Genomic DNA, 288,358 nt, shown 5'->3' on the forward strand with positions numbered 1-288,358 from the left:
CAGAAGCTTCTGTGGTCAGGACCCTTCTGGACCTCGCCTTGTGTATCTATACATATGGCTTTTCATTCGTATCTTTTAATATCCTTTCTAATAATCTGGTAACCTAGTTAGTAAACAGTTTGCCCGAGTTCTGTGAGCCATTGTACCAGATCAATCAAGCCCATGGAGAGGGTCCTGGGAACCTCTGATTTACACCAGGTCATCAGAAGCACAGGTAATAATCTGGACCATTAATTAGCATCTGCAGTGAGAGTCAGTCTTGTAGGACTGAGCCCTTAACCTGTGGGGTCAGATGCTATCTCCAGGGAGATAGTGTCAGAACTGAGTTAAATTGTAGGGCATTTGCTGGTGTCACACAATTGCTTGGTGTAAGAAAACTACCTGCCCCTCCCCCGCCCCATTTCCCCAAACACATTTGCTGGCCAGAAGTGTCAGAAGTAAAGCTGCATATTGAGAGCCCAGGAGATATGGGTACGTTTTTGCATGAGTGCAGAAACAGAAAATAAAAACAGCACGTGCAGACCCCGACAAGTATATAAAATGAATGTCCGTGTGCTGATGAAGATTTGAAGAGTTTGGCAGAGTGTAAATAAAATATGGGGATTTTCCGTGTTCTTTTTTTCCCTGTAGAGAAGATGGTGTTTATGTTAAACAGTTTTCTAAGTGAATGAAAATGGCTCATGAAATTACCCAACAAACCACCCCTGTTTCAGATGTACCATATGGATCCTTAGGCTCTGGGAGATTTAAAAAGAACAAAAAAACTGCTCTTTCCACATAGAAGGTACTCAAATGCATGGAGCTAACCTTCCTTTTCTTGTTAGCAGAGGGTGTTGCTGCAAACCAGCCTTTGAGCACCTGGGTTTTTATCCCCTGGCTGGAACTGTGCAGTCTCTCACTTCTGCCCTCAAAGCCTTAATCTGCTATTTATGGCTTTTGAGATGGTTGCTGGGGAAACAAGACAAATGTCACAGAGGATTAGAATGCAATTTCGAGGGGAGACAAAGCACAGAGATTCATGAATCCAGAGACATCCAAGTCCACACTGACTCAGCCAGCACACAAAAAAGAGGAGGCAAACATACCCAGGCCCGTTGATTCTGAAATCAACGCCTTGCCTCTCAGCCAAGGGGATGAAGACAGCAACAAAGGCTGAAAGACTCAGAAGCCACGATTCTTAACTATCTACAGTGCACACTGAGTGACTGTCCATATGACTGTCGCCCATATAAATAGTACTCTTTGGGGACTTCCCTGGTGGCCCAGTGGTAAAGAATCTGCCTTGCAATGCAGGAGGCATGGGTTCAGTCCTTGGTCTGGGAACTAAGATCCCACGTTTGTTGCTGTTCAGTTGCTAAGTTGTGTCTGACTCTTTGTGACCCTATGAACTACAGCATGCCAGGCTTCCTTGTCCTCATTATTTCCCAAACTTTGCTCAAACTCATGTCCATTGAGTCAGTGATGCCATCCAACCATCCCATCCTCTGTTGTCCCCTTCTCCTGCCCTCAAATTTTCAAGCATCAAGGTCTTTTCGAATGTGTTTGCTCTTTGCATCAGATGGAACTTCAGCTTCTGCATCAGTCCTTCCAATGAATATTCAGGTTTGATTTCCTTTAGGATTGACTGGTTTGATCTCCTTCCTGTCCAAGGAACTCTCAAGAGTCTTCTCCAGCACCACATTTCGAACCCAATTCTTTGGCGCTCAGCCTTTATGGACCAGCTCTCATGTCCATACATGACTACTGGAAGAACCACAGCTTTGACTAGATGGACCTTTGTCGGCAAAATAACGTTTCCGCTTTTTAATACACTGTCTAGGTTTGTCATAGCTTTTCTTCCAATGAGCAAGCATCTTTTAATTTCATGGCTGCAGTCACCATCAGCAGTGATTTTGGAGCCCAAGAAAACAAAACCTGCCCATTTATTTTTCCCCATTTGCCATGTCATGATGGGACAAGATGCCATGATCTTAGTTTTTTAATATTGAGCTTTAAGCCAGCTTTTTCACTCTCCTCATTCACCTTCATCAAGAGATTTTTTTTACTTCCTCTTCACTTTTTGCCACTAGGGTGGTATCATCTGCATAACTGAGGTCACAGAGCAACTATGCCCTGGGCCACACCTACTGACCCTGTGCTCTAGAGCCCGGGAGTTGCAACCACTGAGGCCTCATCCTGCAACTTCTGGAGCCTGAGCCCCAACTAAAGAGTCCACGTGCCACAGTGAATATCCCATGAAATATCCCACAACAAAAATCCCACGTGCCCCTACTAAGACACGACACAGCCAAATAAATAAATACATTTTTTTAAAAGTGTATTCTGTGGTACCCAGAGATGTGATCCAGAGGAGGCAGGACCCATTCCCCCAAGCTGTGGTCCTGCATTTGGATTAATTCCCATTTGAGTTCTGGGAGCATCTGGGTGATGGAAGGTGAAGAAAGGAGAGAGTGACCAAGACTGAGCCAGGCTTCTGGAACCCCCAGCAAGCCACCTGGTCTCTCGAGGCTTCTGTTTTCACGTCTGTAAAATGGCAGATTGGACATCTAGAATTGAGCTGTCTTTTGGACTCTGTGGGAGAGGGAGAGGGTGGGATGATTTGGGAGAATGGCATTGAAACATGTATAATATCATATATGAAACGAGTCGCCAGTCCAGGTTCGATGCACGATACTGGATGCTTGGGGCTGGTGCACTGGGATGACCCAGAGGGATGGTATGGGGAGGGAGGAGGGAGGAGGGTTCAGGATGGGGAACACATGTATACCTGTGGCGGATTCATTTTGATATATGGCAAAACCAATACAATATTGTAAAGTTAAAAAATAAAATAAAATTAAAAAAATATATATCCTTAAAATGGCAGATTGGGCTGTTTTGTATCTGAGGCTTCTTCCAGTGAGTTTGACTCTCATGACTGTCCCTTTAACCAGCCAGCCCATGTCACACCTGAGAACTTCCTCATTTTTATGATAATTTTTAGGAACCCTATGATTCAATCTCACTGGTTGCCAGGGAAGAATTTTCTGTTCCCAGAGTGAAAACGAGAGGCTGTAAATGAAGCCCTTTGGCCGCCAGCGCAAGCTGCCTTTCCTCACCTTGGTAAGGAAACTGTCTTGTTATCTAGGATTCTAGGAGCACTTCCTGGCAGCAGCGAGCCTGTCGGCATCTCTCTCTGCTGCTGGATTCGCTCTCCCCTGGTACCTCCTGGTCCCCTCTAATATCACAGTCACTCTAGGAAATCCAGAGCAGGAGTAGAAGGAATATACACACACAAAGAAGCGACTCCGCGTCCTTCTGGGGGGCCTCAGGCAGATCTCCTAACTTTTCTGGGGTTTAGTTTACTCTTCTATGGTTCATTCATCCATGCAAATATTTACTGAGTGCCTGCTATGTGCCAGCAATGAATAAAAGAGACAACAAGCCCTGTCTTGATGAAGCTGACATTCTGATATGAGGGGAGAACACTAAAAATAAATAAGCCAGGGATAGGGCATGTTGGAAGGTGGTAAGTGATTTGGGGAAAAATAAAAGGAAGGTGGACTGGTGATGTCTGCTGCCTACCCAAAGAGTTGCCATGAGGACTGAATGAGCTGATGTTCATAAAATTACTTCCTCAAACAGTAATGGGCTATGCAAATATAAAGGGTAATTATATCATAATGTTTTGTTCAATGAAAGCATATTCAAAAGATCCGAAAGTCATGGAGAATGTGGTGACCCAGGAATGGAGAACCCAAGTCAGCTTGAATCATGGCTGGAACCGGGAAGGGAGCTTGGACATCCTTTAGCCCAGGGATTTGGCAGTCCCTCAGAGTCACCCACGTGCTTTGAAAAGAGATCAAAGTCGCTCTGCAGAGTCCATGGAACCTAAGTCTCTGAGGGCACGGCCAGACATGCACATGGTTTCTTACAACCATCCAGGTGATGCTAATGTGTGACCAGGGTGGAGAGCAGCATCTGACCACAGAGAGGGGATGACTTACCTAAAACCTGAAATGTTTCCTCTCCCAGGCCCAGGGTCACTGCATGTCACTTGGCACCTCGTTCCCCTCCCTGCCGGGAGCCCCCACAGGGCTGTCGTGGCATCTCAGCCCCTCCTCCCACCTTCCTGAAGGCCGGAGTGGCTCTCTTGAGTGTGTGCTCACTCAGTCGTGTCCAACTCTTTGTAACCCTATGGATGGTAGCCTACCAGGCTCCTCTATCCATGGATTCTTCAGACAAGAAAACTAGAGAGGGTTGCTATTTCCTACTCTAGGGGATCCTCTCAACCCAGGAATTGAACCTGTATCTCTTGTGTCTCCTGCGTTGGCAGGCGGATTCCTTGCCACTGTGCCACCCAGGAAGCCCAGTGGCTCTCTTACCTGAAGGCTAAGAAATTGCGTGAGTTTTCAGCAATGGCCAGGCTGCTGATCACTCCAAATTAAATTTCGGTTATGGGCTGAATTGTGTTCCACTCCCCCCATTCCTACCCTTTCCACTCCCTGAAAATTCCTATGTTGGAAGTCCTAACTTCTAATATAATTTCTTCAGAATCTGATTGTATTTGGAGGTATGGCATTTAAACAGGTAATTAAAATATTAATAAAATGAAGTCGTATGAAAGTGAAAATGTTAGTTGCTCAGCCATGTCCGACTCTTTGCGCCCTGATGGACCACAGCACGCCAGGCTTCCCTGTCCATCACCAACTCTTGGAGCTTACTCAAACTCATGTCCAAGAGTCGATGATGGCATCCAACCAACTCATCCTCTGTCATCCCCTTCTCCTTCCACCTTCAGTCTTTCCCAGCATCAGGGTCTTTTCAAATGAGTCAGTTCTTTGCATCAAGTGGCCAAAGTTTTGGAGTTTCAGCTTCAGCATCAGTCCTTCAAATGAATATTTAGGACTGATTTCCTTGCAGTCCAAGGGACTCTCAAGAGTCTTCTCCAACACCACAGTTCAAAAACATCAATTCTTTGGCGCTCAGCTTTCCTTATGGTCCAACTCTCACATCCACACATGACCACTGGAAAAACCATAGCCTTGACTAGACGGACCTTTGTTGGCAAAGTAATGTCTCTGCTTTTTAATATGCTGTCTGTGTTGGTCATAGCCTTTCTTTCAAGGAGCAAGTGTCTTTTAATTTCATGGCTGCAGTCACCATCTGCAGTGATTTTGGAGCCCAAGAAAATAAAGTCTCTGTTTCCATTGTTTCCCCATCTATTTGCTATGAAGTGATGGGACAGGATGCCAATATCTTAGTTTTCTGAATTTTGAGCTTTAAGACAACTTTTTCACTCTCCTCTTTCACTTTCATCAAGAGGCTCTTTAGTTCTTCTTCACTTTCTGCCATAAGAGTGGTGTCATTTGTATATCTGAGGTAATTGATATTTCTCCCAGCAAATCTTGATTCCAGCTTGTGCTTCATCCAGCCCAGCATTGTGCATGATGTACTCTGTATATAAGTTAAATAAACAGGGTGATAATATACAGGCTTGATGTACTCCTTTCCCGATTTGGAACCAGTCTGTTGGTCCATGTTCAGTTCTAACTGTTGTTTCTTGACCTGCATACAGATTTCTCAGGAGGCAGGTCAGGTGGTCTGGTATTCCCATCTCTTTCAGAATTTTCCACAGTTTATCGTGATCCACAGAGTCAAAGGCTTTGGCATTGTCAATAAAGCAGAAATAGATGTTTTTCTGGAACTCTCTTGCTTTTTTGATGATCTAATGGATGTTGGCAGTGTGATATTTGGTTCCTCTGCTTTTTCTAAAACCAGCTTGAATATCAGGAAGTTCATGTTTCACGTATTGCTGAAGCCTGGCTTGGAGAATTTTGAGCATCACTTTACTAGCGTGTGAGATGAGTGCAACTGTGCGGTAGTTTGAGCATTCTTTAGCATTGCCTTTGGGATTGGAATGAAAACTGACCTTTTCCAGTCCTGCAGCCACTGCTGAGTATTCCAAATTTGCTGGCATATTGAGTGCAGCACTTTCACAGCATCATCTTTTAGGATTTGAAATAGCTCAACTGGAATTTTATCACCTCTACTATCTTTGCTCATAATGATGCTTCATAAAGCCCACTTGACTTCACATTCCAGGATGTCGGGCTCTAGATAAGTGATCATATCATCGTGGTTATCTGGGTCATGAAGATCTATTTGTATAGGTCTTCTGTGTATTCTTTCCACCTCTTCTTAATATCTTCTGCTTCTGTTAGGTCCACACCGTTTCTCTCTTTTATTGTGCTCATCTTTGCATGAAATGTTCCCTTGGGATCTCTAATTTTCTTGAAGCGATCTCTAGTCTTTCCCATTTTATTGCTTTCCTCTATTTCTTTGTGTTGATCACTGAGGAAGCCTTTCTTATCTCTCCTTGCTATTCTCTGGAGCTCTGCTTTCAAATGGGTATATCTTTCCTTTTCTCCTTTGCCTTTAGCTTCTCTTCTTTTCTCAGCTATTCTCTTGGCAAAACTCCGTTAGCCTTTGACCTGCTTCATTTTGTACTCCAAGGCCAAATTTGCCTGTTACTCCAGGTATCTCTTCCTCTATGATGAAAAGGACACCTTTTTTGGGTGTTGGTTCTAGCAGGTCTTATAGATCTTCATAGAACTGTTCAACTTCAGCTTCTTCAGTGTTACTGGTTGGGGCATAGACTTGGACTACTGTGATATTGAATGGTTTGCCTTGGAAACGAACAGAGATCATTCTGTCGTTTTTGAGATTGCATCCAAGTACTGCATTTGGGAGTCTTTTGTTGAATATGATGGCTACTCCATTTCTTCTAAGGGATTCTTGCTCACAGTAGTAGATATAATGATCGTCTGAGTTAAATTCACCCATTCCTGTCCATTTTGGTTTGCTGATTCCTAAAATGTCGATGTTCACTCTTGCCATCTCCTGTTTGACCACTTCCAATTTGCCTTGGTTCATGGACCTAACATTCCCGGTTCCTATGCCATATTGCTCTTTAAAGCATCAGACTTGACTTCCATCACCAGTCACATCCACAACTGGGTGTTGTTTTTGCTTTGGCTCTGTCTCTTCATTCTTTCTGGAGGCATTTCTCCACTTATCTCCAGTAGCCTATCGGGCATCTGCCGACTTTGGGAGTTCATCATTCAGTGTCCTATTTTTTTGCCTTTTCACACTGTTCATGGGGTTCTCAAGGCAAAAATACTGAAGTGGTTTGCCATTCCCTTCTCCAGTGGACCACGTTTTGTCAGAACTTTCCACCATGACCAGTCCATCTTGGGTGGCCCTACATGGCATGGCTCATAGTTTCATTGAACAAGATAAGGCTGTGGTCCATGTGATCAGTTTGATTAGTTTCCTGTGATTGTGGTTTTAAAAGCATAAAAGCATATACTTAGATAATTAAAAGCATATACTTAATTACATATACATTTAAAAGCATATGCTTAATTATCCATGTTCCGATTAGAGCTTGAAAGTTTATTTCCACTGCTGTTTTGTTGCAATTATGAATGGTATCTTATTACTTACAGTTTGGCTATTAATAGTGGAAGAAAATGCTACCGATTTTGAAAAGAAATTATTCTATTCAGCAACATCACTGCACCTTCTTAGAGATTCTGATAGTTTCACTTGGTTTTTACATTTATCAAACCATGAAGTTTCCCTCTGATGTCCCAGTCTAAGAATACTCTTACTTAGAGAAATTATTAAACAAATTTTAATTTGTAAGCCTATCCTTTAACTGATTAAAGTCAGGATTTTAGTAGAAAATTTCTTTCAGTGTTCTTCATCCACCAGTGGTAGAAAATTTCTTTCAGTGTTCTTCATGCACCAGTGCAATGAAACACTCCTAAGCAAAAGGGCTCCATAGTTGACCAGAGTTTTGGAGACTCAGAATGTACAAATTTGTAAGTTCCTAGAAGCATAACAATATAGAAGCTGTTTAACTTTTCCAAACATTTCAGACAACAAGCTTTTCCCAAATAACAAATTTTGATACACTCTATTTAAATACCTAACCTACAAATTACTTATATTTATATTCTTTATGTTTCAGAACACCAGGGGAAGTTTGGCAAGATTTTAGATCTTTCCTGTAAGCTTTAGATTTAAATCTTTTTTTTCGTCTAGATTAGAATTATATTTTGATGTGTTCAGTGAAGGCAGAGTGGGTTACTGCTCACTCCTCATATCTGTTCTAACATGTTTCTTGGTGATAATACAATTCCAATACAAACATTGTTGAATTTAACTTTTAAAGCAGTCTATTTCCCCCCCCCCCATTTTCTTTCTTTTATTTAAGTCAGTCTACTATTATGAGGTAAACTACTTAAAGCTTAATTCTAGTATTCTCTATTCTGCATTACAACAGTGTTTTATTTTTAGGTTATTTGCAGTGTTTTTCCAACTGGCTGTTTCAGGAAAGAATTTTTAGCTCCAGTGAAATCTTATTTTAAGGTCATTACATACAACAGACTGCCAGGCCCTGGTCACCTGGAGGCCCAGCTCCACCTGGAGGCCACCCCCCAGAACACAGCTTGAAAACATCTGGGACAATGGCAATGTCCCCAGCAACTCTGAGTTAGTGGTATTAAAACAGAAAAACACTAATTTTAAGAACCTTTGAATCCTAGTATGTTTCCTCCTGAAAAACAAAAGATATCAGTTCAACAGAGTAGAAGAGTGTGGTAGAGAGGACCTGGGGACAGAGGCAAGAAACTCAGATCTCCCAAGTGGGCGACCATCCAGATGTGTGAACTTGGCGATGTCTCTTGGGCCGTTTGCTTGCAAAGGTGTGAGTAGGAGGCGTGGGCCGGGGGAGTAGAAGCCACTGAAATACGTGTGTTCTGAACTGTCCTGTGAGTTCTCACAGGTGCTGGAGCGGGGCCTGGGTCTCCACTCTCCCACTCTGCCTCCTTTCAAAAGAAGCCGCTTTGTTTACCTTTTTTTTTTTTTTTGTAACCGGTTTACACTGGGATTTATATAAGATTTTATTTGAATAAAGAGCAGATGGCTTAAAAACTGGTATGGGGACTTCCCTCATCGTCCAGTTTTTAAGAGTCCACCTTCCAATGCAGGGGACACAGGTTCGATCCTTGGTCAGGGGACTAAGATCCCACATCCTGCAGGACAGCTAAGCTCTGGCGCCACCACTACCGAGCCCATGTGCTCATCAGCCCGAGCACCACAACTGGAGAGAAGCCTGGAAACTAAGACCCAATGAGGCCAAATAAATAAACAGATAAATAATATTTTTAAAAAAGTGGTATGTATATATAAAAAAAATCACTGTACTAAATAATCTCTACAGTCATTCCTTCTAGCTTTAACATTTTGGAGTTTTTTTTTTTTTTAACTAAGAAAATAGGTTTTTACCAAAAATAAATAATTTTTTAAAAAGATGTATTTATTTATTAGCTGTGGTGGGTCTTCGCTGCTGTGTGTGGGCTTCTCTAGTTGAGGCGAGCAGGGGCTACCGTCCGTTGCAGTATGTGGGCTTCTCATTGCAGTGGCCTCTCTCCATGCTGTGGAGCATGGGCTCTAGGGTGCTTGGGCTTTGGTAGCTGCAACACATGGGCTCAGCAGAGGCAGTGCACAGGCTTAGCTGCTCCATGGCATGTAGGGTCTGCCTGGACCAGCAATGGAGTTGGTGTCCCCTGCACTGCAAGGAAGATTCTTAATCAGTGGACTACCTGGGAAGCCCAAAGGCAAATCATTTCTAGCTGAGGAGCAAACCAGGGTAAAAACTTTTCTTGGCGAAGAACATAAACCAGAGTGGTTATTTCCAGAGTCAGTGGCGAGTCACCACCACCTTTAACTCCGGCACAAACACAGCACTAACCTGCAGTGGGATCAGGTTAAAGAATCAAACATAATATTTCACTTTTCTGCCTTTTCTGTGTTATTACCTAAACGTAAGTGATACTTATTGAAAATACTACAAAGAAAACTCAATTCACAGGATTTAAAAAAAAACAACTAACTTTATTAGCTTTAAAAACAAAACTGTTACCATTAATCACAAAGATTTCCCCCAAAATTGCATTCTGCTTTTGTCACCTTGACAAGGAATGTTTAAATGTCCTCAAAATACAGAAGATCTGAAGTTGACAAATAACACAGTACTACACACTATGAATCGCCACTGTAAGCACACTAAAATGTGGAATACACACCTGTGAATTATCGGCCAGTTTTTGGAAGTACAGTAATATCCACTACAGATGATAGTAGCAGAAAGGTAATGTCCCCCAAAATGTAACAGAAGGTCGGACATTTGCAGATAAAATAATAAATCTGACTCCTGGGTTCAGTTAACACAGAAGTGAAATGGTGGAGAAACATTTCTTGAACTTGGAGGCTACGCACAGTATGCTGCTGCTAAGTCGCTTCAGTCGTGTCCGACTCTGTGCGATCCCATAGACAGCAGCCCACCAGGCTCCCCCGTCCCTGGGATTCTCCAGGCAAGAACACTGGAGTGGGTTGCCATTTCCTTCTCCAATGCATGAAAGTGAATAGTGAAAGTCAAGTCGCTCAGTCGTGTCCGACTCTTCGCGACCCCATGGACTGCAGCCCACCAGGCTCCTCCGCCCATGGGATTTTCCAGGCAAGAGTACTGGAGTGGGGTGCCATTGCCTTCTCCGATGCACAGTATAGGAGGATTGAAATCACGGGGCCCCGACTTGGGCTGAGAAGCGGTGGGAGGAGTATGGCACACCAGCAGGACTAGCCACCTTTCTCTCTCCTCAGTCCCCAGTCCGAGTTAGGAAGACAGGGGACTGCATAGAAAACAACACAGAAAACCACAGATTAGGTGCACAGATGTGTCCTCCCGTATGACAGGAATGGACAGTCGGTCAAGGCCACAGGAGTTCCACGAGCCTGCAGAGCACAGTTTTGTTTCCAAAGGAAATGTAGGTTTACAGGAGAGACCACACGACTGGTTTAGCAAAAGGCCTTCAAACTTTTGTTTAAATGGACAGGGATACTCTGACTTAGCCCAAGATTAGCTCTTTTTAACCCTCGCTGGAAAGTTCTAATTCAACCGTTTTTGAATTTTTTTGATCAGTGAATCTAGGAATTGGAAATTTCAGTTGCTTAGTTGCTTGTATATTCATTAATAATGACACTCTACAAATTATTACAATTTCCCCCTGATTCATGGTTAAAAAACAATGGCATTCCAATGAAGGTGCTCTGACTGACCCCACACCAATGGAAGTTTAAAAAACATGTATTTATCAAATTGTTGGACAAGGTTCATAAATCTTATTCTTTAAATTTGTTGAACCTTTTAAAAGACACAGTTCTACAACACGGACTTACTTCTTAAGCTAGAAGGCAACTACGTCTCCAAGTCTTTAGTTTCTTTATATTAGAGTACTTACTGTAAGAAATTCCTTTCCTACAGGAAGATCAAAATGCAGGTGAGCCAAGAAGGGAAGACTGACTGATCTCACCAGCAGGAGAGGTATCAAGTACATAACTCTGGAGAAAAGAGAGACATCCACCAGACAGTGAGCCTGACGCACCAAAGAATTTTGTTGTTTCCAATGCTTAATTATGTTTTAGATTTTCCCCTCTAAAAAAAAGCCATGGACTGTAAACAAGTCTGTATAAAAACACGAAGCACAGGTCAGCCTTCAGTCATTGACAGAACTGCATCTCACAAACACTGAGTGAGCATTCCCTTCCACCACAAGCCCTTTCCAAATCATATTAGGTCTCATTCTGCTTCATTACAGTCATGTCTCAAGTATGCCTATTTATATTCTAATCCGATTATTATGAAAATCTAGGAAGGCCTACACAAAATGTCACCACAATTCCTGGCTACCAAAATAACATTAAGTAGATTCCAAATCCAATGGTACAAGGACAACGAAAATACAAAACATGGAACATGAAATTCACTCATTGAAATTACGAAGTCACTGACTTCGTCAGATAAGATTTTTCTTATTCATTGTATCTCACTGGGGAAAAGGAATTTTTTCCCCTTTTGTTTCTTATGACTGGTTATTGCGGCCTCTGAGTGTCTTTAAGAAGTCAGTGCAAGAAAAAGTAGAGAAAAGCCACAGCCTGGACGTTGGGACTGCCAATTCGAGAACCCGGGCTGCCTTCTGTGGGCTTCGCAGCAAGTCACATCGCCTGCTTTCTCATCTAAGCAACACGAGGATTCGACGATATGATTTCCAAAGCTGCCCTCAGCTCTGTAACTGAGATTCTGAGAAATCAAATATTTCCACTTTATATCACAACATTTTAAAAAGATGGGATTAATGTGAATGGGAAAAACAATCATATTCTAGAAGAATGAAAGTGCTAGACTGACGCTGTCTCCTGGCATCTCTTTGATTTGAATATCCCATAGACCAAAATGTTGATTTAAACGTTTATGCTACAAACAATGAAGTCCAGTTGTATAGCACAGGGCGCTATAGTCAATACCCTGTGATGAGCCGTAATGGAAAAGAATATAAACAAGGATATGTATCTGTACGTGTAACTGAATCACTTTGCTCTACAGCAGAAACTAACACAACACTGTAAAATCAACTACATTTCAATTAAAAAAAATACCCTTTACGTTGAACTTAAAAGTTCCCAGTAGCTTTTCTTTGGCTCTTAATTACCGATAGGCTTTAGTGTACAACATTTTGGAGAAGCAGAATGTGAAAGGACTAGTTTGCTTTCACCTGATTTTCAGCTCTCCAAGGCAAGGGAACTGTTTTTACCATTTCTGCCTCTTAGCACCTAAACCAGTAGATGCTCAGAGGCATACACTTCTAAATATAACAGATTCACTTCTGGTTTCATCAGGTGGGTAAATTGAAAGAACCTAGACCACAAGAGCCCACGCACTGCAAGTTCTGTCAACTATTTTTATTGTATTATAATTTTCTTATCTTCTACAAATGTTTTTCCTAACAAAAAGCATCATCTTCTTCCCTCACAACTGCCTAACCTGATTCGAGATTATGGTGTCTAAAGAAACCATGGCTATTATACTTAAGTTAAATCTAAGTGATGACTCAGTTTCAAAGAAGAAACTGAGTTCATGTACATGAACTTATTAAAAGGTACTTAAATAAAAGATTAATGAGACTCATCTCTCACAAGATGGATACATGAATTGGATACAGAATAGTCAAAAAAGATCATAATACCTGGGGAGATTCTGGTTGATTTCACAATATTAAAATGTTAATGGGTAGGAATTGCCTGGAGGTCCAGTGGTTAGGACTTGGTGCATTCGTTGCCAAGGGCTTGGGTTCAATCCCTGGTCAAGGAAATAAGATTCTCTCGAGCTGTGGGGTACAGTCAAAAATTTTAAAAAGTCAATGGGTTTAGTAGTTTTTCTTTTAGAGCTCATGTTGTGGAAACACTATACTAGAAAGAACAAAAATATTAATGTTTTCCATTCAGAAAAGTTGCAGTGGAAGCTTGGAGTCTTAACCACTGGACCACCAGGGAAGTCCTCAGAAAAGTTTTACATATATTAAATTAAAAACATATTATTTAATACATACTTAATTTTGGTTTAAGTTTTTCTTTAATTTATTCAACATTGAAAAAAATAAAGAGAAAAAGAAATATTCAGGTAATTTGCATTGTTGGTGGGGCTTCCCTGGTGGCTCACACGGTAAAGAATCTGCCTGCAATGCAAGAGATCTGGGTTCGATCCCTGGGTTAGGAAGAGGCCCTGGAGAAGGAAATGGCAATCCACTCTAGTATTCTTGCCTGGAGAATTCCATGGTCAGAGGAGCCTGGTGTGCTACAGTCCATGGGGTCACAAAGAGTTAGATACAACTGAGCAACTAACACTTAAATTTGCATTGTTGGACTATAAAAGACAGTTTAAGTTAGGGATAGACTGGTTCCAAATAGGAAAAGGAGTTCGTCAAGGCTGTATATTGTCACCCTGTTTATTTAACTTATATGCAGAGTACATCATGAGAAACGCTGGACTGGAAGAAACACAAGCTGGAATCAAGATTGCCGGGAGAAATATCAATAACCTCAGCTATGCAGATGACACTTTCTGACACCCTTATGGCAGAAAGTGAAGACGAACTCAAAAGCCTCTTGATGAAAGTGAAAGTGGAGAGTGAAAAAGTTGGCTTAAAGCTCAACATTCAGAAAACAAAGATCATGGCATCCGGTCCCATCACTTCATGGGAAATAGATGGGGAAACAATGGAAACAGTGTCAGACTTTATTTTTTGGGGCTCCAAAATCACTACAGATGGTGACTGCAGCCATGAAATTAAAAGACGCTTACTCCTTGGAAGGAAAGTTATGACCAACCTAGATAGCATATTCAAGAGCAGAGACATTACTTTGCCAAGAAAGGTCCGTCTAGTCAAGGCTATGGTTTTTCCTGTGGTCATGTATGGATGTGAGAGTTGGACTGTGAAGAAGGCTGAGGGCCGAAGAATTGATGCTTTTGAACTGTGGTGTTGGAGAAGACTCTTGAGAGTCGGAGAAGACTCTTGAGAGTCCCTTGGACTGCAAGGAGATCCAACCAAGGATCAGCCCTGGGATTTCTTTGGAAGGAATGATGCTAAAGGTGTAACTCCAGTCCTTTGGCCACCTCATGTGAAGAGTTGACTCACTGGAAAAGACTCTGATGCTGGGAAGGATTGGGGGCAAGAGGAGAAGGGGATGACAGAGGATGAGATGGCTGGATGGCATCACTGACTCGATGGACGTGAGTCTGAGTGAACTCCGGGAGTTGGTGATGGACAGGGAGGCCTGGCGTGCTGCGATTCATGGGGTCGCAAAGAGTTGGACACGACTGAGCGACTGATCTGATTCTTTAATTGGAAGGTACAGCATGAAAGCCAAGCCAAATAATAAAACATCATGACTTTTGATCACTTAGAAAATTACAGTGAATAAATATTATCTAAAAGAAAATTCAAAAATTTCCAAACATTGAAAATACATACATTTCCTGACTTACAGAGTTTGTTCTGCAATGATAAATTAGTGCACCCAGATAAGATTAAAAACTGGCTGAATTTAGAACTGCAAAGTAAATTTATTACATGGCTGCCAGTTAAACTGCCAAATAATAAATTTAATAAGTTTAATAAACAGCTTACAGAATCACAAATTTCAACTGAATTTACATCGAGGCTTACCGTAAGTGGTGGATATATACAAACAGAAGAGTTGATCATCTCAGCATATTTGAAGGTAAGGAAAATATAAGAAACTTTTTTTTTTTGCAATAAAGTTTAAGTCCTTAGAAATAAATTCTACCACAATAAGAACATCTAGACCACAGAAACACGTTACCAAAAATGTATCGATAGCATGATCTGAATTTCTGCATTTTTCTTTCGTTGTCGTGGCAGCCACACTGGTTTATTAGTCCAAACTCACAAGTCCTTGCACAGACACAGCAAGGAGCCCCAGACACTTGCCTTACAAAGAAAACCTGGGGGAGCAGAAAGCCAGTACGGCCACCTGACCTGAAGCAAAGCATTCTTAGTTACAACACTTTTCTACAAAAAGGACTTCGAAATTCACACAGACCACAAAAGAGTAACTAAGAAGATGTTTGTTCAATGATACACCCTCAAATACAAGTAGGAAACGACTCTGTTTTAAGGGAAAATGCCAACTGGAGGCCACGGTAAACAAATTTCACCCAAAAGAAACTCTGACCAATGAATTATCCCTATCTGCTCCATCTTTCCCTAATTCACAGAAAAACAATGTGTGCGACTTCTATGTCAAAGAAAACAGAAGAATGTTTAAATGGACAATTAAAAACAGTCTTCAGAAAATCTTATCAGTACTTTTTCTGATTTAAAGTCTATGAATGATGACACACAAACATGAATAATGGCCACTCAAGTGGTGGTTGAAGACGGCCCGAGCTACAGGCCAGGACGTGTCACAAATGGGACAGCGTGGTAGCTGCCTGAGATCACAGTCATCAGGGTCACAGGTGATGCGTCTCGCTTCCAAAGCAGCAGCTCTTTGCCCGGGGGGCGTTATCCGGAACTGGGGTCTATTATGTATCACTTTGTGATGAGAACAGTGTGCTTGTAGATTTGGGCACCTTGATTCTGACAGTTGAAGGGAACCGGGCATTTCTTCCCCAAAGCTAAAGAAAAAAAACCACTTGAGAAAAAAAATGATTTTCTGTGAATTATTCTCTACGTCAGGTCTCTTTCTGGGCAAAAAATTCCATGTATATTGAATAGCAATTAATCTTTGACCAAAAGATTTGTTTGGAGCCAACAGACCATTACAAACATACTCATCTAGATTATTAAAACTGTAATACTTTTTATTATTATTATTATTTTAAGACTATTTTTAAGTTCTCAAAAATGGAACTGCCCTGGGTGACTACCGTTTTCACTTTGGGGTACCCCATGCTATCCAGAATCAGGGAAATCGATGTTTCTGGAGGAAGCCATTCTCCTAATTTGCTGTTTAAAAATGGTCAAGAGTTGCCACGTGGTGGGGGCTAATCCTTTAAAATAACATGCTGTTCAGAACATCAGTTAAAAATTGTGCTTTTAACTGATCTGTTAAAACTGCTACTCCATGTTCTACTGTCCCCAGTGTGGGTGCTCCGTGCCCCCTGGCCTCCCCTTGGCTGAGCAGTGGTCACAGTCATGGGTGGGCATGTCCCCGCCATCCCTGGCCAGGTGGGCAGCGGCTCCACGCCACACCACCAAAGCCTCAAAGCGCACAGTCGAAGGCCCGGGGCTCGCTCAGCGCTGCGGTCGGAGGTTCTGGGCGCCGTGTCTGGGTGATTTTCTGTTTGGGGTTTTTTGTTTCTTCTTCCTCTTCAGTTTCACTTTCACAGACGTGAACCACCACGCTTGGTGTGGACTCGGTTCCTGCGTGAAGTTCATATTTCTCTCCTGCAGAGGTAAATAGCAAAGAAAGGGTTCTGAACCTTGAAACTTCTTGTTCTACTCATGTTTTCATTGCTGATTACTGGCTTTTCAATCTGTAAATCCTATGTCATAGTACTTTATCTTGTTTAGACATTAGAGAATTGATGCTTTTTAAGGTTCTTAAAAAATTCTGGCATTTCGAGAAATTAGTAGTGAGGAGTACTGAGGTCTTGGGAGTTAAAACGCAAGTGCGAATTCCTGTTCTATGATCAACGCACGTGTTCCTGCTTAACTTCGTAATGGTTTCTGGGTTCCCCTTGGGAGACACCTGTAAGGTTTCAGGCAGCATCGGCAATCTCTTATAGGACCTCAGGGATCCAAGATATAGCTCTCATGTCTAAAAACAACTTCCCCTCAAATGCCTTTTGTATCCCCTAATGTTAATGAAGACACAACATTATTTTAGGTGGATGACTACTATGAACCAACAATGGCACTGATTTATTATAGTATTTTGGAGGGATGAGAGAGAGAAATTAAACAGAAGGAAAAGAAGAGTGGAAAAGAAATACAAGAGAAGAATCTGAAGGGATGATATGGTATCACCACCAATACCTTGGTAGACTATTCAGTGTAGAAGTTGTCTGTCTGCTATTTCGATGGCAACTAATATTCTCTAATGATCTGTCATGTACTAGAATTTGGAACAGTAAAAACTGCAGTTAGATTTACTATTACGTATATATCACTTAGTTCTTGTGTGTGTGTGTTTGTGTGTGTGTGTGTGTGGGCGCGTGCATGCACTCAGTCTTGCTGAATCGTGTCCAGCTCTGTGACTTTGTGGACTGTAGCCCACTAAGCCCCTCTATCCATGGGATTTCCCAGGCAAGAATACTGTAGTGGGTTGCCATTTCCTTCTCCAGACGATCTTCCCGATTCGGGGATTGAACCTGCATCTCTGTGTCTCCTGCATCGACAGGCAGATTCTTTTTTTTTTTTTGACAGGCAGATTCTTTACCACTGTGCCACCTGGGAAAGCCCTTAGTCCTTATAACCATGTTGAAGGGTAGCTCCTATGATCGCTATTTTATTTTATTTTTATTTTTTTTTCTAGAGCTCAAAAGCTCCCTCCCCTGAATTAATTGGGCCATTCAGCCGCCAGTGCAAACCAACCGACTTTTTCGTACCTGATCGTTATTTTAGATGAGAAAACAGAGGCTCAGAAAATGGAAGCTAAATAACCTGCTCAAGATCACAAAGTTAGCAGAGGCTAGAATCTGAACCCAGGTTTGTGTGACTAACTTCCACGCTGATCATGTTGCTACTAGTTGGCTAGAACATGGATAGCTAGCTGAATGAGGGCTTTAAAGCAAAAGTTTGGAGAAAAAAACAGGAGACAGAGAAGTTGGTTACCTGGTCCCAGTTTGGAAACAGCACAGAGTAGGTCATAATTTATAACAGGCGTTGCGTCCCCGCCCTGCTTCCACCCAACCGGAGGCGACGCGGGAGGGGAGATGAGGAACTGCTTGGCAGGCTGGGGCGGCTGTAAATACGACTTGTCTCGCGTTTCGCCGGACATCTGTACCTGCAGCGGGGGAGATGCTCACAGTTTATGGCCAGGCTATGTGTTTCACTTTCATCTTCCCATTAACTATAACACCTCTTTGGAGAAAATGTAAAATTTCTCTTTGACAGGCTACATATCTTCCAGGGGCTGGGTCAGAGTCTGTCTGGTTCACCACTGAACACTTAGTGCATGACACAGACCATTAGGTGCCCAATAAATATTCGTCAAACAGAAAGAAAAAGCAATGAGTAGACGAATGGACAATGAATCGTACTGAGCACTGAATTCCAGTTTTAGAAGAGATTAGGTTATACCGTCACCATCGACTCCACCAAGACGTGTCCAAACATAGGTTTCATTTGTAATGTCAGACAGCAAACTCCACCTTAATTTTTTTTTTTTTAATTTTGAAAGCTAGACCAAGGGAAAAAAATGCTTTGTGAAAAATAAAACAGTACACCTAACAGCTGATCTAATGCTTTTATTTCACTAATTCTTCCAAGAAGTACTTGGTTTGTCAGAGTCCTATCAATGGAGGATTCAAATAATAAGGATGGCCAATTCTCATTAACTTGCAGGATCCTCTGCAATTCCAAAGTCTAGGACAGCCTTTCTGCATGTGCTGTCTGCTCCCTGCTCACCCCTTGGGCTGGGAGCGTTTCAACAGGGCACCTCTTAGGAATCACAGCCCATGGAAATGAGTCCAGAGACTGCTTTTCTCACATCTTCCAAGGATGTCCCATCCCAAGTGCCATTCTAGACGACAGGAGAAAAGTGACCTTACGGTGTTAGGGCTTAATCCTCTCAACCCCAGTTGAGAAAAGCTGCCAGAAAAATATGAAACCCTCTGTTAGGCTAAGAAAAACAAAGTCAGGAGGGCAAATATGCTTAATAAATGTATATGTTTATGTATCTGTACAACAAAGGAAAAATATGTTTACATGATTTGATGATTGGGATTGTTCATTTCAAAGATCTCTGATACGATGATAGAGAAGACGGAGAACTGACAGTATCATTGGATGGAGGAAAACAAGTTCAGCCCACTCTGCCCTCTGCACAATGAAGTAAGTACCTGTGCGAAATACAGCTTCAGCTTCCTTCCGTTGAAGTCTGTCTCGTGGAGTTCTATTCGAGCCCTTGCTGCTGCCTCAGGCTTGCTGAAATTTATTCGGACTCTTCTAAAGCTTTTGAACAACTGAAATGTAACTTGGTCATCATAGATGGTGAAAAGCGCTTCAAATCTCTCCTACAAAGTGAGGGGCAGCACAGCAGAGAGAATAAGGGTTGGGGGGAGAAGGAAAACCTTTACCAAGAGGAAATCTAAATCATTAAACATAAGTAGTGGAGTAGAATTCATTATAATTTGTTTTTTTCCCCAAAGAAGCATTCTTTTCTTGTAGGTGCACAAGAACAGGTGTCCTGTTAGTCATATGCTAAATTCTGCAGTTTGCACTTATTTTAAAAATAAGTTTATTGAAGGTTATATTATGTAGAGTTCATATTATAAAATCAAATGTAAAGTATTATAAAATGAATGTAAGGTATAAAATGATAAGAACATGCCCAATGATAGAACAAGAACATCACTATCATTTTGAAGTCCTCAGCATGCCAGAGTTTTTACCACCATCCTATTCCTTTTTAGCTTCAAAGTAATTATTTTCTGGAATTTCAAGCTTATCTTTGTTTTTCTTTATAGTTTTACAACATTTATAAGCTCCCCTAAAGACTGAATCGTGTTGCATGTATTCTTCTATAACTTGCCTTTTTTCCTAAGATTCTTCCTTGTTGCTGTAACTGTGAGCCACCCTCTTCAGGACTGTATAATATTCCATTGTACAGCTATACCACAATCCCGCTAATGCTGCTGGAATCTGGACTGCCTTCAGTTTTTGCTACTACAATGCTGTTAGGAACATTCTTGGTGCCCATATGCATGGTTTCTCTGGTGTCCACACTGTAAGTGGCATTACTGGGCCTTTGTTCTTCAGTCTCTAAGTTATACACCACTCTCTGAGACCTCATGGACTGCAGCACACCAGGCTTTCCCGTCCGTCACTATCTCCCAGAGTTAGCTCAAACTCATGTCCATTGAGTCAGTGACGCCATCCAACCATCTCATCCTCTGTTGCCCACTTCTCCTCCTGCCCTCAGTCTTTCCCAGCATCAGGGTCTTTTCCAGTGAGTCAGCTCTTCATATCAGGTGGCCAAAGTACTGGAGCTTGAGCTTCAGCTTCAGCATCAGTCCTTCCAGTGAATATTCAGGACTGATTTCCTTTAGGATTGACTGGTTTGATCTCCTTGCTGTCCAAGGGATTCGCAGGAGTCTTCTCCAGCACCACAATCGAAAGCATCAATTCTTTCGTTCTCAGCCTTCTTTATGGTCCCACTCTCACATTTGTACATGACTCCTGGAAAAACCACAGCTTTGACTATATGGACCTTTGTCGGCAAAGTCGCAACTTTGCTCTTTGATACACTGTCTAGGTTTGTCAGAGCTTTCTTTCCAAGGAGCAAGCGTCTTTTAAGCAAGCGTCCTGGGCCTCAACACTGACGTATCTTTTACTTTAGTAGACGATGCCAGGTAGTTTTCCAAAGTGTTTGTACCAATTTACTGTCTAAGAGTGAAAGTGTGTTCTGGTTGCTTCATATCTATGCCAACATTTGATATAGACCTTTAAATTTTTACCAATGCAAAGTAAGGGATATGAAATCGGCTCTAATTTTGGTTATAATTCACATTTCTTTGAAAAATAAAGATGTTGAACCTCTTTTCATGTTTATGGGTCTTCTGGGGTTCCTCTTAACATGATATAGCTTCCCAGGTGGTGCTAGTGGTAAAGAACCTGCCTGCCAATGCAGGAGACAAAAGAGAAGCAGTTAGGTTCTTGGGTTGGGAAGATCCCCTGGAGGAGGGCACAGCAACCCACTCCAGTATTCTTGCCTGCAGGATCCATATGGGTGCTCGAATCTTTTGTCCGTTCTTCTATTGGGCTGTCTCTTTTAATTGAGGAATGGGAGTTCTATTGGGGTACTCATTCTTTGTTAATTATAGGTGCCATAAGTACTTTTTCCCAATTTTTTTTTGAGATATACAAGTTTTAAATTTGAACCTTACTAAATGTATCAGTTTTCTTCCTTTTGTGTTGTGTCTTGAGAAATCCTTGTATACTCTGAGATCACAATGATGTTCTCCCAGATGGTCTTAAAATTTTATGATTTCACCTTTCATATTTAACTCTGTACTCTCCATAAAACTAAAGTGTATGAGATGCCCATCCCACTCCCACCAGTAACCACCGTCTATTTTCTGTCACTCTAGATCAGATCATATTTTTTTAGTATTTCATATAAATGTACTTTTGGCCGGGGAGTGGGGGTCCTGGGTTTTTTCCCTGAGCATAATCATTTTGAGAGTCATATTACTGGGTTCTCTTTTATGATCCTTCTTATTATCAAGTAGAATTCCACTGTAAGGATATTTATGCCTGTACCTGCTGACAGGCAACTGGGTCGTTACTAGTTTTCAGTTCAGTTCATTTCAGTCGCTCAGTCGTGTCCGACTCTCTGCCACCCCATGAATCGCAGCACCGACTCCTGTCCATCACCGACTCCTGTCCATCACCGACTCCTGGAGTTCACTCGTGTGAATGTGAATTCACACGTCCACGTGTTGACTTTAAAAAACTACTTTGTGCTTTTTGTGTCAAATTTAGAAATCTCTGCCATACCCAAGGTCACTAGGATTTTCTCCTATGTTTTCTAGCTTAGTTTTTACATTTAGGTCTAGGATCCACTTCAAGTTAATTTTTGTATGTGAGACAAGAGTCAGAGTTCACTTTTTTCTTTCCCCATATGGCTATCCCTTGGTTCCAGCTCCCAAGGAATTCCCATTCCCATGAAATGATTATCCTTCACTCAGTACATTGAAAACTATTCAACATAGTTGAAAGAAATTAAAGACCCAAATAAGTAGAGACACACACCACTTTCTCTTCAGGGAATCACCTGTTTGACATTATTGATTCTATGTATATTTACTCTCTATTTCATTAATTTCTAGTCTTTGTTCTTTGAGTTTTTCCTTTTTCTATTGCCTTAAGTTGGATGCTGAGTCTGTAATTTTTCAATTTTCTCCTTTTTAATAGAAACATTTAAGGAATATATATTTCTAAATATTATTTTTTAGCTATTCCCACAAGTTTGAATATATATTACTTTCATTATTATTTGATTCTAAGTATTTAGTTTAATTTCCATTATGATTTCTTCCTTGTCTCATGAATTGTTTAGATATTTCTTAAAATTCCAAATAGGTGGGAGATTTTGCTTGTTATCTTTTTAACATCTCATTTATTTTCACTATGATCAGAGGTTTTTATCCATAGAGATATCAATCCTTCAATATTTCTGAGACTTGCTTTTGTTACAATATTTCATCCATTTTCATAAATCTGCTATGCGTGCTTGAAACATCTTTCTGTAGCTGTTGGGTGCCTGCCGTACCATAAATATGTTCAGTATGTTAAGCTTGTGTTCTTTAGAAGTTCTATATACTGATTTCTTTTAGAGGGGGTGTCTGTCTGAACTAATGATTACCAATAGGTTTGTTCAGATCTCCCACTCAGGTGGATTTATTTTGCCTTGTAATTTGCTCACTTTGGCTTCATACATTTTTACAGATATGTTAACGAATCTGTCTGCCAATGCAGGAGACTAAGATTTGATCCCTGAGTCAGGAAGATCCCTTGGAGAAGGACATGGCAAACTGCTCCAGTATTCTTGCCTGGAAAATCCCATGGACAGAGGAGCCTGGCGGCCTAGAGTCCATGGGGTCATCAAATGCAATTTAGCGACTAAACAAGAAAAACAAAAAGCAAGTTTAGAATTGTTTTGTCTTCCTCGTGAACTAAATATTTTATTATTAGTAGCCCCTGTCTTTCTCTAGGAAGGTCTTTTGTCTTAAAGTCTGTTTTGTCTGATATTAATAAAGCTGGTGTAGCTTTCTGTTGGTCATCCAGTCGACTGCTGAACAACAAAGGGTTAGGGTCACCAACATGCCCAGTTCAAAGTCTGCATATACCTTTGCAGGGGCCCTTCGTATCCATGACTCCACACCTGTGAATTAAACCAACCGTGCAGACTGCATAGCACTGTAGTTTACTGGGAAAAAATCTGCATATAAGAGGGCCTGTGCAGTTCAAATCTGTGATGTTCAAGAGTCAACTGTATATTGCACAGAACTCAACTCCTATCCTTTATTTCTGAACTTTATGTATTCTTTTGTTTTAAATATACATCCTAAAAATGTGTGTAGATAATTAGCTACTTGATAATCACATCCTTCTTCCTATTTCCTTTCAAAACAATTATTAAAATCATTCCAGAAAGACACCATAACTGAATTAACATGCAGACGACAGCAATGAGTTATACGTATCTTTCTCTTCTAAATCCCAATATGTGTGAACTGATGAAGAATTATTCAAAAATGAAGCCATGTAGGAGTTGATGAGACTTTTTCTAAGTTTTGCTGGTTTTTTTCCCTCTCTTTCACATGCATTTCCCCCTTAATGTGGCATAAACACAGCTTATGAACTGTGTGACTTTAAGGTCCGAGGTGAGCAGAAAATATGAACAATTAATGTAGAGGCAAAACTTTTGTTGTTTCCTATTAGAGGAAAAAGGTCAGCGCCCTTAGCTGGTAGCTCTGCCCCTCACTGTGTCCAAGACATCAGCACGTGGATTCCTGAGCTGTCCCTAACATCCCGGGAACAGCACAAAAGGGCTTTAGAAGAATGGAGACAGGAGGTGAGGGCTTCATATATGGACACGGACTGAAAGCACTCAGGACAAACAAAATCCATTCAGAAACCAAATTCTTTTTTTTCCCCTCCTTAAATTGTTTTAGAAATAATTCCCTGGAGCTGCACTGGGCCCTCACTGAGGCGCGTGGGCTCTTCACTGCTGGGTTCGAGCTTTCTCTGGTTGCAGAGGGCGGGTTACTCTCTAGCTGTGGCGCGTGGGCTTCTCTTGTCGTGGAGCAGGGGCTCTAGGGTCCCCAGGCTCAGCAGTTGTGGCATATGGGTTCCAGAGCGCACATGGTCAGTCCTTGTGCTGAGCAGGCTTGATTACCCCGCAGCCTGTGGGATCTTATTTTTTGGCAGGCAGATGCTTAACCACTGGACCACCAGGGAAGTTGTAGAAATAATTCCCTTTTATGGGTTTCTGAATTCCCTAATGATATAAAAGTAACACCATCCTATTAAACAGGTGACAGTTGCACATTTATTCCCTAGAAGATCGCGGGGATCCCATAAAATCCAGAGCATCACTGACCACTCTACTTCTTCAGAGGTCACGTAGTATTCATCTCTGGCAGTACAACAGTTATAAGGAAAACAATTTGGCTTAAAAACCCAGGCTTTTCCTGTTAGGTAAGTTTTCCATAAAATAGAGATCTGAGCTACCTTCATATGCAGAAATCACCCATGCAGTGAGCAGTAAAAATGACTACAAATAGCTTGCACCTAAAATATGTTAAGGATAACACATAACAACACAGTTTCTTGGGAACTCAGGGTTACTCTGCAGCTGGGTCTTGGGTGCACTAAAATCACGGAAAGGGAAAATGGGAAGGTCAGATAGGAAAATAGGCTTCAGGGAGTGACAGATAAGGACGGCTGCTAGATGCGCATTTCTCAATCTTTCCAGAATTACGGCTGCTCTACTCTTTGGTCCCCTGCCCAAGGCAGAGAAGGTGATGTTTATCTTTCACCGAGGAACAAACTATGAAAATGATTGTGCTGCACCCGTCTGCTTTGAACCAAAAAATCATGAGGCATCCATCATTTCTGTACATCAAGTTGGAAAGTGAAAGTTGCTCAGTTGTGTCCGACTCTTTGCAACTATACAGTCCATGGAATTCTCCAGGCCAGAATACTGGAGTGGGTAGCCTTTCCCTTCTCCAGGGGATCTTTCCAACTCAGGGATCAAACTCAGGTCTCCTGCATTGCAGGCGGATTGTTTACCAGCTGAGCCACAAGGGAAGCCCCAAGAATACTGGAGTGGGTAGCCCATCCCTTTCTCCAGTGGATCTTTCCGACCCAGGAATTGAATCCTCATTGCAGGAGGATTCTTCACCAACTGAGCTATCAGGGAAGCACAGAAGTGACGTTTCAATCCATTCAGCAGTGAAATTATCTTTGGAGTCCTAAGGCAAGAGAATTTCACATTCTCTTTCTGTAAATCTGAGATAGAAAATTCCACCCATCCAGAGTCCAGTGGCTCCAGGTTCACCGATGCCAGAGGCAAGGTTATTGGTTTTGCCTTTTTTCCCCATGGCTAAGGTGGAAAGAATTCCGTGATGACGCTTTACAGAAGATGTGTACACAATGCAGAAGTCATTTTCCAGCAGCTGAGGGGGTAACTGCTCACCCTAAACACCGAGAAAATGCAGACCGCCACTTCAGGAGGGCAGTGAGACCCACAACCACAGCCACCACCTGGTCACATTAACAGTTAAGCTCAGACACACACACACATGTGCGCACACACACACTCACTCACACACTCACTCACACATCTGCAAGTTACAAAGGTACTGACTGCACTCAATTAACGATACTCAAGCCCTGCAGCCCATCAATAAACAGACACACTTCATTTGGTTTTTCTGGGGAATATCTGTTAGAGACAGTCAGTCTCCAAAACCGTGACTATGAGAGCGTCTAATGAGGTCCCAGCTGTTGACAGCCCCCCAGCAGCACCATGGCTTTTGTCTTGTTTCTTTTTTTCAGCCTAAAGTTTGTTTAGTTGTTTACTAAAAAGAGCAGGGAAGACAGAGTAGCAGATTTTAAGGCCTCCTGGAGGAAAGAATAGGTGGAACAGAAGTAGGGAGACAGGACAAATGGAGAAGCAGAGAATTCTGTCTCCTGTTAACAGTCCTCTGGCCACCCCACTGAGCTACTGTTTTCACGGGCACTTTGAAGAAGCAGTCCGATTACAGGGCAGTTATCCAATCTAAGACTCAAAATGGCCTGCAAAAACACTTCAGGTTTGCAAACGCATCCAGGTACTTGGGCTCAAACATTTTTTTTCCCCTAAAAACATTTATGTGCTTATTTATGCTATACTGGGTTCTTAGTTGGGACATATGGGGTCTAGTTTCCTGACCCACACCCCCTACATTGGAGCACAGTGTCTTAGCCACTGGATCACCAGGGAAGTTCCCAACAAGTTTGATCTAAAACATCAGAGGTTGAGGAAAACCACAAACATGAGTTCTTTCCCTAAAAACCATGAGAATCCCCCCAGGAACAAGGAAAACAGTTTCAGTTGCTCTGTTCCCAGTGCTCAGGCTGCAGCTGTCAAGGGCGGTGTTGTCCACCAGTGCGACTGCACAAGGAGACCTGCAAAGGCCCTCTCTAAGGTGGCCACCCGGATCCTCACTTCCTCCTTCTTGCTCTCCCTGCCCACGAAGCAAGAGACATCAGGAAGTTCAGGTTCAGCCTGCAGTCTCCAAGAGTGTGAGCATCCTGAAAGGCTCATCCTGAAAGGGGAGGACTAGGAACTGTTTCAGGCTGAAAGAGACGAAATAAAAGACACCTGACAACCTAATACATTGAGTGATAGTTCAGTTCAGTTCAGTCACTCAGTCGTGTCCGACTCTTTGCGACACCATGAATGCAGCACGCCAGGCCTCCCTGTCCATCACCAACTCCCGGAGTTCACTCAAACTCACATCCATCGAGTCGGTGATGCCATCCAGCCATCTCATCCTCTGTCGACCCCTTCTCCTCCTGCCCCCAATCCCTCCCAGCATCAGGGTCTTTTCCAATGAGTCAACTCTTCGCATCAGGTGGCCAAAGTACTGGAGTTTCAGCTTCAGCATCAGTCCCTCCAAAGAACACCCAGGACTGGTCTCCTTTAGGATGGACTGGTTGGATCTCCTTGCAGTCCAAGGTGTGTGTGTCCAACACCACAATTCAAAAACATCAATTCTTCGGCACTCAGCTTTCTTCACAGTCCAACTCTCACATCCATACATGACCACAGGAAAAACCATAGCCTTGACTAGACGGACCTTTGTTGGCAAAGTAATGTCTCTGCTTTTGAATATGCTGTCTAGGTTGGTCATAACTTTCCTTCCAAGGAGTAAGCGTCTTTTAATTTCATGGCTGCAGTCACCATCTGCAGTGATTTTGGAGCCCCTCCAAATAAAGTCTGACACTGTTTCCACTGTTTCCCCATCTATTTTCCATGAAGTGGTGGGACTGGATGCCATGATCTTCGTTTTCTGAATGTTGAGCTTTAAGCCAACTTTTTCACTCTCCTCTTTCACTTTTATCAAGAGGCTTTTTAGTTCCTCTTCACCTTCTGCCATAAGGGTGGTGTCATCTGCATATCTGAGGTTATTGATATTTCTCCCGGCAATCTTGATTCCAGCTTGTGTTTCTTCCAGCCCAGCGTTTCTCATGATGTACTCTGCATATAAGTTAAATAAGCAGGGTGACAATATACAGCCTTGATGTACTCCTTTTTCTATTTGGAACCAGTCTGTTGTTCCATGTCCAGTTCTAACTGTTGTTTCCTGACCTGCATATAGGTTTCTCAAGAGGCAGGTCAGGTGGTCTGGTATTCCCATCTCTTTCAGAATTTTCCACAGTTTCTTGTGATCCACACAGTCAAAGGCTTTGGCATAGTCAATAAAGCAGAAATAGATGTTTTTCTGGAACTTTCTTGCTTTTTCCATGATCCAGCGGATGTTGGCAATTTGATCTCTGGTTCCTCTGCCTTTTCTAAAACCAGCTTGAACATCTGGAAGTTCACACTGAGTGATAAGGGACTGGATTTTTGTTGTTATAAAGGACATTACAGGAACCATGGCCAAACTTGAATGGGGTCCGAGGATTAGAATGATGTAATGTGTCAACGTCAATTTCCTGAATTTTGTTTTTGTTTTGTTTTCTTAGAACGCCCTTGTTTGTAGCAGATACATATTAAAATATTGGTGGTAATGGCCACCGTGGCTGGCCACTCACTATTAAAATGGTTTAGAGAAAAAGTCCTTTGTACACCCAAACTAGGAAAAGCAGTTCTATTATTCAGTGACCCCAAGTGTCACTCCTCCAGACAGGCTTTCCCTGAGCACTCTAGTTAAACACTGTCACCCATCAAGCCGTTCTCTAGCCCTCCTCTGTCTTTGTTTTTTTTTAAGTAATTTTGTTTATTTTTGGCAGTGCTGGGCCTTCACTGCTAGGCAGGCTTTTCTCTGGTTGCAGCCAGTGGGGGCTACTCTATAGCTGTGACGCACGGACTCCTCGTTTTGACGCTTCTCTCCTTGTGGGCCACAGGCTCTACAGTGCACGCGGCCTCAGCGGTTGCGGCTCCTGGGCTCGACAGCACAACAGGCTCAGGAATTGTGGTGCACGGGCTTAGCTGCTCTGCGGCTTGTGGAATCTTCCCGGGTCAGGGATTGAACCCACGTCCCCTGCATTGGCAGGTAGATTCCTTACCACTGAGCCACCAGGGAGGCCCTGCTCCACTGTTTTTTCTTCTTCATGTGTGTGTTCAGTCACTCAGTCGTGCCTGATACTTTGCCACCCTGTGGACTGTAGCCTGCCAGGCTCCTCTGTCCATGGGATTTCCCAAGCCAAGAATACTGGAGTGGGTTGCCATTTCCTCTTGCAGGGAATCTTTCCAACTCAGGGAATCAAATCCACATCTTCTGCATTGGCAAGCAGATTCTTTAACGCCGAGCCACTGAGGAAGCCTATTTTCTTCACTGTACTTGTATTATCTGAACTTCTGATTCACTTGTTTGCATGTTAAATATTTTCCTCTTCTAATGTCTGTTGGAACTGGAGCTTCACTGCGTCCACCACTGTGTCCCTAGAACCTTTAACCTTGACTGGTACAACACCCAATAAACACTCACTGAATACACAAATCGAGGTCAGTTGTAGAGTCTGTAAACCGATGGTCTCCAAGAACATGACAGCTGATCTGACTGTTCAGTGATCTTTTAATATGCCTGACAGTTAGGATAACTAAATTCCTAAATAAGTGATCTAAGACACTTTTCAACTCTTGTTTTGAGACAAAGTGTTCACAAGGGAAGCTACAAATATAATAGAAGATAAATGAAGATAGCTTCATTTCAAAATCTTACATCTGAAAATTCCTAAATGTTCTATCTAAGATGGGGCATCTAGGAACATTATAGCAAGTTTGCACTGCTATAATATTCTTACTGCATTTTATAAATCTGTGATAGTCTGGGGGAAAACCTGGTTCTTCACAAAGCAATACATTTGAGAAGCTTTTATCTACAGTTTATGCAAAAGCATGTTAAAAGGAATAAAAATGTTAACTACCAGACTGGCAAAAATGCTTTTTTCTGAAAAAATAAAGTCCCGGTGACGCTACAGAGCAACGGGACTCTCTTGCATGGCTGGTAGGAGCGCAAACAGCTGTAGCCTCACGGACTACTCGACAGTCTCTGCTAAGACTGTGAAAAAGCACAACCTGATAAGCCAGCAACATCATGCCTGTTTACATACCCTGAGAAGACTCCCCTACTTCCATCAGGATGTACACAGGACACATACAGAACATTCACAACATCACTGTTGCAATAACAACATCTCAAAAATAACCTAAATGTCCAACATAAGAATGAGTAAATAAATAATGCTGTATTTTTAGACTAGGGCAGTATATATAGCAAGGGAAATGGAATATATATTTCAATATGGATTAATCTTATAGATACAACATTGAGAAAAACTGATCTAATTATCCCTTTTATATAAAATTAAAAAATGTAAAATCTTATGTATTTCACTGGAGTTATAGTTTTCAGCATATGGATGCTGCATATCCTCTGTTGGATCTAAGTATTTCATGGTGCTATTGTAATGTTTTTAAATTTCAACTTCCAAATGTTGACTGCTGGTAAACAGACACGTGGCTGATTTTATATATTGACCCTGTATCCTACAAGCTTCTTAAACTCACTTATTGTTGTTGTTCAGCCACCCCGTCATGTCCGACTCTTTGTGACCCCATGGACTGCAGGACGCCTGTATAAAAGGTCAAACTCACTTATTAGTAGAGTTTTTATGTAGATCTCTTTCTAAAGAGACAATCGTGTCAACTGAAAATAGAGCAAAATTTAAAAACTGTATATACACATATACAGAGTATTAAGCTTGAACTAGAAGAAATGCCAATACAGGCATCTGCCAGTTTTCAGAAGTTTGCTTTATGCCACTTGGCTTTACGAAAGACCTGCACCAGTACCTATTTTCCGTAACAGAAAGAAGTCCAAGGAGGATTCTTCCTTTTATGAAAAAAGGTGAAAATCACATTCAACATCTGTTTTGCAGCAGCTGTCATGGAGGCAGCATGCCCCCCGAGTGGTGAGAGCGGCTCCACCAAGCTCCTTCCTGGGAAACGACCCTCAGCTTCTCAGCATCAAGCGCACTCGCCTGGAACTGGGTCCGTGAGCATCTGTGCTTTACCTTAATTTATTTTGTGCATCTGTTAGCAAGATTGCCCCAAGGAACTGCTTTTCTGCTTTATACCATTTTAGCTTATAAAAGATTTCATAGGAAAACTACTTTCAGAGAGAGGGGGAAAGTAGACCATTTTGGCCTACAAACACACCACTTTCATATTCATTGGAAGGACTGATGCTGAAGCTGAAACTCCAATACTTTGGTCACCTGATGCTAAGAGCTGACTCCCTGGAAAAGGCCCTGATGCTGGGAAAGATGGAAGGTGGGAGAAGGGGACGAAAGAGGATGAGATGGTTGGATGGCATCACCGACGTGATAGACATGAGTTTGAGCAAGCTCCGGGAGTTGGTGATGGACAGGGAGGCCTGGCGTGCTGCAGTCCATTGGATCGCAAAGAGTTGGACACAACTGAGCGACTGAACTGAAATGAAATATAATAAAAGGTTAAAATTGCATGGGAAATGATAAACTCAGAGTTCAGGATAATGGTTATCTCTGGGAGAAGAGACAAGAGGCTCAACTGTATTAGTAAAATTTTATTTGCTATATTGGGTGGGCCTGTGGTTTTTCTTTACATTAGTCTTTACCTTTTCACACAACCTAGAAAATGCCCCCTTTTTGAGAGGTTGAGATAGTGCCTCCGCACAGGAAGAATCACCAAACTTGGAAGTCATTAGCCTGTGTCTTCCCTGGGCTCCTAGAGAAAGTGGAATCCAAGGCAAGGGCACACACAGGAAGCTTGTTTTGGGAAGTAACCCCATGGAATAAGGTTGGAAGACGGAAGACAGGTTGTCCTCCCGTCCAGGTTGTGTTACCAAGCTGGTCACCTATGTGAGCAACAGGGGCTTGATCCTGCGAGAAGCCCTAGAAGGAGCCAAGGAATTGGGGGCTGGAGAGTCAGAGAAGGAGGGACTTACTCACTGGCTTCAGCCCCACACTGGTCAAGGACTGCCCTGTCTACACGGCCAAGCAACTGCACAGGCAGCAGAGAAACACTGAGACAAAGGCAAGATGTCCCCGTGCCATGCAGGACGGCTGCTGCCAGCTTACATCCACACACAGCTGAGTGCTCTGGCAACAAGTGGGGTGCAAGCGTGGGCCAACAGGACGTAACGTCGGGCATGAGAGGCGCCCATATACATATCAGTTCAGGTCAGTCGCTCAGTCGTGTCCGACTCTTTGTGACCCCATGGACTGCAACACGCCAGGCCTCCCTGTCCATCACCAACTCCTGGAGCTTACTCACACTCATGTCCATCGAGTCGGTGATGCCATCCAACCATCTCATCCTCTGTCATCCCCTTCTCCTCCTGCCCTCAATCTTTCCCAGCATCAGGGTCTTTTCCAATGAGTCAGCTCTTCCCATCAGGCAGCCAGAGTATTGGAGCTTCAGCTTCAGCATCAGTCCTTCCAATGAATATTCAGGACTGATTTCCTTTAGGATGGACAGGTCGGATCTCCTCTCAGTCCAAGTGACTCTCAAGAGTCTTCTCCAACACCTTACATACATATATACATACACAGTACACGCATATGTACATATTCTATACATATGTACAAAAGCATGCTACAAAGAATAATCAACTCAAGAAAAATGGGGGGTGGCAGTTTTTGATTGTGATAAACATAAAATTTTAACCATTTTTAAGTGTACAATTCAGAGGCATTAAGTATCTTCGCACTGTTGTACATAAGCACTATCCACTAGAACGTTTCATCATCCCAAATTGAAACCCTGTACTCATACACTGTAACTACTGACTCCCTACTTCTCATAGTCCCTGGCCGTTACCATTTACTTTCTGTCTCATGTAAGTGGAATCACACATTATTTATCCTCTTGTGCCTGGCTTATTTCACTGAGCATATCTTTCAAGATTTACCCACAGGATCAGAATTTCATTAGTTTTTAAAGACTGGACAATATTCCATTGTCTGTATACACTGCATTTTGTTTATTAATTTATTCACTGATGGGCATTTGAGTTGTTTCCATATTTTGCCTATTATGAATAATGCTGCTGTGTACACTGCTGTACACATATATAGTCAAGTCTCTGCTTTCTTTTGTGTATAAACCCAGAAGCAAAATCATGGGATCTACGATAATTCTATGCTTAATTCTTTAAAGAACTGCCATACCATTTTCCACAGCAGTCACAGGATGTTATGTTCCCACCAACAGTGCACAAAGGCTCCAGTTTATCTATATGCTCGTCAATGCTTGTTTTCTGTTTTTATGATAAGCCATTTTACTGGGTGTCAAGTATCTCATTGTGAAGTTGATTTGCATTTCCCTATTTGTGATGCTGAGCATCTTTCCTGTGGTTATTGGCCATTCATACATCTTCTTTGGAGAAATGTCTATTCAAATCCTTTGCCCAATAATTGGGTGTATATACCCAATTTGGTTTTTGTTCTTTATATATTCTGGGTATTAATCCCTTACCAGAGATATGATTTGAAAACATTTTCTCCCACTCTGTCGGCTGCCTTTTCACTCTATGAATAGTGTCAGTTGATGCACACATTTTTAGTTTTCATGAAGTCCTAATGTGTCTGTTTTTTCTATTGCTGTCTGTGCTTTTGGTGTCCTGCTGGAGAAATTAATGCCAAATCCAATGTCAGGAAGCTTTCTCTCTATGTTTTCTTCTAAGTTTATAACTTTAGCTCTTACATTTAGGTCTTGAATCCATTTTTAATTAACTTTTGTATACCGTGTAAGGTAAGGGGCCATCTTCATCCTGTTGCATGTGAATTTCCAGTTTTCCCAGCATTATTTGTTGAAAAGACTGTCCTTTTTCCATTGAATGGTCTTGGCATTCTTGTTGAAAATCATTTGACCATATATGCAAGGATTCATTTCTGGACTCTCTGTTCTATTTAACTGGTCAATATGTCTACCTTTGGGGGAGGCTTTCTTTTTTTTTAATTAATTAATTTTTTAATTAATAATTGCTTTACAGAATTTTGTGGTTTTCTGTCAAACATCAACACGAATCAGCCATAGGTGTACACATGTCCCCTCCCTCTCGAACCTCCCTCCCATCACCCTCCCCATCCCACCCCTCTAGGTTGACACAGAGCCCCTGTTTGTTCATCTTTATGCCAATACCACACTGTTCTTTTTTTAACTGAGATACAATTGACATTAAGTACCACACTGCTTTGATTACTATAGCTTTGTATTAAGTTTTGAAATCAGAAAGTGTTTGAGTCCTCCAACTTTGTTCTTTTTCAAAATTGTTTCGGTTATTTGGGAGTCTCCTGAGAGTCTATAAATTTCAGGAAGAGTTTTCCTACTTCTGCAGGAAATATCTTTGGGATCTTGACAGTGACTGTGCCAAATCTGTAGATTGCTTTAGGTAGTACTGACACCTTAACAATGTTAAGTATTTCAACCCATGGATGTGAATATCTTTTCATTTATTTGTATTGTCTTTAATTTCTTTCAGCAATATTTTGTAGTTTTCAGTGAATAAATGAAAAACGGGTTCTAAAAGCAAGCTCAATTACTCTGTTACTCTGAAACAACTTGAATAGGATTTCTTTCAGCTCTAAACTTCTATGATTCTCTAGTATTTAATCTAGCCTTGAAGTTAACTAAATTTTTACTAATTCTTGGCCAGAATGGTACTACAGATTCAATTAAGTATTTACTCAAACTGTGTTACCTTCCAAGCACTGTTAAAAATACAGTTCACTAAATAGAAACATTCTTCCTTTGAATCTCCCCTTTCAATTTCCAGATTTAAAACAAATCAGTTTTCTCAAAAGACTTACTTCTTCTGGATTGAACGTTGTAATTAGAACATTCAGCAACTGATTAGGAGAATCAGAGGATTTCAGTTAACTTCTAAATATCATTTATTTTTCTTAAGTAATATGTTCTATTCATCTTTAAATTGAGGATATAGAAACCAGATGCTCGACAGGAAGATTTGTATCATGTATATGATTACACGGACCAGAGAAATTTGGGCCAGTGTATCTAAAATCGTAATTTCAGGCTAAATCTCCTACGTACTACTGAACCTCACTCAGCTCGGTACGTCTGTCTTTCCATCACAACTCTGTATCACTAATCCTCAACAAATATCTTGCAGAATCCATTCATTCAACCTAAGAGGTGTTGCTCTGTACTAGGCAACTGTATTAGATGCTAGGTATCACTGATCAAAAAGCAGGACCAGGAGAGCAAGTAGAGATGTCCTAATATATCCCAACCTTTGTCATTAGAAAAACAAATCCAAAATCGTATGGTAAGTAGGTCAGGAGAAACAGTTTTATGTACAAAGGGTAGTGCTTTGTGAACAGACTAATGTAAAAGCGACATGCATTTCTTTATAAAGTCAGGTTCCAGCTGGAGTGCTGCTTTGCATCAACATTTACCAAGATCCCTCAGACACACAGACGTAAAGCAGAAAGAAGAAGCACTCCAATTTCCCCCACCATAAAAACCTAAATTAAATCTTGAAAATCTCTCATGTTCATATCAGAAGGCTGCTTAATTTTTCCTTATTTTAAGAAAGGGAAAACTGGGGTTAAAAACGACAAGTCAATAACACTGGAATGAATTCCAATCTGTTATAGAAAAATTAGGTACTAAACCTGTTGTGCTCTGGACTGAGCCGCTGATTAGCTGAGCACGTGGAAAAAAGCTAACGACCAGGCTGCTGCAGAAACAGAAATTATGAGATAAACTTTTCCTGTGGCTTCTTTTTCTTACAGTTTACTATATTCTTTACTTTTCCTCTGCCACTTCACACCATTTTCAAGAAGCACTGGTGAAAATGTAGAGCCAAAATCCAGCAGTCTAAAATGAAGATTCAGTTTTAGCTGACAATGGTCCCTGTGTCACTCGGTCGACCACTCAGAAGAGGGTAAAAGCTCATTCCAACAATTACAAAGTTAAAAAGAAACAAACACCTTTTCAAATCAGGAAAAAACGAAAATTCTTTTGAAAATAAGGCATTTAATTGGAATCAGAATTATTCTCCCCGTAATCCAAGAGAGGTATTTTTTATTTTGCTTTGTCTTTTGCACACGTGTGGACAACCTGCACAAACAGGTTAGCCCAGGAGAAATTAAAGCAAAAGAAGACACTGACAGAAGAAAACTACAAAGGGAACATTTAATTTTCCCTACACTCAGTACTTTCAAGCGTCTCTAACGGCATGAGCATTCCATTTTACATCAAATTACTTATCCTCTCCACTGCAGGGCTCTCAAGGCAGAACTGTTTAAGTCCCTACTCTAGCCCCTGAAGCCACTGGTACAGTGCCTTACACACTCGAGGCACTCAAGTATGTACTGAGTCAAACTATTCCTCATATCAAGTTCTGCTCCACGAGAGTCACCAGAAAGAAAAATACTTGGAAGACACTAGATAACAAATTAAAAGGAAGCGTGGTGGGATTTTGAAACAAAGTCTTAGAACATGCAAAATTCATACCAATGGTAGAAATATTTTATTTTTGTGTAACTTAAGATCTACAGGCTTTTGTGAGGCCACCGTGGAATGAAACGCACACACACATTCTCTTTTTTTATAGGTAAATAATGAATGAACCACAGAGTAGACATCTTCAAAACAATAAATAAATAAACTCAATCGTTTTGCCCTGGGCAGGCTGCAGGAAGTAAGAAAAGAAATACCGAGAACTCTGTTAAAATGAAATTACTGTGCTCATACTCAGTCATTAGGTCGTGTCTGATTCTTTTCCAATCCCGTGGACTGTAGCCCATCAGGCTTCTCTGTCCATGAGATTGTCCAGGCCAGAAAACTGGTTGCCATTTCCTCCTCCAGGGGATCTTCCCTACCCAGGGACTGAACCCATGTCTCCTGCATCTCCAGCAGTGGCAGGAGGATCCTTTACCACTGAGCCACCTGGGAAGCCCCAAATGAAATCATAAACAGTCCTAATTATGTTATTAGCCTCAGAAAAAGGCTTAAAGTAAGTTTTTCTTTTGTGAATTTACTACCAAGTAATAAGAAGTGAGGCTAAAAGTCACGTAGCTTTTCTTTAACCACAAGCTACAAAAATGAATGACTGAGTGTATCAATGGATGAACTTGTTAAGACTTCATTCAGCATTCACTATAAACCAGTGCTTCTCAAAATGTTCGTGGGGTAGGACTGGATTTTAAGCATTTCCTATCTGTTGCAGGCTGATATTCTCATAAAACATAATAAAAATGCCAGAAGGCTGAATCTTTGAGACCTGATGGACTGTAGCCCGCCAGGCTCCTCTGTCCATCGGATTCTCCGGGCAAGAGTACTGGAGTGGATTGCCATGCCCTCCTCCAGGGGACCTTCCCGACCCAGGGATCGAACTTGTGTCTCCCTCATTGCAGGCAGATTCTTTACCGTCTGAGCCACCAGTGAGCCCCAAAATGCCAAAGCAATGTCTAAAGTTTGGTGCACGCTTCTCTACCTGCCATGGACCAATAAAAAACTTTGCAAATAGGCCGCCATCAACTGTTTCCCCGAATCCACACACATTCAACACACTACCAAAGGCAGAGAAAGCTAGGGTGTATGCCTACCTTCTGCTCCGGCACCTCAAACACTGCTTCATGGACTCTGCAAGCAAAAAGTGAGGTAGGCAGGTCACTTAAATCCATCATCTCTTCCAAGTCATCTTCATTTTCACCAAAAACCATCTCTTCTTCCTCTTCGTGGTCAGTGCTGCAAAGATCTGACTGGCTATCATTCCACGACTTCATAGTGTCCCTCAGCATTTTCCTCTAAAAGCAGGTCTTCTCTGTTTTTAAAGTTCAAAGATGTCTACCAGGCATCAACTGTTTAAAAAAAGAGAAAACAACAGAGATAAGATATTGAAGGTTCAGTAAGGTTCCAATTAATCCTCAAGACAGCAATTCATCAAAGGAGGCAATTTTATTCAGGAAAGATCAATCAACGTTGAAATCAACTCATCACAGTCCTCAGCAATGAATTCTATATATACTAATTTGATTTGCTTAGCATATTTTACATAAGATATTTCACAAGCAATGACTTATTATGAAAAAAAAAAAGGCTGGACATTTTATAGTGAAATGAGGTGGCGGGGGTGGGTGGGAATAATATAAAAGGAGATACTATCAACATATACATCAGTTTACAAGCAGGGGGAAGGAAAATGTGAACCAGAACCTCCTTCGCAGATTTGTTTGGGATTTAGGTCCACAACACTTGGCAGAGCAGAAGAAAACCCTCACAGATTCACTCACCATCTGCACCCTGAATATGGCCTGCAAAGAGCTGACTTCACCTTTTTTAACCAATCTGTTCTTTTGAATATACTCTCGAAGAACTAAGTTACACAGAACCGAAAGCTCTATATAAAGTCAGTCTTCGTTAATATCAGCAATATTAACTACAGGCAAAATCTGACATAGAAGACAATTTTAAAAATGTCCTTTCTCTGAATGCTTAAAAATAAATCACTTTACCAGCATGGAGTGGATAGTGTCCCCCTGTTAATAATGAACAGCGACTGCCTTATAAGACTGTTTTTATCCATTTTTATCTCTTCTAATGAACTGCACGAGACACCCACCAGGCAGGTGCCTTGACATTACACACTTCAAGATGCTGGAATTTAAGTCATTACCTATCAGGCACAAGAAAATTAAATAAGCATGATTACTACTACCTCTGCCAAGTCGCTTCAGTCGTGTCCGACTCTGTGTGACCCCATAGACCGCAGCCTACCAGGCTCCCCCGTCCCTGGGATTCTCCAGGCAAGAACACTGGAGTGGATTGCCATTTCCTTCTCTAATGCATGAAAGTGAAAAGTGAAAGTGAAGTTGCTCAGTTGTGTCCAACTCTTAGCGACCCCATGGACTGTAGCCTACTAGGCTCCTCTATCCATGGGATTTTCTAGGCAAGAGTACTGGAGTGGGGTGCCATTGCCTTCTCCGATTACTACCACAATATTACCTAATTTGTGATTTTTCTCTTTTCCTTTTTTTTAAAATATACAGCATGTTTCAAATTTATTTGATTACTCTCTTGCCCACAAACCCCATCTAAGGTCATGATGTCTCTTTAAATGAACTGAAAGTCACATAAAGTGGAGTCTCAAGCCAGCATTTACCTGAAAGAGAAAAAAAAAAAAGAACCAAAAGGAGCATAACCAAGTGGCTTCCCATCTCAGGTTGATATAGTTTCCCTTTTTTGTGAAAAAGACCTAATTCCACGTATCTAATATTTTTCTTTTTCACTGTTTTTTTTTTTCACTTCCTTTGAATTACTAACTTCTTCCCTGTGGTGTTGGTCTCCCTCTGTCTTGGGGGAGAAAGTTCCTTCATTAAATTCACATGGTAAATCTACACTTCCCAGGATCCAGATTTTTCACATTCTAATCTGGGTCTGACACATTTTCCAATTAAGATATACACACTTGAATAAAAACAAAGGCAGGACCTTGAGGGGAGCAGAGAAGTTTCTTAATGAGGTCATCTGTTTTAAACAGCAGTTGATATGAATCAAAGATAAAAAAGCTCAGGGACCAAAGATCAATTATAAACCAATGTGGGGTAGGCAGTGATGAGTAAAAGCCCAGACCATGAAAATGCTTTGAATCTCATCTTGGATGGAAAAGCTACTTCCAGATTATAGCTGCCCCAGCCGAAGGAAATGAATCAGAATCACCTTGTCATCAGACATTGCTGGACCCCAAACAAACAGAAGGGCTCTGCAGAGCCTTCCATATTTGCCTTAGTGGTTCTCAGACTTTAATTAGCACCCTATCCCTCTGCTGCTACTGCTAAGTCACTTCAGTCGTGTCCGACTCTGTGCGACCCCATAGACGGCAGCCCATCAGGCTCCCCCATCCCTGGGATTCTCCAGGCAAGAACACTGGAGTGGGCTGCCATTTCCTTCTCCAATGCATGAAAGTGAAAAGTGAAAGTGAAGTCGTTCAGTCATGTCCGACCCTCAGCGACCCCATGGACTGCAGCCTTCCAGGCTCCTCCATCCATGGGACTTTCCGGGCAAGAGTACTGGAGTGGGGTGCCATTGCCTTCTCCATGATTTTTCTCTTTTATTTCAAAGAACATGAAGTTGCAAATAGATTGCTTACAAAGAGTACAATATAGAATGTTAATTATGGGGAAAAAATAGTGATTTCCCCCCGTTATTCCACTGTATCAATCAGGAAAGGCTAATTCTAAAAAGTAAATCTTCACTTGTTTTTATAAACATTTTCCAAATGTATACTGAGTGCTAGGTACATGCCGGGGACCAGCCCCAGCTGATCCAGGGTACTCGAAGGAGAGACGGCGTCGGCGAGGGTCAGGATACGATAGTTTCAATTAGATATTAATTAGAGATATAAAGAGTAATAGAATAAGGATAGCTCAGTAGGAAAATTCAGTGGAGAAAAGAGGCTGAGTAGCTTGGTTTACGCGGGGGACCAATAAAACTTCAAGACAAGAAGCTTGCACCACTTACGTAGGCCGCAGGCGTCCTTCCGTTCTCCCGAAGGAGAGGAGACACTGAGGCCTCCCCGGTCGGATCTTAGAAGCCCAGGCAAAATTAGTAAGCTTGGTGGGTTCCGCGTTCCAGATGGAGACTCAGCCAGAGGGAGAGAGAGACATGGGGAGACCAGTATTTTGAGAAACTGATCCCAATTCTTTATTTTCCATGGTCTACTTTTATACACTGAGATGTTATGCAAAAGTCACGTGGGGACAGCAGTCCTGACTTTTATCAAAGTCAGGTGCTTCATACAAAGGTATACAGAGGTCTTAGGGGTGTTACATCATCTTCTGGCCAGGGGGGCCTGCTGACAATTTACGACCCTCTCCTTGTGACAGCGGTCAGTCAATCAGGACACTTATTTCTCCAGGGCTGATTATTCTCAAAACAGACGCCACCCAAATAAAGTTACATTCCTACAGGGTGAGGGTGTAGTGGGTTTTAGCTAAGGAAAGAATTTACTTAGCCTAAGGTCTAACGTGATTAATATCAAAGGTTAATACTTATTTCTTCTATATATTCATTAATGTGTGTAAGGGCAGGGGATGTGGAGACTTAGCAACAAACGTTGGCTCAACAAATGAAAAACCCTTCACCAATACAATTTCTAATCAGCCTATTATATTTATACTAATAGTTTTCTAACTTTTCTAAGGAACCTGTTTTTAGAAGGTTTAAAGCATCTCGTGCCTCTCAAGGTTGGGAGGCTGTGAGCAATCACATGTGGCCGGATGAGCCTGTCAGGCAGGCTCTGGTTATGGGGTAGACGCTCGAGGATTTCCAGGGGGACTCCTGAGGCTCGATCCCGCCTTTGCGTATGTCGAGCCTCCTTCCTCATGACCTTTGCCATGGGCGGAGTACCTCACTCTGGCCCCCAACATCTCTCCCTTTTTTATTTCTTAAAGCAGCCAGATGCAGCTCAGTCGCGAGCCTCCGAATGCTCTGCCGAAGAATCCTGACAATACAAGGAAGAGTGATTATGAGAAGTAGAATTAGAGACTAGGGATATTAGACAGAATATTTTTTCCAGAAATAAAGTTAGAGAAGGTGTGAAAAAAGTCATTAGCTGCTCCAGTGGCGGTAAAATCCAGTCGAGAGTGTTCCAAGGTCTGTATTTGATTATGAAGTTTCCCTAAGTCCAGGCCAATATCAGAACTGTTACAAACACCTGAGATATGATTTTTAATCTTTTCCCATTCATAATCTGTCTCGTTTACCTTCAAAGATGTCATGCATATCCACCTGTAATCAGCGTGGCACGTCAAAACCATCTTCACCTTTAAAGCCTGTAACTCAATCCCAATATGCATAATTGCTTCTTCTAAGGTGTCTACTCTCATCTCTAATTTCCTATCTATAGCTTCCTGTGTTGCTAGAGTTAAAGAAACAATTTTAGACATGGTATCAACATATTGGGCAGTATGCACTTGTTGAGTCAATGATATTGCTGCCGCAGTAACAGAAGTAATTGTTGCTATCAAAGCTGATATTCCTAGGATAAGCAAGACCACAAACCGTCGCGATCGCATTAAATCCTGCAGTTGTTGTAACACAGTAAGACCATAGCTATCATATAGGCACCATAAGATAGGATGGGCATTGTAACACCACAAAGGAGCAAACATTACATTGAGGGTTTAAACAAGATGAAAGCATACATTGTTCACAAGTCACTACGTTAGGTCCACCTGAATAATTCATGCCTACATTAAGTTTGTTGGAGTCATTAGTAAAAAGGAAAACATAAGGCGAGGGTGGACAAGCTAAAACAGAATAAGTAGAATTATTTTCTGGTTGGAGTTCACGCTGCAGCTGCCCTGTCAGTCTCGCCAGGATCTCGATGTTTATCTTGTCTCCCCTGCTGGCCGGCGCCGCGCTGGTCTGGACGGCACTTTGCGTGTGCGCTCTCCTCTCTGGCCCTCACTTGCTGCACAAACTTCTTTGCTCTAGGTTGCGGGGTGCAGTGAGGAGGGTGCGGGGCGAGGCTGGAGGCGCAGAGGCGAGGGCTGCCTGGTGGGCGGGGCGAGCGAGTGCGCGCCGCGAACCTGGCCTGTCTGGAACCCAAATTGGTGAATCTGCGTCCTGTGGAAAAATACAAGCACATCCTCGACCGCTAATTAATAATGGGTCAGGACCCTTTCATTGTCCTGAGAGGAGGTCCTTCCATTTAACTAATGGTTTTACATTTAATTGCTCCAGGCATCAATGACGAAGCATTGCAGTAGTTCCAGCCAGATCAGCATTTAGAATATTTATTACGAAAAGAGCATGTTGCAAGATTTGATGGGGAGAACTATACTTAAACTCCCCTTCTTTTAATTTTTGAATTTGGATCTTTAATGTTTGATGTGCTCTTTCCACAATGGCTTGTCCCCGGGGATTGTAAGGGTTGCCTGTATTGTGTTTAATTTGAAACTGTAAACAAAATTCCTGAAAAGACTTAGAAGTGTAAGCAGGAGCATTGTCAGTTTTCAGAGCTTTTAGCAGGCTCAAATATGAAAAACAAGTAAAGAAATGTTGTAATACATCTTTAATTGCCTCTCCAGTACGAGCAGTTGTAATAATAAAATGAGAAAAGGTATCTATAGTTACATGAACAAAGAAAAGTTTTCCAAATGAAGAGATATGAGTTACATCCATTTACCAGAGTATGTTAGGTTTGAGACCGCGAGGGTTAACTCCCATAGGTAGACTATATTATAAACAGTGGGGCAATAGAAGCAAGAACGCACAATCTCCCTAGCAGTTTCTCTGGGAATTTGGAATTGATATCTTAAGGCAGTAGCATATTGATGATGAAGTGAGTGAGAGGCTCTGGCCTCCTCAATCACAGTAGCCACTGTATTTCTGGTTAGCCAAATCATTAAAGGCATTTAAAGGGCCGGGCAATCCGGAATGAGCCCGAATGTGTCCAATGAAAAATATTTTATTTCTTTTCCAAATTTGTTGCTGTAATTTAGTTAACAAATGAAATATGGTAGTTTTATTTTTAGACAAAAACCACAGTTTCAATGTGTGGAAACAACCTGACAATATACTGAGAATCAGAATAAAGGTTAAATTCTTCATCTGCAAACATAGCAAAAGCCTCTATGACTGCTGTTATTTCAGCTCTTTGAGCTGAAGTTTCCCGTGTTTCTAAAACCTTTTGGTGATTTTTAGTGACTATGGAGGCTTTACCGTTTGCTGACCCATCAGTAAAAACTATCTGAGCATTTGGAATAGGAGATTGTTTACATCTGACAGGGAAAATAACTGGATGTCTGGATATAAAATTCAGCAAAACATGCGAAGGTAAATGATGCAGAATTTGACCACAATAATTTCCTATGGCAATCTGCCAGTCCTCATCAAACATTAGAAGAGCATCAAGTTGTTCTTTATTATATGGAATTACAATTTCTGCTGGTTCTTTACCAAACATTTCAACGCTCCGCTTTCTCCCTTTTAATATCAACGTAGCTATCAGTCCTGGATAAGAAGCCACTACTTTTTTAGCTTGGGCGGGGAGATGGACCCATTCTAGGGGGCCGTTTTGCCACAAAACTCCCGTAGGTGCAGTTGGAGTAGCTAAGCAGAGTAATTGCCAGTTTGTCTGTAAATTAACTCTTTTTACATAGCTATCAGATAAAGCTGCTTCTACTTTGTCTAAAGCTTCTTGAGCTTCAGCAGTTAATTGTCTTTTTGAAGTTGGGTCAGGATCCCCACGTAAAATATTAAAGAGAGGCTTTAATTCAGCAGTGGTTAACTTCAAATAAGGCCGGATCCAATTAATATCGCCTAAAAGTTTTTGATAATCATTTAAAGTAACAAGGTGATCTTTTCTCAATTTTAAGGGGGCATGAGTTACAGTTTCTGAACTGATAACTCGTCCTAAGTAGGTTATGGGCGGATTGACTTGAATTTTCTCTGGGGCAATTTTTAAGCCTCTGTCTGTTAATGCCTGGGTCAAATCTTGGAGGACAGTTTGTAAATGAGCCCTATCAGGGTGGGCAATTAAGATGTCATCCATATAATGGATCATATAGACTTGTTCATATTTACTTCTAACATCTTCTAAAGCAGCACTAACAAACTTTTGACATAGGGTGGGGCTATTTTTCATTCCTTGAGGCAAAACCTTCCATTGAAACCGTAGATAAGGCTGTTTAAGATTTTCTGACGGAAGACTAAAGGCAAATCGCTTTTTATCCTCAGTATTTAAGGGAATGGTGAAAAAACAATCTTGTAAATCAATTACAATTACATTGTATCCCTCTGGAATGGCTACTGGGGAAGGGAGCCCAGGTTGTAGGGCCCCCATGTCCTCCATGGTGGCATTAATAGCTCTTAAATCTTGTAAAAGTCTCCATTTACCAGACTTTTTCTTAATAACAAAAATAGGAGTATTCCAGGGGCTATTGGAGGGCTCGACATGTCCCAAATCTAGTTGTTCAAAAATTAATGTTTTAGCTGCCAGAAGTTTTTCTTTAGTCAGAGGCCATTGTTCTACCCATACTGGGTCCTGAGATTTCCATGTAATGGGGTCGGCAGCAAAAACAATGGCCTCCATCAAAAATTTGGATACCCTAATCCAGCACGGAACTTTAGAGGAGCAGGGCAGATTGGCTCAGTTATTCCTGTCTGCTGTCTACCTAACCCTTTTGAGGGATCATAGCCCATTTGCAACATTTGAGAAGTTACTTTATCATCAGGGCTAAAAAGTAACATGCCCATTTGAGACAGCACATCCCTCCCCCACAGCGAGAAGGGCAGCGAAGGAATCACATACGGTTGAAATGTCCCACGGGTATCCTCAAATTGCCAGTTTAAAATTTTTGCACTTTGGGCTACTGCAGGAGCTCTCCCGATGCCCACTAAGTTATTTGCGGTAGTATGTGTGGGCCAGGAATTGGGCCAGTCTTTCCCAGAAATACAGGAAACATCTGCTCCTGTGTCTAATAGCCCTTCAATAGACTTGCCACTGACAAGAATAGATTTCATAGGACGCTTTTTAGTAATTTCTGTTACCCAAAAAGCCATATCACTAGACCCAAATCCTTTGTCCTGTCTTTCATTTTGGGTGGCTGTTTGCCCAATTGCAGTATGATAAGGCAAAAGTAAAAGTTGGGCTATTCTCTGTCCCTGATGTATTTGGAAAGTTTTAGTCGGGGGTGAAATCATTATTTGAATTTCTCCTGTATAATCTGAATCAATCACTCCAGGAATAACTGTAAGACCTTGCATAGCTAGGGAGCCTCTGCCTAGTATAATTCCTACCAGGCCAGTTGGTAATGGCCCTTTAATTCCTGTAGGAATTTTTATACTCGGGCTATCTGGAGTTAATATTGTTGAGGTGGTGGAACTGAGGTCCAGTCCTGCGCTGCCTGGGGTTGCTCTGATGAGCTCCGCGACGGAACGAAGGGAATGAATGGGTTTAGTGAGGCTGCCCCAATCGTTATCGGGGCCTGGGGCTGGCCCCTCAACCCGTTTCCCGAGTGCTGGTCGGGGCCTAAAAAGGTTCCATTTTTATGAGATCTTGACCTACAGTCCCTCGCCCAATGATATCCTCTCTGGCAGCGAGGGCAAAGAGACCTAGGATTCATGGGCAGGGGGGCAGGGTTCTGTGGAGCAAACATAGCCGGTAGGACCGGATTAGGCAGATAAGAACCAGGTGTTTTTTGAGGGCAGTCACGAAAAGTGTGTCCTTCCTGGCCACAGGAAAAACAAGTTCTAGGGAATGCATTCCTGCCTTGGTTATTGGGATCACCTTGTGATGGCTTATTCTTGTTAGTAAAAAAAGATTGGACTGCCTGCTGATAAGAATTCCCTTTTATTGCTGCAGCTATAGCAACACCCTGTAGCATTGATGGTCCTACATCTGCACACTGTTTCATATAATCAATTAAAGATCCAGTTCTTCTAATAGGGCGCAGTATAGCCTGGCAGGTGGAATTAGCATTTTCAAAGGCCAAGTGTTTTGTTAATAATTTAGCTCCCTCAGAATCAGAAATTATTCTCTGGACAGCTTCTGAGAGTCGTGAGACAAAGTCTTCAAATGGTTCTTCTGACTTTTGTTTAATATCAGATAGAGCGGCACCTGATGCCGTACCATCAGGCAACGAACGCCAGGCAGTAAAGGCACAATCAGCCACCTGTTGTATAGCAGTTCTATCTAATTTCATCTGTTCGTCATACGAGGGGTAGTCGGTCTGACCAAGTAATATAGGTTCAGTGATATGTTTAAGGTCTGTATTTTGGTTAGAAAAAGCATATATACGAGCGAGATCATCATATTCAGATTTCCAAAGTATAAAATGTCCTCCGGACAGGCAGGCCCTAGCAATTGTTTTCCATTCTCGAGGTGTTAACCATTGGCCTGCTAAATTTTCTACTAGCTGCATCGTATACGGGGCTTTAGGCCCATATGAAATACACGCATTTTTAAGTTCTTTTACTAATTGAAAAGAAACAGGCTCCCAGTCGATAGCCTTTTGTTCCCCTTCATCATTGTCAAAAATCAAAGGGAAGCAAGCCTGAAGCTGGGGATCGAATTTCTCGCTAGGGGCAGAATAGGCCCGTCTCCGTGGGATCGATATTGGAAATTTCCCACTTCGATAAGGAGGTGGCGGCAATCTTGTGGGGTTAATAGGACCTGTACGGCTTGGTATGGGAGGTGGCAGCAGTGGCATAGGTTCCATATCCTCTGCTCTGTACTCTGGAGCTCTTTGAATTGTTTGGTATCCAGAGGTTGTATATGGGTTAAATGGAAAAGTCTCTTGGGAATTTCTAGGGGCATACGGCCTGATAGGAGACGTTTCCCTTAAGCTCCTTGGAGCTGATGGCCTGACAGGGGAAGTTTCTCTTAGGCTTTTTGGGGCATCTTTGTTTAAAAGATGCCAATTTTCATCAGAGTGATATTTAGCTGTTATCTCGTCTAAATTCTCTTTTTCTTTCGGGGGAAGCTGATCCTGTTTCTCATCCCTATCTTTAAGTTGTTCCTGAGTAGTCATAGCTTCTAACATCTTTCTTAATTGCCGATAGTCAGGCAGGTCTTCGTTTTTCTCATTTTCCTCAGGTTTAACTACAGTTTCATCCTCATTTTCCTCTTTAAAAGTCACTCTTTTAGATTCAGAGGCAGGTTTAGCTACAGCATTTTCTTCACTATCCCCTTTAAGATGTACTTTTTCTGAATCTGGGGCAGGATCTAAGACATCTCTAATGATATTCCACAAGGAAAAGGCATCGTTAGGCACCTTTTCTGAGCCATGTTCAGCATGGTAAGTTTTTAGCTGTTTTCCTACTTTTTCCCAGACCTCTAAGTTGACAGAGCCTTCGTCTGGAAACCAGGGACAGTGCTCTTGTACAAATGAAAAAAATGATTGAATGGCAGATTTTTTAACTTTGATTCCTCTTTTACCTAATAACTGTAAAATTACTCCTATAAAGAGTTGTCTTTCATTTGATTCAGTATTACCCATGTCAGAAAATTAAGTATAGTAAAAGATTTTGCTTTAAGCTATCAAAAGATCAGGCTTTTCTTTGGCCTTTTAACTTCAGAAACCATTTTTTCTCTCTAACTCTAACTCTTTAACACTTTCAACACTTCCCACTCCTACTCGCCCTGTCTATCCTACAGGGGGGTCCGCGGCACCCTGAGTGGGGTCCTATCCGTCCCTAAAATTCAACACTGGGGAAAGGGTTGGGGACCTACCTTCGAATGGTCCCTGTATCGGGCGCCACCTGCCGGGGTCCTGCCCCGGCTGATCCAGGGTATTCGAAGCGGGGACGGCGTCGGCGAGGGTCAGGATACGATAGTTTCAATTAGATATTAATTAGAGATATAAAGAGTAATAGAATAAGGATAGCTCAGTAGGAAAATTCAGTGGAGAAAAGAGGCTGAGTAGCTTGGTTTACGCGGGGGACCAATAAAACTTCAAGACAAGAAGCTTGCACCACTTACGTAGGCCGCAGGCGTCCTTCCGTTCTCCCGAAGGAGAGGAGACACTGAGGCCTCCCCGGTCGGATCTTAGAAGCCCAGGCAAAATTAGTAAGCTTGGTGGGTTCCGCGTTCCAGATGGAGACTCAGCCAGAGGGAGAGAGAGACATGGGGAGACCAGTATTTTGAGAAACTGATCCCAATTCTTTATTTTCCATGGTCTACTTTTATACACTGAGATGTTATGCAAAAGTCACGTGGGGACAGCAGTCCTGACTTTTATCAAAGTCAGGTGCTTCATACAAAGGTATACAGAGGTCTTAGGGGTGTTACATCATCTTCTGGCCAGGGGGGCCTGCTGACAATTTACGACCCTCTCCTTGTGACAGCGGTCAGTCAATCAGGACACTTATTTCTCCAGGGCTGATTATTCTCAAAACAGACGCCACCCAAATAAAGTTACATTCCTACAGGGTGAGGGTGTAGTGGGTTTTAGCTAAGGAAAGAATTTACTTAGCCTAAGGTCTAACGTGATTAATATCAAAGGTTAATACTTATTTCTTCTATATATTCATTAATGTGTGTAAGGGCAGGGGATGTGGAGACTTAGCAACAAACGTTGGCTCAACAAATGAAAAACCCTTCACCAATACAATTTCTAATCAGCCTATTATATTTATACTAATAGTTTTCTAACTTTTCTAAGGAACCTGTTTTTAGAAGGTTTAAAGCATCTCGTGCCTCTCAAGGTTGGGAGGCTGTGAGCAATCACATGTGGCCGGATGAGCCTGTCAGGCAGGCTCTGGTTATGGGGTAGACGCTCGAGGATTTCCAGGGGGACTCCTGAGGCTCGATCCCGCCTTTGCGTATGTCGAGCCTCCTTCCTCATGACCTTTGCCATGGGCGGAGTACCTCACTCTGGCCCCCAACAGGTACAGGGAGCTATGAGATGAATAAAGCATGATTCCCATCCTCAAGGAGCTCCACCCAGCAAGAGTTTCTCCTCAACGACACCAACCACCTCAAAAGGATCTTGGCACCTACACATTTTTTTTTTTTTAAATTTGGCTGCACTGGGTCTTGGCTGCAGCATGAGAACTCTTTTTTTTTTTTGTTGTTAATTGGAGGATAATTCCTTTACAACATTGTGTTGGTTTCTGCCATACAACAACATGAATCAGCCGTAGCTACACATAGGTCCCCTCCCTCTTGAACCTCCGTCCCACCCCCATCCGATCCCACCCCTCTAGGTTGTCACAGAGCACCTAGTTGAGCTCCCTGAGTGACACAGCAACTTCCCACAAGCTAGCTATTTTGCATATGTATATGTTTCTGCTAATCTCTCATTGCCCCCTCTCTCTCCTTCCTCCCGGCCCCCGCCCCCGCCCCGTGTCCACAAATCTGTTCTCTGTGTCTGCGTCTCTTTTCCTGCCCTGCAAATGGGTTCGTCAGTACCATTTTTCTCAATTCCATGTATATGTGTTGTTATATGGTATTTTTCTCTTTCTGACTTACTCCTCTAGGTTCATCCATTCCACTAGAACTGATTCAAATTCGTTCCTTTTCACAGCATGTGAACTCTTGGTTGCGGCATGCGATATCTAGTTCCCTGACCAGGGATCAAACTTGGGTCCCTGACATTGGGAGTACAGGCTCTTAACCATTGGCTCCTATACTTTTTTTTTTTTCTTTAAACATAAATTTATTCTCTCACTGTTTTAGAGCTCAGAATTTTTTCCCCCTCTTTGGCTGCCCTGCACAGCATGTAGGATCTTAGTTCCCTGACCAGGAATCGAACCTGTGCCTCGTGCATTAGAAGCACACAGTCTTAACCACTGGACCACCAGGGAAGTCCTGCCTCCTATAGTTTTAATGTATTGGTCTCCACCCAGTCTTTCTTCTTCCTTAGCAAACATACTTCTACCCGAGTCCCTGCCCCCACCCCGCCCCAGTTTTGAAAAAAGAAAAATCTTCCATTTGGAGTCTGCCTGCCCCTCAATCCACCTCCCTCTGTCTCTGCTTCCCCTTTTTTAGAGGCGTCCTGGAAAGAGGAATCTCCTTGACTCCCATCACTCCTGAATTTTGGGCAGCTGGACTCCTGCCACCACCTTCCGGCTGAATTGGCCCCGAATGGACAACAGCAGCCTCTTGGGGTTGGCACCTGCCTCTGGGCAGCCTCTGGTCCCACCCATCCACAGTGGGATGTCTCTGTGCCCCCGCCTCCCAGCTCTCCTTCCTCCTCATCTGTCCTCAAAGTGGCTCCTCTCTCTCCACTCACCCTTTACAACTCTCTCTCCTTGAGGTTTCAACCCCATCATCTTCGTCATCTTACTCTTCCTGAGTGCTTTCATCCACGCCCCAGCATTTAACTACACCACCACCAGTGTTTCTCAACTCTGCTTCCTGCTTCCCTGTGGTTCACCCGCATGACATGTGTCTATCAAGACCGTCTCTCGCTTCCGACAATTATTCTTAAGCCAGGAGAGATGTCACCGAAGTGAAGGGGGAAGCAGGATCTTGGGCACTAGAGGGGATGGTGGTTTGAAAAACAACGTGACCCTGAGAGATTCTAATCTGCCCCCAAGTCCTTCCTGCCTTTGCACACGGAAAATCACAGGTCTGTGTGAGTTACATACCTGGACTCCGCCTCTCTCTCCTGAGATCTAGACTTGCAGACTAGCCTTTTTATCTTTCCACTGAATATGCCTAACTGGGTAGCCCACAGGCAACTACAACTGTTTAAAACTTCTTCCAGTAGATTATTGTGCTGGACATCTCCAGTCTGGAAAGGGGCCTGATAGGGGGCACATGGTACCTCATTGTGACTTTCATTGTAACCTTTTCTTCAAGACCAAGTTGTGTAGGGTAGTCTGTAGCTTTCACAGCACTAAGTTCATTTCGCTGTTACAGTACTTACGATTGTTTGTTTACAAATCACTCTTAGCTACCAGAGCATAAGTGCCTTTGAATCCCTAGTCCCTGGCCCAGTTTCTAGCTCACAGTATATGCTTAATAAGGATTGCTGAATGAAAGCAGACAGCGTTGTGATACGGCAGCACAGACAAAGGAAAATTTAATTCTGCGTGAGGATGAAAGACAGCTTCTCAGAAGAGAATTTCAGCAAGAAAAGAATGGGGTGCATTCCAGGCGAAGCCAACAGTCCATGGACAAAGGTGGGGAGACAAAAAGGTCAGCAGGCACCAAGACAGGAGGTCTGCCATGGCCGGAACGGACCACGTTTGGTGGGGATGGCGGGAGACAAAGTCAGAAAGGTGGGTTGGGGCCGGGCTGCCTTGAAAGCAGGGTTGCAGAGTTCTGACATAGAAATTAGTCAAGTTTAGGGCTTCCCTGGTGGTCCGGTGGTTAAGAATCCATTGCAGGAGACACCGTTTAGATCCCTGGTCCATGAAGACTCCACACGCCGCAGGGCAGCTGACCTCGGGCGCCACAACTGCTGAGCTGCACTCTAGAGCGGAGCTCCCCAGCTACAGAAGCCACCACAATGAGAAACCCACACCCCACAGCCAGAGAAAGCCCGTGCGCAGCAACGAGAGCCCAGTGCAGACAAAAATAGATAAAAATTAAAAAATTAGTCAATATTAGCATGGTAGTGAAGGTTTTAGGCAATTTAACTTTCAGTGTGACTACAAGTGGGTGGTCTTTTTATCTTATCTTTTAAGAGACACTAATGCTTTATTCCCCGCCCCATTAAGAGGAGGCAAGGAAAACACTGGGCCTGGTTGGAGAGTCAGGGAGCTCCAAATGGCTGGATTTTAAAATTTGAGAAAGTCAAGCTATGTTTGGTAAGATTTTCTATTGGTCTCAAGTACCTTCTTCCAACCTCCAAAAAGAAGAATAAAAAAAAAAAAATCAGAGCACAAGAAACAATCCTTCAGCTGACTTAAAAAAAAAATTCTTAGAATGTTACACCTTCATTTCCTGTTTTCTACCTTCATTTCAGGGCAACTTTTTCTTTTGATATAATTTCAAACAGAAAAACTATAAGAACAGTACGAGAAATTCCTGTATACCCTTTTCTAAGAGTTACCAACTACTTAACATTTTGGCCCATTTAAAAAATCATTCCCTCATTTTTTTATATACACGTTTTTCCCTGGAACCATTGAGATTAAGACAGTATTGCTCCTTTCACTCTCAAATACTTCACTGTATAAGAACAAGATCATTTTCTTGTATAATCCACAGTTCAATTATCAAACCAAGTACTTTAACAATGATATAACACTGTTATTGAAATCAGAGTCTATTTTCAAGTTTTGCCAGTTATCCGCTATAACTTACATAGGTTATTTTATAGGTATTTCCCCTTCAGTTTTTTTAGATAATTGTTAAATTATTTGCCTTTCATCAAACATTATTTCAATAATCTTTATAGTATTGCTACATTTTCTTCACTTATACATTAGTGTATATTTGATACCGTTTAAAAGGATGGATTAATGAAATCCCATAGTAACTACAAATAAATCTGAACAATCTTTAAATACATATCTCAGGAAAATTCGGGCTCAATAATCAGAATTTTCTAGATTTAAACTCTGTCTCCTGCCCCGAGTACTCCTGACCCAGGGATGGAACGCACGCCTCCTGCGTCCTCCCCTGGCAGGTGGAATCTTTACCACTGCACCACCCGGGAAGCCTGCCCCCAGGACTCAATGTCAGGCACGTTAGTTCGCCTCCTTTTCTGTTTCCTCAACTATAAAATGGGGGTAATAAATCCTTATCCAATAAGGATATTAGAAGCACTAAATCAGAGAATACATGCTGGGTGCTCAGAATGATGCTTTGCATACAGTTGGTGCTCAATAATCAATTATTTTTACATAGGCATAATCTATGCCAACGTATTTTTGGGTGGAAAGGATCCCAATAATATCAGAAATTTTGATGGAACTGATATTAAAATTACAAAATGAGAAAAATACACACCCAAATGATCTAATGCCAGGGAGCAAAAAGGACACAAAAATAAAGCTACAAAAACAAAACTAACACTTTGAATCATTTCAAGAAAACTGTTCAGTGGCAGCTATCAATAAAACCAGCTCCAGAGCAACCACTGGTGTGGTGATATAGTTCCAATATGAAATCATGTAAACATTTAAAAACAGAGAGCTAGCTGAAAAAGTCCACGGTGCACTTTTCAAGGACCTCAAAGAACTTTATGTTGTAATTCAGTGCATGCAGTATTAGAGACATCATCTTTCACCTGATGGTTCTCTTGCTGAAGGCCTGCTGTGAGATTTTTTTTTTTGGATATAGCTTAAATCAACATTGTCAACCATTTCATAATTTTCTGATATCACAAATGCAGCTAGATGTGAACAGAGATATGATCAGAATCAACCAGTGGGAAAAACAATCTTAGCACATCTGTAAAGAAATCATAAGTTATTTCAGCTGGTACTTAAGAAATAGCTTGATTTTATTAAGAAAAAAATTTACAGAAGTACACTGCTTCAATGTTGATATTACTGGAGTCTGTTAACTCTGCTCCACTGCAACTCCTACAAGACTAAGGTGTCCCTCAATTTCCTAACTCAGGGAAATATGGATCGGAAAGGGCTAGACCAATATCCATCAGCTTTTATAAGCAAAAGTCTGTGGTAATCAGGGTTTAGCATCATCTGCAGCACAACTGTAGCTGTGGCTGGCTTCTGGCAAATTGTTTCCTCATGGAAATATCAAATGAGTGGAAAACTCCAAGTAGCATGACCATCTGCTCGGATACAAGCCTTGTGACAAAAGTAATCATCAAGGGAAAATGTCAAGCACGTGAATCTGACTTTGCATTTTAAATTCTGATCAGGAAAAGGTAAATTCCTCTTTCAGGATTAAATAATAATAATAATTTTTCAAAACAGTATGCTTCTCAGCTTGGTGAATGTTTAACATACCTTAGCTAGATGCAATTTATTATTTTCTGATGTGATCAATCAATACTGGAAGCAAACAAATACCTCATTTCCAGCTCCACAAGTGCCCTGCTGAATAACCTGGGAAAAGTCATCTGGCTTTTTGAGTTACATTTTTCCTCTCAATATAAAATGAGGAAAATAATCAGAGATGATGTTGAACTACTAGATACCTTTTTAAAATTTCCATATTATAAGTTTAATTCCTTTTTTTTTTCCTCCAAAAAAAGAACCCTCTGGATTGTCAGTGTGAGGGTTTCAATAGCTATCCTGCAAAGCTGTTATCTTTCACTTCCTCCCCATTCACTGCTTACAGGCAGAAAATCTTACTCCTTTCTAGTAGTTGTGGTGAGGAAAAAAACCGGTGCCATAGTAAAGGTGAAAATTAGATTTTTGAATTTTGTATGTTTCAATGACCTGTGCCCGCTTTTCATATGTAATTCAGAAAGGGTCCTGTTATAATTACTGCAATGCAGTGAAGTACTTTCCAGTGGGAGAGAGAAGTAAGAATAACCAACTGGCAGAACAAACGAAGATAACTGGTTTTAAAGAATAACTGAAGTACAGATATAAGGACTGATGCTATTTCTTTCACAGCATATAATTCATTTCCCCTCACTATAACCTTTACATTCGAGGGGAAAAGTGGAGATCCACTGTCTGTCTGACCTTCACCTCCTGTAGTTCTCTGGGTCTAAATAATAAATGGCATTGAACTTTAGAGCTCCCATTATTTCACAGACTTCAGTCTAATGGATTTCCAAATCACCCTATTTTTCATGATGCTTTGCTGAAGTCTTTCAACCACTATATCCTCCGGCCCCATACAAAATCTGTACTCACTTGTAACATGCACATGTTTAAAAGTTTTACAAATGTTGTAATTCAATAGTGGAAAAAAAATCTTGCCTTCTCCAAAAGCACTGAGATCTCTTCCCACTCTAAGAAAGAAGTTTTGCTAACCCAGTAAAACATAAAGCTGACAGAGTGGCTAAAGAAGGGGACCTGAGTTTTCAAGCCTTTCACTGTCTTCCTGCATCAAATGTCCATTTCTAGAAAACCAGTACAAAATCGCCACCAAAAAGCACGACCGTCGGGTGATACACAAACATCTATATTCTGAGTCTCAATATTTTGTGTTTTATAATTTAGTATTTTGAACCACAACTAATGAAACAGTCTTAAAATTAATCATTTTAAATCCTATGTAATCACAGCTACAATGAGTCATGCGTGTGTTTTCCAACGGTTCTGACTCTTTGTGAGCCCATGGACTGTAACCCGCCAGGCTCCTCTGACCATGGGACTTTCCAGGCAAGATTACTGGAGTGGGTTGCCATTTCCTCCTCCAGGGGATCTTCCCGACTCAGGGATCGAACCTGCGTCTCCCGAGTCTCCTGCACCGGCAGGCGGATTCTTTACCAGGGAATCCCTCAATCGATTATCAAATAGTACATGTGAAACTCTATGAAATGCAGAGACTTCCAGGCTTCCGCGGTGGCTCAGCGGTAAAGAATCCGCCTGCCAATGCTGGAGACGTGGGTTCCATCCCAGGGTCGGGAAGATCCCCTGGAGAAGAAAATGGCAACCCACTCCAGTATTCTTGCCTGGAGAATCCCATGGGCAGAGGAGCCTGGTGGGCTACAGTCCATCGGGTCGCAAAGAGTCGGACACGATTTAGAGACTAAACAACAACAGGTAACTTTCAATAAGAGGGAGTTAATACTTTTGAGCACTGCAGTAAAGCGTCACGTTAAATAACTGTTAGTATCTGCAACAAGGACCTGAACTAGACTCCTAATCTCCTGAAGGAGATGATCAGATTTTGCACGGAAGCTGAGACAAGCAAGCTGAAAACAGACCACTACTGCTCTACTGGCCCAGGCAGCAGAAGGAAGCAGACAGACAAGTTTCAAGAAGTTATCCAACAGGTAATGCGATGGTTACCCACGCATCACTGAGAAAGGAGAGCAACAACAAAGATGGGCTTCCACCTTCTGGTCGCCCCGTTTTACCACCTGCCCCCCTTCTGCGTTCAGGAGCAGGTTGGACCTGTCAGCTTTTCAAAAGGTCAAACAGCTGTTGGGAGACAGACCCTTTCTATTGGTTGTGTTCTGCAAATACACCACCCCAGAGCTGTCAGAGAACACCCTGGGCGCGAGAAGGGCTGGACCCCGGAGGCAAAGGCGCAGCATCTCTGGGGTCTGGCGCACAGGAGCGCCCACCTCTCCAGGGCACAGGCGGACTGTTTCTTTCTTTTTTTTTTTTTGTAACTTTCCACACCCAGTGCACCCCAATCCTCCCCAGAGCCGGGTGCAGAGCCTGCTCGGAGACGCGGGCGCGGGCCCCACTTGGCGAAGCGGAGACTCACCTGCGCGCGTGGTCGCCGCAGCAGGCAGGCAGGTAAGGGAAGGAGAGGCCGGGGCTGCCAGACGGGCTACGCGGGAGCTCGGGGTCGCAAAGGGGCTGGGCCTCTGGGGAGACGGCGGGAGGTGGCCGCGGCTGAATCTGTGCGGCGCCGCTTGCCGGGCCGCCACGCCCTCGGCCCCGGCGCGAGCTACTCCCTGGGCGCAGGGCGCGAGCCGCGACTGGGCGAGCTGGGCGGTTGGCGTTGGGCGCGCGCACCCGGCCCCGCGCGGCTCAACTCCGCCTCTGGCGAGCGCGCTCGGCGCAGGCGCTCGAGGTCTGCCGCCCGGCAGGGGCGCGCCGGGCCCCGACGCCGACAGGAAGCGGCCACGCCCCTCGCGTGCGGCCGTGTGGGCGGGGCGCGGCCGTGTGGGCGGGGCGCAGCCGTGCGCACTTGGCTGGCATCCCCGGGTTTTCTCTTCCGCGGAGAGCTTGGGGGTCGGGCTGTCATGCTGGGTGCGTGGTGTTCAGGTTCCCCCGACGGCTGGACCTTAGGCGATATTTGCGTCTTGCATCGTGACCAAAAATAGCTTATCTCTCTATCTCTTTTTTTTTTTTTTCCTGTTTGGCCCCATTATGTCGATGGCAAGAATAATTAGTAGGAATATTACGAACATTTACTGCGAGCCAATTACTATGTACACTGCACCGCGTGCTTTGCAGGATTTACCTCACGTAACCTCGCAAGCAACGAACCGAACATTGTTATCCTCCTTTTATAGACGAGATGGGCTTCCAGGGGCTTAATTGCCCATGGAGAGACAGCTAGTTATGTGCGTGGCTGAGATATAGGTTGCATCGGAGTGCTGTGCCTTATTCTGGGCTCTGAGCCAAGGTGGAATTCTGGCGCCTTCTCACCTGCCTTTCCTCTCCACTCTCCCCTTCCTTCTCTCCATCGTATGTACAATACTAATAATATTTATATTTCTAATATTTTATTTCTTGTTTGCAAAACACTTTTCATGGCACAGTCTTTCTTGATTCTCCCTGAATTCTCTGGAAACAGTGGGGCATAATTATGTTTATTTTACAAATAGAAAGACCAAAGGCCTAAGCTGTTCAATAAGCTGTCCAAAGTTACAGTCTTAGGACTGAGGTTTCCTTTGGCAGGTTATTAAAAAAAAATCTCCCCCTCCTCCCCCCAGGCATCTGAGCCAAGCCTTGCAGGCAGCCTGTGTCTCCTTCTCTTAGTTCACAGAGAGGTAAACAGTGGCACAGAACAAGAAGGGAATTTATCTGAAGGATGTGAAATTAGAAGAAAACCAGTTTCTGATCTCTCACACATAGCCGCCTTTGAGGCAAAGTGAAGCAAATTGAGGGTCAAAATCAAGGAAGCCCTGCTGTTAGGCACTTAGCCTCTGGGTTCAGGGGACGGAAGGTTTAAGGTGTGTAGAATACATGGACCCAGAGACGCATACAGAATGAACTAAGTCAGAAAGAGAAAAAGATCTATTGTGTATTTATATATATACTCTTCCCCTTGAACTGCAAGGAGATCAAACCAGTTAATCCTAAAGGAAATCAACCCTGAATATTCACTGGAAGGACTGTGAAGCTGAAGCTCCAATATGTTGATCATCTGATGAAAAGAGCCAACTCATTGGAAAAGAGCCTGGTGCTGGGAAAGATAGAAGGCAGGAGGAGAAGGGAACAGAGGATGAGATGGTTGGATGGCATCACGGACTCAATGGACATGAGTTTGAGCAAGCTCCGGGAGTTGGTGATGGACAGGGAAGCTTGGCGTGCTGCAGTCCATGGGGTCGCAAAGAGTCGGACACCACTGAGCGACTGAACTGAACTGAATGAAAACCTACTACGTAGCACAGGGAACTCTATTAGGTACTCTGTGGTGACCTAAACTGGGAAGGATATCCAAAAAAGAGGGGATATATGAATAGTTATGGCTGATTCACTTTACTGTACAGCAGAGGCTGACACAGCAGTGTGAGACAACTATATTCCAATGAAAACAAAATAAAAATTAAAAAATAGTATGTGTAGAATATGTGTAATCTGTTAGATTTAAACTAAGGAAACAGGTTGCATTATGGTCCCAGTCACTCTTAACAATTGACCTGGCACTATCACAGAGATATGTCCAGGGGATCACCCCTCTGGCTTCCTGTTCATTGCTTCTGATGTTTCTACTGCTTCCAACCCTGCTGCCTTCTACCCCCTACCAAGTTCTCGCCTTTATACGCTTAAAAAACATCTACCAAGAGCCACTTCATCTGTTACAGTCCCCCTAAGAACTGCAGTTTTTCTTCTCTAAATTTCTCGAACACAGCAACTTCAACAAAAATTGAGTTTTTAGTTTAAAATGAATTTGGAAACTGCTGCATTCTGTACCCCTGCATGGGGATCCATTAATGCATCTTACCACAGAAATGGCTCTGAGAGATCCTAAAGTAAAAAGACTGGTTTATTGTTGTTCAGTCATTCAGTCGTGTCCAGCTCTTTGAGACCCCCAGACTGTAGCAATCCAAGTTTCCATGTCCTTTACCAGCTCCCAGAGCTTGCTCAAGTTCACGTCCATTGAGTCAGTGATGCCATCCAACCATCTCATCCTCTGTTGTCCCCTTCTCTGCCTGCCTTCGATCTTTCCCAGCATCAGGGTCTTTTCCAATGAGTCGGTTCTTCACATCAGGTGGCCAGAGTATTGGAACTTCAGCTTCAGCATCAGTCCTTCCAATGAATATTCAGGGTTAATTTCCTTTAGGATTGACTGGTTTGATCTCCTTGATGTCCAAGGGACTCTCAAGAGTCTTCCCCAGCACCACAGTTTGAAGACATCAGTTCTTCAGCACTCAGCCTTCTTTATGATCCAACTCTCAAGTCCATACATGACTACTGGAAAAACCATAGCCTTGAGATGGACCTCTTGGTCCGTCTAGTCAAAGCTAAAAGAGACTGATTTAGCCTTGTTCGACTCAGGGTTTCCCTGAGATATTAGGCCTTGTGCTGGGTACTAGGCTTATACAAATCTTCAGGAGTTCACAGGGAGGGGAGACCAATAAGCAAACAACTAACCACAACACAGTTTTATATATACAAATAGAGACATTTGCGAAGTGCTGACAATGCAGAGGAAGACGAAAGCAGTTCTACCGGAAAACTGAGGAAAGACTTTGCATTAAGAAGTTATTTGAGGAGGAGTTTCCTAGGTGGAGAATATGGAAAAGGACATTCCCTAGAAATAGTGGCATATTTAGAGATATAAAGGTATGTCTTTGCATTGGTCTCTGGGATAAGTATTAAATATTAGTCAAAAGTTTTTTTGCATGTAATAAGCCACTCAAATTGGATTAAACAATAAATGGAATTCATTAACTCATGTAACTCAGAAATGTGGGCTTCAGGCATGGCTGGATCTGGGGGTTTAAAAGTATGACATCAGAATTTGATCTCCATTTCTTGACTCCATTTTCCTTTGTGTTGACTTCATTCTCAGGCTGTCTTTCCTCAGAAGATGGCAGAATGACTGCTAACAACTTCAAACCATATCCTTAACAGCAGAGAGGTTTTTTTCCCTCCATGCTATCAGTGAAAGTCCCACAACTGCATTTTGTTGATCTAACTTGGGTTTCTTGTACATCATTAAGCCACTCTCTTCAGAAGGGGGATTGAATACTCTGACAGCCCAGATCTGGGTCATGTGCTAACCTCTAGAGCTAAGATGTGGTCGTGTGTGCACGTGTGTGTGCTCAGTCACTCAGTAATGTCTGACTCTTTGCAACCCTATGAACTGTAACCCACCAGGCTCCTCTGTCCATGGGATTCTCCAAGCAAGAATATGGAGTGGATTGCCATTTCCTCCTCCAGGGAATCTTCCTGACCCACGATGGAACTCATGTCTCCTGCATTGGCAGGTGGATTCTTTACCACTGAGCCACTGGGAAGCCCTTAAGGTGTGATCAGCAGCTCTTAAATCTCTGAGAACTGGGGAAAGGGGACTTTCTCTGTGACCAAAAAAATTTTTGGGGTTCCTTTATCTACTCTACGTTTTTTCTTCCTAATTTGTGTCTCTGGAGGTGACCTACATACACTGCTTCAATGGGTCCCTTATACTCTGGCTTATCGTTGGATTTATCCATAAAAGACATTGGAAGAACTCAGAGAGTTGAGGAGGATGAAGTAAGAGTATTATTGTACAGGACTTGCCCTTCTGAGTCATTGCAGGTTGGCTACATACCTCTACTGAGTCTTCTGTCGTGTGCCGCCCTTCACACAGCTCTCGCTCCTGGTTCTGGTAGATTCTCCCTTCTCTTCTCCTAGAAGTGGTGGTATTAATAGCTCCCTTCTGCTGGCAGTCTTGGGGTTTCATCCCATCATTTCTTCCTGTTTCCCTTAACCCTGCCCACACATTTGTACACACCCTTTACCAAACTCAGCTCAGATTAACCTTCTGCTGGAACTTTGACGGTTACACTCACCAAAGATAATTCAAGTTTTTATTACCCAAAGAAAGGGAAATGAGTAAAGATCAGGCAACAATGATAAGATGGCAATACTGGTTTGGTGGTGTTATTACAATAAGGCAGACCAGAAATGATGGTGGCTTGGACAAGGAAGTGGTAAAAAATAGTATGTTCCTGGTGATATTTAAAGGCAAAGTTAACAAAATTTCCTGATGAATTAATGCAAGTTATCAGCAATAGAGATGGAAGCAGCTAGAAGGCACAGATCTGGAGCCTAGGAGTGGGCTCAGATGAAGGGCAGTGATTTTGGAAGGAGGTGTGCTGGGTAGTTGAAATTATTGACTCACGTGAGATGACCCAGGAGGAGCAGGTGGGAAAAAACACAGAAAGGGCAAAGAGCAGAATCCAAAACAACCTCAGTCTTTACATGGTGAGCAGGGGAAGAGGTGCCATCTTGTAGACATCAACTAGGTTGTTGGTAACTTGAGAGCAAGGATGGAATCTTCCACATTTTTCCTCTTACCACTGTGCCCCCAATGTGTGATAAGTGCTTGTTATGAATGAACTTCACATGGTTTTACATTTCTAACAGTCACTCCCTCTCCTCTGCATCACTGTGAGGTTTGAGTTACAGGCAGAGAAAAACATGAGAGAAATTGATCCCTTGTGACTCAGTCCATTGAAACCTGGGCCAAGGTTGATAAGCATTTTTCTGTCCTGAAAAATTCAAACAGAACCCGTCAGATCCTGAGTATCTCTTCTCTTGCCTTGGAGGGGAATTTCCAGACAGATCATTTTATTTCAGACTTGGTTATTCTTATTTAAGTAGACTTAAAACTCATAACTTTAAAAAGTTCTTATTGGTTTGTGCTCTGGAATTAATGGAAATGGTAAAAGATCTCCATCCCACACTCTAGTGTTGCTGGTGGAATGTAAAAGGAGACAACCAATTTTTGGAAACGTTGCCAGTTTTTTAAGCTAAATGTACACCTACCCTGTGATACAGAAATTCCACTTTTAGATATATGTTCTTTTCTTACCATCTTTATTCATAATACCTCCAAACTTGGAATAGTCTAAATGTCCATGAAAAGAAAAATGGATAAACAAACTATGGTGTATTCAAACAATGGAATACTACGCAGCCGTAAAAAGTATAAACTACTGAGACACGTAACAACATAAATAAATCTCAGAACAATTGTTGGGCCAAACGAAGGCAGACATCAAAGAGTTATAGATGTACAATATGTATGCATATGAACTTAAACAGAAGGCCAGACTATGGTGATCAGCATCAGGATGGTGGATGGGCTGAAGGCTAGAGATTGATTGGGAAGGGATACAAAAGAACACTCTGGGAACATTCATAGTTACTGGATTTCCACTATTTGCCAGGCACCATTCTAGGCACTGAGAAGATAGCAGTGAACAAAACAAATAAAGTTCCCGCTTTTATTCAGATCTGCCTCAGCTCTTTACAGTGACTGTGAAGCACCTACGCATTTTAAATAGAAAAAACAAAGGTAGCCTTTCTTTAAATATAGCCAATGACAGGTATGAGGAACTTTCTTCTCCATTTTCCAGTTGCTGGTGGAAAGGCAGCAAAATACAGTTCAAAGCACTGTACTTCCGAAGCTGGTGGGCTTCGGGAAGTCAGCTCCTCCATCACTGGTGGCATGATCTTCGAGCAGTTTTTTAAAACCCACTGAACCTCACTTTTCCAATCTGTTGAATGACAGTGATGGTATCTGCACTGCAGGCTTGTTTTTTAAAATTAATTTATTTGGGGCTGTGCTGGGCCTATGCTGCTGCACGTGGACTTTCTCTAGCTGTGGCACGGGGTGGGAGGGCGCTCCCTGGCGGTAGTGCCCAGCTTCTCATTGCAGTGGCTCCTCTTCTCCCAGCACGCAGGCCCTGGGACACACAGGCTCAATAGTGGCGGGGTCCCAGCTCAGTTGCCTCATGGCGTGTGAGATCTTCCTGGACCAGCGATCAAACCCATGTCCCCTGAACTGGCAGGCGGACTTCCAATCAGTGCACCACCACGAAAGTTTGCAGGCTTGTTTTATAAAGTGCCAGACACATTACAATCGCTCAGTAAACATTCAGTTCAGTTTAGTCGCTCAGTCGTGTCCGACTCTTTGTGACCCCATGAACCCCAGCACGCTAGGCCTCCCTGTCCATCACCAACTCCAGGATCCACCCAAACCCATGTCCATTGAGTCGGTAATGCCATCCAACCATCTCATCTTCTGTCATCCCCTTCTCCTCCTGCCCTCAATCTTTCCCGGCATCAGGGTCTTTTCCAATGAGTCAACTCTTCGCATCAGGTGGCCAAAGTATTGGAGTTTCAGCTTCAGCATCAGTCCTTCCAAGGAACACCCAGGACTGATCTTTAGGATGGACTGGTGTTGCCTCCCTTGCAGCTAAGCATGAATTTTTCCCAGTGAGATACTGGCAAAAGGAAGCTGACTTAGGTCAGAGAAGTACCCTATGCACTTTTTTTGTAGCCTGAAATATGAATATGATAGCTGGGGTTCCAGCAGTCATTTTGGACTGGGAAGTAACCTTGAAGATAGAAGCCACATTCTGGGGTGGTGGATCCAAAAGATGAGGATCCTGGATCCCTTGTGACCTGGAGCTGTCATACCAGCCCTGGGTTACCTATATCCAGACTGCCTTTACCCGGGAGAGAAATATTCTTTCTCTGTTTGTCTGTTGCAGCCGAACCTAATCCCAGCTGATATACCTTGTGCATGACCCCACAGTTCCCTATACTACTTTTCATGGCATCTGTCACAATGGTATTTAAGAAAATAATTATGCCATTACTGGTTTAATGACCTAAATTCATTACTAAAGGGGCTTCCCCTGTGGTTCAGTTGGTGAAGAATGTGCCTGCAATGCAGGAGACACAGGAGATGCAGCTTCGATCCCTGGGTTGGGAAGATTCCCTGGAGGAGGAAATGGCAATCCATTCCAGTATTTTTCCCTGGAGAATCCCATGGACAGAGGAGCCTGGACGTCTATAGTCCATAGGGTCGCAAGAAGTCAGACACAACTGAGCGACTAAGCACACATTACTGGAATATCAGTTCTATGGGGGCAGGAAGTAGTCTGTTCACTGATACATACTCAGGTTCTATAACAATATCTGGTTCTAGTATATGGTAAGTAAGTAGTAAGAGAAAGTATTAGTTGCTAAGTCATGTCCAACTCTTGCGACCCCATGGACCCCTGCCAGGCTCTTCTGCCCATGGAATACTCCAGGCAAGAAAAATGGGATGGGTTGCCATTTCCCTCCCCAGGAGATCTTCCTCACTTAGGGACTGAACCCTCGTCTCTTACGTCTCCTGCTTTGCAGGCGGATTCTTTACTGTCTGAGCCACCGGGGCTCTGTGTATGGTAGGTGCTAATAAATGTGGAAGAGAGAAAGGGAGGGAGGAAACAGCTGCTTCTGAGAGTACGTACTGATAAAGCAGGAGGCCTGAAAATAGAAATGTGCCTGCCAGTTGGTCTCAGTCTCTGTCTCAAAGGCTCATAGTAGCGGGGTATAGTAGGTATTTAAATTCATGACCTGCCACACACACTAGATCTCACCTTTTCCTGAAGAGCCTTAAATTAGCCTGCTTCCCTGGTAACACCTTAATTTGTCTCCCCCTGGAAAAATCAGTCATTCCCCCAAGAAGGAGTTACAACGCAACCAGCACCGTATTCAACACCGGTTGGAGGATGAGTGATGTCAATTTTTAATATTTAGAAATTTCTCATTATCAAAGCTAGACTTGGCTTTTATGGGTAGTTTGAAAGCAAAAGGATAAATAAGAAAATGAAAATCACTTACAACCCCATGGTCTAGAGATTATTCAATAGTTTGCTATATTTCTTTGCAATCTTTTTGTAAGATGAGGTATATTAGTGGCTTCTGAAGCCTGAATGCTTTGAAAGATTTCATCCAGTTATGTTCTTCAAATTAGAAAGAATCAGTCCTATTTACCTGCAGACTCAAAGGCTGCAAAATTAACTGCAGATTGGTTCAGGAGAAGCAGAACCACTCCATGCTGGAAGGAGCCATTCTTTAAACATTTCATTCCTGGAATTTGTTAGGAGGAGATATTATTTCCTGATTAATTTGAGCTGCAGATGGGTGGAAGATAATAAGAACTAGATGACCCTAATCAGAAAAGGGGGTGGGACACAGAGCAAAGGAAGAAAACGGAACATTATTATTCATGCCAGCAGCTGCATGAATAGCCCAGGAGTTCAAATTATTTTGATTTTGCTTGACTATCAGGGTTTGATCAGGAGACAGAAATCACACCAGTGATTTGAACAAAAAGAATTTAAGATAAAGTAATTGTTACCCTACATATTAAGATATTAACTAGTAACTTCTTTAGTCACTAATTCATGTCCAACTCTTGGGACCCCATTGACTGTAGCCTGCCAGACTCCTCTCTCCATAGGATTTCCCAGACAAGAATACTGGAGTGGGTTTCCATTTCCTTCTCCAGGGGATCTTCCCGACCCAGAAATTGAACCCACATTTCCTGTATTGCAGGCAGATTCTTTACCACTGAGTCGCCAGGGAAATGGGTTTTAAAAAAAAAAAAAAAACCTCTAAGGGATCACAGAGGTAGCAACTATAGGAAGCAGCTTCCCATTCCTAAGATGAAGGAAACCAAGAAAAGAAGAGACTTAATTATTAACACTTTGAAGGAGATCAGCCCTGGGTGTTCTTTGGAAGGAATGATGCTAAAGCTGAAACTCCAGTACTTTGGCCACCTCATGTGAAGAGTTGACTCACCGGAAAAGACTCTGATGCTGGGAGGGATTGGGGGCAGGAGGAGAAGGGGACGACAGAGGATGAGATGGCTGGATGGCATCACTGACTCGATGGACGTGAGTTTGAGTGAACTCTGGGAGATGGTGATGGACAGGGAGGCCTGGCGTGCTGCAGTTCATGGGGTCGCAGAGAGTCAGACACGACTGAGCAACTGAACTGAGAAGATAAGAGGATATTCAGCCATAAAAAGGAATGAAGCATGGATACATGCTACGATTTCGATGAACTGAGAAAACATTATGCTGAGTGAAAGAAGCCAGTGACATTAGTCTACATATTATATGATTCCATCCATGCGAAGTCCCAAACTGAGAAATCTACAAATAAGATAGATTAGTGGTTACTAGTGGAGAAGGCAATGGCACCCCACTCCAGTACTGGGTGAAACTGAAACTCTGAACTGAAACTCTCTACCCAGTTAACTGCCCCCTACCCCAGCTCCTGGCAACTCCCGCCCCCTACTTTCTGTGTCTATGAATTGGACTACTTCAAGTGCTTTAGGTCGGAGAAGGCAATGGCACCCCACTCCAGTACTCTTGCCTGGAAAATCCCATGGACGGAGGAGCCTGGTAGGCTGCAGTCCATGGGGTCGCTGAGGGTCGGACACGACTGAGCGACTTCACTTTCAGTTTTCACTTTCATGCATTGGAGAAGGAAATGGCAACCCACTCCAGTGTTCTTGCCTGGAGAATCCAAGGGACGGGGGAGCCTGGTGGGCTGCCGTCTATGGGGTGGCACAGAGTCGGACACGACTGAAGCGACTTAGCAGCAAGTGCTTTAGGTAAGTGGACTCATACAGTATTTGTCCTCTTGTGTCTGGCTTATTTCACTTAGTATAATGTTTTCAAGTTTCATCCATATTGCAGCACGTCAGAATTTCTTTCCTCATAAGGCTGAATAGTATTCTGTTTTATCTGTACACCATATTGTGTTTACCCACCTGTCAATGGACACTGAGTCGATTCCTTCTTTTGGCTATTATGAATAATGCTACTGCATGTATATTCAAATATCTGAGTTCCTGCTTTCAATTCCTTTTTAAAAAGTATTCATTTATTTATTTACTTTTGGCTGCACAGGCTTCCCTGTAGTCGTGGTGAGCAGGGGCTACTCTCTAGTTGTATGCACAGGCTTCTCATTGTGGTGGCTTCTCTTGTTGCGGAGCACGGGCTCTAGGCTGTGAGGGCTTCAGTAGTTGGCCGCATGTGGGTTCAGTACTTGTGGCTCCCAGGCTCTAGGACACAGGCTCAGTAGTCATGGTACACAGGTTTAGATACTCTGTGACGTGTGAGATCTTCTCGGATCAGGGATTGAGCCCGTGTCTCCTGCATTGCCAGGTGGATTCTTTACCACTGAGCCGTCAGGGAAGCCTCAGTTCTTTATTGTATATACCCAGAAGTGGCATTTCTGGATCATATGGTTACTCTACTTTAAAATTTTTGAGAAAGCACCAGACTGTTTTCCAGAGTGACTGCATCATTTTACCTTCCCACTAGCAGTGCGCAGGGTTCCAGCGTCTCCACGTCCTTACCAACACCTGTGGTTTTCTTTCCCAAAGCTTCTCTCTGAGGTGATGAAAATGTTCTAAAGTTAACGGTGAGCTGCACCCAGAGCAGCAGGTAGGGATTGGAAGTGGTCGATGCACAGTTTGGGGAAAAGAAACTAGAGACAGAATTAAAGTTTGAAAGATGGGACTAGGGGACTCAAGACCTCTTCGATCAAGAGCTCTGTTCCTTGGAGCCACATCACTTTTATTTAGTGTCTTGGCAAGCAGAAATATCTGCTATGCTACGATGAAGTCAGCCTCCTGTTTCCCGGATGAAGTCAGCCTCCTATGTCCCCAGTCACGTCTCCTATTTTATCGATTACTTTAAACTATCTTTGTTATTTTCTTGTACAAGGGCTATCACCTAGCTGGAGGTCATAGACTCACATATGCCTTGGGAAAACATCTTAGTGTATGCACAAACAGTGTTCTGAACTTGTGCTGACCCGGCGTTCCAAGATCCACACACTGTTTTTCCTTAGGGTATGACGACCCCAACAATCAACACAGTTTACTTTTATTTGGGTTATGTTACATTGCTGTATTTTGCTTTTAATCATTTCCCATGGTGATTTTCTCATGGCTTAGCCAGGGCAACAGATGGCTGCCTATTAACCCCTGCAATGGTGGTGATAGTCACACACATCCATGGGTATTCTAAGAATCGTTGAATTGTACACTTAAATGAGTGAAATGTATAGTATGTGAATATGTCAATAAAGCTGTTACAATATCTATATATAATGGAATTATACAGTAGACCTGGGCCCCAGGTCTCTAAGGAGAGGGTGCTGATGTCTTTAAGAGGTTACCATGAAGCTGGTTGTGCAGGAGTTGGAAAGAACTGCAAAACCAGGGGAGGCTGCTGCTGTGCTAGAATGAAGCGGTGTCACTGGGCTATGTTAGAACAGGAGACAGACAGGAAGGAGCAAGCCCCTTCTTCCTCCTGCAGCCTCACAGTCTCCTTTACGGGGAGCAGCAACTGGCAAAGCAGAAAGGTTGTTTCAGCCCCGGCACCCTCAAAGCCATCTCCTGGAAGGGGGGGTTTAGAGTGGAGAGAAAAGCTTGATAAGGATGTGCTGTCTTAATCAGCTTGGGCTGCAGTATCGAAACATCATAAACTGGGTAGCTTATCAACAACATAAACTGGGGAGCTTATCAACTGTTTCTCAGTTCTGGAGGTTAGCAGTCCAAGGTCATGATCAGGCTCTGCTGAGTGCCTTCTGCCTGGTTTACAGGCGTCTCCTTGTATATCCTCACGTGGTGGGGAGAGCACAAGTCAGCTCTCTGACCTCTTCCTCCTCTGTTAGTTTCTGGTGTAGAGCAAAGTGATTTAGTTATATATATATGCATATACATATTCTTTTTCATAGTCTTTTCCATCATGGGGCTTCCCTCGTAGCTCAGTTGGTAAAGAATCTGCCTGCAATGCAGGAGACTCTGGTTCGATTCCTGGGTTGGGAAGATCTGCTGGTGAAGGGATAGGCTACCCACTCCAGTATTCTCGGGCTTCCCTTGTGGCTCAGCTGGTAAAGAATCTGCCTGCAATGAGGGAGACCTGGGTTCGATCCTGGGTTGGGAAGATACCCTGGAGAAGGGAAAGGCTACCCACTCCAATAATCTGGCCTGGAGAATTCCAGGGACTATACAGTCCATGGGGTCACAAACAGTTGTACAGGACTGAGCAACTTTCACTTCATTTCCATTATAGGTTATTATAAGATATTGACTAGTTTCCTGTGCTATACAGTAGGACCTTGTTTATTTTATATACAGTTGTTTATATCTGCTATTTTCAAACTCCTAACTTATCCCTCCCTATCTCCCTGGTCCTTTTCATTATAGGGGATGTCCTTTTCATTATAGGGGACTGGAATGCAAAAGTAGGAAGTCAAGAAACACCTGGAGTAACAGGCAAATTTGGCCTTGGAATACAGAATGAAGCAGGGCAAAGGCTAATAGAGTTCTGCCAAGAGAACACACTAGTCATAGCAAACACCCTCTTCCAACAACACAAGAGAAGACACTACACATGGACATCACCAGATGGTCAACACTGAAATCAGACTATATTATATTCTTTATACTATATATTATATTCTTTGCAGCCAAAGATGGAGAAGCTCTATACAGTCAGCAAAAACAAGACTGGGAGCTGACTGTGGCTCAGATCATGAACTTCTTATTGCCAAATTCAGACTGAAATTGAAGAAAGTGGAGAAAACCACTAGACCATTCAGGTATGACCTAAATCAAATCCCTTATGACTATATAGTGGAAGTGAGAAATAGATTTAAGGGACTAGATCTGATAGAGTGCCTGATGAACTATGGATGGAGGTTCATGACACTGTACAGGAGACAGGAATCAAGACCATCCCCATGGAAAAGAAATGCAAAATGGCTGTCTGAGGAGGCCTTACAAATAGCTGTGAAAAGAAGGGAAATGAAAATCAAAGGAGAAAAGGAAAGATATACCCCTTTGATTGCAGAGTTCCAAAGAATAGCAAGGAGAGCTAAGAAAGGCTTCCTCAGCGATCAATGCAAAGAAATAGAGGAAAACAATAGAATGGGAAAGACTAGAGATCTCTTCAAGAAAACTAGAGATACCAAGGGAACATTTCGTGCAAAGATGGGCTCGATAAAGGAGAGAAATGGTAGGGACACAACAGAAGCAGAAGATATTAAGAAGAGGTGGCAAGAGTACACAGAAGAACTGTACAAAAAACATCTTCACGACCCAGATAATCACAGTGGTGTGATCACTCACCTAGAGCCAGACATCCTGGAATGTGAAGTCAAGTGGGCATTAGGAAACATCACTACGAACAAAGCTAGTGGAGGTGATGGAATTCCAGTTGAGCTATTTCAAATCCTGAAAGATGATTCTGTGAAAGTGCTGCACTCAATATGCCAGCAAATTTGGAAAATTCAGCAGTGGCCACAGGACTGGAAAAGGTCAGTTTTCATTCCAATCCCAAAGAAAGGCAATGCCAAAGAATGCTCAAACTACTGCACAATTGCACTCATCTCACAAGCTAGTAAAGTGATGCTTAAAATTCTCTAAGCCAGGCTTCAGCAATATGTGAACCATGAATTTCTAGATGTTCAAGCTGGTTTTAGAAAAGGCAGAGGAACCAGAGATCAAATTGCCAACATCCGCTGGATCATGGAAAAAGCAAGAGAGTTCCAGAAAAACATCTATTTCTGCTTTATTGACTATGCCAAAGCCTTTGACTGTGTGGATCACAACAGACTGTGGAAAATTCTGAAAGAGATGGGAATACCAGACCACCTGACCTGCCTCTTGAGAAACCTGTATGCAGGTCAGGAAACAACAGTTAGAACTGGACATGGAACAACAGACTGGTTCCAACTGTATATTATCACCCTGCTTATTTAACTTAAGTGCAGAGTACATCATGAGAAACGCTGGGCTGATGAAGCATAAGCTAGAATCAAGATTTTCAGAGAAATATCAATAACCTCAGATATGCAGAAGATACCACCCTTATGGCAAAAAGTGAAGAGGAACTAAAAAGCCTCTTGATGAAAGTGAAAGTGGAGAGTGAAAAAGTTGGCTTAAATCTCAACATTCAGAAAACTAAGATCATGGCATCTCATCTCATCACTTCATGGCAAATAGATGGGGAAACAGTGGAAACAGTGGCTGACTTTATTTTTCTGGGCTCCAAAATCACTGCAGATGGTGATTGCAACCATGAAATAATCACTGCGGATGGTGATTGCAGCCATGAAATTAAAAGACGCTTACTCCTTGGACGGAATGTTACGACCAAGTTATGACCTAGACAGCATATTCAAAAGCAGAGACATTACTTTGCCAACAAAGGTCCGTCTAGTCAAGGCTATGGTTTTTCCAGTGGTCATGTATGGATGTGAGAGCTGGACTGTGAAGAAAGCTGAGCACCGAAGAATTGATGCTTTTGAACTGTGGTACTGGAGAAGACTCTTGAGAGTCCCTTGGACTGCAAGGAGATCCAACCAGTCCATCCTAAAGGAGATCAGTCCTGGGTGTTCATTGGAAAGATTGATGCTGAAGCTGAAACTCCAATACTTTGGCCACCTCATGCAAAGAGTTGACTCATTGGAAAAGACCCTGATGCTGGGAGGGATTGGGGGCAGGAGGAGAAGGGGACAACAGAGGATGAGATGGCTGGATGGCATCACCGACTCGATGGACATGAGTTTGAGAGAACTCCGGGAGTTGGTGATGGACAGGGAGGCCTGGCATGCTGAGATTCATGGGGTTGCAAAGAGCTGGACACGACTGAGCAACTGAACTGAACTGAATATTCCATTGTGTATATGTACCAAATTATTCAGTTTCAAGGAGTATCCTTTGTTGTGAGATTTTGCCCTTACTATTTTGGTGTTAATGTCCTGTTTTAATGAAATAATAGTATAATAGTCATAGTCTTTTTGGTGTCCTCACTGGATGGAAGTGGGTGGGAACTCTCTGGGGTGTCTTTTATAAGGGCACTAATCCCATTCATGTGAATGGGAGCAGAGACATTGCTTTGTCAACAAAGGTCCATCTAGTCAAATCTATGGTTTTTTTCAGTATTCCTGTATGGATGTGAGAGTTGGACCATAAAGAAGGCTGAGTGCTGAAGAATTGATGCTGTTTAACTGTGGTGCTGGGGAAGATTCTTGAGAGTCCCTTGGACTGCAAGGAGATCCAACCAGTCCATCCTAAAGGAAATCAAGCCTGAATATTCATTGGAAAGACTGATGCTGAAGCTGAAGCTCTAGTACTTTAGCCACTTGATGTGAAGAAGTGACTCATTAGAAAGACCCTGATGCTGGGAAAGATTGAAGGCAGGAGGAGAAGGGGACGACAGAGGATGAGATGGCTAGATGGCATTACCGTCTCCATGGACATGAGTTTGAGCAAGATCTGGGAGATGGTTAAGGACAGGGAAGCCTGGAGTGCTGAAGTCCATGGGGTCACAATGAGTCAGACACACAACTGAGAGACTGAACAACGATCCCATTCATGAGGGTTCCAACCTCATGTCCTAATCACTTCCTCCAAATTCCACCTCCAAAAGCATCACACTGGGGATTAGGTTTCAACACATGAACTGGGGGAGCGGGGTGGGGGCACTAACATTTAGCCTATAGCACCTGCGCGATCTTCACAGAACTAACTGTGCTCCTGCAGGGATATCTTTGTTGTTGCTCAGTTGCTCAGTCATGTCCAGCTCTTTGTGACCCCATGAACTGCAACAGTCCAGGCTTCCCTGTCATTCACTGTCTCCAGGAGTTATAGCCTCACACCGAAAAAAAAAGATTCTTTTTTTGGTTTGCATTTGTTTATATTGACAACCTTAATGCTAGTTGCATTATTATATTTAACGAGACTATGAAAGAACACTGGCACATCTATACCAAACACAGTCTTTCTCTTGAACAGGACTTGGGCCATAGTTTCTTTTCTTTCCTGTTGTTGTTTATTTGTTTGAAAGAAAGCTGAATTTATTTTGTAGTAAACTAATAAAAAATTAAAAATATTAAAGAGAACAAGATTAACCACAAAAAGAGTTAGTGATTCTTTGCCAACCTCTATTTAGATTTTATGATTCTATGGAACCATAACAGAAATTGGCGAACAGCCTTTGGCACATACCAGCCAAACAGACCCTGATGCTGGGAAAGATTGAGGGCAGGAGGAGAAGGGGGTGACAGAGGATGAGATGGTTGGATGGCATCATCGACTCAATGGACATGAGTTTGAGCAAACTCTGGGAGATAATGAAGGACAGGGAAGTCTGGCATGATGCAGTCCATGGGGTCGCAAAGAGTTGGACACAACTGAGCGACTGAACAACAATAAAGCCACGCAGACCCGCAAGAGTTAAACAGTCTTGGTTAGTTTTTAGCTGTTACTGCTGACGAACACTTGCAGCTAGATTTTTCTTCACAGAGCTTCATTAACTACTCTCTGACTCCAAATAGATTATACTCTTCACGTGGCATTCTTCTCCCCCTATATTCTCTGGTAACATTCTGCATCTCAGAAAGATGGTCAGGGGTTAACCATTTCAGGGACACCAGACCTGGTTGCTGAGTTGTCTGATGCCAGCTGTGACCGTTTTGAAGCTTTGCAAAAGAAAAAAAAATCCAAACCTTCATGAGGATATAAAAACCTCTCCTTATTCCCAAGAGAGGGGGGCACAATCCTTGAGGCCCTAGCCTACTATTTGGCATTGGTGGACAGGGAGCCAAGATTTTGGTAATGATGGTTCAGTGGTTAAGAATTTTCCTGCTAATTCAAGAGACACTGGTTCAGTCGCTGCCCCAGGAAGATCCCACATGCTGCCGGGCAACTAAGCCCGTGCTCCGTAACTACTGAGTCAGCACTCTAGAACCTGTGTGCTGCAACCACTGAAGCCAGTGTACTCTAGGGCCAGTGCTCCACAACAAGAGAAGCCACTGCAATGAGAAGCCTGAGCCCTGCAACTAGAGAGTAGCCCCTGCTCACTGCAATGAGAGAAAGCCAGCATGCAGCAAAGAAGACCCAGCACAGCCAAAAATAAATAACAAATCTTTAGCAAAAGGAAAGTTAAAACAAATAACAGAAAATTTAATGAGAACAAGAGTAACTACAAAGAGTTGGCAATGCTTCGTTAATCTCTTATTTTTTTTGACTTCGCCACATGACTTGTAGGATCCTAGTTCCTCAACTAGGGATCAAACCCGGGCCTTCAGCAGTGAAACTGCAGCCCTAACCACTGGACCTCCAGGGAATTCCCCAATCTCTATTTTTAAATTGAACTGTTTTATGAGATCAGAAAGTCTGAGACTCATGGAGAATTCTAAAATCCTCCCACTGCCCTGTTCTGAATTTTACTGCCGTGTCCCTGCCATGGGCGACATTGCCATTGTGATCCTGAGAGACTCAGTTGATGAGCTTCTGTTCCGTAAGTCTGTATCCTTCAGCGAAACTGTACATGCTTTGTTTCAGATGTGAAATCCTAACATGTGGTGGGCCTTACCCCGTGGAAGCCAACCACACGGCAGGAAAGGCAGTGCAGCAGAGGGGTAGAGAGCTCAAGTTTTGGAGGCAGTTCTGGCCTCAAATCCTGGTTCTACTACTTACTGGTTATATGACCTGAGTCTCAGTTTCTTCATCTGTAAAATGGGGATAATATTAAAAGTTACCTCACGGAATTGTTATAAAAAATAATCGAGATGTACATGAGGTCTTAGTATAGTTTGTGCCATATACTGCTACTGCTGCTGCTAAGTCGCTTCAGTCGTGTCCGACTCTGTGTGACCCCATAGACAGCAACCTACCAGGCTCCTCCATCCCTGGGATTCTCCAGGCAAGAACACTGGAGTGGGTTGCCATTTCCTTCTCCAATGCATGAAAGTGAAAAGTGAAAGTGAAGTCGCTCAGTCGTGTCTGACTCTTTGCGACCCCATGGACTGCAGCCCACCAGGCTCCTCCATCCATGGGATTTTCCAGGCAAGAGTACTGGAGTGGGGTGCCATTGCCTTCTCCATTGTGCCATATAAGTGCTTGTTAATATATGGGTACACATTATTCTGTGTGTGTGCAGATATAAACGTTTAGGCACTATTCCACACCTGCCTTACAGATTGGAAACTTAGAATGAAGAAAGACACATGTGCTTGGAATTACCTAAGAAAAGTCGCAAGTGTTCACTATACGATTGCAAAGGGAATAAGGCTTCCCAGGTGGCTCAGTGGTAAAGAATCCACCTGCCAAGCAGGAGACTGGAGTTCAATTCCTGGGTCAGGAAGATCCCCTGGAGAAGGGAATGACTACCCACTGCAGTATTCTTGCCTGGGAAATCCATGGACCGAAAACCTGGCGGGCTACAGTCCATGGTATCACAAAGAGTCAAACACAATTTAGCAGCTAAACCACCACCCCGAAGTGAATAAGTAAACAGGAAAACCACTGGTCAGTGTAATATAGTGTCCTGATGGAGAGTGTACTATGTCCAGAGTGCTGGACATAGTTTTAAGACTTTACATCTATTACTTCACCTAATCCTCATAATAACCCTTAGAAAGCTACTGTTACTATCTTGGTATTACATATGGGGCACAAAGAATTTAACCAACTTGTTCAGTACCACACAGCTAATAAGTAGTGGAGCCAAGAACCAAACCCAAGCAGAGTGGCCATAGAGTCCATACTCTTCACCACTACAAAAAAAAAGAGTGCTTAATTCATCCTTAACTGCAATCCTGGGCACCTCTAGATCTGCACTGTTCCTACAGTGGCTACTAGCTATATATGGGGATATTTCAGGGAACTGAATTTAAATCAAATGAAAAACCCAATTCCTAGGTTTCATCCCTACATCTAAATGCTTCATAGCCACATGTGGATAGTGGCTGCCGTTTGGGCAGCAGACACAGAACATCTCTGTCGCGGCAGGAAGTTTTGCTGGACAGCACTGAGGCAGGCAACTCTAGAAAGTATTAATCAAATGAAAGACCCAAACCCAACAGGTGTCATGTGGATTTTGTTTTTAATTAAATACCACTTCATAATGTTATTTGTACCTAGCACACACCTTTTTGAAAAATAAGAACATGCCATACATTAGTCATTAAATTAACAAAATGTGAGCATCCCCATAGAATATAGTCTAAGGTGACTTCACTTACACAACTTCTCAGAGAAACACACAGTAGAATCAGTACGCCTACCAGCCAGTGTGGGACCAGATTTGGGATTCGCAAGGCTGCAGGTTGGAGGTTCCCCAACACTACCCTGCTGGGCATCTCGTTGCCACGCTGTGCCATCCAGCTGCTTGGTTCCCACCAGCAAAGCGACGGAGAGAGGTCGATTCACCCTCGTCTACCCAGCATCCAGTTCCACCCTGCAAAACCCTCCCACCACCTGAGGCTTCATGTGATGGCATCTTCAGACCTGCAGCTCCATGGGAGGGGTGGGGGGCCGGTGGAGTGGGGCTAAGCTCTCTTTAAAAGCTGCAGGTGCCCGTCTGTGAACTGATGTTGATGTCTGAGTAGGGACTCCAGAATCCCAGTCTTTAGGAGAGGGGGACGGAGTGGGGCGGACAGAGGAAGCTGGAGAACAACTGGAAAGTTTGTGACCAACCCAAGTTTGGTGACCTTGCCTTACGTCCTGGTGGCAGGGAACGGGATGCTGCTGGGACATGTCACATTGCTTGGAGCCTTTGAGAGGGTTTGGGGATGTGAGGACCACGAGAGAAACAAAGAATCAGGGCTGCGGATGGAAAATGGATGTCCTTGTCCCCCATCCTAACAGCAAGTGCTGCTTATTGGTCACCGGCAAACAGTCCATTTACACTCGGGCACACAGACTGGGAGATGCCGGCCCAAGACCACAGTCGGAATTCTGGGTGCCATGGCTCCACATCAGCTGTTCTTCCTGGGACCACGTGACCTCCCCTGGCTTCCACTCCGGCAGCAGCTCTGCCCAGCCCTCCTGTACTCCGCCTCGTAAGATGATGCTGTTATCCTAAACCTGGAGGCAGATGCTGCCCAGGCTCCAGCAGCAGCTCCCGGGTGGCGCTGAACCCACGATCGTCGGCTGACCGAGGATTACAGCGCGCTTGTATCCATTCGTCACTCCTGCCTGACTCCAAAAGACGTCACCAAACAAAGGGCAGATGACAGTGTGAGGCTGGGGGCTACAAGGTGCCGGCTGATCACCTGGGTCCGACACATTTAAATGGCCTCCTTGCTTACCTTTCTTCCATCCACTCCACCCTCACATCCCTTCCTGGTCTACGACCCACATTGGAAACATCATCGGGAAAATATGAGTGGCAGTGAAAAGGGATTTTAATTCCCCTTTTGTGTTTTGTTTTGCAGGCGTGCAGCCTGACCTTGAACACTGACTTTTATCACCCCTTCAAATTCTTCCTCTGCTCTGCATAAAGCCTCCTTTCCAATCTGCCATTCTCACCCTCATGAACCATCAATGGCTCCTGTGTTCTCTAGGATACGCTTTAAACTCCTCAGCCAGGCCTTCAAGTTTCTCCATGATTCCACCTCTTACTGCTGATCTTTGCAGGCTAATCTCCCATCACCTACCCTGGCTCTTCCTTTGCCCCCACCCCAATCCATCTCTGTGCCTTTGCAAATGTTGGCCCCCCTGCCTGGGGGTGATCACTTTACTGGCTACGTTTTGCTCAAATCTTAGCTAGATTTGCCACCCACCAGGGAGTCTAGCCAAAATCATCTCCAATCCTGAATACCCAGTTCTGGGCTCAGGGCCTGCCTTTAGCGGGCCTCCGTAACTGTCATTTTCTGTGGTCCGCTATCACACTCGGCCTGCCCTGTCATAGTCGACCACATATTTGTGTCTCTTGCTGCTGGCTTGGAGGGCAGAAATCAGGTCTTATTATTTGTAGCCCTCACCGTCCAAATGTTTAACATATAGTCAGTGTCTCACAAACATTGTTGAACTGAGTTGATACCTATCCTAAAGGGGAAAAAAAAGCCATTGTCTGTTGCCTTCCTGGGCATGTAAGACACAATACAGAACTGGTTATCCCAGGCAACAAACACCAGCTTCAAAGACAAGGTACTAAATCGGTATTAAGCACAATCCATAAAGGTTAATGATCTATCAACACTGGTCTGTTAACACTGTTATCTTGCCTGTTAGCTCAAGGCTGCCTAGAGAAGCAGGAAGTGCAGTTCTAAGAGGTAATCACTGGATGGAGAAATGCCACGGATCCTATGGGGATTATTGAGCCTGCCAAATGCACCCCCAAGAGGAAACAAGGAATGATAGTTCCAGCTTTCCACCGGGGGGTGGGTTGGGTGTGGGGGTGTCAGGATTTTAGCAGACTGGCTCTCTCAGTTATTAGACTTTTAAGGTGTGTGATACTTGGATTACCAGCCTCAAAATCACCTACGCTGCCAGTTCAGAACGCAGACTCTTTTTTTTTGGCTGCGCGACTCGGCTTGTGGGATCTTAGTTCCTGGACCAGGGATCCAACCTGTGCCCCTGTATTGAAAGTGTGGAGTCTTCACCCCTGGAACCAGGAAAGTCCCAAGAATGCAATGCTTGGGCCTGGTCCCAGTCCCACTTAATCTGAGGTTGGGGTGTGGGAATCTGCATTTTAAATAAATTCCCTAAGGGATCCTTACTCTCATTAAAGTTTACAGAACTTTAGCTGCTATTCTCAGAAGTATACAGTCAGCCTAAGGGAAGACAGCTGTGTATGCAGCCAGCCGGCAGCAGCCCCATTTCTGAGAATTCCTGCTTCTCGAGGATGTATGTGTATGGGGACCCAAAGAGTCTATTGACCCCAAGGAAGTTAGCCAATGACTCAAGCTTGGTTAGTCGATCAATACAGGAGAGGATGGAGGAGAAGTGAGCAAGGCTGTCTCTAAAATAAGCACCTCCCCCCTCCACCCCCCTAGTTTTCCCAGAGGGCACTGGTGTACAGGAAAATGCAACACAAAACACCCAGATTGTCTGTCTGTCCTTTGATAAGTGATGCAGTCACCTCTTGTCAAATGAAAGGGATTTTTCTTCCTTTAAGGGCTGAAGTCTCATCACTCCTACTCTTTCTTATTCTTTCCCTTCTCTTAATTTCTCAGTTCCCTTGAGGGCAAAAAATTAGCAGCAGAACCAGAATCAAATTAGTTTCCAGAAAGAACCCAGTACAAACACATCAAGCACATCTTCCCTGGAGAGGCACAGACACTCAGAAAGCAGATGTGAACTCCTTACCGGTGAGTGACAGAATGTGACAGCCGGGGCTGGCTCACCATGCCATGAGAAGGTGACACGAAGGTTATCACAAGTACAGACTCAAGAGGGAGGTGGGTAGAGATCGGTGCTGCACATGAGGTGAGGGAAGACTAGATCTAGAGCTTTCCAGCCTTTCAGTGGATTTGGAAAGTAGGGGCAGAACCTCTGCCTGGCTTTAGCTCTGAAGAATATGGCCACCCTTGGTCATGCCTGGGAAAGCCCAGGTACCATCCGCGGATGAGGAAGGCTTTCCAAGTCTGCTTGGGCTAAAGCAGGCAGAGGCTGAACTGTCCTGCCTCCCTAGAACACTGCTTTCATCCCCCCACTCCCAGCCTCATCATTTGAAATTTCCAGGACCAAGGTAATCTACTCTTTGTCTGAGGCAAATGCTTTTCGAGGTGCTCGTCTACAGAGTTCGTGGATTAAAAAAAAAAAAGACTTGAAAGGCAAGTTTTAGAATTAAGGATTGAACCACTGTCAGTACCGCTTGAGCAGCTGTGAATAGAGGAAAGGGGTCTCCTTCAAGGCGGGCTCACTCCTTCTTGGTGTGTTCCAGGACGCGGTAGGGAACCCCAGAGGCATTTCTGGAGCCATGTTCTTCCTGCATGACGGGCAGTGTGGCAGGAGCGTAGATCTCAGAAATGTTGTCGTTGTTTTCCAGGGCCCCGTAAGAAAAAGAAGCTTTGAGGTCAGGCTGGACGGTCATCCCCTTGTCATGCATGTTTTGCATACCTGAAACAAAATCCATCCCCCCAAATCATTATGTGATAAGGGAGCCAAAGGAGGCTGGGTCTATCCCATCATGGACTAACTATGGTGCTCAGGAGCTAAGCGTGTGCATTGTCAATTTCCTGAATGCTTTAGATTGAAAAAAAGAGCACCCATAAATACACACTAGAAATACTACAGTTGCTAAGCAACAAGGGATGAATCTTCAGGAAATATGCACACAGGCCAGCCACTGTCAAGAGGAACCACTGGTTGGCTTCGAAGGAGGTGGGAATGTCTGGGACAGAGGGGAACCAGCACTGTGCTTTGAACGTGGTAGATGCCACACTTTACTGCTGATTTAGATCAGGATCCAGAAAAATTTCATTATACTGTTAAGAGGATAACTTTTGTGTCACAGATACGTGACACACAGATATCATGATGCTCAGAGGGAGAGTTTTGACATTATCATCCCTGATCCACATACAGGGTCAGGTGTGGTTTTTCTTATTACTTATGGGCACACTGATATTGAATTTCTACTTTTATTTGAGGGCAAATATCTTAGTTGTTAATTCCTTTAAATGTACTGTATAATTCCCCTAGTCAGGTGGGACCTGGCCTCCTCTGAGGCCAATTCTTTTTCCTGGGAGGGAATTAAGACACTTTAAATTATCTTGCCCCTTGGTTAAGTAATAAAAATTCTGAATGCAAATTGCTTCCCATGAAACTATGATGATAACAGCTGACATCTGACTGCTTCTTATGCCTGATGCACTGGGCTAAGTGCTTTAAACAGTAACAATAAGAGCAATAATGTTACTGGCATTATATAAAGGGGCTGAGCATTTAGTTGGTGGCAGACATCATAATGTTATAACGTTATAAAGTTTTCTCTCATTTGATTCTCACAACAATTTATTTAGGAAAATGAGGCAGTTGGAGGTTAAGGAGATTGCCTGAGGTCACAAGCTAGTAAGTGGAAGTTCTAGGGTTCAGATTCAGTGGTTTAAATTCTGAAGCCTACACCCTTAACCAGACTGCTGTCTGGGCTCCCTACAGACCTCAGTCCCCCCAAATCCTAGGACAGAAATATGCTACTATCCTCCTTTTATGGGTAAGAACACAGATTCAGAGAGGTGAAGTAACTTGCCCAAGGACACACAGCTATGAGAGATAGAGCTGGGATCTGACACCAAAGCCCCTGCTCTTCACCTGTTCTACTAACAGCCTGGGAAGTCCTGGTCTGTGGGAGGCCCTTTGCCTTCACCCACATAAGCCCTGGCTGATGAGAATTTGAAGGGTACAGTTGAAAGTGTGTAGTTTGGATTTTGGGGAGGAAATTGGAGGAGATGAGGGGATGCCTATTTCTCAGAGAAGGGAGTTGGCTTCACAGGCAGAGTTTAGCTTTGTCAATGCTCTCCAGCCCAAACCTACCAGGAATACAAGTACAGTCTAACACATTTGGGTTTCTTGACTCATGGCAGTGAAGGAGATGTATAACACGAGTAACTGTTTCAGTAAATGGGTATCAAAAAGAAACTATTATAGGATCAGGGTTGGGAAGGGTGATGTTAGGAGGGTTTTAGGAAGCAGGGCTTTGCTTTGGATTAGATGTTGTCAGGAAGTGGGGCTAATTCTATAAATGGGGATCTTAATGATTGTTATCTAGAAGGAAAGAAGACGAGATGGAGACTAAAACTGTGATTGGTAAAGAACCAGGAGTCATTCATGTTAGGTGGATGGTTGGTCTTTATCGTCCAGACAATGTTCATGTTTTGTCTGTGTTTGGACGTGACAGTGGTGTGGTCCTGTTTGTGTTTTGATCCAACATGGTCACAGAACATCCTCGTCTGATGCTGATGTTCTGTGAAATGGTCTATGTTCAACCAGGAGCCCCAAGGCCTAACCGTGAGAGCCAGGCCAGCTCCTTGCTGTCAGGGACTGTTTTTCTCCTCATTTTCTAGAAGTCTTGCAGGTTCTGGAATTATTTAAAGCCTCTCACAACTGTGACATAGACTGAATCTCTGGAACTTGAGTTCCTCTTGAATGGTGGCTACTGGTTGGTTGTGAAGATGTCAATCTGGTGAGACCAAAAGCCAGGAAGGTCCTGATGCTGACCAGGGAAACCAAGCAGCTGGAAAGGAAACTCTGTTTAAGGGTTTTCTTCTTGTTCTACCTGGCATCAGGTCAAACAAAGGTTTGGAAATTTCAAAGTTTTTTTTAAAGCAAAAGTAAAGTGAAATTGAACCAGGCATCTACCATATCCCAAACATTGTGCAAGGGACCTTTAACGTACTATCCCACTGAGATACGGGAGATGGGATTTGGATCCAGGTCATCTGAACTCCAAGCCCATGCTCCACCTCATAGTACAGAACCCAGGCCTACTCAGTCCTGACATGCCATGGCAGGAGGGCAGGGTCTCCTTTCTCCAACATCCAACTTCCCACAGGTCATGAGGCACAAAGAGAAAGCGAGAGCCACACCCACAAACAGATCACAGAATGTGGATATCTACGGTTACCTTAGGTTACCTTCTATCTTCTACCAGAAAACACATCTGGTATATATGCATATGTAAATACTTATATAGATGTATACACATACACGGTTTATAAACACACAAACACACATGTACATACACACACTTACACACACACACACACACACACACACACACAGAGTTGACACCTCACCTATCTGGAATTCAGCTATCCAGCGCCCTCATCTATCCGGAACACAGCCGAGAAACAAGGAAGTAAGCAAAAAAGGCATCTGAGCAGCCAGATTAGATGTTTCAAAGGTCCATGCACCAAAGCTCATGCATTTAACTCCTAGGAGAAACCTTAAGGCCCCAACTCAGAGCTTATTTATTTTAATTTTATATGCAATTTGCACAACTTGGGTCAAATGAGAAGATTGACACAGAGTTGCTATTAACAGGCAGGCTGGTAACAGCAAGAACAACAGACAACAGCTTAATAGCAAGAGATGAGGAAATAATATAAAAAGTAGACATAAATCCTTGGCCAATTAGATCAGGGGCACCTCAGTCAGCCCTGAGCACATGCCTGCCTCACAAGTGCTTTATTAAGGAGTATTCTATACCATCACTGCAATTGTATTTTGTTCATGAGACTGTCTTAACGGAGGGTGGGAGATTATGTTTTGGAGAGTGTTCCATCTCTTATATCTAAAATAAAAATTAAATTTGAGTTAAAGTGTGAAAGCTAGTGGTCACTTGCATCCCGAATTGAGACCAGCAAATCTGGACGGGGCTGGGCCAACATCCTAAACGTCTCACCTGAATCCCCTGAGGCTGGAAAGGACTGTCCAGTTTTCCAAAGCCCTACCACTCCCTTCTGTGCAGTATTCGGCTGATTCATACATTTACGTTCCTCCTGTGTGAACGTGTGCTTCTTGGTGTGAACCCTGAGCTCCCTGTGGTATTAGGCTTTCCAGAACAATCTACTTCCATGTGAACCTGAGGAATGAAGTTACGGTATTTGAATTTCAATCATCCTGTTTTCCTTCCCCTCTCTGATCATTCCATTCCACTGAGATGAATGGATTTTTCCTTTTGTAGGCAGGAAGTCTCGTGCTGTGGGTCATAATTATACCCAGGGTGAATCAGGATGGTCTTTAAAAGATCCCCCCAGCAGACATGACAACTGACAAGATGTGCTCAAAACCAATCGAGGTGCCTTAGCCATTGCCTCCTCTTTTGCAAACCGAGATTAAACAAAAAACTAAAAACAAAAAAGAGAGAGAGACAGTCACACCATAATAGCACAGCACATCTTCCCTGTAACCAAACCCAGAGGCCGGCTGTCTCTTTTTAAACAGAAAGTAGCAGTCATTCTATGCGGATGGGCTGGCCAGTTAGACACGTGGGATTTGACGTTACCTGGCATGGCATCCATGGAAATATAGGGCTCGAAGGGAATGGCCTTCTTCCTATTCCGTGTGATTAAGAAGACGCCCAAGAACGCGATGAGGCACCTGGCGAACACACGAGGGAGGAAGAGAAGCAAGGCCAGAGTGAGGCTGGAGGGATGCACTCAAACACAAGTAATGGGAGAAAGGGACAAGGTGGGTTCAAGCTGCAGAGCGGGATTCATTGCTGAATGGCCCTGAGAAGTGGCCAGGCCTGGGATCAGCAGAGAGCAAATGGGAGGTGAATACCCACAGGCCGTGTGGCCCACACAAGCCTCAATCAGAAGAAACCAGGTTCTCTTGGGCCAAACCCTCACAATTCTTCACCTCCACTTACCCTGCATCTCAGTCCTCTGCCTTTAAAAGTGTGTTGTTGTTGTTGTTGTTTTTAATTAAAAATTTCTTTATAGCCTAAATTCAACCAGTACAGGAATAGAGAAAGTAAAAACTGCAAAGTCCCTGTACAAACCCCAGTCCACAACATAGGTGTATATTCTTCCAGAGTCTCCAGTCTTTTCGTTTTGTTTTGTTCTTTTCTCCAGAATTTAGATAAACAAGCACACTTTCTAAAAGTTGAGGTATAATTTACATGCAACAAAATGCACAGTCTTGAAATGTGGAGCTCAGTGAATCTTGCCTGTGCACACACTTGTGGGATCACCACCCAGGTCAACAGAGGAGTCATTTCTATCCTCCCCACCCCAGTGTGATTTATTTAACTTGTATCTTACTGATGGGCATTTAGGTTGCTTTCAATTATGTGTGTATACCATTGATTTCAAAATGAATAAACACCCTTATACATGTGCCTTTATGCCCCATTTCAATTACTTTTCCGAGATAAATGATTAGAAATGGAAAGCTGCAACAAGAGGCATGCTCACTTAAACATCTCACTAACTGAGAGAGTAGCATTGACATATATAGGCTACCACTGTGTGTAAAATAAATAGCTGGTGGGAAGCCGTTGTGCAGCACAGAGAGCTCAGCTCAGTGCTCTGTGATGGCCTTGAGGGGTGGGAGGGGCGTGGTGGTGGAAGGGAGGCTCAAGAGGGAAGGGATTTACACTGTTGTACAATAGCAACTAACACACATTGTAAAGCAATTATCCTCCAACTGAAAATTAAAAAGAAAAAAGCATTGCTGACATTGCCAAACTGTCCTCCCACATCAAAGAACTTCTCACTGTGGCAGAGAGCTGGTCTCCTCCTCTCACCAACGTGTGAAATTACCCATCCTGTTAGATCTTGCAAAACCGTGGCGTGTTGTGGGCATCTTGGGGCTTCCCTGGTGGCTCAGATGGTAAAGCATCTGCCTGCAATGTGGGAGACCTGGGTTCGATCCCTGGGTCAGGAAGATTCCCTGGAGAGGAAATGGCAGCCCGCTCCAGTACTCTTGACTAGAAAATCCCATGGATGGAGGAGCCTGGAGGCTACAGTCCACAGGGTCGCAGAGAGTAGGACACGACTGAGCGACTTCACTTTTCTGTGTAGCTTCGATCTGTATTTCTTTTTATTAAAATTCTTTTTCAATATGTATTTCTTTGATCGGAGGTGAGGCTGAGAGTCTTTTCATGGGTCAAAATGTGATGTGTTCGAAATGACAAGGAGATGAAAGCCCAAAAGAGAAGTGAGGAAAAATAAAATGCTTTAGGGGGCGAAACGCTCACCTCTGGGGACAAAGCTCCCACTGCCAGCTGTTCCTCTGGCTCGAAGGGACTGGCTTAGAGGCTGGAGCAGGGGTGTGGGGAGAGGGGAAACCTGCCTGCAATACGGGGGCAGGGGTGGGGCAGGACAGGACTCACCCCAGTGCAAACATGCAGACGTGCAGCACGTCCTGCCCGAGGAAGTCCAGGTAGAAGACGGCGCCTGAGCAGCGAAGAGTGGAAAATACAAGTGAGCTCTTTTCAGATCACCTGCTGGCCAGTCTGCCCAGCATTTGGTGGCCTGCCCTCCCTGCAGGAAACCAAAGGGACCCAACATACCAGGCCTGCGCCCGCTAAGGTATTGAAGAGTGGACCAAAAGCCCTTTGGGAGAACAGATTGTCCTTTCCTCTCTTTCCGTCCCTCTTACCTCCACTTTGTTTTCTTTTTCTTTTGAAATAGTATTAGTAACAGATGTAAAGGAACAGCACAGAGTTCCCGCGTACCCTTCACCCGGCATCCCCCCGTGACATGACACTATGAGTCAAGAACCTTACTTAGCAGTTTTTATGCAACTCTTCTCCCTCATCTTTCTTAAGATGGAAAACCAAGGCTTTGTGGTTAAGCCGTTGGAGCTTTCCAGCCTCATGCGGTTGGCAGATGTCACGCCCTGTGGCGTGGAAGTGCCAAGGGCCTGCTGCCCTCACCCTGCAGCCGGCGTCAGTCTGGACTTATCTCACCACTCTGCACCCCCTTACTCCCCCACCCTGCTCGCCTCTTGCTGCACCCAGAGCTCCCGCTAGACTCCCAGCTCAACCGCGGTGTTCATATTCCTTTCAACCTTGCCTGGACTGAAGTCATTGACCATGACTGAAACTCCCACGGGATCCACGTGAGGTTAGCTTTCCAGCTGCTCTGGGTCAAGCCCTACTCAATCCCTGGTCCCGCTCATGGCACAGGCTTGGCAGGCTGTATGCCCTCCTATCCTGATCTCTGTAAGCAAGGTCTGGGCACCAGTTGAACATACTGCAGGGCAAAGCAGACGGCTGTACCGCTGGGCCTTCCGCAAGGGGAGGCACACTGGCTCTTACTGGTCTTTTTACTCTGAAAAGTTTAGTCGCCACTGCTTCTTACAAACAACAAACTCTGATACGTCTTTAGCCTCTGAAGCCACCTCAGAAAGAAAAAGAAACAAAAATATGGAGGTGAAATAGAAGAAAAGCGGAGTGTAATAATGAAAATCACTTATTGAGCACTTGTTTTATATGTATATATAAAATTGTGTGTGTGTGTGTGTGTGTGTATATATATATAAATGATCTCTAAAAATTATATAGAGGAAATATGTGGTCACTTGGCCAGTGGGGGCTGTGGAATTAGCAGATGAGGGTAAAAATTGTTAATAAAACCTGGCACAAGCAGTACAAAGTAAGGGACATTTGGACTATACATATTTCAATTCTAGGCTTCCCTGGTGGCTCAGACAGTAAAGAATCTGCCTGCAGTGCAGGAGCCCTGGTTCGATCCCTGGGTGGGGAAGACCTCCTGGAGAAGAGAATGGCTACCCAGTCCAGTATTCTTGCCTAGAGAATTCCATGGACACAGAGGAGCCTATCAGGCTATAGTCCATGGGGTTGCAAAGAGTCGGATGTGAGTGAGCAACTAACACGTTCATATTTCAATTCTAGGAGGAAAGTATTCCATTTTATGAATGTGGAACTGAGGCTCAGAGAGGTGAAGTGATTTTCCCAGAGCCACACAGCTCTGTGTCTGTGCTGTGGTGAAAACCCAGGTCTCTCTTTTCCCATGAGACCATCTACAACTGTGACGGGCAGAACAGCTCAGCAGAATTGGCCTTCTGACGGAGGTGGTGCTCCCTCCCCGGACCCCAGGGTAACAAACCTGCTGTCGAGGCGGAAGACAGAAATCTGGCGACCGCATGCTCACCTGCTGTGATGGCCACGGTGGTGGACAGAATGTAGCCCACACTGGCGATCAGAGAGGAGTCATACATCTGTGAGGCTTGACCTAAAAACCTTCAACACAAAAGGGCTCTAGTCAGCGGGCTGTGGGGGGATGTCAGAGGGCAGAGGACAAAGCCAGTGACTGCGGGCTAGGTGTGAAGAACGAAGACAAGGCACGAAGGGGCATTCTGCGGGTTTACGAAGATGCCAGCCTCGTGTGCCTCCCGAGCTGGGGTCCACACTTAGCTCCCATTCCTCCCCTGGACACACAGCCTGAAGCTCACCCCCTTCTCCTTCCAGCACCTCTGCCCACATGGTTCTCATCACTGCAATGCCCTTCTCCTCGCCTCTGTGTGACCTGCATTCCCAACCCACTAAAAAGCCATTCCTGATCCCTTAAACATGCCAAGAAACTCTTGGAGCACTTATCATTAACTTCCTTGTGCTGTCATTAATTTTTTTAAACAAGTTTTCTTAATTCAACAGTCACTGAGATAAATATAAGAAAAAGGAGAGAGGAAATTAGAGTCATTCCCCATCTCTCCATCTACAAAAAACTCTCTGTTATTTAGGAGTATATTTTTTGTCCATTCTCTGCAGGGGATGACAGAGGATGAGATGATTCGATGGCATCACCGACTCAAAGGACGTGAGTTTGAGCAAGCTCTGGGAGTTGGTGATGGACAGGGAGGCCTGGCATGCTGCGGTATGGGATTGCAAAGAGTCAGACACGACTAAGCGACTGAATTGTAATTGTACTGCCCAGCATTGTGGTTATTATTGCAAAGTTGCTTACACCAAAATACACCTCCTACCCACTGTAATCATCTGTTTACCAAGCTGTCCCCCCACCAGAGCTGTGAGCGCCTTGAGTTCAGTGACTGCCGCTCACACCTCTGTGTGCAGAAGGCCCAGCACAGGCCTAGTACACAGCAGGTGTCGGGGAACGTGTGCTGACTGCACGAGTGAGAAGCCTCCCGGTCATCTCTGTAACCCTTGGAGGACACAGCACAGAGCCTTACACTGGGCAGGGGCTCAGGGATGATGACCAGAATCACTGTAGGAGGACTAAGCATAGTCATGACGTGATCAAAAAGTTCATTCGGGCTTTTCTGTAACATCTTAATAATTGGCATAATAATAGTAACAAAATAATAACTGGCATAATAATAGTAACAAAAATCATAAAAGAAGCTATGGTTTGGCTTCCCAGGTGGCGCAGTGGTAAAGAATCCGCCTGCAAAGCAGGGATGCAAGAGACGTGGGTTTGATCCCTGGGTCAGGACGATTTCCTGGAGTAGGACATGGCACCCCACTCCAATATTCTTTCCTGGAAGATTCCATGGACAGAGGAGCCTGGCGTGCTGCAGTCTATGAGGTCACAAAGAGCTGGTCAAGACTGAATGACTGAGCACGCATGCACGTGGGTATTCTCATCTGTAGACGAGGACACTTTGTCTTAGAGAAGCTTAGAGGAGGGGGCTTAGGGCAGAGGGGTGAGGGGCAAGGGAAGGGGAGGGAGCCAGATGGCTGGGTTCACTCTCAGCTCCACCACTTTCTGGACGCTTGCAGTTCCTTATGTGCAAAATGAGGATGATCTCATTGTTGTGGGGGCCAAATGAACTCAAGCTTGTGGGAAGGCAGTGAGAGCAGAGCACCTGGGCAGCGGCAGTCACCCCGATTGCCCCCCCAAGGCGCTGTGGGGGGATGGTGAGCCCCAGCAGCTGGAGTCTGGCGCCTGACCTGCCACACACACCATACTGAGTCCTGCACTGTCCACCCTCTGTCCCCACGCAGATCCGCCACGTACCCACCCAGGCTCTCTGCTGGTCACCGGTCTCAAACGTAAACGAGGCCCAGGCCTCCCACCCTCAGAACTCCTGCTTTTGAGGGAGAAACTGTCATCTTGTTCTTCTACTTGGACAGATTTCTTAAGGACAAGAAATAACAACTGCTTGCTCTTTCTTGGATCACAAACAAATGCCTCTTGGGGATGGCACAGCTCCTTCTGGAGAGCCCTGCAACGGGCATCCGTCTCGGTCCAGGTGGGAAGGGAGGCTGACTCGGATCATGCAGGTCTCACATTTTTGAGGCACAGAGGAAAACACACCCACTCGAGGCTTTTCAAGTGGCACAAAAGGCCCTCCATATAACTCAGCAAATGAGCGAAACTTCTCGCTCCACAGTGGATGCCAAACCCTGGTGACAGGCTGCCTGTGAATGTTCTCCCTTCCCTACAGCTTCAAAAACAACCGTGATAGGACCCAGAAGCTGGAAGAGACCTTTGTGGGGAGGCCCAGGGAAAAAAGACTCTGCAACTCACGCGGCTTGATAGATGGCGGTCGCCACCATGCACACGAACATCACATAGAAGATGGGGTAGTCGAGCTGCAGGTTCCCCTGTATGGACAAGACCAGCATCCCGGCCACAGCCTTCACCGTCACCACAGTCATGGAGCCTGCGGAAGGTTAACAAGGACATGTGGGAACCGAGGGCAGAGCCCCGCCCGAGATTCACACAGTGAGAAGGTCTTCTGTGCTCTCCCGTGGAAGCAGCTAGGCAAGCACAGCACCAACAGGTATTTCCAAATGTCCCTTCTGAACTCAACCAAAAAAGGGCAGTGAGTCCACATGGAACCCTAGAGCGGCGGCGCCGGGTCTGGAACACGACCTCAAGGCAATCACAGGGAAAATGCGTAAAGAGCTTTTTTGGTCTTTTTTAAATTTTATTTTTATGTGTTTATTTGGCCTCCCAGGTCTTAGCTGCCTGCATGTATGATCTAGTTCCCTGACCAGAGATCGAACCCAGGTCCCTAGCACTGGGAGCGTGGAGTCTTAGCCACTGGAATGCCAGGGAAGTCCCTTTTTGGTCTTTTAAAATGCTTAACCAGTTGTATTTTTAAAAACATTTTCCTAGACTAGAGGTTTTAGAATGCACACCCCTACGCATATGTATATACTTTTCAAATATGTATGCTTATTTATTTTAAAATTAGAGTCAAGTTAACTCTGGGCTTTTATAGTATGTATATTATAAAACATATGCAGGAAACATATGTCCTTCACTTAAAAGGTGAAGATAAAAATGAATACCGGTTTGAGTACTTTTTTCTTCCCATACGCCCAGTGGACTGTCTTGCTCACCTCACTGTAGAGCCCACTGCTTTACCCAGCACTGCAGAAATGACCTCTCACTCTAAACTATCAGATTCCCCTGCCATAGCAGGAGTCAAAAGAAGCTCCCAAGTATGGTACAACTAAAGGTCCTTGTCCTGGCTGTAATGCTCTGCTTTCCTGTTTTCTCAGCTTCTGCACATTTTGCCTTCTCCTGCCAACAGCCCATCACGCATGGTGACTTTTGGTGGCCCCTCAGCTACTTAGCGGAGAAGGCAATGGCACCCCACTCCAGTACTCTTGCCTGGAATATCCCATGGATGGAGGAGCCTGGTGGGCTGCAGTCCATGGGGTCGCGAAGAGTCAGACACGACTGAGCGACTTCACTTTCACTTTTCACTTTCATGCACTGGAGAAGGAAATGGCAACCCACTCCAGTGTTCTTGCCTGGAGAATCCCAGGGACGGGGGAGCCTGATGGGCTGCTGTCTATGGGGTCGCACAGAGTCGGACACAACTGAAGTGACTTAGCAGCAGCAGCTACTTAGGCTGCAGTCTTCAAATGTCAGCAGCCAGTTTACATAAGCACTTCCTCCGGACTGCCCTTGTTAGTGAGGAGGGGACAGAAGGGAACTGGCTAACATGCCTCGGTAATCTCTGGTCTTCTGATTCACCAAGAGAGAAGGTTTGGGACCATGATGTTCCAACCCACTTTGCAAACAAAATCATCAAGGAATGGGCCCCTGAGTCATGCTACAACAGGAATGAATCCTCTCGAACACGATGCTCAGTGAAAGAGGCCAGTAACAAATGGCCACAGGGTGTATGATTCCACTTATATAGTATGTCCAGAAAGGCAAATCCATAGAGACAGTAAGTACATTAGTGACTGGCCATGGGCTTCCCTGGTAGCTCAGACGGTAAAGAGTCTGCCTGCAGTGCAGGAGAACCAGGTTTGATCCCTGGGTCGGGAAGATCCCCTGGAAAAGGAAATGGCAACACACTCCAGTAATCTTGCCTGGAGAATTTCATGGATAGAGAGGAGCCTGGCATGCTACAGTCCATGGGGTCGCAAAGAGTTGGACACGACTGAGCGACTTCACTTTCTACTTCCACTTCCATGGGCTCGGAGGATGGGAAGATGAGGAGTGACTGCCAGCGGGCATGGTGTTTCTTTTGAGGGACTACAAAAACATTCTAAAATTCAATTATGATGATGTTACATCCTTTGTGAATATACTAAAAATCACTGAACTATACACTTTGAACAGGTGAACTTTATGGTCTGCAAATAAGATCTCTGTAAAGCTGTTTAAGGGCCTCCCAGGTGGTCACTGCTGGTAGAGAAGCCGCCTGCCAATGCAGGATACAGAAGAGATGTGGGTTTGATCCCTGGGTTGGAAAGATCCCTTGGAGGTGGGTATTGCAACCTACTCCAGTATTCTTGCCTGGAGAATTCCATGGACAGAGGAGCCTGGTGGGCTACAGTCCATGGGCAAACAGTCGGACACGACTGAAGCGATTCAGCATGCACAAAGCTGTTAAAGAAGAAACAGTGGAACCCTATCAAACAATGACTCGGATCTGCGTGGTCTACGGCCTGCTACTGGAGTGGACTCGCTCTCGACAGGACACTGGGGATCAGCGCTCACCTTGTTTGACCCCCCTCCCGGCCCTGAGATCTGGGTGTTCTCTGAGGCCCATGTTTAGGGGACCATGTGGCTGACACACAGTCCCTAGGAGGCAGTGGTGGGGCGGCGCCCACTTTTCCCTCCCCAGGAGGAAGGGGTGCTTCTCATGGCTCCTCTTAGCAGCTCTAACCCTATGCGGGCTGAGAGCCTCACCCCAGTCTGATTTAGGAGCCATTTCCCCCACTGTACCCACTGTGCCTCTAAAAGGAAAAAGAGAGAGAGAGAGAGAAATCGAAATCAATTCTTGCCTTTAAATCCAGAATTAAGTCTTCACCTTTGACAGGTCTTACAAGCATCCTTAGGGACTCCGCCGTTGGAGCCCGCTTCACCCCTGACTTCTCTGAATTAACTTCCAGTCGCCCCCTCCACCCTTACTCTGCTTTCTTCTTTGTCACTGTTAATTGTCACTGCTCAAACTTAACACTGTTTATACATTTGTCAGCTCACTTACTGTCATTCTCCTCCCTTTAGAATAACAGCAGCCTGAGCGGAGGGGGGTCTGTCTGGCTCACTGCTCTAGCTAGTTTGCAGCACCTCTCCTGGCACTTAGGAGACTTGGTATTTGAGCAAGAACACCGAACGCTGAACCCTAACCCTAACCCTAAAGAAGAAACTGACGAGGCCCATAGATAGCCAGTGGGAATTTGCTATATGACTCAGGGAACTCAAACTAGGGCTCTGTGACCACCTAGAGGGGTGGGATGGAGGTTCTAGAGGGAGGGGACAGATGTATATCTATGGCTGATACATGCTGATGCATGGCAGACACCAACACAATATTGTAAAGCAATTATCCTCCAATCAAAAAAAAAAAAAAAAAGAAACTAACAAGGTCTGTGTCTAGTTAGCAGGAACCCAGCCCTGGTAGCCTCTGATGCAGAGGGACCAGCCTGAGCCGGCTTCCAGCAGCTCCTGGGTCCAGCGGCCCGCAGCTCGGTAAACAAAACCCATTATTTCCTTTTGGTGCTACTTAAAGAAAAAGAAAAGAAAGTGAAGTGGTTTAGTCGTGTCCAAATCTTTTCGACCCCATGGACTGTAGCCTATCAGGCTCCACCGTCTATGGGATTTTCCAGGCAAGAGTACTGGAGTGGGTTGCCATTTCCTTCTTCAAAGGCTCTTCCTGACCCAGGGATCAAACCCGGGTCTCCCGCATTATAGGCAGATGCTTTACCGTCTGAGCCACCAGGGAAGTGGCAAAACTCAACCACCCGGACCCTCACTTACCGAGTAAGGCCACCAAGAGGAGAATCACCACGATGTTATTGGCGTTCCTCTCCTTGTAGAAGTACAGCAGCAGGCAGAAGAGAATGATCTCCACGAGCTGCAGAGAACAGCAAGAGGGGAGGTCAGCGGGGGGCGACGGGCAAGACCAGGAGACCCTGGTGGGCTGGGCTGGAGCTTATGCTGCGGACCGCACCAGCTTCAGGCCCTCCGTGTGGAAAGAGAATTGAAACATTTCCCAGACCCCTGCTACACATCCTGCAGGGAAGCAGGGAACGCTGAGTCCCTCTAACCCCCACCCTGCGGGGGAGTCCACCTCGTCGGGGGGCTCTGAGGGTGCTGTGCCAGCCTCACGTCCACCTTGTCCTGGATGGTCAAGGTTCACCAGGCTGGGCTGGTGACCCCCTTCACTGCTCCATGGTAACGCCCACTGAAACTGGGGAGCCGGTCACAGAGGGAGACGCTTGTCTGCTGAGAAGAGCTCTTCGGTAAAGTACGTAGGTCTATATATACCAGTCGCTCGATAACCAGGCCACTACTGTGTGCCGCTTGGCAGAGTTGGAAGGAGAGGACATCTGGAGTCAGGGACGCCCAGTTCTGAGCTTGGACCTCCTTCTAAACTAGCCGGGTGACCTTGGGCAGGCCACTTAAGTTCTCTGAACCTCAGTTACCGCCTCTGTGAAATGGGGATAATGACAATAATTCCTAACTCACAGGGCCGTGATCCCAGCCTATGCTTAACGAGCTCATGAACCTGCCTGGCTGTCTTCTAAGCATGTTATCTTTACTCACTCAACTCGTTAAATCAGCGCCATAATTCTAGGAAGCAGATACTACTGCAATCCCAAGCTAGCAAATGGGGTTCGAACCCGGACAGTTTGGCTCCAGGACACATGAGCTTTCCCACTAGGCTATGCTGCTGCAGCCCTGTGTCTTGTGTTCAGAAGATGCTCCCCACGTTCAGTCCCTGGGTCTGGAAGATTCCCCGGAGAAGGGAATGGCTACCCACTCCTGTATTCTTGCCTGGAGAACTCCATGGACAGAGGAGCCTCGTGGGCTACAAGCAAAGAATCCTACCAGAAAATGTAAAATTAGAGAACTCTAAAGTTTGAGAAGTTCCCCGCCCTTACGGCAACAACTTATCCTTTCTACTCCTTAAAAAGGTCCAGACACTGGCAATACTCTTCCAGGGAGTGAAGCAAGCCCAGCGTCACTGGGCTTTAGTTTAGCAAAACTAAAACAACAGCTCAGCTCCATTTGCCTGCCTTGACCTCCCACCGGAGTTTGTTTACCATAAAAACCAATACGGAAATATTAATCGGCATTGTAAGAAGAAAACCATTTTTTAAAATTCCTCATAATTATGAGACCACAAAACACAGCAGCTTTCATTTTCCTGTGTCCTCCGGTCTCTGTCACAGTGAATACCTGTTTTATCTACTTGCCATCACCGTCCAAGCCCAATTTTGTGCTGGGCCATTTTTAGTTACATAAACAATTTTCATGTTTTATGAAGTTGTCATAATTATCTTTCATTGCTGCAGAATACGCCATCAAGCAGATGCACAGTTATTCCTCAGTATTTCCAACTGATGGGTGTGGATTCTGGCTGGGGGTAGGGGTGGGGCCAGTTTCCCCACCATTTTCATGATGCTTGAATGCATTCCGGGAGAGCGCTTGGCATCCTAGTGCGAGCTGACTGTGTATGCGCTGCTGCCTCCTGATGGACCACGAGTTCTGTGAGTATGTCTCATTTAGTTTTTGTATCCACAGTGTCTGCCACAGAGAAGACACTCATTTATTGAATTTGATTTGGCCAAATTCCTCCAGCTGCCTCACAGTAATGATGGAGGAAGATAAACTGAATGGGTCACTGAGCATTAGTCACGGGCCAGGTGGTTCCCACACCATCTGTGTCTCTCCCGACAACCACTGCAGGTCCAGGGATCCGCTGATTTACAGAGAAGGAGGCAGAACACGTGGCCAAGGGCCTTGGTAATGGCTACACAGTAAGGAATGGACTCGAGCCCAGGACTCTGTAAAGAGAAGTCTGTGTTCTGAGGTCAAGCATTTCCTGAAAAGGTGGGTGTCTGGCTCTGCCCGGCAGACACTTTTCTAGGCCCACCGGGTCAAAGCTGGGGCCGGTGGCGGTCTGGAGATAACACAGCCCCAACCTTGCAGAAACATTAAGTCCTCTGATTTGTGGGAAATCTGAGGGGAAAGGACGCTTGGGGCCTCTGAAGCAGGCCCAGGCGGCTGAGGCAACACCAGTGAATGCCGTGGTCAGCAGGCTGTGGTGACACGCAAGGCCAGGCAGGCAGGCTTCGGGCCCAGCTCTGCCCTCAGGGGACTCTGGGAAACCTCCTAACCCTGAGATCCGGTTTTCTAGTCCATAAAATGGAGAGAAGAACGCCTGTGTTATAGGACTGTTGAGGGAATCTGAGAGGTGATGAAACACATTTTCACATCCTGAGGTCTGGGGAAGTCGTTCTGGTTTATACACGGTTTAATTCAAAATTTTACGCTAACTAAAACAGCTTGTTACATGCATCGTACATCTGCTTTAATTATGAAAGAAAAGGGAACACTGACCAGAAGTAAAGAATGTTCATGTTAAAAAAAATTAAATGCCTTCTTTTCTGCTACCCCTTCGATGATAAGATTCCCTCCCCAGGTACCATGGACAGACGGACTTGCTGTTTGCTGATCTGTTTTTTTAACTTGAAAGAGCACATCTTTGACTTGTTTAATGTTCTTTGACCTGACAAGATACAAAATTGTGCTGAAAACCAGGCTTCCCCAGAGCAGATCCTCAGTGTGACCTGAGAGGCTGTCTCCAGGGCTATGGTCCATAGTCTAGCTCACATAAAACTCTTGGTTTATTGATTATTTTTGGTGACAGATAATATACTAAAAAACATTTAACATGGTGCCATGCATGGAGCAGGAATATACCAGTAGCTTTATCAAATACCTTGAATGTCCTTGTTTAGTCTACTCGTAGACCCAACCAGGATGTAACTGGAGCAGAGGACTGAGCTCCAGTTGGGGGTTTAGGAAATAAAGTTCCCATTGTCTCTCATTTTTCTATCAGCTTCTATCAGCTGTGTGATACTGGCCAAAGAGAAGTAACTGCTTACAATTTTAACTTTTTTTTCTTACCTTAACTGTTTTAAACGCTCAATGTAGCGATATGTAAAGACAAAGACAAAATAAAAAACACAAGCATAATTCCATCTCCCAGAGACAACTACTCATGGAGTTTCTGTTTTTCTGTCCATTATTTTACAGATATGGTACAGACCTACAAATACCTCTAAAAAATCAAGTTGTCATATTATACATGCAGTTTTAGACATTACTCAGGACACAGTGGGGAAAAAAGAAAACACTTGACCGGGAATGACATACTCCCGCGAGCATGGTGTTCAGCGCTGTGAAATACTGCATGATGCCTGTGAACCCCGTCTTGCTGGGAATTCAGGTTTTCGGTTTCTAGGACTCCATCCCCATACCCACCACCTCAGGTGGAAGGACCGGAATTTCTCGTACCATGTACAGGAGAAAAGGCCAGCTCACGAGGTGCCTGATGATGTTATCGCCTGTCATCTTCTCATGACTGTTGGGTCCGAATGTCACCAGCAAGTAGGTACCCACGATGGCCAGACCGCAGCCAACGAAGGATAAGATGTAGCGCCCTGCAGGGAGAAGGAGGTGTCGCATGGCTCACTGCAGCCATTGGCCAGGCCAGCACGTGCCTCTGGGGCAACACATGAGGACCTGCTATTCTCTGAATTTTCGGTTTTTCTTTACTTAAAAAAAAAAAAAAGAGAGAATATCCCCATGCTGCTGCTGCTGCTGCTGCTAAGTTGCTTCAGTCATGTCCAACTCTGTGTGACCCCATAGACGGCAGCCCACCAGGCTCCCCCGTCCCTGGGATTCTCCAGGCAAGAACACTGGAGTGGGGTGCCATTTCCTTCTCCAATGCATGAAAGTGAAAAGTGAAAGTGAAGTCTCTCAGTCGTGTTCAACTCTTAGTGACCCCATGGACTGCAGCCCACCAGGCTTCTCTGTCCATGGGATTTTCCAGGCAAGAGTACTGGAGTGGGGTGCCATTGCCTTCTCTGATATCTCCATGAATGTCATTTAAAAAAATAACATTTAACATGAAAAAAAATTTTAATGAGGTAGAGCATGCATAACAAAAAGTGCTGGATGAATTTTTACAAAGTGAACTCACCATGTCACCAGCACCCAGGTGGAGAAAAGGAATGTTAGCAGGACCCCCAAATCCTCACTTTGTGTCCCCTTCCCGTCAGTAGACTCCACCCCAGGGTGACACTTTGACTTCTGCCGGCACTGATCGTTTGCCTGGGTTTGCACTTTATATCGATGGAATCATACACTGTGTTTTCTCGTGCCTGTGTTCTTGCAAGATTATGTTTGTGAGGTTCATCTGTATCCTGGCCTGTGGTGATAGTTTCTTCATTCTCACTGCTGCATGGTGGCCCACGTGTGAACAGGACACAATTTATCATTTTCACTGTTGATGGGCATTTAAGTAGTCTCCAGTCTTGGGTTATAACAAATCATGTTGCTATGAAGGTTCCTGTGCATGTCATTTGGAAAACAAATGCATGTACTTCTGTTGGGCATAAAACTAGGAGCGGAATTCCTGGGTCCCAGGACATGCAGATGTTCAGTTTAGTAGGTATTGTCATGGTTTTCCAAAGTAGCTGTACCCCAACTTCCACTCCCACCAGTACAGTATGAGTAAAACTGCATATTTTTTCTTTTTCATTCTAGTTGTTTTGGTATTGTGCTCTGGTTTAACGTGTATTTTATAAGGAACATTCTAAAGCTAGATGGGCAAGATTTAAAAAAATATATATATATAACCCTCAAAAGCAAGCCTTCAGAGCCTATGTTTTCCAAATGACAGGCACAGAAATTTTCATGGCAACATGATTTATTATAATCCAAGACTGGAGACTGCTTAAATGCCATCAACAGTAGAAATGATAAATTGTGTCCTATTCACACGCAGACCAACATACAGCAGTGAGACTGAAGGAACTACCACCACAGGCCGAGATACAGAAGAATCTCACAAACACAATCTTGCATGAACACATACAATTTTTAAAAAACTGTCTAATCCTCTCCCAGTTGGCTGTTTGAACTACTCCCAGGGAACTATCTAAGTACCATCAGCACTGCTCCACAGACTTGTCAGAGACTGTTGGTGGCCCAGGGAACATGCTCCTGGGTGAAGGTCCAGAGTCTCCTGACTCTTCCCCAGGGTCCTGTCACACTCTGGCTGAACCCTGTGGGGTTGCTGAAAAGCTTCCGAGGTTGAGGGAGCCCAGCTCCAGGCAAGCTGAAAAGGGCTATGACTTTTGAGCTGCACATATGGTGACCACAGGACTCTGGATTTTCCTGTGATAGAAATAACTATACCTGTTCCATTCTACCTGGAGAAGGTGATGGCACCCCACTCCAGTACTCTTGCCTGGAAAATCCCATGGACGGAGGAGCCTGGTAGGCTGCAGTCCATGGGGTCGTGAAGAGTCGGGCACAACTGAGTGACTTCACTTTCACTTTTCATTTTCATGCATTGGAAGGAAATGGAAACCCACTCCAGTGTTCTTGCCTGGAGAATCCCAGGGACGGGGGAGCCTGGTGGGCTGCTGTCTATGGGGTCGCACAGAGTTGGACATGACTGAAGCGACTTAGCAGCAGCAGCAGCAGTTCCATTCTACCGTATCTAGGAAATGTGATACCACATTAAATGTCCTTTATTTTCAATGCTTACTCCTTGGAAGGAAAGTTATGACCAACCTAGATAGCATATTAAAAAGCAGAGATATTACTTTGCCAACAAAGGTCTGTCTACTCAAGGCTATGGTTTTTCCAGTGGTCATGTATGGATGTGAGATTTGGACTTTGAAGAAAGCTGAGCACCAAATAATTGATGCTTTTGAACTGTGGTGTTGGAGAAGACTCTTGAGAATCCCTTGGACTGCAAGGAGATCCAACCAGTCCATCCTAAAGGAGATCAGTCCTGGGTGTTCATTGGAAGGACTGACGCTAAAGCTGAAACTCCAATACTTTGGCCACCTCATGTGAAGAGTTGACTCATTGGAAAAAACTCTGATGCTGAGAGGGATTGGGGGCAGGAGAAGGGGATGACAGAGGATGAGACGGATGGATGGCATCACTGACTTGATGGACATGAGTTTGAGTGAACTCCGGTGCCGGGAGCCGGTGAGGCATTCCACTCGTGACAAAGGTCATGAGGAAGGAGGCTCGGCATACGCAAAGGCGGGATCGAGCCTCAGGAGTCCGCCCAGATATTCTCGAACATTTCCCCCCCAAAAACCAGAGTCTGCCTACTTTATTGCTTTGTGCTCTCACCTCTGACTTTACTGGGGGCTGTCCCCTACTGCCATCTCTCTCTCTCTGTCAAAGAGTTAACTTACAGCTCCAATTAATAAAGTTCCTGGGCAATTAGGAGTGTTTAAATCCAAACCCCTCAGATGGCTCTCTAACTCGCCTGACAAGTTTAGCCGGACTCCTGCAGCTATGCATACGATTGTTTACAGTCTCCCAGCCTCCAGAGGCACGGGAAGCTTAAGATATTCAAATAGCTTAGAGCCTCTCAGAGAGTTAAAAACTGTCAGAATAAACTAGTAAAGGATTTCATTGATGAGTCAATACTTGTTGCCAAGTTTTCACATCCCCTGAATTGTATCCTTGAATGTGTATTAATTAATAGTTGGTATATAGAAAAAATAAGTAGTGGCCTTGGTGTTAGTAACTTTAGACCCTTAAGGTAATAAATTCTTTTCTTTGTTGTAAGCCCATTACACATCCGCCCTATAGGAATGCAATTTTATCTTTGGAAGATGGTGCCAAACCTTAAAATAATTACTCTTAGAGAAAATAAGTCTTTGTTGATAAGTCCTTGTCAAGAGTCATAAAATGTTAGTAGGCCTTCTGGCCAGAAGATGATGTAAATCACCTAAACCGTTTGTATAAGATAAATTTGCAGGAAAGAAACCTTGGTTTTTGATAAGAATCAAAGACTGCTGACTTTGCATCCCCTATTATCCTCTATGTGTAACTTAGGGTATAAAAGCCCCTGTTAAAAATAAAGCTACGGGCCTTGTTCACCAACGCTTGGTCTCCCCATGTCATTCTTCCCTTTAACTTCCAGCTGAGTCTCCATCTGGAGCGCGGAACCCACCACGCTTACTAATTATGCCTGGGCTTCTAAGACCCACTCGAGAAGGTGTCTAGGGTGAGGCACCTTCCGCTATTCGAGAGGGCGCCTGCGGCCTACGTAAGTGGTGCAAACTTCTTGTCTTGAAGTTTTATTGGTCTCCCGCGTAAACCAAGCTACTCAGCTTCTTTTCTCCACTGAATTTTCCTACTGAGCTATCCTCATTCTATTGTTCTCTATATCTCTAATTAGCATATAAATAGTCGCCTAGGCCGTCTCTCCTTCGAATACCCTGGATCAGCTGGGGCTGGTCCCCAGCACTCCGGGAGTTGGTGATGGACAGGGAGGCCCGGTGTGCTGTGATTCATGGGGTCGCAAAGAGTCGGACATGACTGAGCGACTGAACTGAACTGATTTACATTCTAGGCCTCAAAAGGTGTTAAAAAAAAAACTAGTTATTAAATTGCTCAGCAAATGAAGCAGCCATGGTTAAACTCAACAGGGTAAGTTCTGTGCAAGCCTATTTCTTTAAGTTCTCTGCAGGCAGGGACAGGTCTCACTCATCAATATGCCTGCATTGTCCAGCAAAGGACTAGCACTGGGTGAATGTTTGCTGAATTTCATGGAACTTTAAGCAGGGTGGCCACACACAACTGTGCAGGTTGCTCACTGCACAATGGCAGCGAGGAGGGCTAAAATCTAGCCCAAGCTCTGCTCACCAAGGCAGGTGCCCACAGAACTACAGATGGCCAGAGGGGCATCTTTTTCCAATTCACATAGGGTGTGCTGCTCATTCCAGGACCACCTAGACTGACCCTGGAAGGGACACAAACCTTTACACTGGTCTCTGAATCAGCCCAGCCCCACCCCTCTCCTTCTCAGAATTACTACAAATCATTCTGAGTCTTTGCAGCGTGGTTTATTTGCTGAACAGTTCAGTTCAGCTCAGTTCAGTCGCTCAATTGTGTCTGACTCTTTGCGACCCCATGGACTTCAGCACACCAGGCTTCCCTGTCCATCACCAACTGACGGAGTTTACTCAGACTCATGTCCATTGAGTTGGTGATGCCATCCAACCATCTCATCCTCTGTCATCCCCTTCTCCTCCAGCCTTCAATCTTTCCCAGCATCAAGGTCTTTTCCAGTGAGTCAGTTCTTCACATCAGGTGGCCAAAGTATTGGAGTTTCAGCTTCAACATCAGTCCTTCCATTGAATATTCAGGACTGATTTCCTTTAGGATGGACTGATTGGATCTCCTCGTGGTCCAAGGGACTCTCAAGAGTCTTTTCCAACACCACAGTTCAAAAGCATCAGTTCTTCAGGACTCAGCTTTCTTTATAGTCCAACTCTCACATCCATACATGACTACGGGAAAAACCATAGCCTTGATTAGACTTGCTGAACAGTAGTTCTGCTTTTTCCAGAGTTAGATTCTTTTCTTTTTCCACCTCCTCTTCCAGTCTTGCTCTTACTCGTCACCAATGATTCAGAACAGTGGTTCTCAAACCTGGCTGTATGTCTGCAGCATCTTGGGAGTTTCTTCTCCCTGACGTTTTGTATTTAGAAACTCTCAGACACACGGAAAAGTTGAAAGAGTTGTATAGAAAGCACTCATAGTCCCACAGCAAGATTCTAAATTGACATTTTCTTATACTTGCTCTATCGGCTATTGATCCATTTTCTTCATCCCTCCACTCATTCTTCAAGCCAGGTTATTTTTGGATATATTCCAAAGCAAGTTGCAGACAAATATACTTCATCCTGGGGAGCTTTGTAAGAATGCAAATGCCTAGGGCCCTCAGCCCAGATTCAAAGTCTCTGGGAATACAGCCTGGACCCACCATTATGTCACTTCCTAGCATGGCTTGTAAGGTCCTACATCATCCAGTCCTCATGTGTCCTTGCTCTCATGTCCTCCTTCTTCCTGTACTCATCACCTTACAGCTGTGCTGGCCTTACTGATACCAGATATGCCAAACTTATCCCAGCCTCAGGGCCTTTGCACCTGCTGCTTCCTCTGCATGGAACACTTTGCCCACAGACCTTGGCAGTGGTAGTCTCTTCAGTATTACTTGGGTCTGGGCCCCACCTCTTCAGAGAGTCTATCCCTGACCAGTCTAGGAAAAGTATCCCCATGTTCCCAGTGCCCCACCAAAAAGCATTGTTTTCTCTGAAGCACTCACTAAGATCCAGAATTATCTTGTTGATTTAGTCATATAGTTCACTTGTTTATTATATATAAACATGTATACAGATGTATACAGATATATATATATAGGGCTTTTCCAGTTGACTCAGTGGTAAAGAATTGTTTGCAATGCAGGAGCCTCAGGTTTGATCCCAGGGCTGGGAAGAAGAAGGGTATGGCAACCCACTCCAGTATTCTTGCTTGGAGAACCCCATGGACTGAGGAGCCTGGCAGGCTACAGTCCATAGGGTCCAAGAGTTGGACACGACTGAAGCGACTCAGCATGTCTGCACGCACACACACATATATATATATAATATATACATTAGATTGTAACCTCCATCTCTCCTACTGCTATATCCTCAGCACCCACGGCAGAGAGTGGAACTTAGTAGGTAACTTCTTCCCCACCCCTTGGGTTTCTGTGTGGAGGGGCCTCCAATGGACACACACTTCTGCTTCTTGCCCCATTGGTCCACATTTCTCAACTGAATGCAGATAATCTATGAAAAGAATTTAAACACTCGGGTTTTGTTCTTTTTTCTCCCTTCTCTGCCACAGGATATGAATGTACGGCAGTAATTCTGGATAAGTGTTCCATTCTGTAAACCTAAATATTTCCTTGGGAGGCTGGCCTAAGGTCTAGGTGGGGGCTGGGGCATACCGGAGGAGAATGTAAACAAGTTCATGCGGCTGCATGTTCTAACCTAACTTTCGTTAGTAATAAGACATAACTTCTGATCTCCTGTTTGGCTTCCTTGTTTAGTTCCCATTGCTTTAAAACTCAGGGAAAGAGGGAGCCTTTTACCGGGCCTACTAAAATCCCAACAATAGATGTTCAATAAATACTGATTATATGCAATGAATGAAAGCCCATTTTAAAAAGTCTCACAGATGGTTCTGATGGATAGCCAGGTTTGGGAATCACTGATTAGAAAACCCAGCCCTCAGTAGCCTGCTGAGGGTGGGATATAGAACCACACGGAGGAGAAGGAGACAGATGATCTCTAGATTGGGAGGAGCTGGATTTATAGTGAAAAAAGACACAAGAATAAAACTATGAACACAGGCTCAAACCAATGAACTTACTCAGGAAGTCTTTAGGTTTCCATTTTTCTTTGATGAATATGATTCCTATGATGGCGCTGGCTGTAAGGAAAGAACAGCAGAAGAAGAGAACTGAAGCTCCTGTCAGTCAAATGCGAGTCCCTTCACCCACGCCCTCTGGGTCGGCTCATTTGCACTGGAGCTTGGTACTTTCTAAGCTCTTACTCATGCCCCCAAGAGCTCAGTCCCTTGCAATGTCCATCTTCAAAACAGAGGCTCCTCTCTGAGCCTCCCTGAGGATTTCCTACAAGGCCAGGAGCACCAGCGGTTGACTATTTGCTGTATGACCAGCAACTCACAGAAGTTCTTTCTGGCACATCCACTCTTTGGGGTGGGCACTATTATGATTCCATGTGAAACATGGGGACACGGAGGCTGAGAGAGGGAAAGGAACCCCTCAAGACCATGCAGCTGCCAAGAAAAGGCTCAAATCTAGGACCGCTGGAGGCCAGGGGTCCTGCTCCTTCACGGCAATGTCCACTTCTGATGTTTCCCCCTGGTTCTTTTCTCTCCCTGACTCTTCCAAGCTTGCAGACATGTTCAAACGTCCTCATGACTGTCCTAAAAGAGGAGGCTGGCATTGATTGTGAATAGCCCTGGATTACTGTCTCAGGTCTGCCTCTTCTGGCTGCGTTTTCTGGGTTGGTCACTTCACCTGAGAATTCCTTTCCTGATTCAGCCTGCACCAGCGGGCTGAGCGTTAGTAGTCAGGAAACCACGAATAGCTCGGAATCAGCCACAGTGTGAGTATTTATACCAGAAATACTACAAATCAGGTCTTCCTTTTCTTTCTTACTGTTCTGTCCTTTCCCTACCTCCTTTCACCTTCTCTCTTCTTTCATTTTCTCTCTCTCAAGTTCGTTTATCAGTACACCACTGAAAATACCTACTTCTCCCTGGAGAAGGAAATGGCAACCCACTCCAGTATTCTTGCCTGGAAAAATTCCATGGACAGAGGAGCCTGGCAAGCTATAGCCCATGGGGTTGCAAAAGAGTTGGACACAACTAAGCAACTGAGCACACAGAGTTATAGGGTCAATTAAATGAGATAACACATGCAAATTATTTATCACACAGTTTGTGATCAATAACTGAGCTATTATTATTATTAAAGCATCTGGAACAGTGACTAATATGTAATAGGTAACCAACAAATGGTGGTTATTATTTTAATATTTATTTATTTTTAATGTTATTTTTTTCTGGGTGACTAAGAAGCTCTAAGATCTCTGTAATTTCCAAGGGCTGATCCCTGAATTTCATCATTATAATTTGCTCTATTTTAAAGAATTTGGTTATTTGATCCTTATTAAACTTTAAAGGCTAGTATTTAAAGCACCTGTCATTCAGTCACATATTCCTCTTTGTGAATAAAGGTTCTGAGAGCCCTTTGGACAGATCAGCAATGCACAGAGGACAAATCTATTAAAACCCTGTTGGGATGAGCAACAACACAGGTGTGAAACGTGGGCCAGATGTAAGACAGTAGGGAGAAGTCATGACTATGGTAGACAACTTGCCTCAGTGAAAGGCACTCAAATGATATTTTGAAACAATATTGTGTGGGTAAGAACATGGCATACCTGAAGATCTTGGTCATCTTGTAGGCTGCCTGTTTACCCACCCTGGTCAAGAAAGAGGGGCTTTCAATAAATAGGATGAGGGAAAGGAAATAAGTTTCCACTCCTTTGCCAACTCCTGGTAATTGGTAATGACTGCCTGAAGCCCTGAGGATTCTGAGGGCCCATCCAGGCTCACGAGGAAGGAAGACTATGATTGATTAGTGATGTCTGCCTTGGGTACAGGAGGGGCTATAATTGCCAGGCATACACCATCCCTGCTGGCCCTCTTAGAAGGGCCTCTTAATTCCAGGAGGATTAAGACTCAAAATATGATTTTCTCCTTTAAGAGCAGGGAAGAGCTTCTCAGCACTACAGTCCTTGCCAGTAAGATGAAAGGAAATATTTCAAAGCAAGTTCACTGTTCTTGCTCCTATGTACAAAAAAACTATTGTCCACTAATCTACTAAAATCTTTTATTTAACGAAAAAAGAATTTTTTCTAATTCTATTTTATTTGTGACCTCATGAACATCAAAACTCCTTCGTCTTCTAGATGGTTTAAACATTCTGAAACACTGGTTCAGTGATTACAAAAATTACAGAAAAAATGGCAGATGAGAAAGTTGATGATGTTTTTAAAATTATATCAGTGGATGTAAAAAGATCAGTGAATAAGGTGAATATGCATTCCTTACAGGGGCTTCTCTGCTGGCTCACATGGTGTGAGATATCTGAATTCTATGAAAGCTTAGTTTATTTTCATGGTGTTAGGATGAACGGGTCAAGGTTAATCTTCCTTCTGCAGTAGAAATAAAAAGCAACTCTGATGAACGTTCTGAATCTTAAACAGATTTGGGAGGCAAATAGCCTGGTGTGCATCCCAGCCCTGCTCCTTACTAGCTGTGTGATTTGGGAAAAGCAGCTTCACCACTCTGTGCCTCAGTTTCCTTATCTGTAAAATGAGAATAATAACAGTGTCTCCCTCAAAAGGCTGCCAGGAGAATCAGTATCTGTAAGTGCTTAGAGTAGGGGCTGCTGTGTACGAAGCCCTTTGTAAGTGTTAGGTTTTATTAGCAAAGCAAAAGCTGGCTTGTTGAACAGGTCTCTTTGATCCTGGTGGTGACACTGATCACAGAGGTGGGCGAGTCCCAGGGGAGGGGTGGGGCGGGAGCTGTGTCTTACCTATCACAGAGACAGCGCTGAGGGGCACGATCAGAGAGAGAGGAGCAAAGGCGTAGGAGGCAAACACGCCCAACTCGCCCAGAAGCATCAGGAACAGGCCCAGCCACCATGTCTTGGTCTTGAAATAGGCCCGAGGGTCCTTGGAGCCTGCGAGGCGGATGTGGCAGTACTTCTAGAAGTCCAAGAAAGAACACGATTCATCCAGATCTCTGGGGAAAAGATGCTACAGCACACGAATCCTAAATCCACACCCTTCCCCCAACTCTTAAAAATAACTTGGGGGAGATTGTCAGAGTTTTCTGAGTCCTCCCTCAGAGAAGAGTAAACACTGAGACAAGAGCTCTCAAACTGGCTGCAAGGCTTTACATTCTCCAGGAAGCTTTAAAAAAATACATGTGTCTGGGCCTCATTCTCAGAGGGGAGGTGTGGGCAAGGCCTGGAAATGTGCATTTCTGATGTACATCACAGGCAACGGGCAGTCTGGGGTGAGAGCCATGACCTATGGACCCCCACTTTAGCCTGGCCCTCGGGTTGACCCTCTAACTGCAAGGCTCAGAAGTCCCCGTGTTCAGGGTGCCCACCTGGATACACTCTTTTTTGGAGAAATGCCCACAGCGCTGCTGGGCAGACTGTGAGTGTTAGTGGGTCTTCCCCTCCCTTGGGAGGACACTTGGCCCAAGCAGGGACAGTGTTCCTAGTTCTGGAAATGTGAACTTGGGACACAGACCCTGAGGCAGTGACTAAGGAAAGCCCCAAAGGCATGCTGACTCAGAGGGTCAAGCCTGCCACGTGGGTTGGATCATGGTGCGGGGTTGTGTAGAAGCAGAAACGGAAGCAGAGGAGCTGGTGTGCAGAGGGAGGAGAGGGAGTCAGACGAGGAGCCAGGAGACCACGCAGCCTCAGAAACACACACGTGTGCACACGCGGAAGCAGAGTTTCCATGTGCCCGCTCTAGAGAGGCGGAGCAGCTTGCTCGCTGAAGCTGGGGCAGCATGGAGGGAAAGGATTAGTCATGTGCTGTGTTTGTCCGGCTTGCCGGCGTCCAGTCTGTTTTTTTCTTTCTTTTTAAGTTGTGGCATGTGGAATCTTTAGTTGTAACATGTGGGGTCTAGTTCCCTGACCCGGGACTGAACCCGGGCCCCCTGCATTGGGAGCATGGAGCTTAGCCACTGGACCCCCAGGGAGGTCTCAGGTGTCAAGTCTTATGCTGGGCCTCCCAGAAGCAGTCCTTGAAACAAGGGCTAGGAAGCAGGGCATAGATTTGGGAGGTGATTCCAGGAAGCAAAATCAGGGAGGTGCAAAGCGAGACAGGCTAGGGAAGAAGGTCATTGACGGGTACACTAGAGGGTGAGTTAGTGCTTAAGGCAACTGGGGCTCAATTCCACTGAGGACCCTTTAAGCGACCCTGTGAACGCTCCTCAGAACCATCCAACCCAAGGACGGGGGGCTGGGGGTGTTTATCCATTGAACCCCAACCCCCATGGGTTGAAGGCTGCCCTGGGGCATTAACAACCACACCAGCACCCAACACACGCAGCTGGTTGTCTAGCTGCACCTGCAGCCAGTGGGGGTCATTCCCACGGTGTTCTGAGCTCACGCCAAACCACAGCTGCCTGGGATCTCAACTAGGCCAAGGGCATGTGGGGCAGGGCGTCCACAGCAGCTGCTCCAGGGCACTCCCCACCCCACCTAGAGACTTCTAAATAACAGAGAGCGCTGTCTTCATAGTTGAGGGATGATGGGGGATGAAGTGGGGCATAGAAACAAGAGAGAATCCTGGAACCATCCACCATGTATTGTCCCAACCCCGGGATGGGGGGCAACATCCCACTGGGAGGAGGCAGACACGCCTGCCCCAGATAACCCGACTCTGGCTACATCTCTGCGCTAGGCAGTGCTGGCGATGGAAACATACCTGGAGATTCAGTGCAATGCTGACCACAAGGTGCCCGAAAATGGCCAGGAGAGCACCGATCAAGTTTTCCTGTAAGGAAAGTTCACAGAAGCAGACATGAATGAGCTGGGCCTAAGCCAAGGGGACCCAGAACACAAACTGTTCAAACAGTTTGAACCCAACTGTTTGCTGTTCCAAAACAAAATCAGAAAAACAACCTTCATTACAAAACCACGCCTCCTCAGACCCTCTACTGGAATTTTTCTGCCCGAGTTTCATCTGGCTGCCTTGCTAGTTTAGAGAACATAGCCTAAGAACTGGACACTACCAGAAAGCACCAACTTCTGCCCACTGACCCCAAGGATCTGATAAGGCCCAAGTCTGCTCTCCCAGTCCCCTTACTATATTGACTTGGCACAGGCTGGCACAGAAGTCAGAATTTACAGGAAAAACACAGGCAGGGATATGTTCGCCATCTAATCAATGGAGTCTTCCTCTTCCCAGAGGGGTCTCAGTGAGACTCTTTTAACTGGCAAAGTTGCTGATGACACTTTTACTTCTTTAATTTATAAAAATCTAATTTATGTCACCTTAAGAATGAGGTTCAGATTCGTTAGCATGACATTTTTTTAAAAGAAAACTTTATACAGTGATAACCAAATATATATTCACTATAGAATAATTAGGAAATATAAATGAAAAGAATAATACAAGATTAAAAAAATCATAGACAGTTACTGCAAATGTTTTGTTTTTTGTAAAAAAAATTTTCCGTCCATAAATTTAGATGTCAATAGAAATGTTAATATATTTTATAGAAATAAGATGATAACCTGGTCCTTTACCTAAGGTATTATAAACGCACTCCCCATGCATGTGTGTACTAAGACACTTTAGTTGTGTCCGACTCTTTGCGACCACATGCATGGATTGTGACCTGTCAGGCTGCTTTGTCCGTGGGATTCTCCAAGCAAGAATACTGGAGTGGGTTGCCATTTCCTCCTCCAGGGGATCTTCCCAGGGATCGAACCCTTCTCTTATGTCTCCTGGGTTAGCAGGTGGGTTCTTTACCACTAGCACCTGTAAAGCCCCTGATTCTATGAGTTTGACTATTTAAGATACCCCATATAAGTAGAATCATGCAGTATCTGTTTTTCTGTAACTGGCTGATTGCCTCAGTCAATTTGGGCTGCTGTAACAAATGTGACAGACTGAGTGGCCACTATTTCTCACAGGTCTGGAGGCTAAGAGGTGCAGGATTAAGGTGCTGGGTGATTCTGTTCCTGGTGAAAGCCCTTTTCCTGGCTTGCAGATGGACACCTTCTTGCTATGTCCTCACATGGTAGAGAAAGAGAACTAACTCGGTCTTGTCTCTCTTACAATGGCACTAATCCCATTTATGGATGCCCCATTCTTGTAATTGCCTCCCAAAGTCCCCATCTCCAAACACCATCACATTGGGAATTATGACTTCCACAAATGAATTAGGGTAGAAGGACAACAGGCACATTTAGTCTAGCACTTACTTCAGTTTGTATAATGTCCTCAAGGTTAACCCATGTGGTGGCATACTACAGGATTTCCTTCTTTTTTTAAGGCTGGGTAATATTCCATTGTGGGCTTCCCTGGCGACTCAGTAGTAAAGAATCTGCCTGCCAATGCAGGAGATGTGGGTTTGATCCCTGGGTCAGGAAGATCCCCTGGAGGACGAAATGGCAACCTATTCCAGTATTCTTGCCTGAGAAATCCCATGGACAGAGGAGTCTGGTGGGCTACAGTCCACGCATGGAGTTGCAGAGAGTCAGACACGACTTAGCAGCTAAACAACAACATCCCACATTCCATTGCAGTACATACCACATTTTCTTTCTTCATTTATCAATGGACATTTGGGTTGTTCCCACATCTTGACTGCTGCCAATAGTGCAGCAATCAACAACAGAGCACCGATATCTCTTTGAAGTCTTGATTTCAGTTCTTCTGGATCCTGCCCAGATTTTTGACCCATAGAATTTGAGCAGTAAAATGGTTGTTGTTTTTAGCTGCTTAGGTTGTTTGTTATACAGCCACAGCTAACTGATGCGCTTCCCTGGTGGACCAAGGCCGCCTAACAATCCAGCAGTTCTGGGCTGGGACTCAAGATGTGACTCTATTCCAGATGTTTACAAGTGGGTGGTTTTCATCTTCCACTGATCTGAGTATGGATCACTCTACTGTTGGGTGGTTTCCCACTTTTTTGCTCTGTGAAGGTATTTTAATGTCTTCCCATCTTCATGTCTGGCTCTAAAAGCCTTTTAAGGCCATTCCATGAACCCGGAATATCTTAAATTAACTTGTCACTATCTTTTTTATTGAGACAAAATTAAAAAACCATAAAAGCCAGCATTTTGACCTTTTCAAATGTTTTGTTTCTAGTGTATTCACAATGTTGTTACAAGTAATGGCACTGAAAACAGTGGAATAAAAGAACTCCAGGGAACCATCCTTCCAGAAAAACCGTGAATGAACTCGTAAACACTGTCTAAATCAATTTTTATACAACTCTGGAGTCTAGTTAAAAACTTATAACAAGCAGGGGAAGGCCTGGTAAAGAAAGAAGCACTTGCTTTATGGGCAGAGAGCACTGCGGCATTTTAAATCACCTGCCAACTATTCCTTAAACTACAGACCCATGGTCGTCATGAGGACAGAGGGAGCAATAAGGACTTTATTTGTTAGAAATTGTGGCTGTGGATTCTGACCTGTCTGGCACAAAGGCTTGCCTTTGTTTTGCCTGACTTGGAGGCATTCCAGGGTTGGTGGGAAGCTTCCAGGATGCTATTGCCAAAAGCACTTAAACGTACAAGTATTGGACACAGCAGCCTGGAGCAAGGGATAGCACAGGGATGAACAACAGACAGAAGGGAAAGGCTGGGCATGAAGAAGCCAGGAAGGAAGATATAGGGGGACAAGGTGAGTTGGGAAGGGCTTTTAAAAGCTCCCAAGGATCCTGAGGAATCAAGAAGACAATTCACATACCCAGGGCTGGATGTGTGCTCCATAAAACACTTGAGAAGATGCTAAGCCTTCACCTCTGGTAGCCTTCAGGCAGAGGAGAAGCAGCAAGAATTCAGACAGAGTTGTAAACAGACTGGTAAAGCTTGGAGCAGTGCCCCAGCAGAGCCAGTCTGCAAAGCCTGGGAGAGTTTTGTCTTGTTTTGCTTTTGCTCTAGGCATTCAAGGAACTCTACTGAAACACAAACTGACCACCAAGCTAACACACACAGACTTGGGTGAGCCACACACAACAGAAAATAGACTTTACCAAAAAAAGTTGAGAAAAATCACTAACCAAGCAAACAATAACAAACCACAACAAACAGCAACCAAAAATGGGGGGTGCAGGGGTGGGGTGCATCTGATTTCCAGAGTTGCCACATAACCTGTTTCTGTTTGGCCGCCCTGCACAGCCTGTGGGATATTAGTTCCCTGACCAGGGATTGAACCTGGGCCCTCAGTAGCGAAAGCACCACATCCCTAACCACTGGACCTCTAGGCAAAGTTGCCACATAACCTCGAATTGTGCCATACTGATAACTAAATCCAGAACATTTCCATCACCCCCCAAAGAAATCCCAAACCCATTAGCATTTATTCCCCATTTCGCCTCCCCTCATTTTCTGGAAACCACTAGGCTGCTAGCTGTCTCCATGGATTTGTCTATTTTGGACATAAATGGGACCTTACCATATGTGGTCTTTTGTGACTGGCTTCTTTCACCTAGAATAATGTTTTTAGGGTTCATCTAACAAAATCGGCACTTCATTCCTGCTTATGGCCAAGTAATATTCCACTATATGGATATACCACATTTTGTTTATCTGTTCGTCAATTACATTTGAATTATTTCTACTTTTTGTCTATCATGATTGTTGTTATGTTTGTGTACATTATATGTGTGTGTATATATATATATGTATATATAAGTGTGTGTGTGTTTTCAATTTTCTTGGGATTTTTCTAGTAGGAATGGGGTTGCTCAGTCACATAGTAACTCTATGTTTTACTTTTGAGGAACTGCCAAGTTGTTTCCTATAGTGGTTACAACAATCTACATTCCCACCAAACAAGGGTTCTAATTTCCCTACATCATTGCCAACACTTGCTATTTTCCTCTTTAAAAAAAAAATTATGATAGCCATACCAAAGAGTATGAAATGGTATCTAATTGTGGTTTTGATTTGCATTTCCCTAATGACTTATGGCACCCCACTCCAATACTGTTGCCTGGAAAATCCCATGAATGGAGGAGCCTGGTGGGCTGCAGTCCATGGGGTCGCTAAGAGTCGGACATGACTGAGCGACTTCACTTTCACTTTCCACTTTCATGCATTGGAGAAGGAAATGGCAGCCCACTCCAGTGTTCTTGCCTGGAGAATCCCATGGACGGAGAAGCCTGGTGGGCTGCAGTCCATGGGGCTGCACAGAGTTGGACACGACTGAAGTGACTTAGCAGCAGCAGCAGCAGCAATGACTTATGATGTTGAGTATCTTTTCAGCTATATATTGGCCATTATTATATCTTCTTCAGAGAATTGTTTATTCAAATCTTGACCTATTTTTTAAAATTCACATGTAATAAAATGGACTATTAGTCATCTTAAAACATATAATTCAGTAGCATTTAGTACATTTTTAATGTTGTGCAACCCTTTGCCTATTTTTAAATTTTTATTATTGAGTTGTAAGATTTCTTTGTGCATTTGTTAAAAGATTTTTATTATTTTTATTATCTTTTTATTATTGAGTTGTAAGATTTTTTTATATCAGTTCAGTTCAATCGCTCAGTAGTGTCTGACTCTTTGCGACCCCATGGACTGCAGCATGCCAGGCTTCCCTGTCCATCACAAACTCCCAGAGCTTAGTCAAACTCATGTCCATTGAGTGGGTGGTGCCATCTAACCACCTCATCTTCTGTCGTCCCCTTCTCCTGCCTTCAATCATTCCCAGCATCAGGGTCTTTTACAACGAGTCAGTTCTTCTCAGCAGGTGCCCAAAGTATTGCAGTTTCAGCTTCAGCATCAGTCCTTCCAATGAATATTCAGGACTGATTTCCTTTAGGATGGACTGATCGGATCTCCTTGCAGTCCAAGGGACTCTCAAGAGCCTTTTCCAACACCACAGTTCAAAAGCGTCAATTCTTCGGCACTCAGCTTTCTTTATAAGATACTAAACCTTTGTCAGATGTATGATTTGCAAATATTTTCTCCTATTCTATGGGTCAAAGCTTTATTTTCTTGACAGTGTGCTTTGACAAACACAAGTTTTTAAGATTGATTGATTATTTTTTTCTTCTGTTGCTATGTGGTTTTTGGCATCATAATTTTAAAAAACATCATCCAATACAAGGTCACAAAAATTTATACCTATGTTTCTTTCCAAGACTCTTTCTTTCCAAAAACTCTTTCCAAGAATATTTAGGTCTTTGGTCCATTTTGAATTAATTTTTTTTACATGATATGAGGAAGGAGTCCAGCTTCATCTTCCTACATGTGGGTATCCTAGTTGACCCTACATCATTTGTTTGAAAAAACTATATTATTTTCCTGTTGAGTGGTCTTAGCACCTTCGTCAACTATCAATTGACCACAGAGGTATTGGTTTATTTCTGATCTCTGTATTATATATAGTCCACTGATCTGCATATCTATCCTTATGCCAATACCACACTGATTGCTGTAGCTTTGTAAAAGTTTTGAAATCAAGAAGTGTGAGTCTTCCAACTTTGTTCTTCTTTTCCCAAGACTGTTTTGGCTAGTTAGAGTCCCTGGTATTTCCATGGGATTGTAGGATCAGCTGGTCTCTAATTTCTCTTTCTTCCTTTTCACATATTTGTGAGTTTCCCTGTTTGCTGCTCTGAATTTCCTTCTGTTATTGATTTCTTATTTCATCCCACTGTGATCAGAGGACATGCTTTGTATCAGTGGTCCCTAACCTTTTTGGAGCTAGGGACCACTTCTGTAGAAGAGAATTTTTCCAAGGATGGGGGCAGAGGAGAGAAGCAGTTCAGATGGTAATACAAGTAATGGGAATGATGAGGAACAGCAGATGAAGCTTTGCTTGCTTGCCCTTGCTCACCTCCTGCTGTGGGGCCTGGTTCCTAACAGGACATGGACAGGTACCGGTTCACCGACAAGAGGTTGGGGACCCCTGCTTTATATGACTTCAATCTTTTATTTGACATTTGTTTTGTAGCTTAACATATGCTCTATCCCAGAGACTGTTCCATGTGCATTTGAGAAGAAGGTGTATTTTACTACTGTTGAGTGGAGTGTTCTATAGATGCCTGTTTGCTCTAATTGGTTTATGGTATTGTTCAAGTTTTCTATTTCCTTGATGATCTTCTGTCCAGTTGTTCTATCCATTATTAAAAACATGGTATTAAAGTGTCCAACTATTACTGTGGAACTATTTCTTCCTTTAATTCTGTCATTTTTTCCTTCATATATTTTAAGACTCTATTAGGTGCACATATTTTACAACTGCTATATCTTCTTATGGACTGACTTTTGTATCATTATATAATGTCCTTCTTCGTCACTCATAACAATTTTTGTCTTAAAGTCTATTTTTTCCAGTGCTAATACACCCACTCAAGCTCTCCTTTGGTTACAATGAATGGAATATCTTTCCCCATCTTTTTACCATCAACCTATTTGTGTCTTTAAATCTAAAGGACATCTTACAGATAGGATATATTTGGGTCATATTTAAAAAAAGTCATTTCTGCCAATCTCTGCTTTTTAATTGGGCAGAGTTTAATCCATTTACATTTAATATAATTATTGATAAGAAGGACTTCTGCCATTTCATTATTATTCCCCCGTATGTCTATTTTTAGTCCTCAGTTTCTCCATTACTGCCTTCTTTCATGTCAAATAGATACATTTTCTAGAGTACCATTTTAATTCCCTTTTACTATATATTTCTGAGTTGTCTTCCTAGTGATTATACTAGTGATTATAATTACCATCTTAATTTCAGTAGTATACAAAACTTTGCTCCTATATAGCATCTCTCCCTTCTCCACTTATGTTGCAAATTTCTTCATTATCTTTTGCATTTCTTTCATTTAAAAAGATATTGTATTGGATTCTCCATATCTCACTTATCTTTGCTGATAATTTATGTTTCCTGAATAAATGGCCTAATCTGAGCACAAATAAATGGAAATAATGGAAGAATGTGATACATGCCACGAAAGAAGGGGTAGAATTTTAAAGGAGGAACTTATTCTGGTCACAAGAAAGTATTTGGCTCAATGTCATGTGGCAGATGCAGTGGAAGGCCATAATCAAAATCCAGGGTCTTGGATTTTTACATGGCTGAGTTCTTTTCCAAGGGCTGGCCAGCTCTTCTACTAGAGATAGCTTGGTCTTTGTAAACTGACAGACCAGGCTTGTTTAGATTAGAAATGATAATGACAAACAACAACATTTATTGAGCATTTACTACATGTCAAATACTGTTTTAAGTACTTTATATATATTAACTCATTTAATCCTCGTAATAACTACATAAGGTAGGTACTGTTATTTAATTTTACAGTAAACAACAAACTGTGGAAAATTTAAAGAGATGGGAATACCAGACCACCTGACCTGCCTCCTGAGAAATTTGTGTGCAAGTCAAGAAGCAACAGTTAGAACTGGACATGGAACAACAGACTGGTTCCAAATTGGGAAAGGCGTATATCAAAGCTGTATAATGTCACTCTGCTTATTTAACTTATATGCAGAGTACATCATGAGAAATGCTGGGCTAGATGAAGCATGAGCTGGAATCAAGATTGCCAGGAGAAAATATCAATAACTTCAGATATGCAGATGACACCACCCTTACAGAACTAAAGAGCCTCTTGAAAGTGAAAGTGGAGAGTGAAAAAGTTGGCTTAAAGCTCAACATTCAGAAAACTAAGATCATGGCATCTGGTCCCATCACTTCATGGGAAATAGATGGGGAGACAATAGAAACAGTGACAGACTTTATTTTTGGGGGGCTCCAAAATCACTGCAGATGGTGATTGCAGCCATGAAATTAAAAGACGCTTACTCCTTGAAAGAAAAGTTATGACCAACCTAGACAGTATATTAAAAAGTAGAGGCATTACTTTGCCAACAAAGGTCCACCTAATCAAAATTATGGTTTTTCCAGTAGTCATGTATGGATGTGAGAGTTGGACTATAAAGAAAGCTGAGTGCCAAAGAATCGATGCTTTTGAACTGTAGTGTTGGAGAAGACTCTTGAGAATCCCTTGGACTTCGAGGAGATCCAATCAGTCCATCCTAAAGGAGATCAGTCCTGAATATTCATTGGAATGACTGATGCTGAAGCTGAAACTCCAATACTTTGGCCACCTGATGTGAAGAACTGACTCATTAGAAAATACCCTGATGCTGGGAAAGATTGAAGGCAGGAGGTGAAGGGGACAATAGAGGATGAGACGGTTGGACAGCATCACCAACTCAATGGATATGAGTTTGAGGAAGCTCCGGGAGTTGGTGGTGGACAGGGAGGCCTGGTGTGCTGCAGTCCATGGGGTCACAAAGAGTCGGACACGACTGAGCAACTGAACTGAACTGAAGGAAACTGAGGCACCGAGGGTATGAGGTAGCTGGTAAGCTGATGAAGCAGAATTAGAACCTGGGTAGTCTGACATTAGAGCCCATACTCTTAACTGTTATGTCAAACTATGTAATATATAAAGCTCTGGAACAATGTCTGACACAGGATAGGTACTCAGTAATTAGTAGCTATTATCAAGGACTGGGGAATCGGTTCTTGACTCAAAGGCTCCTAGGCTAGTGCAGAATACAGACATTTTACAGAGAAGGGAAGAATAGCATTCCAGACACTTACTCACTTAATCAGTGCCTAGTGTATGCCATGCACTGACTGTCAATGTGCCAGGCACTGTCCCTGCCCTCAGGTCATACATATTAAACACCTGATTATTAGCAATCACACTTCAGTTAGAGCTACCTAGAGAAGCACAGAGGCCTGATTCAGTGTGTGAGAGACGCAGGATTAAGGGAAGTCAGGGAAGCCCCTCTGAGGAACAGTTTCACAAGGACATCTGAAGATGTACACTGGTGGCGGTGAGGTGGAGAAAGCCATTCTACATCCTGTGGGAAACCTGTATGGTGGGAATGAGCATGGCACCTTGTGAGGGATGGAAAGGTGCTGTGGAGAGATACAATCCAGGGGGAAATGGGCTCAGAGGCACTGAGACGTAAAGAGGGACGTGTGTGTGTGTGAGTCTGAGGACCAATGAGGGTTTCTCTGTAGCTGGGGCTATCTTCTAGCAAAGAGAGAAGAAAACTGAGTGTAGAGGGTTAAGGCTTAAGGGGTGGGCTGGCCGGATTGGGAGGGGGCTTTTCTATCTCATACGGTTTGGTTTGGGGCTTGGAGATAATAGGGAGACTCTGTGTCATTACGACTGCTTCTAAGAGAGAAATCAGGATGGCAAGGTTTAGAAGGCCGTAATCTTCAGACTGGGGGCCCTGGAGGCCTTCTTTTACAAAAGTTTTGCTGATGAGCATTGTAAGGGATTCAGCCACCAGACCCTCATTTGCAAGACCCTCAGGCTTTTTGCTGGCTTCCTATTGCGTCCCTTTCTCACTTTTCTCAATAGCTTCTTCCCAGTTCATCAAAGAAGGGCCTGTCTCTCACTCACGTAGAATCTTACGCTGGTACACTGCCCCAAGTTGTAAAACCACTAAGGAACCCAGGGGAATTCTGAAATTTTGTTTCCTGGGAGATTTCTTTAGTGATAAATGCCAATTCCTGGAATTGTTTTCTCTTCCTCTCGCATACATATTTCTGTGAAGGTATGACAGACATTAGAATAGGATACTCTGGCCCTTGTTAGGATATTTGAAATCAGAGAGTCTGATTTAACTGATGTTTGGACAATAAAGACTAGCTTTGTTAATTAGGTTACACCCACAGTTCTAACTTTTGATAAAAAAATATATTCAGGCAAAGTATAAAGTATTTATAATTAAAATACATGTACAAATATTTATAGTAAATATTTGAATTATATTCTATAGTTAAAATATATATTGTTGTTGTTCAGTCGCTAAGTTGTGTCCAACTCTTTGTGATCCCATGGACTGTTGCCTGCCAGGCTCCTCTGTCCATGGGTTTCTCCAGGCAAGAATATTGAAGTGGGTTGTCATTTCCTTCTCCAGGGAATCTTGCCAGACCAGGAATCGAACCTGCATCTCCTGCATTACCAGGTGAATTCTTTACCACTGAGTCACTAGAGAAGCCCATATAGTTAAAATACATTTGTGAATATATGTTTTACAACATAGTAAGGGCAAAATCACTGCAGATGGTGACTGCAGCCATGAAATTAAAAGACGCTTACTCCTTGGAAGGAAAGTTATGACCAACCTAGATAGCATATTCAAAAGCAGAGATATTACTTTGCCGACAAAGGTCCGTCTAGTCAAGGCTATGGTTTTTCCTGTGGTCATGTATGGATGTGAGAGTTGGACTGTGAAGAAGGCTGAGCACTGAAGAACTGATGCTTTTGAACTGTGGTGTTGGAGAAGACTCTTGAGAGTCCCTTGGACTGCAAGGAGATCCAACCGGTCCATTCTGAAGGAGATCAGCCCTGGGATTTCTTTGGAGGGAATGATGCTAAAGCCGAAACTCCAGTACTTTGGCCATCTCATGCAAAGAGTTGACTCATTGGAAAAGACTCTGATGCTGGGAGGGATTGGGGGCAGGAGGAGAAGGGGACGACAGAGGATGAGATGGCTGGATGGCATCACAGACTCGATGGACATGAGTCTGAGTGAAATCCGGGAGTTGGTGATGGACAGGGAGGCCTGGCGTGCTGCGATTCATGGGGTCGCAAAGAGTCGGACACGACTGAGCGACTGAACTGAACTGAACTGAAGGGCAAAGTATAGTTAAATTTATAATATTTCAATTTCCCCAATCTTTTCTGAATAGATTGGGTTAATGCAAGGTGCCCTAAGTGAAAAAAGTTACTAGCATATTGATAGTGCTTTTTTGGTAAACGTCATGGAAACTGTAAAAGCAAAAACAAACCCCTTTTTAAATTAAGTGTGTCTAGTATGTCGTTGTGAACACAAATGAATGAGGCCTTAAACATACTGTTAGCTGATAGGTCAATAAAAATAGTTTATCACTACCTGATTTTTAACACAAAACTCAGAAGGAGTTGAAAGAATTCAGTGATTCACTACACTTCTTCCATTCTGGTTATGTACAGAAGCTCTTCTAGCCATAATAACCAAAGCTTGCAATAGAACAGATGCTAAATTCTATCTCATTCTACCAGTTAGTAATATGCATCTTAAATATTGAAAATAAAGTCCTATTTTTCTCATTCAGATATATTTTTCTAAACAATATTATTTTTTGCTCAAAAATGATAAAATTTATACTGCATTAATCAATTGCTTTTATTCAATTATATAAAGAATTCTGTATTGAATCAACACCTATGAACCTTATGTCAAAGGAAAATTTTTTAAACAAAATTTGGTTACATACTCTACACTTTTTCTTGTAGAAGTATGATAGGTATTTCCATAAAAATTTTAAGTGTTAAAAAGCAGACACATGTAAACAAAGAAGAACAAAGAGTGTTTTTGCTCACCACCCAATTCTACAAGGATTAGGCTGCAATCTGTTGCAGTTGCCGATCAACATTAAGAAAACAACAGGATGTTCTGTGTTTGGACAAACAGGCCCCTTTGAGAGTTAAATGCATATCTCAGGAAAAAAATTTAATGAATCCAGATTCTTGTATCTTCCCACACATAAAAAAAAAAAAAGCACTAAAATCATTAACTTGAGATTTTTTGGGGACTAGCAATAATCTTTTACCCAGATGTATATTTTACTGCATGTGTTTCCTAGTAAAAAATCACATATAAACTGCTTATCTCCCTTACCTCTTCAGAACAGCTTTCTCAGAGCTACTGAGAAGCTGTCTACTGGGCTACAGTCCTCAGTAAGGTCTCTGAACAAAACTTAAACTCACAACTCTTGCAATGTGAAATTTTAAGTCAACACACATTTTTGGGATAATATTCTGTGGGGGAAATGGAACTTAGGGAGGAAAAGGAAAGATGTAAAATTTCCAACTGTTAAAGAAGAGTTTTTTTAGAAGACTGATGGTAGGTTATCAAGTGGTCTTTATACTTTGGGGGCTTTAGTTAAGCATATATAAGAGTTAAAAAAATAGAATTTAAACGCACCAGGAACTATATGCTTTGCAGATATTTAAATCTGTACTGAAAAGTTTGAAGTTTTAGATGTCTACTAAAAGAAAGTGTGAGAAAAGACACTGTTTCCTTGGAGGGTCAAGTTTGAGGACTTCAAAGGAAGTCCTTCCCTCTGTGTTTGGCTCTTAGGATTGAAAGCAAGAACATCAGCTTCATAACAGGCAAAGATCCTGGGGCCAGACAGGTACCCTAATACCTCAGTTTACCTATGCTAATGAGCAAATTGTTATAAACTGGCAGTAATTTTGCAGGAACTGTCTTGGGCAGGTAGAAGACTGGTTCCTGCTCTAACACCTCAAAGCTGCTTTTTCTAAACTTTAGTGGGAGACAGAGGAGAGCTGAAACAGGCTCCAGGAATTGTGGGTGATGCTGTTCAGAGGGCAGGTGTGGGCCACACACATATGCAGGTTCAGGGTAGGCAGGACGGTGGGATCTGCTTCACTGAGCCTCCGTTCCTCTCTGCTCTGCTGGGCGGGAGGACAGTACTCCTCTGCCAGAGCTGGTGCAGAAACTTCTTGAGATTGTTTGGAAGAAACACTTAACACAGCAACTTAGAATTAGGGTGAACCATATGAAATGACTGATATCCAACCAGTTTTGACCTACAAAGGTGGAAGATTCACATGGTTCAACCTGTAACTGGTAGTTGCTATCTTATTTTTACCAGGGAGACCAAGCTGTCCTCTGAAAAGACTAAGTCTACGTGGCTGTTAGAGAATGTGCTGTGAAATGTGACACAAAATGGAGTCATTTAAGTCAAGGGGTTTTAAAATGGGGCTGTGAGGCCATTAAGGAGATGGACCTTACATACATCCTCACGGGACGGAACCATGACCTCCAAGGACTCTGTAAACCCACGTGCAACTTGTCACAGTAACGACTTCCCCCAGCTCTAGTGATGGCCTTAGAGCTCAATCACACTTAGCCACAATGAGCTTCTGTCTCTAACTCCAATGAAAATCCCTTGTAACGCAAGCCTCCCTTCACCTTTAAAAGCCCTTGACTTTTACTGTTTGAATTGATACTTGAATCTGTGTGCCCTGGACTGCAGTTCTCGAATTCCAAATGAACTCTTTTTCTTTGATTATTTCTCCCTAGGTTTATTTAGGTTGACAGTGTTGTTAACAACTTGCCTAGGGGCAGTAAAGAGATAAAGACAGGACATAAGCAGCTGTGGCCAAACAGACAAGTCAATCAGAGAAGAGGCTATGGAGGTGTGAAACCCAGAAGGAAAATTGTGAAACTAACAATGAATAGGGGTGGTGTGGCAGAGGGATGGACTGGGAGTTTGGACTCGGAGTTTGGAATTAGCAGAGGCAAGCTATTTTATATGGAATGGATAAACAAGGTCCTACCGTATAGCACAGAAAACTATATTCAATATCTTGTGATACCACAGTAGAAAAGAATATGAAAAAGGATATGTATGTATATACGGAATATAATTATATATGTATATACATATATTTATACATATAAATATATATATGTATAACTGAACCACTTTGCTGTACAGTAGAAATTAACACAACATTGTAATTCAACTATACTTCAATAAAATAAATTAAAAATAATAAAGGCTGCTGTTTATGGAGCAGTTATACATATTGTATATATGTCAGGCATGGCACTAAGGCCTTTCTACACATCACCTTTGAGCCACAAATGACCCTATGAAGTGGGTATTACTCTGAGTCCTGTTTTAGCACACAAGCTTGAAGGAGTTTAGTGATGACCAAAGGAAGGCTCAGTTCAGTTCAGTTCAGTCACTCAGTCATGTCCGACTCGTTGCGACCCCATGAATCGCAGCACGCCAGGCCTCCCTGTCCATCACCAACTCCCGGAGTTCACCCAGACTCACGTCCATCGAGTCAGTGACGCCATCCAGCCATCTCATCCTCTGTCGTCCCCTTCTCCTCCTGCCCCCAATCCCTCTCAGCATCGGAGTCTTTTCCAATGAGTCAACTCTTTGCATGAGATGGCCAAAGTACTGGAGTTTCAGCTTTAGCATCAGTCCTTCCAAAGAACACCCAGGGCTAATCTCCTTCAGAATGGACTGGTTGGATCTCCTTGCAGTCCAAGGGACTCTCAAGAGTCTTCTCCAACACCACAGTTCAAAAGCATAAGTTCTTCAGCGGTCAGCCTTCTTCACAGTCCAACTCTCACATCCATACATGACCACTGGAAAAACCATAGCCTTGACTAGCCGGACCTTTGTTGGCAAAGTAATGTCTCTGCTTTTCAATATGCTATCTAGGTTGGTCATAACTTTTCTTCCAAGGAGTAGGTGTCTTTTAATTCAAGGCTCAGAGAAGTGAAATAAGGTGCCCAAGGTGAGGACCAGAGGATGCGAGACTAGAGGTCTGACTTCCAGTCTCTTGATGAGAATCACTCCTCTATGCTGTCTCCCACTGTGTTCTCTGAGGTTGAAGGGCTTCAAAGGTGGCAAAAAAAAAAAAAAGGTCCCCACCTTGTAAGTGCTACATTCCCACTGATGACACAAGCAGCTGAGGTTACTTTTAAAAGCCATTTCTACAAGCATATGAATCTCCACACCTAACAAGTGGCTACAGACAGACATGGTTAGTAACAGCAATATAACTTAATACCCTTTCATCCGAGTGTTTCAAAGGGCTTCGTCAACCCTAATTACGCCCCAAAGCCTTGTGAAGTTGTGACTGGCTCAACTTCAAGAGAATTAAAGTCAAGCAAGGAAGTTGCCAGCAGCCCAGGGGTTACACAATTTGAACACACATCTACTAGCCGCCCTCAAGTGCCCGGTGGAGGGCAATCCGGAGTGGAGATGACAACCAGCAGGGCACCTGACATTATTTATGGAGCAGTTATACGTATTATATATGTATATATGTCAGGCATGGCACTAAGGCCTTTCTACACATCACCTTTGAGCCACAAATGACCCTATGAAGTGGGTATTACTCTGAGTCCTGTTTTAGCACACAAGCTTGAAGGAGTTTAGCGATGACCAAAGGAAGGCTCAGAGAAGTTGACATTAAGTTCCTCCTCCAAACCTCAGCACTGGAATCTGAAATAGTATCCAGGTCTGCTGGCAGGGAGGGAAGAGGACAGGGCCAGGGCCTTCATCTCTGAACACCAATAAGAGCTTTCTCCACCCATCGGGCTCTGCTTTTGGCTGAAGAACCACCCCAGGGGTTTTCACTGAAGTTATTCAAAGTGTTAAGTGCTCTTAAGTACATCTGAATGGCTAACCCAGAACAGGGATTTGACCCTGGGATCAGTGATTCTGTGTGTTATGAAAACAAAAGGTGAGGACTGAAACCCCGGTGCTCCCACCAAGGCGCAGGTTCCAGCCAAGGCTCCGATAGACCCAAAGGCGAAGAGGAAGGACCAGCAAACCCACAGTCTTCTTCCTCTCTGCTTCAGCTTACCAGTACAGACTTTGCAGACCAGCAGACCTGGACTGGGGTTACTGCCTCTGTCACTGACGGCTGTGTGACTTCAAAAGAATCGCCTTAACTCTCTGAGCCTCAGCATCCCCTCTGAAAAATGGAGCTGACTATACACTCTTAGGAATGTCACGTTATAAGGCACATGCTTAAACACCACTCGACAGGTAATAAATATTAAAACAATTCTAGCTGCTGCTATTATTATTTTTATAATTTTCATTTTTTATCATTATTATGATTAGCAACACCTCTAAGGACCCTTCTGGCCCTGATATGCTCTGATCCAAGAATTGATCTTTCACCAGCTATAACTCTGAAAGAAAAGAAACTATTCTCAGAAAAGCAGCCAAAGGTCACAGGGGCACGATTCCCTGGATATTGGTATCAGAGTGAAACCTCAATTCAGATCTCCTGTTTTAATGTCTTCTTCACATCTGCCAACAAGAGTCTCTATTTAAATTCTGTAAGTCCCCTACCTACAAGTGCATTCAAAAGTCTAATTCATTTGTAAGTCCAACAAAGTGAGCCTGGGTACCCAGTTAACACAATCGGCTATATAGTACTGTATTGTAACAGGTTTATGAAACTTTTCATACAGATAGTACGTAAAAAACCAACAAACATAAAAAATAAAGAAAACATCTTTAACCTTACAGCACAGTACCTTGAGGAGTCCAGTAGGACAATACAACAGCTGGCACCCAGGGGCATGCTTGCAGCTTTGAAAGTTCACAACTGAAGGTTCGTACAGAGGGGACTTACCGTACTATGCTGACAAGACTGTCATTGCCTGCTATTTAAGCTGACTTCCCATAGTGCCTTGAACTTAAAAGGCTAACAGTTAAGTATAAACTGCGTTCTGGCTTGCTCTGAGGGTTGGAAGTGTGAACGTGTTAATCTCTCAGTCGTGTCCAACTCTTTGGACCCCATGGACTACAGCACACCAGGCTCTTTTGTCCGTGGAATTCTCCAGGCCATTATACTGGAGTGGGCTGCCATTCCCTTCTCCAGACGATCTTCCTTATCCAGGAGTCGAACCCAGGTCTCCCTCATTGCAGGTGGATTCTTTACTGTCTGAGTCATTCACATTCAAATGCAATGGACGCAGCAGACCGGCTAACAGTCTCTGCAGCACCTGTGACCTGGCCTCAAGCCACCTCCCTGACGTTTACCTTCCCCAGCAAGTGAGGCATTACCTTCTCCACTGCCATTTCGACACTTACTAAACAGTGTCAGGGAGAGAAGGGGCCTCATGCAGTGCCTGGCACAACATCAGCAGGAGGAAGTGTGTGTGTGAAAGTCATTCAGTCGTGTCCGACTCTTTGCGACCACATGGACTGTAGTCCGCCAGGCTCCTCTCTGTCCATGGAATTCTCCAGGCAAGAATACTGGAGTGGGTAGCCTTTCCCTTCTCCAGGGGATCTTCCTGACCCAGGAATCAAACCAGGGTCTCCTGCATTATAGGCAGATTCTTTACCAGCTGAGCTACAAGGGAAACCCAAGAATACTGGAGTGGGTAGCCTATCCCTTCTCCAGCAGATCTTCCCAAGCTAGAAATCAACCCGGGGTCTCCTGCATTGCAGGCAGATTCTTTACCAGCTGAGCCACCAGGGAAGCCCAGGCAGCAGGAAGTGGTGGATAAAACTAAGGGCTCTGGCAGCACACAGACTTGATTCAAATCCCAGTTTTACAACCAAGTAACTGTGTGGTCTTGGGCCAGTTAACTAATCTCTGTGTGCCAGTTTCCTCATTTGTAAAATGCAGAAATACAAGTACCTACCTTCTACCTAGTCTTAGAGAATGAACAGTCCGTTATAGCAAACACAAGTAATGTTAGCTGCTGTTATTATGATGACCATAGTAACTGTGAATTGGTTATAAAAGTATAAAGGACCTATTATTTCCCGCCAGGAAGACTGACAAAGGCTTCATGGATAAGGCGATATTTGAATTGGAGGTGGAAGGGTGGGTAGGATTTCCACAGGAAGAAAACAGGGAATGGTGCAGGCAGTTTCCAGTTTCCTAATCTGTAAATTCAGGTCATTCTCATAACCACCCTATGCTATGCTATGCTAAGTCACTTCAGTCATGTCCGACTCTGTGGGACCCCATAGACGGCAGCCCACCAGGCTCCCCCGTCCCTGGGATTCTCCAGGCAAGAACACTGGAGTGGGTTGCCATTTCCTTCTCCAATGCATGAAAGTGGAAAGTGAAAGTGAAGTCGCCTAGTCGTGTTCAACTCTTAGCGACCCCATGGGCTGCAGCCCACCAGGCTCCTCCATCCATGGGATTTTCTAGACAAGAGTACTGGAGTGGGGTGCCATTGCCTTCTCTGAACCACCCTATAGGATGAACTTAATACGGACGTGCAAAGGAATTACATGACTTTCCCCAAGCTATCATACCACAAGAGCTTCCCTGGTGGCTCAGACGGTAAAGAATCTGCCTTCAGTGCAGGAGACCTGGGTTTGATCCCTGGGTTGGGAAGATCCCCTGGAGGAGGGCATGGCAACCCACTCCAGTATTCTTGCCTGGAGAATCCGATGGACAGAGGAGCCTAGCAGGCTGCAGTCCATGGGGTTGCAAAGAATCAGACATGACTGAGCAACTAATCACACACATATAATACCACAAACTGACAGAACTGGGGCTGGAAGCCAGGTCTCCCAGATTTCAAAGGCCGTGCTCTTAACACCCTACTGGATCTCTCTTTTTGTGCCAAATTCTGTCTGGAAGGGTAGTTACTTATGGAAATGTTTACCTGCCTCCCTCCTAGACTCCTTTAGGGAAGAGCCATCTCAATGACCTATATAGCTCCTGTCCTACTCAGCACAGGCATGCATATAGCTATGCATATAGTTCAGCTGAAATTCCTACTTACTAAACAGAAGAAACTGAGGTCCAACTCTTGCAGTTTGAGGTAAAGCTTCCAGAGTCAGAGACCCTCAGGGATGCTAGTCATCAGCAGTTCAGCCTGCTGGTCTCTTTCACAGACCACCCTCCCTCAACAATCAGAATCCATTCTCTGCTGGGGTAGACGAGGACGGGGCTGAAACTCAGGGCACATGCTTGTTTCTGAGGTCATCCTGCTGATCAAGGTGCACTTGTGTCCTCTTAAGGGTTTCCCCAAAGGTAAGAGAGGACACTGGAGCAGCCCACCCAGCCTCAAGCCCACAGCAAGCAAAAATCCTGTTTGCTGGAGGACTCCACCCCCGGCCACTACTGATTGGATCAATGTAGACACCTGACCCAAGCTGGGCCAATCAGATCCTCCCTCCTTTGAAGGTGGGTTGAAGAGTTCTAGTACCTTTCAAGGAGAAGGCAATGGCAACCCACTCCAGCACTCTTGCCTGGAAAATCCCACAGGTGGAGGAGCCTGGGATGCTGCAGTCCATGGGGTCGATAAGAGTTGGACACGACTGAGCGACTTCACTTTCACTTTTCACTTCCATGCATTGGAGAAAGAAATGGCAACCCACTCCAGTGTTCTTGCCTGGAGAATCCCAGGGATGGCGGGGCCTGGTGGGCTGCCGTCTATGGGGGTCGCACAGAGTTGGACACGACTGAAGCGACTTAGCAGCAGCAGCAGTACCTTTCAAGCCTCACTGCCGTTCCTGCCCTTGGGTTCTATGAGCTACCATGTAGCCTTATATTAATTTTTCCTTTTGCTTAAACTTCTCTGAAATGGACTTTTATTTCTTGCAACCAAAAGAGCCTGAACAAAATCAAGGAAGAAAGAGCAAGCTTCCCCTTAGAAACCTCTTTCCCTACCCCCAGGTGGAATTAACTACTCCTTCCTCTGCTCTGTGCATCTTCACCTGTTGCTGTTTGTAACCATGAGACATTTCTGAGTCAAGCAGTGAGTCAAACCCGTCCCGCATGCCTAGCGCTGGGCTAGGTGCTTTTTCGTTGATTTATGCAGCCCTAAAGGAATGAAGGGTGGAGGGAGGTATTACTACCGTCATCCTACCCATAAGAGAAGCTCTGAGGGTTAGTTAAGCCTAAGGTTACTGAGGTGGGAGCAGGTAGGGATTTGAAGACTGATCTTCTTTCCTTTATCCCTGCTCCCCCCACCCTTTTAGGTCAGTTCATCACCCTTTGTTCACATGCCTGTCTGACACCTCAATTCTTAAGCTTTTTGGGAGTCACTATGACTTATTTATCTTTGTTCTGGCAGGAAGATATTTCTGTAATAAATAACTGAATTGAGGATAAAAATGAAAACTTATTAGACACCTCATCAGGGAGCGTGTTCTATGTCTTCTTAGATTCTGTGTTTGTCTATTTGGCATCCATTCACCACAACGCTAATTATATGAACTCTACTTTCTTGTTTTCTGTATTTTCGATGCTCTGGCATTTGTGACCTTGCTACGTGGGGAGAAACTGCCTCTCTCAGAGTTACCCAATTCTTAGAGATAGCAAAGGGGCATGCACTCAGGGATGTTCACGGTAGCATCTGCAGTCACCCCAGATTAGAAACAATCTAATCAGCCAACAATAGGAGGCTTTGTCCCATGGACTTTGATACAGCAGCTCAACAGATTGGGCAATCATTCAGAAAGCACACTTCCAACCACCACTCAGTGACATAGGGAAATAGTCCGTCAACAAAGTTAAGGAAAACAACCAAGATATAAAACTCTCCAACCCCAAATTTGGAATACCGGAAAAAGACAGGAAGGAAATTTACAGAAACAGGAACAAAGGTTGTCTCCAAGTAACGGAGCTGGTGATTTTTTTAAGTCAAACCTTCTTAGGGGGAATGAATTCCTTTTTATGTATTTCAATGAACATTTCTTTAGATTACACATTCTCTTGTACGCATGGAGGGGCTGCCTGTTTCTGTCAGTGATAAGCACGCAGACCCTGGATGTATCTGTTAGCCAATACTTCCCCGTGTGACTGTCTCATAAGAAAAATATAAAATCCCCAACCTAAAAAATAATAAAAGCTCTTGCCTTGTAGGAGAAGGAAGCCTCTCTCACGGGGTTGGCACTGCTTGTGGGCAGGAGCTGCTGGAGCTGCAGGGCTGCACCGTGAGCTCCGTCCATGGCGGGCTAAGGGCACAGACCAGCTGGCCTGGATCCGTAGCTGGAGGTGCTGCTAAGCCATCTTTCCCGGCGGGGTTCACCTCCTTCCACCAGCCATCGCCTTCTCACGTGGAAAGGGTACTTCAAGGCTCTTTTGGCCAATTTACAGCCTTTTCCTCATCTTCACTCAGAGACGTGCCAGTCTCTAGGTTTCTTCTCAGGCAGGCAGACGGGGACGCGTTTCCTGATTCTCGTGGTGCCCTAGCAGGAGGGGAAGAACATTAAAAATGCATGTACAATGAAACATTGAGCCGGATTTGTTACCTGAGAAAAGACTGCTATTAGGACGAAACACAAACTGCCATGAGAAGTGAGGCCATTTAAAAAATTACATTGTGCCTCTGGCCAGTTAGTAAAGATATGGCTCACCTACCTCAAAACCATTTCCCCAGTCCTTTAAAATCCCCTTTCCTCTTCTTCACTTCCTTCTTTCTATCATACGTGTGTGTGTGTGTGTGTGTGTGTGTGTGTGTGTTAGTTGCTCAGTCATGTCCGACTCTTTCCAACCCTATGGACTGTAGCCCACCAGGTGCCTCTGTCCATGGAATTCTCCAGGCAAGAATACTGGAGTGGGTTGCCATTTCCTTCTTCAGGGTATCTTCCTGACCTAGGGATCAAACCGGAGTCTCCTGCATTGCAGGCAGATTCTTCACCATCTAAGCCACAAGGGAAGCCCTCCTTCCATCATATCCTAATTTAAATGCTACCTTTCCATAGGTTCCCCTACATAAGAAGAACATTGCCTGTACCGACTTCTCTAGGACTCCACAAAGAAAGAAAGAAGAAAAAATTCCTCTGCCATAAAAAACAACAAACCATCTGCATTCTTACTTAGGAAAGAAGGAATGAGAAGAAAAGTTATCTCCATGGAAGATGGACAAACTGACCTGCTCCTGAGGGTCTGCCTAGGGTGATATAACATTGGACCAGGAGGCGGAAGACCTAAGGGACCAGATCATTTTGCCTCTGGGAGTCTCAGCTGTAAAACCTGTAGAACAGGGGTAATAATATGGCCTTAAGTAAACCAGCAATGATGGAAATGCTCATTAACTTCATTGGACTGACATTTTCAGGGCATCTCAAGCTTTTCTACCAAATAGAAAAGAAAGAGAAAGTACACCCCTAGTGTTTTGGGGAGCATGGTCAAAACACCTACCACAAGTGCTAAGGGTTTCTTTGAGGTTCATGTTAAAAAAAAATAAGCATACAAATGAGTATTATACTTGCAAAGCCTGTTATATTAATATAAAAATATTTTACATTACTTTTGACCTGTTGTGTGCTTACCTGTTTTACCTTGGCCAAGTCATTTAACTTTTCAGCAAGTTTCCCCTGCTATGAAATATGGATATTCCATATCCATGTGTTGTTGTGAGAATTTGGTGAAATAATGCATACAAAATGCATGTACAGCAAATGGTCAATGAATATATTAATTTTATTCTTACCAATTGATTTAATTTACCTACAAATATACCTTTCTTTGTCTCAAGCAACAAATGTTTGAGGGTTTATTACATTCCAAACAGACAAAGTTTCTGACATGCTTCAAGGCATCAGAAAGATGCCTCCTACGGCTACCCACTCCAGTATCCTTGCCTGGAAAATCCCATGGGCAGAGGAGCCTGTTGGGCTACAGTCCATGGGGTTGCAAAGAGTTGGGCATGACTTAGTGACTAAACTGCCACCATCCTACCAGTAGCCTCCAGTTCCTTCTGTTATCTAGCCCCAGGCCCAGGAATTCTGGCTCCTGGTGTGAACAGCACAGTCCTATGATATAGGACTAACACTGCATTCAGTGTCTAGGAGACATCAGATGCAGGGCTCAAGCCAAGGGCAGCACAAAGACCATTTAACCCAGGCTCACTTTGTCAAAGAGCCTCAAAGTTAAATGACTGCTGCTGCCTCTAGATGAGGTTATATAATCAGTATATATATATACCTGAAATATACTTATCAGACAAGCTTGTAACTCAAATCCCATAACCAGAAGTCCCTGACTGTAAAGCCCTATGAATGTTTGTAATCTTGTGAAAAGCATAATTATTCTTCACTATACTTTTATGCCTTAGAAAGGAAGAGTGGCTCCTTCAACCTCTGAGACACTCCTAGAGGCTTTCAGCCTGGAGGTGAAGGGGCACTGAAGCAAAAATTCCTGGAAGCTGTTTGCTGAATCCCCTGTTTGATTGCTGCCTCCCAAGACCTAGCCTAGAGCCTGGCATGGGGCCCTCCATACACACCTACTGACTGGCTCTAGACAGGCCAGTGAAGCACCCGGTACACCTTGGCTGCTTCACAGTGGAGAAGGGAATGGCTTACTCAAGGCCCCACCCACCGCAACTCCAGAGATAAAACCCATAGAGCCAGCCCCACCCACAGCACGTCAGAGAAGCCACAGGATGTGCCAAGGCGGCGATGGGAATCCAGGCCACCTAACCTTCTTCGGATCAGCTGGTTTCTCCAGGTGGGTTCTGTATTTGCTTTCCTTTGTGGTGGCTGTGGTTGCTCTCATTTAATTATCTTTTAAAAAGCCGCTTCCCTCTCTGCCTCAGGAACCCCCAGGCCTCTGAGGCACCAGGGCCCACAAACATAGAAAACTCCCCCTTCAGCTAGGTAGCATTTTGGACAGAAAGCCTTGGAGGAATTCTGTGCAAGCTGTCTTCCCTTTTAAGGCACACATTCTTGGCCTAATGACTTTCTTTTCCAGACTGCAAAACACTTTTCCAGGTCTAACATATGCCCCAGAGGCAAGAAAACCAACTCTGTGTTGCTCACCACCCCTGAAGTTTGAGGCCCACACAGCTATCCGTGAGCACAGGGGTCACTGACTCAAAAAGGGAAAGATAAATCCACTAAGGGATGACTTTCACTCCACCCCCTAGTCCTCATCTGAGAATTATTTCATCAGCCCACAAAGTAGGTTTCCTAGATTAGAGAACCAGCGGTCTTGGCTGCTAAGAGTAAGGTCTGTATTAGAATTTGGCTCTCTCTAAAGAAATAATTCAAACACGCCCTTTCCCATCACCTGCCGGTTCAGCTTCTGGTTGCTGAGTGCCAGTTACAGGGTAAGCGCTTTTCCTTTCTTGGGCTTTGGCTCACGAAAGGGTTACACTCTTCAGTCCCCACCCAATGCGCTGGAAACGACTTCCAGTGACCAGCACGGACCAGGAATGCGTCCCCCACCCCCACCCCAGCCCTCGTCATCCACCTGCTAACTCCACTATCTGCTATCCCTTGGAAGCCCGAGCCGGTGTGTACAGGCACAATTGTGACGAAGTCACCCCATTTCACTTCCTGATTTGGTCAAACCTGGCATCGCCTTTATTAAGGCAAACCCATGGCCCTCTCCTTGATGCGAAAATGAAAAAAAGAAAAAGAAAAGCAGCATTCTGAGCCAACGAGACCCAAACTGACAAGGCTGGTGACAGCAAGAAGGAAGATGTGTATACTGGGGACGTCAAGGGTCACAAACGCCTTGGCTTTTCCTGAAACCGAAGGCTGAATTCAACCCCATCCCCACCCCGGCCTTAAGTCTAAATCACTACTCACCGGCGGCGTTTCCGTTAAGGCCCACCGATCAGAGGTTTCCGAGACACGACTTGGACTCCTCGAGCAAGCCGGAGGCACAGCCCTCCTAAATTCCTTCCCCGACTCAAGAGATGCAGAGCGGCTGCCGTGTTGTGCTTTCCAAAGGCGCGATTCGATTTGCCAGGCCGCCTGTCAGTCGAAAGCTGACGGGCATCAGGCGCCCGCGAGTGGCTTCGAGGAGGAGGCGGGCGGGACAGCCCTCGGGCATTGATTGGCTGGACCGCGGAGCTCGTTGGACGCGTAGGGGGCGAGCCCTGGGGAAGTGGTGCTCCACTGGAGCGCCGAGCTCACCTGGCGAGGGGCCCCTCTAGCGGCCACGTCGGGCTGGGTCTGGAAGGCTCCGGGTGACTTGCTCACTGCATCTGCCCTTATAGATGGGCAGCCTGCCCGGGTGTCCTCCCCCCGCTTTTACCCTCGGAGCCCTCTCCCGGGCTTTGCTCCTGCTGTTCCCCGACCCCACAATCTCACCAGGCATTCAAATCCTACACATCCTTCAAGGCCCGGTTCCCCCTGCCACCAAAGCCCCGAGGCCATAAAAAAATCTCTCCTTGCCTGTCCTCCTGGAACACCTGTTGGCAGCACAATATACCCTCCCGGTAACATCTGCGTCTCAGTTCAGTTCAGTCGTTCAGTTGTGTCCAACTCTTTGCGACCCCATGGACTGCAGCACGCAAGGCCTCCCTGTACATCACCAGCTCCCGGAGCCTGTTCAAACTCATGTCCATTGAGTCGGTGATGCCATCCGACCATCTCATCTTCTGTCGTCCCTTTCTCCTCCCGCCTTCGATCTTTCCCAGCATCACGGTCTTTTCAAATGAGTCAGTTCTCATCAGGTGGCCAAAGGATTGGAGCTTCAGCTTCAGCATCAGTCCTTCCAATGGCAATACTTAAAAGTCCTCCCATAAGCCTAGCACTTGATGAATGCTTCCGTAATGTACCACTGTAATAGTCCTAACTGCTTCAAGGATATATTGAACAAAATATCCTTGTTATTGAACTGATATATTGTTCACTATATTGAATGACAGTCTAGCCAATATTTTATAAGAACTATAATGGAGTATAACCTTTAAAAATCGTGAATCACTATACTGCACACCTGTAACATACAGCAACTATCCTTCAACTAAAAATTAATTTTTTGAAAAATAAAATGTATTTTAAAAAATAATTAACAGGTGCAGGGAGCTTCGCTTTTTCACATTTCATTCCAGATCCTCCCAACAACCCACTGAGTGAGACATTGGGCTCATGCCTGTTTTACAGATGAAGACATGATATTTGGACAGAGACCTCAACCGTGAGAAAGAGGCAGTTGTGGTGCAGACCCCGACACCGAGTGAGCTCAGAGAGAACTCCAGTCAGCGGAAGGAGGTTGACAGAATTGTAGCAGCTGCCCGAAGGACAGCGTGGCAGGTGCGAGATTTTTCTGGCAGCGTGGGAAGGAGGAGCTGAGATCACAGGGCCGGGCCAGGGACATGAAGATGTTTGGATTTCACCCTAAGTTTAAAGGGGAGCCCTTGGAGGGTTCTAAGTGAGGGAGTGACAAGATCACTGATTGCCCACGGACCTGGGCAACTCCATGGCTGTCCTTGTATGTTGTTGCCCATTATGTCTTTTTTCTTTGACTATCATAAAGAGGGCTTCAATTAATGTTAGTTCTTTTAGGTTTATTCCTTGAAGCAGGGTTTCTGGGTGAGCAAAATTCTAAAGCTTTGCGCCTATCACGAGATTTAGGAGGTTGTCTAGATAAACCCGTATTAAGTTTCCACGCCCATCCTGACGTAGTTAACCTGAACCCCCAAATTCTGGCCGCTTCTCAGCGGTTTTTGAAATTCCTCTGATCATTGGCCAACAACTTTTCACGCTAAAGAAACGGAGGATACCATTGGCTCGAGTTCATCAGGAAGCGGGCAGAAGATGGAAGCTAGAACGCTAGGCTTGTGGTTGCCATAGCGACAAGGAGGCCGGCCGACCAGATTCAGCCCAGGGGGACAGACGAGGTAGGAAGCCGTCCCTTTCGAGGGACGAATACTGGGGTCGTGGGGAGGAGGACCCGGCGCACAGCATTAGACGCCGACTGAGACCCGCGCCTGCCTCGTGCGTAATTCCGATACCAAGCTAGGTGGTACGCCTGAAAACCCACTGTTGGAAGTTCCCCTCCCTGGAGTGTGCCCTCGGAGTCCCCACCTGAAAAGTGGCGATAATAACCAGGGCGTGCCTTCCCCGTGGATCTCCGGTGAGGGGCGTAGGCTACTGATTCACCCACCTCGGTCCAGGCGAGTGTACAAACATTTGGGGGCATCTGGCGGCAGGTGGACGGCAAATAGCTAAGTTCTAATCCCAGGCCCACTTCCATCTATCTCCTCGGGTGTCCCTCCTCCTTGCTGGGCGCCTTGGTTTACTCATCTGTAAAACGAAAGGGTGTGATTAGAATCTAGAGATGACTGGTGGTGGTGGTGGTTTAGTGGCTAGGTCAAGTCCGACTCTTGTGACCCCATGGACTGTAGCCTGCCAGGCTCCTCTGTCTATTGAATCCTCCAGGCAAGAATACAGGAGTGGGTTGCCATTTCCTTCTCCAAGGGATCTTCCGGACCCAGGAATTGAACCTGGACACTAGCCAGCTCCAAATGTTTCTTCCAGCTCTTACAAACACTTTTCTCAGCTAAAGAAAAATATCAAATGGATTATTTACCTGAGAGTGCTTAGAAAAATGTAAAATATTTCCAAGATGCACTATAGCATTATAACTGAATCAATAAAAACCTCATATAGTCAAAACTGCTCATGTAAACCCCATACAATTACATAAAAGGTAACAATACATGATATATTAGTATATATTGGTATACTTGTACCAATATATACTAATAATATATATTGTATATACTTGTAGTTTATATTGGTATACTTATACAGTAATATACACATTTAAATGTATGAAATATGTAGTGTGAAGTGAAGTGAAGTAGCTCAGTCATGTTCGACTCTTTGTGACCCCATGGACTGTAACCTACCACGTTCCTCCGTCCATGGGATTTTCCAGGCAAGAGTACAGGAGTGGGTTGCCATTTCCTTCTCCAGAGGATCTTCCCGACCCAGGGATCAAACCCAGGTTTCCCGTACTGTAGGCAGACGCTTTACCATCTGAACCACCAGGGAAACCTGAAATATGTAATACTATAAGATAAATGGGGCTTCCCTAGTGGCTCAGACAGAAAGGTTTTTTTTTAAACAGAGATGATAGAATTAAAACATGCCTATAGTTGTAGTCATGTGAGTTAAATCTTTAAAGAATGTAGCCCCTGATGGAAAGAGTTGTATTATGAGTACATCTGTATTCATTCTAGATGAAGAAGTGAAGTGAAAGTCGCTCAGTCTTGTCCGACTCTTTATGACCCCATGGGCTATACGGTCCATGGAATTCTCCAGGCCAGAATACTGGAGTGGGTAGCCTTTCCCTTCTTCAGGAGATCTTCCCAACCCAGGCATCGAACCCAGGTCTCCCGCATTGGAGGCAGATTCTTTGCCAGCTGAGCCACAAGGGAAGCCCATTCATTCCAGATAAAATGTGTCTATTCCTAGTATTCATCTATTCATTCAAGCCACAAATATTTATTGATCAATTGCTGTGTGCCAGGAAACAGTCTGGGGATTCAGTGATGAATGTCTTATTGATGAAGATCATAAACAAAAAATATTTTATATATTGTATATAAAATATAATGTGGGTAGTGAAAAGTGCTTTGAGAAAAGTAAAACAGAGTCAGATGGGGCTAGAGAGACATGGGTGGTGCTTCCCAAGAGAGAGAGGCCAAGGAAGTCATCCCAAAGGCAGTTTGAGGACAGGCCCAGATGAATCTGGCGACAGGGTAAGATGGTGCCCAGTATAGCGAAGGGAGGAATCCCCATGTCACAAGTATTTCACAGAAGCTGAAGAGGTCCCTTGTGGAGAAGACGATTAGTTTTTAGGAGATAGGTTATGACTGCTGCCTTCAAATATCTGAAGAATAGTCACGCAGAACAGTGTCTTTTAACCTTTCTGACTGTGATCCATGGTAAGAAATGTATTTTATATTGTGACCCAGCATACATGCATATTCACATAACAGAAACTTCACAAGAGACCGTTAAGCTGTGACCTACATTTCAGAACTTACCAGTGTGGAAGAGGAGTGAAGCTTATTCTGAGCTCATTCAGGCAGGAACTTCCTAGCAATTAGAACTCTTTTAACAGTGAACTGCCTCAGGAATTTTCAAACTGAGTTCTGGGGAACCCCAGCATCCTGGGAAAATTACATTTTGAAAACGCTATGCAATGTCCTAGTTTTTATGAGACCAATCATACAAACTCAGGGGTGATCAATGTCAACATTCAGCATGCTAACATTTAATGTGTGCTGCTTTAGAGATTATTAGAGTGGTTCAGAGTAAGCAGAAGTCAGACTTCCGGGTTCAAAGTCTGATTCTACCTCTTGTGGTATGACCCTGAGTAAGTCACATAACCCCTCCCTCTGACCATCAGTTTTCTTATCTGTAAATGGGGATAATACCTCACTGGATTATTTGAAGGATTGTATAAAATATTCTATAAAGGCATCTAGGAGTGTTAGGGCTCAAGAAATGATAGCTATTATTTTAAACTGTTAATATATTATCAATGTGCCTATATTAAAACCTAATGTTAATAAAAGCCTACTGTAGGCCAGGCAGCATTAACTACTTCTTGTGGTTATCATATTTAATTCTCACAAGCATCTTAAGAAGAAGGTACTGTTACCAATCTCAGTTTATCGAGGAGAAAATGAATTCAAAAGGTCAAGTGACTCATCCAAAATTAGAACTATTAAGTGGCAGAACCCAGGACTGTTAACCTTGAACACAGGAATGGATACTCTTGATCATTGCACTGGCCCTCACCTGAGAACTGCTTGAGCATATGCTGTTGATTAGGAAGGTGATATGTCTTCATTGCTCTTTCTTAGATTCCAGGCCCATGACATCCTGTCATGAACAGTTACACAAGCAAGTGCACCAGTGAGGCACACCTGGGCAGTGCTCCATCCACACCTGGGCTGCGCCTTCTCTCATCCTGGCTTCACAGGTATGCAGTGAGGAGGCTGGAAAGCATTAGTAATAGTGCTGTCTTTGGGTGGTAGGAATGGATTGTTTTTTAAATCTTTTAAACTTCTTATCTTTCCAAAAACTGGACAATAGGCACATATCACCATTGTCATAGGAAGGTTTAATTTTTTCTAATCACCCACAATTCTAGCACACTAATGCCTTAAAAAAAATTACAGCTTTATTGCAGCCAGGGAAGTAGATGGTTCTTACCAAGACAACAATAGTGTATTGAAAGGTAATAAGTGAATGCTGCTAAATCACTTCAGTCGTGTCCAACTCTGTGCGACCCCATAGACGGCAGCCCACCAGGCTCCCCAGTCTGTGGGATTCTCCAGGCAAGAACACTGGAGTGGGTTGCCATTTCCTTCTCCAATGCATGAAAGTGAAAAGTGAAAGTGAAGTCACTCAGTTGTGTCCGACCCTCAGCGACCCCATGGACTGCAGCCTTCCATCCTCCTCCATCCATGGGATTTTCCAGGCAAGAGTACTGGAGTGGGGTGCCGTTGCCTTCTCTGAATAAGTGAATAGTGGCTGCTTTTATAGTCCCTAAAAGAGATTCTGATACTGAAGCAGTGATTGTGCTGTGATCAATACTGACTTATTTCTGTTGTTTTAAATTTCTTTGACTGTTTTGCCAATAATTATATTAAATAGTTAGTATAGATTGTCAACCGAAAAGGATTGAGAATTGCTGCTGTGAGGGCGATGGAATAAAGTGAAGAATAAATATTGAAGGACCAAAGAATTGGTAGAGTATAACATCATTTATTCTATCCTTCATTAGTATTTATAAATGATATAAATTACTTAGGGGTAAAAAAAAGATGAACAAAATAAAACTCAAGTCTGTTTATGAAAGATTAACTGTATGCAAATTTAATTATGCTCCTGCCATTAACGACTAAAAACAGACAAATACATGAAGCATGGTTTTTAGACACTGAACAACAGGGACCCCAGTTCTGTAATCCCTGAGAGAAAAAAAACAAGGTGAGCCCCATAACTGCTCCAGCTAATGCTGAAGAGAGTTTCTAGGCCACGGTTCAGGGAGAGGGAAACCCACACAAAGTCCAGCTATTTGAGTTGGGGAGATAGAAGTCAGGATTCAGGGAGAACAAAGAGGCTGGAATTTACGGGTAATGGACGGACCTGCACAGAAAAAGTTCAGAAATAGGAAGAGAAATAATGGACACATGCATGCGAAGAACCTAAGACTGGGGAAAGAGCCACCGAAAGCAGCGTAAGGCCCAGCAATTGTACATATGCGTATCTCTACTCTTTCATATCTCCTTCCACTTAGGTCACCACAGAGCACTGAGTAGGGCTCCCTGTGCTGTAACGTAGGTTCTCCTTAGCTATGTGTTTTATATAGTAGCGATTATGTGTCAACTCCGATTGCCCAATTCATCCCATCACCTGAACAATTTCTGGGTCTTTCTTATACAGAACTGGGACTACTTGATGTTCCCACAAATCAGAATAGAGAGACACTATATTAGATGAGAATTGATTGGGTAGAGTCCATAGAAACATCATGTCTTAGAAGTGGAGCTAAATTATTCTCAGAATAAAAACTGCTCTGGATTCACCACGTGTGAAAGTGAAAGTCATGCAGTCATGTCCGACTCTTTGCAGCCCCATGGACGGCAACACACCAGGCCTCCCTGTCCTTCACCATCTCCTGGAGCTTGTTCAAACTCATGTCCGTTGAGTCAGTGATGCCATCCAACCATCTCATACTCTGTCGTCCCCTTCTCCTCCTGCCTTCCTGCCTTCGATCTTTTCCCAGCATCAGGGTCTTTTCCAGTGAGTCAGCTCTTCGCATCAGGTGGCCAAAGTAACGGAGCTTCAGCTTCAGCATCAGTCCTTCCAATGAATATTCAGGTCTGATTTCCTTTAAGATAGATTGGTTGGATCTCCTTGCAGTCCAAGGGACTCTCAAGAGTCTTCTCCAACACCATAGTTCAAAAGCATCAATTCTTTGTTGTTCAGCCTTCTTTATGGTCCAACTCTCACATCTATACATGACTCCTGGAAAAACCATAGCTTTGACTATACAGACCTTTGTTGGCAAAGTAATGTCTCTGCTTTTTAATATATTGTCTACATTTGTCATACCTTGTCTTCCAAAGAGCAAGCATCTTTTAATTTAAAATCACGATGGTGTGATCACTGACCTAGAGCCAGACATCCTGGAATGTGAAGTCAAGTGAACCTTAGAAAGCATCACTATGAACAAAGCTAGTGGAGGTGAAGGAATTCCAGTTGAGCTATTTCAAATCCTGAAAGATGATGCTGTGAAAGTGCTGCACTCAATATGCCAGCAAATTTGGAAAACTCAGCAGTGGCCACAGGACTGGAAAAGGTCAATTTTCATTCCAATCCCAAAGAAAGGCAATGCCAAAGAATGCTCAAACTACCACACAATTGCACTCATCTCACATGCTAGTAAAGTAATGCTCAAAATTCTCCAAGCCAGGCTTCAGCAATACGTGAACCGTGAACTTCCTGATGTTCAAGCTGGTTTTAGAAAAGGCAGAGGAACCAGAGATCAAATTGCCAACATTCGCTGGATCATGGAAAAAGCAAGAGAGTTCCAGAAAAACATCTACTTCTGCTTTATTGACTATGCCAAAGCCTTTGACTGTGTGGATCACAAGAAACTGTGGAAAATTCTGAAAGAGATGGGAATACCAGACCACCTGACCTGCCTCTTGAGAAACCTGTATGCAGGTCAGGAAGCAACAGTTAGAACTGAACGTGGAACAACAGACTGGTTCCAAATAGGAAAAGGAGTACGTCAAGGCTGTATATTGTCACCCTGCTTATTTAACTTCTATGCAGAGTACATCATGAGAAACGCTGGACTGGAAGAAGCACAAGCTGGAATCAAGATTGCTGGGAGAAATATCAATAACCTCAGATATGCAGATGACACCACCCTTATGGCAGATAGTGAAGAAGAACTAAAAAGCCTCTTGATGAAAGTGAAAGAGGAGAGTGAAAAAGCTGGCTTAAAGCTCAACACTCAGAAAACGAAGATCACAGCATCTGGTCCCATGACTTCATGGGAAATAGATGGGGAAACAGTGGAAACAGTGTCAGACTTTATTTTTTGGGGCTCTGAAATCACTGTAGATGGTGACTGCAGCCATGAAATTAAAAGACGCTTACTCCTTGGAAGGAACGTTATGACCAACCTAGATAGCATATTCAAAAGCAGAGACACTACTTTGCCAACAAAGGTCCGGCTAGTCAAGGCTATGGTTTTCCCCGTGGTCATGTATGGATGTGAGAGTTGGACTGTGAAGAAGGCTGAGCACTGAAGAATTGATGCTTTTGAACTGTGGTGTTGGAGAAGACTCTTGAGAGTCCCTTGGACTGCAAGGAGATCCAACCAGTCCATTCTGAAGGAGATCAGCCCTGAGATTTCTTTGGAAGGAATGATGCTAAAGCTGAAACTCCAGTGCTTTGGCCACCTGATGTGAAGAGTTGACTCACTGGAAAAGACTCTGATGTTGGGAGGGATTGGGGGCAGGAGGAGAAGGGGACGACAGAGTATGAGATGGCTGGATGGCATCACTGACTTGATGGATGTGAGTCTCAGTGAACTCCGGGAGTTGGTGATGGACAGGGAGGCCGGGCGTGCTGCGATTCATGGGGTCGCAAAGAGTCGGACACAACTGAGCGACTAAACTGAATTGAACTGAACTGATGATTTGCCAAATGTGTTGGTGAGGATGTCTAGCAATTGTAAGAAATTACTGATACATGCAACCACATGGAAGAATCTCAGAAGCATTGTGCTAAGTGAAAAAAGAGACACAAAATGGTACATTCTATATAATTACCCATTATGACATCTAGAAAAGGCAACTATTGTGACAGAAAGCAGAGCAGTGGTTGCCAGATGCCAGAGTTGGGGGGGTGGGTATTGACTGCAAAGAGACATAGGGAGTTTTTTGGGGAGACGAATATATTTATATTTTAATTTTGGTGGTATTTTACACAATTGTAAACATTCACCGAAACTTAGAATTGTGCACTTTGAATTAATGAATTACCATGTATGTGAGTTATATCAATACGATAAATGTGTAAAATTCAAGCTTCAGGAGCTCTGTAAACAATATCAACAAAGAACACTTACAGAGTTCCAGTACAGACAGTGCAATGTGGGATTTAGGGTTGTAGAAATTGGTAAATCTCAGCCTCTACCCACAGACTTCAGTTTACCCAACAAATACATCAGAACCCAATTAACACAATTAACAAAATCGTGAAATGATTCCTACAAATGCTGTATTTTGCTGTTTCAGGTGCTTAGAGGAACATGTAGTCAAGTTTTTCATCATACAAATGGAACATATCACAGAACTTTGCTAAGATGGACAACTCCACACAAAAAGACCAACACTCTGGCAAAAAATATTCCAGAAAGGCTAACAAAGTACAGAAAGGTCTAGTGAACTTTATAACAGAGGTCTTTGGGAGGGGAGGAGCAAGCTCGTGACGTATGTTTATTTCAGTATGTAAGAGCAAATTTTAGGGGAATTTTAAGTGCTGGTTTATGCCCGCAAGGCTGTTCTTGAGGATATCAAATAGATTGCTTTAGTCATCCCTCCACTGCTTCGAGGGTGATGATTGGAAAGAAACTGTGAGAAGAAAGGATGGAGGGGAGAGAAGGAGGAAGAGATCTTACTTTATTTCCTAAAACTTAACCCAAGTCCCCACCATGCTGGGTTGTTGGAAAATTTGACGCAAATGACTTGTTTCAAGGTTTCGATCTTTCTCAGTGGAGAGAGGTGATGTGGTCATGGGTCACCCGTGCAGACAGGTGGGAGATGCTCTCTCTCAGCCCATGTACTCCTCTGGTTTTGTTAGTATGCACTAATCCTGGACTACACCTGGACTTGGGGAATCACGGCTGAGGCTGCACATTTTGACATCCTCACTCACTCCACCACTGTTTCTTTTTTGGGGGGTGGGCGCAGGTTATTACCACCTCCCTGGTGGGCTTCTACAGTCTCTGCTGCTCTCAGACCCAGAGCTGGACCTTTCTTCCTTCCTCCCACCTTTTGATTTATTGCTGTCTCTTTTTCTTGAATACTTGCAAATTGAAGCTTCATGTATATTCAGAAAATAAATCATAATTGTTCAGCCTAATGGTCACAAAGAAACCACCACTTACGGAGTCACTTCTCAGACCCAGAAACGGACACTCCACAGCATCCCAGAAGCCCTTATCTTGCCCCTTCATGGGCACTGTCCCTCTTCTCTGCAAGTGTCAACACCATAGCTCACCTGACTTTTAATGTCAGGTTACTTTCATTACTTTATCATTTTAATATCATTAATTACTTTAGTCTGTTTTGAACTTCCTATAAATTGGAATCATACAGTATGAACTCTTTCAGGCTCTTTTCTTCCCTCATGGTACGTTTGAGAGACGTAACTTCATGTTTCCTGTTATCAGTAATTAGCTCATTTTCACTGCTGTGAAGTTTTTCTTTGACTGAATGTACCATAATTTGTTTATCCGTTATACTATTGAAGGACATTTGGATTGTTTCCAGTTTTGAGCTATGACTGAAAGCTTTCATGACTATTCTTGTTCTTGTCGTTTGGGACATACGTGTATATACTTTCTGGATCTATACCTAGGAGAATTGCTGGGTCACAGTGTGTTTATGATCAGCTTAGTTGATACTACCAGTTTTCCACAGTGGCTGTGCCAGTTGTACTTCCTTGCAAGCGGTGTATGAGAATTCCAGTTGCTCCACATCGTCACCATCATTTTTAGCTCATGTTTTTAAACTGTATTGTCCTTTGGTTAGTAAGGTTGAGCACTTTTTCATATGTTGGCTTATCTTTAGGATATTCTCTTTGGAGAAGTGACTGTTCAAGTTTTTTCTACTGGGTTTTTCTTCTTTTAGGCATTCTTAAAAACATACTAGAGTTACATCCTTTTTGGCTATATGTAAATACCTTCCCTGGAGAAGGCAATAGCACCCCACTCCAGTACTCTTGCCTGGAAAATCCCATGGATGGAAGAGTCTGGTAGGCTGCAGTCCATGGGGTCGCTAAGAGTTGGACACGACTGAGCGACTTCACTTTCACTTTTCACTTTCATGCATTGGAGAAGGAAATGGCAACCCACTCCAGTGTTCTTGCCTGGAGAATCCCAGGGACGGGGGAGCCTGATGGGCTCCTGTCTATGGGGTCACATGGAGTCAGACACGACTGAAGCCACTTAGCAGCAGCAGCAGCAGCAGCAAATACCTTCCCTGAGTCTGTAACTTCCCTTTACATTCTCTTCAGTTCAGTTGCTCAGTCGTGTCCAACTCTTTGCGACCCCATGGACTGCAGCACGCCAGCACTCCCTGTCCATTGCCAACTCCCGGAGTTTATTCAAACTCATGTCCATTGAGTCCATGATGCCATCCAACCACCTTATCCTCTGTTGACCCCTTCTCCTCCCACCTTCAATCTTTCCCAGCATCAGGGTCTTTTCAAATGAGTCAGTTCTTCACTTTAGGTGGCTAAAATATTGGAGTTTCAGCTTCAGCATCAGTCCTTCCAATGAATATTCACGACTGATTTCCTCTAGGATGGACTGGTGGTGTGCTAATAAACAGAGGCTCTTGATTTTACTATAGCGCATTTTATTAATATCAGTATTTCCCCTTTTAGTTAGTATATGAAAGTGAAATTGTTGCTCAGTCGTGTCCAACTCTTTGCAATCCCATGGACTGTAGCCTGCCAGGCTCCTCTGTCCATGGAATTCTCCAGGCAAGAATACTGGAGTGGGTAGCCATTCCCTTCTTTAGGAAATCTTCCCAACCCAGGAACTGAACCCAGGTTTCCCTCAACGCAGGCAGATTCTTTACCATCTGAGCCACTAGGGAAGCCCCTAGGTAGTGTTTATGTCTGTCCTATTTAAGAAATCTTTGCCTATCTCAAAATAGTTTTTTTCTAATAACTGTATTATTTTACCTTTCATATCTAGACCTATGATTCACTTGGAGTTGTGTGTAGGATATGAAAATGTCCAAATCTATTGTTTCCAATATGTATATCTAATTACCCAGCCCCATTGATTGAAAGAACATTCTTTTTCGGCCACTCTGCATTGCCATCATTGTTGTTAACCTTGTCTATGTATATGCAGGTCTGCTTCTGTATTCTTTAGGCTGTTCAAATACCACCCTTAATTACTGTAACTATGTAACAAGCTTTTTTTTTTTTAAGTCTAGTAGCGTAAGTCCTTCAACCGTGTACTATATTTATCTTGGCTACTCTTGGCTGCACTGAATTTCCATACAAATTTCATTATTGATTTCTTTCTTTATGGCTACACTGGGTCTTGGTCGCTCTGCATGGTTTTCTCTAGTTGTGTGAGGGGCGGCTGTTCTCTGGTCGTGGGTGCAGGCTTCTCACTGTGGCGGCTTCTTGTGGAGCACTGGTTTGGGCTCAGTGTTTGCAGCAAGCGGGCCTAGTCGCTCCTCGGCTTGCGGGATCTCAGCTCCCAGACCAGGACTGAACCCATGTCCGCTGCAGTGGCGGGTCCCTCCATATAAATTTTGGAATCAGCACATTCATGTCCTAAAAAAATCCCTATTGTCTTTTTGATTTAGATTGCATTGATTCTGGAAGTCATGTTAGGGATAATTTACATCTTTACAGCATTGAGTTCTCCAGTCCACGTATATCCTTTCTTTTATCTAAGTCTTCTTACATTTTTCCCAATAACGTTTTATAGTTATCTATGTAGAGGACTTGCATATCTTCTATATATCTGTTCTAAGCATTTGATTTTTATACCATTGTAAATAGTACTATTTTTATTTCATTTTCTATTGCTTGCTGCTGGTATCAAAATAAAATAAATTGATTTTTTTTTATACTGACCTTGCCAAATTCAGTTATTATGTTTAATACATTACCTACAGATTCTTTTGAAATTTCTCCATATACAGTCTTATCATCTATGAATAAAGACAGCTTTATTTCCTTCTTTTCTCATCTTATATATTTTTATTTGTTTTTCTCAACCTCTGCACTGGTTAGAGTCCTTCAGTAAAATGTTGAACAGAAGCAGTTAGCCTGGTTTCATGCTCTATCTCAAGAGAAATCTTTCAGAATTATGTTTGCTATAGGATTTTGTCATCGATACCCTTTATCAGATTAAGGAAATTTGCTTCTTTTCCTAGTTTGCTAGGGTTTTCTTTTAATCATAGAACACTGAGTTTTATAAAAGGCTTTCTCCATCTACTAAACAGACACTTTACCACACAAAAAAAGGATAAACATCAATTAGCATATGAAGAGATGCTCAGCATCATTAGCCAATAAGCAAATTAAGGCCACAGTAAGATGCCTTTACACACCTCGTGGAATGGCTGGAATTTGAAAGACTGCCCCTTGTCACTGAGGATATGAAGTAACAGTAATTCTTATACGCTAATAGTGGAGGTGTACAAAAGTGCAACAAGTTTAGAAAGAGTTTGGCAGTTTTTTAAAAAGTTAAAGTTATGAAAGTGTGTTGGTTGCTCAGTCGTGCCGGACTCTTTGCGACCCCATGGACTGTAGCCTGCCAGGCTTCTCTGTCCATGGGATTCCCCAGGCAAGAATACTGGAGTGGGTTGCCATTCCCTTCTCCAGGAATCTTCCCGACCCAGGGATCAAACCAGGGTCTTCCTGCACTGCAGGCAGACTCTTTACCGTCTGAGCCACAAGGAAGCCCTTTCCCCCAAAAATGTATAATCATCCAGACCCAAAAAAGTATATATTATGTGATTCCATTCTGCATCTGTGGAGATGATCATATAGTTTTTCTTTTCTAGTCTGTCGATATGGTGAATTACATTGATTTTCAAATGTTAATCTATCAAATGACGGATGAACCTCATTTGATCATGGCGTACCATCGTTTTTTGTATACTGTTGAGTTTAATTTGCTAACATTTTTATAAGAATTTCTGCATGTATATTTATGAGTTAACGATCTATAATGATTCCCCCTCACCTCCTGCAGTAACTCTGTCTGGTTTTGGTGTCGAGGTAATAAGTGGCCTCACAGAATAATTTGGGAGACTTTTTCTGTTCAGTTTTCTAGAATAGATTGTATAGAATTGATAGGTGAAGGGTTCTATGAATGTCAGTGTGGTCAAGTTAGGTAATTATTGTCAAGTCTCTATATCTTTATTGATCTTCTACCTACTTGTTTAAATTATGGAGGGAGGGATTTTGAAATCTCTGACAAGTATTGTGGACTTTCTATTTCTTCATGCAGTTCTATCATTTTTTATTTCCTATATTTTGAATTTCTTATTATTGAGTATATCAGAGTTTAGAATTGTTATATTCTTTTTCAGAATTGAATGCTTTATCATTATGAAATTACTATACCCTCTTTATTGCAGGTAATATTTTTTGCTCTGAAATCTGTTTTGTCTGACATTAATATCTAGCTTTGCTTTGATAGGATAGTATATCTTTTACTCATACCTTTACTTTTAACCTAATCCTGGGTTTGTATCAATATTTAGAGTCTGTTTCTTGCAGACACCTTGTAGTTAGGTCTCCCTTTTTTATCCATCTCAACCATCTCTGTCTTTAAACTGGGATGTTTAGACTCTAAATTTAATGTGATTATTGGTGTGTGAGCTTAATCCTACCATCTGTTAGCTTTCTATTTGTCTCACCTGCTCTTTCTTATAACTTTTTAAAAAGACTTTGGTTGCGCTGGGTCTTTGTTGTGGCATGTGGGCTTTCTCTGGTTGTCGTGAGGGGGCTTCTCTGGCTGCAGAACACAGGCTCTTCTTCAGGCTCAGAAGTTGGAGTAGACAGGCTTAGTTGCCCCAGACATGTGGGAATATTAGTTCTCCAACCAGCGATCCCCATATCTCCTGCACTGGAAGGCTGATCCTTAACCACCCGACCACCAGGGAAGTCTCAGCCCCATCTGTTCTTTATTTACATTTTCTGGATGTTTCTGTACTGAATATTTTTTTTGTTTGTTTGTTTCTATTTCTTTCCTTTGTTGGCGTTTTAGGAATAACTCTGCAGTGTTTTCATAGTGCTGCTTTGGAGCAAGGATTGCAAACTTTGGCCACTTGGGCCCGATTGGACACGCTGCCTGTTTCTATCAGTAACATTTCATTGGAACATAGTTAAGCCTGTTTGTTTACGTGCTCTGTGGCTCTTTCGCTCTAGAATGGCAGAGCTGAATGGCTGCAACGGAGACTATCCAGCCTGCAAAGCCTTAAATATTTACTATCTGGCCCTTATAGAAAACATTTACTGATCTGTACTATAGAGTTTATAATGTACATCTTTAATTTTATCAAATTCTACCATCAAATAATATTATTACACTTCATGTACAGCAGAAGAACCTTACAACAGTATATTTTTAGCTTTTCCTTCCTTGCCTTTGAGTTGTTGTTGTCAAACTTCTACATACATTATAAATGCCATATTAGTGTTGTTATTGTTGCTTTAAATAGTCAGTTAGAAATGATTCAAATATTATATTTACATCTAAATGTATCCATTTATACTCAAGGTTCTACACTTTGCATTTACCTACATATTTACTGTTTCCAGCACTCTTCATTCCTCTACGTAGTTCCAGATTTCTGGCTGCTATCATTTTTCATTTGCCTGAAGGACTCCTTTCATTTCTTATAGCTCCAGTTTGCTGGTGATTAATTCTTTCAGTTTTTCTGTGTCTTCAAAAATATTTTGCATTCATCTTTAAGAGATATTTTTACTGGGTACAGGATTCTAGAGTGACAGTTTTTCCCTTCTGGTATTTTACAAAAGTTGTTTCTGACAGTAAATATATTTGTTCCTTTGTGTATAATGTGTCTTTTTTTTCTTCTGCCTGATTTTAAGATTTTCTACTTCTTTTAAAAAGAAATTTGATTATTATGTACCTTGATATAGTTTAATTCTTATTTCACGTGCTTGAGGGTCACTGACTTTCCTGGGTCTGTGGGTTTTTTTATATCAAATTTGGAAAATTTCAGCCACTTTTTTCTTGAAATATTTTTTTCTAGTTCCTCTCTCCCACCTTGCTTCTTTGGAGAGCCCAGGTACATGTATATTAGTTCCTTGACATTTGCACATCGCTCACTGATACTCTGGGTTTTTTTTTTTTTTTTGTCCTTTTTCTCTCTGTGTTTTGTTTTGGATAGTTTCTATTTCAACATCTTCGAGTTCACTCTTTTTTCTGCAGTATCTAGTCTACTGTTAATCTTATCTTGGTTTTGGCTTAGTTGCTAAGTCATGCCTGACTCTTTCGACTCCATGGATTGTAGCCCACCAGGGTCCTCTGTCCATGGGATTTCCCAGGCAAGAATACTAGGGTGGGTTGCCATTTCCTTCTCCAGGGGATCTTCCCGACCCAGGGATCGAACCCAGCTCTCTTGCATTGGCAGGTGGACTCTTTACTGACTGAACTGCCAGGGAAGCCCCTTATCTAGTGTATTTTTAATCTCAGACTTTTTCGTTTTCACCCTCAGGAGTTTGATTTGGATCTTCTTTATATCCTCCATGTACCTTCTTAATGTGTTCAATCTTTTTTCTAGCTTCTTGAACATATCGAATACAATTATTATTGTCATAATGTTTTATTAATAATGTAATAATGTTCTTGTGTTCTATCATCTATGTCATTTCAGAGTTAGATTTAATCACTTGTTTATTTTTTTCCTCATTGTGAATTGCATTTTTTTCCTTCTTTGCATGCCCATCATTTTTTTTTTTTAATCAAATGCCAGATAGTTTTACCTGTTGAGTACTGTATGTTTTAGTAGTCCTATAAATTGTTATGCTTTGTTCTGGGATGCAGTTAAATTACTTGGAAACAGTTTGACCTTTGCAAGTCTTGCTTTTAAGTTTTGTTAGCTGGAACCAGAGCAACACTTAGTCCAAGGGTAATTTTGCCCTGGGCTTCCCAGCTGGTACAGTGGTAAAGAAGCCATCTGCCAATGCAGGAGAAACGCAAGAGACAAGGGTTCGATCCCTGGGTCAGGAAGATTCCCCTGGAGAAGGAAATGGCAAGCCACTCCAGTATTCTTGCCTGGAAAATTCCATGAACAGAGGAGCCTGGCAGGCCACACAGTCCATGGGGTCGCACAGAGTCTGGCGTGACTGAGCGCACAGCACACAATTCTGCCCTATCTCTGAAGCAAAACCCTTCTGCATATGTTCCTTTTGTTGCACGAATTGTGAAATTTTCCACTCTGACTTGGGGGACGGGAACGGCTGCTGTTCCCGGTGTTCAGGCCTCGTTGTCCCACTCTGATGTTTCTCAGCGGAGTCTTTTCCCAGCCGTGTGGAGCTTTCTCGCGTGCCTGTGCTAATCGACTCTGAAGAAACTGCTCGAGGGGGCCCGGTGCAGGCCTCAGAGCCCTTCCTCTGTGCAGCTGTCTCCTCTGCACCATCCGTGGGGAGTGGGAGGGAGAAAAGGGGGAGTTCATCTATCACTGACACCTCACAATCCAGATGGATAAAAACTTAACTTGTTTTCTACAAATGGTCCTCTTCTGCTTTTTCTCCCCAAGTCTGCTCAAAGCAGAAACTTAAACTTACATTTGTCTTGCATTGTGTCCTGAAGAGTGGCCAGGAGCCCCATTCTGAGATTTATCAGCCTCTCTGCATCTTTATGGTGCGTTGCTCGCCTGTGACTGGGCTGAGGAAGAGTGAAAGCTCTCTGTTGCCCTGCGTGCTTCTCTTCAAGATTGCCCCAGATGGTTTTGTGGCAAGAATGCCTTTCCTGTCAGATCCTTCCTCTTCTCTGGGACAAAATGCTTCAGCTATGTGACGGAGTCTCACTAGTGTAAGAGCTGTCGGGGCGGGGGGGCAGAGAAGGGGGGGGCAGGGAGGGGGAGGGGAGAACACCAAAAACTTAACAAGAGGGTCTTTAAAAAAATCCAGTTTCACGTTTATCTCTTGTCCAAAGGCAGGTTTCGCTTTTATTCCACTTAAAATAAAATGTTAGCATATAGCTCTGTGTTTTGTGCACATGTCAGTCATTTTTTGTTTTGATCTCATTTTTATTCTGTTTTTATTGTTTAGGTTTTACTGCTGCATATCCAACACAATCCTCCATCCCTTATAAATATCAGCCTTTGATAATTCCAGAATCAGAAAAAAAGGGATTTAATAGTCAAGCCAAAAGATTTTACCACAAACAGGTAATGAACTTGTCTTACTTTTAGTCCGGATTTTAGTGAGTCCGTCGCCATGACCAGTAGAGGGCAGTGTCACCCAAGGAGCCCAGCGCCCTCTACGCCGGTGCGCTCCGACCGGATTGTAAGAATGAGCTGAAAGGGTATGAAGTCCCCGGGAAACAACATGAGTTTACTTCATATGCCAGAGATTTTGTATTTTTCATTTTCATAATAATTTAAAATATACATTTCTTCTTAAATTTTTTTGGTTTCTTGGGCCATACTGAAACCAAAAAAATTTTAACAAAAAATGTATTTTTTTAATTATTATGAAAATGAAAAATACAAAAATCTCTGGTATATGAAGTAAAAAGTAAAAAACCCTTTCCTCTCTCTCTCCCCAGCCTTATTCAAAACTTGACAGGAACTAACAAGACTTCCTTCAAATAATAAACGAGCTGTGTATCTCAGGCGGCAAAAAGTCTGCCTGCAATTCAGGAACCCTAGGTTCGATCCCAGGGCAGGGAAGATCCCCTGGAGGAGGGAATAGCTACCCACTCCAGTATTCTTGCCCAAAGAAACCCATGGACAGACCATGGGATCGCCAAGAGGTGGACACAACTGAGCAACTAACACACACACACACACAATAAATGTACAATTACCTTTGTGGTGACACATCCACTCTTTTTCTTACGCTTCAACAGCGTGTATATAATGTTTATGCATTTCCCCCAGTCTCACCTTCTTTCCCAAATATCTGTGTCTCTTTTCCTCTCTGATCTGGAAGATTCTGCTTGGCTCCTGGGGGAGGTGGTCCCCTGGTAACTTGAAATTTCACTCGCTGAAGGCCCAGGTCTGACGTACTCTCCTCTCACCAGCAGGGGGCGGAAGCAACCCACAGACGCCAGAGCCTTTAAAAATCATTCCTTTATTCTAACTAGGACCTTCAGAATAGCATTCTTTTGGAGGAGTCGTCATGTCAGTTACCTTTCGCTGCATTCTAAAAATGTTTTTCATCCTACCCCCGCGGCCACGGTGGCGAGAGGGAACAGGGAGGTCTGGGTCCTGAACTCGGATGAGTCCTTCGCAAGCCACATGCCCTTTGGCCTGTTTCCTCCTTCTTAAGCAAGAGCACTCAGCTAGAGAATGTTTAAGTTCCTTCTACTTCTGCTATTTTAGGATTCCAAGAGAGCAAATAATATAGCGTGTGTACATACATACACACACACATATTTTTAATTACTTGTAGGTTTTCTCCAAAGGTGATAAATAAGCTATTTATTTACTCAAGAGTTTTCTCCCTTCTCTCTTATGTTTTAACTGTCCCTTTGCCTCTCCCTTTTGGTCTGGTTTTCCGTTTGTCCATTTACTGAGCATATACTGTCCATCTCTCCAGTATCTGCAGCCCGACCTCCAAGAGGGAGGGGACATAGGTATACCCTTGGGTGATTCATGTTGACGTTTGGCAGAAAACAACACAATTCTGTAAAGCAATTATCCTTCAATTAAAAAAAATTTTTTTTATTAAAAAAAAATAGCAGCCACCATTTACCGATCCCTCCTTTGTATGAAATCAGTTTTAGACCGTATTTCTAATCCTGAGAACAGTGCTAAAAGGAAGGGTTTATACTTTTAACAGAAGAAAAAACCGGGGCTTAGGGAAGTTAAATGATCCACCCAAGGTCTCACAGTGCAGGATTTGGCACATAAGAGCCCTCACATGAATATTTGCTGAATCAATGTTGAAAGAATTAGACCTCAAACCCAGGCTCAACTCACTCTAAAACCTCACGCTCTGTCCACACATGACACCACACGTCCCTCCGTGGCCTGCAGAGTCATCAAGTCCATCTGTGACAGGGAGCCAGCGCTCACTGAAAAGGCCTCCCCCGGACAGACCAAGCTCAAAACAGGGGAGAGTGTCATGTGTGTAGGCCCCGCCTGATCACGGTCCGAAGACTCAAATCCAGGGATGTGGATGATCTGGTTTTTAAAGTCTGCATTTTCAACTACTATTGAGAAAGTAGAAATTTCTACTTTCTACTTTGTAGAAATTGTTCTCCTGAAGGAATCAAGGTGCCAGCCAGCCAAAGCTATAGGCAGCATCTGATATAGAGAGAAATAGCTCAGAAATTTGATTCATACTTTTTAAACGAGGTCGTGCTGGTTCGACAACGTGAAAACGTTCATCTAAGCATTTGAAAGCATTTTGTAAATAAGTATGGAACTTTATGAAAAGGGCATGGGATCCATAAACCAGGTCCCCGGAATTCTGTTATTAGCTACATGGCTTTAGACTACTCCCTTGACTTTTTGTGGGCTTCAGTTTCCTCATCTGAAATATACAATTCAGGTTATTATAATTTTTTAGGTTCTTTAAGCTGTAAAAACAGGAAAAAAAAATACCTTAATCCACACTCACAATTCTCATTCTTCCTGAAGAAACTTGAGCATTGAGAAGCTAAGAATCCTGTTTAACATCGCCCAATAATTTAGTGAGGCAATACAAATTAAAAGCAGATTTTAAAACTCCAGTGTCTCACCACCCTTCTTATAGCATTAATTGTACACACCCTGGGCTTGATCTCATAACTTGGTTGTGTCCTCACATCAGGCCTGTGACCCATTTAGCACAACTTTAATGCAGACAATGAGTGGCCTCTGAAACGTGCACTTACCTTAATCAGACTTCTGCAGAAAGACCTCAGAGCGCCACAGCCCAACTCGCATTCCCCATAAGAATCTGACTGCTGGGTACAAGGAATCCTTCCTGAGCTCGGTGTCTGGACTGGCAGTTTCGGCTGCTAGGAGTGAAGTCTGCTTCCCCAAACATTTTACAATTATTTACAGACTCTGCACGCATGAAGAGACATGCCTAATCTAGGACCAAGCCTAGCCTAGCAACCCGAAGGACACTTTCCTCCCCTGCCTCCCCAATTCTGTCCCCATGTCACCGTGGACTGTGGTCACTATTTCCCAAGCTGGCTAACACTAAGGACACCCACTGAAAGTCTTTGCATCTCCATTTCCTCATCTCAAAAATAAGGATGTTATATTAATCTAGGTAGGCCCTTGCCAGGGATTCCTATTCCATAATCCTAAACTTGATTGATCCCTTCCAGGCACAGATGAATGCGTACTGGTATTATACAGACACCCCTCTTCGGGTAGGGTGTGCGTGTCCTACCAGTAGCCACGATTTTAAAATATATGTTCATTTCAGACAGAGCCTGACAGCAAATCCACCCTCCTCGTGGTAAGCAGAACTGTGTTTAATTGTGATGAAATTGTGAAAAGTGAGCACTGTTCGCTTATTACCTGGATCAGGCACCAGACCAGGGATATTTCACATGTCAGAGATTTTTCAATGAAAGGAAGTTCAGTTTGCAGAGACCACCTTGTTCAGGGGGATAAGCCCCCCTACACGTGCCCTCCGTTGCATGCTTGAAGCCGCAGTGGGCTCTGCCTGACCTTCCTGCTCTGGAAGCCTCTCCTCTACATCAGTCACCAGCACCCCTTCCTCAGGGGTCTGCAGGGCACATGGGTGGGAATAGCAAACCCTTGGCCGACACAGATAGCACACCAGGCTCCCCTTGAAGATGTGGCATTTCTGACCTCATTTAATCCCCGTAATCACCATGAGCTAAGTCCTACCATTATCCCCACTTTTCAGATAATGAACCCCGAGACATAAAGAGGGTTAAGTAACTTGCATAGCCAGGGTCAGGTGGACTGAGGACCACCCAGGAGGCAGGTCCTAGCTCCCAGACTGTTTCCCGGCATCTTTGGGGGAAGGGGAGGTGGGGCATGGGAGGGGGAGCGGGAGGAATGGAGAACGCACCCCCTCCCCTGAACGCCCCCCACCACCTTCAGTTTGGTGGGGCGGTAATGGATGTGCACATCTTATCAGTGTCCTTTTCAGGCCCCAGAGCCCCTCAAAAGTCAGTTGAATGAGTGGCCCCATCTCAAGTCCAGGCCTTTCTCACCGAGTCAGGGTAACTCATGCCATCCACCTTACATTGTTTCGCCACGTCACCTCTGTTCTGTTCCTAGAACGTACATACAGGCTGCCAATCAGTCGTGCCTGTATCCTGGCTCCTTAGCCCAGCCCTGGCCCTCAGCAGGCTTGAATGTGTGCTTGCTGAATTGAGTTTTTGCCCACATTCCACTTGGGATTTCCAGGGACTGCTAATGAGCTGACACTAGATTCAGTAAGGAGGCACACATGCTCAGTTGCTCAGTCACGTCCGACTCTTCGCCACCCCACGGACTGTAGCCCACCAGGCTCCTCTGTCCATGGAACTCACCAGGCAAGAATACTGATGTGGGTTGCCATTTCCTTCTCCAGGGGATTTTCCTGACCCAGGGATCAAAACTGTGTGTCTTGGGTCTCCTGCATTGGCAGGCAGGCTCTTTTAGCACTGTACTACCCGAGAAGCCCTAACAGAGAGGAGGGCTCTGCAAGAGAGGGCCAGGGGTGCTCAGAGCTGAGGCCCATGTAATCTGATGCTTTGAAAACGCAGGTTTGGCTTCTCTTGTCTGTGTTTCCAACCCAGCCAGGCCAGTGATGGGCAAAGAACTTTGATGGCAGACATTCGTGTATGGAGTTGGGAGGTGGTGGGAAGGAAGGGGAAGAAAGCAGAAAAGAAGAAGGGTGTCTTATAAGGGGCACATCTCAGAACTGTAGACAATTTGAACCAGAAGGGCTTCAGTGACCCCTGAATCTCTGGGCACAGCAGAGGGGGCCCATCTGTGACAGCATCCCGTGCTGATGCCCTTTGGTGGAGCAGGTAAAAAAGAGTCGCTGCTGCTTTTCTTTTTTTAATGATTTTTTTACATTAATTTTTATTGGAGTATAGTTGCTTTACAGCGTTGTGTTTCTGCTGTACAGCAAAGTGAATCAGCTGTGTGTATACATATATCCTCCCTTTCTTGGATTTCCTTCGCATTGAGGTCACCGCGGCGCACTGAGCAGAGTTCCCTGTGCTGTGCAGCGGGTTTTCATCAGTTATCTATTCTGGACACAGTATCAGTAGTGTATATACGTCAATCCCAGTCTCCCAATTCGTTCATCCCCTGTGCTTTCCCCTTGGAATCCATACTTTTGTTTTCTGTGTCTGTGTCTCTATTTCTGCTTTGTAAATAAGATGCTCTATACTAATTTTTTCAGATTCCACATATATATGTTAATCCATAATACTTGTTTTTCTGTTGCTGCCTTACTTGAGTTTGTATGACAGTCTCTAGGTCCATGCATGTCTCCGCAAATGACCCAATTTGTTCCTTTATATGACTGAGTAGTATTCCATTGTATACAGGTACCCCACACCTTCTTTATCCCTTCCTCTGTCAGTGACACTTGGGTGGCTTCTGTGTCCTGGCTATTGTAAGGAGTGCTACAGTGAACACTGGGCTGCATGTATCTTCTCAAATTATGGCTTTCTCTGGGTGGGGAATTGCTGCTTGAAGCCGCTGCCAACTCAGGCCTCCTTTCCCTGGACTCCTCATGGAGGCCTAACCCTAGATGCAAACCCTAGGTCTTGACACCCACACTTGCCTCTTCGCAGGTTCACAGATGAGGAGGCTGAGACCCAGTGAGGGGACGTGCCCTGGGGGCAGATGCTGGCTCTCCTGTCTGCTGGCCTGTGCTCGCCTTGCCCCTGTGGTCACATGAGCCTGTATTCTAGCCTTCGATGAAGTCAATAGGTAGACGGATGCTTTGTCCCGAGACCCTGAGACCAGAGGCATTTGTAAAAGGAGCTTGCTCCCTCTGGAGCCCCACATTTCTGTGCAGTTTTGCTGGTGGGTTACCACCGGCCGGGGCTCTGTTTCCCCCTGCAGTGTGTCGTCCTCCTGTTGTATACCTCCAGCCCTTCAGCAGAAGCCTAGTTTCTGCTCCTCTAGTGTGCTCCTGAGAACACAAGCTAGCCACCCCTAAGCTGACCAAAACAGGGTAGACATCCCTGAAGGCTCAAAAGGCAGCTCTGGTGGGAGCTTCGGCCAATGATCCAGCAGAGACCACACTTTCCAATCTGGAAATGGCTTGGCAAACCTGAAAGTCTTGGTTGGACAAAGCCTATGAAATCAAGACTAAAGAACCCAGGTTGTGTGCAAATGTAACTGGCTCCAGCTTGTGGTCACTAGCCTCTCCCATACCCCCCATACCCTCCACGGTGAGGAGGTCAATGCCCAGCTCCCTCTCTTCCCCTTCTCCTCGTCACCTCCTTAAATCTGTCCCAAAGTCAAATGAACGTTGATCTGTGTCCGGCCCTTGGCAAGTGCTAAGGCTGCCCACGGGACTTTGTGTGTGTGTGCATGCTCAGCCCCTCAGTCGTGTCTGACTCTTTGCAACCCCATGGACTGTAGACCACCAGGCTCCTCTGTCCCTGGAATTTTCCAGGCAAGAATATTGGAGTGCTTTGCCATTTCCTGCTCCAGGGGCTCTTCCTGACCCAGGGATTGAACCCTCTTCTGTCTCCTGCATTGGCAGGCGGATTCTTTACCACTTTGTCACCTGGGAAGCCCCTCCTTCAAAAGGGTGCTTAAAGTACATTTCCACCCAATGTGGCCCGTGTGTCTTGGGTGGGGGATGGGAGGACATTGGCCAGCCATTTCTCACTCCATCCTTACTCTGAAGGTCTTTGAACCCCAGAGGGAAGGCCTTAGTTTCACTGAGGCTGTTGTGGACTAGTAATGATGAAGCTGATGGGATGTCCATCAACTCATTCAATCCTCACACTGTGATGCAGACCCAGGGGAAAACAGGTGTAGTCCTTGCCCAGATCTTCTCTTGTAACAAACACTCAAAAAGCAGTCAGTAGAGCTCAAATGAATAGTTCTCTTCCCTTCTCCCTCCATATACCCATTTTATTGGATTGGTTTATTGGATTTTCACCTTCTTGGTTTTCATCTTGGCCAAGAAGCCAAGGGCTGGCTGAGTTTACACCAGCTTTGACTTGGGTTCTTGCTCCTTGGGAGATGCTGAGAGGTCAGAACTCATCCACATCCTGTGATGTTAGTCGTATAAACTGTTATCCCAGAAGTGAAAGACTGGACTGGCATTTCCCTCCCGGGGAGCGGTCTGCCACCTCTAACATTTGTTGGAGAACACTTAAATTCTTTGCAGCTGGACCTTTCCCTCTGGGCAGCTTGGAAACCTACTCGGTGTAGAGCGCCGGTGGTGGTGTGTTGGTAAACCACCTCTCCCCTCCACAAAGAAAAGTCCTGATGTATAGCATTTGCCAATGTCTGTGGTGTAAACACCCCCACCCTGGTCAGTTTCAAGCTACCACTAGCAACGTTTCTGAATATTTAAGTCACCCGTATGAGCCGCCACCAGCCAACTTGCTGCCTGGAGGCCCCTTCTAGGATATTCACTAAGTGCAGACAGACAGCACGCTCTCCCTGCAGGGTAAGAGACGACAGTTCTCGTCCTGTTTGTCCTAGACGCAAACCAGTTTTGCAATGTGGTGCAATTAAAATATGATTAAGGCCCAGTAGGGTTGTCAGATTTAGCAAGTAAAAATACAGGATTCCTAACAAATTTAGAATTTCAGATAAATAACAAACTGTTTTGTATAAGTGTATCCCAAATATTGATTGGGCCCTAGTTATACTAAAACAGTGTTTTATTGTTTATCTGAAATAGACATTTGACCAGGCAGGGTGGGATGGAGCAGCCTTGCAGGCTTGCTCTTTGGCTGGCAATCCTAACCCCTCAGACTCACAGAGGTGGGCAGAAAATTCTTGTGGGCTGATGCTGGTGTTGGGAGTGTGGCAGGAGACTGGGGTCTGGAGAGGTACAAGACTCTTTCTTCTTTAAACCTAGAAAAATCACATTTCCTGCTTCAGCTTTCCCTCCCTGGAGGGACTCCGGAAGCTACAAGGTACCCAAAGGCATTTAGTGCAGCATCTTCAATTTACATGTGAGGAAACTGAAGTCTAGAGAGTTCAAGATCACTTAGCTAGTAGCCGCACCGATGCTAGAATTCCTGACTCCAAACTCAGTGGGACTGTTTTTCCTTCTGTCATGCACATGTTATCCCACACTCGTCTGAGAGTTAGTTTGTCTTAATGGTCAAGAGCAGACTCTCCTGGATTCAGATTCGGGCTCTGACCATTACTAGCTTCATGACCTTGAACCTCATCCCTTTGGGTTCTGTCTTCTCATCTTTAACATGGGGATTAAATGTGTGAGTTTAGAACAGTGCCCGGCACTCAGTGACCATCAATAAACACGTCCGTCCTGCAAACAGCCCCCTAGAAAAAAGCCTCTTTCTTGTTCCTCTTCCTGTAGCCCCTCACATCGTACCCACAGGCCAGGGTTCTGGTTGGGCTACATCTCCCTGCAGCCTGCCTCACCCCCCACCCCGGCAGTCAGCCCCCACTCTGTCCACTAGGGATCACCTTCACCTGCAAGGTAGGAGTCAGCCTCCATGCCCCCACCTCAACAGAGCAAGACTCAAAGGCTTCACTGCATTTAAAACAGCACAGGAGAACCTGCTCTGTGTGTGTGGTTTTGGTTTTTGTTGTTCTTCTTTTTTGAACACTCTGCATGCTTGTTGCAGCATGCGGGCTTCTCTCACTGTGGTGCACAGGCTTCTGCAGCGCAGCACTGGCTCAGTAGTTGTGGTGGGAGGACCTAGTTGCTCCAAGGCACGTGGAATCTTAGTTCCCCAACCAGGGATTGAACCCACATGCTCTGCACTGGAATGTGGATTCTTAACCACTGGACTACCAGCGAAGTCCCAGAAGAATCTGTTGACAGCCCCGATGACCACATCCTTATATTAACCCATCATCACACACAGCTGGATCCAGACTGGAGAGTCCGGGGAGTGCCCCATGGGGACTTGAGCTCTCTTTCTGCTCTGTGAAAGGCAGTAGGGATGGCTGGGGACAAGAGGAGCCCGGGTGGCAGACCTTGGAAGTAGCGAGGAGAATCAGACTGCTCAGGTTTAAATTTATGCTTCCCCATCTATTAGCTGTGGCCCCAACATCTCTGGGCCTCACTTTCGTTATAATGGACCCGATAATATTTCTACTGCAAAAGGCTGTACACCGTCACGTAACACTGAACTCAGGCGCCGCCACTGACAGCAGTGGGACCCTGGGGCAAGTTCATCTCCGTGGGCCTCAGTGTCTCCATCTATAAAATGGGGGCATCCCTTTCTCATTGGAGATTAAATGGGACAACCTTTGAAAAGCTCTTGGCACCAAGGAGGCACCCAGTAAACCCTCGAGACAGAGGAGCATCCTTGTCATTTCACGTCACTTGTTTGGCCAACTTCTGTCAACATTTACCTCCCCCTGGTAACCAGCACGGAAAATGAGATGCAAACCCAATTAACTGCAGCAGCAGAAATGAGCTTAGAAATCAAGCTTTTGTTTCGGTGTAACACACCCACATCACTGAGCACTTGAGCCCCATGAGCCCACCTCTTTTTGTCTGAGAGTTAGAGATGGTCTTGTTTGGGATGAAGGTGGTTTTTGTTTCACTTTGCTTTATAAACAGAAACACTCCCTGGTTTCTCCTTTGAAAGGCTGGGGAGGAAGCTGAGTCAGGTGGGGTGTGGTGAACGTGAAATCGGTCACCCTTCCCTCGCCCTGGATTTGGCGGACCCATCAACCCACGCTCACCTGCACAGCCGCTGATGCACTCGGGATCCGTTTTTCTGCTCGTGCGTCTGTTGGCACGCAGAAACCATAGCATCGTCCTAGAATGCAGTACAGAGTAGTGGAAAGAACAAGGGCTGTGGTTGGTGGGGGTGGGGGGTGGCCCCAGACCTGAGCTGGAGTCCCAGCCCCGGCACTTGTGAACTTAGATGGTGACTGGGCAGGTCAGGAATTGGTGGAGCTGGGCTGTCATCCGGGAGGCAACATCTCCGCCTGTCCCAGAGGATTCCAATGAAGCTTAGGGTTAAATGGATGTAAAACTCGAAGAAAAGCACCGTGGATGGAAAGTCTTGCGATGACACCATGCTCTCTTCCCTTTCAGGATGATATCCCAGGCCCGGGGTTCTACAACGTCATTCATCAGTCCCCTGTGTTCGACAGCGTGTCGTTGTCCAAGAAAGGGACATGCACTTTCCCTTCTATGGTGAGAACCTTCTCTGAATAAGGGCACTAATCGCTCAGTACTTTGCTTCCTTCATGGCTTAATCATATATTGGACATCCGGGCCCTTCTCTCCAAAGACCTGTGGTTCTAATTAGGAGAGTAATGGTCTGCCCAGGTTTCATGCAGGTAAACTGGAGCCTAGATCTTTAAGTAATTTTTTTCCCCCACTGCTACCCACTCCCTGAGTGGGAAGAGAAGCTAGAAGCATATTCAGAACCTGATCACCAATTTTGTCAGCATGGAGTGGACTCCCAAACCAAGACAAAATTCTTATGATGCATCTTGCCCCAGCAGGACTTTTTACACCTCTTAGTCTAACTGGGTTATTCACGTTACTGAGAAATCTGACGGGACCTGAAAGAAAGCAGACAGCAGGCCGGGAATTTGGCAATATTCCTCTCCTCTCCATTTCTCTTCTTTGTAAGATGTGGGTCTTTATCTTTGAGGATGGTTCCAAACCTCAAGTAGCTAAATGAAGTGCCAGTGTCTCTGACCAGACCTGGGCAAGGATAGTCTTTATTTGAACATCTATCTGTTGGCAAGATTAAATAGATACAGCAAGGGCAGTCAAAGTAGGGTAAGACTCGCTGAGGTAGGAAAGTGAAAAAGAAAGCAAATCCAAACTCCAGCATCAATTAGATGCCTATGCCATCTGTCCCTTTAAAAGTTAGAATAATTTCTTGCAAAAATGTATTATGATACCTGACACTGGAATTGATTTAAAACACACACACACACACACACACACACACACACAAAGAGGCCATTTAAGTCACACTGAATGCAGCCACTCATTGGAATTCGAGCCTGACTGAGCTGAATACTCAAGGAGCAAACTGACTTGGGAGTTAACTCCTCACTAGCTAAGATGTTCAGGCTGCGCAAGCCCCGAGCCAGTTCACGACAGCCCCCATCTACCTCCAGCCCTGTGAGTAAAGACACTACAAAGCAATGGGCCAAAGTAGTGCCATCTCACAACGGCCTGGCACTAGAGACAAGACTTAAGACCTGATCCTGACTCAGCTGTGGGTTCAACCTCGATGTGACCTCAAGCACGTCACCCTCTGTGTCCCAGTTGCCTCACAGAGTGAAGACTCCCCAGAGGCCCCGGGCAAATTGACGTTGCAATGAGTGAAATAGTCTTTGAAACTGCGGAGCCTTATAAACATGTTCAGTGTTATGATTGTTGCCACCTGAGTCACAAACAATACTTCCTGCAACACCTAGGTTTTTTCTCTGAGAGCTTTGCCGAGTAGTGGCACTGCCCGCTCCTCCCTGGTGCCAGAGCAGGTGCTGAATCAGAGCACACCATCAATTCCCTGCTAGGCTGTACGTGCAGTAACTTTCCAAATGACCAGGCTGGGCCATCTGGAGGAGAAGGAGCCCAAGGGCAGATCTGTGTGTGACAGGATCTAATCAGGTCTTTACAAAATTCAGACCAAACCCCAAAGACGCTGAGTTGTTCAGGCTTCTTCTTCCTGCTGTGATGGATATACGGGTTTATATTTATGTTTCTAAACACATGAGTTCCTGTGTCCTCGGGCAGGGGCCTTAAGTGGAGATCTATCAGGAGCTTCCCACATTTCGCCTAGTTCCTTCCAGAACTGGCCGCCAATTTCATTCCTCCACCCCTCCTTTTGCTGCCTTTCACATTTAGAGGCTCTTGTTCCCAGATCCTAGACCCTACAGGGATTAAAAGCAGTCCCCATCAGAGAGGGCTTCCCTGGTGGCTCAACGGTAAAGAATCCACCTGCAGTGCAAGTGATACAGGTTTGATCGCTGGATCAGGAAGATCCCCTGAAGGAGAAAATGGCGACCCACTCCAGTATTCTTGCCTGGGAAATCCCACGGACGGAGGAGTCCGGCAGGCTCCAGTCCATGAGGTCACAAAAGGTCAGACACGACTTAGTGACTAAAAACCACCACATCAGAGAAAGATCTGCCTTACTGATGCTGGTGTGGCCATCAGAAGCGTGACTCCCGGTGGCGCTGACCCAAAAATGCTGTGGGTCAATACATTTTAGAAACTTCTGGATGACTACTGGAGCAACTGCACCCAGCCTTTTGAGAGGACCTTTCATCTCTCTAAATTCAGATAATCTGAAGAGCTTCATGACTATACTCTATAGCTTTGTTCCAGAATTATTCACAGGACTGGGTAGGAAGTCAAATGAGGCAGGTGTGTGTGTGTGTGTGTGTGTGTGTGTGGTGGGGTGTATTTCCATGGCTTTTCTGTATATGTGCGGTGGCTTCAGTGTCTCTGGAAGAGCTATTATGTGCTGGAGAGAGGTTCACGAATGCCAGCATGTGGCCAGGTTGGAGACCGGAGGCCTGGCAATTAAAACAAAGCCAAGGCGTAGGCTGATGAGTGAGTGTCATTTCAGCTAGACTCAGGCTAATTCTGTTGTGATGCTTGATGAAACTTTGCCTCAGATGGGAATTTTTTGGAGCAGTTTTTCCTAAAGAGAATGTTAGTAGGTATTCTAAGCCAAAAAGATCCTATGATGGAAGAAGTTTGGGAATGTCTGTTTCAACACAGTTAGAGGCCACCAACACAACCTTATCTCATAGAACTAGAAGGCCAAGGAACACACTTTGGAAAATAGTGCTTTGTTTATTTTTTTTTCAGGGGTCCTACAACATATAATATTTTAAAAGTTAGATAAATCTTGCATTTAATAATTTCACAATTAAAATGGATTTTTAAATTTCCCTAGTAGTAAACCACCTACCAAAAAAATATAACCAAGCAAATTTATCTTCAATTGTGAAGGTGATAAATATTTTTGAAAAGATAATTTACCCCAAGAATCTGTTTTGTCCCCACCAAAAAAATGTACCTGAACTTTAAACAAAACTCACATTTTATTTAAGTTGAAATAAAACTATACAAAATTGATTTTCTTCACCAAAAACAGCATCAATATTTTCTGTATTATTCCTAGATAAACCACAAAACAAAAACACTTATTTTTGTAGGTCTGCTAGGTTTTGCTTGTAAATCAAGATGAGGCAATAGATACAGTCATGGAAAAAGACAAAAGAAAACAGACAAATCTGTTGTCCATGTCCATGGCCTCTGATCCTCTCTTGACCATGAAACCGAAGTGTTCAGTATATAAGCTGCCAAAAAGCTCATGAAGATGTAGGCTCAATAAAGGGGTGTAAACAGCAACAACCAGATGGGGGCAACAGTGGCAGGCTCTTCCATTCAAACTTTGTCTATAACGTTTTGCTTTAACTTCAGGGAAACAGCGCTTTAGCAAAACGCTCTGCCCAGCCTTCTGGGTGACTCAGGAGAGACACACTACACGCAGCAGCCCTGAGGATGGTCTGACCTTGCCACCCATCTTCCCTGGAAGTTAGAAGGAGAGCACAGGTGTGTCTGTACCGATGAGCACAGGCGGTTTCAGATAGTGATCCTTCTTGAACTAAAACTTCCCACAGGCATTTAGCAGCTACTCATTTTGTAGCTGCGGGGAAGGCAATGGCACCCCGCTCCATTACTCTTGCCTGGAAACTCCCATGGATGGAGGAGCCTGGTAGGCTGCAATCCATGGGGTCATGAAGAGTCAGACACGACTGAGCAACTTCACTTTCACTTTTCACTTTCATGCACTGGAGAAGGAAACGGCAACCCACTCCAGTGTTCTTGCCTGGAGAATCCCAGGGATGGGGGAGCCTGGTGGGCTGCCATCTATGGGGTCGCACAGAGTCGGACACGACTGAAGCGACTTAGCAGCAGCAGCAGCATCTTGTAGCTGAGAACACGCGGCTGTGACTCCTCTCAGCCCATTCTTCCTCGGAATGGGTGTCTGATCCGTATCGTCTCATGGAGGTGAGAATGTTGGTTCCACCACTTCGCTAGCTGAGGAAGATTGGGGTCCTCATCTGTAAAGCAGGGATAATCATAATTTCCTTGATCCAGGCTTGTCATATGGATTCGATGGAACATCCCCTGCAAGGTACTCAGTTAACTATTGCCCCAAATGCACAGGTAAAGTGAGTCCAAGGCTGGGGTGACCTTACTTCTGGGAACATAGATGGATCCTTGCAATTAGGAGGAGGCAGAGCTGGGACTCGAGCCCAGGCTAGACTCTGGACAGAGCGCCCCTGCTTCTGGTGGCAGGTGGTGGCCAATGACCCAGATGGTGAGAAGCATGGCCGGATGTACAGAGAGGAGTCTGGTGGGCTGCTCAGGCCTTCCCACGGCCTCCTCCTCTTTCTGTGCTTGTGTGGTTATTGACCCGTCAAGTGAAGGAAACCAAGGGCAATTTTCTCAAGCTTTTAACCATAAAATAATGAAAAAAAAAAGTTGTGTTTTTTTAAATCAGACTTCAATACTTACCATACTATCCCAGGGTAAGGTGATGTTATCTTCTAGTTTTTATGGCTTTTGTCCCTTTTCATTTGGCAAACATTGATTCTGTTTGTTTTTTTAACTGAAAATAGTTAATCATGGCTTCCTGGAAGGAGTAGGATTGGTTTCTGTTGAAAGAGCAGGAAAAAAAAAAATTGTAAGGTTTTATGAAATCAGTGGGTTGGTGGGGGATGGGAGGCATAGGGAGGAGGCAAGCCCTGGGACCTTTAAGGTGCGAGAAGCAAGCTTCTTATTTAGGAAATTCAGATTATTTAACCTTAGAAACAAGAAGTGAGAGTTTCACTCAAAGGAAAAACCAAGGTTGGAAGAAGAAAGCAGAAAGCTTCCCATCATATAAATCACCCATCAGCTGATGAGTCAAGTGTAAGTGGCCTGAAACGGGATTGGGTGGAAATGCTTTTATGGCAAAATTACTTTTGCCAAGTCCCAAACATAAGATGAATAATTCGAGTTAGTTTACAGAAGTTAACACATGTCTGAACTTGCATTTCCCAAGACAAATCCTCAAAGCCTGAGGTCATTTTATCTGCGTTACCTGCCAGGGTTTCACCTTATATGAAATATTTTTAGACCTGGTGCTGAGCACCATCTTCCTGATACCTGGCCTTGGAAGTCATAAGATACATGATAATGTGGATTCCTTTGACTTTCTCCTTGCAGTGTGCCCGACTGGACACCATCGTTTCTAAATTCCCGGCAGCTAATGCATACACTATCCCATCTCGTCTTGTTTCAAAGAAAGACTTCAGCAATTCCTGTTCCAGCATGTTCCAGTTGCCAAGCTATGAGAAAGTGCTCAAATTTGAAACCCCTGCACCAAACCAGTACAATGTAAGAACACTTCTTATGCTTCTTAGATATATATTGAGTGAATGGTTTACTAAAAATAAAAGAAGGGATGTGGGGAGCTTTGCAAAATAGCCTTTAACCCAATTGGTAAATTAGTTAGCATTTGTTGACTATGCAGTGGCTACATGAGGCTGTGCAAGGCTCTCATAGGGAATTTTCTGAACCCAGAGAAAGCTGTGGGCAACACGGAGGTCAGTATGGAGCTGTGGAAAAACCTCTGGCCCGGAAAACTCTTACTGTAGTCGCTTCTATCACAGACATGAAATTAAAAGATGCTTGCTCCTTGGAAGGTAAGCTAATATGATAAACCTAGACAGTGTATTAAAAAGCAGAGACTTCACTTTGTCGACAAAGGTCCATAGAGTCAAAGCTGTGATTTTTCCAGTAGTTGTGTACGGATGTGAGAGTTGGACCATAAGGAAGGCTGAGTGCCAAAGAATTGATGCTTTCCAATTGTGGTGTTGGAAAAGACTCTTGAGAGTCCCTTGGATAGCAAGGAGGTCGAACCAGACAATTCTAAAGGAAATCAACCCTAAATATTCATTGGAAGGACTTTTGCTGAAGCTGAAGCTCTAATACTTTGGCCACCTGATACAAAGAGCCGACTCATTAGGAAAGACTGATGCTGGGAAAGATTGAAGACAAAAGGAGAAGGGGACTACAGAATATGAGATGGTTAGATAGCATCACTGGAGAAGGAAATGGCAACCCACTCCAGTGTTCTTGCCTGGAGAATCCCAGGGACGGGGGAGCCTGGTGGGCTGCCGTCTATGGGGTCACAGAGTCTGACACGACTGAAGTGACTTAGCAGATAGCATCACTGACTCAGTGGACATGAATCTGAGCAAACTCCAAGAGACAGTGAAGGACAGGGAAGCCTGGCATGCTGCAGCCCATGGGGTCAGACACAACTTAGCAACTAAACAACAACCTATCACATAACTTTCTGGGATGGTTTTCTCATCTATAACAGTGATTGTATTATTCACTTACTTTTTAGATTGTTACAGGGAAAATAAACTTCTATCTTTCCATATCAGAAAACTGGTTTCTTTAACAGTAGTGCTTCTCCAGGGCTTCCCTGATAGCTCAGTTGGTAAAGAATCCACCTGCAATGAAGGAGACCCCAGTTCCATCCCTAGGTTGGGAAGATCTGCTGGAGAAGGGGTAGGCTACCCACTCCAGTATTCTTGGGCTGCCCTTTGGCTCAGCTGGTGAAGAATCCGCCTGCAATGCAGGAGACCCGGGTTAGATCCCTGGGTTGGGAAGATCCTCTGGAGAAGGGATAGGCTACCCACTCCAGTATTCTGGCCTGGAGAATTCCATGGACTGTGTAGCCCATGGGGTCACAAAGAGTCGGGCATGAATGAGCGACTTTCACTTTCAGTGCTTTTCCAGTTCCCATCACTTTGTAGTCGCTTAGGCAGAACAGTGTGGTTAATGGATGAGAGATGGGCTTGGGGTCAAATCTTGACTCTGCCATTTTCTATGTGTGTGTGGCTTTGGGAAAGTCCATTAGCCTTTCAGGACTCAGTTTATTGATCTGTAAAGTGGGATAATGGGGCTATGCCCTCCCATGTGGCATTAATGGTAAAGAACCCACTTGCCAATGCAGGAGATGTAAGAGACATGGGTTCGATCCCTGGATCAGGAAGATCCCCTGGAGGAGGGCATGGCAACCCTCTCCAGTATTCTTACCTGGAGAATTCCTTGGACAGTGGAGCCTGGTGGGCTACAGCCCATAGGGTTGAAAAGAGTCAGATACAATTGAAGTAACTTAGTTCAAACACACGCAAAGTGGGGTTTTATGTCCACTCCCTGATGCTAATGCAAACATTAAACAAGGTAATCTAGGCCTAGTACTTACTTAGCACAGCCCCTGGTGCATGAGGATTCCGCAATACATGGAAATCAGTAGAACTGTCTTTGGGGAAGTCAAGATACCTCTCAGGTTTCAGTTGTAAAATGGAATTAATTATATTTGCCCAATAGGGTTATTATAAGAAGCAGATGAGAGCTCAATATGAAAGCACTCTGAAATACCTAAGACATGAAGTGCACATAAGGCAGTAATATTATTACGCTAGAATTTCCAAATATTTTGGTCTTAGAATGCTTCAGTTTAAATTTCCTTTTTCTTTTATGATACTTATAAATAATAGTTATTTTTCCAACTACAAAGATCCTGCCCACCTTCTTCAGTGGATCCAATCAATTATAATGTGCTCAAAGCAATATAAGTGCCTGGTAGGCCAGCACTGTCCAAAAGAAATACAACAGGAGCCCCAGAAGTAATTTGTTTTCCTAGTTGTTTGGGTTGCTCAGTCACTGAGTTGCAACCCTGTGGGCTGCAGCACGCCGGGCTCCTCTGTCCTCCATTATTTCCCAGAGTTTGCTTAAATTCATGTCCATTGAGTCAGTGATGCTATCTAAACATCTTGTCCTCTGCCGCCCTCATTCTCTCTTTGCCTTCAATCTTTCCCAGCATCTGGGTTTTTTCCAATGAGTCGGCTCTTCGCATCAAGTGACCAAAGTTTGGAGCTTCAGCTTCAGCGTCAGTCCTTCCAATGAATATTCAGGGTTGATTTCTTTTAAGATTGGTTGGTCTGATCTCCTTGCAGTCCAAGGGACGCCCAAGAATCTTCTCCAGCACCACAATCAGAAAGCGTCAATTCTTTAGCACTCAGCCTTGTTTATGGCCCAATTCTCACATCCGTACATGACTACTGGAAAAACCATAACTTTGGCTATATGGACCTTTGTTGGCAGAGTGATATCTCTGCTGTTTTCCTAGTAGCTACATTTAAAAGTAAAAAGGAACAGGTGAAATTAGTTTTAATAATATATTCTATTTAACCCAGTATGTTCAAGATATTTCAATATCTAATCAATATAAAAAGTACTAATTAAATGTTTTACATTCTTCCCCTCATATTAAATCTTTAAAATTCCACGTGTATTTTATACTTGCAGCCCGTCTGCACGTGGATCAGCCGTGTGCCCAGCATGGCTGGACAGTAGCTATATATGGCCGGTAGCTTCTGTTTGGGATAGTATAGCTCCAGATACTCTTCTCCTAGGGTAATCAGAGCCTGAAAATAATGATGATATGACGAAGCACTTTTCGTGGCCCGTGTTCTGTTCTCAGAGTTGTGTATTCGTTGATTTCATACTCACAAGGACCTGGAAGTGGATTCTCTTATTTTCAGTTTGCAGAAGAGGAAGTTGAGGTTCAGAGAGGGGAAGGGACTTGCCCAAAGTCACCCAGCTTGAAGAGACCACTTGCACACCAGTGAGAACAGCTAGGCGCTGAGGTTTAAAACTGGGGGGTCATCAGAGTCTTCATGTTCCAGCCCTGCTGAGCTTCCTGTCATAAGTCGTGTGACTTCTCTGTGCCCGTGATATAATGTAGAATCCACTGGGGAACTCGAGGCGAGAGCTAGTAGACCTGGAAGGAAAATGATTGAAACTGTGGCCAGCTTTGAGGAAGACAAAGAGTTGGCGCCTAAGAAAGAGAATTTGTACGCGGTGTGGAGGAAGGCATATATTTTAGACTGAGTGGTCAGCGAAGGTGAGCGCCCCCTCTCTGCGACCTACTGGGGAAGCTGAAGGTGCTCTAGTTACTGCTTCATGCTTCATGTCCCCAGTCCACTGTCCCTGAAGGCTCCCCTCCAGTCCTGGTATGCAGGAAGCATGCAATAAATGCTTATGGCTTAAAGGCATGACTTCCTTTGTTAATCAAGGAATGACCATTCCCCAAGTCAGAACTCTGTCCTCCTGCCAACAGATGGATTTTAGTTTGCAGGTTTTTTGTTCATTATTGCTTTAATGTGGCTCTGAAAGTAAGACACACTCATCATAAGATACGTCCAAGCATCACAGAAACCCACAAACCGGAGAGTAGAAGTCCCTTATCATTCTGCTCCTCAAATAGCCATCAAATACCAGGGCAACACATGTATGCCTGTGGCTGATTCATACTGATATATGGCAAAAACCATCACAATATTGTAAAGTAATTATCCTCCAATTTAAAGAAGTAAATACATTACAAAACAAAACAAAACCAGGGGCAGTTTTGTTCATACTCTCTTCCTCTTCCCTCCCTCAGTTTTGGGATTATACTGTCCCTCATATGCATGCATTTCTGCTTAATAATATCTGAGTTTTTTTCTCTTATGGCAATGCAATAAATCTGTTTCGTTCTTTTTTAACCTGCCAGTGGAGCTGACTCTTTTCTTAGTCTAATGGTGCAACACACGTGACATACAGTCAGTGTCGGTATACAAAAATGTCCCCCTTTTCTGTCGCTTTTCTGTCTGGGCGAAGAATAAAGCTGAAGCAGTGTTTTGTCTACAGGAGGCTTTTTTCAGACCTGGAGAACAATGGTTGAGTCAAGGGGCGAGCAGCAGAAATGCAGTAATCCTGTTAGCCACGCTGTGCTTTAAGGCTGTCAAGGCCTCTCTCTGGCTTTGCTTCTCTACTCGAAGCCTTTCCCCGGTACCTGTTGTTACTTCCTCTCCGGCATCCGGGCTCCTCTCCCCGTGTCCAGTAATTAGCCTGGCCTGTCTGATCTTTCTGTTTGCCCTCTCTGCAGGCAGTCTGGCCATTTGGTACCCTGGGAAAAACTGAATTCCTCTACCTTTGTCAACACAAAATCAAAATGCCATCTGCATTTCTTCAGAAATTTTTTTTTTTGACAAAGGAGTATCACAGAAAATCAAGCCATCTTGGCCCCAGCAAACAGTTTCACTCATTCAGTAAATAGTCCCAGCCATGGCAGGTACAACTTTTATTGCATCTTTTATCTAACGAATACAGGAGACTGACTGCCAACTGGCATTTAACATATTTATGACTCATCATAAGAATGATCTCAGGGTTCTTTTTTTTTTTTCCAAAATTATTTTTAGAGTTCTGAACACACTGAACACTTTCAACTGTATACTGCCTGAGTCGACCAAAATCTTTATCTTCTGGTCAGTCCAGAAAAGTCAAGACGACACAGTGCTTTGTAAATCTTATCACAATCTTAAGTTACACTATTTCTTTGTAAGTCCTATATCCTGCACGTATAGAAGGACTGTTTGAACAGTGAGGAATAAGGGTGGGGATATGTAGGACTCAGTGTTCAAAAAGAATGAGAATCATAGAGAAAAAGTAATGAAAATAATTTGCCTAGGTAGCTTTACACACTTTTTATTTTTATTTATTTATTTTTTAAACTTTATTTTTCTATTTGCGTATTTAGTTTACCCACTGGGCTCAAACTAAACATATTGCAGTTTTTTTCCAATATACTATTTTGTGACCATCTTCCCACGTCAATAACTTTTTCGCTATGCAAATGTTTCAAAGTGCAAAGTGTTGCTTTGGGTGAATTTACTGTGGCTATCTTAACCAATTCCATATCGCTAAACGTATTCTAAGTTTTCCTACATGTTTACACGTAGGTTTATGATTCTTTTGTCAACTTACAAATGTCCTAGTGGGTTTTAAATTCAATTGCATTGAGTTTACAGATAAATTGGGTGGAAATCTTTATAGCTTTGGGTAATCTAGAAGCTCAATCTATCTTTTAATTTATTATGTTTTCTTTTATGTCTTTCAGTAAAAATTTTAGTGATTTTCTTCATATTCTAGTTATATGTAACATTACACATTTTTAAAAAGCCCACTTTCCAGCAGGTGATTTATATTGACTAGGCGTCCCCCCATCCCCACCCCAACAGCTCTCTGCCTCAAGTCGAGCAAGAATGATCTGATCCATCTTACAGATGAGAAAAAAACTCAAATCCAGAGAAATTAAACAGCTAGAGCAGGATGCCCCTCCCCGAGTGAGGGAGGTGATCAGGGAAGCCGGGTCTGCAGGCTGGCCCAGGGCGCCGGCCTCGGTGTTGTGTTGGGTCCCTAGACCCTGGCTGCTGATGAAAGTCGTCGCCCCCTGCAGCTGGGGCGAAGGTGAGGGCACAGCCAGTATGACCCTTTCCACTCACATCCGCTCATTTTCTGAGAATGGGTTTAAAAAAAAAAATTTTTTTTTAACCCCAAAGTGCAGTCGTCCTGACATGATGAGAGGCACAAAAGGAAGGCGTTGAGTACACTGTGCTTGTTTTCTCCCCCAGGCCTCCGACTCCTGCTGCAAGCAGGCGAACAACGTCTGTGCCCGAGCTGGGTTCGTGTCCAAAACCCAGAGAGGACTTTTCACTGTTTCTAAAACAGGACCTGCCCCAGGTAAGCAGCTGCTTTGCACTGGCCTTGACCTGAGGCTTCCTGTTTCAGGTCTGATCATCAGGGCACCCGTTCCTTCACAGGGAGTCTCTTTCCCTGGTGGCTCAGATGGTAAAGAAACTGCCTGCAGTGGAGGAGACTTGGGTTCGATCCCTGGGTTGGGAAGACCCCCTGGAGAAGGGAATGGCTACTTGCTCCAGTATTCTGACCTGGAGAAATTTCCTGGACAGAGGAGCCTGGTGGGCTACCATCCGTGGGGTCACAGAGAGTCGGACACGATGGAGGGACTAACACTTTGGGGGTGTGGGGGTGCAGGTAGGTGTTATAGGAGGAGGAGGGGATCGGCTCCCTACTCAGCGGAAGAACGGCCAGCCCCTGGGGTCTGCCTCCCTTTCAGACCCAGCACACCTGCTTCGGGCAGCCGCTGGGGAGGTGTCTTCTTGAGCCTGAAGAGTGCCCGTGCGCACACCCCAGCTGCCATTGCAGACCCTGGGGGAAGGCAGGGTGACCCCTGAGCACTGGGCTGCAATATTCCTTTCCTTCCAAGGCAGCCAGCAGCTTCATCATTTAACATCAAATCACTGGGAAATTGCTCTGTTCACAGAGTGCCTACGCCGTGCTTTTTGCACGTGGTCCTCACACATTTGTCCTCCAAGAGCCGAACTCTTAGTCCTGTGTTTCAGATGAGGCAAAGGAGGCCCAGAGAGGCGAAGCAACTGGCTCAGTGCCACACAGCTAAGAAACGGCAGGTCTCAGCCCAGAGGAGCCTCTTACCCCCGTCCTCCCAAGGCGATTTCTGACTCTGGGATTCAGGAACGCACAGGGCTTGCCGGCAAATGTTTTCTCTGCTGGGTGGGGACAGGCATTGCCCCTGTCCTGTGCCCCACACTAGCCTCAGTGAAAAGTTTCCAGGGAGAGCTGGTAACATAACAGTCCTCACTCCAGGAACACTGGTTAGACTAGACCTTCCCAAATGGGTCCCAGAGACCCCCGAGGGAGCTCCGAGCCCCAGAGCCCAGAGGAGGAGCCCGGAAGGAGTGCCTCTGCAGTGACGCTTCTTGGAGCAGGGTGTGGATAAAATTGCAGCACATGTCAGATTTCAGCAAATCCAGATTAAAGTTGAAAAGATCAGTCTGAGGCTGAATAACAAAACCAGCCCTAATTAGGAGGTTGAGCCCCAGCTAAAGCTCCCTGCCTTGCATCACCACGGGCACAACCCCACCTTGTTTGTTCAGACAGGAGAACAAACCTCTGGGTTTGGGCCAGAGGTCCCACCAGTGAGCCTAGGAATGTGGGCAGCCCCTCCCTCTGGGAGGGTCCTCAGGGGCCCCTTGAAACACGCAGGTAGGGCACAGGTGGGCACTAGCATCTGTTAAGCTCCTACTGTGTGCCACAAGCTTCCAAAGCCCCAGGGATCATTGCACCTGTGTGCTCAAAGAATGTGGGTTATTATTATTACCATATTGGTCTTTCCAGGTGGCGCTAGTGGTAAAAGAACCTGCCTGCCAATGCGGGATACGTAAGAGATGCGGGTTCGATCCCTGGGTTGGGAAGATCCCCTGGAGAAGGGAATGGCAACCCACTTCAGTATTCTTGCCCGGAGAATCCCATGGACAGAGGAGCCTGGCAGGCTACAAATCTTTTCTATAGGGTCACAAAGAGTCGGACATGACTGAAGTGACTTAGCACGCATTATTATTATAGCATCCCTACTTAACATGCAAAAATGACATACAGAGAGCAGGTGACTAGCACAGGGTTCCACACCTGGGTTTGAATCCAGGCCCGTTATCCAGCTCTGAGGCCTGGTTCCTTAAAGACTCCCCCGGTGTCCCCCAGCTTGCCAGGGGCCAGAGCCTGGGGAATCGGCTCCTCTGAGAGAAGCAATCTGCTTAGTTAGACCTCTTGGGAAAACGCTGTGGTTTCGGCTTCTCCGGGTGTGGAAAGAAACCAGGTGTGGAACTGTGACTGGAATTCCCGCTGTGTTGCAGCTGCTCTGAGCGCCTGGCCCCCCAGTGGCTGAGGGCCCTGTCTGGTCTGCCTTCAGTTCTGAGTAGAATGCCCACCTTTACACATTGACTGATGGGATTTTCTAAAGTCTGGAGGCTCCAAGCACAAGGCCAGGCACTTCCCCACCGTCCTCCTCTCTTGTGGACATTGTTGTTTAGTCGCTAAGTCATGTCTGACTCTCTGCAACCCCATGGACTACAGCACAACAGCCTCCCCTGTCCTACACTATCTTCCGGAGTTTGCTCAAATTCATGTCCATTGAGTCAGTGATGCTATCTAACTATCTCATGTTCTGCAGCCGCCTTCTCCCTTTGCCTTCAATCTTTCCCAGCTTCAGGGTCTTTTCCAATGATTCAGCTCTTTGCATCAGATGACCAAAGTACTGGAGCTTCAGCTGCAGCATCAGTCCTTCCAATGAATATTCAGAGTTGATTTCCTTTAGAATTGACTGGTTTTATCTCCCTGCTGTCCAAGGGACTCTCAAGAGTCTTCTCCAAAACCAGAATTGGAAAGCATCAGTTATTCATCACTCTGTCTTCTTTATGGTTCAACTCTCACATCCATACATGACTACTGGGAAAACAATAGGTTTAACTAGATGACTCTTTGTTGGCAAAGCGATGTCTCTGCTTTTTAATATGCTGTCAAGGTTTGTCATAGCTTTCCTTCCAATGAGCAAGTGTCTTTTAAGTTAATGGCTGCAGTCACCATCCACAGTGATTTTGGAGCCCAAGGAAATAAAATCTGTCACTGCTTCCACTTTTTCTCCTTCTGTTTGCCATGAAGTGATGGGACCAGATGCCATGATCTTACTTTTACGAATGCTGAGTTTCAAGCCAGCATTTTCACTCTCCTCTTTCACCCTCACCGAGAGGCTCTTTACTTCCTCTTCACTTTCTGCCATAAAGTGGTGTCATCTGCATATCTGAGGTTATTGATATTTCTCCCAGCAATCTTGATTCCAGCTTCTGATTCATCCAGCCCAGCATTTCACATGAGGTGCTCTCCACAGAAGTTAAATAAACAGGGGGACAATATACAGCCTTGTCATGCTCCTTTCTCAGTTTGGAACCAGTCAGTTGTTCCATGTCCGGTTGCTTCTAACTGTTGTTTCTTGACTCACATATAGGTTTCTCAGGAGACAGGTAAAGTGGTCTGGTATTCCCATCTCTCTAAGAATTTTCCACAGTTTGTTGTGATCCACACAGTCAAAGACTTTAGTGTAGTCAATGAAAAAGTAGATGTTTTTCTGGAATTCCCTTGCTTTCTTTATGACCCAACAAATGTTGCAATTTGATCTCTGGTTTCTCTGTCTTTTCTAAACCTACATCTGGAAGTTCTCGGTTCACCAACTGCTGAAGCCTAGCTTGAAGGATTTTGAGCATGACCTTACTAGCATGTGAAAGAACACAGCTGTATAGTAGTTTGAACATTCTCTGGTAACGCCCTTCTTTGGGACCGAAATGAAAACTGACCTTTTCCAGATCTCCTCTCTATTCCTCTTTTTTAAAAAAAGTTATAAGAACATGGGGAAATACTTCTATCTTAAAGTGTCACTTGAAAAACAGGGGTGAACTTCCCTGGTGGCGCAGTGGATAAGAATCTGCCTGCCAATGCGGGGAATTAGATATGCAGGTTCAATCCCTGGCCTGGGGAGATTCCGCATGTGATGGAGCAACTAGAGCCCACGTGGCGAAACTACTGAAGCCCACAAATCTAGAGCCTGTGCTCTGCAACAAGGAAGCCGCCGAAATGAGATGCCCACGCATTGCAGCAAAGAGTAGGTTTGCTCGCTGCAACCAGAGAAAGCCTGAGAGCAGCAATGAAGAGCTAGTGCAACCAAAAATAATTAATAAATAAACTATAAAAAATGAATAAAAGCCAAAGGAATACAAATTAAAGCAGCAATAAAATATTGTTCATGTAACAAAAAATAAAGAATTAAAAAAAAATAAAGAATAGCTTTCCAAAAAATAAGGGTGGGCGACACAATTTAATCCGAACCGTGGGCCCAGCTCCACGAGACAGCATCTAGAGCACAGGAGAAGGACCAGGAGTAACTACAGCAGAGTATTCACCTGATTTTTTCTGGGCTGGGAGAGCATAAATGCCTTTCCTGCTTGCTTCTGCTTTTTAACATTTTATAATCAAGCATTGCTTTAAACTTTTTTTTTTTGGTAAGGGGAATAAAAATTTAAAAATAAATATGTGTCTAAATGAAACAGGAAGCTAATTTGAGAGATACATTGTTTTAGTGTTCAGTCGCTACATTGTGTCTGACTCTCTGAGACCCCATGGACTGGAGCCTGCCAGGCTCCTCTGTCCTCTACTATCTCCCAGAGTTTGCTCAAATTTATGTCCACTGTGTCTGTGATGCTATCTCACCATCTCAGATACCAGTATTATAAATGCTGCTAACTGGACAGCTGTTTTGTTTTTTTTTATTTAAGGGTATACTGGGACTATTTTTTCATGTTATTAAAAACCCTCCTGTGGCTGATTCATGTTGATGTATGGCAGAAACCAACACAAATCTTGTAAAGCAATTATCCTCTGATTTAAAAAAATAAAAATTCTCCTAGAACATCTTTTTTTAGCGTGCTAAGTCACTTGAGTTGTGTCTGACTCTTTTTGACCCTATGGACCATAGCCCACCAGGATCCTCCGTCCATGGGATTATCTAGGCTGGAACACTGGAGTGGATTTCCATGCCGTCCTGCAAGGGATCTTCCCGACCCAGGGATGGAACTCATGTCTCTTGGTCTACTGCGTTGGCAGGCGAGTTCTTTCCCACTAGTGCCAGCCGGGAAGCCCAAATGGTCACGTAGTATTCCAGTATCCAGTGGTACCATAACTTAAGGGAAAAAATGCTCCCTTGTTGGAGATTTAGGTTGTTTTAAACTGATTACTCATATAAATAGAGTGGGAGCAAACATCCTTGTAGCTCACACCTGTGTACAATTGAGATTATTTCCTTAGATAAATTGCCTAACGTGAAACTGCTAAGTCGAAAGGTATGTAAAATATTTAAGGTTTTTGATATTTGTGACCAAATTGCCCTTCAGCACAGAGATAATCTATCCACCTGCTTCCATGAAGACTCTTCTTCCCTTCACTTTTGCTACCACTATTCCCATTTAAGTAAAATCTTGCTAATAGATCCCATATTGCTGTTTTCAGTGATCTTGCAGTGGAAAAGTTGATTTCATTTAAAACAAAATTAGCCTTAGGATGTTTAGAAGGGTTTCAAATATTTTTTGCATGCACAATGCCACCATTAGTGTAGTTTCCCCCACTTTTCTGGGTTCCCACCTATTTTTAATTTATGTGTATCCAGTTGTACATTGATATAGTACAGTATAGACTGTTAGGCTTTATTTTACTTGTTTTCTCTCACTTTGATTTTCAAGAACACTGCCATGGGTCTCACGGTCATTGCATTTACCCCTCGCAGGGCTGGCATTTCCACCAGAGTGGGCTTTTCCCATAACTGTGGCCTCGTACTTGGACCTTTAGGCTCGTCACCATTTCTCACACTGTAGCTACTGCTGTGCTGTCTACCTTTAGGCTTAGAGCTTTTCCATCACGTTGAATAATTTTCTCAATTTCCAAGTAATGGGAAACCAGGGTCAAAGTGTGCAGCATCTTGGAGGGCTTCCCTGGTGGTCCAGAGGTTAAGAATCTGGCTTGTAATGCAGGGGATACAAGTTCGATCCCTGATGGGGGAACTAAGATCCCATGTGCCGCGAGGCAAGTACGCCTGAGCCCGCAGCTACTGAACCACAACTGGAAAGTCCGTGTGGCACAGCTTGAGATCCCATGTGATGCCACTGAGACCTGACACAAATAAGTATATATATATATATATATTTTATGACTCCCCTGGTGGCTCAGACAGTAAAGCGTCTGCCTACAATGCAGGAGACCCAGGTTCAGTCCCTGGGTCAGGAGATCTCCTGGAGAAGGAAATGGCAACCCACTCCAGTACTCTTGCCTGGAAAATCCCATGGACGGAGGAGCCTGGTTGGCTACAGTCCATGGGGTCGCAAAGAGTCAGACAGGACTGAGCGACTTCACTTTCTTTCATATATTTTTATGTATCAAAATACATGTATATTTAAAGTGTGCAGCATCTTGAAGGCCTTTGCCTAGTAGTGCTGCTTGGCAGCCCGAAATGCCTGCACCCACTTACAGGGCTGCCAGCTCTTTGGGCTTCCTGGTGGGTCAGTGTTAAAGAATCTGCCACTGCAGGGGACGCAGGAGACACAGGTTCGATCCCTGGGAGGGGAAGATCCCCTGGAGAAGGGCATGGCAACCCACTCCAGTATTGGCCTGGAGAATCCACCGGACAGAGGACCTGGTAGGCTGTAATCCGTGGGGCCGCAGAGTCGGACACAACTAAGTAACTCATCCACCAGCTCTTCAGGGGTGAGACTGCTCCCTCTTCACCTCGGCCCAGATCATTCTCTTCTTCCTTATAGCTTGTGCACAATGTACTTTTATTCTGACACAGTTTCTTGAGACAGGGTATTATAGGAATGAGTGGACATTGAAGGCAGATGGTTCTGGGTCCACACAGAAGGTGCTCAACAAATATTTGTGAATTACATAATTAAGAATTATTGGACTTCCTAGGTGGCTCAATAGTAAAGAATCTGCCTGCAGTGCTGGAGACACAAGTTAAATCCCTCGGTTGGGAAGAACCCCTGGAGAAGGAAGTGCCAACCCACTTGAGTATTCTTGCCTGGAAAATTCCGTGGACAGAAGAGCCTGGCAGGCTATACTTCATGGGGTCCCAAAAGAGTCAGGTGTGACTTAGCAACTAAATAACAACAACAAACTGCATAATAGTTACTGAACAACTACCACATTCCAGGAACCTAAAAGGTTCTTTTACTACCGTAGCCTCCCGGTTGTTGGAAGAATTATTGTCCTTAGTTTATACAGGAAGACGCTAGGCTTAGCCTCTTGTTAGATGAATGTCTTTTCACAAGGTACTGAATGTCTGTGAGTCTGTTTCCTCATGTTCAGAATGGATGTGCTAACACCCACCTTGCAGGGCTGCTGTGAGGATTAAATGAGTTAAGTCTGTGCTGCATGGACACATGTTCTCCAAATGGTGAATGTTATTTTCAGTTATTCCAGGAGGACCCTATTACTTGACCGTCCTGGAGCGATACTGCCTTAGAGTCATTAAATGCATTCTTAGGCGTAAGGCACCGCTTTTTATTTATTTGAGAAGGGTTCTTTATTCTGTCTTAAAATTTCTTTCCTATCAGGGCATTATGATGTCAACGAATCCCTTGTGAAGCAGTCGCCAAAGATATTGATGTCTTGTTTTAAATCAAAAACCGACCGTGGATTAAAGCTGATGTCAACAGGCCCAGGACCCGGTTATTACAACCCAAATGGTCATCCTAAAGTTCAAAAAAAGACTCTGATCCCGTGAGTCCTGATCATTCTCATCTTTCTTTTGAAAGGTGTTTCTGGGGAAGGACCCTAACATGGGGGGAAAGGGAGGGCGTCACAGTTTGGCAGACACGGGCTGGGCAGCTCTCATGGAGCCCTTGTTGACACAGCAGATGCTCAAGAACTACTTGCTGAGTGCATCGTATTTATTGAGCAACTATTGTGTGCCAGGAACTTAACATCTTCAAAGATCATGACAACTCTATTGTAGGAGTGATTGTTTCAGCTTCAAAGAGAAGGAAGTCAGGCTTCAGAGAGGCTGAGAGGCTTGCCTAAGTCCACACAGCTAAAAGGAGGTGCCTCTGGGGCTCAGGCTCAGGACTGTTTGGATCGTCCAACATTCCCCACAGTGCTGTACTCCCCTGGTGCTGATATTATCCTGTTTTTTAGAAAATCTCCACTAGGGTGGCAGGATATATGGGAGCAATGATGCTCTAATAGTTTTGTACTGATAGGTTAAAAGCCTAGACTCTAGAGTTGGTTAGACCTGCTGCATTTGAACCTTGGCTCTGCAGTTTCTGTGCTGTGTGCCCATCAGCCCTGCCCTAACCCCTCTGAGCCTCCATGCCCTCCACTGTAAAGTGGGGATAATTTATCTGAATGTTGCTTTCAGATTGAAAAACAAGTATTGACATAGTAGGTAAAAATGGTGACTCAAAACAAATTTTGAAAGTGCTGACAGGGATTTCTGTTACTGTTTTTAATCTCCCATACATTTAATGTTACTTTCCCCTCAGAGACTCAGAAATTCACAGGGCTTAATATTCCTCAAAACGGGTCTAGAACTTCTAGAACTAAGACCATCAAGGTCAGTCATCCTGTCATTTCTGAGTCCGAACCCCTGCATAATTCTCTCCAGGCAGCAGTGATTGTAGGGAGGGCTGACCAGCGGGGCTGGGACTAAGGGTAGCCACCTGGGAACCTCCAGAGAGGTCAGGCAGCTGGTGGGGCCCATGCCACAGGGGGTCAGAGAGGGTGGGCAGCCCAGGAACACTGGCAACACTGGGTCTGATCAGACCATCAGCCCAGGACAAGGGGTCAGGGGTCAGGGAGAGGAGCAAGATGTGAGCCTGCTGTGTCCAACCCAGGGCCTGGATCTGGGACTCAGACCTCAGATGGAGCCCACCAGCTAAGTCCCTGATGCCCTAAGGATATGGGGTTCTGTATGTTGACACTCTTCACAGGCTGCAAGACTTGGGACCGGGAAAGGAAAGTCTCCAGGAACAGGCTGTTTCCAAATGTCAGGGGCTCCCTGCCTCCGGGTTGGCTTGTGCAATGCTGCCCCTCAATGGAGTGGGCAAGAGGGCAGGTTTCAGGGTTAGCAGACCTGAGTGGGAATCACAGCTCCGTCTCTAGCAGAAACTCCTCCTCCCTGAGCCTCCATGTCTCCATGTAATTAAGTGCAGATAAGAACCAGGGCTTCCCTGGTAGCTCAGCTGGTAAAGAATCTGCCTGCAATGCATGAGACCCCAGTTTGATCCTTGGGTTGGGAAGATCCCCAGTGGGATGGGCATGGCAACCCTCTCCAATATTTCGCCTGGAGAATCCCCATGGACAGAGGAGCCTGGCAGGCTGCAGTCCATGGGGTCGCAAAGAGTGGGATAGGCTACCCACTCCAGTATTCTTGGGTTTCCCTGGTAGCTCAGTCGGTAAGGAATCTGCCTGCAATTCGGGAGACGTGGGTTCGGTCCCTGAGTTCGGAAGATCCCCTGCAGGAGGGCATGGCAACTCACTCCAATATTCTCGCTTGGAGAATCCCCATGGACAGAGGAGCTTGGCGAGCTGCAGTCCATGGGGTTGCAAAGAGTTGGACACAACTGAGTGACTAAGCACAAGAAGCTGTGTGGATTAGATAAGAAAGGGCTTGAAAATAGTTCACTCTTCTTATTACAGCAGCTATTCTGCTATATCCCAGAGAGGATTTGTGAGGGTAGAGGCGGTGGTTGTTTTGTGGCGTGGCAGCTCAAGCCCCCATCCCAACTCTGGAAGCTTCTTCAGGGAACCGACGAGAGGAGAGGGGAGAGTGCTGCACGCTTAACTGTCTTCCTCAGAGCTGTGTCATTTGACCTTCGTTCGACTTTGGACGATTAACGTCTTCCTCAGAGCTGTGTCATTTGACCTTCGTTCGACTTTGGACGAGTGGTTTGAAACAGTCTCATTTTATGGCATTTGCCTCTGTCGGTCCGCAGGCCCTAGCTGTTTCTGGTGCTGAGCTGGAGGCTGTGGGGGAGCTCAGGGGAACAGAACACCCTCCATTCCTCAGCCAGGCTCTCCAGGAACAACTCCAGAGCAGGGCAGAGGAATGTGCGCCCAAATGCGGGGTGGTGTGGGCCCCGAGTTTGTGTGGCCACACACATCCTCAAGGTCTGTCTTTCCAGCAGGGTCAGTGCAGTGTTGCTGGCATGTCCGGGGTGGCTCTGGAGCCCACTGGCTCTCCGTGATGCCTCCTGAATGGATGATGCTTGCTCACTAAACCTAGGAGTCGCTGCACACCATCCTCCTGCCCCTGGCGGCATCACAGTGCACACGAACTTGTTAAGGGCTCTGAGAAGGTCTGCTAAGTTGTTCAAGGCTCTGACAAGTCCTGCAGTAAAGGGACACGTCAGACCCAGTGTCTCTTAAACTTGGGTTCACCCTGGTGACTGGATGGCACCCCAGTTTCTACGGCAGGCTCTGGGGTCAGGGGCTGCCCTCGGTGCCTCCCTGGGCCTTTGTTTTTCCATGTGTGAAAAGAGGGGAAATCTTTCCATTTCTGACACTCCATGACCCCAGCTTTGCTCACTGTGTCTGTCCCTCAGGAGAGCATTTGGGGACAGTGAACATGGAGCCAGCCTGGACCCACAGAGGAAGGTCCGGGATATCCTTTTGAGTTGACATGGAAAGGGTGAAATCGAGAAATCATTTTATTTTTTAAAGCAAAGAGATAAAACTAAAGCGTGTTGTTGGTTATTTCAAAATAGCATCCATCTGTTGATGGCGGATGATGGAGAAAGGGATGTAATATAAAAGAAAAGATACAGCTGGATATGGTAGTATTTCAGGAGCATCCAAATGCCAGTCTCTCACATTTTAGGAGCATAGAAACTCCAGTCTCTCACGTTCAAATTCTGTTTCCTTTCCTGCGACCCTGAGGAGAAGGGAGAGGAAGGAGCACCTGTCCTGTCCTGGGGTTGCCAGGCCCCAGAGAAGGTCTGCGCTGTTTCCTCCCCATCAACATTCTGAGACTTTGCTCCACCTAGCCTCCTCATACGCAGATCCCCGGGGCTGCGTGGGGCAGCGGTGGAGAATCTGAGCATCGTCACCATGTCTCTGTTTCGGAAGCCCGGGCGTCACGTGCATGCAACAGGACGTGGGGGGCCTGTCCTTATTTCTCTTGCTGCCACGTGCATGGTTCCCTGTTCTCGGGTTGGGTTCCAGTTTGCAAAAATGGTATTTTGGGCTCTGCTTTCTTCAGGATGCAGAAAGGACAGGGGAGATGGTCATTCTCGCGGGAGTGGCTGAGCCCATGTCACCGACCCCTGCTGGCCTCCTGAGCTGGGAATGGGCTGAAGAGGCTGTGGCATCGTGGGCATAAGCATAGGCAGGGGCTCAGGCCCCTGAGACTCCTGTCTTCCCGATCACCAGCCCCTGGGAGGCTGGGGGCAGGGTTGGGGTTCACTTAACTCCCTGGGAATTCAAATTCACCCTCTGGGAATTGGGGCAAGAACACTTTATTATTTGAAAAGGTCCTGATCCTGGGAAAGATTGAGGGCAGGAGGAGAAGGGGACGACAGAGGATAAGATGGTTGGATGGCATCACCGACTCAATGGACACGAGTTTGAGTAAACTCCGGGAGTTGGTGATGGACAGGGAGGCCTGGCGTGCTACAGTCCATGGGATCGCAAAGAGTTGGACACAACTGAGCGACTGAACTGAGCTGACACTTTGTAATGGGCTTGTGCAGGCATGCTATGTCACTTCAGTCATGTCTGACTCTTGGCGATCCTATAGACTGGAGCCCACAAGGCTCCTTTGTCCATCCACGCAATTCACTAGTTCTGGCACACTATAAGCTTTCTATGAGTGGCTTGTATTTTTATTGAAATGTGTGAGCGAGCGAGTCCTCTACACTCACCTGATGTTTCTCGAGTGGCCCTGCAGGGCAGATGCTATGCCAGGGCTAGAGGGGTGTTGGTGTGGTCATTTCTGGGCTCCTCAGCTGCAGAACACATCACCAAGCATCTCTTTGCTATGGCCACGTTGCTGACTCAAAAGCTAAGAGGATGTCGCAGCTCCCAGGGGGTCTTTGGAGGAGGGGCGTCAGCTAGGGCTTCATTTCTTCAGGTCTTCAGCATCTGTCACAGTGATGACTCAAGGGCTCAGGGTGAGTCAGGGTGAGGGCTTTTTGGAGATCAAAATAGTTCCTCCTAGGTGCTGCCTTCAACTCACGCCAGCAAGCAGGTGAAACACCCACTGACATCTTTCTAACCCTTGATCTGTTTCCTGGAGTTTTTAAGCCACTGGTTTTGCTCAGACACGCTGTCCTGTCACAGCCAGAGCCGAAGAATCAAGCCCCATTGGCCCTGCTCCAATTTGGGTAATTACGCTGGACCCACCTAAAGTTCCCCTGGGATTTTCAATTAGATATGGGATGCTTCTTCCCAAGCGGCTGTAATCTGTCACCCGCTACCCTGTTAAACAGATACCACATTCCACCCTAGAGGCAATCGGCTGCCCTTTAATGAAGAGAAAAAATTGCCCCTTTATTCCTCCCGACCCTGGGAATCCCTGAGGCAGAGTGAATCTGTGCCTGGGAGTGTCCCGAGGGTCTCCGATGCCCTCCCCCAGTGACCTGCTGAGTCGTTCTGGGAGACATTCATTATTCTCAGGGTGATTTGCAAATAGCTCACACTGGAAGCTGCAAACACAACTTAATCCAGTTGTGGCCAACTCAGAGCCTTTGATAGATGTTTTCTTTCCACCGGGCAGAACCAGATTGGCTTTTATCAGTTGGTGATGAGGCTCATAAAAGCCCTGGTCACAGTGCACTGTGGCTGCCCTGGGATCGAGCCAGTCTGCCCCCAGCGATTTGCCCAGCCCCACAGTGACACAGAAGGACCAGCCCGGATGACGGTAAAACTGTCAGGTGGGGTTCAGATGCCTGGGCTCCCCTGCTTGCTTCAACCCCCCTGCTTTTCTCTGCAGTCAGGCAAATGTTCTCAGGAATAGGGACCAGGGCCTCAGAGATGGATAAGACACCAGGCGTGCGTGCTAAGTCGCTTCAGTCGTGTCCAACTCTTTGTGACCCTGTGGACTGTAACCCGCCAGGCTCCTCTGTCCATGGGATTCTCCAGGCAAGGATGCTGGAGTGGGTTGGCGTGCCCTCCTCCAGGGGATCTCATAAGGCCCCGTCCCCTCTGATAGAGAGCTAGGAAAGTCAAAAGTGCAGGAAAGCCAGTGTGTTTCTTGCAGAGAAGAATGGCTGCCATGTACTGAGGGGCCAGCCACACGGTGCTCAGAGCTTTCACGTTGCCTGGTGTTTTCCAGCTCCCCCACTGGTCAGGATGGTTACACAGAGTTCACAGAGGATGCAGACTCACTCAGGCGGTGGAACAGAGAAGCCAGGTCTGACTCCAAAACCCATGCTCCTCTGGGGAGCCAGGGAAGGAAGGTGGGAAATGGAGAGGGAAGTGGCTGGGAGAGTTTCCCTGGAGGAGATGAGAAGCGAAGAGGAGGTCAGAGCTCCCGGGGAAAGGAGGTGCTCCCGGAAAAAGGACCAGCAGGGCAAGGCGTGGAATTGTTGGATGGTACTGTGCCGGGTGTTTCTGAGAGGCGGCTGGGAGTTAGGTGGCTTTGAGAGGCCATGGGTAGGAGTTTTCCTGTCACTCCCATCAGGGTCTGTAAGGGGGATGGTCAGAAGCCCAAGCGAACAACCCAGAATTGACGGGCGGATGGAGGCTTGAAGGCAGTCCAGGGCCCCAGCCTCCGCCTCCCTGTGCCCAGTCCTGGCTTGTCCCACTTCCAGGCTTTTGCACCTGCTCTTTCCTCTGTAGGAAATGCCCCCTTCTGAGGAGACACAAGAGACGCAGGTTCGATCCCTTGATTGGGAAGATCCCCTGGAGTAGGAAATGGCAACCCACTCCAGTGTTCTTGTCTGGCAAATCCCATGGACAGAGGAGCCTGGAGGGCTACAAGCCATGGAGTCACAAAGAGCCAGCCAGACACGGCTGAGTGTGCACACGCTGAGCATGGCTGTGTGTCCACACTTTCTACCCAAAGAAGTCCTGATGACTTCCCAGGGCAAATGTTAACTCTTCTAGGGGAGATTTCTGGATTCACCCAGTTGGAATCTATTCTAACATTTCATGTTTTAGAAAAATGATATGGTTTTTGCAGTAGTCATGTATGGATATGAGAGTTGGACTATAAGGAAAGCTGAGCAGGGAAGAATTGATGCTTTTGAACTGTGGTGTTGGAGAAGACTCTTGAGAGTCCCATGGACAGCAAGGAGATCCAACCAGTCCATCCTAAAGGAAATGTCCTAAATATTCATTGGAAGGACTGATAGAGAAGTTCCAATACTCTGGCCACCTGATGTGAAGAACTGACTCATTGGAAAAGACCCTGATGCTGGGAAAGATTGAAGGCAGGAGGAGAAGGGGATGACAGAGGATGAGATGGTTGGATGGCATCACCGACTCGATGGACATGAATTTGAGCAAGCTGCAAGAGTTGGTGTTGGACAGGGAGGCCTGGCATGCTGTGGTCCATGGGGCCTCAGAGTCAGACATGACTGAGCGACTGAACTGAACTGAACAGCACTCATTCATCTTTATAACAGCCCTGGGTGGCAGGTATTATTATCTACTGCTTTACAGATAAAGAAATTCAAGCTTAGGGAGGTTAAGAGACTTTTCTAAGGATGCATAGCTAGTGGATGGGGAGGCGGAGATTCAGACTCAAGCCTGTCTGAGTGCAGCCTGTCCTGCCTTGAGTCATCAGCAGTCGTGACTGTCACTAACAGTGGAGCATTCAGGGTCTGTGCTTAGCCCACTACAGTCTGGACTCCCCACAGTGTTGGCACAGAGCCATATATGGGGCTGACACTCTCCAGAGATCCAAAAGTTGAGTTGGTGGGGTCAAGCCTCTCCTGGACAAGTGGATGGAGGGGTGGGAGAAGGACGGCTCTCACTCACTCTCAGCAAGAATCTGGTGAGAGACTGATCCCACCTGCCCAGCCACCTGCAGGCCATCGCTGGTCAGGAGGGTAGACACTTCAGTCTACTCAAAGAATTGGGCTCGGGTTGACCCAGACCCACGGGGTGACCTCATATGGCGGTTGGCCCATTCCAGCTCTAACTTCGAGGAATCATGATGCCAGTCACACACTCATCAAACTCCTGAAGGTGCTCAGAACAACTAGACTCCAGCTTTTATTTATAAGGCGAGAGTGGTGGATCACACTATATATTATCAGTTCTTCCATGCAAACTGGAGGGAAAGAAAGGAGGCAATGTATTTTTTTTTTTTAGGCACATCTGTGATTTTTATTTTTCATAAATGTATATGCTATACAGGCAACTCCTAATATATAAAGATGTATATACTTCCCAAAAATGGCTAGTGGCATAGCCCAGCCTCAGGTTAGACCTGGTAGAAGTGGTTGGGCTAAGCTTTTCCCTCAAAATGAGCCCTGGGTGGTGTTGACATTAGTGAGCAAGGCTGGGATGTCACCTGGCCCTGTGGGAGGTGTGATCTGGGGGAAGTTCAAACTTTGTTAAGACTTTTATCTTCATCTTCAAACTTCATGGACTAATTTAGCTTCTTGCTATGGTTGTTTTCAGTTAATTTTTTTTTTAACTTAATTTTGTACTGGGGTGCTGGGAGGGATTGGGGGCAGGAGGAGAAGGGGACGACAGAGGATGAGATGGCTGGATGGCATCACTGACTCGATGGATGTGAGTCTGAGTGAACTCTGGGAGTTGGTGATGGACAGGGAGGCCTGGCGTGCTGCGATTCATGGGGTTGCAAAGAGTCAGACACGACTGAGCGACTGAACTGAACTGAACTGAACTGATAGCCAATTCACAAACAATGTTGTGATAGCTTCAGGTGAACAGCAAAGGGACTCAGCCATATATATACACGTATCCATTCTCCCCCAAGCTCCAGGAGGCAATGTAGTTTTCCTCCTTTCCCCATGGCCACCTTTATTCTAAATACAAGCATCCAAGCCAGCTGTTCCTCCATCCCAAGATGTGAGCCTCAAGTAGGCTGCCCACAGCAGCCCTTCCACCCCCCGGCAATGGGAGTGTCCACCCTGCCTCAAGGTAACTCTAGCGAGGGGTCCCCTAACCTCACTTTCGGAGGCTCTGTTGTCCGTGTGGGATCCGGCGGCAGGCAGTGGTACTGCAGGGGATGGTAGTAATAACAATGACTCCTTTTACTGCGCTGTGCTAGGGTCCTGACATAGCTTCTCTCCAGTCTTCCGACCCCTTATAAGCGGGGAACAGAGAGGACCAGGGACTTGGCTGACTGGCGTTCCAACTCAGGCCTATGTGACTCCGAAAGTCAAAAACACCCCACTGCCAAGAGGCCCTCTGCACGTGGCAGGGCATCAAGACTTGGGTTGCAAAGCCGCACGACTCCCCACCCGCTCTGTCATATCAGGTGACTTACTTCCTCTCTCTGGGCCCCAACTTCTTTGGCAAAAGAAGGAGGTTGGATGAGACATCTCTAGGTCGCCTATAGTTCTCCGAGTCTGAGAACACCTCTCTTCAGAAGATGTTGGCCAAAGGGCACCAGAATTCCAGCGCTGGGGATCCCAGTCCCTCTTCTGTTTGGATGGGTTGACGTCAAGCTGGGGTGCATCTCCTGGGGCCATTCAGGGCTCTGAGAAACCTCTCCTACCTTTTGGTGAAAGACCTAAGGAGAAGTTGCAAATGCGAGGTGGGAGTGAGCAGCCCTTCTATGGCATGGCTGGGGGAGTAGAGGGATCCTCACTGTAATCTCAGGATTCCTGGGCAACCCAGTGGACCTCTTTGGGTTTTTTATTTTGTTTTTTTTCCCACCTGTGCTCATTACCTGAGTGCTTTTCTCTTTTTATTATTTTCTTTTTATTTATTGGCTCTTTAGCTGTGGACTGTCTAGTTGTGGCACATGGGCTTCGGAACGCCTGGGCTGAGTTGCCCTGTGGCATGTGGGATCTTAGTTCCCCAGGGAGGGGTCGAACCACATCCCCTGCCCCAGTGGGACTTTTTGAATCAAGGCCCAAAGGGAGGTCACAGCTTAGAGGTTGTCATGTCCAACCCCCTCATTTTACAGATAGGGAGACTCAGTCTCAGAGTGAATTAGAGTGAGGGTTCGGGTACAGGTTCCATCTCTCTTTAATTTATTCTCTCAATAACAGGCTTTACAAGACTCCCTTTCCTGAAGGAGGGGGAGACAGAACTAAAAACAACTGAAATCTCAATTGTTGGCGATTGTTATCCAGAGGTCTCTTGATTTCCAACCCAGTATTTTTCCACTCCTACCTCCTGCCTTGCCAGAAAAATGTCGAATATGTTTGTGAAACATCAATGCTAGGGCAACCTCTAATCTTGGGAAGGCAAACCCTTGGAATTCCGGGTGCCTGTCCCGTTTCCTGGCCATGTAGGCGTCACAAGTGGTTTACTGATGTTCTTCCCATTAAGCCCAAGTGAGGCCTTAGTTCTTTTTTTGTTTTTTCCTATTAAAATATTAGTTTATTTCATGTCTTTGCTGTGCCCAGCAAATTATGTCGGTTATTTTTAATCCCACTTAGAAACGTTTACATTTATTTTAGAAGGATAAGTGAAACCAACCCCAGCAGGGCTTGTCCGTAGTAGTTTATATCTCCAGTAAATCTGCTTTTGTTCTGATCAAATGTGTTTTTAGAATTTTTAGCACTAGGGTAAAAGTCCCTTTAAAAATTAGATGGTAAATTGAAAGACCAATAAAGCTGTTAGTCTTAAAATATACGTGCTCTTTGGCACTTCTTGTTTCTTACTGTAGGAATGGATGAGGGAAGGAAGCGTGAAGTTGGAGCAATTTAAAAGCGGTTTCCAGAAAACTCGCTCTCGTTTAAAAAGTATGTTCCTTGAATGTGCACTGTGCGTCCACGCTGTACTTTTTTCACGTTTCAGTTTGGCCTTAAAGTGAAGGGCTGAAGCAAGGCCTAGGGCATGTGATTTAGAAGGAAAAGTTAATCCCTCCCTCAGCCAGCTGTGTAACCGAAGGGAAGCTTTCTCAGTTCCTTACTCTGAGCTCCAGCCAGGCACGATCACGTGATCAGAGCTGGCCCATGGCTTTGATGCTGTCTGCCTTTCCGATCAGCTCGATGACATCGGCCATCCTCAGCAGCACTGTGTACCGAGCTCTCGCTCTGTGCTGGGCCCTGTCCTGACCACCATGTGTTAAGGGCGTCATCTCCTTTAACCCTGACAACAAGCCTATGGGATAGGTCCTGTTGCGATCGCCCTTGTGCAGGCGAGGAGACTGAAGTCCAGGGTCCCCAGACCACTGGCGGTGGAGCTGGAAGCAGAAACCGGGCTTCTACGCAGCATCCAGGCCTCTCGCAGACGGCTCAGCGCTACAGCTAAAACCTGCCACTTCCCCCATAGACTGACTTAGTGACATCTTCCCGATTTGTCTTTTCTAAAGGAGAAACCCCATCCTGAACTTCTCTGCCCAGCCTTTGCCTCTGCCCCCGAAGCCACCTCTGCCAGGCCCCGGGCAATACGAGATCGTGGACTACACGGGGCCCCGCAAGCACTTCATCTCCAGTGCGTCTTTCGTGTCCAACACCGGACGGTGGACAGCAGGGCCGTCCCAGCCAGGCCTGCCCGGCCCAGGTCAGAGGACTGCCTTCAATGATTGTAAAAACTAAATCTGGAATTGTTTGTCATTCCTGGGCCATCAAATGCCACTGATTTATAGGCTGTTTGCCAAACACTTTACAGGGGTTAGAGTGGATAGAGAAGACTTTTCAGCTTACACTTTTAGAGTATGAAAGGGTTTTTTTTTTTTTTTTTTAAGGTGAAAGGGCTCTTATTGATGATCCAGGCCAAGGATTTGTAACTGAGAACTGTGAACATTCAGGGGCTTCCCTGGTGGCTCAGTGGTAAAGAATCTGCCTGCCAATGCAGGAGATGCAGGTTCGATCCCTAGGTTGGGAAGATCCCTTGGAGAAGGAAGTGGCAACCCAGTCCAGTATTCTTGCCTGGGAAATCCAATGGACAGAGCACCTGGTGGGCTATAGTCCATGGGGTTGCGAGAGTTGGACACAACTCAGTGACTAAACAACGACAACAGGAATGTTCAAGAGGCACAAAGGTGGGCTGTAGTGGGTCTGTGACTTGAAATTGTCTGCAGATTTGGAGCACGCAGGCATTATTTTCTGGGGGAAAGAGCCACAGCTTTTGTCTAAAAAGTTCACATTCTTAAAAATGTTTAAGCTGTGGTTCTAATCTGACGAGGTCACTTCCCAGATGGGGAGGGCCCAGAGAGCAAGTGTCACAGCCCGAGGAGGAGAAGCGGCAAGGCTGAGACCCAGACTCTCTTCCCTCGATGCCTTGTCTGTCTTGAAATAAACCAGGGCTCCACCTGAGCAGCTCTTTCAAGCCACCTAGTTCCGCTCCCTCTTACAGGTGAGCTTGAGTGGTGGGACCCTGTTACCCTCCCCACCAAGATCTGCCTGAGAGCTGACAGCCGGGGGACTTGCTCCAGCGGGTGGTCTACACTGCCCCCCCTCACCTACTTGTAGTTCTCAGTGGAGCTCTTTAGCCATTTACGGCCCCCACGATGGCAGAGTTGATGGCATTGGGGACTGACAAGCGGGCTGGTGGGCAGGACTTCGGGGACTGCCAGGCCTGCGAAAGTCAGTCTTTCAATGAGTATCTCTGAGGCTCCCACCCTAGGGAGGAAAAGATGACTTAAGTCCAGTGCCAGCCCCCAAAAGCATCCCCATCCCTCCACATACACAGGTGAGTAAAATGTAAGGTAGACTGGACAGGGAGAATGTCATTCCCATGGCTTTGTTCCTGGAAATATAGTGATAATCAAGCCAGTAAGACGGCAGAGGTTCGGCCTTGGGCTCATTTGGCCAGTCCAGGCAGAACTCAGCTTAGTTCGGCAAGTGTACTAAGGTGCCGTGAGAGTGGTGAGCGCGAGGACCCCGGGCACAGCAGGCTCCTGGTCTGCCCCTGTTTGGCCCGGTCCTCTAGGAGCTTTCTCTGAGCACCTTCTCCATGCCGGTGCCTGGAGTGCAGCTGCAGGCTGGTTCCTGCTGCTGTGTTCCCCTAGGCCAAGGTGGGCTTCCCTGAGGGCCCCCCCAGCCTAAGCACTTGCAAACATCAGCCTTCTTGGCTTCCGGTGTATGCAGACCTTCCTAGACAGCCATGGAAGCTTCCCGTCAGCGGCTCCCTCATGAACCAAATCTGCATCAGTGTACGAGTTTCCAGTCACCCCAGGCTGTGGTTCCCAAGCCCTGAGTGATCCTGGCTGCTATTGTCATGGCTTTCAGGGTTTTTTTTTTTTTTAATTTCTGAACTAAATCAAAGCAAAACCCCATTAAGCTGACCCTCAGCTTCTTTCAGACTATTGCTATCCTCATTCCCCAGCCCCCCTCAAATTTTATACAACTCCTTTGCAAATTTTCTTCTGTTAAAGAAGTTAGTGAGTTGAAGAAGGTGGGAAACCAGAGTTTGAGTCCCACCCGGGCCAGTTTCAGAGCCCAACGACCTTGGGCCAGTCCCTACTTCCCTGACTCCCCACGATGCCAGATGCGGGGGGCCTGATCAGGGGGTCCCGCCCTCTCTGATGCCAAGTGTTAGGGTCTTGAGGACTGGCCTTTTCTTTCTCAACGCTCTCTCTTTCTCCCCACAGCCACGTACAGGCCGGAATTCCCTGGCAAGCAGTCCTTTCTCTACAATGAGGACAACAAATGGATCCCAGTGTTGTAGTCACCGCATTCGAGCTCAAGGAGACCCCCGGCCACCCACCCAGGCATCCCAGGGGGGCAGCAGGGAGTGCCCATCTCGTGTGTGTATGCCAGCCGATGGCACGGGGCGGCCTCGCCCCCTCCCCTCACCCCTGGCCTGCTTTTGCAACCAGACTTCCATGCTTGTCCGTGTCCTGAGCCGCCCCCTGGAGCGTGGAGACCCCCCACCCCGCCCCGACCCTGCACTGAGCCCCGTGGATTCCTGAGCAGAAGCGAGAGGTGGACAGAGCCCCCACCCGTCGCTTTACCCCTCGCACCCGTCCAGGCCGGCTCTGCACACCTCCCCACTCAGTCTCCAGCATCTCGCAAAGCTCGGCCTCCAAGAGGAGGCCGCCGCCAGCCAATGCCCCATCCCGAAGCCTGATGATGAGCCAGGGCCCTGGGGCCGTGGCCCCGGCACCCTCCCATCCTTTGGCCTTTGACCTCCACATCCCTCCCGGAATACTAGGGGCCAGGAAGGCCCAGAGGCACAGTGACAGGGACCTGGAGGGGTTGCCTGGCCCTTGCCCCCCAGCTCAGGCCTCGTGTCTCACCTCAGGAAGAGCGTGGCAGCATCGCTGTGGTCTCGTGAGCTCATCACCCGCCCTCAGGGGAGGCCAACCCGTCCGCTTATCGGCTCTGTGCTCAAGGGGCAGGTGCAGGCAGGAGCCTCGGGGGCCAGAGTCCCGGGCACAGAGGTTCTGAGGGGTGCCTGTAGGTTCTTTCACCCGGCTTTCCCCTTCCCTGGCCCAGTCTCTGTCCCCCCACCTCCAGCTCAAGTTGAATATGACCTTGACTGAACCTTTTCGGGCCTGCCAAGTCAGTCGCCCTTGGCAAGGAAAAGGGATTCTCAAGGAACCCAGAGGAGCTAGAGTTAACCACACGGCCCTCCTTCCCTAGCCACCCGCATGGCTTTGACTTGTAAGTGGAAGCCTCCTTTGCCCTCTCCTATACCTCCCTGTGCCCCCGCTTGCCCTTGACTCTCTCCTTAGACTTTGCTCCATGACTTTTAGCTCGGAACTGGCCACTGACTGTTTCTCCTTTCAGGGAAGGGCTGCTGAGGAAGAGGGCAGGAGGAGGATGGAACAGCGTGTCCAATTAAACCGAGTTCTCATTTCTCACAAAAGCTGGCCTTGCTGTAAGCCTCAGGTTCTTGGCAAGCAGCCCACTGCTCTGGGTGACCAGGAGGCAGTCTGGAGTGTGGCCCCAGGAGCGTCTAGGGTCTGGACCTGAAGGCAGACACCTTGTGCTGCATCCGCTCTGACCCTAGCTTCTCCTAGGGGTCAGGTTGGAGCAGAATTTGGAGGCTTAAGGTCAAGCACTTCCAGGGCTGGGTGGGCAAGGCAGGGAGCGAAACAGGTGAGGCGAGAGGAGGTCCGGGAGCTCAGCCCGGTGTCCCTCTAAAGGCCTGCTACGTATCACCAGATCTGCAGATTCTTCAAGAGAACCTGTGAAATTTTAAAACCTGAAACTTCTCGATTGGAGATGTTAACAACCTTATTTCAATTAAAAATTTTTTATTCAGGCTAAAAAGGAAACTCTTCTGCAGTCATCAGCTGTCCACTTGGGCACTAGGAATTCTGGAAGACCCCAAAGGCTGACACTTGAAGCCACACCTTTCTTTGACTCTTGACAATACCGCCGGACCTGAAGGCCTTGACTTTTAGGTCCCTCCGACCCCAGCGGACCTTAGCTGGTCCCTGGGCTGGAAGCCACCAGGCCTGGGGTCCCTGAGGCTGAAGAAGACAGGCTGCTCCCCTCGGGGACACCTGGGCCATACACCGGGTGCAGATGAGGACTGTCTCTGTAGAAACTCCTTCCAGTGGGATGAGGAAGGCGGACACCCTGGGAGGAGAGTGGCAGGGCCACCGTCAGGGCTGCTCTTGGCCAGGCAGAATCTGTGTTCCATAGAAGACAGGGCTGGAGCTGAGACCCTGAGCTCTGAGGGTGTGTCTGGGTGGTACCCAGCCTCTCTGAAGATTTCGTAGGCTGCTCACGGCTCCGTCCAGCCCCAGGGTCCCCAGGCCCCAGCTGTATGGTAGGATCACTTCGGGAGCTATTCAAGAGTCATACCGCCCAGGCCTGAGCCTCACAGTTCTGATTTAACTGACTTGAGGTAGGGTTTGGGCTGTGGTATCTTTGTGAAAGTTATTGGTGTGATTACAAAGAGTCTAGTTAGGGTTAGGATACACTGATATTTTAATAAAGTATTTTCCAAATTTTAATGTGCATGCAAATCACTTGGAAATCTTATTCCAAGACCTGGGTGGGGCTCGAGAGCCTACATATCTTTTCTTAAATTGATATATAATTGAAATAAAACATTGTATTAGTTTTAGGTGTGTTTTGAACAAGCTGCCAGGTGATGCGGATGCTGCTGGTCCTTGGACCACACTTAAAAGTAGCAAAGGCCTAGTGCTGTGCTGAGTCGCTCAGTCTTGTCTGACTCTTTGCAGCCCCGTGGACTGTAGCCCACCAGGCTCCTCTGTCCATGAGATTCCCCAGGCAGGAATACTGGAGTGGGTTGCCATGCCCTCCTCCAGGGGGTCTTCCCCACCCAGGGATCAAACCCAGGTCTCCCGCATTGCAGACGGGTTCTTTACCGACTGAGCCCCCGGGGAAGCCCAAAGTTTCCATGAATATACTCAACTGTTGAACTCTTCATCTGGGCCTGCATGCGTTCATCTATCTGCCTGTCAGCTTACTTGTCCTCCCCTCCCTCCCTCCCTCCTTCCCCTCATCTCCTCACTACTCCGTCATCCCCTGTCTCCTGAGGTCCTCATCCATCCCTTTCTCCGCTTGCTTACTCATTATCTACCACGCGAAGCTCCCCACAGGCAGAGGATGACATCTCTATCAGCCACCAGCCGGCTTTATACAGTGGCCCCTCTTTGGAGAGGACTTGCCTTCACCCTCTTGCCTTTTCCACTCTGAAGGAAAGGCAAGCCCCGAACGGCCGCTGTCGGGCTCAGGAGCTGCCCTTTGCTCCCTGATGTTCTCGGAGGGCAGGGCAGCATTTCCTCAAAGCTTCCAGGGTTCTCTTTCTTTGAGTTCCCAACAGCCTTCCTAAGGCACTGACTGCCTTGTCTCTCCATGTGGAGGGGTGAGCAGTGGGCCTCAGAGGCTTTGCTGGAGGCTGTGAGTGGAGGGCGTATATGGGGAGCCCCAGGACTCACTCCTGAGCTCGGCAGCAGGCTGTGCCCTGGTCCCCATGGTTCCCTGTGTGCCTGAGTCCCTTCCAGACCCTGTCAAGTTTCAGAGGTGGCGAGGTCTGTATAAGCACTGATACTACAATGTGTGCTCAAGGCCGGGGTAACCACTGCTCTAAACCTCTCTAAAGCAGGGGTTCTCAACCTTGAGTGCATGTTGTAGTAACGGCGGCGGCGGGGCTGGGGCTGGGGGGGCGGTGCTTTAAAGGTACTGAGGTCTGGCCCCAATCCCGGAAAATCTGATATAGTTGCTGTAGGGTGCGATCCGGGCAGCAGGGATAAAAGCTGCCGGGGTGATGAATTCCAAGGTGCAGTCAGGGTTGAGAAGACCACCTTCCTGCTTCCGGTGGTTCCAGAAGGAAAGGAACAGATGCTGAGCACCTCTGGCCTGCCTGTCAGCGTGCTGACACTCCACACACTCTGCGCTTTCACCCTCACGGTGATGTCATGGCAGCAGTGAGGCCTGGAGTGGGCTGAGCAGTCTGGGTGCTTCACGGGGTCCCTACCAGTGCTAGGGAAGCAATGCTGGAATCTGAGGCCAAAGGAAAACATCTGCAATACTGACACTCCCTTCAAAGTTTTGATATTTTGTCTTTTTTTTTTTTTTTTTGCCTTAATTTCAAAAAGCATTGCATTGGACAATGATGTAGCTTGATTACTGAGCTCTCTGGGTAGGCCTGGGCCTCCCTGGCCTGACCTGAGTCCTGGCCCCAGGGCAATGGGAATTAGGACTCTGGATCGGCTGTCAGAGCTGGAAGGCCCTTGGAGAGACATCCATGGTTTTCAAACTTGTTTAGTTCAGACAGAAGTTAACATGAGAAATCTATCATGCACATGAAGAAAAGCAGAGCAGCTGTGAATGAAGTCTGGGGAGGACACCCAAGGACTGCCTGCTGTCCCATGCCCCACACTGTGGGGGGTTTGAGACCCACCAGTGAGCCCCAGGGCTCTAAAGATGACAGCTACCTGATGGCTCAGGTAGAACATGCCTGTTGTTCTACAGCCAAAGAAGTTGAGGACTAGAGGCGGAGTGTGTGGGTAAGCCAGAAGGAAGGAAGGAAGGAAGGGCGGGAGGAAGGAAGGATGATTTGTCCCATTCTCCAGGGAAAATGAAGACCGATTTGTAGCCCCTGTCAAGTCCTGGGGTGTAAACACTCTCTCCTGCATACTGACATCACTGACCTCAGAGCTGGGGGGAGCTCACGATTGAGTCTGTAAGCAGGTAGGAGCCAGCTCCAGGAAAAGCGAGTTGGTGGAGAGCTTGGGTCCACGACTCTCTGTCCTGGGCTCTGTCTGCTGCCCCGCTGTGAGGTCCTCAGCGAGGGCATCCTAGGCCTCTTTCACCTCCAGAGTCAGTGACCCTGAGGTGGTGACGTCCGCCTGTGGGGCCAGACAGGACAGGCCTCACAGGGCCCATGCTGGGAATCAGGACCCGTGGCCTTGCAGGGGGGCACCTCTGGTTCACCGGGACCCAGCATTGACCACCATCCTTCAAGTCCGAGGAAACTGCTCACAGGATAGAGGAGGAGAGAGTCCCTGTTTCCTTTCACCCTTTCCTTCTGGAAGACTCTCATAAGAGGAGCCAGTGTGACATTTGAAGTAATATATATGGAGAATTTTATTACTAAATAGCATATGAGTATACAAAATGCATAACTGAATAACAGCTAAAAAAATAATCCAAGAAATGTGAAATACACATTTTTTGAAATGATAAAAATGTATCCATGAAAAATATAAAATGTTGCTTATATATACAATATATACTTATATATATATATATATATAACATAAGTGAAAACTGTAAATAAGAAATGTATGCAACAGTGAGTGGGATTGGAGGTTGTTCCACACAGGGGCCACTTTGCTCCAGTCAGCCAGCTCTGATTTCCAACCCGTGTTGAGGAAGTGAAGTCTATGTGGAGAGTCTGTCCACTACACTGTCTTTTTAAAAGTCATTTGCGCTGGAAAATCAAGTGTTTGACAGTTAACTCAGTGGCCAAAAGGGTGAGAAGTCATTGGTCTGAAGTTGACTGGAAGAGTCAAGAATGAGTCCAAGGGTCAAGTCTGCTTGGGGAGACAGGGCTGGTGTCTCCAACCTGCACGGGCAGCCTGAGGGAGACGGGCTGGGGAGAAGGTCTGAGGAGGAGCACACAGGCCGCTGGGCTGGTTAATGGACACGGCGGCGTCTGGCTGGACGCGCAGAGGGTAGATTCAAGCACGACGTGGGGCTTCAGATCAGGACACCTCCCGGGGCATCTCCGGGCCTTGATGTCTGTGGGTCGAGGGCCTTTTCACTCAGGGAAGACGTTCAAGTAGCGGTGCTGGGGCCTGAGGAGAGGTCGTGCATGGCTCGGGGCCCCTCCCAGCTGGCTCCGCACCCCCGGAGCCCACGTCAAGAGGCCTGTGGGTGTGGACACTCAGGCCTCACAGCTCCTTAAGGATGATCTGAATCTTGCCGTCGAGCTCCCCCATGTCCAGCAGGAAGGCGACGTGGTTGCTGTAATGCCGGATGATGTTGTTGTCCATGTTGACCAGGATTCTGGGAGAGGAGAGGAGAGGCGGGCTTAGAGGGTGAAAGGCCTCTTCCCTGACAGGGCCTCTGAGTGAAAGGTGACAGACATGGTGACCACCTGTGGGGGCCCCAGCACTTCCGGCGCCTCTTGGACTTGCTCTCCGACCTCAAAACAGCCCTCACGGGGGGCATTCACTGCCCCTCTTTACTGGAGGGGACACAATTCCCCAGGGGACGAGCCCAACTCAAACTCGGACCTGCGGGCGGCCACCCCCTGCCTACTGCACCAGACTGCCTCTCTTCACAAGTGTCCACACGCACTGTATGTGAGCAAATAACACACAGATGTGGGGAAGACAGAGCGCTCCTAGTTACCAGGCCAGGCTGTGCACTTGGATGTGGAGTGTGAGCTCAAGTGCAGGTGGGCCCCTGAGGGGTGGGTTCAACAGGAGGCTGTGACATGTCGCCCTGGGGTGCCTGCCTGATCCCCAAGCCAGTGCCACAAGGGGCCCCCCAGTTCCACCCCCGGAAGCTGACATCTCAGGGATGCCATCGTGGATTTGAGGGGCATGGCCCTCTCCCCCTCACATTCTTCAGACAAGGACCTGGGCCGACCTGAGAGGGACAGAGCCTCTGGGGCTGTGGCCCTCTGCCAGGGTCAAGGCCACAGTGTAGCCAAGGGCATCCCTCTGGGAGCCGCCTCCCCTGTGAAGGATCCGCCAGGCTGTGACCTGACCTGTGCAAGGCAGCTTCCTTTTTGTGATGGGGGTGGGTGTTTCCCCTCATTCACTTCACCAGCATCTGCTGAGGTCTTGCCAAGTACAAGGCCTTGTTCCAAACACAGAGATCCCTCTAGAAGTTTCAAATCTAGCAGGGCCTGGGAGAATGAATCCTGATAATCGTATTACTCCAGTTCACAGATGGGGAAGCTGAGCACTCATTTGCCTGGTGTCGCACAGCTAAGAAATGGCAGAACTGGAATCTGGACTTTTGTCTCATTCCACTGCGTCGTTTTTTTTAAGAAAAATAACAAAACCCTACAAATACAAGCTAGGAAGGGGCATATAAAAGGAAGGTAAAATCCAGGGCTGGGGGAGAGTTCAAGATCAGGCAAGATGATCTGCGCTGGGCAGGAGTGGGGCTGAGACGCCCATGGTCCTCCTCTTGGCAGTAGCCAGCTGTCTGCTTCCCAGGGATCCCAGGAGAGGCGTGACCTTGTCCTCCCTGAATCCCCTGGATCAGGAGAGGCAATGGAGACAGGGAAGCTGAAGCCTGTGGCCTGTGTCCAGCTGTTTCTACAGCAGCTTTGAGCAGCTGCTGCTCTCTGGAAGGAGGTCTGGGCTCAGGCTCCGAGGCCTGGGTGCTGACTGCCAGCATCTAATTCTAAGGTCTGGCTTCCTTGGGTCCTGAGTGCAGTGCCTTCACTTCACAGAGGGATTGTGGTCTGGAGGATGCAGGCGGCAGACAGACCAGAGGGGACCAGGGGCTGGAAGTGTGAGCGCTCTGTCAGCGTCGGGGCTTTTTGTTAGCTTCTGATGGTGGCATTTATCGAGCGCTTCTAGGCGCCGGGCACTGGCCAAGGGCCCTGTGTGCACCCACCTCTCAGGCAGGGCCTCCCAGCAGGCCCAGAGCGCACTCCCGCACACAAGGGATCCCAGACAGGCCCCCAGACCTCTTCCCCTCAGGGGTCAGTGACAGCCGGGCCCTAGAGGCAGGGACTTGTCTCAGAATGTGGGCTTCCTGTCACTTGCCAGCTTCAGGCTGTCTTCTGTCCTGGTTCACAGAGAACCCCTGGCCAGCTGCCAGCAAAAACAAGGTACTTGTTAATCTTTCAAGCACTCAGTGGTGCCTGTAAAGCTGATGGTATCTACCGTTGTCCAAAGGACTTTCTGGAAGGTTCTATGAAAATAAAAGAGGCCAGTGATGGCAATAGCCTGCTCCAAAGATGAGGGAGGCAGCTAATGAGCCTGGCCTCTGCTCTCCTGACAGACTTTTGGGGGGAGTCTTCTCATTTAGGCATCTCAGACAATCCTAGGCCTGGGGTTTTCATGGTTGGGGCGTGTATGGGGTGTGGGTGCTTCTGAAGGGCCACTGGGTGATGCCCTGAGCTATGGGGCTGGGAAAATAAATGCGCTGGCCTGGCCACAAGCTTTATTTGCACGTTGCTTAGCGGTTAGAGGAACACGCAGGAGGCAAGATAAAATAGTGGGTGCATGCATGGGTTTTAGACAGGCCAGGATTCCTGCCAGGTACTCACTCTATCACCCAGGGGCTCCTCTGAACCCGTTTCCTCATTTGTAGAAACAGCAAATTCTAAGGGTCAATGAGACAAGGCTTGGGGTTCCTTAACCCAGTGCCTTGGAGAAGGCAATGGTACCCTACTCCAGTACTCTTGCCTGGAAAATCCCAGGGACGGAGGAGCCTGGTGGGCTGCAATCCATGGGGTTGCGAAGAGTCCGACACGACTGAGTGACTTCACTTTCACTTTTCATTTTCATGCATTGGAGAAGGAAATGGCAACCCACTTCAGCGTTCTTGCCTGGAGAATCCCAGGGACAGAGGAGCCTGGTGGGCTGCCGTCTATGAGGTTGCACAGAGTCGGACACGACTGAAGTGACTTAGCAGCAACCCAGTGCCTGGCAAGCAGGAAGTGCTCCACAAATGGAAGTTACTATAATTATGGTTGACATGTCTGGTTGGGGCTTAAGGGAAAGACTATGCAACTCAGCCACTGGGGCTGTGGGGCATCTCTGTGTGTATACCCCCCCAGCCTGAACCGGAAGAAAGGCATTTCCCAGCCCATCCACCCAGCCTGAAGTGGGATCTGGAAGAGAGGCCAGTGGCGGCAGGTGGGGTGGCAGCCAGGGGGTGTGGGCACTGGCACCAAAGGGGAAAAGGGCTGGGCCTGTCTGGGCACAGCAGAGCCTGCCCTCCGCAATGAGGTGGATTCTGCTCCGGAGAGCGTGTGAGCTCCAGTTCCCAGTTTGAAACCGAAACTCGGAAGGAAAAAAAAACACACACACAAAGAACCCTAGACACACATACAACCAAAACCAAAGGATCCTTTCCCAGGGGCTGCAGGGCTGCCCACCTCCCTCCGCCCCAGCCGTTCTCTGGGAGGGAGGCTGGGTGGGAGCCAAAGGGGAGGGGATGGTGGGGGGTGGGCGCGGAATGAGGGAAGGAAGGAGGTGGCCCCCGGGCCAACTGGATTGGGGCCTCAGCTTGAGTACAAAACCTGCCTCAGTTTGCAGTCCTCCAAAAGGAGAGCCACAGACAAGCGCCATGGGGCAAAGCCCGAGCACCTTCCAGGGACAGCCAAGAAGAGTAGCAGAAATGAGCCATAGGGTGTCCGGAGCTGTGGGTGAGGATGGGGGAGCTGGTTCCCAGGGCCCTGGTCCGGGGGCCTCTCAGCAGGGAGTGGCAGTCACTGTTCCTCACCACACAGGGGTTCCCTTGCTGGGCTGGCAAAATGACTGAGGCAGCAAGGGCTGCAGAGGCCAGGCTCACCGGCTCCGAAGCTGAGTGGAAGCCTCGGAAGGTGGTCACCATGTGGACCTCCAACTCCACCCCCTTAAACCACCCCTGCTGAGGAGGGGTCTCCTGGGCAGAGAGCAAGGCTACCGTGATCCCTAGCCCTAATGCCCCGGAGCCCATGGGACATGGCAGGCATTGCCTGGCCTCCCTGAAAGGTACAGCTTCATCCAGACTTGCAGGTGGAGGAAGCCTGTGGAGCCTCCCTGGCTGGGTGCCCTCAACACGAAGTCCAGTCACAGCTCCTGTCCCAGACTCGTCGCCTGCATCTCCTTCCTGGGAGACTCGTCGCCTGCATCTCCTCCCTGGGAGCAGCCCTGCTGGGCCTCCCGCCTCTGTGCCTTTATTCACCGCTCCTGCCCTCTCTACGCCGCTTGGCGCCTCCGAGCCTCAATTCTCTGTCTGTGAAAAATGTGGAATGGTATCTACCTCATGGTGTGGCTGCGAGGGTGAAATGAGAGAAACAACCCAGAATCTGGCACACGGCGGGCAGGTGGTCAAGTGAATGACAGCCACAATCATCATCACCATCATGGTCAAATGCCTGGGTTGCTGACACCCTGCGCTGCCCTCTCTACTGTCTCTCACTCCTCTCCTTCCCAACAGTGACCAGAGTCTGGTCTCTGCAGGAGGCCTCGGCCTGACTGCCAAGGTTCTCCACCCCAGCTCCACCTCGCCTCTACCTCTCCGCAAAGCCAAGTACAAGCACAGCTCAACCCTGAGCCGCAGGCCTCTGCCAGGCAGAGTGGACCTTCTGGGAGCTCCCTGAGCCAACGCTTTAGAGGGAAAGGTGCAGGGTTGGGGGAGGGGGGTGGTGAGGAGCTAGAGCTGTGCTGGGCACTTACCCTCGCTTGCATTTCTTGTAGACTTTGTAAATATTCTCTTCAGGGAACCCATACTTCTCAGAGATCTGGAAGAGAAAGGCAGGAGATTCAATGTCTGCTGCCAAAAACTAAATTTACAGCAGTCTTTTACATGATGGCTTTTAATTTCCCGATCATAAAATATATACCCAGATTGTAGAAAAATACAATGAAGAAAACGATAATCATCCATAATCCTGTGCCCCAGAGATAAACACTACTAGTATCTGAGTGTATTCCTTCCTGCCTTTTGGTCATGTGTACAGGTATTTTTATATCTCGCATAGACGGCTTTACTTATAATTGTATATTATAAGTTTTCCCACATCACAACAAACTGTTGACAAATAGCATAATTAGTGCTTGCAAACTATCCCAAAGGGCATCCACCATTTCCCCTCAATCCTTGCCATGGTCAGACATCCAGATTGTTCCAGCGCTGAGGGCTCCCTACTCACCGGCGGGCTGACCAGTTGTGCAAACCAATCCTGGAGGTGGAAATAGGCCTAGCTCATAGTGTCACTGAAAGAATTAAATGAACCGGTCTGCGTATAACACTTAGGACAGCTCCTCTATGTACTAAATAGATGTCAGTACTTGATAAATGGTCATTATTTCAGAAGTGGAGTCATGAGGATGCTCTGGTCTTGCTGTGAGGGGTGAGGAGGTGACCCACTTACCCTTCTTAGCAGGAATTATTTACCCCATTTGATGGGTGAGTATGCTGAGCTTGGAGAAGATAAGGTGTGTGCCCAAGGCCTAGCCTGGAGCCCAGCTTTCCTGCCCCCATCACATCCCAGCACATTGGAGCTTAGTCCACCAGAGAGGACACTGCAGCTCAGAGGCCTCAGCAGCCTGGCTGAGCTCACCCAGCCAATCGGCCCTGTGTCCCCAGGCCTCTGACGCTTCCTGTGGGGCAGACAAAACTGGTCTGGTCCTAGCTCCACCACCTGGGGTTGCAGAACTCTGAACAAGTCCCTAACTTCGCTGAGCCTCAGTTTCCTCCTTTGTAAAATGGGTCATGATGGGAATGTACACACGGGTGCTTCTGAACAGGAACTGAGACGGTTAGGTCAAGGTCTCAGCCCAGCGCCATCCCTGGGGTGAGTGAGGTCAGATGGCGCTGGTTAGGACCGCTGGCTGCCATGGAGCCGCTGGGAAGCGCAGGCCACAGGCTCAAGGCTCAGGTCCTACTCTCTGGGCCTTTCCTCTCTTCCCTAAAGAAGAGGAGCCGATTCGGCTCCTCAGCTGGTCTCTGCCCTGACAGAGGTTGCTCCAGGCAAGAAAAGTTCTCAGACTACTTACTGTAATGGCAATGTGGCTAGACGCTCTCAGGAAGGTCTTGAGTCAGTCTAAGCAAGAATTTAGGAACTTTCCAACTATATATTGTACAGACAATTGCTTTGTCTGGCTGCCCCACAGGCAATGAGCCCCCTCATCCTTGATGCATACAGTCAGGAGTGGGCATCCGCTTGGCAGAGTTACTGAGGACAGAGTCTGGGCACTGGGTGGGGAGCTGACCCCTTAAGGTACCGTCCAACCCAAAGCTCTGGAGTCTCTATATATTCTAGTGGCGTTAATGGCCTCTCGTGAACCCAGCTTCCTGGGCCTGGTGCCAAGCCGGGCTGACGCAGTGTGAAGAGACGAGGGTAACACAGCAGAGTGGAGAGAGCTCGAGTTTGGAGCCTCAGCTCTGTCACTGCTAGTAACCTTGGCACGTCACCTGACCTCTGGGAGACTATTTCCTTATGGGAAATGAGGAGATTGTTACTAGCACCCACTTTTCAGGGTTGTTAAATCAATGCAGTAAGCTAGCAAATGCAGCGTGCCTGACAGGATGCCTGCCACGTAGTGGGTCTTCAGTAAAAGGTAGCTGTGCTTTCCCATTCATTTTCCTTCCCCATCCTAACATCTTAGAACCACCTGGCTTTTCTGCATGGTTCACCCTGTCAGCACAGCCGGCCTGGAGGAGGCTGTGCTTGCTCAGTGTTTAGCTGAGCCACAGAGCTGCTGTGGGTTTGCTTTAGGGCTATTTCACCCACTCTCTGGCAGTTCAGGGTGTTGGGGAAGGTCTCCTTGCCCAGACACCACCTTCAGCTGCCCCAGCCAGTGCCTCCCTGGCCAACCACAAGCTGGAAAAATGAGGCCCTCTGGGAAAGAAAAAAAAAAAAAAAGAGTATCTTTGGGGCCTGGCCTTTTGGGGTTTCATTCCCATTAAAACAGAAACAGGTTTGCAAAGCCAACAAAAAGCTCTGGCCTGTCAGACAGCAGGCATCAGATTAAGGAGGATTTATGGTGTGTGCAGCTCCCCGGGTGGAGCCAAGGGTCTGGTTGGGAGATAACATCTCAGAGGCACACCTCCCCACACCCCCACCCCACAGCCAGGCCCCACAGGCGCCCTCAGATGGGGCGGGATGGGTGGACCAGCAGAAAGTCAACGTTCCAGAATATTCCTTCCCGGAGTCTTCCTGTGGGAAATCAGAACTGTATGGTAAAGAATGGCAGGGAGATGGGAGTGCAGAGTGGGGTGCAGCCAGGGCAGGGCGGGGTCCGTTAGGCCTCTTACCGCGTTCCTCAGCCCCTTCAGGTCCGGGGTCTTCAACATGAGGGCGTCAAATACCTCCTCAGTCTCTCTCCGCACGTACAGCAGAACTGAGAAGCAAAGGGGTGGCTTTAGAGGTACAAGGGAATATCTAGGGGGCTAACCCAAGACTAATTTCTGCAAATAGAGCAAATCCTTGCTGAGGGTCTGTTGCCAGCTGGGAAACACCCGACCTGGCTCTGTAGATCCCTTCACTTCCTCAGACTCTGCTGATTCTGGTGGGTTTGAATCCCTGGCCTGCCACCTGCCAGCTCTGTGACCTTGAAGAAATTCTTTTAACATCACTAAGCCTCATCTTATCCAGACGGAAGATGGAGGCAGCTCCACCGCTATTTCAGAGTTGTGGGTGGTTTTGATATGACACCCAGCAGGGCGCAAGGCTCAGTTCAAGGCTGCTAGAAGCTTTTGATCTTAGTCGGTGGTCGGTTTCTTCTTGATGGTTAGCTCCAGTCCCTCTCTCCCAGGAAGTCACGGATTTACTGTGTCAAAGCCAGAATGCCAGGTATGGAAAGCCCACCTACTCCTCCCCCATTAGAGAAAGTGGGGAGACTGCCCAACACCACAAGCCTATTGCCTTATGGCTGCCCCAGGACGCCCACATCCAACAAGGTCACAGCAGGCAGAAGCCCTCCAGCTCCATGACTGTCTGCCCTTCTCTCAAATCCTGGCCCAGCCCCAGCCTCAGAGAGTAAAGAACCCCTCAAGCCCTCCCAGCTGGGGCGGGTACAGCCCCTGGCTTCCTGGACCAGGATCAGGTGGAGGCTTTGGGGAGGCCTTGTGGGGAGCTGGGGCGGGGGTGAGCTCGGAGGACACATAGGGGGCGGGGCAGGAGGCTACCTCTCTGCAGATCATCTTCCTTGGCCTGTTTGGAGGGCAGAGGCTCAAACTCCTCGGTGAAGGGCGAGCAGGTGCGCTTCAGAGCCAGCCTGTGGGGAAGGCAGGGAGAGGCCTGTGAGGAACCCGGGGGGATCCCAGAGGCTGACGGGCCCCAGAGGTAAAGAAGACCCTAAGAGGGTGGGTGCAAAGCAGTGGGGCAGAGGTAAAGCAGCAGATTCTGGAGCTGGCCTGCTGGGTTCACATCCCAGCCCTGCCCCTCCCTAGCCGGGTGACAGCTTCTCAGGATCCTTGTCTATAGGGGTACTTCCTAAAGGTGTACGGTTGAAGGAGTACACGCTGCTCTTAGAACACTGTGCGACACGCAGTAGGGCCTCAGTAAATATGGACTACTGTTTCATCATCAACATTATTCTTTTTTGAAAGAATCAAGTTGGATGTGAGTCAGTGGAAGGAGGGACTCTTATGGGTTTTGGAGTAGGTCAGATGTAGGTCTCAGCCTGCCTCTGCTATCTCATAGCTGTGTGACCTTTGACAAGTCACTTCACTTCTCTGAGCCTCAGTTTCCTTGTGTATAAAGTGAAGCAATAACCCCTGCTTGCTTGACTCACTGGGGCTGTTGTGAGGTGACAAGTGACATAATTTGGTGTGACAGTACTTCCTTTTATACGGAAGAGACTGATACCAACAATACGTGATCTTCGTCAAGTGCTTTCCTGTTTACAGAGGTTCTATTCCATGCCGCCTCTCATATCTGCCTCATCCTCATGAGCCCATTTTCCTCCTCTGACAGATTTCTAGCTGAAGCTGAAAGCGGTGAAGCGACTGTAGCTGACAGCGGGAAGGACGCGGAGGCCCACCCTGGGCTGCAGGCCGAGCGCCGGGCCCCTCCCGGGCCTCTTGGAGTCTGCCGGGGCGGGGCGCGGGGCGTTTTCCCCTACGTCCTCCCGCACAGCTGCCCTCCTCACGCTCCAAATCTGCATCACCATCTCAGAGGCTTTTTCTTTCCCGTTTTACAAGCAGGTGTCCCGCCAAAGATTCGCCAACTTTTCAAATAAAACAAACCCATAAAAACTCGGGCAGTTTCAGTGAGAAAGGAGCGTGAGTCTAGCTTGGGGGCTGGGGGCAGAGTCTCCTGGGTACTTCCTCTGGGCCCAGCCTCTGGCTTGGGGGACAGCAAAGGGGAGGGCAGGCTGGGAGCAAACGAGGGGCAGCAGGAGGGAGGCGAGGCCCTTGGCTGCTTCTCTCCATACCTGTTGGAGCTGCCGTGTCCCGCTGAGAGCACTGCCTGCAAGGAAGAGAGACACATTTTCCATCACACACAGACACACGGGAAGACGAGGCGAGCCCTCAGCTGCTGGAGGCTTTCTGGGACAATCTTTGTGAGGGGTTGCGGCAGGGAGGCAATTCTAATGCCTCTCCAGCTCATTCTTCTCAGATAAGTCCCCTCAAGTGAGCTGAGATCTTGAGTTGAAAGGAAGCACCAAGCCCAAGTTGGATGAGTCAGGACTCGGTGAACACACGAGGTGCTAAAGGAATCGGGGCAGAATCAGTGAGTCCGAGCTCACCCAGGAGGGCTGGGACTGCAGGCTGGCCTGCAGCTGGTAACTAGGTAGTTGGAGCTGAGGCAAAGCAAGTGGAAGGGGGAGAGGCAGCCTTGTCAAGCCCTCCTGTGCACCTGCCACTGCCCATCTGGTGCAGCCATCGCTGGTCCTTCGGGGTAAGGCACCCAGGCCCTGAGAGGGCCGTCTCCAGGGCAACCCCCCAGGAGGCAGGACTGGGACTTTCCACTCCGCAGGTCCCCTCTCTCAGGCTCACAGGTACAAAGACTGGTCCCCCACTTCCTCCCACAGGAGAGCTGGCAGCCTGGCAATGGGGGCTTCCATCCCTCAAGTGGTGTCTCCCTACTTGAGGCCTCTGGTTGGGGTTGGGGGGAGAGCGGGTTAATGCAGCCTCCTGGGCTATGGGGGCCACAGAATCACCTCAGGGCAGAGAAGGGGGTATGGTGGACATTGAGAGGCTTTAAATGTATGCCAAGACGACGTCAGGACTGGCTGCTCCATAAGCTGTCTTATTGTTCAGAGTCAATGCACTGAATGCCTTGGTGAAGTGATGGCCATTTCTGAAAACATTCCCACTTAAACGGTGGGGAGGTCAATGGGTGGAAACGGTCAAACTGTGTAATATGGAAGCAAAGTAACAGGCAGGCGCTGGGACCTTGATTCTGTCGCTGACTTGTGTGACCTTGTCGGGAAAAATGCGAATAACAGCCTGTACCTCAGAGGAAGCCTGTGACAGAGAAACAAGACGGCGCAGCAAAGGGCTGGCCGGTCAAGGCGCTTGGTGAGTGGCTCCCTGTCTTGAGAGGTGGTGTAACCCGTGGTGACGGGCAATGTCTCTGAAGCCTGGTTGCCTGGACTCCAGTTCTGGCTCTGCCACGGCCTGTGTAATTTTGGTCTAAATGCCTCAATTTCCACCCCATGAATCCAGGGAGAACAACATTACCGACTTCATAAGGAGGTAATGAGGGTTAAGGAGATGATGCATGGAAAGCTCAAAGAGCAGCGCCTAGTGTAAAGTGAGCCTCACAAGCATTGCTGGGATGATAATTATCACCCAGCTCTGACACGGCCGTGGTCTAACTTGGGGCTCGGACATTAGAAACCTCCTGTGTGTGCTTCAAGAGTAAACATTTCAGTGCATATGAAGTTCATTTCTTCATGAACACTCTTCAGTAGAAAAGGTCCCTGAACTTATATGACCGTACATATATTTTTTGAGTCCCCTGGGATTCAATAAAGATATTTCCATTTTGGTGATGTCAGGACCTATCAACCTCTAACTGGCCTGTCCTGCTAAGTGGCAGGTTGCTGCCTGCCGATCTCTGCTAAGACGGCCCCACCCAGAGGCCCAGACCCTCTCTCAGCCCAAGACCCTCACCCCTCCAGGACGCTGCAGGCTGGAGAAGTGCACGTTGGGGATGAACAGCACCGGCGGGGTCTCCAGGTCCGCCTCAGGCCGCAGGTAGGTGGTCTCATTGCCCCTGAAGCCGGCTAACAGGGAACCCTTGATGCCTGATGGGAAGAGGAAGGCATTGTACCTTGAGATCCCTCTGTTCATGTGTCTGCCCTCTAGTCTCCTCTCCGCTTCATGCCAACCCAACCCAGCCCAGCCCAGGCCCACTGACCACTGTTGCTGGAGTCGGGGCACTTGACCTTCCTCCGGAACTGCTTCCGCTCATCATCCCGCATCTTCCTTTCTGCTCCCTGTGGGAGAGAGGGGGCCGGGGGTCACCACTGGTCTCGGGAGGGCTGGCTGCTTTTCCTTGCAACTATGGGACTTCCAGGGTTGCTTTCTTCCCAGAGTGAGATCAGGAAATGGGAAGGTACCAGCACTCAGCCCAACCCAGCACAGCCCAGCCCTGTCTGAGGTCAGCAAAGCCTTGGGAGAGAGAGAAACAGAGAGGCAGAGAAAGAAGAAACTGAGGGAGACAGGTGTGGGGAGAGAGGAACAGAGAAACGAGAAAGGAGCTCAGAGAGAGGTAAGAAGAAAGAGAAACGTGACCTGGAGAGCTTTGTACAGAGACCTAGAAAGAGATGTGTAGCAAGAGGAAGGGTTGAGCAGAGGAAAACACAGCCACAGAGAGCAGGACGGACAAACAACAAGCACACAAAGACAGAGACGTTCAGAGAGCAAGCAGAGACAGGTGCACCCAGCGTGGCTGAGGAGGACGCGCAGGTCGGGCTGGCCCGCCTGCCCAGGGCCCAGCAGAGGGTCCGCCCAGCCACCTTGTCACAGAAGATCTTGATCTGGCAGACAGCACGGTGTACCAGGCGCTCGGTGCCGGAGCCACAGTCATAGGTGTCGATCTGCAGGTTCAAGGGGACTCCCTTCACCCCCTTCTGTGAGGAGAAGTCTGTGCTGAGGCAGTTGACGCCAACGAACACCTGGGGACAGAGGAGGGAGCTCACTAAACAGCCGGCCCAGGTCACCAGACCTGCAGTCCCACCACCTCCCTGAGTACCATGAGGCCTTCCGGGCGCCTGGTGGGCACCCTCAGCTTCACAATGCCCCTGGAAGGCAAACCTCACCACCTCTCTTTTCCAGGGACAACCCATGCTCCGAGAGGGCCGCTGTCCGAGGGCGACACTGGGAGCACATAAGGGAACCGGAGTTTGAGCTCAGGCTGTCGCCAGTGGACAATGCAGCTCCCGCTAGATTGCCAAGGGCAGCCCAAAGGATCTAGGGCCTGGGAGGGAGATTAAGGGTCCTTCAGGAATTGAAAATCCAGAGCCTCATTTCTTTTTTTTTTGCAACTCGGAGTAAGAAGGTAGCTGCTGCTGCTGCTAAGTCACTTCAGTCGTGTCCAACTCTGTGTGGCCCCTTAGATGGCAGCCCACCAGGCTCCCCCATCCCTGGGATTCTCCAGGCAAGAACACTGGAGTGGGTTGCCATTTCCTTCTCCAATGCATGAAAGTGAAAAGTGAAAGGGAAGTCGCTCAGAGAAGGGCCCAAATCCCCTCCCGGCCAGCTCCTGAAGATACGTTCCTGCTGGCCCTGCCCAGGGCCACGGAGGGTGGAACATGCCCCTGTGCACCTGAACGACCAGCTGAGCCACAGCTGAACCAGCCACCCCCATTTTACAGCTGAGGAGACGGAGGCTCTGGGCATGGATGTGACTTGCTAACGCACAGGGAGTTGGGCAGGCTGGCAGAGGAATGAGCTTGGACGTGGGGCCACTCACACTCTGCCCCTCAAGCCATGTGACTTTAGATAAGTCCTTGAACCTCATGAAGCCTCAGTTTCTTTATCTGCAAAATGGGGACAATTAAACCTACCTCCTGTGGCGGTGAGGGTTGTAGAATACCTAGGGGTCTTGGACATTTTGTAACTGTTGTTGTGAGTGGGACAGATGGCGTCTCAACCAGAAGCCTGTGTCCAGCTGATGGTAGCCTGGGGTCAGTCTTAGCTGGACGTCTCTTAGCAAGCTCGCCTACTGACTGCCTACTGCTGGCGTCTGTGTGGGACTCCAGGCCAGACCCCACTCCACGCTGGCCCCTATTCCTTGGGACGCTTCCCTTGGAAACGATCCTGACTTCAACAAGTGGGGGTGGGGTGGTGCTGGAGCAGACCCCCTTCCTTCCCTGGCTGTGGGGGGCCAGGCCCCCAGATGCATGCCAGACATACCTTCCCCTCAGCCAGCTCAGCCCTGATGCCGCCCCCACCCAGCTCACACCTGACAAAGACCCAAGCCTGGGGGCTTAAGAGGCTGTGAGAAAATCCCCACCGAAACCCACCTCTCCCTTCCCACGAAACTCTTCCCCCACTCCCTGAACCGGAGGCCCCAGCTCCTCCCCAGTCCCGGGTGTCTGTGTGAATAATAGTAATCCCTTGCCTTTGTGCCTCTCCTTGCTGTTTTCAGAGCCCCTTCACCTTGGTTTTCTCCGGGCAGCCTGGACCGCCCCATGAGGGGAGGCGGGGAGGTGGGGAGGCAGGGATAAGCTCTCCGGCTTTCCCAGGCCAGAAGGGCCTTTGCCATGAGCCTGACCCAAACTTGGTCTGATGGGGTAAGCCTGGCCCCGAAAGGTGATGGGACAGGCCCAAGGTCACCCAGCCCCTGACCCTCTGACTAGTGCCCGTTCCACGATACCACCTGTCTAAACAGAAGACAGAGACACAGAGGGACCCGGCAGCACCGGTGAGTGTGAGGCTGGTCTCAAGCACTACATGGCTTCATCACTGGCATGAAAAAAATATATTGCTGAGGCTCCATTTCTCAGGCCTCTCCAATGGGCTTGGCATAGAAGGTGCCCACTGCTCCATCCTTCATGATCTCCTTGGATCTTCACCACAACTCTAGCAGGCAGATTGCTCTTCCCTTCCTATGGGCTCCTCGAGTGAGGTAACAGACTTCAGCCTTCATCTACCAGACTCCACAGCACTTCTGCAACACTCTGCACGGGCCCACGTGTCAGGAAACCCCGTCAGCAGCAGCAGGGGCTTGCTGTGCGGCTTGCACAAGACTCAGTTTTCCCATCTGGCAAATAGGTGGATTGGACTAATAACAGCAGCCACCACTTCTGTGCCAGGCTGTACTCTACCCTTCTCTTATCTCACCTGAGCCTCATGCCAACCTATCCGTTCATGCTAAGGTCACACTCCCAATTTTCAGCTAAGGCACTTGTCCAAGGTCACGAAGGCGGGATAAGGGCCCGGCCACTCTAGCTGAGAGCCTGTGCTTCTCCTTCACTCCTGTGCCCTGCCTCCTCCCTGGCGCCCTCACTGGGGGAGCTACCACAATCCTAGGGACAGTCCCTTTCCTGGGACTTGCTGGCAGCCCAGTCCCATCCCAGCCATGCCCCCAGCACTGACCTTGGCCTCCTCATGGACATTCCACACGAAGGACAGTGCATTATACGCCACCTCTTCAATGTGCTGGACAGTGTTGAAGTTTTCTTTGCAGTCGGCTGCAAAGAGACCACAGGAGACCAGAGGAGAGTCAGGAGACAAGGGATTTGGGGGCACCATGGGGAGGGGTCATTAGGGCCTGGGCCCCGTTCTTGGCAGGGACTTGGATCCTCTCCCCCAAGAACCGTGCTTCAAACTAGGGAGGAAGTTACTCATTGTGCCCTGGGCTATGGATGGAAAAACTGAGGTCCAGTCTGGGAAGGAGATCTGCCCAAATCCCAGAGGGACTCCTTAACTTTGCCAACTAGGCCAGGGCCCACATGATTTTGGGGTGGAGCTTATTTTTTTCAGTGGGACTGTGATTTAGGAGCTCTCCCAGGTAAAATGGTCATCGCAGTCATAGTGGAAGTCATAACCATAGTACCATCAGTACTACCAGTATTGAACTCGTAGCATTAAATAAATGATAATACTACTATACACTTGACTCTTGAGGGTCCCTTGGACTGCAAGGAGATCCAGCCAGTCCCTCCTAAAGGAAATCAGTCCTGAATGTTCATTGAAAAGACTGATGTTGAAGCTGAAACTCCAATACTTTGGCCACCTGATGTGAAGAACTGACTCCTTTGAAAAGACCCTGATGCTGGGAAAGATTGAAGGCAGGAGGAGAAGGGGACAACAGAGGATGAGATGGTTGGATGGCACCACCGACTCAATAGACATGAGTTTGAGTAAACTCCGGGAGTTGGTGATGGACAGGGAGGCCTGGCATGCTGCAGTCCATGGGGTCACAAAGAGTCGGACACGACTGAGCAACTGAACTGAACTGAGCCATACACTTACAATGCTATGAATATTCAGCTTACACATGAGAAGAACAAAGCTCAGAAAAGGTAGAGCAAGGTCTGGAGGTCAGTTCTCTCTGGCTCCTGAGCCCAGGCTCCTAACCACTGTGCCACCTGGCCTCTCAGAGGTCACCGCATCGTCCCTATTTGTGTCACTCTCTAGCACACGTGGCTCCAAGGCGGCAATTGCACAGCAGGCAGATGGGGCAGCTGGCACTTTCCCAGGTAACAGTTGAAGAAACTGAGACTCAGGAAGGGGAGGTGACACAGGTCACACAGCCAGGAAGAGAGTGACAGAGCCAGGGCCTGGAGATCTGAGGATGGGCTGCGCCTCCCACCGGGTCTCAGGGCTGGGACTGGTGGCACACACAGAAGGCCTTCCCCAGCTCCCTTCCTGCCTTCAAAGCACAAAGGTTGCAGCTTCCAAAACAGAGCTGCCCTGGCACTGTGCTCCCAGCTTTCAACTCACCCATTGCCTGCACAGTTATCTCGTGCATTTGTATCCCAGTTGGTCAAGACCCCTGATGCAGACAGGCCAGCCAGCACCCCAGGAGTCTGTTTATGTGGTACTCCTGGGGCCCCCAGAGCCTTGTTTATCCCAAAGCAACAAAGAAAAGAGGTCACTGCTTCCAGTCAACATGCAAATCCCCGCAAACCCCACAGCTTATGACCTGGAGACAGGGCCCAGGCAGGCGGCTGGAGTCAGAAATAAGCCCTGCAGAGGTCAGAAGTGGGTGGGGAAAAGGGGGACAGCAAGAAAGACCTGACTGGCGTGTGTTTGTGTGTGTGCGCGCGCGCACGCGCATGCGTGTGTGCGTGTGAGAGAGGTGTGAGACAGAGAGTTAGAGAGAGAGACACTGGGGTGGAGGGTATGAGCGGGCTCTCACCCACGTCGATGACCCGCTGCTTGGCGGTGGGCTGCCGCGAATGCCAGTGTTTCCAGAAGCGCAGCTGCTCGACCGGGCCCTTCTCGTTGTCGAAGACCACCATCACCACACTCTGCAAGCACAGTGGTCACCGTGACCCCCTGCCTCAGGAGAGGCCTGGGCAGCCTCATCCTTTCCTGGAGCCGGGGTCAGGCAGCCCTGCCCTTTGGCCGGGCTGCCCCCCACTACGTGGCAATGGGCAGGCCTCTAAAGCACCCTCTCCCTGGAGACCCTGGCAGGCAGGGTTGACCTGACCACCCCGCCCACTTCCCAAGCAGTCCCAGGGCAGCCAACGTACCTTGACCTTGTTGGAGGACAAGGCAAGACCTTTGCCGCCTGCCGGCGTCCGCAAGGTGACAGGGTAGAACTGGCCCTTGTTGAGGTAGGCCATGGGCGACTCACCCGATTTGATGTGGATGGCTTTGGGGGAGCCCAGGGTGTACTCAAAGTCACTGCGGGGAGGCGGGAGAGGACAGTGAGGCTGGGCTCCCAGGCTGAATGGAGTATCCCAGAGGGCAGTGGGGCAGGAAGCCTGAGGCTCTGCTATGGATTTACCACCTGACCTCACTAAATCACTCTACTTTCCGGGGCCTCCATTTCCGGGTTTTCAGGGCTTCTATTTAATGGCTTTGTTGAGGTACAATCCTCCTGAATAAAGAATAATGGAAACAAGAGAGCCCTGAGGGGTGACCAAGTCACAGGGAGACCAGGACACAATGGAACCTTGGTTTTCTAACTTGGTGCTCAGTTCTGAGTGGCTTGTCACAACCTGGGAAAGGGATGTAGAAATCACTCTTTTCTTTTACATGCCTTCGCTTCTCTCTCTGCATTCAGTGATGATGTTTGCTCTGGGGGCAGTGTACAGCTCTGTCTATAGTCCCCTGCCCACTGACCAGTGGTCAAGGGTCAGAGAGGCTAACTTACCTCTTGGGATTGGGATAGTCCTCTGGACCCGGGGGTTCTGGGGATGTTTTCAGGATATCTGGGAAGAGTAGAGACTGCAGAGAAACACAATCCAGGGAAAATATATGCTCACATTCAGTTCCACTGGCACCTCAACCCAGGGCCACTACATACAACTGTGAGGGTTGGTCAGTGCACAACCTGGACAACAGTGCATGGCAGCCCTGCCTCAGCTCAAGGACTCTTTCCCCCAGCGATTCCAAAGCTCCGACCGCCTCACTGTCTTCTCTCCTTCTGTACATGCAAGTACCCAGGGATGCTGGAGGGGTGTGGGGGTGGGCCCTCACCTCCTGTGGGTCATCTTTGAAGGTGCTGTCAGGCTGCCAGCGCTGTGTGGGAGGCACCCCGTGAATGCTCTCAAACAAGGAGCTGAGGGAGCCATTATCATATACATCGCTGGTGGGCAGCAGGTAGCTGTCCACAGAGCCGGTTTCCAGCTTGCTGGGGCCTGCAGGGAGCAGAGCTGCCTTGCCCGGCGTGGGTGCAGCTCCCTCCACACTCATTAGGTTATTCTTCTTGAGCACATCTGGGTACTCTGGGGTTCCAGACACATTCTCTGTCAGGAATTTCATGAGGTGCGTGGGACTTTCAAGGGGGGTGAGGTCCATCTCATATTCCATGCCATGGTAGTACCTGAGGAGAGAGAGGAGGGGTAGGTGGGTACACCTCTTTTCTCGGAGCCTCGAGGGGGTCCTTGGCTGGATTGCAGGGTGACCATCACACTGACATATTGACTTTCTTTAATCCAAGGTAACGTTAGGTCTTCGCAACATGCCTGAGATGAGATACTGCAGTGGGCCCAACGTGTCACAGGGAGAAGCAGGGAGGAACCAGGTACAGGATCAAGGTTCAGGGGGCAAATGCCTGCTTTATCCATTACAGTACTTGGTCATTTAAAAAACGGAAAGTTTATTCATTCCTTATCCAGAGTCAAATGTCCCCACGTTAAAATTACTGTACTGAGTCATTCCTGGTGAGGGCAAGAGTGGGTATTTGTGAGTGGATAATAGTGTACATTAAGAAAAAAGATCTGGAAGGATATACCCCAAACTATTAATGGAAACAAGAAAGTAGAATTGCAAGAAACTTTTACTTTTTTACTTTATATTTTTAAGCAAAAATAACAGTGTCTTTAATGCATTTCATTGTACAGAATCCAAAGAATTTTTGCATACAGTCCTCACTTTGTCAAAAGAGCCAGATAAACTATTTTCACACCTGAGACCCAGAGAGTCACAGAATCAGAGACACTGAGTGAACACACAGACCTTACGATAAGATGATTCTATTATCCATGGGTGCCCTCCTGTAATTGCACCAGTCTTCCATTTCCACCACCATACTTCTGATTCTCAAGGGCCAGCTTCAGTATGGGTATTTATTTTGTTACTACATCAAATTTGTTTTTGAAAAGTAAACTAAATTTAAAAATAGCTTCAACAATAGATAGTTTAGTTGTTATAACTACACAAATATTGTTTGCCAGCTGGTTAAATATTTTACTATGATAAGTTTTCTTAGGACAACCTCTGTTGCTACTGGAGTTATGATATTAACTTGAGCTTCCTCATTTTAGAATTTTATACTTATTTATTCATAATTTCCCTAAAATTGTCATACACCTATAAACAATTTTCTTCAAATGAACAAATACATTACATAATCTACAATTCATTCCTCCCTCCTCCCCTTCCTTCCTTTTTTGCTTTATGCATTTCTATAGACTTTGAATACTTTATAACCAGCAGGTATTATTTTACAATCAGAAAAGCTAACAACATTAAAAAAAATTGGTTTTGAGGGAAATGTCATACACAAAAACCCACTGTTCATAGCAGTGGAGGGCCATGAGCCAGCCGCAAGTACCTCGATGCCTGCCTTAGCAGTCTGGGCTTTCCGGAAAGAAGAGAGAGGCACAGAAGGTTTCCCAGCAGAAGCCCTGCCTACTGGGGGTAAGGAAAAGTAGAGAAAGGGGGGCAGTATCCTTCCAGTGCCCATCTGGCCATGAGTATGGCCTGGGCTGCTCTCTACAAGAAAAGGAACATCCATGCCCCGAGGCATCAGTGCCAGACAGAGGCCAAGAGAGCCAAGGGAAAGAAATACGGGAACATAGCTGTCCCCTCCCCTTGAGGCTGCAGGGAGGGTTTTGAAGCTAGGACAGAAAAGCTTCCAGCAGGGCTTGTGCAGCACTGTGGCTTTGGAGTTTGTTTTTAGTAAACTTTAGCCACGTGGCCCGCAGAAACTTGTGTGCGTGTGTGCACTCAAGCAGGGTCTCACTGTGACTCTGTGGGCCCCAGTCTCTTTTGTGATCATAGGTCTCTTCCTCCATAAAAAAACAGTTTAAAAAACCTTTTACAATCCTCAGTATAAATACAAATATAACCCAGACTGGATTGTATCGTTTCCTTCTGATTTTAAAATAGATAAAATACTTTTGTGGGCCCCTAAGGGTACCATGGACTTCCCTGGTGGCTCAGATGGTAAAGAATCCACCTGCAATGTGGAAGACCTGGGCTCAGTCTCCGGGTTGGGAAGATCCCCTGGAGGAGGGCATGGTACACTCCAGTATTTCTTGCCTGGAGAAACCCCACGGACAATGGTGTTGTAGAGCTGGACACAACTGAGGGCCTAAGCACAAGGGTATGTGGACCCTAGTCCTGGCACTGTGCCCCCTGTGCCCAGTGGATAAGGGGCCCGAGGTGAGGTGGGGGTGGGGGAGGGCAGAGGGGCGGGGATGGTGGTGAGGGCACACCTCACCTCTTGCCTTGGTCATTCCGGCCCCCGGTGCTGGAGGACAGTAGCCGCTTCTCCTTGGGGCCCTGAGAAGAAAGGAAGAAAGATTTATGTGTGGCTCTTGGGTAAGATCTGTCACGAGCCTCAACCCCCTCCAGGGGACTCGGCCATGCAGGGGAGCTACCTTGGTCATTGGGAGAAAACCTGCCAGTCCTTTGAGTTAGCAGGCCATTTAGTCTGAGCCCCAAGTTACAGAGTGAGAAGTACCCTGAAATGAGCACTTAGGAATCATGGAATTTGGAGTCAGGCAGGCCTAGCTTAAGTTCTAGCTTTACTACGTAAAAGTGCTGTGTGACTCTGGATAAATGATTGTGCTTTTCTGAGATTCAGCTTCCTCATATGTCAAGTGGGGGATGACAATCCCTCCCTCAAGTGGGTTGTGAAGACTTATTAATAAAGATAATGCCCACTGTTTTTAATGGAGCACTTCCTATGCACTGGGCCCTGTGCCAAGTGGCTTCTCTGTGCTGTAATTTAATCTCTACAACCACTCTGTGCTGTCTACTAATGCTATCCCCGTTACATGCGTGAGGAAAACCGAAGTCCAGAGAGGCTTTGTCATCTTAGTGATTAGGAGCACAGACTGAATCGATTTCCTGGGTATAGTTCTTAGATCTGCTACATATTGGCTGTGTGACCTTGGGCAAGGCCCTCAACCTTTCTTCACCTTATTGTCATCATCTTTACGACAGGAATAACAGTGATACCAACCCTTGGGATTTTTGTGAGTGCTTAGACTAGCACCTGGCACATGGGGAGCACTATGTAAATGTCGCCTCCCACAGTTATGATTCTAATATTGTTGTATCTCAGAGAATTTGGGTCTTTTTTCTCTAAAGCTAACAAAGCCAGAACAAGGTCTCCGACCAAGTCTAGTGAGGTCAGCGCCTGGGTTTTCAATCACACTGATGGGAGAGCATGAGGAACGGTGCCTGGCACAGTGTCCAGCATTCAGTAAGAAATAGTAAGTGGTCACCTTTAGGACTATTCTGCCCAAAGTCACATGGCCAGGTCTCCACCTCCCAACTTGGTGCTCTTTCCACACTGTCAGACTGTGCTCTGACTATCTGCAGTGCTCCTCTGACCTAATGTGCTCTGGGAAGGGGGAGGGGGCAGGTGTATCTCCCTGGGATGCTGTACTGCAGTAACAAGTGTCACCTTCAGAGCCTGGCCCCACCACTGTGGCCCTGGGAATGGGCTCTTGCTCGGGGGAGACAGTGCTAGATTTTATTTTACGGCCCAGTCTCAAGCAATATATCCCAGGCTGGAGTTTAAGCTCAGACCTAGAATTCTGGCTCCTACCAGGTCCCCAGGCTGAGACATTCAATTCAAATTTCTTTTCCATCATCAGTCTTCTGGGAGAAGGGAAGGGAGGGTAGCCATACCACTCCTAGATGAGAACCAAAAGCCAGAGAGATAATTTGGGGTTTCTTTTGTATCTGAGACCACTTCCCTCAACCTGGTCTCTGAATTTGCAGAGTTTGCCTGCCTTTGTGTAGAATACACTACTTCTTGGGCCAGTGAATTTGAAGATTTATTTACAAGGTGGCTTTAAATCTTCAACTTCAGACTCAGTCATCACAACAATCAGCTATTCATGTCCCCAGCCTCCAATCTGGGAAAGTCTATAGAAGCAATAACCCAGCACAGGGATAGCAAGAATGTTTGCTGTCATATGACAATTCAGACAGATGGGTAGGGGTTGCCTGGAGTTACTAGGCTGAAAAAGATTTTGTAGCCTCATGTATCTTCAGTGAGAATACAGGTTGTAATCCATTAGCAGTGTCTGGCAAAGGCACTGGAAGGGGGTGATGTCATGTGTGTTATGTACTTGTGGTTACTAATAGGTTTAAGCACACTTCTCCTATGTGAGAGGCCTAATTTCTGTTCTTAGGAACGGACAGTCTCAAAGTCAAGGCTCCAGAAACAATTAGAGAACAATAAAAGATGTCAGGAAGTGGTACAATGCACATGGTGGCAGCAAGGGTATGAACAACAGTAAGACACTCAGGAGAGGGAGAGGCGATATGAGGGGAGGGCTTCTGAGAGAAGCTGGGCTTTGGGAAGGGCCCTGAAGGAAGTGAATGGACTCAAGAGCAGAAGGCATGCTCTAGGAGGTGGGGCTGGAATAGGCAGGTGGGGCTGACAGGGCAACTGGGATGACCTAAGGGACAGAAAGAAGACGGTGGGTTGGAGGTCATCGCCGTGGTGTGTGTGGCCAAGGACCTGACCCATTCAGTCAATACATATTCAGTGCTGTGTGGCAGGCAGTGTGGGGTACTGGGGGCTCAGTCATGATCGTGACATGGTTCCTGCCCTCCAGGAGCTCAGTGTCATAGGTGACATGGAGGAGTAAACGCACAAACAGCAAGCTTCTGAAGATGGCGTCCCGGAAAATGATGGTACTTGCTGAGGGTGCCCAGAGGAGGCACAGAATGGGAAATCCCAGAAATCCTTCCCCACCTTCAGGGGATGAACAAGGTAACTTAAAGCTGAGAGCAGGGTTTCGCCAGGGGAGAGGGGAGCGTGCTGGGCAGAGGGGCCAGCATGTGCAAAGGCCCAGAGGTGTGAGGGAACGCGGGGAGGGTTAGGGGAGGTCAGAGTGGGCTGCAGAGCCATGAAGCCCGAGAGCGAAGACGCACGCTCAGTCAGCGGTGGCGGACGTACCATGTAGTAATCGTAGAGGAAGCTCAGGGCCGCCACGCTGTCGTCGTCGCCGTTGACTCTCATCATGGCCTTCGTGGCCGCTGTCAGGGGGTTTTCAAGGTAGGTCTTCCAGGCCTCATCCTCGTTAGTGTAGGGGAACTTCTGGAAGTTAACTGGGTCGTTCTTTAGCAGCCGAACAGATCTGAAACTGAAAGACAGGTAAGGAGGGTCAAATTTAGGCTGTCCCAGCAGAAGGCATGCGTATGCTTCCCAGATGGCTCAGTGGTAAAGGATCCACCTGCCAATGCAAGAGACATGGGATCGACCCCTGAGTGAGGAAGATCCCCTGAAGAAGAAAACAGCAACCCACTCCAGTATTCTTGCCTGGGGAATCCCATGGACGGAGAAGTCTAGCAGGCTACATGGGGTTGTAGAGTCGGACACGACTGAGCATGCATGCACAGCAGAAGGTCTGTGAATGGTCAGCCTCAGATCAACATTCAGGAATTCAGAGAGCTACCAGCCTTGAAAACTTGAAATGCTTATTCTGTCATCATTGGACAGATGGGGCAGTAGAAAGTACCTAAACTCGAGCCAAATGCTCTGGGTCACCACCAAATGTTGCCATGTAGAAGCTGTAGGCTTGGGGCCTCAGTTCCATCAGCTACAACAGAAAGACTGCAATCCCAACCTTGCGAGGCTTGAGAGAAGATTCAAGAAAATGCTTCCATGGTAGATACTTATTCAAGGGGAATCAGTGTAACAAGGATAGGAAAAAACAATGACAAGGTGCAAAGAATAAATTTCCAGATCACTCAGCATGGGCTCTGATGACATTCTCTTCAAGGCCGTGAAAGACACAGCAGGCTGGAGATCACTTCAACTTAGAGAATGTGGCAAGTGACAGAGAAAGCCAGAGTGAGGAAGCCCATAGGCAGATCTAGTCTTGGTAAATGGCATTTCAGACCAACATTTATTGTACAGTGCCCAAGCAGCTGCTCAGATGCCAGGAACTGGAGTGGAATGCTGCAGGGCACACCTATGCAGGCAGAACCTGGGCAGTTCACTGAGAACGTGGACAAATACAAGCCACATGGGCTCAAAGACAAGTGATCAAGACTCTTTGGAGGACATTCAACATGTGGAATTATATCACTTATGTAACATGTATGGGGAGGGTCCCAGGAATATAGAATATATATACATTCTATATATTTATTCACATACATATTCTAAATATATATTCACATATATATATTATATATATTCACATAATATAGAATAATGGTGGTGATGATAAAAAGAATGTCTAATCTTCACTGAACATTGACCATGGTTTAGGCACTGAGATAAGCACTTTTTAAGGATTACCTCATTTAATTCTCACAACAACCCTGTGAGGCAGGTACTATTATCGTTCCTATTTTATATATGAGGAAACTGAAGCTCAGAGAAATTAAGGGAGTTGCCCAAGGTCCCAGTTAGTGGGTTAGTGAGTGGCCCAGAGGGGATTCAAGCTCGAGCAGGATGTTGCTGTAATACAGAATAGTGTTCTCAAACTTTCGCTGCATCAGAATGGCACAGAAGGCTTGTTAAAACACAGATTTCCAGGCCCCACACCTAGGTTCCCTGGTAATGCTGATGCTGGTAGTCTGGGGACCACGCATTGTGAATCATTCATGTAGAACATGCTCTTAATCATGAGCAAGGGCTCAGAGGTGAGGAAGTTCTGGTTATGTTCATTTTAGAGCAAAGAATGTTGGGTAGCGGTAGGTGAGAAGCAGCAGACAGCCAGGATGGGAACAGAGAGCCCTGGAGATGAAGTGGACACAGATTGGTCTGCTGGTGCCCTGAAGCCCCCTTTCTAGGTGAGTCTCACAGCTTCTCCCCTGTTGAGGGACACAGGAGTAACGTCAGCTACCATTCACCGTGCTATTAATGTATGTTTTCCACTCGTCAGCTCGGCTCCTTACAAGAACATTAGAAGTAAGGATCATTTGCTTCATTTTACAGATGGAGAAACCTGCGACTTGGAGGAAATGCCCCTCAAATCACCCAACTAGCCCATGGCACAACCGGGACTGTCGAGTACCCAAGCCACATACTTTCCGCTAAGCCACACTGCTGTCCTGCAGTGCAAGAAGGCAGTCCTTGTCACAACAGGGAAACGCTCTAGTTATGGAACTGCAGGCACTGTGGCAGGCTGGCGGGTGGGCGAGGGCCTTCACGAATCACCGTGGGAAGCGCCCTCATGCTGCCCCGCAGCTCAAGCCTGCATTCTCAGACACAGTGGGAACAGCAGCCGGGCCCACACACAGACAGGCCGGGGGTGGCTCTCTCCCAGGGGCTTCTTCCAGGGCAGTGTCTCCCATCCCCCTGAGCCCCGGGGTGTGGGGTATGAGGCTCTGAAAGGGAGGGAGAGGGAGCTGTCACACAGGAAAGAGAAATGACAGAAACCTTCCTGCTCCAGGGACATGGAGAGGGAGGCACACCCCAAGTTTCTGCTGCGATAAATCACGGGCCTTAAGATGGAGAGGTGAGAAAAGGCCCCTCCCAGCTGCCTGCTGGGCCTGGGGTTACAGGAACTTACAGAGCCAGCCCAGGTGGCTGCCCCCAACCCTCCCAGTCTCAGCCTAAATGGAACTCCCAAACCAAGGGGGCACAGAAGGAACAGGGAAAGGCCCGGTGGACCCCACTCTAGGGGTCAACTGGGAACCCCCGCACTTAGCACCGCTCCTTGTTTATAAAATGAGTCAAATAAAAGCACCTGCCATGTAGGACAATGAGGACTGAGTGACCCCGTCACGGGAAGAATGCTCACAACTGGAATATAACAAGTGCTTAATATAAAAAGACCGATGCTTTCATGCCACAGAAAGGATATGTGTTACAGAAAGCTCATTCCAGAATGTCAAAAATCTTGAGTCTATGGAATCTTAGGCTGTAGTTTGGTATTCAGGTGTTGAAATAATTTATCATTTATAATTTCTAATAAAGGAGCAATGTGCAAAAATGTAATCATGCTCTTGGCCCAGCTTGGAGCTAGACACGGAGCGCTTGCAAAGTGGTGCAAGACATGGTCACCCTGTAAGTCGTTGGCAGATGTGGCAGTGAATCGAAAGTCGCTCAGTTGTGTCTGACTCTTTTGACCCCATGGACTGTAGCTGCCAGGCTCCTCTGTCCATGGGATTCTCCAGGCTAAAATATTGAAGCGGGGGGCTGTTCCTAGGGCCAATTTGCTGACTCTGGTGGAAGGGCCCTTATCAGCTTTAACGAGCTATCAGTTATCTTACCCTATTCAAAAATTAAATTTTAGAAGACAATGATAAAGTGGCATCAGAAATGGAAAGACAGACAATGTTTGCTGTTCATCCGGGAGGCTTTTCTGGCTTGTGAGGGTCTCTAATCCATCCTGTGGAGACCCCAAAGTCTGATTCCTTTGATACACAGCAGCTACCCTACCTCAAGCATTTACCAGCATTTACACCACTCCAACGGCTGTTTTTCTGCATTGTCTTATCTACTCTGCACAATAGGTTTTGGGGAAGTCGAGACTCAGGTGATATTACCTCCAGGTCACTCCGCTAGTAAGCGGCAGAGGCGCAACTTGAACCTGGCCTTGTTGGACTCCAAGATGCAGCTCTTAACCCCATGCTAATCTCCTTTCAAATGTCTTTCTTATTCTGGCAGCTCCCCTCCTCTGGAATACAACCCTCCACTGCTAGACAGAAAAGGATTTCCCACCCACACAAGGCAACGGGGCCTAAGTGAGGAAGTGAGACGACTGGAAGTTTCTGGCCAGGCACTAGGGGTGGTGGGGGGAGCTCCAGAGTTCTGGTTCCCAAGCCTGTTCATGCTACCAATCAATGTCAGGTACCAAGACAAAGTATTTGGCTTCTAGAAAGACTTGGCTATGGATAAGGTTAATTAGCATTGATTCATGTGCCAAATACTGAAATCTAAAAATGTGTGGCTCCCTGTTCTCCTAAAGATTAGAATTGAGGGCTGAGGTGGGGGAATGGATGTGAAAGGGTTCCAGGAAGCTGTGAGCCCTACTAGTGGGAGACAGAGCCAGAACAAAGAGGGGAGACCAGTCACCTTCCCTGAGGGCCTCTGCGAACTCTCTGTTGGTGTCCCTGTCCAAAGCAGAGCTCCTCAACAAACAGAGGTGAAAGGGGGATGAGGGAGGAGGGTGTAGGGAGAGGACATGACTCTGGGCAGCCTTCTTGTCATCAAATCTTCACCAGGGTACAGCACAGAAGAATCCATAGTACCATGGGAGAAAGGATTATAACATCAGGGTCATAGCCTGCCACACCGAAGTAACCGTGTGTCCTTGGGTGAGGCACTTCGCCTCTCTGGGCTTATTTTCTCATCTGTTAAATGGGTCTATTGAGTGTCTTCTATGTGCCAACCAGGGACTCTTCTAGACACTGGGGAATCAGCCAAAAGCATGGCAGATAAGGCTCTGCTCCCACGGAACTTGCAATCTAATTGGGGAAGACAGACCATAAACAAGAAGGTAAATGAGTTAATTTTAGTTAGTGATAAGTGCTGTGAAGAAAATTAGAACACAGTCATGTGATGGAGTCACCAGGGCTGGCTACTTTAGAGTGGGGATAATCTCTGGGTTGTTAGGAAAATTAAGTGTATTAACATGAGAAATGTGCTAGGCCTAGAGCCTGCCAGAGAATAATTGCTTAGTAAATAACAGCCATCATCACCATCATCATCATCATGACCATCATTTTCTTAGAACCCCTAAATAAGAGTACAGGGGACACACTGCCTGAGGTTCTTAAATTAACATCCTCTCCCAGCATCCTGCCTGTGAACCAGGTTCCATGTCAAAAACAAGAGAGACAGTGTAATAACCCCCTGCCTTGACTTTCACATTCATTATCTCATGGAGCCTCCCAACATACATGATGTGTTATTATCTCCACTTTATAGACCAGAAAACAGACAACAGAGACGTTAGGTGACCTGTTCCAAGGGACTGGCCCAGTGAGTTACAAAGCCAGCCTCCTGGAATCGAACTCCATGACTAGTCACTTTTCCACCAACCACTAGTTTCTAAGAAGGGATGCCAAAGAGAGGGGAAAAAACAATAAAGCTGGATGGCATCCATCCACCTAACCATCTACACCTCATTTTAATAAATATTTGTCAATATTTATTATACTACGAGCCAGGCTTTGTCCTGGGTGGGCGAGACAATAAGATCTCTATTGTCACAGAGGTTGCAGTTTAGTGGCAGGCAAGACAAATATGACCACAAAAACAAACGGACAGCTACTATCAGGCGAAGAAAGCTATGAAGGGAAAGAAGCCAGAGGACTTCTGACCTGCTTCAACTTTGGGGAATAACTAGATGCTGGTTGAAAAGAGGGGTGGAGGGGAAGAAGAAATGTGGAAATGGGTGTGGGAGGATTTTTGACCTTCCAGATCAAAGGCATAAGCTTGGGACAGCTCCCAGAGATTGTCCGCCTACTGTGTGCCAGGTGTGAGCCAGGGTTTTTGCATATACTGCCTTGTTTCAAGGAAGGCCAGTGCATGAGGAGGAAACTCAAGTGTGAGATTTGACAATCCCTCATATTTGCATAGTGTGTTATAGTTTTCAACACGCTTCTCATACATTTGTCATCATCTCTGATCCTACAATGCTCCTGTAAGGTAGGGAGGGAGGGTATGACTATCCCCATTTGATAACAGGAAAAAAATGAGCCACAGAGAAGGCCACTGGCTTGCCTAAGGCTACCTAGCTGTTATCTCAGGGCACCAGGCATAGAACAGAGGTCTCTGTCTTCTAGCATCAAGAACCTTGACAAGGCTGTCTCCTCAGACACCTAGAGGGGTGAAATGCCTACAGTGGTGAAGTATGGTTTCACCCCAAGTCCTTTCAGATTCTGAATACCCACAGCTTTCTGGCCAAGCCACTTAAGAATCCGAATGAGACTAAGTAAATGTAAAGCTACCAGTTGAGGGGTTTTTTTTGGCGTTCCAGTTAGTGTGCAAAGAGACTTTCGAAATCTAGTCTCTCTTCTTTAGTTTCTGTTGTTGTCTGCTTTGGCCACATCACCCAGCTTGTGGGATCTTAGTTCCCCGACTAGGGATGGAACTTAGCTGCTGAGCAGTGAAAGCGCAGACTCCTAACCACTGGACTGCCAGGGAAGTCCCTAGAAATCTAATCTCTGGCAGCAACTGACTTGCCGAAGGACACACAGCACAGAGTAGGATTGGGATTCAAGTCTCTTAGCTTCCTGTCCAGTACTCAGCTCAATTACTACCTTATCTCAAAGGCATTTCTGTAATTCAGAGATGGAAAAGTAAGGCCTCTGACTTAATTTTACAGAAGGGGGAAGAAAACTCACCACCAAGGGGGCAGCCTCAAGCCCCACTAAAGGAGGTCCCTGAAACAGGACAGATCCAGGCACCTGGGCCCCACTTCCCTCCAGCCTGAGGAGGAAGAGTTCCAGGGGCTGCCTGAGCTGGGTGTTGACACCCAGATACACCCAATGACTTGTCAAACCCTGTTGTAAGCCACACAGCTCATCAGCAGTGATCAATCACACTCACTAATTACCCAGGGGAGGCCCTGCCACAACTGCTCACGGAGGAATCATTTTCCAGTCATCCTCACGGAAGGTGTTCCCTGGGCATGGCAGACCGCTCCGGGGTTGTCGTGCTTGCAAGTGGCCCGTCTGGTTTCTCGGTGCACAGGTTGTGAAATGTGCCGTGTCACCTGCTGGGGGCTCACTTGGGGGCCTCCATGGGGAAATGGCAGCGCTTAGGGAATGGCTCTATAATGACCCCAGTTTGAATAAGGAGGTTAGCAAGAATTGGGAACTTCTGAGGGCAGGGACAACATGGTATTTACCTTTGTAAATAGTTATAGAGTGGCATCAGAGCTAGGCAGAGCTGGTTCTAGTTTCAGCTCTGCTATGACTAGCTGTGTGACTCTTGACCTCTCTCTGTGCCTCAACTTTCTTACCAGTAAAAAATGGGAGAAGATGAGAGCAATAACATCAGAGTTACTGTGATAGCTATTATTCATTGAGGGCTTATCAAGTGCCAGATGCTGGCCCAACAATTTCAAGTCACTTTTTTGTTTACTCTTTACACCTTTGTGAGCTATTACTGTTGGAAAATGCAAAGGGATAATGAAGGCAAAGTAATCAGCATAGTGCCAACACATAATAACATGAATTATTCTTACTAATACTCACTTTGTGGGGTAGCCCCCAGAAAACTGCATGACAACTCACAGACTCACTTTTTCCTTCTACTATTGACAGAAGGAGACCAGATACTCAGAGATTGTCAGATAAAGAGCTGCAAGCATTGCCAGCTTCATCATCTGGATCCAGGTGGGCAAGTTAACCAAGACCCATCAGGCTCCAGCCAACACTTTTAGCTGCATGTAAATTAATTATGTGCCATTTTCTAATTATACCAGAAACTCACTTTCTCCTCTTTGAAAATTCTTCCCTCGATGGGAATTTTTTTTCACGCTATTTTCTCCTCTTGGTTTCCTATCCAATTTTCCTAATTCTTTCCTGTAATTCAGTTGAGATGTGAAAGAAATTGCACTCCACCTAGAGACCCAAGGCGCCACATCCCTTCATTCGTTCACTCACTGTGTTGAACAGGCTCGGTGCTGGGACACAAAGGTAAATAGCATGCTGCCCCTGCCCTCAACAGTTCCCCATCTTGCAAACCTCCTAGGAAGGCCCAGATATTGGCGAGAGCCTTTCCCTTCAAGACTTTCACTAGATCAGCTGCTCTGACCTTTTTAAAGAGGCAAAAGGAATGGGGTTGGGAGGGATGGAGGTAGCCAGGCAGGATTATTTGTTCCATTAATAGAACAAAAATTCCCTTGTAGCTCAGTTGGTAAAGAATCTGCCTGCAATTCAGGAGACCCAGGTTTGATTCCTGGGTAGGGAAGATCCCCTGGAGAAGAAACTGGCAACCCACGTCAGTATTCTTGCCTGGAGAATCCCATGGACAGAGGAGCCTGGCAGGCTACAGTCCACGGGGTCCCAATAATTGGACACAACTTAACCACCACCACCACCACCAATGCAAAAACTTGAGTTTCAGACAGGGGAAGGAAGACAAGGGAAGGAAAGCAACTAAGTTATTTTATAAGTCAGGCCTTGTGCTTTTTCATTCTCATCCACACCCTGTGAGGTAGGTGTTATCACCCCTTTACATATGCAGAAACACTGACAAGATTAAAGAGCCCATCCAAAAGTTACCCACTCTGTACCTGGCAGGAAAAGTGAAAGCAAAGTGAAGCTGCTCAGTCCTGTCTGACTCTCTGCAACCCCATGGACTGTAGCCTGCTAAGACCCTCCGTCCATGGGATTCTCCAGGCAAGAATACTGGAGTGGGTTGCCATTTCCTTCTCCAGGGGATCTTCCCGACCCAGGGATCGAACCCAGGTCTCCCGTACTGCAGGCAGACTCTTTACTGTCTGAGCCACCAGGGATCCTACCTGGCAGAGCTGGGCTCAAACACAGGTGTGACCCCATAGCAAAGCTCTCAGCCTGCTGACTCAGCAACTACACTGCAAGTCAGTGTGGAATTGGGAACCTCCTGCTTCCCATCCTTAGCCAGGTCTTCTAGGCCCATGGTTCTTAAACTTGATCATGCATCAGAATCACCTGGAGGGCTTGTTAAAACACATATTGCTGAACCCCACCCCCAGAGTTTTTGATTCAGTAGCTCTAGGGTGGGGCTGAGAATCTGCATTTCTACGGAGTTCCCAGGTGATGACGCTGATGACGCTGGTCCAAGGACCACACTTTGAGAATACGTTTTTTTGTTTTTTAAGGTGAACCAATATGACTCTTTCCTCCCTCTCCTCATTTCAAAAGTGACACAGGGTCACTTTGTAAAACACAATATATAAAACATGGAATATACAGAAAAATTGGAAGCAAAGACCAGAATTCACCCGCATTCCTCTACTCGGAGATAAGCAGAGTTAACAGTCTGGCAGTATCTCACCAGTTTTCAACATCCATGCTGGTGAGAAGCAGGATGACACATTGGTGCGGAGCATTCTTTCGGCCCCTTATAAGATCCCAGCTCTTCAGCAAGATCCTGGGGAGTCGGACAAGCTTAAATCCCATCACTTGCAAAACTGTATTTATACTCCCATCCTTCACTGGAGTGCTGGGAGGGTTACAGGAGATGATGTCCTTCTCAAATACCGGACCCTGTGTCCACTGTGAAGTCCCCGCTCAAATAAAGACTTGGCTGTTACTTTTGTTTTAACCGAAGGGTGCTTTGGATACGCTCTTTGCGTTTTCAGCCCTGAGACTCTTCCTTCCCGTCGTCCTCCGTGTGGACCCCTGAAGACCCTCTGGGCTCCAGACACCGACAGGGGGCTCCTCCTAGGAGACAGCAGTAGACCGAGTGGCAGGCGCCACCGCCCTTAGGGTCGTCGCAGGGGCCTCTCGGCTCAGTCTGCCCGTTTTACAGCCCGGTCTTAACGAGGGTTTTTAACTTTTCATTCACCAGCAGAGTAGCTCTGACTTTTAATAACACGACAAAAATTTGCTCCTGGCAATCATGGTTTCGACCACAAAACCACAGCGGGAGGCGTTCCTGGTTAACTCTTTCAGCGCTGCAGGCAGTCTGGAGCCCAAGCGCTCTCGGAGCTTGGGTGGAGTGGCGGCGAGGCCTGAGGTCACAGACCGGGATGGGATGGGTCGGGTCCCCCTCCTACCCTCCCTTGAGGCTCTCCAAGCTTCGGGGAGGAAGATGGTTTCAGATTCAGACAGCTTCGGGGAGGAAGATGGTTTCAGACAGCTGGTGGGGGCCAGACTGCGGCTCATGTGTCCTGGCGTGCCTCCTTCACTTCCCTCTCTTTCCTTCATTCCACAGACCTACCGCGTGCTGAATACTTAATCTCTACACCCTTCATTTCCTCAACGGACTGGACGGGACAGCACTGGCCAACCAGGCGCCCAATACGCCCTCGCGCCCAACAAAGATGCTTCTCCAAATATGGCAGCCTGACTGCGACCCGTATAGCTCTCTCACGGAACCGTTTCCCGCGAGAAAAGGGCGTCTGGCGGCGACTTCCGGCGCCCCAGCCGCCCCAGGATCCCTTGCGACCGACCGACTCCAGCCCCGGAGGCGCTGGGTAGGAACCACTGGGCTGGAGGCACCAGCGGTTTGTGGAGGACTGGAGGCTGGCAGATGCGCCCAGCCCCAACCACATGAAAAGTCCCGTGCGCCACCTGCCAGCTGCCTTGAGCTGGCTTTTAACTACACTGCTTGGCCTCCATGCCCGCCAAGACCCAGTCTTCGACGTGGCCTGGTAATTGGGCTCTCACATTTATGGAGCTCCTCCACGAGATTGGGTGGCCCACCTACGGGTGCCCGCTGTTTTCCCGACCAGGTAGATGTCTGTATCCTTACTGGAGTGACGAGGAAACTGAGGGTCAGGAAAGAGAAGCAGATTCACTAGGATCCTGAAGTTGCTAAGTGGCAGAATTTAGACTCTTGTGCAAGTCGGGCTTTTCCCACTGCACCAGGGCCTGGCAAGAGGTGGTCATTTCTTCAGGATCAAGTTGGATACGAGGACCAGTTCTCTTTAACTGCACTTCTGGGGCACGGCAGCAGCAAGACAGTGCCCGCAGCACAAGCAGCTCAAAACTTGCAAGCTAAGCAGTGGATTCCGCCCCCAACCCCACTTTATCAGTAAAGGCACTTGAGCCCCCAGGCACTGAGACTCTGTCATTGTAATCTTTAGTGATGACTTCAGACTCTGCCTGCAATTACTCAGCAGGCACAGGTTCCCCTCACCCCACCCCAACTGGAGAAGCCTCCACTGTCAGGAACTCTGACTTCAGACTCAAATCATTAAGGAGGAGAAATGCATGAAACCTTTTTGTTCAAGTAGCCCAGCTTCAAGACACTTACCCCTAAGCAACACCAATGAATACATTTCTGTCTGCAGTCTCTGCTGTGCTGACCAGCAAAGCTAAATGGGGTTCAAAGTATAGAATAATAGAAAGCAAGAAATAATAGAATATTGAAAGAATACTAGAAATATTAAATTAGAATTATTAAAAATATTAGAAATAAAGAATAATAGCAAGAAATGCTCATGGATGAGTTATTTCTGTATGAAGTAACAAAGGTATTTTAGATTGCCCCTTAACCAGGATTTAAACCAATTGCTTTTCTACAGTTATTGGATACCCCAACAGCTCCACTAAGTGAGTACCAATATGACCACCATTTACAGGTGAGCAAACTGACCTTCAGGTGAAGTGGCTTGGCCAAAGTCACACAGCTGATTAGTGGCAGAGCTGGAACTTGAACCTCAGCGTTGGCTCCATTGACCTGCTCTTATTCCAGTTGTTAACACGTTATCTACCCCAGGAAACCCATTCCAGAAAAATCTGATGGCCAGTGATTCTACCATGGACATAGATAGCTAACCCAGGAGAATCCAAGAGCTGACTGGTATCATGGAATCTTGTCTGCAGTCAGGCCCCACCACAGGCTATGCTGTTAGGTCTTCATGGTCTTAAAATAATCTATTAAGGAGTAGCTAGAAAAAAAAAAAGATTGTTCAATCCTTGACTCTGCCCTCTTACCTCTGAGGGTAGAAGGAAAAGGACAGTCTGTGTTTTAGGAGCCTGGTTTCTGCCAGCTCCCTAAAGTCAGGTTCCAGCAGCCCAGAATCCCAGCCTCATCCCACCTTCTCTGAGGTCTGGACCCCGAGCTGGGAGTCCATGGTGAAAGTCAGCATCAGCCAGCAGGGATTCTAAATCCCAGCTGTGGGTGAGAAGTCACCTGCGTCCTGTCAGGCAATAGAGATGACCTCACTGAAAACCACAGCTCAAACTCCTCAGCCTTAGAACAGCCTCTGCATGAAGTCAACCACGTTTTATTGAATGCTTCTTCAGACCTGGGCTCTGTGCTAAGCATTTTAGAGTTTATCACACTTAACTCTCAATAATCCTACAGAACATTCTTGTACCCATTTTCTAGATGAGGAAAATGAAGCCCAGATCAGTTCAATGACTTGTCCAAATCAAGATCACACAGCACACGAGGAGCTGAGCCTGGATTCAAACATAGGTCAAGCCAACCAAAGAGTGCATATGTTTAACCAGCACACTTAACTTTCCCACTTGTGACTATTCAAACCGAACAAGCAAGTCCCTTTTAAAAAACCCAACTCTCTGCCTAAGACAGCTCTTAGAACCACCTCAAAAAAGTTCTTTGGGGCAAGAAAATGGAAAGCCTATTTGGGATTGGCCGCTGTTTCTGACTTCCAGGGCCCCTTCAATGTAAGTGGTGCCGAAAGCCTTCACAGTTTCAGTCCTGTGTTTCCCTACCTGGCTCGAAACTGCTCAGCAGAGAGAGAAAGGAGAAAAAAAAAAAAAAAAGATTTTCCCAGGGAAACACTGAGCTCTCGCTTGAGACGGGGCTTGCCTCAACACGCCAGAGTGAGATCGTCAGCCCATTCATTTACCCTTACAAATTGCTCTGTGAATCTTGGCGCCGGTCTCCCTGCCCTTTCCCCTTCTAGAAACCCCATACAGCCTCCCTGCTCGGAGAGCGCCAGGCATCCACGGTTGTTTACTCACTCAAGTTCATTCGACATCTTCCTGCTCCCAGGCTCCCGGGTTGGAACGATGGATCGGCACCGGGCACCGAGGCTCTGCTGACCGCTCCTCTCTAATTCTCGCCTGACACAGACATTCCCTGCCCAGGGAACTGTTTGATTTATGTTGAGGTTTCAGTGTGGGGATTCTGCTGACAGGTAGGTTCCCGGCAGTGCTGGCGCTGATTGGCTACAGGTACAGGTGCCGGCGACAGCAGGTATACCTCAACAGGTGCAGCTGTTAACTCTTGGCCTGCTGAGCTGGGGGCGGAGCCATTGGGGGGCTGGCTGGGTGGAACTGGCCAATTCCTTCCTTGGTGAGGGGGTGGGGGTGGAGATGAGGTAGGAGGGAGGAGGAAAAAAAAAAATGCTGGGGAGAAGATAGCCAGAGGAAAAGTACAGGGACAAACAGATACTTGGCTGCAGGAAATCTCGATTCCTGTTTCTAGTATCCTGGGTACTTGGAACATTGGACCATCCTTCCCCCTCACCCCCCACCCCCGCCACCCTGCCAGATTCCCTTGGCCTCCTCCCCTACCCAGCATGGACTACTTCACAGCCACCAGGGAATTCCCAAAGGAGAGAGCAGATCTTCCCTTGTGGGCCTCTGTGCGAGTTCCCTTTCTTTTTTCCTAAAGCTCTCCCTTTAAGGGAAAGCTTATTTCTGAACAGTCTTTTACAGTTATTCAGGTGATTTCTCTTGACGGCTCACAGCAACCCACTGTGGTAGCTATTAGCACGCTCTCTTCCTCCCCCTACACACACACTTCACAGGTGAGGAAATGGAAGCCAGAGGGTAAACGTGACTTGCCCAAGGGCCTGAGCTATTGAGTGTCAGAGCCCAGATCTGAATCTTCAGTCATCTCACTCCGCATGTGGCTGTCCCTTTGAGCTGAAGTCAGTGGCCTCAATTCAGCAGACATCTATGGAACACCTAATGTGTGCCAGGCCCTAATCTGGGTTCTGGGGAGACAGGCCCAAAAGACAGGGTCACTGCTCTTGGAGTTTATGATCTGGAGGGGGTGTGTGTGTGTGTGTGTGTTGATGGCCAGGAGTGGGGGTGTAGGATGCAGGCAGCCTTTTATTTGGAGTGATACAGATCTGAATGAGATGTCAGCAAACCACATACCTCTGGCCAGCACACAAGGGATGGAAAAGTTGAAGTCGATCACCTTTGAAACCTTTAGCTAGCCGGTCATTTCCCAAACTCCAGTAAGTGCTTCATTCTGCGTTGGAAACGCAGGAGAAATCAGTTGCCTGTTAGACTAAGTAATTGTGGAATGATTGCCATGAGCTGTCTTCCGTAAAGAACAAGGTTGGTAAACCCAGAAGATCCACAAACAAACAGGAGAACGCTAGAACTTTTTATAGAGCTTCCACCATGAGTAATCTGAACTGAAGTCGAAGCCGGTCTTGGTATCTTTTGTTTTCTCTCTTTTCTCCTCCCCACCCCCCACCTCCACCCGCCACACACACACACACCTTTTGACACATCACCCCTTTGCTCTGTCTTCCTGAGAGCCTCATCTTGGCCCACTCCTTTCTCTCTCGGGGAAAGGCGGAGTTTCACCTACTCCTGCCAGTCTGATGGAGGTTTTCAAGGTAAGGCCAGAATCCAGAGGAGCCCTCTTGGGGTGTGGTCAGGCCTGTGGAGAGAATTGTCAGAGGTTGGTTCCTCGCTGGAAGCTATGTTGGGGATAATGGAGGGGGTCCTGACAAATAACAGTAAATAATCATAATAATTGCTAATGAAGCCACCTCCTCAGAGCAGGCCTCTCCCGCCACCCTTGTTAAAGTAGGCATTCAGTCACTATCACATCACTTAATTCTGGCTCTCTGAATCCCTTGTGACTTTTGGAAATCTCTCTAAATTGTTTATTGTCTTTCATCCCTTCTTCTAGAATGTAAACTCTGTAAGAGGAGAGACCTTGTCTGGGTCACTGTTGAATCTCCAGCGCCTTCCATGGTGTCTGGCAGACGGTCGGTGCCCAGCGTACCTCATGCATCAGGCATTGTGCTAAGCCTTTGCATACCTTGTCTCCCCCTTAAAACCGCTGTATGCCATAGGGCCTTGTGTTATCCCTGTTTTAGAGATGAGGAGACGGAGGTATGAAGTGATTAAATAAGTTCCTCAAGCTGCATGGCCTAGGAGGGGTAGCGCTAGAGTTGGGATCTGATCAGAGAGCAGAGCCTGGATGCCCAAGCCCTTGGCAGGGTTTATTGGTGGCAGGAGGGCCATTGGTGCCAGTTGTAACTGCAGAGCTTAGTACTGCCCGAAGGATGGCACACTTGTCTGTGTCCCTGTCTGCCCGCCTCCTGGAAGGCTGTGAAGTTTCTTTCAGCTGTGTTGCAACTCCCAGGTAAAGGGCCATGGGGGTGACTCATGCTGGCTGGGCTCAGGTGGAGACTGGGAACCCAGGCAGCATGTCTGTGCTCGCTGGGCTTTTTAAATGGGTCCTCTCTCTCTACACCTGTGGATCATGTCTCTTTAATCGCCCTCACCCATCTACAGAGATCAGCAGGTCGTGGGGCAGAGGGTTTTTAACGTCTCCACACACGGAATGTCCAGAAGGCACCTGGATGAGATGGAAGGACTGTGGTCCAGGGTAGGTCGGCAGGGTACCATGAGCCAGATTATAAGGTCGCTAGGACCCTCCAGCAGGAGCTAAGCCTCCCAGTCTGAGGGCGTGGTCTGTTCTAGGCCTTTGCTGAAGGATTCAGAGGTGCCAGGTTTTTTAGAGAGACGCTACCCAAGCTTTCCCCCACTCCTGCCCATTTCCTACTCCTGTGTGGCGTGGGCACAGCCCAGGGCTCAGCTGGGCTGGCATCTCTTCCCCTTCTTGGATTGGCCCAGTTCTTGGTTTCTTGGCAGAGGAGATTGAAAACAGAGACTCACCAATCATATGTGACATAATGATTGTATTCACAATAATAACAGTAAGTAATGATGACTGTAATTTATTTCATGTTTGTATATTGCAAGCATAGTGCTAAGAGTTATCTGTGCTGTCTGATAGCTTTACTCTGAGACTGGCTGACCTGGGTTCAGATCCCAGCCCAACTGTTTACTAGCTGTGTGATTTTGGGCAGATGACTTAAGCGTTCTGAGCTTGCTTCCCCACCTATAAATGGCTATAAAAATAGTATCCCCCTCGTAAGCTTATTATGGGAATAGGATAATGTATGTGAAGTGCACTGCTGTTGTGTAGTCACTCAGTAGAGTCCAACTCTTTGCAAACCCATGGACTACAGTCCATGTAGTCCAGGCTCCACTGTGCGTGGGATTTCCCAGACAAGAATATTGGAGTGGGTTGCCATTTCCTCCTCCAGGGGACTCTTCCTAACCCCAGGATCAACCCTGCGTCTCCTGCATTGGCAGGCGGGTTCTTTACCACTGAGCCCCCGGGGAAGCCTGCCTGGCACATCGTTGCTGTTGTTTAGTCGATGAGTCATGTCCAACTCTTGGTCACTCCGTGGACTGCAGCACTCTAGGCTCCTCTATCCTCCGCTGTCTCCCAGTAATTTGCTCGAATTCATGTCCGTGAAGGCTAGGAGAGATCAACGGCAAAAAGGAAAGGGCGTGGCAAAAGATGAGATGGTTAAATGGCTTGACTGACTTAGTGGACATGAATTTGAGTCTGACACATAGCACTCAGTAACTGTTAGGAAAGTTTTTGCTCCCAAATCACAGCAGATGGTGACTGCAGCCATGAAATTAAAAGACCCTCTCTCCTTGGAAGAAAGGTTATGACCAACCTAGATAGCGTATTAAAAAGCAGAGACATTACTTTGCCAAAAAAGGTCCATCTAGTCAAAGCTATGGTTTTTCCTGTAGTCATGTATGAATGTGAGAGTTGGCCCATAAAGAAAGCTGAGTGCTAAAGAACTGATGCTTTTGAACTGTGGTGTTGGAAAAGACACTTGAGAGTCCCTTGGACTGCAAGGAGATCTAACCAGTCCATCCTAAAGAAAATCAGTCCTGAATATTCATTGGAAGGACTAATGCTGAAGCTGAGACGCCAGTACTTTGGCGTCTGATGGGACGCCACCTGATGGGAAGAACTGACTCAATTGAAAAGACCCTGATGCTGGGAAAGATTGAAGACAGGAGGAGAAGGGGATGTCAGAGGATGAGATGGTTGGATGGCATCACGGACTCAATGGACATGAGTTTGAGGAAACTCTGGGTGTTGATGGACAAGGAGGCCTGGCGTGCTGCGGTCCATGGGGTTGCAAAGAGTCGGACACGACTGAGCGACTGAACTGAACTGAAAGGTTAGGACCCCTGAGTTAGGTGACTGCTGAGAGCCAGAGCTGCTCTATTTGTCTCTGCAGCTTGTGCACTGCACAGTCACAGCACTGTTTACAGTAGGGGCCTTGCAGTGTTGAGTGTGAATGCCCTGCTAACAGCTCTTCCTTTTCTAACACGTTAAAACTTTATGGTTGTTCCACACTTAATGACAATTTGTTGACCTATATAAAAACATGGAAAGGACAAATACCCAAATGTCAACAGTGCTCCTCTGTGGGTGCCAAAATGACAGGATTCTATTTATTTATTTGGTTTGTTTGGCCATGTGGCGGCTTGTGTTATCTTACATCCCCAACTGGGGATCTTAGTTCCACGACCAGGGATTGAACCCAGGCCCACAGCAGTGAAAGCGCAGAGTCCTAACCACTGAACCACCAGAGAATTCCCCAGGATGACAGAATTTTAATTGTTTCCCTATCCTTCTCCTCCCTGACCAAAGTTTCTGCATTGATTGTGCTTTTGTGATTAGGAATTATAAACAAAATCCCAGTTTAAATGTCATTCAGTTCAGTTCAGTCGTTCAGTCGTGTCCAACTCTCTGCAACCCCATGGACCACCGCACTCCAGGCCTCCCTGTCCATCACCAACTCCCGGAGTTTACCCAAACTCATGCCCATTGAGTTGGTGATGCCATCCAACCATCTTGTCCTCTGTTGTCCCCTTCTCCTCTTGTCCTCAATCTTTCCCAGCATCGGGGTCTTTTCAAATGAGTCAGCTCTTCACACAAGGTGGCCAAAGTATTGGAGTTTCAGCTTCAACATCAGTCCTTCCAACAAACACCCAGGACTGATCTCCTTTAGGACGGACTGGTTGGATCTCCTCACAGTCCAAGGGACTCTCAAGAGTCTTTTCCAACACCACAGTTCAAAAGCATCAATTCTTCTGCACTGAGCTTTCTTTATAGTCCAACTCTCACATCATACATGACTACTGGAAAAACCATAGCCTTGACTAGATGGACTTTGGTTGGCAAAGTAATGTCTCTGCTTTTTAATATGCTAAGTTGGTCATAACTTTCCTTCCAAGGAGTAAGTGTCTTTTAATTTCATGGCTGCAGTCACCATCTGCAGTGATTTTGGAGCCCCCCAAAATTAAGTCAGCCACTGTTTCCACTGTTTCCACATCTATTTGCCATAAAATGATGGGACCAGATACCATGATCTTAGTTTTCTGAATGTTGAGCTTTAAGCCAACATTTTCACTCTCTTCTTTCACTTTCATCAAGAGGCTCTTTAGTTCTTCTTCACTTTCTGCCATAATTAAATCAAAATGAATGCCCTTTGACTAAATGGTCATCGTGTTCCATTCTTCCTGGAGTAAAAGTGGAGATAAAGATAATAAAAGCTCACAGTCCTTGCTCAGAGCTTCCCTATAAGATGCATGAATGGAGAATAGGGCTCTCCAACCCGAAGGCTCTGGGCAGTGAATTCAGGAATCAGATCAGATCTTAATTAGAATTATTATCATTTATTGAGCACTTACCCTATGATGCTTTCTTTAAATGCTTTGTGTCATTCCTCCCTGCAAAATGGGATCACGTTATTCATTCCAGACAGACAACTCCTAGAGTATTGAGCAAGTTTCTAAAGGAGGAACTCCAGAGTCAGCTGCCCGAGACCTTGGACAAGCAACTTCACCTCGTCATTACTCAGATTTCCTTCTCAGTGAAATGATCACTATGAGAATTAAAGGAGATAACATGGTGTCCTCAGTATGTGCCAGGCACAGTTCTAGGTGTGTTACATGTACATATCATGTAACTGTCTTGAGTCCTGTGGCATGGTTGTCATAATTTTCCCCATCTTACAGAGGAGGAGCAGCCTCAGGAACGTGAGGTAACTCATCAAAGATCACTTAGCTATCTACTTAGTATTTAAGTAGGATCAAATCAAGCTCTACATGACCCCAAAGCCATGGGAACAGTCCTTTCAACCTCCTGTGTTCCCTTTTGGAACAAAGTCATGGAAGGATAGAAGGAAAGAAGGAAGGAGGGAAAGAAAATAGATAGGTTGGCTGATAGCACTTACAAGATAAGGAAGGATTTGTTAGCATTTGGACTGCAGAAACTATACAAGGAAAAACCTCCCTTGGTACTTTGTCCCAGATCTCAACAAGTGTTCAAGAAGTATTTGTTGAATAAATGAAAAATGAACAAATGTGTATAATTTACACAAGGTCATTGACATTCTGGGATATCAGCTGTTGCCTTCTGTCCCCACCCCCAGGGAAAGACCTCCGAAGTTTGAATCCTTGCTCTTCCTGTTATTAGCATATACCTTTGGGCCAATGACTCAGTCTGTAAATTTCAGGGACCACATCGTCCCTCAGTGGATTGATCTGTGGAGTAAATAAGGTCTCCATGTAGAGCTAATGGCCCGGAGTAGGTAGCTGGTGTTATAGGTGAGCACCCAGCTTAGAAAGGGATCCCCAGCCACCACCTATTACCGGCCTGACTACACAGTTTATGGCACTCAGCACTCAGCCTTCCTTCAAAACAGTTCCTTCAGGGAATTCCCTGGCGGTTCAGTGGTTAGGATTTGGCACTTTCATTGCTGAGGCCAGAATTCAATCCCTGGTCTGGGAAATAAGATCCAGCAAGCTGCTCAGTGCAGTCAGGAGAAAAAAAAAAAAAAAGCCTCTTCTATGTGTAAAGCTCTTTTCAGCTTACATAGTGTTTTCCTATGGTTTATCTTCTCTGATAGAGCCACAGAGAGGCAGGGCAGAATGTTATCACTGGCCCCATGTAAACTGAGGCTTAAAGAAAATACCCCTACTGAAGCAAAGGAGCTTGGATTGGAACTTCACATCACCGTAGATACCATTATGGATCCCGTGGGTCCCGTTATACTGTCCTGGGTGTGCACCCAAAGCCCTATTTCATCCTAATATTCTTCTCTACCCCATCGCTGGACTTAAGTGGAGGGACAGGCCGCACCCCCAACATGCAGGATATAGTCCTAACTGGAAGGCATGGAAGGACCTGGAAGTTGTACTCATGAAGAATCAGGACAAGGAGTGGGCAGCCTCCAGGCCCTTTTACACTCTGTACTTTAGCTTTTTATCACAGTTCTGCCAATTACACCACCTACATTCCTTCTGAAAGGAACGGAAGGACCTGAGGAATCATGGGGTCTAAAGTCATCCTGAGAGCTCCCTTAAAAGAAAAAAAGAAAAATCTGGAAACAGAGAAGCAGGGTTGTTGTTTTTTTCTTCCACTTATCAAGTTGATAAAGATGAAAGAAAATGGTGTTGGCAAGAGTGAGAGAAAGCACGCTGTCTCCTTGCTGGAGGGAGTGTGAATCAGTCTAGACTTTGGAGTTAGATTTCAACTCATCCTTTGATCTTACATTTTCACTCATAGGAATTTAGCCTAAGCAAATAATCTGTGTGTGGAAAGTTATCTGCAAGGATATGCATCAGAGCATTGTTTATAATTCTGAAAAATTAGAATTAATATAAATACCCTTCAGCAGAGTCTCAGTAAAGTAAATTAAGATCCTTGAATATAGTTGGATATTGTGTCACTGTTCAAAAGGATGCTACAGAAAGCCCCTTAACACCGGGGAAATTACTTCCTATGCTTACAGCACGATTGTTAGCATTTTTGAGTCTTTACTGTGTTCGAGGCACTGAGCTCAGTTGTTTAGTCTCCTTTAATCCTCACAACAACCAAGTGAAGTAAGTACTATTATCTTGATTTTACAAACAAGGGAAGTGAGGCCTCGAAGTGAAATGTCTGGTGGTCGTTCAGTGTCTCAGTCCAACTCTTAGTGACCCCAGGGACCTGCAGCACACCAGGCTTCCCTGTCCTTCACCATCTCCTGGTGCTTTCTCCACCCAAGGTCATTTCCAGGGGGGGCCTCTGAGCTGGTCTCGAATGAACCTGGGTCAGATTCCCAACTTTTAAGTCTTTCAGCTACTCTTTACCGTTAGTAAATGAGTCCTTTCCTATTTTTAAAACCCATTTCCGTGAGTGGAGAAAGAATAGGAAAGGTACGCACCAGAGAGTATCAGGGGTGGTAGGATCAGGGGTGATTTATAAAAAGTTTATTCTTTTCGTGTATCTGTCAACATTATTTCTCCCATTAATAGGGGGAAAAAAGAGAGAGAGAGAGAGACTCTTTATAGTTATTAAGGAATAGCAAGTCAGAGAAGGCTTATCCCTGAACTGAGAAGGAAGAAGCGGCCAGACTGCTATCTGGAGATTCTTTCTCTGTTGCCAGGAACCAGCCAGAACAGGAGGCAGCCAGAGAGAGCCGTGCCAGGAAGAATGTGGCCGCTGTCCTGGAAGGAGAGGACCCACTTGGAAGAACAGAACCCGGCTGGCTCAGCCCCTGAGGCTCACTCTCTCCAGGGACCTGGCCTCGGGCCCTAGTAGCCCACCTCCTACCACTGTGGGCCATCACCAGCCCACTTCAGAAAAAGGGCATTAAACCAGATACTGCCCACTTCCAAATAAAAGAGAGCTTCAAGTAAAAGTAAGTGAGAAGCACCTTAGTCCCTACCACCACCCTGGCAAGCAAGGCTGAAAATGCATTTTCTTCTGTATTTCATCTATCTGAAGGGGTCACACTGGGGACTTGGGTATTCAGATGACAGTCTCCTTGAGGAACTACAGAGGAAGAATGTACAAGGCCTGGTTTGGACAGAGAGGATCCTGGAACCCCGGTTGCTGAATAGAAGAAGTGAGTGTCTGGGGTCAGGGCTGCCATCCTAGGTTAGAGGGAGCTGGGGTAGGGTGGGGGGGTGGGACAGGTGTGGCCTGCTCCGGGCTTAGGGAGGTTCAGATAGGCACAATTAACCCATAAAGTCCTTTCCTTTTCCTTAAGGGTTTTCCTTCTAAGGCTGCCTCTGATGTTTGTTTAGATCTCATCTCACTGGAGGAGGGTGAAGTCGGAGGGGAGGGGATTTGCTGGGGAAGGCAGAGGCCACATGGTCAGAGGTTAAGTGCTTGCCCTTGCTCATTGAGGGGAGGGTTTTTCCGAATCCTCTGCTGGCCTGCCCAGAAGACGTTTTTAAGTCTCTCAGTTGGGGTGAAGATGGTCAAGCAGTGGGGAAAGGAAAGGAGAATAGTTCAGCAACTGGCCTAGAGGGACCTGCAAACCATATCTTACACCAAGATCAGGTCCCTCAGGCGGGCAGTTACCTTGGAAGGTCAGCAACCACTCACCACGCCTCACTTGTCCCAGCTCCCCTTTTAGCCTGCGTTCCAGACAGGCTGCCCATACGGCCTGGCCACGTGTCCTGCGGTGGCAGGGCCAGCTTTCCCTCCCAGACAGGCTCATTTATTTGACTCCATCACCCCCACCCCAATTGCTCTGGAATCCAGCTGTGTTCACATGTCAATTCATTTGTTCATTCAGTGAGTATGGAGACTTAGTTCATCATTCAGTTCAGTTGCTCAGTCGCTCAGTCTGACTCTCTGTGACCCCATGGACTGCAGCAACTCCCCGCGTTTGCTCAGACTCATGTCCCTCACATCAGTGATGCCCTCCAACCACCTCATCCTCGGTCGTCCCCTTCTCCTCCCACTTTCAATCTTTCCCACCATTAGGGTCTTTTCCAATGAATCGGTTCACATCAGGTGGCCAAAGTACTATTATAATGATTTTTTTTTAATTTCATCATTAAAAATTACAATAGTAGCTCTCATTTTTTGAACACGTAACTATATATCAGACTGGGCTAAGCATGTTACCTGCCCTGTTTCACTCAATCCTTACAACTGCCCAAAGATTGAGGTACAGTCATCACCTCTGCTTTATAGGTGTGGAAACAGGCTTAAAGGAGTGAGGGAATTGAGTGACCAAGCTGGGATTTGAACCCAGGCTGTTTGGCTCATAAATTCAATCCCTGAACCACCATTTTCTGTTGCCTGAAAAAGCGGTCATTCAGTGAACTTAGTGAGGGCCAGCTCTGGCCAAGCATCTATACACAGGGTGGGCAGAGAAGTGAATAATGTGTCTCCTTCTGCCCACATGGAAGCCTGGCGGGTGAACCTTCATCTAATTTGTCTATTGGGGAAAACCTTTCCACCTTTGTCTGTCTATGGTTGTAGTTTTGTGAAATTGGTTTTACTCTCAGATAACAGTGATTCGTGTGTGTTGGAGGATTCCACGAGAGTTCACTGTAATCTGCAGATGCACCTGCCTCGGTGCACACAGACATACACGACAAAGCACATCTAGTTGAGAACTTCGATTCTGGAGATGAGCTACCTGAGTTCAGATCTTGAGTCTGCCATTTACTACCTGTATGACCTTGGGCAAGTCCTTTGATCTCTTTGATCCTCCGTTTCTTCATCTTTAAACTTCTACTTTGTAAGGTTTTACATGAGGTAACACATGCAAAGCATTTACACCACTCTTGTACACTCAGTCCTATGATGTAAGCTATTGTTGCTATCATTAGGGACGGGCCTCTCCGGCCTCCCCAGTGAAACAGTGCGTTCCTGTCTTGTCTCTTCCCTTGCTCCTGCCACCCAGGACACTCAGCCCAAGGCAGGTGTGCCTGGGAGTTAGTCACCAGGCTCCCCAGCCTCCAAGGGGACGTGAGCATGAATGTTCCCCTCTGCCCAGGCGCCTCTGAAATCTGAGTCATGCCTCGGCAGCTCTCCCTAAAGAGAGATTTCCTTCAGCCTCAACCCACTCCCTTTCGCAATAAACTCAGTCCTTCATACCCTCCTAGGTCATGTGCAGATCCCCACAGTTTTACCCACTGATGGACCCTAGAGAAATCTCCCTGGAGATCAGAATCTTGATAGGCAGATGATAGAGACTTGACTCTCTAGCCAGTGGCTTTGACTGTACTTCCAAATTCCTAGTGGTCTCTGAATTGACTGATGGCCCAGTTTAGGGTCACAGTATTTCATTTGGCTATCCTTGAACTAAGTGACAACTCAGACACAAGCACCGTCTGGATGGGACAAGCTTGGGAGCTTATGTTTGTTTCACTCTCTTCCACTCTCCAATCTCTGGGGCTCCTTGTGGCCTGTGAGGTGGTTTGGGGGATTGAAAGTTAGGGCTGTCAACTTAGAAGGCTTGTTGCGCCTTAGATAGTTTCCTGTGAATGGTGACCAGCTCCAGGTCTCAAGACCCTGGTTCAAAACCTGGCTCTGCCTTTCCTTAGCTGGGACCCTGAGCTTCATAACTTGTTTCTCAGGAGTCTGTTTTCTCATCTGTAAAAATGGGAATAATAATATTATTTACCTCATAGGGTGGTTGGAGAAGACAATGGCAACCCACTCCAGTACTTTTGCCTGGAAAATCCCATGGATGGAGGAGCCTGGTAGGCTGCAGTCCATGGGGTCGCGAAGAGTCGGACACGACTGAACGACTTTCACTTTTCACTTTCATGCATTGGAGAAGGAAATGGCAACCCACTCCAGTGTTCTTGCCTAGAGAATCCCAGGGACAGAGGAGCCTGGTGGGCTGCTGTCTGTGGGGTCTCACAGAGCCAGACACTACTGAAGCGACTTAGCAGCAGCAGCAGCATAGGGTGGTTATGAGGATTAAATGCATGTGAAGCATTTAATATAGTGCCTGGCACATAGTCCTGTTGTTATGCAATGAGGGAGAAGGTGCTGGACCCAGAGTCAAGAGATTGGGGTATGAGTTCCAGCTCTGCTACTTGTTGGCTGTGTAGACCTTAGGCAAGTTAACTCCCCATCTCTGAGTTTCTTCAACTGTGAAATGAAAGTTTGGGGTTTGAAGGTCAGTTGGGTTCTTTTTACCTATGTAATATCTGTGAACTGTGACTTTGAAGGTATATATATATATAAAAACCCAGAAAGGAAAAAAAAGTACCAGATGTTTTCATCTGCCAAAATTACATTTCACAAATCCCAGGACCCTTGACCCCATCTTCAAAAGCCACCCCATCCAGCAGCCTCTAGGCTGAGCCTTCTCAACCAAGGAACTGTTAGAAAGAGCCCAAGAAGCTTACTAGAGCCACAGCCAGGCCTCAGGGAAGAAAGCAAAGCGGGCATCACAGTGAACCGCATCACAATGAACCAGCCAGCCCCCAACATCATACCCCAGGATTTTACCCTTCTGTGCCTTAGGCAAGAGTCTAATCAGAAAGGATTAGTTTATGGCAAGGGATGTTTCCTCTGTAGCTTGAAAATGTTCTGATCTATTGTAAAACAGGGCCCGCCAGGGAAATAGAACAGTTTCTTCTTGGTCTGGTGACCTCTGACCCTACCCCCCTTCCTGACCCGCCTGGCTGTCTCAGCCACCCCCTGCAGGAGACAAATACTGGGAAAGGGGAGGCAGTCAGCATCCCTAAGGACTGGGGAGTCCCTCCCCAGATAGTCTCCATGAGTGCAGAGTCCCACTGAGTTATTCTTAGGCTCTGTTTGAAGCTGCAGGGGGATGAGCTGGGTGGGATTTGCTGAAAATGAAAAGCAGTTTGTTTCAACTCGTTCTACCAGTTTTTACCCTCTACAGTAAAACATCACTTAACCATTTTAACGGAACAAATTTACCTTCACAGAGACAGTGGGTCTAAGAGGAATTTGTTGGTGGTAACTAGCAAACAGAGGGACCTTTTATGAAGCCCTGAGTACCCAGCATTGTGCCAAACACCTTACATCCATTATCTTACTTTAAAAATTACTGGCTTCACTGTGGGGTGGCGGGGGGGGGGGGCGTGGGGGATGGGCGTGGGGTGGGGAATGTGGTTTTAATTTTTCAGGTGAGAAAACTGAGGTCCAGAAAAGTAAAGTGATTTGCTCAGAGTCAGTGGTGGAGCTGGCACTTGTATACTGCAGGGCATCCGCTGCAGCCGTGACTTCGTGCAGACTTGAGTGAAGCCTTGTTGGTGAAGCTGTGCCCAGGCAGAGATCTGCCCACCTTTTATGAAACCTCAGGCTCAGTTTTCCAGAAGACCTACCTGATCGCTTTTTAGTCCTTTGATAGCTCAGGGCTCTTGGGGCTTCCCTCATAGCTCAGTTGGTAAAGAATCCTCCTGAACGCAAGAGACCCCAGTTCGATCACTGGGTCGGGAAGATCCCCGGGTCGGGAAGATCCCCTCAGGAAGGGATAGGCTACCCATTCTGGTGTTCTTGGGCTTACCTTGTGACTCAGCTGGTAAAGAATCTGCCTGCAATGTGGGAGACATAGGTTCAATCCCTAGGTTGGGAAGATCCCCTGGAGAACGGAAAGGCTACCCACTCCAGTATTCTGGCCTGGAGAATTCCATGGACTGTATAGTCCATGGGTGTGACAAAGAGTTGGACACAACTGAGCGACTTTTACTTTCACTTCTGTCTGTGGAAGAGGCTGTTTCCAGGGATAGATGGAGCACCCTGTTTCCCAGTCACTGTCATGTCCAATGGCCAGTTACCATGGACTTTTCCCCCCTGCCCAGCAAACGCCAGGTCCAAATGCAGCCAGTTTTGAGGATAAAGAGTCTGGAAGAATTCTGCAGTGTGGATGCCCTTTCCAGGGTCTAGTCCAGCCCTGAGCCCGTTCCTTCTCTAGCTGGGAAGTGTCTTCCTCTTCCTGCTTTTGTGTAACTGCTCTGCCCACGGCAAGCCCACTTCCTTCCCTCCTGTCCCTGTGCCTTCCCGAGGAAGTAGCTGCCTTTTCTTCACAGCAGGTGGCTCTGCCCTGCTCTGGCTCCAGTTTCCTGTGCCGTTTGCTCCATAACTCTCCTGGACCCAAACTGTTTCCAAATCCTCTGAAGTCATTTCAGGGAATCCCAGAAATATATCCTGGGAGACACAAGAATGCCCAAGATGCTCCAGGCAGAAAAGGTGCTAGGATCGAAACATTTGGGGAAAGCTTCATACCAGACTCTTCAAGAAATTAACCGTATACAGCTATCAAGCCAAGTCACCAAAGAGTTCTGCAGTGAGAAAGCCTGTTTCGTTTGTTTTTTCAACAAACTGAGCTGACCATGAGATCATCTCCCCTCATCTCTACTATATATCTATAAAACCTGTAGAACCAGTGATCCACTGTGGAACATACTTAGATGCTACCCTCAGCCTGCCACCAGAGTATAAAGCTGACCTTCCTATTTCTCTGCGCTGATCTAACATAACATGATAAATAATCTAAGGTGACATCTGATCTGTAGGGTCTTCAAGAAAGACATACTCAATGGGGACGAAGAGTCTCTTAACACAATTTGATGAAGACGCTACTTCCAGAAAAAAATCAGGGGTTTTGCACGGAAGAGGAGGAGTAGAATTTGAAACAGCCAGCAGACAGGGTTTACCAACTTTTATTCACTTCCTTTTCCGAGGACCAAGCCAGGGATGGAATGCAATGGAAAATAGTCAAAGTGCAGAGCCCAGTATCAGATAAATACTTTTAGGGTGAAGCAATGAATGATCTAATAATTGGTCTCCTGGCCTCCAGGCTCTTCCCACTCCATTTTTATGCTACCGGCTATATATATATATATATATATATATATGGTCTCAAAACCCAGATCTCATCAGTCCACTTTATTGCCCAGGAATCCTGTTCCCTGCTTCCTTCAGGATAAAGGTTATATGCCTTGATCTGGCATTTAAAACTCTATAGAGCAGAACTCAAACCTACCTTTTCATCCTTCTTTCCTACTCCTTCCCATCGGGTACTCATTCTAGTGGCACTGACCTCCCCAGATACAGTCTTTCTTCCTTCCTTCCTTTTCCTGAGCTGTTCTTTTTGCCTCAGATTTCCTCCCCGGCCCCCATTGTCACATATTCAGTCCTAGCAATGCTTCGAGGCTCAGTTCAGAACCGGCCACCCGTGTTAAATGAAAGCAAGACACAAAAGGAGAACATTATGAATAATTCCATTTAGACAAAAGTCAAAAATAGGCGAAAACTAATCTGTTATGGAAAAAAAAAACAATCAGAACTGTGGTTGCCTTTGGGGAATAGGATTTGATTAGAAGGGGAGGGGGGCACAGGGGCTCTTCGGGTATGGAGAGATCCTCTACCTTAATTCCGACGGTGGTTACATGAGTGTGTACATTTGTCTGAATTCATTGTATTGTACATTTAAGATCTGTGCAGTTCCCTGTGTTGTAAATTTAATCTAGAAATGAAAATCTTACCACATAGGTCACCCTGACAAGAATTCACTCCATTGTCCATTATTCTCTCAAAGCACTCCGTCTATACCAGCAGCACACCACTTACCATAGCCCGCCTTCCGTGAGAATTATACGTGTACACGTCTGCCTCCCTGATGTAAGCTCCCTCCAGGGCCCTCCCACAGCAAGTACTCATCAAATGTTTGCAAAATTGAATTGAAGCCAGATTCATAAAAATAAAAGTAGGGGCTTCCCTGGTGGCCCAGGGGCCAAGACTCTGCACTCCCAGTGCAGAGGCCCTGGGTTCGACCCCTGTTCAGAGTACTAGATCCCACATGCTATAACTAAGAGTCTGAGTGCCGCAACTAAATATCTCAAGAGCTGCCGCTAAGACTGGACACAGTCAAACAATAGATAAAACTATAAGATTTTTTTTTTTAATTTTGAAAAGCAACAAGTGCTATCACGTATTTCAGCTGCTGTGAGCCAAGCTGTGTGCTAAGTTCCTTATACGTAGATTTAGTTGTCCCATCACTTCATGGCAGATAGATGGGGAAACAATGGAAACAGTGAGAGATTTTATTTTGGGGCCTCCAAAATCACTGCAGATGGTGACTGCAGCCATGAAATTAAAAGACGCTTGCTCCTTGGAAGAAAAGCTGTGACCAACCTAGACAACATATTAAAAAGCAGAGACATTACTTTGCCAACAAAGGTCTATCTAGTCAAAGCTATGGTTTTTCCAGTAGTCATGTATGGATGTGAGAGTTGGACTATGAAGAAAGCCGAGCCCCGAAGAATTGGTGCTTTTGAACTATGGTGTTGGAGAAGACTCTTGAGAGTCCCTTGGACTGCAAGGAGATCCAACCAGTCCATCCTAAAGGAAATCAGTCCTGAATATTCATTGGAAGGACTGATGCTGAAGCTGAAACTCCAATACTTTGACCACCTGATTCGAAGAACTGACTCATTGGAAAAGACCCTGATGCTGGGAAAGATTGAAGGCAGGAGGAGAAGGGGATGACAGAGGATGAGATGGTTGGATGGCATCATTGACTCAATGGACATGAGTTTGGGTAAACTCCAGGAGTTGGTGATGGACAGGGAGGCCTGGCGTGCTGCGGTCCATGGGGTCGCAAAGAGCAGTTCAGTCGCTCAGTCGACCCCAACTCTTTGTGACCCCATATATATCAGCTCAGTATCAGTTCAGTCGCTCAGTCGTGTCTGACTCTTTGTGACCCCATGAACCGCAGCATGCCAGGCTTCCCTGTCCATCACCAACTCCCGGAGTCCACCCAAACCCATGTCCGTTGAGTTGGTGATGCCATCCAACCATCTCATCATACTGGAGTGGGTAGCCTTTCCCTTCTCCAGGGGTTCTTCCCAACCCAGGGATCAAACCCAGGTCTCTCACATTGCAGGTGCATTCTTTACCAGCTGAGCCATGAGGGAAGCCCGAAATATATATATATATATATATATATATATATATATATGTATGCACACACTTAATCCCCATGAGATACCGGGTAGCCATTAAGTCTGAAAAGAGAAAAGTCTGCATCACAAATGTGAATGGTTTAGCTATATTACATTATATACATTAGCTATATTACATTATAGGCAAATTAAGGGTGTCTCAGACTGTAAAGATAATACCTGCAATGCAGGAGACCCAGGTTCCATCCTTGTGTTGGGAAGATCCCCTGGTAATCCACTCTAGTATTCTTACCTGGGAAATCTCATGTACAGAGGAACCTGGTGGGCTACAGTCCATGGGATTGCAAAGAGTTGAGCATGACTTTGCAACTAATCAATAGTATCTATATGCAGTGGATGAGATGGTTGGGTGGCATCACTGACTCGATGGACATGAATTTGAGCAAGCTCCGAGAGTTGGTGAAGGACAGGGAAGCCTGCTGTGCTGCAGTCCATGGGGTCGCAAAGAAACACTACTGAGATACTGAATTGAACTGTCCAGGCTTTATGTGATTATGTATGTGTGTGTGTGTGTTACTATTACTACTTTACACTGAGAATACTGAGGCCTAAGGTCAGAGGAATGTGTTGTGCTAGAAATAGGATATAAGCCCAGGACTGCCTGATCTCAGAGCCATTAAGCTGGACTAGCTCCAGAGTGGCACATTTAAATCCAGGTGAGATGTGAGACTTGAAAACAGTGGTTTCCCTGAAATTGACAGTGTGTGTGTGTGTGTGTGTGTATTTCTGGGAAGTGTAAAGTCTTTGGAGGGCTCCCACAGCCCCAGGAAGTGGGTGCTTAACTAGAGGGAGACTTGGGTTTGTAACTCTAACTTCACCATTTATCAGTTGCATGACATCACCATAGGCAAGTTGTTTCATATGACCTAGCATGGGTTCTCCCACCTTCGAGACTGGTGTAACAGTGCCTACCTCATGGCTTTTAAGGGAGGATTCCTTCAATGAGATAATGCATGTAAACCTCTCAGCATGTGTAAGATCTCAGTAAATGTTGAGTTTATTAGTATTATCATTTTGCTATTATAATTACAACTCCCTGTCTCCTCCTCCTCCCATTCCCCACGTGCTACACACACACACACACACACACACACACACACACACACAATTCTTTCCAAATGCAGGATATAGTCGTCTAAGCCACTGTGACAGATACTTCTATCACAAGCACAGCAGAGTAGCCAGTCAGCCCAGGGAATAAAACAAAACAAAACAAAATGAAAAAACCCTAGCCAACTCCCTGGTGGGAATGACTCCAGGGAATTTTTATGATTTGGGTCAAAAAAAGAATCTTTGGGCTTCTCCTTGCCCAACTCTTTCTGAAGTGGATTGGCTTGAAGCCTTACAACAGGAACAGGGCCGCTGTGACCCAAGTGCCCACCTTAGAACTGCAGGTGAAGTCCAGACCCTGGAGTTCAGGGCTGACGGGAAGACTGGAACCCCCCAACTGGAACCTTGACCTTTGGGATTCTGCCTGAGGGGGCCTGGCTGAGGATGAGGGTCCCCCTTTGTAGTTTTAAAGACCAGACCTTAGGGCATTCTGCCCTCAACCTGAATCACTGTGTGGCAGGTAGAGGAGTTGCCAGGGAAAAGTCTTCTCAATAGGTCGTGCTTTTGGTCTCTGATGTGTAGAATTCAACAGGTCAGGTTATTTGAAATTTAAAAAAATGATTTTGTCTTATTTCAAAAGAGACCCATGGTCTTTGAGAAGGGAAAAAAAAATTCAGTGCACATAACGAAGAAATTTTATCCAAAGAGAACCACCGCTGTTCTTCCCTGCACTTTACCCGTTTAGAGGAAGGCCACTGCCCTGCAGTTAAGTGCACAACCTCTCCAACTGGACTCTAACCCTAACTGTATACATGGGGGCTAGTCTCTTGAACCCTCTGAGCCTCAATTCCTCAATTGTAAAATGAAAATTAAAAAAATAAATATTTTTTAATTTTAAAGACAGCATCTATGTTATATGATTGAAATAACACCTAAAAGTGACTCAACTAATGTTCAGTTCAGTTCAGTTCAGTTGCTCAGTCATGTCTGACTCTTCACAACCTCATGAACCACAGCACACCAGACCTCCCTGTCCATCACCAACTCCTGGAGTTTAACCAAACTCATGTACATTGAGTCAGTGATGCCATCCAACCATCTCATCTTCTGTCATCCCCTTCTCCCACCTTCAATCTTTCCCAGCATCAGGGTCTTTTCAAATGAGTCAGCTCTTCACATCAGGTGGCCAAAGTATTGGAGTTTCAGCTTCAACATCGGTCCTTCCAATGAACACCCAGGACCCATCTCCTTTAGGATGGACTGATTGGATCTCCTTGCAGTCCAAGGGACTCTCAAGAGTCTTCTCCAACACCACAGTTAAAAAGCATCAATTCTTCAGTGCTCAGCTTTCTTTATAGTTCAACTCTCATATCCATACATGACTACTGGAAAAACCATAGCCTTGACTAGACGGACCTTTGTGGACAAAGTAATGTCTCTGCTTTTTAATATGCTGTCTAGGTTGGTAATAACTTTCCTTCAAAGGAGTAAGCGTCTTTTAATTTCATGGCTGCAATCACCATCTGCAGTGATTTTGGAGCCCCCACAAATAAAGTCAGCCACTGTTTCCACTGTTTCCCCATCTATTTGCCATGAAGTGGATGGTTTTTCCAGTGGTCATGTATGGATGTGAGAGTTGGACTGTGAAGAAAGCTGAGCGCCGAAGAATTGATGCTTTTGAACTGTGGTATTGGAGAAGACTCTTGAGAGTCCCTTGGACTGCAAGGAGATCCAACCAGTCCATTCTAAAGGAGATCAGTCCTGGGTGTTCTTTGGAAGGAACGATCCTAAAGCTAAAACTCCAGTACTTTGGCCACCTCATGCGAAGAGTTGACTCATTGGAAAAGACTCTGATGCTGGGAGGGATTGGGGGCAGGAGGAGAAGGGGATGACAGAGGATGAGATGGCTGGATGGCATCACCAACTTGATGGACATGACTTTGAGTGAACTCTGGGAGTTGGTGATGGACAGGGAGGCCTGGCGTGCTGCAATTCATGGGGTCGCAAAGAGCCGGACATGACTGAGCAAATGAACTGAACTGAACTGAACTGAACTGATGGGACAAGATGCCATGATCTTAGTTGTCTGAACATTGAGTTTTAAGCCAACTTTTTCATTCTCCTCTTTCACTTTCATCAAGAGGCTCTTTAGTTCTTCTTCACTTTCTGCCATAAGGGTGGTGTCATCTGCATATCTGAGGTTACTGATATTTCTCCGGGCAATCTTGATTCCAACTTGTGCTTCTTCCAGCCCAGCATTTCTCATGATGTACTCTGCATAGAAGTTAAATAAGCAGGGTAACAGTATACAGCCTTGACGTACTCCTTTTACTATTTGGAATCAGTCCGTTGTTCTATGTCCAGTTCTAACTGTTGCTTCCTGACGTGCATATAGGTTTCTCAAGAGGCAGGTCAGGTGGTCTGATATTCCCATCTCTTTCAGAATTTTCCACAGTTTATTGTGATCCACACAGTCAAAGGCTTTGGCATAGTCAATAAAGCAGAAATAGATGTTTTTCTGGAACTCTCTTGCTTTTTTGATGATCCAGCAAATGTTGGCAATTGGATCTCTGGTTCCTCTGCCTTTTCTAAAACCAGCTTGAACATCTGGAAGTTCATGGTTTACGTATTGCTGAAGCCTGGCTTGGAGAATTTTGAGCATTACTTTACTAGCGTGTGAGATGAGTGCAACTGTGCGGTAGTTTGAGCATTCTTTGGCATTGCCTTTCTTTGGGATTGGGATGAAAACTGACCTTTTCCAGTCCTGTGGCCACTGGTGAGTTTTCCAAATTTGCTGACATATTGAGTGCAGCACTTTGACAGCATCATCTTTTAGGATTTGAAATAGCTCAACTGGAATTGTATCACCTCCACTAGCTTTGTTCATAGTGATGCTTCCTAAAGCCCACTTGACTTCACATTCCAGGATGTCTGGCTCTGAGTGATCACACCACTGTGATTATCTGGGTCATGAAGATTTTTTTTGAACAGTTCTTCTGTGTATTCTTGCCACCTCTTCTTAAAATCTTCTTATTCTGTTAGGTCCATACCATGTCTGTCCTTTATTGAGCCCATCTTTGCATGAAATATTCCCTTGGTATCTCTAATTTTCTTGAAGAGATCTCTCTAGTCTTTCCCATTCTATTTTTTTTTTTTTTTTCTATTTCTTTGCATTGATTGCTGAGGAAGTCTTTCTTGTCTCTCCTTTCCATTCTTTGGAACTCTGCATTCAAATGGGTATATCTTTCCTTTTCTCCTTTGCTTTTCACTTCCCTTCTTTTCATAGCTATTTGTAAGGCCTCCTCAGACAGCCATTTTGCTTTTTTGCATTTCTTTGTCTTGGGGATGGTCTCACTCCCTGTCTCCTGTACAATGTCACGAACCTCCATCCATAGTTCAACAAATGTTATCTCTTCTTATAGCAAATGCAGATTCTTGGGGAAAAAAATTGCTGTCACACCATAGATCCTGTTTATAACCTGCTTGTTACCCCCAATAGCCGATGATGTGAATCTCTTTCCAACATCAAATGTTCCATTATGACCTTTGTATGGGAGATATGGCCTCATTTATCAGTCCCCCACTGACGGATATTCAGGATGTACCCAATATTTCTATTTTTATAAACAATGCTACATGAACTACGACTAAACTAATTTGTGTCCAGCCATCATTATTTCCTTGGAGCCAATTTCGAGAAGTAGAATTTCAGGGGGGTTTTAGGGTAGGCACAATTTTATGATTTTTGATACCTGTTACCAAACTGCCCTCCAGAAAGGTTATACTGAGTTCTTTTCCCACCACGAGGGAACCAGAGTGACTGTTTCCCTATATCATCACCAACACTGGTTTTTATCATTTTGGTGCATCTGTAAGCAATTTTCTTGAGCAAGGGGATTTGTTCTGTCTGTCTGATTCAACTGGAACTCCCAGAGGGCAGGGCAGGGAGGTATGAACAGCTCCCGCCGTGTGTAGCTCCCATGCCTAGTACACGCTCTTCACACAACAAACACTCACGAGCTATCTAAACCGAGTCTCCGAAGACAAGAGTGACTTTAAGCGCCCTGAACAGCCAGTTCTTAATAACGCAAAACTGAACAACTAAAAATGGTACCTGGAGAAATTCAGAGACTGTGCACAGAAGAAGGCAAAGGCACTTCCAGAAGCACTGCCCTGGTATTCAGGTCTTAATCAGCCGAAATCAGCCTAGGCCAGGGCCACGTATCTGCCAGCAGATTTGCATGCATAACTAGAGATCTACTCCAGTTTCAAATGCATAGGGGAGCTCTGAGCCAGGAGACGGGTTTCGCGCTGTCACCATTTTGGCGGTGGCCCAGGACACGTCACCTCATCCTTTTGGGCTTGGTGTCCCTGTAGGTTTAGTAATGTTTCCACCAGAGGTATTTTAACAATCATGGAATATCACCTTCCTCCCCTTTCCAACATTTATTGAGGAAATGTGATGCCTCCTATCCATGCTGGAGGCAGGTTGGCATGTGGGTGAAGAAACAGATTCTGGAGTTGGGCGCTCTGGGTTCAAAACCCTTGCTCTGTAGCATCCTCACTATATGAATTTGGACAATGGGACTCCTCTGAGACCTGTCCCCAAAGTTTTTGGTACCAGGGACCAGTTTCAGGGAAGACCTCCACGGAGCAGGATGGTGGTGGTGTGGGGTGGGTGGGTGGTATCCGGACGATTCAAGTGTGCTACATTTATTTTGTACTTTATTTCTATTATTATTACATCAGCTCCACCTCAGATCATCAGGTATTAGATCGCACAGGTTGGGGACCCCTGCCTTAGAGGGTTTGGTGGACGGATTAAATCAACTCATCTATCCAAATCCCTTAGGACAGTGCTTGGTACACAGTGAGCACTGTCAGCAATGACTTGTCTGGTTTAAACCTTGTGGTATCACTGTGAGGTAATGATTACTTTTCCACCTTAAAGACGGGGAATGAGGAGCATAGACGTCACACAGCTGGGAAGGATAAAGCCTGCCCTGAGCTCACGATATCTCACTCAGGACTTTTCGCAGAAACCTGAAATAGTAAAGCTGGAAAACTCCTTCCAAGTCATCTCATCCAGTCTTGACGAGCCCAGAGAGTGGAATGGACTTGCCTATGGACACGCACCCAAGGTACTTGACCGAGCAGGGCCTGGGCTCCAGCCTCCCCATGGCTGCTCGGGACCCTGCTGCCTGGTGCCCAGAGAAAGACGCCTCTGTCTCTGCCCAGTCACTGCCCTCCCTCCTGGGCAAGGAGAGGAGCCCAGGAGCTTGTGGGGACTTGATCGACTCTCCGGCCAGGCACAGACCAGGTGCTCAGAGAAGCCACTGTTGTCGCTGGCCGCTCCAATTACTCCTTTTGTGCAGGGATTCCAGTCTCGGGTCTCCTCCCAGGGAGACGGTCATCCACCAGCTCCTGCCTGGACTTGTCCTCTCTGGAGCTCCCCTGGGTGCCAAGGCAGGGGGACTGTGAGATTGGTTGCTCTTGCTGCCAGGCCCACGCTGCTCCCTGTTCAGACTCAGCACTGGGCAGGGGGTGTGAGATCTTGGGGGAACGGGCCCCTGCCCCTCCTCAACAGCTCACTCTTTCCTGCCTTGTTCTTAGGCTGTCTTTATAAAAAATGATACATTTAACCTAACATATTAAAATTATTACTTCAGTGTGTAGTCAATATATATAAAGCATTAATGCTGCTGCTGCTAAGTCGCTTAATGAGGGGAACTTATTTTTTTTGTACAAATTGTTAAACTCTGATACAGATTTTAATACTACAACACAGCTCATTTTGGATGCTACATTTTCAAGGGCTAGGGACCAAAAAGTGGAAAAATCTACATGTCCACCAACTGGTAAATTAACAAGAGGTAGTATATCCATACAGTTGTTTACTTCAGTTTAGTCACTCAGTCGTGTCCGACTCTGCGACCCCATGGACTGCAGCACAGCAGGCTTCCCTGTCCATCACCAACTTCCTGAGCCTACTCAAACTCATGTCCATCAAGCTGGTGATGCCATCCAACCAACTCATCCTCTGTCGTCCCCTTCTCCTGCCTTCAATCTTTCCTAGCATCAGGGTCTTTTCCAATGAGTCAGCTCTTCACATCAGGTGGCCAAAGTATTGGAGTTTCAGCTTCAGCATCAGTCCTTCCAATGAATATTCAGGACGGATTTCCTTTAGAATAGACTGGTTTGATCTCCTTGCAATCCAAGGGACTCTAAAGAGTCTTCTCTAGGACTTCCCTAGTGGCCCAGTGGCTAAGACACTGCACTCCCAATGGAGGGGCCCCAGGTTCAATCCCTGGTCTGGGAACTAGATACCACATGCCACAATTAAAATAACCCTTGTGCAGCCAAATAAATCATAATAAAAGCTTTTATTTAAAAAAAGAGTCTTCTCCAACACCAGAGTTCAAAATTATCAATTCTTTGGTGCTCAGCTTTTTTTATAGTCCAACTCTCACATCCATACATGACTACTGGAAAAACCATAGCTTTGACTAGATGGACCTTTGTTAGCAAAATAATGTCTCTGCTTTTTAATATGTTGTCTAGGTTGGTCACAGCTTTTCTTCCGAGGAGCAAGCGTCTTTTTATTTCATGGCTACAGTCACCATCTGCAGTGATTTTGGAGCCCCCAAAATAAAGTCTCTCACTGTTTCCATTGTTTCCCCACCTATTTGCCATGAACTGATTGGACTGGATGCCATGATCTTTGTTTTTTGAAAGTTGAATTTTAAGCCAACTTTTTCACTCTCCTCTTTCACTTTCATTGTTCAGCCTTAAAAAGGAATACAGTACAACAGGAGGAAAGCTTGGAAAAAACAGAGGCTAAGGGAAAGAAACCAGACTCAAAAGACCATATATATATATATATTGAATGATTCCTTTTATGTGAAATGTCCAGAATAGACAAATCCATAGAGAAAGGAAACAGATGGTGATTGTCAGGGGACTAGGAGTTGGGGCGTGTGGAGTGGCTGCTACTAGGGACAGGGTTTCTTTAGGGGGTGATGAATTGCTCTGGAATAAGTGTGATGGGTGTATAACCTTGTGAATACACTGATAGCCATTAAGTTGTATACTTTAAAATAGTGAATTGAGTGGTATAGGAATTCTATCTTGATTTTAAAATCAATGATATATTAAAAATAAAATGTAGTCATACCAAAACAATGAAATTATCTTTTTTGTCCTTTTTCAATTTATTTTTCATATTGAAGTCTATTTGATTTACAGTGTTGTGTTCATTTCAGGTACTAACAGACCTACAAAGTGATTCAGGTATATATATACATATCTCTTCTTTTTCAGATTCTTTTCCCATGTAGGTTATTACAGAGTGCCGAGTAGAGTTTCCTGTGCTACACAGTCAAAAAAAGTAAAAGTGAAATCACTCAGTCGTGTCCTTGCAACCCATGGACTGATTCTCCAGGCAGAAATACTGGAGTGGGTAGCTGCTCTCTCAGCCCAGGGATTGAACCCAGGTCTCCCACCTTGCAGACAGATTCTTTACCATCTGTCCTTGTTAATTAGCTATTTTATATATAGTAGTGTGTATATGTTAAACCCAAACTCCTGATTTATCCCCCCCCCCGACCCTTTTCTCTTTGGTAAAACCATACATTTGTTTTCAAAGTCTGTGAGTCAGTCTCTGTTTTGTAAATAAGTTCATTTGTATCATTTTTTTTTTTTTTTTAGATTCCACATATAAGTGATACTTATATGCAGAGTACATCATGAGAAACGCTGGGATGAATGAAGCACAAGCTGGAATCAAGATTGCTGGGAGAAGTATCAATAACCTCAGATATGCAGATGACACCACCCTTATGGCGGAAACTGAAGAAGAACTAAAGAGCCTCTTGATGAAAGTGAAAGAGGAGAGTGAAAAAGTTGGCTTAAAGCTCAACATTCAGAAAACAAAGATCATGGCATCCAGTCCTGTCAGTTCATGGCAAATAGATGTGGAAACAGTGGCTGGCTTTATTTTGGGGGGCTCCAAAATCACTGCAGATGGTGACTACAGCCATGAAATATAAAGACACTTATTCTTTGGAAGAAAAGTTATGACCAACCTAGACAGCATATTAAAAAGCAGAAACATTACTTTGCCAACAAAGGTCTATCTAGTCAAGGCTATGGTTTTTCCAGTAGTCATATATGGATGTGAGGGTTAGACTACAAAGAAAGCTGAGCACCAAAGACTTGATACTTTCTAACTGTGGTGTTGGAGAAGACTCTTGAGAGTCCCTTGGACTGCAAGGAGATCCAGCCAGTCCATCCTAAAGGAAATCAGTCCTGAATATTCATTGGAAGGACTGATGTGGAAGCTGAAACTCCAGTACTTTGGCCATCTGGTGTGAAGAGCTGACTCATTTGAAAAGACTCTGATGCTGGGAAAGACTGAAGGCAGGAGGAGAAGGGGATGACAGAGGATGAGATAGTTGGATGGCATCACCAACTCAACGGACATGAGTTTGAGTCAACTCTGGGAGTTAGTGATGGACAGGGAGGCCTGGTGTGCTGCAGTCCATGGGGTCACAAAGAGTCGGACACAACTGAGCGATTGAACTGAACTGATAAGTGATATCATATGATATTTGTCTTTGTCTGAATAAAGCTGTTTTTAATAGGAAAATGTTTTACACTGATTCAGTTTCTAGGTTTAAATGTAAATTAATTAAAATGAAATGAAATTTAAGATTCAGTTCTTCAGTCACAGTTGCCACATTTCAAGCTGCACTAGGCAAGTGGTGTACCAGGGCTTCCATCCTGGATGATGCAGCTTTGAGGTATGGCCGCTCCAGGTCACCACCTGAGACTCCGACTGGCATCTTCATCCCTCTCTGGCCTGGGTAAATCCTGAAGGGATCGAGGGCAGACAGGACCAGGACACTGAGGTGAGTGAATGAAGCTGTAAGAGCATACGTGTCTTTTCTTCCCCACCATATGTGAAAGCATGTCAGTTTTATCACTTTTCCAACAATAGCTCTTACAGGTGAGGAAATCCAAAGAATGTCAGAACCAGAAGGAATCATCGAGATAACCAATTTCTCAAAAAATCGACAACAAGTACACTGTTTGTGGTGTAGAAACTATGGGTTTTGACTAATGTAGGCTGTTGTGTGTCCTCCACCACGGTCAAGATGCAGAAGAGTGCTGGCCCTCCCTAAGTCCCCTCTCGCCGCCCTGTTACTGTTTGACGCTCCCACTTCTGCACGGCACGAGAGCTCTCCTACTTGACTTCTGCAGCAGCCCTATGTGCTGGGCACACGGCTCTCCTTTGCTCAAGGCTACTCAGCTCTCAGAGCCTGTGCTGGGATGTGAACCCAGATCCACCAGCTCCTGAGTCCGCATTCTTTTTTTTTTTCCCCCTGCCCTGGACAGCATGCAGGATCTTAGTTCCCCAACCAGGGATCCAACCTGTGTTCCCCTGACACAGGTTGGGAGTCTTAACCCCAGGGCCGCCAGGGAAGTCCCAGAGTTCATGTTCTTACTGACAACTTTCCAAGATTCGTTTACTGAGTGCCCACTGTGGAGCTGGTATTCATTCAAACACTGTTTCCCTCAGCCCCCTTCACACAAGCCTTCCTTGGGGTGAATATAGTCTCCTGGGAGGTCGCCTCCCTCTGAAGTTTGCAGCCTCTCGGCTGAAACAGCAGCAGGGCAGCAAGACTGAGGCAGCACTGGGCCTCTCAGAAGGCCCTCCTCGCAGACCACGGTGCTTTGTGAGTGGAAGGGAGGCCCAGGAGAACTTCCGGGAAGCAGTGGCTCCAGTAGCTGAGTCCTGCTTGGAGGGCATTTCTCCTCATCTCCTGGGAACTACCATCTGGGGTTTCAAAATCAGTTTTCAAACTTCATCAACCAAAAATGCTGTTTTACTCCTAAATGACTGGTTGTCATCTTCCCAATCTTCTAGATCTTTTTTATAAGCTCTTCTCCTTCCTTAAAGTGGGGTGATACCAAGACTTCACCAAGGCCTAACTTCAGGTAAGGAGGAGGAAGGCCATTTTCGAGAACACTGGAAACACTTAGACCAGAAGCTTCTCTCTGAGGCCTGGCCTTCTCCTGGCTCTTGCAGAAGACACAGCCCCAGACAGACGGAAGAGAGAAGCCTGGTTCCACACTCGAGATTCTGCTTGTCTCAACCCAGGTTTGAACAGAAAATTTTTATAAACAAACCCCCTCTGAGAAACAGATAGTAATTCTAATCCCTGGCCTTTCAGGAGAAAGCAGAGGTTAGGGAAACCAAACATTTTAGGGCTGTGGAAAGACAGCCTCTCCCACTGCCGCGCACTTCTGTGACAGCTCTCACTATGGGAAGAAGCCAGGTCTCGGGCGGGAGGGGAATGTGCTACAGAGTCAAACACAAATAATGAGTGATAATTTCTCATTAGCTACAACCCCCTGGGCTTGGGAGGCAGGGTGGGTCTAAATTGAGGAAGGAGGGATAAAAGTGGAAATTAGCTACTGACATATAGATTTTTTGTCTGCATCTGAGAGACAGTTTAAACTAAGTCCAGGTTTGAATAACCATGGATATCCTGGGGTTTGTGGATTTCTCTTTAAAAAAAAAAAAATCTAATGTATGTTTGTTGGAGAAATTTTTTTAATTTATTTATTTTGATTGGAAGCTAATTACTTCACAATATTGTAGTAGTTTTTGCTATACATTGACATGAATCAGCCATGGGTGTACATGTATCCCCCATCCTGAAGCCCCCTCCCACCTCCCTCCCTGTTGGAGAAATTTTTCAAAGTTACCAAAGGCAATCAATAACTAAAAAAATTTTTTAATATTTTATACCACCGTTCAATGCTAATCTTTTAAACCTTCCTAACTGTACTTCTGTCCATAAGTGGAACTTTTTTTTTCCACCAAAAATATGGAATTGCACATCAGCCACTGTGCTTTATAAACTTGCTTCCCCCACTCCCCTAAAAAAAATAACCGTATCAATGGTTTGGCTTTGTTGTTGCTGTTTTTCAGGATGACCCGATCAGTAGTTCTTGGGCAGACCAGGTAAATTATTAATACAACCAGAAATGACGGCCCCAGTATCCTGGGAGAGGAACACGGAACGCACAGCAGCTTCAGGGCGGCGTGTTAAGGAGATAAACTCTTCCTTCGCTTCTCATTAAGCGCGGCTGTTAAAACAGCCGAGGTCCAAGATGAAAGGGAAGAGGTGTCAGGGCTGAGTCAGCACCTGGATTCGCCGGGCCTGCCACCTGTTTTATTAAGCTTGCCGGTGTGTGGAACGCCATGGAATGAAAAGAAAGGCGTTTTTGTTGCCTGGGACTGTGTCCCCTCACCTCCGACCCTTCCCCCGACCCACCTCAGCCAGAGAGAAATGGAGGGAAAAGCGCCCCCAAAGTGAAAAGCTGCCCCACAGACCTACCTCAGAAACCAGGGAGCTCAAAAGAGCTGTAAACGAGGTAGAACTCTGCTACCCAGGTGGAACCAGTGGTAAAGAACCCGCCTGCCAGTGCAGGAGACGGTTTCAATCCCTGGGTCGGGAAGATCCCCTGGAGGAGGGCATGGCAACCCACTCCAGTATTCTTGCCTGGAGGATCCTCATGGACAGAGGAGCCTGGTGGGCTACAGTCCATGGGGTCGCACAGAGTCAGACACACTGAAGAGACTTAGCACGCATGCACCTTTAGAGACCAAACTTGAGGCCTCTGAATTTTGAAAGAAGTGTGTGTACAGAATCCGCCTAGTTCCACGCTGGTCATATGTGGTGTTTGCCCTCCATGGAAGGAGCTGGTGGGCTGGTGGCCCGCGGGAGCAAGAACCCCTCTGGGCCTGAGCTGACGTGGTTCCCAGTCCATCCACTGGAAGGAGGTGGGCATCTCGGCCCCTTATCCCGTGCTTTGTGCTTTCCAGTGGAAACACCAAGTTGTCTGGCACAATGCCAAACTGTGCAAGGCCATAAAGGACCTATAAAAGTCCTAAGACAGAATGCTCAGGAAGGAGGAAGCGCTAATTAAGGAAGTCCTGAATATGCTAAGCCCGCTCATTAATAAGAGAAACACAATAACAGGCAAAGTGGAGAAGCTCATAAATTAGCGAAGAAGCCCCAGCATAGTGCGGGTGGGGCCCAGCAGATGGGAATCGGGGTTCATTTTGGGGCTTAATGGAGCCCTCCCTGGGCCTTGGCATTGCCCAATGCCAGGTGTGGTATTTCCTTCCTGGCTTGCCGGGAGAGGTGAGTAAGTTGGAACAAAACGATCGTAGCATAGTCACCACCAGCCAGGGTGATATTTGCTCTGGGCCACAGAAGGAAGTGGGTCACAGGAGATGATCAGCTTCGGTGCTCTGCGTTGGAGAGATGCTCGCAGATCAGTAAATAACTGTCCCCTCCCTCTTTTCTTCCCTATTGCGCATCTTCCCCTCCCAGATAGTCATCACGGAAACAGGAGACAAGAAAAGGGAAACAAGGACAGGATGACACAGGACTTCTAAAACCCCTTTCCCTCTGAGAGCTGCAGGCTTTACCCTGTGGTCCCTGCCAGCCTCCTGGCAAAAGATCAACACGTTCATCTAGAGAGAAACTCAGAACCAGAGAGGTTCAGTGACTGAATGCCACTCACACAGCCAACCCAGGGATCCATTTCATTTGCTCTCCATTCAAGATCCTATTGTTTACTGTACGGCTGGCAACTTGATGGCTTAATAAAAGCAAAATGGAAACCCTGTGACTCAGTCCACTTCTTCATGACTCAGGGTCTGGACAAAACTGAAAATGTCACGTGCAGCAGGTCTAATAGCAAGAGGTTTCCTAATGCTCTGTCTATATCTGTGAAGACAGTGATTTCCGTGTTCTTCATCGATGCAGCCTAACAACAGCAGTGATTGAATGATATCTGACTCTTGCTGAACCCCTATCTGTCTCAGGCACTTAGATCCATTTTCTCAGCTAGTCCTTGCAACACACGTGGGAAGAAACCCAGGCTCAGAGAGGAGATGTGACAGCCCAGGATGACACAGGTCAAAGCCAAGAATCAAACCCAGGGCTCTTGGGCTTCGGAGGCCAGGTTCCTAACTGGACGATTACAACCAGATTTTGGTTCCATGTGGGATGCACGCTGGGGTGGAGGTTAGGCTCCTAGACCCTGGGGCTGGACAGACCTTGGAGCCTGTTTTGGCCACCACCTTCACTGAGGATCACTTGGCCTCCCTGAGCCTCAGTTTCTTCATCTGAAAAATGGAGGAAATGACGCCCTGTGTGAGGATCAAAATGAGATACTTCACATAAAACGCCTAGCGCACATAGTAGTCAGTCTCTGGGCTGGGAGTGCTGGCTTCTGGGGGCACCCAGGCGGGAGGGGCCGGGGAGGGGCCCGCGGAGCCCTTAGAGGAGCCACAGAAAGCACTGTTCATCATCCACAATTTCAGTGAAACCCATAATTATAATCCCTCCTGTCAGCCCCGGGGCAGCGATAGGATCTTTGCTGCTCTCCAGGGTCAAGTCTGATCGCTGCATGGATGGGCAGACACAGGGTTCCGAGGGAGACAGATGGGAACAGGTGGGAGGGGGCACCTTTCTCTGAGGCAGGGGTGGGACACACCCAGAACCACACCGCGGGGCACCCACCCAGGCCCCTTTCACAGGAGATCGCACAGTGAGATCGAAAGCCTTGGAGTTCCTGTGCAGCTTTGTTTGTTTTTTCCCCAAGAGCTCATACGTAACGTGCTGAATTTGAGCTAAATTAATGCTTAATAGCAGCTTTTGTCAATTGAATTCTTACCATATACCAGGCTCTGGGATAGGGCATATTCTAAGTAGTCTCTGATTTAATCCTCATCACAGACCCGTTGGGTGGTACCAATTGCTCATATATCTGTAGCAGTTACTACACGCTAGACATTGTCCTAAACACTTCACGAGCAGTCATTTATCCAGTTGTATGAGGTAGGTTCTATAATTATCCTGTTTTTACAGATGGGGAAACTGAGGCTCAAAGATGTTAAATAACCTAACCTGCTTAAGGTCCCCAGGGCTAGAAAATGAGAGATCCAGGACTCAAAGCAGGGCAGTGCGGACCTAAGCAGGTGTACCTCCTCCACTGTAAGACTTCTGTACCCTGTGAACGGCTGTTTGTCCCCATTTGATGGGTGAGCAAACTCAGGCTCAGAGATGATCCACAGCCAATCAATGTCAGAATCAGGAACTGGCGCCAGAGCCCCAGCTCAAATCATCATCCCAGACTGGCGTACCTCCTACCTCCTACCTCCCAGGCGGTCTTCCTTCAGGTGGACGCGGATGATATGACTGGGAGAGAAGCGAGGGGCACACAGCCCCAACCCCAGGAATAATCCACAATCACAGGCCAGCCTGGGTGAGGTGCCATTATTCTCATTTTATGAAACAGAAAAATGTGGTCCAGGAGGCGAGGTCCCTGCCTGGCTGGAGAGTGATGGGGCTGCTCCCATCACTGCTGACCGGAAGCCCTCCTGTGTCCCCTATTCCAGGCAAGGGGTCTGCAATTGTACTGTAAGGAATTCTCTATTTGGTCTTCAAATCATTTGAAAAGTATTTGTTGAAAGAGAAGCCACTGCAATGAGAAACAGCTAGAGAGTAGCCCCTGGGCACCTCAACAAAGAGCCAGTGCAGCCAAAAATAAACAAATACATCTTAAAAAAAAATAAAGGCCGTTTCTTAAAAAAAAAAAAAAAAAAAAAAGCGTTTGTTGAGCAGCACCCTTGCTGTCTCCAATTTTCTTGAAGAGATCTCTAGTCTTTCCCATTCTGTTGTTTTCCTCTATTTCTTTCTGTTGTTCACTTAAGAACCCTTTCTTATCTCTCCTTGCTATTCTCTGGAACTCTGCATTCAGTTGGGTATATCTTTCCCTTTATTCTTTGCCTTTCACTTCTCTTCTTTTCCCAGCTATTTGTTAGGCCTCCTCAGACAAACCTAGACCGTATATTAAAAAGAAAAGATATTAAATTTGCCAACAAGGTCCATCTAGTCAAAGCTATGGTTTTTCCAGTAGTCATGTATGGATGTGAGAGTTGGACCTAAAGAAGGCCAAGGGCTGAAGAATTGGTGTTTTTGAACTGAGATGCTGTAGAAGACTCTTGAGCGTCCCTTGGACTGCAAGGAAATCAAATCAGTCAATCCTAAATGAAATTAACCCTGAATATTCACTGGAAGCACTGAAGATGAAGCTGAAGCTGAAGCTCCAATACTTTGGCCACTTGATGCAAAGAGCCAACTCATTGGAAAAGACCCTGATGCTGGGAAAGATTGAGGGCAGGAGGAGAAGGAGGTGACAGAGGATGAGATGGTTGGATGGCATCATTGATTCAATGGACATGAGTTTGAGCAAACTCCAGGAGATAGCAAAGGACAGGGAAGCCTGGAGTGCTTCCCTGGGGTCGAAAAGAGTCAGACACAACTTAGTGACTAAACAACAACAACCCTTGTTCCCGGCGTTGTACTGAGTCAGGAGTTTTTAAGCTTTTGTGAAGCTCGGAGAAGGCACTGGCACCCCACTCCAGTACTCTTGCCTGGACAATCCCATGGACGGAGGAGCCTGGTGGGCTGCAGTCCATGGGGTCGCTAAGAGTCGGACAGGACTGAGCGACTTCACTTTCACTTTTCACTTTCATGCATTGGAGAAGGAAATGGCACCCCACTCCAGTGTTCTTGCCTGGAGAATCCCACGGACGGGGGAGCCTCATGGTCTGCCGTCTATGGGGTGGCACAGAGTCGGACACGACTAAAGCGACTTAGCAGCAGCAGAAGCTTGGGAACTTCAAGAGAGGTCCTCAGGCAGGGTCTGAGGAGTCCCCCTGGCCCCCTTCCCTATCTCTATCCAGAACTGCTTTTCTTGTATTTGTTTTAAACTGAAAGTGTTAGTTGCTCAGTCATGTCTGATTCTTTTCGAACCCATGGACTGTGTAGCCCTCCAGGCTCTTCTGTCCATGAAATTCTCCAGGCAAGAATACATGGGTTGCCATTCCCTTATCCAGGTGATCTTCCCCACCCAGGGATCAAATCTGGGTCTCCCTCATTGCAGGCAGATTCTTTACTGAGCAGTAAAGAATCTTTTGGAAAAAGAAGTCTACCCTTAAATATGCTTGAAAATTACCATGTTTGGTCCTGGGGCCTGAGAGATGATGTGACATATTTCTGGCCTCAAAGAGCTGTCAGGGGACAGACACAGACAAATCCACTGCAGTACAGCAGCAAGCTTAGTCACCACCCAGGTTGGTGTGAAGAGCAGAGACAACTGGAAACAGGAAGTAGTTTGGGGACTTCCCTGGTGGTTCAGTGGCTAAGACTCTGCACTCCCAGTGCAGGGGAGCAGGGTTTGATGCCTGGTCAGGGAGCTAGATTCCATATGCTGAAACTAAAATTCCTGTATGCCGCAACTAAGACGCAGCACAGCTAAATAAAAAAAGAAGAAGTGGTTCACTCTGGGGCAAAGGAGGGGGCTGAGTAGTTAGGGAACGTTTCTTGAAGGAGGGGGATTTGAACCAAGTTTGCAAGGATTGGATTCTCTGTACAGCTGAGATGGGAAAGCCCATTTCAAATATAGTAGAACAGCAAGGCAAAGGCACAGAGGTGTGATGACAAGTGAGGTACACTGAGGGACCTTGAGTCCTGGACTCCAAGATCTGAAACACCAGCATGTTATTAGCAGCTAGTGGCTGAACATTAATTTATGGAGCAGGTGACTTTTAAACCGTCGCTGACTTTTTTAAACAATTTTTTTTTTAAGATTTATTTATTTATTTTATTTTTTGGCTCTGGTGGGTCTTTGTTGCTTCACTCCAGCTTTCTCTAATTGCAGCGGTCGGGGATCACTCTTCATGGCAGTGATCAGGCTTCTTGTTGCTGTGGCTTCTCTTGTTGCCAAGCACAGACTCTAGATGGCTCCAGCTTCGGTGGTCGAGGGGCTTCCCTGGTAGCTCAGCTGGTAAAGAATCCACCTGCAATGCAGGAGACCCCAGTTCGATTCCTGAGTTGGGAAGATCCCTTGGAGAAGGGAAAGGCTACCCACTCCAGTATTCTTGCCTGGAGAATTCCATGGACAGAGGAGTCTGGCGGGCTATAGTCCATGGGGTCGCAAAGAGTCGGACACGACTGAGCTCAGTAGCTAAGAACTCTAGAACGCAGGCTCAGTAGTTGTGGCTCAGGTGGGCTGAGTTGCTCCGAGGTATGTGGAATCTTCCCAGATCAGGAATCGAACCATGTCCCTTGCATCGTAAGGCAGATTCTTAACTGACCAGGAAAGCCCTAAACTGTCATTGACTTTTACTGTCAATATCCTCCTTGTATCCAAGAGTTCATTTACTATGTCAGTCTCTGTGCCAGGCTGGGGGACAAGAGCATGAGCCAGACAAAGCTCCCTGCTCTCCAGCATCCTAAGATCAGGGGTGGGGAGTGGTGCAGTTCAGGCTGCTGGTAGATAAGACTTTCTTAGGGTGGGAATGGTGGGGGGAGGGGGGAGGGGGGAGGAGGGGCAATGATGAAGAGTTAACTACCGACGCCCAGAGGCAGGCAGGCAAGATATGATGTGTTCCAGCAAGGACACCCAGGGAGGGCTGCACGGACTAGGTGGCATTGAAGCTTGGCTCAGAGACGTGGGGAAGACGGCGATAGACCAGGATGGGAGAACACATTCTGGGCTGAGGCAGGAACAGCAGTGGGAGAGGCAGAGAGACAGGAATGCATGGGTGTGGCCAGGGAGCAGCTGAGTTGGGGCCCAGCATTCGTTTTGAGGCAAGAAGTGGACAGACGTAAGATCTGAAAAATTCTGTTGACACCCAGTGATCTGGGCAGTGGGATCTGGGCACCATCCTGAGCAGGACACAGCCTTACTCTCCCACCACCCGGTAGGGTGTCAGCCTCCTGGGAGTGCCTCTGAGGGATAAGAGCCATCACAGCCCAGAGGGACAGTAACTGGTAGTGGCTGGGGAGGTAACCTCCCATAGAACCAGCCATGCAGGTTCAAGTCCAGCTGCCCTGCTAACCAGCCCTATGACATTGGGCCAGTTGCTTTGCTTCCCAGGGGTCTCAGTTTGCGCATCTGTAAGACGGGGACAGTAGTACTTATCTCCTAGAATTGACATGAAGATTCAATTAGTTAATATACTCGAAAGGCATGGCACAGAGCCAGTCACATAGCAGTGTGCTAAGGCCCGTGCTTCCCCAGCTTGGCCAGCTCCCTTCACTGCTCTCCTTTTCCTTTGGTGGGGGTGGGGGAGGGGAAGGAGTGCTACAGCGTTTCCATTTCATTCACAAGTTGGTTCATTTGCTAGTTTGGTCATCCATTTGTCAGGCATTTAGTTTCCTCCCTTTTCCTGCGTTGACCCACCCAACATACTCTTTGAGTGCTCTGTCCAATGCTTCCTTCATTTCTTAACCATTCTTTCCAGTATTAAAAGTTTCTTAAAATTAAAAATTGCAGTTCCCATTATTCTCCCAGGTTGCCTTAGAGTGAAATTTCTGATGAAATAGTAGTTTCATTAGTGTGAAAAAAAATTTTTTTTAGGGCCATTTAGGAAATTTAGATGCACTAGACTAAGCTGAAAACCCAGGAACGTGAGATACCGCTTCTAGAGCACAGAACGCTAACCAACACTCTACTATTGTGTCTACCCTTCACATGTTCTTTGCCTTCTACTTGGTACCGTGGGAGGTTGGGAGCAGGAAGCTCGGTACACTTGGGCCCTGTTTTTTCAGCGGATAGCCTTTCACAGGACACAGATCCACACCAGGCCTGTGCTCAATCCGGGAGTATTGAGTAAGCGGCAGCCCAGCCCTGGTGAGCTGCCAGTCTGGCCCTGAGCCTGAGCCTTTTCTGGACTGTTAACCATAAGCCAGAGGGATCCCGTGCTAGGCAGTCTCACGGGACTCCCAAGGAGAGAGCAGAGCCACACCAGATGTGATGGGAGAGAAGAGGAGGGGGTTGGCATTGCAAAGGGGGCAAGTTCCCACTGGAGCTGGTGTCACAAAGTAATTTTATGGGCTTCAGTTGTCCAATAATCATGGGCTTCCCTGATAGCTCAGTTGGTAAAGAATCCGCCTGCAATACAGGAGACCCTGGTTCGATTCTTGGGTTGGGAAGATCTGCTGGAGAAGGGATAAGCTACCCACTCTAGTATTTTTGGGCTTCCTTGGTAGCTCAGCCAGTAAAGAATCCACCTGCAATGCGGGAGACCTGGGTTCAATCCCTGAGTTGGGAAGATCCCCTGGAGAAGGGAAAGGCTACCCACTCCAGTATTCTGGCCTGGAGAATTCCATGTTCTGTATAATCTATGGGGTCGCAAAGAGTCGGACACAACTGAGAGACTTTCACTTCCCTTCACATCCAGTAATCAGATGTTGTCTGCTTTTGTAGGTGCAGCCGGAGAAGGGAAAGATGGGACAAAGAGTTCATGGAAAGGATGCCAGCCTGGAGTTCCCGTGTGGACAGCCTTTTGCCAAACCTCAGTGGAACCCCCGGTGCCCACCACAGGTGGCAGCGGTGGTGGTGGCAGCGCCATTTTTGAGTGCTTACTGTGTGTCAGGCAATGTTGTAGGCAGTGTGCAGGTGCTCGACTCTGCACGGGAGAGGAAACGGAGCTCAGACATTGATCACACAGCCTGCCAGTGGTGGGCACTAGGGAACGTGCAGAAGCCAAACAGAACCTTAAAAACCCAAAATGAGAGTGATCTTGGGCGTGGGAGGAAGGCTGAACTATACACAGTTGATCTTCATCATTTTCAGATTCTTTTTTTGTGAACTTGCCTCCTTGCTAAAAATTCCTTATAATCCCCAAATCAATACTCAGAGCACCTTCTTTCTTATTTATTTATTAGCCATGCTGAGCAGCATGTGGGACCTTAGATCCCCAACCGGGGATCAAACCTGTGCGCCCTGCAGTGGAAGTGTGGAGTCTTAACCACTGGACCACCAGGGAAGTCCCTCAGGGCACTTTCATGATCACCCCGGGACACGCTCAGAGTGGCAAAAACTCTAAGCTGCCCCCAGCAGCATCTTCCTGGCCATGGCTCTGATTTCTTGTGTCAGTTCTTATACTATAAACACGGGTCCTGGGGACTTCCCTGGCGATCCAGTGGGTTAGACTCTGCACTCTCCATGCCTAGTTCAGTCCCTGGGTTCAATCCCTGGTTGGGTAACTAAGATCCCACAAGCATGGGGTGTGGCTGGAAAATGAAAAGGAAAAATAAGCAAATAAAGCTGGGTCCTTTTTGTGCTCTATTTGGTATTGCTCTTTTCACATTGTTTGTGCTTTTTCTTGCTGATTTCACTGTTTAAAATGGCTCCCAAGCGTAGTGCTGACTGGTGCCTGCAGCAGGACGGCCAGGACAGGGTGCATGGAGAGCCCACGTGAGTCAGAAGCCACTTGGCCACGGGTTACAGGGGTCGACATTAGCTGAGTCAACGATTTATACATACACGCGCGTGTGTGTGTGTGTGGGTGTGGGTGTGTGTGTGTTTGGCTGTGTGGGCCTTAGTTGCGGCACAAGGGATTTTTCATTGCAGTGCAAAGCCTTAGTTGCACCATAGCATGTGGGATGTTAGTTCCCTAACCAGGGATGGAAGCCACATCCCCTGCATTGGAAGGTGGATTCTTAACTACTGGAGCACCAGAGAAGTCCCAGCCATTTATGTTAAACAAGATATATTTAAACAGAAACACACAAAACCAGGTGTTCTGTTGATCAGTGAATGAAAATATTGTGATCAGAGGCTCCCAGAAACTGAACTCTGTATTTCCTATACGATCAGTGCTTCAGAACTGGCTCATTCAATTCAATTCATTGGTTCGTGGCAACTTTAGAGGACATAACTATCATGAATAATGAGAATTGTGCATAACAAAAATGGGAATTCTTCATTAAAAGTCTCTCTCTCTCCCCTGCCCCCTCCACAGATAAACATACATAAATACATATGTGTAAATACACATATATTCTTATTATTTTAAAACTTTCGAAAAATATCTCAGAAGAAAACGCTGATATGTCAAAACATTGAAAGTCCACCTTCATTTTCCCATCCCCACCCTCAGCCAATTGCTTTTTTCCCATCAACAATCTGAAGGATTCTTTTCAGACCCTCTTTATTTTTAAGCATTTGTAACATATTTTTTGGAGAAGGAAATGGCAATCCATTCCAGTATTCTTGCCTGGAAAATTCCATGGACAGAGGAGCCCCACGGACTGCAGTCTATGGAATCGCAAAGAGGTGGCCATGACTGAGCAACTGAGCACAGCATATTTTTATTATTTTTCTGAAAAAGCAATGATTTTTAAATCTTTTTAATCAAATTCATATGTATTTACAATCATATTAAAGGCTATAGGCACCTACTTGGGGCTGTTTTTGAATTAGCCTAAATGAGAGCCTGTGGATGTGAAAGTTGGACCATGAAGAAGGCTGAGCACCAAAGAATTGATGCCTTCCAATTGTGGTGCTGGAGAATACTCTTGAGAGTCTCTTGGACTGCAAGGAGATCAATCAAACCAGTCAATCTTAAAGGGAATCAACTCTGAATATTCACTGGAAAGACTGATGCTGAAGCTGAAGCTCTAATACTTTGGCCACCTGATGCAAATAGCCGATTTATTGGAAAAGACTCTGATGCAGGGAAGATTGAAGGTGAGAGGAGAAGGGGGTGACAGAGGATGAGATGGTTGGATGGCATCACCGACTCAATGGACATGAGTTTGAGCAAGCTCTGGGAGATGGTGAAGGACAGGAAAGCCTGGCGTGCTGCAGTCCACGGGGTTGCAAAGAGTCGGACACGACTTAGCACTGAACAGTAACAACAACAACTATATATATATATATTATTTTGCAATATTCCTTCTTCACATAACAGCAAGCTGTGTGGCACTTTCTGTGTTCCTGTTCCACAGATCTGCCTCACTCTTTTTAAATATCTGCGGCTTACATATCCTCCCATTTATTTAACCATTTCCCCCTTCGATGAACATTTTGGTTGTTCATTTTTCATTATGGCAGACATTTCTGGCTCACGGCAATGGGGATTCGTTACTGAATCAAGGCCCAGTGGGATCCTTTGTAGATGGGGCTTCCACTCCTTCTCAGCAGGTTTTCACGGGGATCGGGGTGGCAGGGTCGGGGAAGGCAGACAAAGGCCTGTTCAGATGAAGGCAGGCTATGGTCCATGGGGTCGCACAGAGTCAGACACGACAAGCGGCTGAGCACACACACAACACTTACAGGGCTAGAGCCGGAGGACTGGGAATCTCCACTGAGAGAAACAGGTGCCTGAGAGGGCGGGGCAGCTGTGGGCACGGAGCCTGCTCCCCGGCGGTGCGTGTGGTCCCATTCCTCAGGCTTGTGCAAACACCCAGCTTTGTCACTGGCTGAATAGGAAAGGCAGCCCCAAATTAGCAGTAATGTGAGGGCGTTTAACCCTCTTGTGAGGCCCTTAGAGAAAGCACAAAAGAACTTTTTCAGGGGCCGGGCTGTCCAGCCCAAACAGGTCTGACTTGGAGACACATGCCCGTCCCTCTTCAGGTAACCCAGCAGCTGGAATTTTGAACACAGCTCTGAGTGCTGGGGCCTGCACTCCGAAGGGCCTGGCAGGCAGGATCTCAGGGCGGGCCAAGGCTTTGACATCAGGGAGACCTCAGTTCAAATCCCAACTCTGCCCTCACAGGCCAAGAGTCCCTGGGCAAGGTCATTTCCTTTCTCAGCCTCAGTTCCCTCATCCATGAAATGGGAATGAAATTGTAACAACATCAGGAGCTTGTTAAGAAGGTTGCAGAAGGACTTCCCTGGTGGTCCAGTGGTTAAGACTCTACATTTCCAATGCAGGGGCCACAAGTTCAATCCCTGGTCAGGGAACTAAGATCCCATGTGCCTTGCAGTGCTGCCAGAAAAGTAAAAAATAAAAGTTTAAAAAAGATGACATGAGATGGTAGATGGTCGCTTTCTCAGGGAAGCCTTTCCTGATTGCACTATTTAGACTCTCAGGCCCATCGTTCTTTCCTGTTTTATTTTCCTCTGTAGCACTCAGCCACTAAAAAGGCCACGTGTCGAATTGATGCTTTTGAATTGTGGTGCTGGAGAAGACTCTTGAGAGTCCCTTGTACAGTAAAGAGATCAAACCAGTCAATCCTAAAGGAAGTCAACCCTGAATATTCATTGGAAGGACTGATGCTGAAACTGAAGCTCCAATACTTTGTCCACCTAATATGAAGAGCCAACTCATTGGAAAAGACCCTGATGCTGGGAAAGATTGAAGGCAAAAGGAGAAGGGGGCGACAGAGAATGAGATGGTTAGACAGCATCACCAACTCATTGGACGTGAGTTTGAGCAAACTCTGGGATATACTGGAGGACGGAGGTGCCTGGTGTGCTGCAGTTCATGGTGTAGCAGAGTTGGACACAACTTAGCAACTGAACAACAACAAGCAATTGTCACCTTCTACTCACTGTGTGTGCGTGCTAAGTCATTCAGTCGTGTCTGACTCTTTGTGACCCTATGGACCGTAGCCTGCCAGGCTCCTCTGTCCCCGGGATTCTCCAGGCAAGAATACTGGAGTGGGTTGCCATGCCCTCCTCCAGGGAATGTTCCCAAGTCAGGGATCGAACCTACCTCTCTTACATCTCCTACATTGGCAGGTGGGTTCTTTACCACTAGCGCCACCTGGGAAGCCCTTTGAACTCTCTATATCTTACTTATTTAGTTCATTCATCGGCTGTCTTCTCCAACCACAAGGGCAGAGGATCTTACCTCTTTTGTTCGTTACTGTCTCTCAAGAGTCTGTGCAGGGCCTGGCACACTGTAAGTCTTTGACAAAAGGCTTGCCACTGTTGGCATTATTCTTATTCTCAGTACAGTTCCCCGGGGCACACGGACACTCAGGTCCCCGTGGCCCTGGGCCATGATTATCAGAATTCTCAACTTAGCCCATAACCCAAAGAGAAGAGAAATTTGGGCCCATAAAAACCACAGCAGAGGGCTGGGCCTTGCTCCGAAGTGCTCTGAGTGGAGCGTGTCTGCGTGCACGCAAGTGCTCGGTGGCCCACGTGTGTGTGTGTCTTCCTTCCAGCGCAGGAGCCTGATCGGCCCGCGCTCTCCTTCAGGCATTTCCTTTCTCTCGAGATGGACACAAGGTGGAACTGCAGGAAGGGAGCAGCCCTCCGAGTTTCGCCAGGCGTGTAGCAGCCTGCGTGTGCGCCGAGTACAGGGTGAGGCCCAGGGTTTGCCCGCCCCAGCGGCCTCTGCCTCAGACCTGGCCTGTCTGGGCCTGCCCACCCTTAATCTCACCACAGAATCAGGGAACCGACTGAACCCCAAGTTCTAGGGGAGCCCATTCTGGGGCCCAGAGCCATGAGGCACCCCAGGCTGAACTCCGAGCTTTCTGCCACAGCCTCCTTGGCTTCGGCCCAAACTTTATCCCACAAGATGCCAAGCCTAATGCCTCAGGCTGGTATTGGACGTTTCAGATCCACCGGCCATGGTTTTGAAAGGGACGCTGATGTTTCCTGAGTGTGAGCCAAGGCTCAGACCTGTGCAGGGACTGGGCACGGAGGGATGAGCTACGCAGATCCAACCCTCCTCCGCAGGGTCCCCAGTCTGGGACAAGGAGGCAGGCGTTACTCAAACCCCAGCTGTGCTGAGGCTGGGAGGGAAAGAAGGAGGGACTGTGTGTGTTCTTTACCCAGCGCCTGACCGGGCTGTGGGTGTTCTCTGAAGAAACAGCTTTTGCTTCCGGCTGGAAGGATTGTTACAGTGTCAGTCAAGTGGAGGGGCCACGGCTGTGGCGGGCAGAGGGGAACTGTGTCTCAGGGAGAGTCCGCAGCATGTGCTGAGGCCCAGAAGCAAGCCTGGGACGCGGTGTCAATGCACTGAAACCCTGCAACACTCCACAAGGAAACTCCTCTCGCAGGTGAGGAAACTGAGGTTCGAGGAGGTTAGGTCGCCTTCCCTGGTGCATGCAGAGCACGCAGGGTTTTCCTGGAAACCACCCCCCTCCCCCCCAAAGACCAGCCCCATCTACCTGCGGAAAATGTTCAGGAAGTCTCAGGGTTAATGAGGTTTCTGGGGAGGAAACTCATTATGAAAGAGACAGAGGGTGAATGGAAAGCTGGAGACTCCTGCTGTCACGGTTACCGGGAAGGCAATTCTGGGATGCCAGCCTCCTTTCCCAGCCCGGTTCCTCCTTGGATGCCATCCCATCTGATCAGCCTCTCCTGAAATGAATCACCATGCCGTGTAGTTAGTAGGCCAGATGTGTGCAGGTAAGTAAACAAACCAAACAAAAGGCCCAGTTCCCTCCTCCCGGAGGAAGCAGCTCTGTGACGTCTCCAGACAAAACAGAGTGTCTTGGGGTTTTAGTTTAATTCCTCATGACATTGATTAATAATTAAGCACACCATTGATTTTCCCTGTGTTGTGGAATAAGGTCAGCTTGGAGAGGTGATGAAAACGCCAAAGTAACTGGGCTCCAGAAGGAGTAAGCTGAAGGTGGCATTTGGCAGTTCCTGGTGAAGACCTAAGTGAGATGAGGGTCACTGATTGTGAATTGCACCACGTTTCTTTAGAAGTCCTGCATAAATTAGGAGTTTGGGATTAACACACCAACACGATGGACATGAGTTTGAGTAGGCTCCGGGAGTTGGTGATGGACAGGGAGGCCTGGTGTGCTGCAGTCCATGGGGTTGAAAAGAGTTGGACGTGACTGAGCAACTGAACTGATTGATTACTATTTATAAAATAGATAATCAACAAGGACCTATTGCATAGCACAGTGAACTCTATTGAACATTTGGAATAAACTACATGGGAAAAGAATCTGAAAACAGTGAATATATATATATATAACTGAATCACTGCGCTGTGCCCTTGAAACTAACACAGCATTGTAAAGCAATTATACTCTAATTTAAAATAAAAATTAAATTAAAAAAAAGTCTGATGAGTCATCCCCCTCTCCCATGGTGACAACCACAGCTTGACTCCCCAGGCTAGAGAAGGTGATGCTGTTTTTAAAGAAGCTCTAAGTGGTGGCATTCCCCATCCCACCCCTCGACAAGGACAGGGTGACTATGACTGGGGCCTCTGGGCGGCATGTGAAGCCCAGACATCCACGTCTCCCCAGGTAAGCACGTCCTCCTGGGTGAGCACTGGGTAACTCCACACGAGCACCCATCTGCCTGGGCAATTGTGCAACTGCCCATTTGCTCAGGTGAATCCATTCTACCTGCTGAAATTCTAGGGGGTCCCCAACTTTGCCCATGGTGCCAGGACTCTGAGGAAGCAGTTCAGCAGGAGAAAGTCTGGTCCAAGGGGCTCAGGTGACACCCAGCTTCAAGCATGGGCTGTCATCCACTTTCCTCTTTCTCTCCAGGGTTGAGAAATTTGAGGGCCCTGGAGACATTTGAAAATCTCTGCAGAAATGACTGTCTGAAGTCTTTAAAATGGGGCCCGGGGGTCTTCTCTGGTTAAATGGTTAAGAATCTGCCTCCCAACATAAGGCACACAGACTGATCACAGTCCCGGAAGATCCCAGATTCCGCAGGGCAATTAAGCATGCGCACCATAGCTACTGTGCCTGCGCACCCTGGAGCCTGTGCTCTGCAACAAGAGAAGCCATAGCAGTTAAACGTCTGTGTGCCGAAACTAGAGAGTAGCCCCCTCACCACAACTAGAGACAGCCTGTATGCAGAAATGAAGACCCAGTGCAGCCAGAAATAAAATAATTTTTTAAAATGTTTAATGAAAAAAAAAAAGATAAAACAAGGCCCAATGAGACTAATTAACTTGCCCAAGGTCACATAGTTACCACAAGAGAGAGTCAGAACTGGAACTGGGCTTGGGTCGGATCCAGAACCCCCCTACCCCGGGGTCAGTTACTAGTTTCCTTATGCCTATGGTTGTACCTCTATAGGTAAAATGTTTGGAAGCATGTGTTGCCCTTTAATGGTGAAATTATCAGGAGAAGGAGGAGAAGATTCTACTTTCTATTTTTTCACATTTTTATATATTATCTCATTTTTTTCTTCACCATTTCTTTTTTTCTCGCCTCATACTTTTATGTTCGGGCAAAAGTGAAAAGATACGTTTTTACATGGTGCTCCTGTTCGGCAGTGTTAATCCAAGACTTTAAAAATTTTCTAAGGAAGTATTCTGTGTGGTCAAGGCCATATCTAGAGTTGTTGATCTTGAACCCACGGCCTTACAGCCTTACACACATAGGACACGCTCCCAACGTGCTACGTTTCTTCCCGGAACATCAGCATTCTTTGGATATTCTTTAAGAGTAGACTGTTCAAAGAAGATGCAGTGACGTGGGAAGACGTCAACCACGTAGCATTAAGTGTAGGAAAGAGAATATGAAATTGCATATACTGTATGATGCCAATCGTGTTTTTTAAAAAAATTTTACATAGGAAATACTAAAAAAGATGCACTAAATATTCATAACAGTTGAGTGGTAGAGTGAATATGACTTTAAACTTTTTTCTACTTTTACGCATTTTCTAAATTTTCTACAGTAACTACGTATAACTTTTCTAGTCAGACCCAAAAATAACAAAACAACTGAATTTGCCGGTGTTAGCTGTGTGCCAGGCATGGACCTAAGCACAGTATGTGTATTATCTTGTTAGTCTTCATTACAAACCTATGAAAAGATTTGAGAGAACGAGTTAGAAATGCTAAGCAATTTGCCCACCATCATCCGCCTCGTATGTGGTGAGGCTGGGATCTGAATCCAGGCAGTCCAACCATTCTCAACCACAATAAATGCTATTTTAAAATAAAGATGGTACTTCAAGAGCTGGCTCTTATTCATTGTGCCCAGTAGCCAGGGGGACCAGAAACAGAGAATATGGACCCTACTCACTAAACTGTGAGCCTCAGCAAGGACCGATAGCCACCTTTCCATGGACATGTAAATGAACACAACAATGAGATATTAGTACATACCCATCTGAAACATTAAAGCAAACCGACAATATCACATGTTGACAAGACAATGGAGCAACTGAAACTCTCATTCACTGTGGGTGGTAATAGACAATGATACAACCACTGGGAAAAGAATGTCAGTTTTTTAATAAGAACAAAGTACACTCCTTAGTATTTACTCAAGAGAAAGGAAAGCATATATTTCTAAATGAGCTTGTTTAAGCGTGTTCATAGCATCTTTTTCACGTTAGCTCCAAGCTGGAAACAGCCCGGGTGTCCATCAATGGGAGAATGGACAAATACACTGCAGTGCATCACTACAGCAGAATACTACCCAGTGGGAAGGAGCCAGCTCCTGATGTGTGTAACAGTATGGAGGAGTCTCAGAAACATTAAGCTGAGTGAAAGCAGCCTTACACAGAAGAGTACATACTGTATGATTCCATTTAGAATAGGGAAAATAATCGATTACAGAAAGCTGTCAGAATGGTGGTTGCCTAGAGGTGTGGGGTGGAGGACTGGAAGGTGGTAAGCATACGCACTGACTTGGATGAGGCAAGAGGGAACTTCCTAAGGTGATGGGATGATAGGGTTGGGTGTTCCACATGTATGTTTATCATATCTCAATAAATGTGCACCTAAGATTTGTCCGTTTCACTGTATATAAATTTTGATAAAAAATACAAACATTGTGAGCAAGCCTTAAACTCTTTAATGACATACGTGCTGAAGTATTTAGGGGAAGGGTACTGAATTTCATTTGAAGTGAATAGTGAAATAGGCATTAATGAACGGATAGAGAGATAGCTTTATATGTAAGAAAAACAAGTACGTACTGCAAAGACCTGGCACGGCCAAATAAATAAATAAAAATATTTTTTAAAAAGTCAAGTGCAGTAAAATATTCATAGCAGTATATAGGGGGCAGACTTGTGGGAGTTACTGTAAAATTCTTTCCATTTTGCTCTATGTTTGAAAATATTTAAGATAAAATGTTGAAGGACACACTGGCTGTGCAGAAACATAATATTGCACGAAAGAAGCCAGACACAAAAGAATCCATGATGTGCGATTTCATTCAGCTAAAGAACAAATTAGATACGCCCAGTTGATGAGGGTAGACGTGGTCAGGACAGAGGCACAAGGCATCTGGATCGACGGAAGTCTGCTTCTCTATCTAGGTGCTGATGGGAGTACTCAGTTTGTGAAAATTCGTGATCGGTACACTTTAACGTATATTACTCTTTTCTGTATGGGTATTATATTTTAATGAAATGAGTTTTTAAAATAATTTTATTTATTTATTATTTTTTTAAAACGTTTGGCTGCACTGGGTCTTTGCTGTTGCTCTGCACACGCTTTCTCTAGTTGCAGTGGGTGGCGGCCACTCTTCAGTGAGGTGCGCGGGCTTCTCATTGCAGTGGCTTCTGTCATGCAGAGGACAGGTTCTAGGTGCGTGGGTTTCAGTAGCTGGGGCACACGGGCTTCATTGCTCTGAGTCATCTGGAATCTTCCTGGACCAGGGATCGATCCCGTGTCCTCTGCATTGGCAGGTGAATTCTTATCCACTGCACCACCAGAGAAGTCCGATAAAAAAAGATGCTAAAAAGACTCACACTACTACCAACCTGCTTCAATCAGTATACAGTAATAACTCACCGTGGGCTTACTTCCTCGGGCCTTTATTCCTTACCCTCTTCCCCAGCACCCCCACCCCACCCTCTCCTCAACCAGTGCAGCCCCCACCCTGATTCTGAAATGCATTCTCCCAGGCTCTCCACTACGTGGTAATGTAAAATGGAAAGGAAAGACTCTGGCTTTGGGGCCAGAGACATGAGGGTATAAATTCTCATTCTGCCACGTATTAGCTGTGTGCCCTGGGACAGATAGCCTTCTGGGTCTCAGTTTTTCTCACCTGTTAGAGGCCTGGTAATATACCCACCTCGGAGAGGAAATGCTGAGATTGAATGAGACGTGGGCACACACTGCTTGGCTTAGCACCTGTCACAGAGGGAAGGCTCATCGAATGTTCAGTGGAGTGAAACACCGGCTTTGGCCCTCTGTGTCTTCCTCTTGTTTCAGCACGACTGGGCAGGGCAGGAGGGAGGGCTTTGTGGTCAGCTGGGTACCCTTGGACCCTTCAGCCACAACCTCTCTGAGCCTCACTTCCTCAGCACCCAAGTGAAGCGAATCATTCCTGCCTGGCCAAAGCTTGCTGTGAGGACTAGATGAACTTGAGACTGGCTGGCTTAAGGACCTCAGTGGGGTTTGAGAACCATCCATCCCCTCCTTGAAGTTTCCAGATTCCACTGTGGAGATAACAGCTGTCCCTTGGCCCTGTGCTGTCTCTGGTTCATCTCTCCTCGGGCTTTGGGTGAGGCTGGACATCCTGGGGTGAAAGGGCCCGAGCTCTGAGGCCCTGGGGTCCCGTCTCCAGGCCCAGGCACCTCAGGGTGGCCCAGCTGGCTCAGCCCCGTGATCCCCCAATTACTGAGCTGATGGCTGCCCTCTACCGAGGAACTTGCCACCCAGGAGTAGCTACCTGCCGCTGTCACCACACAAAGGAAGCTCTGTTCGGGCCTAAACCCGGTGTGCACTCAGAGCACCGGCAAGACCAAGGGCTTCCTCTGGGCCGGGGGCCAGGGCCCAGCCCTGAAATTGGGCCTCAGCTTTCAACAGTGTCTGCCAAGCACAGAAGCACCAGGATGCACTCATGCCTGAGCTTCAAGCCAGAACCTCTTCCACCCGCCCATTCGGCCAGGGCCCAGGCTAGCTTTCCCCGGGATAGCCATTCATCTGTTGTAGAGTGTGTGGCAAGCACAGGGCAGGTGGTCTACAAGCTAAGGACCCCTGAGATGGAGAATCAGCCCAACTCCTACCCCAGAGGAACGGGTGCCTAGGACCAAGTGGGCACTGGGTAAACACACATCAGTAAGTGGGGTAACTGAGGGCTTCGTTGCCAGGGCAGTGTGCCAAAGCATTACACACAATGTCACATTTGGTATTATCAGTATCCCATTTCTCAGATGAGGAAACAGAGGCTTACAAGGGTGAAGGAATTTGCCCCAGAATCCAGGCGGGGTGACCCTGGAGAGCCCCTACTCTTACCAACCTTGTTATGTGAACACCACAGAGATGACAAGGAGGGTATCTAATGGTTGTTAAGTGTGGACGATGTACCAGGTACCCTGCTAAGCACTGCAGGTACATTATTGTATTAAGTCACTAGAACTGCTCATGAACTAGGTCTTATGATGGGAGAGGAAGCTGAATAAGTGAATGGCTGCTGGACTTGGCTCCCAGCAGAGAAGAACTTGTTTTTATCAAGTGACTTGCGATAGAGCCAGATTGCCAAACAAACACACTCATACTGATGATCTCGGTTAATCTCTACAACCCCCATAAGAGGTAGGTGTGGGCTCTCCCATTTTCTCGATGGGGAAACTGAGGTGAAGAGCAGTTAAAAAAAAAAAAAACAAACTTGTCACACAGGTGAAAGTGTTAAACTGGGGAATCAAACCCTAAGCAGTCTGGTCCCCAGGCTCACACTCCTACCCTCCCACCCTACTGGCCCAGCCATCTTCAGGCACACTTCAATAAAGAACAGGACCATATGGGAGAGAACTGGCTAGAATGATGACCATTAAAACAGTTGAACATCAAAATACCTGAGTGAACAGGAACAGAGGAAATCATCGTGAGTTGAAAGAGGTGCATAATTTCCCCAGAAGCCGCTCATTTGGAGGGCAGTATCGCTTGATGGTTAAGAGCCAGCCCACCTGGGTCCAAACTCATTTGCTATCTGTGCAAGCTTAGTCATGTTGCTGAAGTTTTCAGCAAAATGGGGATGATGATAGCTGTATAACAGTATTTATCTCACATAGGGCTACTGTGAGGATTAAAGCAGCCAATTTGGAAAACTCAGCAGTGGCCACAGGACTGGAAAAGGTCACTTTTCATTCCAATCCCAAAGAAAGGCAATGCCAAAGAATGTTCAGACTACCACACAATTGCACTTGTCTCACACGCTAGCAAAATAATGCTCAAAATTCTTCAAACCAGGTTTCAACAGTATGTGAACTGAGAACTTCCAAATGTTCAAGCTGGATTTAGAAAAGGCAAAGGAACCAGAAATCAAATTGCCAATATCTGTTGGATCATAAGAAAAAGGAAGAGAATTCCAGAGAAACATCTACTTCCGCTTCATTGACTATGCTAAAGTCTTTGAATGTGAGGATCACAACAAACTGGAAAATTCTTCAAGAGATGGAAATACCAGATCATCTCACCTGCCTTCTGAGAAACCTGTATGCAGGTCAAGAAGCAACAGTTAGAACTAGGAATGGAACAACAGACTGGTTCAAAATTGGAAAAGGAGTACATCAAGGCTGTATATTGTCACCCTGCTTATTTAACTAATATGCAGAATACATCATGTGAAATGCCAGGCTGGATGAAGCACAAGCTGGAATCAAGATTGCTGGGAGAAATATCAATAAACTCAGATTTGCAAATGACATCACCCTTATGGTAGAAAGTGAAGAGGGACTAAAAAAACCTCTTGACGAAAGTGAAAGAGGAGAGTGAAAAAGTTGGCTTAAAACTCAACATTCAGAAAACTAAGATCATGGCATCTGGTCCCATCAATTCATGGCAAATAGATGGGAAAACAATGGAAACAGTGAGAGACTTTATTTTGGGGGGGCTCCAAAATCACTGCAGATGGTGACTGCTGCCATGAAATTAAAAGACAGTTACTCCTTGGAAGAAAAGCTATGACCAATCTAGACAGCATATTAAAAAGCAGAGACATTACTCTGCCAACAAAGGTCCATCTAATCAAAGCTATGGTTTTTGCAGTAGTCATATATGGATATGAGAGTTTGACTATAAAGAAGACTGAGTGCTGAAGAATTGATGCTTTTGAACTGTGGTGTTGGAGAAGACTCTTGAGAGTCCCTTAAACTGCATGGAGATCCAACAAGTCCTAAATATTCATTATAAGGTCTGATGCTGAAGCTGCAGCTCCAATCCTTTGGCTACCTGATGCAAAGAGCTAACTCATTAGAAAAGACCCTGATGCTGGGAAAGACTGAAGGTGGGAGAAGAAGGGGACGACAGAGGATGCGATGGTTGGATGGCATCACCAACTCGATGGACATGAGTTTGAGCAAGTTCCAGCTGATGGTGAAGGACAGGGAAGCCCGGGGTGCTTCAGTTCGTGGGGTCACAAAGAGTTGGACACGACCAAAAGACTGAACAACAAATGCATATAAAGTGCTTGGAACGTGGCCTAGCTGATGCTGCTGTCAGCATCATAGGAGTGTCTGAGAGCGCCGTATATTAGGCAATGTATCCAAGTTACTTTAGTTTTGCTACATGCAAAAATTTCTTTGCTGAGTTGCGATATGATACTCTCCCTCGGTTTTTATAGAGGGTGGATATGACAAACAGCCGCTGAAGAATGGGTCGGTGTTACTGGTGAGCATGCTATTCACCAAGTTGCACAATTTCCTTTATCTCAAGATTCCCATGCTTTATTTTGCCCAGAGCCAAACTCTAGGAGAGATTGTGTCTCTTGGGACTAATACACATGCTGCCTTGGGACAGCTCCATACCTCCTTGGAAGTGAAAAGTTTAGAAATGAGATGAAATGTGATGTTCACATGGTAAGCCCAAATTCTAGGTACAATGAGACTTCTTTTTTTCCTGTTGGTTGCTCTATTTTTTTTTTTTTAACAGAGTTTTTAAACGTCATTTTGTTCAAAATAGAAATTGTTTTATAGGTTGTTTCTGATCTTAAATATGTGTATCTTGACTGTAAACAAAAAACAGTCAACTTTTTGATGTGTCCCCTTGCAGATTTACATACATATATGGGTGTGTAAAATTTTACTTGTATCTGTGTGCTTTGGAAATGAAAGTTTAGGAAAAAGAGAATCACAACCTACTGTTTTATTTATTATTATTTGGAGGCTGTGATGAGTCTTCATTGCAGCATGCAGGGTTTCTCTTTAGTTGTGAAGCAAGGACTTAGTTGCCCTGTGGCATGAAGGATCTTAGTTCTCCGACCAGGGAATAAACTCATGTCCCTGCACTGGAAGAAGGATTCTTAACCACTGGGCCACCAGGGAAGTTCCCACAACCTTCTGTCTTAAAATCCACCTTTTACTCCTAGTCTATCACAGACATTTTAATATATTAACAATAACAATATCTTAATTGATTCAGGAAGATATTTATGATATCCATAAATATTTTCCAGGCCCTTTGTCTAGACACTGAGAATATAGAAATAGACAAAATAGACAAGGTCTCTTCCTCTCTGGAGTTATCAGGCTATAACCATAAAATTAAAATAAATTAAAATTTTCATTTCAGATAGTGCTGTAAAGAAAACAATGCGAATAGAGTCACAGATGTAAAAAACAAACTTATGGTTATTTACCAGCAGGGGGATGGGGTGGAAAGAGGAGAGGATAAACTGGAAGATTAGGATTGATGTACACATACTACTACATGCAAAATAGATAAGTAATGAAAAAGACCTACTGTACAGCACAGGGAACTCTTCTCAATACTCTGTAATGACCAATATGGAGGGAAAATCTAAAAAAGAGTGGAGATATGCAAACAAATACACTTTGTTGTGTACCTGAACCTAACATGTATACAGCAACTGTACTCCAATAAAATTTTTTTAATTAAAAAAAAATGCAGAAAGCAATACAATATGTTGAGGCAACATCTGAAAAATCTTCCCTGGTGGCTCAGATGGTAGAGAATCCGCCTGCAATGCAGCAGACTCAGGTTAGATCCCTGGGTTGGAAAGATCCCCTGGAGAAGGGAATAGCTACCCACTCCAGTGTTCTTGCCTTGGAAATCCCATGGACAGAGGAGCCTGTGGGCTATAGTCCATGCGGTCACAAAGAGTCAGAAACAACTGAACATTTGTAAAGGTGGTCATGAAAGTCTTCTTTGAGGAGGTGAACTGAGTCTTGAATGTTGAGAATGGGCTAGCCTTGGAATGGATCCAGCAGAAGAAACAGTAAGTGCAAAGGTCCTGAGGTGAGAACAGGTTTGGTCTGTTTTAAGAGCAGCAAGAAGGCTCGTGTGGCTGGAGCTGAGTGAGAGATCAAGATACAGTTGGCGAGACTGGGGGGAGACCAGATCTTGCAAATCATGGAGAGGGGTCTGGGTTTTGTTTTATGTATCAAGATCTGATTTTAGCCATTTGAAAAACAAGATTATTGTGCTACCTGGTGAGTACTAGACTACAGGGGTACCAAGCATGGAAGCGAGGAAACCAAGTGCAGGAATCCACGTGGCATGCGCTAAGCTGTAACAGCAGACATGGCGAGCACTGTGTGGATTTAGACTTAGTTATGAAGGCAGCCAGCAGAGGTGAGGAATAGAGAGCCCAGGCCACCTAAGGCTGCTGGTGACAGTAATCATTCGTATTACTGTTGCTGCTGTTGTTCAGCTGCTAAATCATATCTGCCTCTTTGTGACCTCATGGAATGCAGCATGCCAGGCTTCTCTGTCCTCCACTATCTCCCGGAGCTTGCTCAGACTCATGTCCATTGAGCTGGTGATGCCATCCAACCATCTCATCCTCTGCCGCCCTCTTCTCCTCCTGCCTTCAACCTTTCCCAGCATCAAGGTCTTTCCCAATGAGTCGGCGCTTCACAACAGGTGGTCAAAGTATTGGTGCTTCAGCTTCAGCATCAGTTCTTCCAAAGAATATTCAGGCTTGATTTTCTTTAGGATTGACTGGTTTGGTCTCCTTGCTGTCCAAGGGACTCTTGAGAGTCTTATCCAGTACCATGGTTTGAAAGCTTCAGTGCAGAGCCTTCTTTGTGGTCCAACTCTCACATTACTGAGTACTCACTAATGTTAAGAACAGTGCTAAGCTCATTTGCAAATGTTGACTCCATGGTTCCCCAAAGCAGATATGCTGTCCACTGCATTAGACCTGCCTAGGGGCTTGCTGGAGATATAGGATTTGTATTTGTGTCATTATTCCCGAAGTTCTCATTCAATTGTCAGGCTTAGGGACACCAGCACTCATCAAATCATTTAACAAGTCCACAAGGAGGACTTTGACAAAGAGGGAAACTGAGGCTCTGGGAGTATAAGTGACTCACAGAAGCTTACAGGTCCCCTTGACTTCATACCTGAACACTGAAGCATGGCAGTAGAAATATTGGCAATAAATACAATAACTTTCATGGTTTTAACAACTCCCCTAAGAAAATTAGAGATACCAAGGGAACACTTCATGCAAAGATGGG

At 46.0% G+C, this 288,358-nt stretch overlaps 4 protein-coding genes across 13 annotated transcripts; 1 reads left to right on the forward strand and 3 right to left on the reverse strand.

The window, feature by feature from the left end:
• Positions 1–14,762: 14,762 nt before the first annotated feature.
• RCAN3 (RCAN family member 3) lies at positions 14,763–56,931 on the reverse strand. The gene is made up of 5 exons (XM_027520267.1): positions 56,642–56,931; positions 37,476–37,730; positions 19,475–19,648; positions 18,246–18,417; positions 14,763–16,856 (listed from the first exon to the last, which is right to left on the reverse strand). Exons 2-5 carry the CDS (start codon positions 37,668–37,670, stop codon positions 16,672–16,674), a joined length of 726 nt encoding a protein of 241 aa, XP_027376068.1. The 5' UTR covers positions 37,671–37,730; positions 56,642–56,931; the 3' UTR covers positions 14,763–16,671.
• A 19,072-nt stretch (positions 56,932–76,003) lies between these two features.
• Positions 76,004–133,263, reverse strand: NIPAL3 (NIPA like domain containing 3). 4 transcript variants are annotated; one of them, XM_027520300.1, is made up of 14 exons: positions 133,080–133,217; positions 130,418–130,518; positions 129,399–129,731; positions 108,714–108,782; positions 106,799–106,970; positions 104,038–104,097; positions 97,087–97,232; positions 93,538–93,634; positions 89,833–89,968; positions 87,493–87,581; positions 85,707–85,770; positions 83,874–83,968; positions 82,663–82,694; positions 76,004–79,984 (listed from the first exon to the last, which is right to left on the reverse strand). In XM_027520300.1, the coding sequence occupies exons 3-13, from the start codon at positions 129,489–129,491 to the stop codon at positions 82,678–82,680; spliced, it is 1,038 nt and encodes a 345-aa protein (XP_027376101.1). In that variant the 5' UTR covers positions 129,492–129,731; positions 130,418–130,518; positions 133,080–133,217; the 3' UTR covers positions 76,004–79,984; positions 82,663–82,677. The 4 variants fall into 4 exon arrangements, with proteins under 4 accessions (XP_027376101.1, XP_027376100.1, XP_027376098.1 ...); XM_027520299.1 differs by lacking the exon at positions 130,418–130,518 and having other exon boundaries at positions 133,080–133,263; XM_027520297.1 differs by lacking the exon at positions 82,663–82,694 and having other exon boundaries at positions 77,310–79,984; positions 133,080–133,184.
• STPG1 (sperm tail PG-rich repeat containing 1) lies at positions 131,900–195,693 on the forward strand. 7 transcript variants are annotated; one of them, XM_027520315.1, is made up of 11 exons: positions 131,900–131,994; positions 134,333–134,534; positions 138,104–138,222; positions 142,565–142,705; positions 151,335–151,453; positions 161,430–161,531; positions 166,593–166,763; positions 172,907–173,015; positions 180,302–180,467; positions 191,152–191,342; positions 193,375–195,693. In XM_027520315.1, exons 4-11 carry the CDS (start codon positions 142,633–142,635, stop codon positions 193,449–193,451), a joined length of 1,008 nt encoding a protein of 335 aa, XP_027376116.1. In that variant the 5' UTR covers positions 131,900–131,994; positions 134,333–134,534; positions 138,104–138,222; positions 142,565–142,632; the 3' UTR covers positions 193,452–195,693. The 7 variants fall into 7 exon arrangements, with proteins under 7 accessions (XP_027376116.1, XP_027376132.1, XP_027376137.1 ...); XM_027520331.1 differs by having other exon boundaries at positions 131,903–131,994; positions 134,385–134,534; XM_027520336.1 differs by lacking the exon at positions 134,333–134,534 and having other exon boundaries at positions 131,907–131,994.
• A 95-nt stretch (positions 195,694–195,788) lies between these two features.
• GRHL3 (grainyhead like transcription factor 3) lies at positions 195,789–234,488 on the reverse strand. Its single transcript, XM_027520282.1, has 16 exons — positions 234,227–234,488; positions 221,625–221,811; positions 218,922–218,983; positions 216,452–216,797; positions 216,126–216,199; positions 215,500–215,653; positions 215,163–215,274; positions 213,395–213,489; positions 210,811–210,969; positions 210,210–210,288; positions 209,963–210,096; positions 208,276–208,310; positions 207,026–207,114; positions 206,153–206,238; positions 203,569–203,633; positions 195,789–199,219 (listed from the first exon to the last, which is right to left on the reverse strand). The coding sequence occupies exons 1-16, from the start codon at positions 234,241–234,243 to the stop codon at positions 199,105–199,107; spliced, it is 1,809 nt and encodes a 602-aa protein (XP_027376083.1). The 5' UTR covers positions 234,244–234,488; the 3' UTR covers positions 195,789–199,104.
• Positions 234,489–288,358: the final 53,870 nt, after the last annotated feature.

This window comes from Bos indicus x Bos taurus, chromosome 2 (assembly GCF_003369695.1).
Source record: "Bos indicus x Bos taurus breed Angus x Brahman F1 hybrid chromosome 2, Bos_hybrid_MaternalHap_v2.0, whole genome shotgun sequence".
Lineage (NCBI taxonomy): Eukaryota > Metazoa > Chordata > Mammalia > Artiodactyla > Bovidae > Bos > Bos indicus x Bos taurus.

What these genes read in the sequence shown, in the direction of transcription:
- STPG1 (XM_027520315.1), top strand. Translation starts at nt 142,633, where the DNA reads ATGGACAACTCCACACAAAAAGACCAACACTCTGGCAAAAAATATTCC. An exon ending in GGCTAACAAAGTACAGAAAG is followed by an intron (nt 142,706 to 151,334) that starts GTCTAGTGAACT and finishes TTTATTGTTTAG; the next exon opens with GTTTTACTGCTGCATATCCA. An exon ending in CATGCACTTTCCCTTCTATG is followed by an intron (nt 161,532 to 166,592) that starts GTGAGAACCTTC and finishes TTCTCCTTGCAG; the next exon opens with TGTGCCCGACTGGACACCAT.
- RCAN3 (XM_027520267.1), bottom strand. Translation starts at nt 37,670, where the DNA reads ATGCTGAGGGACACTATGAAGTCGTGGAATGATAGCCAGTCAGATCTT. An exon ending in TTGAGGTGCCGGAGCAGAAG is followed by an intron (nt 19,649 to 37,475) that starts GTAGGCATACAC and finishes CTCACTTTGTAG; the next exon opens with GAGAGATTTGAAGCGCTTTT. An exon ending in TGTTTCCAAACTGGGACCAG is followed by an intron (nt 16,857 to 18,245) that starts GTAACCAACTTC and finishes TTACCTCTGCAG; the next exon opens with GAGAGAAATATGAACTTCAC.
- GRHL3 (XM_027520282.1), bottom strand. An exon ending in TGTCCTCCAACAAGGTCAAG is followed by an intron (nt 215,275 to 215,499) that starts GTACGTTGGCTG and finishes CTGTGCTTGCAG; the next exon opens with AGTGTGGTGATGGTGGTCTT. An exon ending in GCCTGCAGCGTCCTGGAGGG is followed by an intron (nt 208,311 to 209,962) that starts GTGAGGGTCTTG and finishes TCTTCCTTGCAG; the next exon opens with GCAGTGCTCTCAGCGGGACA.
- NIPAL3 (XM_027520294.1), bottom strand. Translation starts at nt 129,491, where the DNA reads ATGGACGGAGCTCACGGTGCAGCCCTGCAGCTCCAGCAGCTCCTGCCC. An exon ending in AGGCTTCCTTCTCCTACAAG is followed by an intron (nt 108,783 to 129,398) that starts GCAAGAGCTTTT and finishes CTTTCCTTACAG; the next exon opens with GAAAACTTGATCGGTGCTCT. An exon ending in CAGCGCTGTCTCTGTGATAG is followed by an intron (nt 104,098 to 106,798) that starts GTAAGACACAGC and finishes CTTTCCTTACAG; the next exon opens with CCAGCGCCATCATAGGAATC.